Source organism: Lithobates pipiens, unplaced genomic scaffold (assembly GCF_037356315.1).
Source record: "Lithobates pipiens isolate NorthernLeopardFrog02 unplaced genomic scaffold, aLitPip1_a1.2 Scaffold_22, whole genome shotgun sequence".
Lineage (NCBI taxonomy): Eukaryota > Metazoa > Chordata > Amphibia > Anura > Ranidae > Lithobates > Lithobates pipiens.
In genome coordinates this window covers 258,660,466-258,948,823 of record NW_027507784.1, presented here as the reverse complement: position 1 = coordinate 258,948,823, position 288,358 = coordinate 258,660,466, and the positions used below count along the sequence as shown (strand labels likewise).

At 43.4% G+C, this 288,358-nt stretch overlaps 1 protein-coding gene across 1 annotated transcript; it reads right to left on the bottom strand.

The window, feature by feature from the left end:
- Nucleotides 1-62,768: 62,768 nt before the first annotated feature.
- On the bottom strand, nt 62,769-285,017 carry LDAF1 (lipid droplet assembly factor 1). The gene is made up of 5 exons (XM_077448991.1): nt 284,867-285,017; nt 212,459-212,596; nt 114,562-114,730; nt 92,713-92,851; nt 62,769-63,178 (listed from the first exon to the last, which is right to left on the bottom strand). Exons 2-5 carry the CDS (start codon nt 212,549-212,551, stop codon nt 63,079-63,081), a joined length of 501 nt encoding a protein of 166 aa, XP_077305117.1. The 5' UTR covers nt 212,552-212,596; nt 284,867-285,017; the 3' UTR covers nt 62,769-63,078.
- Nucleotides 285,018-288,358: the final 3,341 nt, after the last annotated feature.

Sequence of the window (288,358 nt, the reverse complement as noted above, 5' to 3'; positions counted from 1 at the left end):
AATACTGCAGGGAGGGGACAAGATCCCCACTGATGTCAGCCCGCTCCGAGCATTGCAGAGGGAGGGGCTGCTGACATTAGCTGGGAGGAGAAGAGAAGAGCTCACGTGAGCTCTCAGCAGCGCTGTGAATAAGGTATTTTTCACAAAAAAGTTACACAAGGAAGCACACCGCACATTATATAATCTTTTTACAGAATGGATTACAGGATTTTACAAGGACTTGAACTAGGGCTTAGTTTCAGGGGAAGGGCTTATATCGCAGCCATTCCATAAACTCATCCTAGGTCTTATTTTCAGGGGGAAACAGTATACAAGAAGAAATCAGAGGCTAACCATTTTAAAGGAATTCTAAAGGCAGAAGGTTTTTTTATCTTAATGCATTCTATGCATTAAGAGAAAAAACCTTCTGTGAAGCAGACCCTCCTGTACCCCCCTAATTACCTACCTGAGCCCCTTCTCTCTCCAGCGATGTACACAATCCACTCAGCTATACAGCACACTCCTGATTAGCTGAGACAGAGCAGCGGTGCCATTGGCTCCCGCGGCTGTCAATCAGTCAGCCAATAAGGGGAGAGAGGGGGCGGGTCCTGGTCAGGGCTCCGTGTCTAAATGGATACCCGGAGCTCCGACTCAGCTTGGGTGCCCCCTGTAGCAAACTGCTGGCTGAGTGGCACTCAAAGGAGGGAGGAGCTAGGAGCAGCAAAGAGGGACCCAAGAAAAGGAGGATCTGGGCTGCTCTGTGCAAAACCAACTGTGTGATTGCAAGTGATTAAGTGATTGCATGGTTAGCCTATACAGAATTGACCATTTTAACTGTTAAAATTATTCTTAGGATAAGGCTGAGTAGAATGTGCTTTTTATAACTGCTCTACTGGTGACAGCAACAAAAATAGGACATATTATTTTAATGGATAAAATATATCTATTGAGTACAATCTTCACAATGCTTTTGTTATAACCTATTAATGAACACTTCAGAAAGGACATTGAATTAAAATAACAAAAGTGATGAGATATGTGCTCACCTTTTCAAAATGAACTTCATCTTGACACTTACAAGATTTATATCATGTTTAAACTATCAGCATTAACCAAGCAGTACCTTTTTTCACCTCTGTTAGGAAATTGCATATGGTTATTTTGGTTCTTTAATTCTGCATTCAATTAATTAGCAAATGTTTCTTTTTGAACTCTTTTTTTTAAAGTGTGATATGTTAAATGCCACATTTTGAGTTAAACTAAGAAATCCAATTTTTTTTAAATAAAAAAAAAAATATATTGTTACATCTTCCCAAGTATATCAACAATGTGTAAGTTACAGTATTTGAACATGAAAATCGGCTTTAGAACAATGTTTTCCTCATTTTATTAAAAAGTATCTCCAAATATGTTGTTATGTACAGTGCCTTTGCGAAAGTATTCTGCCCCCTTGAACTTTTCAACCTTTTGCCACATTTCAGGCTTCAAACATAAAGATATAACATTTTTATTTTTTGTGAAGAATCACCAACAAGTGGAACACAATTGTGAAGTGGAACGAAATCTATTGGATTTTTTAAACTTTTTTAACTAATAAAAAAATGAAAAGTGGGGCGTGCAAAATTATTCGGCCCCCTTGCGTTAATACTTTGTAGAGCCACCTTTTGCTGCGATTACAGCTGCAAGTCGCTTGGGGTATGTCTGTCAGTTTTGCACATCGAGAAACTGAAATTCTTGCCCATTCTTCCTTGCAAAACAGCTCGAGCTCAGTGAGGTTGGATGGAGAGCGTTTGTGAACAGCAGTTTTCAGCTCTTTCCACAGATTCTCGATTGGATTCAGGTCTGGACTTTGACTTGGCCATTCTAACACCTGGATACATTTATTTGTGAACCATTCCTTTGTAGATTTTGCTGTATGTTTGGGATCATTGCCTTGTTGGAAGATAAATCTCCGTCCCAGTTTCAGGTCTTTTGCAGACTCCAACAGGTTTTCATCCAGAATGGTCCTGTATTTGGCTGCATCCATCTTCCCCTCAATTTTAACCATCTTCCCTGTCCCTGCTGAAGAAAAGCAGGCCCAAACCATGATGCTGCCACCACCATGTTTGACAGTGGGGATGGTGTGTTGAGGGTGATGAGCTGTGTTGCTTTTACGCCAAACATATCGTTTTGCATTGTGGGCAAAAAGTTCGATTTTGGTTTCATCTGACCAGAGCACCTTCTTCCACATGTTTGGTGTGTCTCCCAGGTGGCTTGTGGCAAACTTTAGATGAGACTTTTTATGGATATCTTTGAGAAATGGCTTTCTTCTTGCCACTCTTCCATAAAGGCCAGATTTGTGCAGTGTACGACTGATTGTTGTCCTATGGACAGACTCTCCCACCTCAGCTGTAGTTCTCTGCAGTTCATCCAGAGTGATCATGGGCCTCTTGGCTGCATCTCTGATCAGTCTTCTCCTTGTCTGAGCTGAAAGTTTAGAGGGACGGCCAGGTCTTGGTAGATTTGCAGTGGTCTGATACTCCTTCCATTTCAAAACGATTGCTTGCACAGTGCTCCTTGGGATGTTTAAAGCTTGGGAAATCTTTTTGTATCCAAATACAGCTTTAAACTTCTCCACAACAGTATTACGGACCTGCCTGGTGTGTTCCTTGGTCTTCATGATGCTCTCTGCGCTTTCAACAGAACCCTGAGACTATCACAGAGCAGGTGCATTTATACAGAGACTTGATTACACACAGGTGGATTCTATTTATCACCATCAGTCATTTAGGACAACATTGGATCATTCAGAGATCCTCGCTGAACTTCTGGAGTGAGTTTGCTGCACTGAAAGTAAAGGGGCCGAATAATTTTGCACGCACCACTTTTCAGTTTTTTATTTGCTAAAAAAGTTTAAATTATCCAATAGATTTCGTTCCACTTCACAATTGTGTCCCACTTGTTGGTGATTCTTCACAAAAAATTAAATTTTTATATCTTTATGTTTGAAGCCTGAAATGTGGCAAAAGGTTGAAAAGTTCAAGGGGGCCGAATACTTTCGCAAGGCACTGTACCTATCTCTGCTTTAGTGTCTGAAAGACAGTATCATACATTCTTCAAATGTGTAATCCAAAAGTACATGTTGAATCAGGAGTACCTCAATATTTACATCAGACTCATTTACATTAGACTAAAAAGAACCAGGCACTAAACAAAATATAAAAAAAAATGCAGATTACCAATATTTTCAAACAACATTCACCCCTTCATAGCAATTAATCACCAGGTTAATACCCTCAAATATTTCGGCCTTCAATTTTTTTCGTCAACAAGGTCCACTGAGAAGGGATTATTCGTTTTTGTCCATACCCTAAAAAATGCCAATCTCAGTCTGAGCTTTCACCATCATCTGTGCATGGAAACATAAATCTAACAAACCTGGATTATATCCAGAGGTGTAGCTGTGGGCCCTGATGAGTCCACTGTGCATCAATATACTCCCACTGCACACCAAAAAGTGGCTAAAGAGTTATTTCAGATCTTTATTTAGATATTGAGAGGGTAATTCAAAAGATTTTGGGGAAACTGTCCACATTTTGACATACAGTAAGTCTCCAAATCTTTTAAATTCTCTGGAGTAGAAATAGGCAACCTTTGAGAAGTGGAGATCTACCTGAACATCATGAAAGAGACCAAAGACCACCAGGGTCTGGCAGTCTTTTTTTTTTTTTTTTTTAATTAACTAGCATAGCCTAACTAAATAGTAAGGAAAGCTTAGACAAATTTAATAAAACAAATGTCACTGTAAAAATATAAACTTAGCCTACCTTAACAGTGGACAATGTCAGTCAGTAAAGCAATGGACAGTGTCAGTGGGCAAGTGGACAGTTTGTGGACAATGTCAGTAGGGCAGTGGAGAGTTTCAGTAGAGCAGTGAACTGGGCCAGCAGGGCAGTGAACAGTGCCAGTAAAGCAGTGTCAGTAGGGCAAAGTTTGGTGTCAGTAGGGCAGTGGACAGTGTCAATCAGTAGATCGGTGGATGGTGTCAGTCAATAGAGCAGTGGATTTTGTCAGTAGGGCAGAGGATGGGGTCGGTAGAGCAGTGGATTGTGTCAGTAGCACAGTGGATGGTGTCAGTAGTTTTTCATTTTTGTTATTTTTAATTTTTTTGCTGTTTTTTTGTGAACCATAAAAATAAAAAAGGAAGGTGTGTCACATTAATTTATCCATACATTTGATGCCATAATAGTCAAACCATAGCCATAAAAGTATACAATCATGAGTCCATGTATTTGTGAAATATATATCCAAACACCACAGGAAATATACACACATCAGTGATTCCTCTTCTTTCTTCCAACAAATATAAATGTATGTGCCACCACATGTGGGTAGAATGCAAACTCGCCACATGAATATGACCCCTTAATAAAAAGTCAGTAAATGATTTCTGTATTCAGACAAAAGATGGATATCACAATTTCCCAAGTGCTGCAGTCCCCCTGGACATCTCAGTAGTCCACAGCTGCCATATGTATTTTATCCTCATATGCAATAAATAACATGTACCAAGAGAACGGTCATAGTGCATTGCTTTATTTAAATGTAAAATATTTAAAATTATATATACCACTCACATTTAATGGTGCCACAAACAAGCACCAATATAGACAGCCTTTGGATACAGACAGGTGTCCCCCTGCCACTCCGATCCCCCCGAGCCAGTGTGCATTCCAAGACTCGGAATTGATGTCCTAGAAGTGACGTCACTTCCAGGACAAACCAGATGTGACGGCTGTAGTCCCACCTCAATGTGTTTCGCAGCACGGGCGTCTTCAGAAAGCTCTATGCTGCCATATTATTGGAGTCTATTACATCCCAGTGGTTATAACCTTACCTAATTTAGGGAAAAAATCTATGCACATTACCTCAGAAGAAAATACCGATAACACTCTCTATATTTAGTACTGAATACCAGACTTACTACATAAAGTCTTTTGCTATAGGTTGGATAAAAGGTGGGCATACTGGATTTCTGAACAAAATAATTTTGCACTGACTAAACAGCTCAAATGTATTGACTGAATTACCAAAGCTTATTTAAGTTTTTAATATATAAAAACAGGTCAATATCTGTGCTACCCAGCCTTAGTACAAGTCATAATATAAAAAAACAGCCCGATTTGTTGATAAGCAATATAAAAATATAAGAGTCTACATGTGGCGCTAAAAGAACAGTCCAAGAAGGGAGAGTTGCTTACCAGAGAGCTATTAAAAGTAGGCATGTAATAAACAGACCAAGACCACAGCTCCGCTCTCTAGCCTTGAATAGTAGGTGTGTAATATCCAAATACAGGACTAAGCAATCATCAGGCACTCATCAGGAGGATGTCGTCTACTCGAACAGGAGACCAGAATTGGTGTTCTGGGGGAGGTACATAGACAACATCCTCCTCCTATGGGATGGCAGGATGACATCATTAACTGCCTTTATGCAACAACTTAACAAGAACTCTTTGGGTATTGCCTTACAATATGAAAGCAGTAAAGATAAGATTCATTCTCTTGATCTTAATATAGAAATCAAAGAAGGTTGTTTTAGGACTTCCACTTTCTTCAAGACTACAGATAGGAATGGCTATACTGTCATCGCCCCACATGGTTGAAATTAGTGCCCAAGAGCCAATTCATTCATTTAAGACGAAACTGTCCCTGGAAGAATGATTTTCTTGAACAAGCTTCAACCCTAAAAAGCTAATTTATTGAGTAAGGGTATATTACTGCTGATCTTGATAAAGTGATACATGAAGTGGCTACTATGGATAGGGCCACTATGCTTAAAGGTAAAGATAAATCACAACCTGTTGAGAACGTTCACAATTTTTCTATGATTACTACCTATTCATGTCAACATTATGATATTAGAAATAGTTTTGACCAAACACTGGACAGTGTTAAAAAATGACAACATTTTGGGCCCTGTCTTACTGGAACATCCACAAGTTGTTTTTAGGGGTGTCCCACCCCTTAAACTCCAGGTTGCCCCAAATATTGTTCTTTTAGCGCCACATGTGGACTCTTATTTTAAGATCACATGAATGTCTGTCAATGCAATAGACATGCCTGAGAGGTTTACAATCAATTGTCTACATTCTTGTAAAATCCATGAGAAATCTTAAAAATCTTGCATCTGAACCTCAGCACTATAGCAACCCACTGATCTACAGCAGATTCTCAACCATATTATATTATGAATCCGATTATCATAGCAGTTAATAAATATGTACCCCCTGGTGTATGTTAGTTTATTTTAAGAACCCCCAAAATGTGTATGTTTAATGACCATACACTTTAAATACTGTATTTAAAAGCATGTTTTCAAACATTAATCCAATTTGTTTTAGATAAGATTTAGTCCTTACTAAACTTTCAACCTGGCACACTGAGATTATTTGTCAAGCAGGTGTACCTTTATTATATATGCCTCTGGGACTTCACAAATTGCATTCTGAGAACCAGTACTACAGAGAAAAAAGTTTCTGGTTTATGATGAAAACAATGTGCAGGTCAATCTAATGACCCAATTCTTTTTAAAGAATACATCATGTCTATGCAGAGTTTACTATGCTCCTTGAAGCTATTACATGCAGACATCACAGATAGCTCAGAGTATGGGATTGACAGCTTTTTTTTTCTTTTTTCTTCCAATCTGCTCTGCATGCCCCGGGGGGGGGGGGGGGGGGGGGGGGACATAATAAAAGCCACAGCAATGTAACCAGGACAGAAGTACCATACCTAATAGTACAGTTCATACAGTATATCTGCTTGTACATTCAGTAGAATGCTGCTGCCTGTAGTAGGAGAAGCCAATAGTTCAATCACAGACACAAAGGAGTTGATTAACTAAAGACAAATAGGCTGTTCAGTTTGCAAGGGAATTTGCACTATGCAAGGGAATTTTCATCAGAGCAAATTAAATAGTAAATAAGATGAAAATTCACTGTGCAATGAATATAGATGTAATTGTTGGATTGCGCTAACTACTATATATATATATATATATATATATATATATATATATATATATATCACTCTTAAACTTATATTTATATAAAAAACAAATAAATTCTTACTGACTAGTCAAGCTGTACAAACTAATCAGATATTAGCTCTATCTATAAAAACATCATCACTAAAAAAAAAACCTTACAATATTATACAATATTACCAGTGACTAATCACCAAAAAGTGCAAGTGCCACACATAAATCAAAAAAACCTAAAAAATTACTTTTGAAATGCTAAGGTAGTCCTTGTGCAAATTGTTGCTCTCGATCCATAAAAAAAATCAACATAAAAAGTCTGTGCCACAGTACAGACTGTCCTTAGTGAGTGATCACCTTAGTGTATAAATAGCTTTCCTTTCCAGTATTTAGTGCTTCTATATCCACCATTAACCATGACTTCACCACCACCTGCTGCAATGGCCACTCACCAGACAAACCAAAATATGCACCTTCATTTAGGATAACCACTCCATTAACCAGCAGCCTTTCTGAGTGCCTCTTGCTCTATGGTTTCACATAAAGCCATATGAATAGCAATCATAGTGTAGTATATAACTATTATTTATTAAAAAAAGGTTAAAAAAAACACAGTTAAACTCACATGCTCCAGTGCCCATAAGCTGGCACCAAGCTATCCAGCCGTGTATGTGGATAAGGGGATCTCAATCTGTTTGCTTATCTCCATGTATCGGTATGCGCTCCAACCAGCGGCATGCGTTCCAGGCCTCACTGTCGCTAGACCAGAAATGACGATAATGTTTCCCAGCAGCCTCTACGCGTTTCACAATGTAATTTGCGTCATCAGGAAGCTGCTGTTTCCCTGTTGATTCTCCCTTATAAACCCCTCATAATACCAATATCCTAGCTACGTACAAAACAGCCAAAAACGGCTGTGCCGCTAAACTGGAAGTTGTTAATCCACCATATTAGTTACTGGATCCTAGATCTATTATGAACTCAGTGTATATATTAATGCAAAAATACCCAAGAAAAAATACGGCCATAATTCTTTCCCCGTGTTTTATATTCTATACTGTTTCCCCAGCTATACCTTGGGTCCCCCCATACACACAGCTGGATTGCTTTCACAATCTTATACATCTATTAAAAAATACAAATTTGTTTAAAATCCATAGGGAACTGCAAGCCCGTCATACTCCAGATTTCCTACTTTAAATGAAATAATATATCAATAATAATTTGAAACCCAATCACTTTACTTTTTGTCGCAAAACTGTCCTAGAAGACTACAGACCCAAAAAATTCAATATAAAAATAAAAATGAAAATGAAAATAAAAATAAATATAAAAAATAATAAAAGCAAAAATATAAAATAATAAAAAAACTAAAATAATAAAAAAACTAAAATAATATAAAAAATTATAAAAAATATAAAAACAAAAATAAAATTAAAAATACAAATAATAATAAAAATGAAAATAAGAATTAATGAAAATAAAAATATAATGAAAATAAAATTAAAATAAACATATGGATCAGTAATCCTCTATGAAACAGTTTACATCCAATTCCGCATTCATCCCTTGAGGTTTCATTGTATTTAATCAGAATATCCAATACGTTTCATTACGTGATACCTCTCTTCGTAAATTCAAGTTTCTCCAGTTCTGTTCTATTTTATCAATAGCATAAAATTTGAGGTGTCGCAAATCCCTTTTGTGTACATCCCTAAAGTACTTTGAAACACTGTGGTGCTTGTACCCCTTTTTTAATGTTTCTCACATGTTACAAAATAGGGACGATCAGGGTTCTTGTTGTTCTACCCAAGTACTGGAGGCCAAACTACACTCCAATATGTAGGTAACATGTGTGCTGCCACATGTAATGAGTTTGTCTATTTTAAATTCCTGTTTCATGAGATTGTAATTTTGTGATTTTTCAGTCTTCCTTATTCATGAGCCTGCATGGTTTGCATTTTCCGCACCTCTAAAAACCTTTATGGATGAAAAAAGTCATAATTTTGTTAGGGGGATCCAGTACATTCTTTACTATTAAATCCCTTATTCTTTTTGCTTTTCTATAAATAAATTCTGGCTTTGGTGGGAGGATTTTACTCAAATGCTGATCATTGCAGATTATAGGCCAATTCCTTTTTATAATCCCTTCTAGTATTTTATATTGACTATTAAATCCTGTATTAAATTGTACTTTATCCTTAACTTTATTTGACCTACTTTTACTCTGTAGTAATTCATTCCTATCCAGATGCCCAACTTGTTCTCTAATGTATTCCAACTCTTCCTTCTTGTAACCTTTCTCCACAAACCTTTCTATCAGGACCCCCGTTTGTTCATGATAGTCTGCCATCAAGTCACAGTTTTGCTTAATTCTAATGAATTGTCCCTTGGGTATTGCTCTCTTCCATTGCAGATGATGGCAGCTGCTGAACGGGATGTATCCATTTCTATCCGTTTCCTTAACCACCTCAGTACAGTGCACTTACACCCCCTTCCTGTTCAGACCAATTTTCAGCTTTCAGCGCTCTCACAGTTTGAATGACAATTACTCAGTCATGCAACACTGTACCCATATGAAACTTGTGTGCTTTTTTCCACACAAATAGAGCTTTCTTTTAGTGGTATTTAATCACTAGTGTTTTTATTAATTTTTTGTGCTATAAATAAAAAAAAAACTTAAATTTTGTGAAAAAAAATTATTTTTCTTTGTTTCTGTCATAAAAGTTTGCTAATTAGTAATTTTTCTTCATACATTTTGGCCAAAATTTATACTGCTACATATCTTTGGTAAAAATAATCCAAATTACTGTATATTATTTGGTCTTTGTGAAAGTTATAGAGTTCTACAAACTATGGTGCCAATCACTGAAAACTGATCACATCTGATCAGGCCTTCAGTACATCAGGTGTATCTCATTTCTTGAGACACTAACAAGTCAGGAAAGTACAAATACCCCTTTTTAGAAAGTAGACATTCCAAGGTATTAACGACTTGCCGTCAGTCAGACACCCGGCAACTATGATCTCAGTAAAGAGTCTCAGACGGAGACTCTTTACCACGTGATTAGCCGTGTCCAATCACGGCTGATCACAGTGTAAATAGGAAGAGCCGTTGATCGGCTGCTCCTCTGACAGGGGGGGTCTGTTCTGATCGATCATAAGTGCAGCCCCCCCCAGGATGCCCACTCTGGACCACCAGGAATGCCACCAGACCACCAGGGATGCCCAGCACCAGGTATGCCACCCTAGACCACCAGGGATGCCAATCAGTGCCCACAATGGATGCCAATCAGTGCCCACAATGGGCATCACTGATTGGCATGCATTATTGTTTGGCACTGATTGGCATCCATCAGTACAAAACAATACAATGCTGCCTATCAGTGCCCATCCGTGCCACCTATCAGTGCCTATCCATGCTGCCTATCAGTGCCCATCCATGCTGCCTATCAGTCCCCATCCATGCCGCCTATTAGTGCCCATCCATGCCCACCTGTGCCGCCTATCCATGCCCATTTATGCTGCCTATCCATGCCAATTTGTGCCACCTATCAGTGTCCATCCGTGTTGCCCATCGGTGCCACCTGTCAGTGCCGCCTATCAGTGCCACATATCATACTTCATTGGTGCCACCTCATCATTGCCCATCAATGCCGCCTTATCAGTGCCCATTAGGGATGAGCCGAACACCCCCCGGTTCGGTTCGCACCAGAACCTGCGAACGGACCGAAACTTCGCATGAACGTTAAAACCCTATTAATTACAATGGACGCGAACGTTCGAAATCTAAAGTGCTAATTATAACGGCCAATATGCATGTTATTGTCCTAAAAAGGGTTTGGGGACCCGGGTCCTGCCCCAGGGGACAAGTATCAATGCAAAAAGAAGTTTTAAAAACTGAAGTTTTTTCTGGAGCAGTCATTTTAATTTAAAAAAAAGTGAAATATCCCTTTAAATATCGTACCTGGGGGGTGTCTAAAGTATGCCTGTGAAGTGGCATGTGTTTCCCATGTTTAGAAAAGTCCCTGCACACAATGACATTTGTAAAGGAAAAAAAGCCATTTAAAACTGCTTGCGGCTTTAATGTAATGTCTTGTCCTTGCAATATGGATGAAAATCTTTGAGAAAAATGGCATGGCTACCCCATCAGCCCCACTACCCCAGCCCATTACCAGCCCCTTTGGGTCTTGTATGGATATTAAGGGGAAACCCGCACCCAAAATATGTTATGTTAATGTTAGGCAGATGCCTGTGTTGCACAAATGAACTACACAACACCAGCAACGAGGGGGTAGATTCAGGTGCATGCTGTGCAGGAGGCACACTACACTGACTGAATATTAGGCAGATGCCTGTGTTGCACAAATGAACTACACAACACCAGCAATGAGGGGGGTAGATTCAGGTGTATGCTGTGCAGGAGGCACACTATACCCACTGTAACAGCACTAGGTTAGGAAGCAAAGCAAAGCTGACACTGTCCCTGCCTATCCTGCTCTCTCCCTGAACACTACACTTACTGTAACAGAGCTATCCAAAGAAGTAAAGCACAGCTGATACTGTCCCTGCCTATCCTTCTCTCTATGAACGCCGCAACACACTACACAAGGCCGCCATGCTGGCAGCCTTATATAGTGTGGGGCATGTACTAAACCCCCTGAGCTATAATTGGCCACAAGCATCCAACCTGTGGCCAATTATGGCTCTCCTCGCTGCCGATGCTGTGATTGGCCAAGCATGAGGGGTCACAGTGCATGCTTGGCCAATCAGCCAGCAATGCACTGCGACAGGCGCAGTGCACTGTGGGCCGTTCGTATCACACGAATTTGATGCGAACGGCCCACAAAGTTCTGGTTTCGACGAAAGGACAAACGGCCGATGTTCAATACGAACATGGGTTCAAATCGAACACTGGGCTCATCCCTAGTGCCCATCAGTGCAGCCCCATCAGTGCCCATCAGCGAAGGAGAAAACGTACTTATTTACAAAGTTTTGAAACTGAAACAAAAAAAACATATTTTTCTTTCCGAATTTCCGGTCTTTTTTTATTTGTTTAGCAAAAAATAAAAACCGTAGAGGTGATCAATTGAGTACAGTGTAGCATGACCGCGCAATTGCCATTCAAAGTGCGACAGTGCTGAAAGCTCAAAATTGGCCTGGGCAGGAAGGTGTTTAAGTGCCCGGTATTGAGGTGGTTAAGTAAGTAGCATGGTGAGTTTTTTTAAGTTGTCATTTTTTCCCACAATGCTTTGCAAAATTAAGATTTTTTTTATAATTTTTTTACAAAATTGTCATATTATCAGGTTATTTCTCACACACAGCATATGCATATAACAAATTACACCCCAAAATACATTCTGCAACTCTTCCCAAGTATGGCGATACCACATGTGTGAGACTTTTACACAGCCTGGCCACATACAGAGCACCAACATTGAAGTAGCACCTTCAGGCGTTCTACGAGCAAAAATTACACACCTCATTTCACAACCACCTATTACACTTTTGAAGGAGCACCAGGACAATGGAATTGCCCACAAAATTACCCCATTTTGGAAAGCAAACACCCCAACGTTTAATATATGAGGCAGAATGAGTCTTTTGAACAGTTAATTTTTTTCCAGAAGTTTTTGTAAAATGTGGAAAAAAAATGAAAACGCATTTTTTTTTAAGCAAAGTTGTCCATTTATAAGATATTTCTAACACATAGCATGTATATAGCAAAAATTATACCCCAAAACACATTCTGCTACTCTTCCTGAGTATGGCGATACCACATGTGTGATACTTTTACACAGCCTGGCCACATAGAGAGGCCGAAGATTGAATTAGTGCCTTCAGGCGTTTTAGGAGCATAAACGACACATCTCATTTCATTCCTATCGATCAGACATTTGAAGGTCCTGGAGCACTAGGACAGTGCAATTACCCACAAAAGGACCCCATTTTGGAAAGCAAACACCCCAATGTATATTCTATGAGGCATGGGCTGCAGATAGATACTCGGTACTCTGATGGGCTGGTGACAGGTACTTGGTACTCTGACGGGCTGGTGACAGGTACTCGGGTACTCTGATGGACTTTGACAGGTACTCGGGTACTCTGATGGCCTGGTGACAGGTACTTTGATGGCCTGGTGACTGGTATTCGGTTACTCTGAAGGGCAGTGATAGGTACTCAGGTACTCATATGGACTGTGACAGGTACTCGGGTACTCAGATGAACTGTGACGGGTAGTCAGGTACTCAGATGAACTGTGACAGGTACTCGGGTACTCTGATGGGCTGTGACAGGCACGCGGGTACTCTGATGGGCTGGTGACAGGTACTCGGGTACTCTGATGGACTGTGACAGGTACTCAGGTACTCTGATGGCCTGGTGACAGGTACTTTGATGGCCTGGTGACTGGTATTCGGTTACTCTGAAGGGCAGTGATAGGTACTCAGGTACTCATATGGACTGTGACAGGTACTCGGGTACTCAGATGAACTGTGACGGGTAGTCAGGTACTCAGATGAACTGTGACAGGTACCCGGGTACTCAGGTGGACTGGGACAGGTACTCGGGTACTCTGATGGACTGTGACAGGTACTCAGATGGACTGTGACAGGTACTCGGGTACTCTGATGAACTGTGACAGGTACTCGGGCACTCAGATGGACTGTGACAGGTACTCGGGTACTTTGATGGATTGTGACAGGTACTCGGGTACTCTGATGAACTGTGACAGGTACTCTGATGGACTGTGAGTGACAGGTCCTCTTTATTGGGGGGGCAATCAGTGTGATTGGTGTATACAGTAAGCAGTAACGAGATGTTATCGCAATCTCCTTCTCACACACGATCTGTGTGTGAGGAGGAGAACCCGGTAATATCTCGTTACTGCGGTTTGTTTACATTTGAAAGGATCACAGCCGATCACATGGGTAAACAGCCAGCCAATGGCTGTTTACCAGTGTCGGTGACAAGCAGTGTTCCCGGGAACACACCGCCACCGACGTGCACGTGCAACGCGATTGCGCACATGCGCCGTGCAGAGTGGGGGTGGAACCATCTGTGATCGGCCGCGACTTCATTGCGGCCGATCACGTGGTAAACAGCCATACCCAATGGCTGTTCACCCCCTTCGGTGGCAAGCGGTGTCTCCGTGACGCACTGCCACCGAAGGAACAGGGATGCGCGCGCAGGATCGTGCACATTCCCGGATTAAATGGGAGGATGTCATATGACGCCCTCCTGCCACAAGAGACGTGCCACCTGGCCGTAATTTGACAGCCAGCGGTCGGCAAGCAGTTAAAATGCGTCCTAGTATTTGATTTATCTCAATTTTTTTATATTTCCAAGTCCAAAAAATGAATGGTCTCATGATGTCTATAAATGACTGTGCAAATAATGCCTAAGCAGAGCTTCATTTCGTTGAATATGCTCTGGGGAAAATTTCCTTGAAAAGTGCAACTTCCCTTGCAAAGTGAACAGTCTATTATTTGCATTTTGTAAATCAACCCTAAAGTTTAGCAGTTTTATTTGTGTTTTTCTCATTACTTTTTGTCTTGTATATCGTACACATCTCATGAATCCTTGTTTAGTTTATCAGCCTAAGGACTGGTAGGTGTTCAAAGCCTGATTGACAGCCCTCTAGAGATCCACTTGCACTTTTTTCCTTCAGCCTATGCCTGAAGCATATAGCTCAGAGAGTTTTGTGCAGCTGTAGATAAACTTTTAGCCACAGTTTGAAGGGTTTGCCAAATTCTATAGGGCACGGCAATCATAGTATACATGGGCGTTTGGGGATAATGGCTAAATTAAGTGAACAGGGCATAGCACATTAACCATCTGTGGCATAACTAACATATCTAACAACTGGGGTGGATTTTTTCAACCCCTATACATCAAAATAATGCTCAGTGATCATCAAATTAAACATCCTGCGTGCTGGATGTGTGAGACACTCACAAAGAATATTTTCATGAGATGATAAACATGCAGTATTTTTTGTTAGGACTTCTGACCAAACATATGTAAAATGGACATGTCAAGCAAAAAAAGTAATTCCACTCACAAATGCACCTTGCAAAGAATTGGTTAAAGCAAGAAATTTTTACATGTTCCCAGATTGTAGAAGCAGTCGCAATAGACCTTGATCTGAGAGTTCTACCTCTAATGCCCCTGTACACACGATTGGACTTTCCGACAACAAAACCGTGAAATTTCGTTCAAAGGTTGTTGGCTCCAACTTGTCTTGCTTACACACGGTCACACAAATGTTGGCCAACAATTACCAACGTAGTGACGTACTACGTCGTTTTTCAGCTCTTTGGTGCCACCCTTTGGGCTCCTTCTGCTAATTTCATGTTAGTAGAAATTTGGTGAGTGTTTTGTGTGACGGACTTGTGTACACACGATCGGAAATTCCAACAACAAAGTGTTGTTGGCGAAAAATTTGAGAACCTGCTAGCCAACATTTGTTGGCGGAAAGTCCGACAACAAATGTTCGATGGAGCATACACACAGTCTGACTTTCAGCCAACAAGCTCACATCCAACATTTCCCGTTGGAAAATCCGACTGTGTGTACGCAGCATTACTCTGCAGAAGAGGGTATGTCAGGTGGACTCAAAGTTGGTAAACATGTTCAATCTGCACCTTCTCACTATATCTACCAATGGCCTGCTCACCAGGCCTCCACCTCCACAAGCATGGTTTCAAATAATGCAATCTTTTTTGGCAACAGGCATAACTGTTTTACAGGTAAATCGTCTTAGTAAAGTGATAACGAGAGGATACAGAAAGCCAAAAAGCATATACAAAAAAGAGAGAGGGAAGTTCTTCCAAGAGGACCAATTAGGACGCTAAGATTGATTTAATGTTTTATTGTAGAAAAAAAACACACACAACAGCAATTGAATAGAACAGTGAAAAACCTAATGTGTACCTCATAGAAAAAAAAGAGACAACGTTGTCATGTTAAAAGTGGGGGACACAGCTGCGCATGCACCATACACTCACTCACACACACTTACATATGCACAAATTGATCATTATAAATCTTCAAAAATAAATTTAGCAGGAATACAGTCCTCTGGATGGTTTAGTAATTCCTTAGCGCTAAACCACTTCTTGTTGCTAAGGAGATATGGATAGTCAAACGGCGATATTTGGTGTTTGTGGTGTTTTGAGCAAGGCAATCAACATCTGGCCCTTCTGAAATCTTTTGCAAGGTAAATTAAAGTACAGTCCAGAGCATGATGTATATATAAGTGCCTTTGATACAGATTTAAGACTGGGCTGGGTTGTCATCTGGTACACAGAGAATAGTAAGTGTATACTGGTATAATCTAGGAACCAACTAGCACAGTATTGTTTCTTCCAATAGACAATGCATATAAATCTCCATAGCAAAGCGAGAGGGAGGGGGGATGGGGAGGGAAAATAGGAGCAAGGTGTCACAGCGGATTTAGATGCTAGATCATAGACACTCTCAACATATCCTGTGCTCTGGCCACTTTCCTCTGCCTCTACCCATCCAACTCTAAACTCATTCAGTAGATACCAGAATCTGATTGCTGGGAGTGTAACTTTGCTGCGCTTGTATTGCGGTAGCAGTATGATCACTGTGCATACAGGTTCTTAAACATAAGTGCTCCGTCAGGGTTCCATACACGTTAGGTAGCCAGTCCTATTCAGGCTTTGTTACAGAGGTCTAGCTCATGCCTCGAGCTGACAATCCCCCAGGCGACGTGCTGATGTCATGCTCATGCGTTTTGCTAGCCAATCAGATGCTAGCTTCCTCAGAGCTGGGAGGAGTTTGGGGAAGAAGACTTAAAGCGGGAGTCCGCGTTTTTTTTTTTTTAAAAGCCAGCAGCTACAAATACTGCAGCTGCTGACTTTTAAAATAGTGACACTTACCTGTCCAGCGCGCCCGCGATGTCGGCACCCGAAGCCGATCTCTCGATCGTCTCTCGGGTGCTGCCGCCGCCATCTTGGGTATGGGAATCAGGAAGTGGAGCCTTTCGGCTTCATTTCCCGGTTCCCTACTGCGCATGCGCGAGTCGCGCTGCGCAATAAGGATGGACCCGCTGCCTCTGGGATCTGTGTGTTTCCCAGCAGGCAGCGGGGGACTTTCGGAAAGGGGCGTAATCTACGCCCCTTTCCGCAGAGAGCTATCCCGCAAGTGGGTGCAGATACCTGTACTGTACAGGTACCTGCACCCCCCCCCCGAAAGGTGCCAATTGTGGCGCCGGAGGGGGGGAGGAATCCAATGAGCGGAAGGTCCACTTTAGGGTGGACCTCCGCTTTAAATATCCATAAAATTATCAATGTAATTCCAACATTTGGCCACAAGATGTCAACCACGCTGCCTCCCATACATAACTTTCAGCAAGGAACTATATGAGTGCATAGACATTTTTGTTATTAGCCGGACTGAGGGAAATAGAGAGAGAATATGGACTTGAACAGCAGGCTAATAGCAATAAGACAAATATGTCTAATGGCCCATAGTTTCTCACACATTATTTGGACAAAAAGGACTGTAAATTGCACTCAATGTTCAAGCTTGACGGTTACATGGAATTTAAAGAGGAAGTAAACCCTGATGAGTTTACTTCCTCTTTCATTCCCTGCAAAGGCAAAGCATAATGGACTACTATGCATCGCATAGTAGCCCATTATGTGTCACTTACCTGACACAGGAGCCAGCAAAGTCACCGCTGTCCCCTGTAGTCTGGCGCATCCATCTTCTCGGTGGGGTCTCGCAGCTCCGCAGCTGTCATTTGGCAAAGCCGCGATGACGTCACTCCCGCGCATGCGCACGGGAGCCGAGACGCGAGGCATTGCGTGGCATCTTCGTCATCGACGATGCCACGCTCAGTGCGCCTGCGCACCGCTGTCTACGACGCATGCGCCGTAGACAGCGGTGCCCGTCTTCGGCCAAATATCTCCTAAACCGTATAGGTTTGGGGGATATTTCTTAGACCTACAGGTAAGCCTTAATCTAGGCTTACCTGTAGGTCAAAGTGGTTTGTAAGGGTTTACAACCACTTTAAATAGTACGTCCACATTTTCTCTTTATGTATTAGAATGGTGTCAAAGTCCACTTTCCTAATGCCGCGTACACATGATCGGAATTCCGGACAGAAAAAGACCAATGAGCGCTTTTCATCGAAAAATGCGACCGTGGATATGCTCCATCTGAATTTAGCTGTCCAAATTTCAGTCAGCCAAAAATTGATAGCATGTTCTCAATTTTCCAGACGGAAAAACTTTCTATTGGTAATTCCGATCGTGTGTATGCAATTCCGACATGCCAAAAATCATGCATGCTCAGATTTAACTACGAGACAGAAGCTATTGGCTACTGGCTATTGAACTTCCTTTTTCTAGTCACATCGTACGTGTTGTATGTCACCGCACTATAAATGATCGGAATTTGATGTGACCGTGTGTAGACAAGACAGCTTGAGCCGAATTCCGTCGGAATTCCATCGGGAAAATCATCAGACCTTTTTCCCGATGAGAATTCCGATCGTGTGTATGTGGCATTAGAGGTAAATTAAGTACGTAAATTCCCTTAATCTTAAGTCCCTTAGGGTCACCACCATGAAATTGTGCAAAATGTAGAAAAATTGGACAGTCGTCATCTTTTTTCTTTATACCACTGATGTGTTCACCAATTCTGATGCAGAGTTCACGTTTAGTTCTTCCAACGTATATTTTGTTGCACGGACAAGTAAGCATATAAATAACTTGAGTTGTCAAGCAGTTTATAAAACTTTTAATCTTGTATACCTTTCCTCCGAATGAAATGTGCCAGTGTTCCTCCAAGATATTTTTAATCTGGGTCCACTGAGACCCAAATTTGGTGATAATTATCAGACAGGTTACTGATGTTTTTGGGGGATCATTCTGACATTTAAGAAGGCATTCCCACTTACAGCTCTGAGCTTTTTACTTGGCTCTTTTGCTGCCGTTTCTTTACGAAACGTTCACGTCACTATTTTTTTGTTTTCCACAGTTAATCGTAAATCAAGGAAAGGTAGTGTTTCCGCATGATATGAATAGGTCAGTTTGATATTCCTTTCATTAATTGTTAAGTTGTAGTAGGAAATCCATTAATTCCTCTACTGTACCCCTCCATATCATGAGGACATCATCTATGTACCTCAGGCACAGGAGACAGTGGGGGGCTTGGAAGCTGGTCTACTCTCCAAAAAAGAACATGACTATCTTAGAGTTGACAATCCTACTATCCCGACCTTTTATATCATTCCAAAGTTACATAAGTCCCTAACACAGCCACCTGGCAGACCTATTGTCTCTGCTATCAATGGTCCCCTGGAAAAAGTAGGGAAATATGTAGATTCGTTGATCAAAGATATGGTCAAGCGGCTTCCCTCCTTTGTAAGCGACACTAGGGACGTACTCTTGAAATTGTTACATCTGACCCTACCGGAGGATGTTCTCCTGGCAGGATTGATCTAGCAAGCCTCTACACTTCAATACCCCATACATGTGTCCATTTGCTGATGATAGTACATTCCCAAGAATTGAAAAAAGTTATTAAGCATAAAATCGAGTAGTTCAACCACATATTTGTTGTGAGCCTCCATATTGCTGTTCCTCTTTTTTGTATATGCGATTTTAGGGTCATTAGAACAGCAGCTCTGGGGGTACCCCCTGACCTGAATGATTGGTAAAATTATTGAATTCATTAATTAATATGCAACCCTTGGTTGATCCAGGCATCCAATCAATTTTTTTCTAGAAAGCCAAAAGCAGCCTAAACATCTCAGTAAACTTCATTTTTAAAGGCCTGGGGTGAGACATCAGGGCAATTTCAATGTTGGAAGTATAATGAATAAAGACTTAGGTCCTCTGTCCCCAGTAGGTATGTTTTTTCCCATCTGGTATGTACCAAAAATAAATTTTTTCCTATTTGTATAGTAAAGGATTTTCTCCTGGACTTTGGAGTTCTGCCAACTTTAGTCAATGGTCATCTGGTGGATCCAGATAAATTAGATCTGCATTGCAATTCGTGTCTGACACATTTGTCTAGAATGATTTTAGAGAAAAACGGTTGCCTGCTTTGGGACTTGTGTAATGGAAGGAGAAATACTGTATGTGAACCTGATCATGATTGTTAAACCTATATTTGCACATTGGGTCACTTTGAGGATTGCTAAACTGTTCAATTGCAGTTTGAACTTTTGCCATACATGGCCCTGCACATTGTCTGCTTATAGTAATGGTGCAATGCTAGTATCAATATACTCTTCTGTTAAGTGCTAATAAATGGAGCTTGGACATGTGACCTCGTTCCTCTTGGGTCACCCGTTCGCAGCTAGTAGGAGACGCTGTGGGATTTTAAATAAAATGGTTTTATAATATGTTTGTTCTTGCTTCCTACCTCATGTGTACGAAACTTTCTGAGAATTGAGGCTTGAGCTGGTAACCTGAGGGGTTTATAACAATGTGAAAGAGACCCATACAATATATGGTCCGAGTTTCTGGTGAGTTGTTTGTGTGGCTGGTGGAGGATATACAAAGTGGAATGTCACTATGAGATGGACTAATATTGGAACTGTGAATTCTATATGGAGCTGTGGTTAATAAAGAGACCAGCTTGTTGAATAATTTTACAAAACCCTCAAAAATATGTTGAAGAAAGTGATGGATACAGCTTGGAACTGTTTGCTAGTTAGGTAAATGTAGCAGAGACTGTCAGTAGCTCAGCAACAGGTGATGAAAGAGTTTCTGCAATGAAGTAAAATATATATTTTCAGACCTTCCAGAGTTCTCTAATGTATCAGGTCATTGATGCCTGTAGCCAGGCCATTACCAAAAAGGTTAAAGTAATGCTAGACCTTGGGACCATTAAGTATTTTAAAATTGAGCTGTGTTGCCTAACGGGATTGATCCTCATTAGTTTTGGCAACTAATCCCAGAAGTTAAACAAAGTGTCAAAATATGATGCATATGCCATGCCAAGAGGGAATGAACAGATATATTGGGCCCTAAAAAATACGCAACCATCTTGATCTTACCATTGAATTATTGCAGGTGCATTTAACAGGAGACAAAGCAACAACAGCATTTTCTATGTCACAGTCTTTTCCAGTTTGTCCAAATGCCTTTTAGCCTCAACTTATTTCACAAACATTTTGCCATTTTTTTTCTAGATGTGTTACTCCTTAGCAGCCATTGGTGAAGTCGACTCTGAAGTATACAGGCTGTGTTAAACACCATCCTAATGGTAAGGTTACCAGCAAATGAAAGAAATGCACCAAAGGCCTGAAGGAAGCTCATTACCTAAGAAACACCATATTGCATAGTGTAGTAAAGACCAAATTCACAAGGTAAAGGCACAAAGGGAGTGGCCTCAACCAATAAGGAAGAAAAAGTTATGCAATACAGAGGTTTTAGAAATATACTACTTTAGCCATACTTTGAATAAACTTGACCAAAGGAAGGTAATCGACAGTGGTCTAATGAGAGAGCTTCTAGTGGGGTACTATGGGCTGTTTCAGAACAAGTAATAATAGGGAGGTGTAATTCAGTGGCCTATCTGAGCAGAAAGCTGACACCTATAGAAAAAAAATATATTATTGTGTAACAGGAGTGCCTGGTGACTAAGTGGGCACTGCATGCTTGGTGGAATTATCTGCTGGGTTGCTCATTACAGATTACTCCAATGGATAGCACAAGCCATGAAGTGAAATTCAAGGGTCATCCGTTTTACTTTGGCTTTGTATCGGAATCCTAGGACATGGACATTTATATTCAGCCCCTTCATCTTATCAGACCACCTATCAAAATAAACATTCAAGGGAAGCAAAAGTAAGCCTCCTCATCTTTTTGTCTTCCTGCATCATGTGCTGCCAGGAAAAACAGTTGGCTGACAAAAATTCCTCTGGAAGGTTCAAAGTTTGTGACCATAACCACTGGGAGAAGCAGGCACTTCTGCCTTACAAAGCCTCACCATAAGTGTGACTTTTATGGGGGTTGGGTAGTCAAGCTTTTTTGACAATGTACGACAAGTGGGGAAGGGAACTATCATGACCTCTCAAAGTCTTAATATAACCATCACTATACAAAAAAATTCTGTCCAATAAACCTCCCACAAAACTCATTAGAAGCATAGACTGGATACAACCTGTAGTTAAGTAGCAATTTAGAAGCCTAGACTGTCATACCCTGTAGTTTCAGATGGCTGATGATGCTCAGTCAGATAGTTTAATTCTCAGGTTGATGCATCTGTACAATGAGTTTACCTATAAATATGTTCACAAAGCTGAAGGATACCATTGTTGATTACACTTTTTGATATTTGCCTGGCTAAATAAAAAGAAAAAGGATATATAAAATGAGTCCTGACCATGAAAACAAAAGAAAAAATATGTACCTAACCACTATACATTATTTTTCAAAGAACTACTTTCTATGGGTATTTTTTATATATGTGGGGCTTAGGAGGGAGGTTTTACATTTGTGATGGGCAAACCTATTATAGCTTCACAGGTAGCCCCACATCATTTATAATCACAAAGGAGAAAAAAAAAACAATACTGCCTTATACTGAAAATAACACAATTGCTTGGCTGGTGTATAAAATAACACATCTTAAACTATAACATGATCTGTTCACCATCCCCAGAATGTATTACCTTCATTGGAAACCATTAGGAAACGGGGCAAAATATAACTACATGGTTTGTGCTTGGTGTGCATTAAGAACATACTTTTTGTGCTATAAATTAATATTAAATCTGATTTGTCTTCCAAAAAGTATGACCTTCTTATAGCTTTTAATAGGAACAGTTACTGTAATTAATCATTTAGAATACTGTCCCCTGTTCTCATCTTTTGCTTTGTGATTCTCATTATCTTACTCTGTAGTCACTTCTCACTAGCTGTAGCAAGAACTCTAGATGACCCACTCACACAACTGACTTTATTAGTTACCTCCCTATAATAAATAAGGAATAATGAACACTTTGATAGGCTAAAACATTCAGATGCCTTTATTAAAGAGGAAGTAAACCCTGATGAGTTTACTTCCTCTTTCATTCCCTGCAAAGGTAAAGCATAATGGACTACTATGCATCGCATAGCAGTCCATTATGTGTCACTTACCTGACACAGGAGCCAGCGAAGTCACCGCTGTCCCCTGTAGTTGTGCACATCCATCTTCTCGGTGGGTCTCGCTGCTCCGCCGCTGTTATTCGGCGACCACTTTAACTGGATGCACATTGAGTGATCATCACTGAACACCACTGCCATAAAAGCAGTCCCTAAAAGGTTTTTCACTTTCTCCAAGTGTGACAGTTAAAGAAGTTTCAAAAGAAAATTTTTTGTTCCTCCTGCCTCCAGGGAACAAATTGTATGAAGCTATTTTAATTGGTGCTGTGGTCAGACCACGCTGAAGGAAGGAGATGAATACTTACTTAATTAGTTGTAATTGGGGTGGCCAGTAACAACACAGAAGAAAGGGGGTGGGAAACACCAGAGCACATAGAGGACACAAGAGCAGTGACTGACAGCTCACAGCGGAAAAGGTGCAAAGACACACACAAGCCAAAATCATATAGCCATTGGTATAGCACTAACTCCTTCAATTTACAAATATATATGATATCATATCCCATGTGATCCCCACAACTTAAATGATAAAAATGAAAAAGATCCAAAAAAGAGAAAAAAAAATGATCAGCAACATTCCAACAATACAGTCTGAAACTCCTGTAATATATTTCAGTGTCCTTGGTGCAAATACACAGCTATTTTTCTGGATTATTAACAATCTTTACTGGTGTAAACAAAATCTCCTTGTTTGTGCAACCACCACCATCAGATGTGCCCTCACCTGAAGGATTGAACCTTACATATAAAAACTCATCATGCAGGCTTGTGTCTTCTGCAGGACAAATATAAAACTTCCAGGTTCCTCTAAATTTATTGGGACCAACACTGAACTGAGCCTCAATTCCAATTGATGGTACTTCCCTTCATTTTCAATTTATTAACCATTTGCAGCCAATAAGAAACAAGAGATAATATAAATTTGACTCCTTGTGTTTTTTTAACACTTCAATACCAGACACTTTCCACCCTTCCTGCCCATGCCAATTTTCAGCGATGTCACTATTTAAATGATAATTGCGCGGTCATGCTAAACTGTACCCAAATCAAATTTTTATCATTTTGTTCCCACAAATAGAGCTTTCTTTTGGTGATATTTGATCACCCCTGGGGTTTTTATTTTTTGCTAAACAAATAAAAAAGAAACTTTGTTTCTGTTATAAAATTTTGTAAATAAGTTTTCTCCTTCACTGATGGGCACTGATAAGGCAGTACTGAATGAATGAATGAGTGACTTGTATAGCGCTACCTATGCAAACTGAATCGCCTCAGGGCGCTTTCTTGCACTGAGGGAGCACTGATGAGGTGGCACTGATGATGAGCACTTATGGGCTCTGATAGGTGGCACTGATAGGATGCACTGATGGGCATTCATAGGCGGTACAGATGGGCACTCATAGGTGGCACAGGTGGGCACGGCACTGATAGGTGACAATAATGGGCACTGAAAGGCTGCACTAATGGGTACTTATGGCTGACACTGATGGGCACTGATAAGCAGCACTGATAGGTATGGATGGGCACCGATAGGTGGCACTGATGGACACTGATGGACACAGATAGAGGGTCCTGGATGGGCATCCTGGGGGGCTGTGCTGATGATCAGTGCAGCTTCCCCTGTCAAGAGAGCAGCCAATTGACTCTCCTCTACTTGCGTCTGTCAGACGCGAGTGAGGAAAAGTCGATACACTTCTCTTCCTGTTTACATCGTGATTAGCTGTGATTGGACATAGCTGATCATGTGATAAAGAGTCTCTGTCAGAGATTCTTTACCGAGATTGGTGTTGTGTGGTGTGTGGTGTGTCACACTGACACACAGCCCCACCAATCGCTGCGCTATGCGCCCCCAGTGGCACGCGCTAGCTTGTTATCAAGATCACGTAATATGACGTCTGGTCAGGATAACAGAACCACTTTCCTGATGTCATACTGCTATATGGTAGTGTGAAGTTGTTAAACTTCAACCACCACCTGTAAAGCTACACCCACTTCAGATGTACTCTCAATATATAAATATAAATATAAAATATGGTTAAAGTCTATATCAAGGTTCATATGATGTATTCTCTCCTTTAAGTGAAATCAGGCCACTTGGTCTTTTTACTCCAGATCTCTACTCATCTCCTCAACACTATCATATTTAAAGGAAAGAGATTTAAAAAAAGATGCTTTATCCTTTAAAACACTTTGCTCCCGATCCTCTATTAAAATGGCACTCACATTAACCATCTATGTCTCCCAGAAAGAATATTCCGTTAGTCGTGTGTACTAATCCAGTGTTCACCGAGTTTTTGGCATTTTAATAGGGGTGTATGGGGAAAAGGGGGGGTTGGAGAAAGAGAAGGGCGAAAAAATTGGGGAAGAGAAGAAAACAAAAAAATAAATATTAAAAGGGGAAGGAGGGGGATACGAGGGGAGAGGTGAGGGAACAGAGGGGGCAGCGTGGAGGGCACATTTTATAAAATGGTTTTGCGATTTGCAGAGAGCCAAAGATACAAATAACCTGAATACAGAAGATCTAGCTAGGATGTTGCAAAATATTGTAGACAATCCTTAATGGGTGATGATTTTGCAAAATAATAGCCAGCTTCATAAAACAGAGGCTGTTTTGAGGGATTTGCTGAAGGCATTGTATGGTGTGACATCATGGGGTTGATTTACTAAAGGAAAATTCACTTTGCACTATAAGTGCACTTGGAAGTGCAGTCACTGTAGATCTGAAGGGAAGATCTGAAATGAGGTGAGGCTCTGCTGATTTTATCATCCAATCATGTACAAGCAAAAATGCTGTTTTTTATTTCATTGCATGTCCCCATCAGATCTATAGCGACTACACTTCCAAGTCCACTTGTAGTGTAAAGGGGATTTGCCTTTAGTAAATAACCCCCCCCCCCCAGATGTTTACTTGCCAGGGAAGACCAGACAAATGAAAATGAATGCTTGTTTGAGCTTGCTGATAAAAAAGCAAAGGTGATGAAATTACTGCAAATCCGGGCTTTGAACATGGTGGTTTGATTCGCAATGTTACTAGAAGCCTTGAACAGTGATGATAGGGAAGGCATTGCATCTGTTACCCTGGCCCGTTGTGATCAGAATGACATTTTGTTAAGAGCAATTCATTTATGGAAAAAAAGTGCAAAGAGGACAGTTTTGCAGTTGTTGCAGCCACTTATTTTAAGGTGGAGGGACCACAGAATTCACAGTATAGCAATTGTCATTCTTCCCAACTGATTGAGGTTAGTGTAGTCACACAGTGCTCTGTGAATCGGAGTAGAGGTGAACGTGTGAATAGGCAACATTCAAAAACCTGCATCCCCTTATCTAAACTAAAATCATACTATGACCATCTAAAAGTTGAATATGACAAAATTAAAAAAGAGTGCGGTAAGTTAAAGGAAGAAAATGTACAACTTCATAAAGAGTTGTGGAGATTAAAGGGCGCCATATACACAGAGATAGCCAAGGCTGGGACAAGGGGTGAGCATGAGGGAGCGGCTACCCGGGGAGCAATGGTTTATTGCAGGGATGTGGGCTCCTGACCCTAAAACTAAAGGAAGGGGGGAGCAGTTTGGCATCTTTGCCCTGGGAGCTGGATGGCCTTGTTCCGAAACTGGAGATAGCAGAAGGTGGAGGTCCTTTAGATCTCACTGAATTGCTATCACATTAACTGCTGTGTTTATATGCAAATTACATCTCTATGTCAGTGAGGATAAATGAACAAAAAACAATTAAAACTGTGAACATTAGTTGGTTTGTTTTATCTCCAACGACAATGTTTATGAACACATTTTGTGGAGAGGCTTTCAGGTCATGTGGAAGATAAATGAATCTATGTGGCATAAATACCCTATTTTACAAGTGAATTACAAGAAGCATTAGAAGTCTGCACATTTTGCCTTACATTGTTTGCTGGAGTGGGAATTAACAGGAGGAATGGAATGCCTGTACACTTAACCTTGGATAGATCGAGAAATTAGTAATTCATGCTGCCACAAATTACTGGATACCACTATACAAAAAATGAATGATAAGATATGATACTTTCACAATCGTGAACTCCCTCATTAAAGCATTTGACTGCACATTATGAGGTTTATTTTTCTTCTTTTCTTTTTTCCCAGTCTATATTTTTCTTAATAATTTATTTCATCATGTTCTGCTTACTTTTCATTAATGTTTGTTATTTATTGTTTCTTTATTTTAAAACCAAGTAAAGTGTTTAAATTCACAAATCATCAATACCAATAAATCAATATTATAATATCTGTATGTATGCGACATATTAATGCTATCATAAAATAGGTGTCTGAGTATTTATATAGATGCTCAGACTGGGTAGGTTAGAAAATATATTGTGGGAGGTTATCACCAAAATTAGAGAGCGGTGAGTGAAATTTGCCACTCTAGTTGTAATTTGGATTTTATTGAATCAGTTGTTTATAATATTTATATTATGTGGAAGACTATGATATAAAGAGATGAGAAGAGCTTTCTACCTTTGTGGCTAAGATACTGACAAGAACTTCTACTGCGTCATCTGGAAAGATGATTTTAACATTCATACCAAGCTCTACCTAAACGAGCATCTTATGATCCTGCAACAGCCCTATTGAAGTGGGACAGAAAAAGGCCTACAGCAAATGGCAAATTACTGCAAGCAGAAGTTTAGTTATGGACTTATGATGATAGATTCTGAAGCGGAGTAATTCACCTTTAATGACAAACTCCTGAACCTGGAAAAGGAGAAAATCCTAATCCCAAATCCTAATTTTAGCCTAGAGCAATGATAATAAGTATTACATTCGGTGAGATGGTGAAAGGTGACTCATGTAACAGAGTCAAACCCAGGACCAGACTGTGACATCAGCTTGTCTTTATCCAATATTCATTATCCAAGAAGCATTGTTTGTTAACAAGAGCAAAAGTGTTTCATCAACCAATCAACTTCCTTGGCATCATAGTAAATGAGAAAAAAAGGGTATCAATGGCAATATTTAACTGCTAAGAAAGAGAGTGTTGAGAGGAATGGAAATAGGATACATGGCACAAGGATGAATGCACATACATGAAAGACACTTAAGTGCATATGTAGATTGAACATACTGTATATGCTGGATGTGTGGCGTGTACATAATTCTTGCTAAAATATGAAGAACTTCTTAAAGTATTCTAAGGGGCTACATAGGGCTTCTGATCAATGTACTATTTCATATATACAGTACTTTGCTGAACTTGTCATCTGTTACAATAACAACTAAACTCTGCCAGCTGCCAGCACAATAAAGTGTTTCACTCTCTAAACAGTATAACCATTGAAAATATGATTTATCATGCATATCGATTTAAATCATCCTGTGAAGTAATGAGAAACAAAATGATTACTTTTAGGTAATCCGCTGTGACTTAAATCCCCAAATGGTTTAAGCATTAATTTTTGATGTTGCAGCAGTGTACGAGTAATGATAATAAAAAAAAATAAAAAAAAATAAAAAAAAAGAAGCTTACCGTATATACTCGAGTATAAGCCGAGAATTTCAGCCTCTTTTTTGAGGCTGAAAGTGCCCCCCTCGGCTTATACTCGAGTCATCGCTGTCTGCCCGCTCGATCAGCGTGTCGAGCAGACAGACAGCGGCCATTCTATAATTCAAAAGCCGCGCCTCCGGCTCCGCCTTCGCCTGTGATAGGCGGAACACTGAATTTCCCAGCAGCCTGTGTTCCGCCTATCACGGACATCGTATCATCCTCGTACTACGGACGAGGATGATACGATGTCCGTGATAGGCGGAACACAGGCTGCTGGGAAATTCAGTGTTCCGCCTATCACAGGCGAAGGCGGCGGCGCAGCTTTTGAATTTTACAATGGCCGCCGAGGCGCCGACGAAGAGGGCACGGGACGGAGGCAAGGCAAGGCACGGCACGGGACGGGACGGGACGGGACGGAGGCAAGGCACGGCGGCAAGGCACGGCACGGGACGGAGGCAAGGAGGCAAGGCACGGGACGGAGGCTCGGGACAAAGGCTCGGGACACAGGTAGGCTGGACACACACACACACACACACACACACACACACACACACACACACACACACACACAGACACACACACACACAGAGACACACACACACACAGGGATGGATGGATGGATGGAGACACACACACACAGGGATGGATGGATGGATGGAGACACACACACACAGGGATGGATGGATGGAGACACACACACACAGGGATGGATGGATGGATGGATGGAGACACACACACACAGGGATGGATGGATGGATGGACACACACACACACAGGGATGGATGGACGGACACACAGGGATGGACGGACACACAGGGATGGACGGACACACACACAGGGATGGACAGGCATGTCTCACCCTCGGCTTATACACGAGTCAATAAGTTTGCCAGTTTTTTTGGGGGTAAATTGGGGGCCTCGGCTTATATTCGGGTCGGCCTATACTCGAGTATATACGGTAATAGATTTATTGCTAATTAATGCTGTTTTCAGAGGGACAAAACATTGCCATTAAATGTATTCCGCTTCTCTTGTCAAATGCTTTAGCATCTGTTCTGTAATAATGTGTACCCATATCAAAACTCCAATGCATGATCACAGGTGTAAATAGCTCATCCTGAGGCAGTTAGTGTGTTATCTGATGCTACAGGATGAACATTCCATGCCACAGAAAGTGTTGAAACGTCATTAAGACTTATTTTAATTAGTACTTTTTGTTAAGAAATGTTTAAGCATTAAAAAAAAAAAAAAAAACTTTAAGGAGGTTTTACAACCCTAAATACACATCTGGAGTTACTGGGTAATAACCAAAATGCTAAATAAACACACCATACCCTCTCTGCGTGACTACTACAAATGAAAATATGTACTCATAATCCTATAAAGAGATACACATCACTTTATTGTTTACAAAAAAAAAGTTAAAACAATATGCATTCCTCTAAAAGGACAAAGAAAACGTATTCTTTCACTTTGGGGTATGTATTCCATATATATTAGGGCTGGTAAAATTAAAGATTAATTCCTCGATTAATTGTTAATTTTTTTGATCGATCAAAATTCTTTTGATTGGTACTCACCTCTCTGCCGGCTTCTAGGTCTTCAGGGACTTCCGACGGAGATCCAGTGATGTCAGGGACATCAATGACACCGGACTCCTCCCCCCTTCCCCAAGTGCCTCCGTCTGCTAACGAAGGGAGGGGGGGAGAAGTCCGGTGACATCTATGTCCGTGACGTCACCGGACAGCCTGGACAGTGATGGTAAATATGGATGTGGTTAACTGGGATCATTCAGTGAGCTAAGTGTAGCCAAATTTGATAACCTCTGTTTTTAACATTGTTGTAAAAAACAAAACAAAATGTAAACACTCAATATACTAGATAAGTTTTATAATTAAAGTTAAACTAACTTTCTACATTTTTCTTAAAGTTTAATAAAAAAAATTCACTTATGTCAGTGCTACAGCTTGAATTTAAAATGCATTTATGTAAACTGTGAAGTTAAGTCATGAATTGTGGAAACTAACTAGTGTCGGGTGAGTGTATATAATGTATACCACATTTACCACTGACTAATGCAGAGTTGCAATGCAAGGAGATCAGCTAAAAGTAGTTGGATCTGTATGTGCGTTATAATTAAACAAAATTAGTCGATTAATCTATTTAAAAACCGAACACGTAAATTTTAATCAGGAACAGCCCTAATATATATATATATATATATATATACACACACACACACACACACACACACACACACACATACACACAGTATCTCACAAAAGTGAGTACACCCTTCACATTTTTGTAAATATTTTTTTCTTTTTATATCTTTTAATGTAACAACACTGAAGAAATTACACTTTGCTACAATGTAAAGTAGTCAGTGTTCAGCTTGTATAACAGTGTAAATTTGCTGCCCCCCCCCCCCCCCCCCAAAATAACTCAACACACAGCCATTAATGTCTAAAACGCTGGATAACAAAAGTGAGTACACCCCTAAGTGAAAATGTCCAAATTGTGCCCAAAGTGTCAATATTTTGTGTGGCCACCATTATTTTCCAGCACTGCCTTAACACTCTTGAGCATGTAGTTCACCAGAGCTTCAACGGTTGCCACTGTTGTTATTGTTATAACGTGTATTAACTATACAGTTAATAAAAAGATAGAGAAGCATCTCCTGGCCCAGTCTACTGGAGGAAAGACTATGGTCTTCAAACAGTGGGAGGCAGAGCTGAGAGATGGCCTGCTTGCAGATGAGGATGTCCCTGGAGTCAGCAGAAAGGGTCCAGCCGAGCATCAGAAAGATGGTGAGTAAAATAAAATATATCATTATATATTGCAGTTATATGGTTGTTTCCAGCTCACATTTTTTTATTTTTATGACTATGCATGTGAGACTTACATTTTGCTTTACATTCATGTTTTCCAGATCGGGCAACGTCTTCTGTGGAGGGATCAGCTCCAAGTTCCTGCCCTGCTGTGATGTGAAGGAGGGCAGAGGCAAAGCTGTGGGGAGCAGTGTTGCCAACTGCCTGTAGATATACGGGCAGCCCGTAAATTTAGATCCTTTTTCGGGCTGCCCGTTAAAGTTAGTTAAAAATGATGGCCATTTAGCAAGGATTTATCCTCTTACCTGGGACTTGCTAAGATCCTTTTTTGTTATGAAGTCAGATTTATGACATCTGGCTTCTGCTGTGCTGCCGAAGCCGGATGACAATCCTGCCGTCCATGCTCTGGCTGAGAGATTAGCTGATTGTTCTCAGCCAATAAATGGTACACTGTGCAAGGAATAAATAAATATTAATTAAAGCTCAAATAAGTCCTGTAGCATACCACTTCCCGCAAAACAACGTATCTGTACAGCGATTTGAGGAAGTGGTTGTACTGGGGTGATAAGCAGCTGCAGCCTTCACACTGGTTTCGATCTGGTGGTTGCCTTTGTTATGACAACAACTGATGCGGCTCAGAAGCTGCTCAGCTGTCATCATAAGGAGTGGGAAAGGATGACACTCCCCCCCCCCCGGCCATCTTCCACTGCTTTGGCCCGGGTCTCCAGTCCCACCAGGAGACTGGAGCGACCAGCCGGCACATCCGCCAGCATGCCAGAGTCACAAACAAAGCCGGAATCACCTTCAATCGAGTCTCCAATGTAGTAACTCGGAAGTTACGTACTCGTTTACTTGGCTGCCAATGGTGCCAATATGAAAAAATCCACAGTATTCAAATATGCAGAGTTTTGCTTTTTGAATACTTGTATGTGTAAAGGAGGGATTTGGAGATTGGGATTTTTTTTAAAGAAAAACTGGAAAAAATAAATAAATAAGAGCAAAAAAAAGTGCCCCGCATGCTCGCTGACCAAAGAAAACACATATGTGGCGCCCGCAAATGTAAACTTTGTTCAAATCACACTTGTGAGGTAGCGCCACGATCCTCACAATGAGAGAAATAATTATATCAAAAGATCTCCTCTGTAACTCCAAACTGGTAATCATAAAAAAAACATTTCCATGCTTGTCTATAGTGATTCTTAAGTACCGTAGTTTCTCACTATTCCATGAGCATTTGCAATGTTAAACCATAACATGTTTGATATCTATTTACTTGGAGTAACATCGTCTATCGCAATATCCCAAAAAATTGGGCTAAATAAATTTACTGTAAATTTTATTTTTTAATTCAGTTAATTTTTCCCCAAAAATTGCATTTGAAAGGCCACTGCGCAAATACATCCCGGTTGCCACATCCTGGACCCTCTAGCATCAGCTTCTGTCAGGAAGCAGCGGCCCATTGCTCAACGTAAGTAGAGTACACAAGCTGCCAATATAAAGAAACAGGACACAAGGCACCATCATTATCTACACTTTACAAACCGGCATTATAAAACACATAAAAAGCTATTTAACAACCATCCATTTTTCAGTTCATACACACACACATAAACCTCAAACTAGGGGTTGACCGATTATTGATGGTCACTTTTTTGTAATAATCGTTATCGTTGATAAACTTACCAATATAGTGCTTCAAGGTGTTGTACTACATCAGCTTGTAGCAGAAGACATCACCCCGGGAACCCTTTTTTTTTTTATTTATTTTTTTAGAGAGGATGGTCGGCTTTCTTGTAAAAACAACCGAGATGGCTAAGCAGATGCTTGCCTGTTATTACAAACAGCCGTAGGGGATGTCCTCCTCAGAAGTGCAGTCGCTGTAAATCTGAGGAGAAAATCTGAAATGAGGGTAAGATCTGCTGATTTTATCATCCAATCACGTACAAGCAAACATTCTGTTTTTTTATTTTCCTTGCATGTCCCCCTCAGATCTACAGCGACTGCACTTCCAATTGCACTTGTAGTGGAAAGTGGATTTGACTTTAGTAAATAGACCCCACTGTTTGTAGTGTAAACTATAATTGTTTATTCTATTACTACAATATTAGGCAATGCATCTGATCCTAGTATCCTCCACTACAATCGGCCACCAGTAACTAGGGTGGAACTTAGAAAAGAGTAGTGAAAATAAAATATTTGCTATGTAGTGAAGGGAAGAACAAATGCTTTTTTTTTTAAAGCGTTTGTTAACCTAAAAAAAACAAACCTGTTCCCTTAACCACTTAAGGACCGCCCATTGCAATTATACACTGGCTGTTTGAAGAGGACCACCATTGTTATGGCAGCAGATAGCTGCCATAACCCGGTATCTTTCACCCGGTAAGCCCTCCTCTGCTCAAACTCACTTTCTCACTCAGTTACCAGGAATGGAGTGAACTTTTGCCCTTAAGTCAGTAATCCAGCCCCCAAGGAATCAACTGATTGGCTTAAAAAACTTTAATTCTGTAATATCCGGAATAATGAATGAATTCGCATTGAAACTGAAATTCGTCTCAATTTTTTGGACATTCGGATGCATTCGAATTCGTCTGAATTTTGCAACTTTGGGGGACATTCGTATGCATTTGAATTTCCATTCAAAGCGATTACAAATAAAACCGAATTCAAAATAAATCATATCGCAAATGGCTTTGGTGTAATTCGTTGATGCTTTAACGTGGCCTAATGCAACAGCAAGTCGACCCGTGGTTTTGCATAATGAATGATTTAATTTCACTATTCGTTAAATTTAGCGGACATTCAGATGAATCAATTTCTTTCAAATTGTTTAGTAGCTCACTAGGGAATAAAACGAATCGATTTTAATAAAATCAAATTATTCGTTATGCGATTATGATCACAAGTCAACTCACTGTGGCATTAGGCCGCGTTAACGCATTAACGAATTATGCCAAAGGCATTCGCTATTTATATGATATAATTTAGATCGGATTCAGTTTTATTTGTAATTGCTTTGTTTCAGAAATTCAAATGCTTCCCAATGTCCGAAAGTTGCTAAATTCGGACGAATTTCGATTTGTTATGAAACTAATTGCACAAGCCTAGTAAGTGTTAATTAGGGATGATAAGGGTTAAAGGGGATTAAATAGAAACGCATTTAATTTTTTTTTTTTTCAATTTATAAAATTGCTTTAGATGACATCATACACTATATATTAACACGCTCATGAACTTTTATGACATCCTAGTCTTATGCCCCGTACACACAATCGGATTTTCCGACAAAACAAATGTTGGATGTGCGCTTGTTGGCGGAACAACAAATGTTGGCTAGCAGGTTCTCAAATTTCCCGCCAACAAAACTTTATTGTCGGACTTTCAGATCATGTGTACACAAGTCTGTCGGACAAAAGTCCACGCATGCTTGGAATCAAGTACGAGCCGGAGATATAACTAGCTTTCGTAATGGAGATAATCACATATGTCTTGTACATCACTACTTTCGTAATTGTTGGCCAACATTTGTGTGACCGTGTGTATGCAAGACAAGTTGGAGCCAACATCCTTTGAACAAAAATCCATGGTTTTGTTGTTGGAAAGTCTGATCATTTGTACGGTAGGATTCAATAGTTACCCAACCCTTTGCAGCTATAACAGCTTCAACTCTTCTGCAAAAGGCTGTCCACAAGATTTAGGAGTGTGTCTATGGTCAAACATTCTTCCAGAAGCAAATTTGTGAGATCAGGCACTGATGTTGGATAAGAAGGCCTGGCTCACAGTCTCCGCTCTAATTTATCCCAAAGGTTTTCCATCGGGTTGAGGTCAGGACTCTATGCAGGCCAGTCATTTTCCTCCACCCCAAACTCGCTCATCCATGTCTTTATAGACCTTGCTTTGTGCACTGGTGGAAGGGGGATTATGGTGTGAGGTTGTTTTTTAGGGGTTGGGCTTGGCCCCTTAGTTCCAGTGAAGCGAACTCATAAGGCATAAGCATACCAAGACATTTTGGACTATTTCAAGCTCCCAACTTTGTGGGAAAAGTTTGGGGATGGCTCCTTCTTGTTCCAACATGACTGTGCACCAGTGCACAAAGCAAGGTCCATAAAGACATGGATGAGAGAGTTTGGGGTGGAAGAACTTGACTGGTCCTGACCTCAACCCAACAGAACACCTTTTGGGATGGAATGGAGACTGCAAGCCAGGCCTTTTTGTCTAACGTCAGTGCCTGACCTCACAAAGCAATCCTAAAAGAATGGTCAAGCATTCCCATAGACACACTCCTAAACCTTGTGGACAGCCTTCCCAGAAGAGTTGAAGCTGTTATAGCTGCAAAGGGTGGACCAGCTCAATATTGAACTGTACAGACTAATACTGGGATGCCATTAAAGTTCGTGTTTGTAAAGGAAGGTAGGTGTCCCAATACCTTGACAATATAGTGTATGTAGGGTATAGTAGGATGCCAAACTGTATTGCACATTACTGTGGTAAAGTGGAATGGACATTCTAATGCTCCCATGGAATTCATCCATTACTTTCTTGCAACATCTCAAGGTTTTATAATATGTTGTCTTCTGGCTCCTGTGCTGAGCAGTTGCCCTACTGCTTAGTAACCATAGCAGGTCACCCGCTTGTGGTATGGGTGCCATTCAGAAAACACCTTGTGTTTTTCTCAGGGAGTATAAGACATTCTCTAATTGGACAAGGTGGAGATTGTGATGTCACTGCCCCACCTCTCCACCACATCCAATCAGAGAATGCTTTGCATTGGTTCTCTAAATGCCACCCAGTCTCTGAATGGTAGCAAGTGCTATATTGATTCTCCACTACCCCAGGGATCAGCCAGGTATGAAATATGCATACTTTGCTCAGAGCAGACAGCGACGGACATGTCCCGCTGAGGCTCCGTTCTTCATGGGACTTTGCAGCATACTGATATCCTCCTTACAACCCTGTGAACCAAATAGAATGGTTTTGGGAGCTGCCCAAGTCGAAACCAAAGTGAAAAGCCCCAAGGAAAAAACCACAAGGAGGCTCCTGTAACACGGCTCAAATTCTCCTCACCCAGCTAAAGCACACGCTGACAAGAAACAGCTGCATTTACCTCAGGAACTGTATGACACAGACTCGCCAGCTCCCAGTCACAGCAAACAGATACATTATACCCAAATATATTAAAGCAAATAGAGAAAATGCTACAGAAAGCTTTAAAGCAGACCGCTAACCAAATTACAGAGAAACGGACAAAAGAAATACGTGATTTAGGCCACCGCACAGCTGAATTGGAAAAACAGAATGGAAGACATTGAAACTAATGTACTGTCACATAACAATGAAATTGAGACTCTTAAAGATGAACATTTAACGCTATATAGAATAGAGCATGTTGATCAAACCTCTGCATACATACCCAATCATTGACCTTCAATCGACTATGACTGCTCTTTTTCAGGAATTACCACTGTCAATCCCAATTGAAAGATTGGAAATGGACAGAAGCCATAGAGCTTTGGCGCCACGCAAAGCTGAAGGTCCCCCTCGTGACATAATTGTAAAGTTCCACTTTTTTCGCACAAAAGAACAACTTAAGACAGCTGCCAGGAACAAAGAATCTGTCACGTACCTTGTTGGAGAGCCCAAGCGTGCAGGGAGCGGCGCCTCGTAAGCCCCGGCTCGAGAGCCCCTGGAGATGGGAACAGGGATTCAGGAGTCCGGAGGGCACAAGTGCCAGACTGGTCAGCTGGTAGAAGAGACCGGAGCAGATGGTGGACCGGAGCGGAAGGTGCAACCAGCGCGGGAAGCTGGACAGGAACTGCTGGATGGCTGGCACAGGCGAACAGGCAGGAGCTGCGGGAGTAGTAGTCGGTGCAGGTCCGTAGGCAGGCTGGCAGAAGTAGTCAGGGACGAGCTGGGTCGGCAACAATCGGGCAGCAGAGGTACAAGGCAGAAGGCAGAAGCGTGGTCAATCAGGCAAAGGGTCGGAGGCAGGCGGCAAACAGGCAAAGTCCAGGAACAGGCCGGGTACAGAATCAGGAACACACACACACAGGAACGGATAGCAGGAGTCACAGGAACGCTGCAGACGGGACAGCACAGAGGAGCAGGAGCAGGTCCCTTAAGTAGGCAACTGGGCGCCAAGAACGGTCACACGGTACGTCTACGTACCCCCGCGGGTGACCGTGCTCCCGTTCGTGACCCCGCGTACCCGCGTACGCCCGTTCGGCTCGTCGCGCACCCGCGTGCGCCCGTTCGGCTCGTCGCGCACCCGCGTGCGCCCGCTCGTGTCAACGCGCACCCGCGTGCGCCTGTTGGGGACTATGTGCACTCGCGTGCGTTCGTTAGCGCCAACCCGCGTCCGAAGGCACCGACGATCCCCTCGTACAGGGAACCTGCGGGTAAGTCTTACTTGGGTGACCGGGGTGGTGGAACGACCGTGACATTGCCCCCCCCAAGGGGCAACCTCCGGATGCCCAACTGTGCCATCTTATCCGGGTGAGTTCTTTTGAAGGCATGGATTAGTCTTTCAGCATGCAAGTTGGACTCCGGTTCCCATGAATTCTCCTCAGGGCCATATCCCCTCCATTTAACCAGAAACTGGGTCTGGTTACGTCTCCTCCTGCAATCCAAGATAGCCTCAACCTCAAATTCCAATTCCCCATCAATCATCACGGGTTCTGGGGGGTTGGTACTCCGGTCGGCAAAGGGGTCCGGAACCGCAGGCTTGAGCAATGAAACATGAAAAACCGGATGGATCCGGAATGACCCCGGGAGCTTCAGCTCAAAGGCTACTTCATTTAGTTTCCTCAGAATGGGGAATGGACCCACGAACTTCGGACCCAGCTTCCTGGAAGGGCAGGCCAACTTCAAGTTTAACGTAGACAGCCAGACCTGGTCCCCGACCTGGAGGTTAAGCTCGCCCCTTCTCTTCCTATCGAAGACTTCCTTATAGTGTTCCTGGGTTTTAGCCAGTGTTTCTTGAAGGATCCTGTTATTATTCCTGAAGAAGTTAAGGTCCTCCTGGACCGCCGGTACTGAACACTCAGGAAGATTACCGGGCAGAAAAAGTGGGTGGAAACCGAAGTTTGCAAAGAAGGGGGACTGCTTGGTGGCCGAATGGACGGAATTATTATAAGCAAATTCTGCTAAAGGTAGAAGCGATACCCAATCGTCCTGGGAGAAGGAAGAGAAGCAACGCAGATACTGCTCCAGCGTTTGGTTGGTTCTCTCGGTCTGGCCGTTAGTTTGAGGGTGATAGGCCGAAGATAGGCGAAGCTCTATTTTCAGGGCCCCACAGAGAGCCTTCCAAAACCTGGACGTGAATTGAACTCCCCTGTCAGAGGTGATGTCAGCAGGAATGCCGTGGAGCCTTACTATTTCTTTAATAAAAGTCCTGGCCATCTCTGTGGCCGATGGAGTCCCCTTCATGGGTAAGAAGTGAGCCATTTTAGTAAATCTGTCCACCACCACCAGAATCGAGGAAAAGTCTTCAGAGGGGGGCAGTTCCACGATAAAATCCATGGATATCATCTTCCACGGCCTATCCGGGATGGGTAATGGCCTCAGCAAGCCCCAAACCTTCGACTTACTCCCTTTATTCCTAATGCAGGTGGTACACGCTTCTACATATTCCCTGCAGTGTTTCTTCATCTGGGGCCACCAAAATGTGCGTTGAAGTAGGTCTAAGGTTTTGAATGCCCCAAAGTGACCGGCCAATGGGTGGTCGTGGCAGGAGCTGAGGACCGCAGTACGTAACTCCTGGGGGACAAAGATTCTATCCTGGTGCCAGAGAAGACCGTCCTTGGAGGTTAAAGAGGTGTCAGAAGATAGAGCCGGATCACTGGAGGCCTGTTTAATTCGGGACAAGAGATCTTCTTGGAGCAGGAGAAAGTTTCCTGGGGGAAGAATGGTGTCTGGCGTAGGAGATAACACTGGCTCATTGTACATCCGGGAAAGAGCATCGGGCTTCACGTTCTTCGACCCGGGCCTGTACGTGATATGGAACACGAACCTGGAAAAGAAAAGTGCCCACCGGGCCTGTCTTGGCTTCAGTCGCTTGGCAGATTTAAGATACTCCAGGTTCTTGTGGTCCGTATAAACCAGGATCGGGTGGGAAGCACCTTCAAGGAGGTAGCGCCATTCCTCCAACGCCGCCTTGATTGCCAGTAATTCCCGGTCCCCGACGTCGTAGTTCCGCTCAGCTTCTGAGAGTTTACGGGAGAAAAAGGCCACCGGGTACAAAAGTGACTTAGGCCCCTGTCTCTGGGATAATACCGCCCCAACGGCTACTTCCGAGGCATCTACCTCCAGGATATAGGGCAGCGTGGCGTCGGGGTGTCTCAGGATCGAAGCTGAAACAAATAGATTTTTCAGGGTTTCAAAGGCTTCTTGCGCCTTGGGAGTCCACAGGAATCTTTGACCCTGTTTGGTCAGCTCCGTGATGGGGGAGATAATGGATGAAAATCCTCTGATAAACTTTCTATAGAAATTGGCAAATCCCACGAACCGTTGGACCCCTTTCCGGTCCGAGGGAGCGTGCCAGTCTAGGATGGCTGAGACTTTCTGGGGGTCCATTTCTATTCCATTTACCGAAATGATCAAGCCCAAGAATTGAATGCTCTGTTGCTCGAAGACGCACTTCTCCGGTTTGGCGTACAGGCCATGGAGACGGAGACGAGCCAGGACAATCTTCACATGCTCCCGGTGTTCGACTAAGGAGGAAGAAAAGATTAGTATATCGTCAAGGTATATAACAACAAACAGGTCTAAGTACTCTCTGAAGACATCATTGACGAAATGCTGGAATGTAGCAGGGGCATTACAGAGTCCAAAGGGCATGACGAGATACTCGTAATGCCCGAAGCGGGTACGAAAGGCGGTCTTCCACTCATCGCCTTTGCGGATACGGACCAGGTTGTAGGCGCCCCGCAGATCCAGCTTGGAGAACACCCTAGCCGACCCCAGTCTCTGGAACAATTCAGGCACCAACGGTAGAGGGTAGCGGTTTTTCACAGTAACCTTATTGAGTGCCCGGTAGTCTACACATGGTCGTAGGGAGTGGTCCTTCTTCTGGACAAAGAAAATCCCTGCACCTGCCGGGGAAGTGGAAGGTTGGATAAAGCCCTTCTTTAAATTATCATCCAGGTAGGTCTTTAGAGCTCCCAGCTCGGTCTCAGATAGGGGAAAGATTCTCCCGAAGGGAATCTCCGCTCCCGGAAGCAAGTCTATCGGGCAATCATATAGTCTGTGGGGAGGTAGAGTCTCTGCGCCCTTTTTACTAAAAACATCCAAAAATTGGTGATAGACTTCAGGCACTGCCAGTCGGGTCTCAGTGTCTGTCTCCAAGCAGAGCAGGGAAGGAGGGTCCGTCTTGATGGCTGGAAGGCAATACTGATGACAATAGGCAGATGGAAACTCGATCTTTCCAGTGAACCAGTTTATCAGGGGATTGTGGGCCTTCAACCAGGGTATGCCAAGAATTATGGGAAAGAGAGGAGACTCGATAATGTCCAGACACAGGTGCTCCTGGTGGTCCCCCGAGATGGTGACAAGAAGGGGAGATGTTTCCTGGGTTACAGGTCCGGATCTCAGAGAGGAACCGTCGGCCAAATAGATTGGAAGTTCCTTGGCCCTGGGCTGAAGGGGAATGTTGTTTCTCAGGGCGAAGGATAGGTCCATAAAACCGCTACAGGCCCCAGAGTCAATGATCGCGTTGACGCTGATAGTCTTGCCGGAGAACTGTAAAAGAAGAGGCACAGCCAGGTGAGAGATGGTACTGGTACTAGGTGGAGTAGGAGGAGAGGCGGGAGGTATAAGCAGGCACTTACGCGACTTGGCGGGGCAAGTGCGAACATAATGTCCAGATCCTCCGCAGTAGAGGCACAGGTTACCAGATCTTCGGCGTTGGCGCTCTTCGGGGGTCAGAGGTGAACGTAGTAATCCCAGCTGCATGGGTTCTGATAAATCCGGAGAAGAAGGACCAGGAAGAACCGGTGGATTGGCACTTGGAACCCGTGGCATCATCCAGACTGGACGAGAGGTGGAAGAAGAGCGCTCCAGACGACGCTCTCTTAACCGCCTATCGATCTGGACAGAGAGGTCGATGAGCGCTTCCAGGGTCTCGGGAGTTCCTACACGGGCCAGTTCGTCCTTCAAAGCCTCCGAGAGTCCCATGCGGAACTGGTAACGGAGAGCTGAGCTGTTCCACTCTGTGTCGGCGCTCCAGCGCCTGAACTCAGACACATAGTCCTCTACTGGCCTGCGACCTTGCTGGAGTGCATGCAAAGCCGCTTCTGCGGTGGCTGCGAGCTGGGGGTCCTCATATAGACGAGACATGGCTTGGAAGAAGACATCTAAGGAGTCCAGAGAGGGGTCTTTTCGTTCAAGGAGGCGATGTGCCCAGGCCTGGGGTTCGTCGGTAAGCAAGGAGATAACGAACCCTACCTTCGTAGCTTCAAGAGAAAAGGTCCGGGGCTGAAGGGCGAAGAAGAGCTTGCAGGAATTCCGGAAGGCCCTAAACTTATTCCGGTTACCGGAAAAACGGTCTGGTGTAGGGACCCTTGGCTCTGGTGGCAACATGACCACTGAAGGAGGACCTGGGGATCCGGAGGCAACTGGAGCTGCGGCAGATAGGGCTTGAACCCGTTCCTCCAAACGACCATAACCCTCTTGCAGGTTCTTCACGGCCTGGGTGAGGCCGGCTAGATGGTGGCACAGTTCATCCATCAGAGACGCTCCCTGCGAGGGCTCGGACATGGCTGTCCCGTACTGTCACGTACCTTGTTGGAGAGCCCAAGCGTGCAGGGAGCGGCGCCTCGTAAGCCCCGGCTCGAGAGCCCCTGGAGATGGGAACAGGGATTCAGGAGTCCGGAGGGCACAAGTGCCAGACTGGTCAGCTGGTAGAAGAGACCGGAGCAGATGGTGGACCGGAGCGGAAGGTGCAACCAGCGCGGGAAGCTGGACAGGAACTGCTGGACGGCTGGCACAGGCGAACAGGCAGGAGCTGCGGGAGTAGTAGTCGGTGCAGGTCCGTAGGCAGGCTGGCAGAAGTAGTCAGGGACGAGCTGGGTCGGCAACAATCGGGCAGCAGAGGTACAAGGCAGAAGGCAGAAGCGTGGTCAATCAGGCAAAGGGTCGGAGGCAGGCGGCAAACAGGCAAAGTCCAGGAACAGGCCGGGTACAGAATCAGGAACACACACACACAGGAACGGATAGCAGGAGTCACAGGAACGCTGCAGACGGGACAGCACAGAGGAGCAGGAGCAGGTCCCTTAAGTAGGCAACTGGGCGCCAAGAACGGTCGCACGGTACGTCTACGTACCCCCGCGGGTGACCGTGCTCCCGTTCGTGACCCCGCGTACCCGCGTACGCCCGTTCGGCTCGTCGCGCACCCGCGTACGCCCGTTCGGCTCGTCGCGCACCCGCGTGCGCCCGTTCGGCTCGTCGCGCACCCGCGTGCGCCCGCTCGTGTCAACGCGCACCCGCGTGCGCCTGTTGGGGACTATGTGCACTCGCGTGCGTTCGTTAGCGCCAACCCGTGTCCGAAGGCACCGACGATCCCCTCGTACAGGGAACCTGCGGGTAAGTCTTACTTGGGTGACCGGGGTGGTGGAACGACCGTGACAGAATCTCTTATTTTTCAAGGACATTCATACCAGATTTTTGCTGACTTTTTCCCAATAACAGTTGCTAAACGACGTGCGATGAAACCTTTGCTCCAAAATCTCCAACGCCACCCCTCTACCAGCCCTCGTCAACGAACATCATCCAATTCTCCACACAGTGCCTCTAAGCCTGGAACTGACAGAAGCAGACAAAGTTCATCAAAAAGGGGTCGATTCAAATCTCCAGATCTGGACCCACCAGACACAATGGATTGAATGCATTTTGCCTTTCTCTCTGAAGCTCATTCAACTTTACGGTTCACCTATCCTATCTTTAAATTTTAAATATTTAAAATTCTTAATATGTTATATATTAAATTGTGTAACCTTTCATACAACTATTTACATATAATTAAGGATTTAAGTTTGAGTTAAAATGAATACTATTTAATCCAATAGGATTAAGGAGTATAGTCAAAATCGGATGCCTAAATTAAATATTTAAATAAAAAAATTCATAAAATTTGGCCGTGGGGGACCCGAGAATTGGTCACTGCTGCCCCCATTTTTGCTGTCCTAGGACTCTCCTCCACTTGGGTTACAGTGTGAGGCGCCCTTTTTGGATACACTTTGTGCCTCTGAGCTAGCAGATTTCCATGCTCAGTACGCCATTGTTTTATTTTTATGTATATATCAGTAATTATAACTTATTTTAAATATATGACTCTTATTCTTTCTTTCTTCTCTGATAATAGACTTCCTTTTATCTGATATTTCCCTGGGGTTTCTCTGATTCTGCACCTGATAACAGAAATATATCGATATATCTTATGTAAAATATTCAGATCTTTATCCTCTGCAAAAGCCCATATAGTGTGCCTCCAAGAGACTCATTTTACTGAAACTTCAACCCCTAAATATTTTGGGACATGCTACCCCCAAGTTTTTACTGCTTCAGGTAAATCAAAACGCAGAGGAGTACTAATAGCATTTCATCGAACTACACCTTTTTCCCTCATAACAGTGATCAAAGATCCAGAAGGCCGCGATCTCATACTTTTGGGACACCTATGTGATATTCCACTCACAATTGTTTCCTATTATGCACCTAATAAAAGACCAACATCATTCCTCTCTCACTTGCTACAAGTAATAGATTCACATAAAAAGGGCACACTTTTGATATGTGGTGATTCAAATCAAGTTCTATATCCCAATCTAGATAAATCCCCATTTCCAACCGTATCCAGCTCTCAATCTCAAAAGTTTCAAAGACACCTTCAACAACACTGACTGCTAGATTCCTGGTGTGAAATTAATTCTTCAAAATGTCAATTCTCTTTTTATTCCCACCCACATAAATCTTTTTCCCGTATTGACCATATCCTAATATCTGTAAGTATGTCACCAGAATTGCTCAATTCTTATATTAAACCTTACACTTGGACAGATCATTGTGCGATAATTTCAACCTTTACTTCTTTAATCCCAAAACTCAATACCCCACATGGCACAAACTACTCAATTCTCACACACCCATCACATTCATCTGACTTAGAATCAGCAATCAAAGAATATCTGGAAAACAATGATACTCCTGATATATCCCCACTGACATTGTGGGAAGCCCGTAAACCTGTTCTTAGAGGGGTCTGTTTACGACAAGCATCATGCCTTAAAAAATAAAAAGGACTACTACAACAAAAACTAGAAAAATAATTCTATGACTGCCACACAAATTTCCAATCTAGCCCTACACCAGTGTCAAAAACACAACTTGAAAATGCAAGTTTGAATCTTGACCTATTCCTATCAGAATCAGTAGATAAAACATTACATAAATCTAAACATAAATTCTACTTTAAAGCTAATAAACCTGGCACCCTTCTTGCACGTGTGCTTAAAAAATTAAATAACCCCTTTTAGCCAATTCGCCTAAAAATACCCCATGATAAATACACTGGTAACCCAGTAAAGATCTTACACATCTTTCATAAACATCTTATTTCTTTATACAAAAAAGAAGGATCCTTCGACCAATCCTCAGCTGAATAATTTTTTTCACAAGTTAAACTTCCAACCATTTCTCAAGTTCAATACGATATCCTTGAAAGTCCTATTAAACCTATAGAAATCAAAATAGCAATTAAATCCCTTAAGTTAAACAAATGACTAAGCCCTGATGGATTCTCAGTCCTCTACTGTAAAAATTGTTTCCCATATTCTTACTCCCATACTGACAAAAGCATTTAACTCCCTACTTAAGCAATCCTTCCAACCTGAAACTTTAACAGCAGTCATTTCAGTGATCCCTAAACCTTCAGTCTGATGACTCGTCATGTACTAGCTTTAGACCTATATCCTTATTAAACCTAGATATAAAACTACTAGCGAAAGTAATGGCGTCTCATCTCAATAATATAATTGGTTCATTAAGCAAAGATCAAGTAGGTTTCATCCCTTTACGGCAAGCAGCAGATAATGTTCGCAGAACAGCATTATTGATTCAAGCAGCTAAAACAAGACAAATGTGTCTCCTGTCATTAGATATCAAAAAAGCATTTGATTCAGTGACGTGGACCTACTTAAATTTTGCTCTACAAAAATGGGGCTTTGGCCCTCATTTTCTAAGCTGGGTCACTTCACTTTATAATAATCCCAAGGCATGTGTTAAATATGCAGGATACAAATCAGACATGTTTGACATAAATAGAGAAACACGTCAGGGGTGTCCTCTCTCCCTTACTCAATGACTCATTGAACCTATTGCCCAGGCTATCTGTACAGACCCCTCAATCAAGGGCATAGATTTAGCAGGCCATCAACATATTTCTTCTCCCAATCTTATAAGCAAACTAGATCACTTTGCCCAAGTTTCTGGACTAATTATGAACTCACAAAAATCAACAGCTTTAAACGTCTCTTTGTCCCTGTGTAGCGCTGATATTTTTGCCTTCTAATGCTATGTAATATAAACTAATGGACAGAATTATAAATTTGTATTTGGCACCATCTAGTGGCCTAAACATAGAAGGGACTTTGTCTATTTTCTGTTTTGAAGACCATAGAGAAATGCTACAGGAAGTGACTCATTGTTTACAAGGACTTACCTATCCACAATGCCAATTAACCTACCCATGGACACTCAGTACTGAACTGCATGCTGGGTAGGCTATAAAAGACCCAGCGCGGCCATTTTCTTTCTCTTCTGAATGCGTGGCCTGCCTACAAGGACATGTGAGGAGGTGTTCCAGAGAGCGCGGCCTACATTAACTGCGGAGCGGAACAGCCAGTGACTCTACTTCTTACCTGTGTGCTGGAGAGACAGTGTGACCAGATTGAGAAGGATCCAGAGACACCTGACGGAGCCATTGAAGGGTCCCGGTTATAAAACAAAGTGCAAAAGTGTAGTGGCGCTGACTGGCAGCGGGACCAGGACAATCGGAGCAGAGTTTTCCAGTTATCCAGACCTGGTGTGCTAAGAGGGCTGTTGCCCACAGTTCATTAATGCACTTTACACACTCAGACTCATACCACAGTGTTACTGGGACCAGTAGTTCCACAAAAGGGTCACACCCAATTAGACTAAATTCAATCAGGCCCCAAGCCTATTCCTCACAGATCCACCAACACTGTGCGGTTCAGAGATAAATATACCAGAGGTAGTTATATGTGTAAATTGGAGTATCCCCGCGCTATCATAAAAAACATAGACTATCACTAAGGGCAGGTTGCAGCAAACCACCGCCAGAGGTATAAGCCCTACCTCCAAAAATTGTTTGTAAAAATCAAATAAATGGTGTTGCGCTACCTTAAAAAATTAAACTAAGCTAAAGTGCCTGGTGCATAAGTGTCTGTTGTGATTATTACAAACCAAATAGCAGAATAACAACCCCTAATATTATATAAATATAACAGATTCTCCCTAGACCAAACAGTTAAATAATAGTGCAAAGGGGTATGATCCAGAAATGTAGATACCTCAAATAAATTATACAGAAGCAACAAACAATCCAATAAGTGAATAAAGTGTCCAGTGCTTAAAATAACAACAAAAATTCAAAGAGTAGTAAAGTGTCTGGTGCTTAAATATTCATAGACCCATTAGTCCATGATCGCATATGTAAAAGCCAAAAACTCCAATTGTGCAATAATAGAGTGCGACCAGGTTTCTCATAAATAAATAAAATTAAGTACAATAAATAAAAAAGTAAATCATTACTAATGCAAACGTGGATCACACAGTGCAAATAGGCAAGTAAACAAGAAAAGGGATTGAGTCTATGTAAACATCAATGAGTAGAGTGACCAGTGACTCATTTAGTGCTTCTCCAAATAAAAAGTGCCAAAACCAGTGAGTTTAACTCTTGTGCCTCTTCAGTGCTCACAGCACTCCAGGTGGAGTGGCCCCTTACCTTACTGCTGTAAGGTAAACAGCAGAACAGCAAAATGGCAAAAAATCCAGGAAATGTATCCCTACTCCTGGCAGGTTAATACTGTCCCCCACGGCTGGTGTTGGTACCTCAATCGTTTTCACAAGGGTCTATTGAACCTGTGACTGTTCACTCGAGAATCCAGCACAGAACTGGCAGTACACTCCTTCTACAAATTACCACAGCCACAAAGCAGACCATTGCCAAAGCGTGGAAGTCCTTATAATTAAAGCATTCTGAAACTACAAATAGAATACATCAAGCCATGACCCTCTCAAAAACAGATGCCATATCCAACGATAACATACATCAATTTGAGGAAATATGGAATCCTTGGGTGACCCAATTTCTTTCTCCTAAACTTTCTTTACTAAGACCTTGGTAACTATATAACTTTGTTAAGTGCCGAATAGATACTATGTATATATTGTTCCTAAGAAATCCCCAGAAACCTCTACTAATCCAGACTTTCTTCTTATCTTTACTTTCCTTTTAGTCTTTTCTTTTCTACTTCTATCCTGTCTTCTCATATTTATTTTTATATAACAAAATGGTAGCGAAACATTCACTTTTATAATGTTCTATTATAACACAATAATAGTTAGTAAGCTCTAATGTCCTATTATAAGTAAATTAATCTCGTAGTAATTATTAGTTCTTTATTACATATTACTCAAAAAATTTAAAGTTTAACAACTTTTTCATTTTTGTTACTCTTGATTATACAATTGTTAAAATTGATTGTAACACCTTAGTCTTTCAAATAACATATAGCCTATTTAAGCCTTTAATTGCTTGTAACTACAAGTAATACTAAGATTTGATATGTAAAATTCAACTAATACTACCATTTAATGTAATTAATATTTTGTTATTTATACCAATGTTTATATTTTCAAAATCAAACAAATTTGACAAGAAATATGCATACTTATATTGGTCCAGGCTGGACCAATGTAACTATGCAAAATAAAAACATATCCAAAATTCAGCTTTAACAGCTTCCTCCTCAGTATAGATTAACACCCTCCTAAGCCGTTCTCTGGGGACAGGACCTGAACACTTGATCAGTAACTAGTCTGAGTGGCCTATTAATGGGAAACGTTATTGTTCATTAACCACTCGCCGACCGGCTGATGCTAATATACGTTAGCAAAGTGGCATGTTCACGCAAATCGCCATTTGGGTATGCATTTCTCTTTAAGAGCCATAGCAGGTTCGCACCCCGTGCACAGCGGGGGACCCGATGTGCGTGGCCGGCGGGTGCGATCGCCAGAATGGGGATTTGTGTGTGTAAACACACAAATCCCTGTTCTGACAGGGGAGAAGAGAGACATCTGTTGTTTGTAGTAATTATAAACAGCCATATGTCTCCTCCACCAGTCAGTCTCATCCCCCACAATAAGAAACACTCACGAGGGAACACATTTAACCCCTTGATCGCCCCCTATTGTGTTCCCCTTCCCTTCCAGTGACATTTACACAGTAATCAGTGCATTTTTATCGCTCTGATCGCTGTATAAATGACAATGGTCCCAAAATAGTGTCAAAAGTGTCCGATGTGTCTGTCATAATGTCTCTGTCCCGATAAAAATCGCAGATCGCTGCCATCACTATTAATTTTAATTTTTTTTTAAATAATAATGCCATAAAACTATCCCTTATTTTGTAGACGCTATAACTTTTGCGCAAACCAATGAGTATACGTATATGTATATACATATGTAGAAGAATATATATTGGCCTAAACTGAGGAAAAAAATGTTTTTATATATTTTTGGGGAATATTTATTATAGTGAAAAAAAAAATCTTTTTTCAAAATTGTCGCTAATTTTTGGGTTTATAATACCACCAAAAGAAAGCTCTATTTGTGGGGAAAAAAAAGGCATCAAGTTTGTTTATTTGCAACGTTGCACGACTGCGCAATTATCAGTTAAAGCAACATTGCTGAATCGCAAAAAGTGCTCTGATGTAAATGACAGTGGTGGTGAAGGGGTTAACCACTAGGGAGTGATTCTAACTGTGGGGGGGGATGGGCTTAAAGTCACATGACAGGGACCACCACTCCTGATGATAGGGATCGGTGATCTTTGTCATGACACAAGCCAGAACGGGAAATGCCTTGTTTACATAAGCACTTCGCCGTTCTGAGGCTCCGTGATAGGCAGACACAGTCAGGCTTTACACGGCAGGCATGAGTGCGCGCCTATCCCCAGCTCTTAAAGGGGATGTACATGTATGGCCATTTGCCCACCGCTGCCATTGTGCCGACGTATATCGGCAAGTGGTTAAAGAGGAGTTCCAGCCATTTCTGTGTTTATTAAAAGTCAGCCTTGCTTCTCTCTGTGGCGCAGGCATTGCAAGTGTGGGTCAACAGGCTGTGACAGCTTGCGGCTTCACAGCCAGGTGCTCACCGCACATCCTGAAAGGCCGGGCAATCTTCTGGGACTTGTGACAGGTCCCAGAAGATTGCAGGGAGGGGGAGAGGAGAACTTCCACTTGTGGCAATAAGGGGAAGCTGGGTACCTGCAAAATTAGGTACCCCCCAAAAAATGACATGCCAAATGTGGCATGTCAGGGAGTCAGGAGTCCTTAAAGTGGAAGTTCCACTTTTGGGTGGGACTCCACTTTAACAACCAGCTATACACTGGTTGTTAGGGATGCCAGCGGGCCACTGGCTAAGAAAAAAAATGTTGGAGCTTCAAGGAGCTGTCAGCTTTTTTCCTGCTGGCAAATTGCTCCCAAATAGGCAAAAATGGTCCTAGCAGCTGAAGCTTGCAAAACACTTCTAGCCTAAAATAATGTGCACACATACAGTAGGTGACCACGATATTGTGTTAACCTCGCCGCTTTTATCGGCGAGATTGACACCCTGCGAGCCCCGTCGCGGGAGCCAGCACTGAGCTGGCTCGCATCAGGAAAGCAAAAATGTTTATTTTCCTTTTCCGATATGAAACGCTGACATTGAGGCTGGGTTCACACTGGTGCGGGGATCCGAATTGGATTCCCGCCAATACCAGGCACTGTATTTGGTATGACTCTTAAGGGAGAACTCCATGCCAAATTTTAAATAAAAAACCGGCATGGGTTCCCCCTCCAGAGGCATACCAGGCCCTTAGATTTGGTAAGGATTTTAAGGGGAACCCTCTACACCGAAAAAACAGTGCGGGGGTCCCCCCAAAATCCATACTAGATCCCTATCCAAGCACGCAGCCCGGCCGGTCAGAAAAGGCAGTGGGGATGAGCGAGCACCCCCCCTCCTGAGCCATACCAGGCCATGTGCCCTCAGCATGGGGATGAGTGCTTTGGGGAAGGGGGCACCCTGTGGCCCCCCACCCCAAAGCACTTTGTCCCCATGTTGACGAGGACAAGGGCCTCTTCCCGACAACCCTGGCCATTGGTTGTCGGGATCTACGGGTGGGAGGCTTATCTGAATCCGGGAGCCCCCTTTAATAAGGGGGCACCCAGATCCCGGCCCCCCACCCTATGTGAATGAGTATGGGGTTCATAGTATTAACCTGGGAAAAAAGTGTTAATAAAAAAAACACACAACACAGCTTTTCAAAGTAATTTATTAGTCAGCTCCGGGGGTCTTCTTTTGACTTCGGGGGTCTTCTCGCCGGGCTCCTCCGCTATCTTCTCACAGCTCTTTTACTAGCGGAGGAGCCTGGCTTTCTGCTTCGTCGTCGCGGACCGGGGGTCTTCTTTCGACTCCTTTGCGCTCTCCGGTTCTTCTCCGCGATGTTGACACGACACTCTCTCCCACTGTAATGCCATGTGAGCACTGCACGATCACTTATATAGGCATGGGGCGTGGTCACCGGGTGATGTCATACGGTGGCCCTGCCCCTTATGACATCACAGTCCCTCCATGCCCCAGGACCTGCTGTCATAAGGGGCGGGGCCACCGTGTGATATCACCCGCTGACAAAGCCTCATTCCTCGGAAGATGAGAGAAGAGGGAAGAAGGATGGAGGATGGAGGGCGGAGGAGACCGGGCTCCTCCGCTAGTAAAAAGAGCTGCAAGAAGATAGCGGAGAAGCCCAGAAGAACCACCGGAGAGAGCCGGAGAAGGCGCCGGAGAGCACAGAGAAGAACCGGAGAGCATGAAGGAGTCAGAAGAAGTAGAAGAAAAGATAGACCCTGTATTAAGAGGCAAAGGACCTCCTCCCCCAATTCATTTTTTGCTTTTGGGACTCCCCCTTTCTTTATTTTTCTATTTATTTATTTATTTATTTTTTCTCCCCGAGAAATATTATCTCTGGGATTTGTGTGTTTATTTTTTGTATTTTTTATCTCTTTTTTTTTTTTTTTCTCCTCCCTCCCTGCGTCTCAGAGGGGTAGATGGAGGCATGTTTTGCTGTGCGGTGGAAAGAGGCAATGTGGATTTTTTTTTTTTTTTTTTTGCACGAATAAGGAATATGAAACGTAGATGAAGGGCGATAATAGAGTATATTATATAATTATTTTTTTTTTTTAGTTATTTATTTATTTATTTACTTATTTTTTGTATGATACACATATAAAAAGTAGAGTGATCTAATAGGATTTTTTACAAATGGAGAATGTGGGTATGGTAGGTTAAAGGGACTGGGAGGAGGGTGGGATGGTAAAATGGAAGCGTGAGATAATGTGTGCACTCTGATATACACGGTTTTGGATTTATGTTAAGGGATGTGGTAGGGGGAGGGGATGGGAAAGGAAACTATAAGTATTTTTGTGGTTTATGTATGTATATATATATGTATGTATACATATATGTATGTGTATATATATATATATATATGTATATATTTTTTTTTTTTTTTTTTTTTTTTTGTGATTGCACGGATATGACACAAATGACACAAAATGTGGATTGATTTAATAGGACTCCCTTGGAGGGGAGAAGTAGGATGGGGAAGTAGAGTGAATAGAGAGGGGGGTGAAGGTTTATTCGGTTTTGGAGGGTGAAGGGGAGGGGATGGGGGAGGGGAGGGGGAGATTGTGTTTTGTTTTTTTTTTTTTTTTTTTTGTTTTTTTGTAGAGTGATCTAATAGGACTTCTTACAAATGGAGAATGTGGGTATGGTAGGTTAAAGGGATTGGGAGGAGGGTGGGATGGTAAAATGGAAGTGTGAGATAATGTGTGCACTCTGATATACACGGTTTTGGATTTAAGATAGGGGATGTGGTAGGGGGAGGAGATGGGAAAGGAAATTATAAGTATCCTCATGGTTTATATATATATATATATATATATATATATATATATATATATATATTTTTTTTTTTTTTTTTTTGATTGCATGGATATGACACAAATGACACAAAATGTGGATTGATTTAATAGGACTCCCTTAGGGGGGAGAGGTGGGGTGGGGAAGTAGAGTGAATAGAGAGGGGGGGTGAAGGTTTACTCGGTTTTGGAGGGGGAAGGGGAGGGGAGGGGGAGATTGTGTTTTGTTTTTTGTTTTTTTGTGTCCCCCGCACATCTTCCCCTCCTGCCCTCCCTTTCCTGTTGATAGCGGGGGGGGGGGGGGGGGTTGAGGGGAGAGTAATTTACTTAAGGAAAAGAAGAGAGGGGTAGCAGTAGAAATGATGAGGGGGAGGAGGGAGAGAAGGGAGAGAAGATGGGAAAGAGAAAGAGAAAGGGAAAAGAAATAAAGGGGAAGAATAGAGATAATATGTGAAAAGTAAAGGATTAAGTAAAGATAATGATAAAGATCATGTCTATGTTAACAAGAAAAAGATGAATGTGGTAGAGAAATAATTATTGTTAGTGTGGAGAACGCTGGTTGTGGGCGCGGCTCACTTGCTCCTCTTTTGCTCACTAACACCCCCATATTAAACGCCTCTCCTCCAGGTGGAGGAAAAGTCGGAGGCGTTGGGTTTTTTTTTTTTTTTTTTTTTTTTTATTTTTATTTTATTCTTGGGGGACAGCTCCGGATATAGTATCTGTCTCTCATTTATCTGAAAGAAGGGGTTGTTTTGGGGCGTGGATTGGGTTTTATTTTTATATATTTATTTATTTTTCGTCTCCTCTCTTTTTCCCTCCCCCCCCCCCCCCCCCCGAACTGACAATAAAAATGACTAAAATAAGTTTCACATCATACAATGTTAAGGGACTAAACACCCCAGAGAAACGTACACGATTAATAATGGAGTTGAAAAGATTTAAATCTCAAATAGTTTTCTTACAGGAAACTCATTTCAAAAAGGATAGGATCCCTTGGAGTAAAGGTCACTATTTCCCCTGGGTATATCATAGCACCTCACAGAACTCGAAATCCTGTGGGGTATCTATTTTAATAGCAAGACAGACACCATGGAAGGAACAAGGGGTATACATGGATGAGGAAGGTCGCCTCCTGATAGTAAAAGGTACATTGGGCTGCCAAAAAGTGACATTGGTAAATATATATCTGCCAAATGAAAACCAAGTAACCTCTCTAGAAATCTATTTACAGATTATTCAACAACATAAAGAGGGAATACTAGTGTTAGGAGGCGACCTAAATATGGCTTTGGATCCAATAATAGACACATCAAAAGGCTCGTCTCATCTATCTTATGTCAAATTAAGGAAAGTAAAGAGAATGATGCAAGAACTGCAGCTGATCGACAGCTGGAGGGCTGTTCACACACAGAGCAGAGATTATACTTTTTTCTCGGCAAAATATAAATCTTACTCTAGAATTGACTATATTTTAATCTCCCAGAATGTGATTACATCCCTAGTGGAAGCCTCAATTGGCCTATTTACACTATCAGACCACGCCCCGACGAGTTGTGTGATTGAATTAGGGGAAGCTGAACCAAGGGAATGGCAATGGAAGTTAAATGAAACATTACTAAAGGATAATGAATATAAGGTAAAATTAGAACAAGAACTGGATGTTTTTTTTGCAACAAATAAAGTAGGAGAAACAACACCTTTTTGTATATGGGAAGCACATAAATGTGTCATGAGAGGAATATTTATATCCATGGGAGCACATAGAAAACGCAGAATGAATGAAACGATTGATAACTTGCTTAAAGAGATTAGGGAACTAGAAACAGTACATAAAAAATCACAAGCACAATTAGTAGAACAGAAATTAGAGGGTCTGCGTGAAAAATTAAATCTCCAATTAATAGATAAAGCGAAAGCAAAGCTAACTCGAGGGAAACGGAGATTCTATGAATTTGGGAATAAACCAGGGAGACTGTTGGCAAACGCCCTCAGAGAAAGCACAACTAGGAATTCAATTACACAAATTAAGACACAGAGAGATGAAATGGTTAATACATCGGAGAAAATTGCTCAGGTATTCAAAGAATACTATGAGAAGCTATATCAGTTGGAAAAGAAGTCTACGTTGGCAGAGGAGTTAAAAAAAGGAGAGATCGCTAGAGAATATATTGAAAGGACAGAAATGCCAAAAATAACAGAGGAAATGGCCAGAGAAATAGATGTACCAATCACTCTAGAGGAAGTTGCAAAAGCATTAAAAATATTGAAATTAGGTAAATCACCAGGTCCAGATGGATTTACTTTGTCATATTATAGAATGTTCGCGGAGAAATTGGCTCCGAGATTCGTGGAAGCCTATAATTCAATACGGGAAGGGAAGCAAATTCCAACAGAAACGTTACTGGCGCATATAACAGTAATACCGAAAGAAGGAAAGGATCCCTCTCAGTGTCCCAGCTACCGACCTATTTCGTTGTTGAATGTGGACCTTAAATTGTTCACAAAAATATTAGCCATGAGATTGATAAATTTGATACCGGAACTAATACACCCAGATCAAGTGGGATTCGTCCCAGGGAGAGAAGGAAGAGAAAATACGCAACGAGTGGTGAACACAATTTACCTGGTACAAAAATTGCATAAGTCAATGGTGATAGTATCTGCGGATGCAGAAAAAGCGTTTGATCGGGTGGATTGGATATTCTTAAAAGCAGTACTACAACATATAGGCCTGGGGGAGGGGATGCTGAGATGGATCCTAAACTTATATTCAAAACCAAGTGCTAGGGTGAAAGTGAATGACAGATTATCAGAGCCATTCTCCATTTTAAATGGAACACGCCAGGGATGTCCCCTCTCACCCCTGATATTCATTTTGACAATAGAACCTTTTTTAAGGAAAATACGTGCCAATGTGGATATCAGGGGGGTAAAAATAAAAAATGAGGATCAGAAGTTGGCAGCTTATGCAGATGATTTGATCTTTTTTGTAACGTCCCCAATTACATCTCTCCCATCTTTACTAATGGAGCTACGAGAATATGGGACAATATCCAACTTTAGAATAAACTATGGAAAATCGGAGGCAATGGGAGTAGAGATGGATTCGCCTCAGTTGCAAGCAGTGTCCACGCAATTTGATTTTAGATGGACGAATTCATATATAAGTTACTTAGGAACAAAAATGTCAAAAAATCTAAATGAACTGTTTGAACTTAACTATATCCCACTGGTAAGACAGATCAAAAGTGATCTTCAAAAATGGGACAAAGAGATTTTTACATGGTTCGGGAGAACCAATATTATTAAGATGAATGTGATGCCCAGACTGTTATACATAATTCAAACTATACCAATTAAGATCCCTTCAAGTTTGTTTAAGGATCTTAGATCAAGATTTATGAAGTTCATCTGGGCTGGGAAACCAGCAAGAGTACGCTGAGATATTTTAGTACTCCCCAAAGGAAAAGGAGGGATAGGACTTCCAGATCCAATAAAATACCAGGAGGCCTCACACTTAACTAGAGTAGTGGAATGGTGTAGGCTTAAAAACGAAAAACCGTGGATACAGACAGAACAAGCAGCGACAGATATCCCATTGGAAGGATTAGTGTGGATTCCAGATACAGAAATACCAATGGGATTGAGAAAACATCCAATACTAGGGGAGACATTACGAATAACTAAAAGAGTATTCAGGAAAACATCTATTTCAAGAATTCCCAGTCCGCTCCTTCCTATCCTTGGTACCCCAGCATTTCTACCGGGAATGACAGATCCAAAGTTTAAAACAATACAAGATAGAGGTATGAGTAGAATTTGTCATTTCTCGGTAGGCAACCGGTTAATGACTAAAAAAGATATTGAAAAAGGAATGACATTAGGATTAGACCCTTTCAGAATGAGGCAATTAGAAGCCTTTATTAGATCTAAATCAAAGGTATACGTAGAAATAAGGGCATTGACTGAGTTTGAAGAGATCTGTTTGAAAGGAGAGGAACTGAGACATCTGATGTCTTATTTTTATAGTATGTTAATAGAACAGGAGACTTCACAAGATTTGCCCTTTTTACAGGCTTGGGAAAGAGATTTAGGGACTACGTTTTCCCCAGAACAAAAGGATAAGATGCTGTTGTTTAATCAAAAGGCCTCGATGGCAAGCAGATATCAAGAAGGGGGATACAAGATCCTTACTAGGTGGTATAGAACACCAAAAGTGTTACATCAAATTTACCCCCAGATATCAGAGACATGTTGGAGATGTCATGGAGCAGAAGGAACATTATTACATATATTTTGGGAATGTCCAAAAATTAGAGTGTTCTGGGAGATGGTAGCCGATACTATTGTAAGGATTACAGGAATGGACCTGGGAGATAAACCGGCAACTTTTCTGCTGCTGGACATCCCAATGGCAATAGAAAGATTCAAAAATTCTTTGCTGAGACATTTATTGATAGCAGCAAGGGCATGTATCCCGGTTCTGTGGAAAAAAAGCAACCCTCCAGCTAGAGCACAGTGGTTTCAGAGAATTGCAGAAATCCAACAAATGGAAAATTTAACAATGACAATGAGAGATCAAGACGAGAAATATCAGAAGATCTGGGCTCCATATCTAAATTATAGAGAAAGTATGATGTGAAACATTTCGAAATATGATAGAGCAGGCGGGTGGTGGTGGGGGGGGGGGAGTGAGGGGGGGGATTATAGTGAAAATTCAAACTTTTTTTTTTTTTTTTCTTGTTTGTATATTTATTTATTTATTTTTCTGGGAGGGAAGGGTGAGGGAGGGGGGAGGATGACATGGAATTGAGGTATGGATTGAAATATTATAAGACTGTTATAGCTGTTAAAGAAGTTGTAGATGTAAAACGAAATGTAATGTGAAATCTATGGAAAGAAAAGATGAAAAAATAAAGAATTTATAAAAAAAGAAGAAGACCCCTGAAGTCGGAAGAAGACCCCCGGAGCTTTGAAAACCTGTGAAAAACCTGTGGGTTTTTTTATTAACACCTTTTTCCCCAGGTGAATGGGTAGGGGTACCATGTACCCCATACTCATTCACATAAGGTGGGGGGCCGGGATCTAGGGGCCCTCTTATTATTAATTATTATTATTATTATTATTATTAAAGGGGGCTCCCGGATTCTGATAAGCCCCCCACCCGCAGACCCCAACAACCAACGGCCAGGGTTGTCGGGAAGAGGTTCTTGTCCGCATCAACATGGGGACAAGGTGCTTTGGGATGGGGGGGACACAGGGTGCCCCCTTTCCCAAAGCACCCATCCCCGCATGTTGAGTGCATGCGGCCTGGTACGGCTCAGGGGAGGGGGCGCTCGCCTGTCCCCACCCCACCCCCTTTCCTGACCGCCGGGCTGCGTGCTCGGATAGGGGTCTGGTATGGACTTTGGGGGGACCCCACACCATTTTTTCCCCTTAAAATCTCTACCAGACCTAAGGGCCTGGTATGTCCCTGAAGGCACGCAGGTCTCAGAGAGGCGACATTGTCGCTTATCTCTTGCGCTCGCTACTATAGGAAAATGTGACATTTTCCTATTGCAGCCAGCGCAAGAACCAGCGTGATGGGATTGCGCTGGTTAGAGAAGCCTGTCGCCAGGAACCAGCGTGATGGGATCGCACTGAAAACACAATATCAGTGGCAACTACTGCCAGAAAAAGAAACTCAGAGCAGCTGCTAGGAGCTTAAAAATAAACTAGTGTAGCCTAAAGGGAACAAAAAAAATAGAATTTTTTTGCACTCACCGTAAACTCCTTTTCTCTGTAATTCACCGACCGACACAGCTCCTCTCTGTAACAAATGGGTTGTTAAATATTTTTTGTACTCCCAGTGTTTGTTTTGCCTTTAAAGTCCAACCACAGGTTTTCTTTGAATTCCTTTTTTTGTTTTCTCTTATATTCACCGACCAACACAGCTCCTCTCTAACAAATGGGTTGTTAGCCTTATCACTAGGAGAATACTAGGCAAAGTTGTAACACAACACTCAGAACTCTTAGTCCCGCCCGGGGAGGCGGTCCCTCAGGCTACAATCCCTCCCGTCTGCAGACAGACCTCAGTACGTCAACAAGCAGTATATAACGTAAAGAGAAAAGGAGGGGTGGGTGCTGTGACGGTCGGTGAATTACAGAGAAAAGGATTTTATGGTGAGTATAAAAAATCCTATTTTCTCTTATATTCACCGACCGACACAGCTCCTCTCTGTAACAAGTGGGACGTCCCCAAGCAGTGCCAAAACGAGGGGTGGGAAAAACAGCATGGAAACTTCATCCACCATGGCAAGTGGGAACTAGTGAAACTATACCCACAAAAAAACAACAGTGCATGGAAAACCACCACAAAAAAACAGGGTATCCTCAACAGGAGTGATCACCCAAGACCGCACCAAACTGCAGAAGTAATGCAACAGTGCATTAACATAACAGTACTGCGTTTTTCTCGAAAAAAAAACAGGAAAAAAAATATATATATTACATATTCAATTGCAACTACACGGCTGCCTGCAAAACTTTGCGGCCAAAACAGGCATCAGCCGATGCACTGACATCTACCTTGTAGAACTTGGTAAACGTGTGGACAGACAACCAGGTCACCACTTTACACACCTGAGCGACTGGCGCTTGGTGTCGGAAGGCCCAAGACATTTGATTGCCCTTGTGGAGTGGGCCGTGACTGGAAAGGGGGGCACCTGCCCCTTCAAGGCGTAGGCTTGTACTACAATCTGTCTGATCCACATGGAAATGGTGGTCGACGAGACCGCCATGCCTTTCTTTGGACCAGCCACCGAAACAAACAGTGAGTCTGACTTTCGAAAGGGAGACGTGGCAGACAAATATACCTTCAGATCCCTAACCACGTCAAGAGCGTGAAGGACCACCTCCTTAGGGTGCTTCGGCTTAGGACACAGAGATGGTAATACAATTTCCTCATTGATATGAAAAGCCGAGACCACCTTTGGCAGAAAAGACGGTTGCGGACGCAACACCACCTTATCCTTGTGGATAACCAGATAGGCGACTTGCAGGACAAGGCCGCCAGTTCCGAAACCCTCCTGGCCGATGTGATGGCGACTAGAAAGACCACTTTCTGGGAAAGAGTCAACAGGGGAATCTCCCTGATATTTTCAAATGGCGATTTTTGAAGTGCCGACAACACCAGGTTCAAATCCCATGGAGTACCCCCTGAATGAAGGTACTCACTAAGGAGTTGGACGCCAGGGGTCGTTGAAAAAAAACACAGCTAAGGCTGAAATTTGCCCTTTGATGGTGCTTAACGCCAATCTCTGGTCAACTCCTTGCTGGAGAAACAGCAGGATCCTGGATATGGAAAAGGAGCGCGGATGCCATCCTTTCTCCTCACGCATGGATATGTAGGCCTTCCAGGTACGATGGTATATCTTTCGAGAAGAAAATTTCCGTAACAGTAACCTGAATATCTTGGGATGTAATGTCCATTCTCCTGGGTCCAGCATCTGTCGACTCAAATAGTCTGCCTGCCAATTCTCCACTCCCAGGATGTAAATGGCTGACAGGGCCGGTACGTGTCGCTCTGCCCACCAAAGTATGTGAGCGACCTCCTGCGCAGCAGCTGAGATTCTTGCTCCCCCTTGGTGATTGACGTATGCCACTGCCTTGGCGTTGTCTGACTGGATCCTAATCGGACGCCCTTGCAGGACAGTGACAGTCCCACCCTCCTTGCTGCCGCTGACTGAGGGGCTCTAACCCGCCAAACTCACCACCGTGAGGAGTTCTGCGCTGTTCACAAGCTTCTGCGTAAAAAAGCACGGACCGATGGGCACGCAGGGTTCCTAGGTCCTTCTCCTTTACTAGGCAAATTAAAATTGAGGTCTGTGTGCAGACAGGAGGGGTTGTAGCCTGAGGGGCCACCTCCCTGGGCGTAACGAAGAGTTCTGAGTGTTGTGTTAATACTTTGCCTAGTACTCTCCTAGTGATAAGGCTAACAACCCATTTGTTAGAGAGGAGCTGTGTTGGTCGGTGAATATAAGAGAAAACAAAAAAAGGAATTCAAAGAAAACCTGTGGTTGGACTTTAAAGGCAAAATAAACACTGGGAGTACAAAAATATTTAACATTTATTGAAAAATACATATAGTATAAAGAACAGAGACATGAAAGAAATAATGATAAAAATCACATATGAAGATAGAAATCAATACATGATGTGAGCCCTAATGCGTCAATGCGTATTGCGTCAATGACGCATTAGGGCTCACATCATGCATTGATTTCTATCTCCAGATGTGATTTTTATCATTATTTCTTTCATGTCTCTGGTCTTTATACTATAAGTATTATTCAATAAATGTTAAATATTTTTTGTACTCCCAGTGTTTGTTGTGCTTTTAAAGTCCGACAACAGGTTTTCTTTGAATTCCTTTTTTTGTTTTCCTTTTGTTCCCAATATTTCAGGATGAGGCAGTGTGAGTGCTTTTTCTCTTTTTGATGGTGTAGCCTAAACTCCTCATCTGATCTACGAGACTTAGACTAATTTCCTTGTACTATATAGAATTTTTCTATTTTTTTAAGATAAAGTCTTTCTGTACATAATCCTTTTCACAGTGCAAATCAAAGAGTTGGCTGAATGTCAATCTCATGTTCATTTCTTTCATCATTAATGAATATAACCCTGAGATGACTGATGTCTTACAAGGGGCTGCATGTTTCAAGGCCCCAGAAACAATGTGGATACATATACTGTAACTATTTTCCAAGGGAATAAAGTGATCTTACCATCATGGGTAGCAGGTGGCTAATAGCCATATCTTGGGGTTTTAGGAACTCCTGGAGTGAAGGAAACTTCATGATAGTTATGCAGGAGAGATCAAAGGCAGAAACAGAAACATGCACAGTGCAAAGGAAAACAAGGGAGACAGACATAACACCATAAGCCAGATAATAATAAATGTTCTGCAATGGGGACCAGGGACCGGGAATACCTAGTCTTCACCAAAGCTGCTGAAAGCATGGATTGCATTTTCCTGCAAAACAAATCAATTTAAAGATTTGTCTAATTCAACAACTGCAGACAGACAGGAACCGAGAAGAATGAAACTAAGGCCGCGTACACACGCGCGGACTGTTCGCCCAACTTTGTCCGTCCAACAGTTTCGGCAAACAGTCCGCTCAAACTTAGCATGGACGGACATGGCCACACACGACGGACGAACAGTTTGCTGAAACCGTGCGCGATGACGTTTCGGCACGCACGACGGATCGAAAATTTCGACGTCCAATACACTGCAATGCAACCTTCCGACGTGGAAATCCTTTCTGAGCATGCGCGAGACTTAGTTGGCCGAACAAGCCTACACACGAGCGAACAGTCCGCTGAAACCTTGTTTCAGCGGACAGTTTTTCGGAATTTCCGTAAGACCTTGTTCGGCCAACTGTCCGCTGAAACTGTCCGCTGAAGCCCCACACACGAGCGGACTGTCCGCCCAAACACTGTTCAGCGGACAAGGTTGGGCGAACAGTCCGCCCGTGTGTACGCGGCCTTAGGCGTTGTACACACAGGCTGAAAGTCGGTTGAAAGTGTACAGCTCCCTGTCTAACAGAAGCCGGTGTTGCCACCAACTTCTTTCGAACAAGCATGCTGGAAAACCAGAATCCGATCAGCAATGTCAGCCAATGACTGCCAGAGCTGATCAGTGTATTCTGGTGGGAGAGCAGTCACCCTGTCAGAACGGTAAAAAAAATAAGAAAATTATAGTATGTACACCGTATAACTCAGATAGATGCACTATCATTAATTTGTCATAAACACAGAGAAGGTTAGATTAGGTGATGACTGGGTGACAGAAAAGTTTGGAGAGGAAAAACATATTAGACTTGTGATGTTAAATGGAAACAAACATTAGACTTGGGATTTGTCATATCTATAAGAGTTGATCTGCATTCATCAGGCTCTTCCAATTGGTTTGGGACAGCGATTACTTAAAATGAGATACTACAGAGTCAAACCAATATTTTTACACAAAAAGAAACCAAAACAGTTTAACAGCAAAGTGTTTTTATTTGCATAGTTAAATGTGTAAAGCCATGTTAACATGTTGAGTTGTGTGTGTTATTTGATAAACAATAAATATGAAAGAAAGTCTGCATATACTGAGGTAAACCAAAACTATTGTGCATCAAAACAATATAAATGTGCACTAAAGCAATAAAGTTAAACAGTCTTGTAACAGTCCATAAAACAGTCTCACAAGTCTGACAAGTAAATCCGAAGTATAATTAACAAATGTCCTTTATCCACTCATGGTCCGTATAAAACTGGTTAATAAAGATGGGATTTCATATTTTTCCCTATTTATCATGAGTTGTGTCTTTTGAAGCATTCACAGGAGGATATTCTTCAGCAAGCCTTGAGCAGGGCTGAGATTGATGTGAATCATTCCGTGATAATCTGAATTGATGAACACATAGAACAATATTTTATCATTCTGTTTAAAACAATACACACATATTAATTCACTTTTTCTCCCCTCTCGGTTATATAATATGAGTTTATGTTTACACCAATAAAAGCAGTATTAACTCTGAAAAGCAAACATACATTATACTGCAGCTTACCAGTTCTTAGATGTGATGGCTGCATTTGTTTTCCTTTTAAGGCAATGGTGATCCAGCCAGTAAGTCTGTAATTTTTCAAGAGGACAAGCTCTCCTACAAATGTAGCAGTTTAGTGGTCAGACAAACCATTTACCACTAACAGGGGTGTTTACAATAATAAGCTTTTATTTATTCATGTAAAAAACTGATGCTGTAATTTCTTGTGTAACTGCAGTGAGAGCTGGTGTTTGGCTTCAATTTGTTAGTTCCTCTGGACTGACATTGCTGCTGTCCAAAGGTGCCCCTGCGCTCATTCATCCAGAGTGGGGGGCACGCTAATAGAGGAGGTGTGTTACTGTCCAGATCACCAGATGAAAACAGAAGGGAAAAATAAAACTAAAGCAGCTATCACACTTAATGACTTGTAAACTACAAAAACTACAATATATATATATATATTTTAACACAGCTTTAAGGTAGCATAACTGACACTTTACCCATTTTTGGAGAGCAAATATAATACCTGCCTGGGATGTTAGCATTATAATATTAATGCCTAAAGTTCAATGAGGTGAGGTATAGGATGCTACACTCTATTTTCTCTCAAAAACTGGTCAGAAGGCATTGCAAATAATTGATGTGCTCTCTTCTAATAAGCTGAGACCATATGGGGATTATTTACTAAAACTGAAGCATGCAAAAACTGGTGCAGCTATGCATAGAAACCAATCAGCTTCCAGGTTTTATGGTCAAAGCGTAATTGAACAAGCTGAAGTTAGAAGCCGATTAGCTCACCATGCACAGCTGCAACAGACTCTGAGTGATTTTGTTTTAGTAAATTTCCCCGTGTGCCACAGTTATGCATATGTAAAAAGCAACTAGCAACAACAGCACACTTTAGCAGGACTTGTGGTGTTGCATAACTGAATAACTAGAATCCATGCCTCTGATCTTCATGATCTTTTAATTCATATTCCCTGAATGGTTATAAACATATATAAACCCTGGACTAAGTTGTATTTATTTGGGACTGCTGATGCTTAATCCTGAATACTGGACCCAACAAAACACTATAAAATAAAAAGTGTCCTTTAAGTAATAATCTATTGACAAACCAGTGCAAAAAATATCAGTGCATAAAATTATAAATATAGGAATTCAATAGGAAAATTCATAAATTCATATAAATCATTTAACCACTTGCCGACCGCCTCACGCCGATCTACGTCATCAGAATGGCACGGGCAGGCATAAGCACATATATGTACGTCCTTTGCCTCCCGCGGGTCGGGGGCCCGATCGGGCCCCCGCCCGGTGCCTGCGGCGGTCGGTTTTCGTTCGGGAGCGATCCCGGACGAGGGGACGGCCATTCATTCATGGCCACCCCCTCGCGATCGCTCCCGACGAATGGAAATCCCCGGTGACATCACTTCCTCTCCTGTAATGTAAACACAGGAGAGGAAGTGATGTATTCTCTCCTCCGTGTCGGTATTTTTCGTTCCGACACGGAGGAGAGCGGATCAGTGAGTTGCACCAACACATCCCACACACAGTAGAACATGCCAGGCACACTCACACCCCCCCTTTACCCCCCGATCACCCCCCCAATTACCCCTGCCCCCCAGTCACAGTGACACCAATGTCATTTTTTTTTTTTTTTTTTTTTTTTTTTGCATTGGTGTCATTTGTGACTGTAATAACTGTTAGGGCAGTTAGGGTTAGCCCCCTTTAGTTCTAATGTACCCCCCTAACCCCCCCAATAAAGGTTTAACCCCGTGATCACCCCCCGTCGCCAGTGTCACTAAGGCTGGGTTCACATTGCAGCGGTTTATGAGAACGAATGTGATTCGCACCGCACTGCAGTGCAAATCACATCCGATCTCTGTGCGATTCGAGTTCAGCCATTCGCCGCACCCGCCGCACCCGCCACACCCGCCGCACCCGCCGCAAATTCGCACGGGACCCTTTTTTTGGCCCGCAGCAGAATCGGATCGCATGGGTGTTCACACCATGCGATCCGAGTTTGCAGATCGCACTGCGATATGCGAACTGATCTGGGGGTGTCAGTAACATTTCACTGACACTCCCAGCAGTTCGCATAGGGCAGTGTGAACTGCCGCCGGGAGGCATGCGATGCGGGAACCCGCCGCGGATTCGCGGCGTTTCCGCATCGCTCCAGTGTGAACCCAGCCTAATAAGCGATCATTTTTCTGATCGCCGTATTAGTGTCACAGGTGACGCTAGTTAGGCAGGTAGGTATTTAGGTTCGCCGCAGCTTTTTATAGCGCTAGGGACCCCCATATACTACCGCATAAAGCCCCCTGATTGCCCCCTAGTTAACCCTTTCACCAGTGATCACCATATAACTGTTACAGGTGACGCTGGTTGGTTAGTTATTTTTTTATAGTTTCAGGGCACCCGCCATTTATTACCTAATAAAGGTTTAACCCCCTGATCACCCGGCAGGTGTCATTTGTGACTAATAACTGTTAGGGCAGTTAGGGTTAGCCCCCTTTAGTTCTAAGGTACCCCCCTAACCCCCCCAATAAAGGTTTAACCCCGTGATCACCCCCCGTCGCCAGTGTCACTAAGGCTGGGTTCACATTGCAGCGGTTTATGAGAACGGATGTGATTCGCACCGCACTGCAGTGCAAATCACATCCGATCTCTGTGCGATTCGAGTTCAGCTATACAGATAGTATGGCTGAATTCGTGTCGCACCCGCCGCAAACTCGCACGGGACCCTTTTTTTGGTCCGCAGCAGAATCGGATCGCATGGGTGTTCACACCATGCGATCCAAGTTTGCAGATCGCACTGCGATATGCGAACTGATCTGGGGGTGTCATTAACATTTCACTGACACTCCCAGCAGTTCGCATAGGGCAGTGTGAACTGCCGCCGGGAGGCATGCGATGCGGGAACCCGCCGCGCATTCGTGGCGTTCCCGCATCGCTCCAGTGTGAACCCAGCCTAATAAGCGATCGTTTTTCTGATCGCTGTATTAGTGTCACAGGTGACGCTAGTTAGGCAGGTAGGTATTTAGGTTCGCCGCAGCTTTTTATAGCGCCAGGGACCCCCATATACTACCGCATAAAGCCCCCTGATTGCCCCCTAGTTAACCCTTTCACCAGTGATCACCATATAACTGTTACAGGTGACGCTGGTTGGTTAGTTATTTTTTTATAGTTTCAGGGCACCCGCCATTTATTACCTAGTCTCACTAGTGTACCCCTAAATTTAGGGGTGTCTACTTTCTAAAATGGGGTCATTTGGGGGGGGGGGTTTGTGCCATCTTGGCATTTTATGGCCTTCAAAACTGTAACGCCCTTAGAAAGCCTGAAGGCGGTGCTTGGTTTTTGGGGCCCCGTACGCGGCTAGGCTCCCAAAAAGTCCCACATATGTGGTATCCCCGTACTCAGGAGAAGCAGCAGAATTTATTTTGGGGTGTCATTTCACATATGCCCATGGCATGCGTGAGCAATATATCATTTAGTGACAACTTTGTGAAAAAAAAAAAAAGTTTGTAATTTTCCCGCAACTTGTGGCAAAATATAAAATATTCCATGGACTCAACATGCCTCTCAGCAAATAGCTTGGGGTGTCTACTTTCTAAAATGGGGTCATTTGTGGGGGTTTTGTGCCATCTTGGCATTTTATGGCCTTCAAAACTGTAATAGGTAGTGAGAAGTGAACTCAAAAAATTACGCCCTTAGAAAGCCTGAAGGCGGTGCTTGGTTTTCGGGGCCCCGTACGCGGCTAGGCTCCCAAAAAGTCCCACATATGTGGTATCCCCGTACTCAGGAGAAGCAGCAGAATTTATTTTGGGGTGTCATTTCACATATGCCCATGGCATGCATGAGCAATATATCATTTAGTGACAACTTTGTGAAAAAAAAAAAAAAAAAAAAAAAGTTTGTAATTTTCCCGCAACTTGTGGCAAAATATAAAATATTCCATGGACTCAACATGCCTCTCAGCAAATAGCTTGGGGTGTCTACTTTCTAAAATGGGGTCATTTGTGGGGGTTTTGTGCCATCTTGGCATTTTATGGCCTTCAAAACTGTAATAGGTAGTGAGGCGTGAAATCAAAAATTGACGCCCTTAGAAAGCCTGAAGGCGGTGCTTGGTTTTCGGGGCCCTGTACGCGGCTAGGCTCCCAAAAAGTCCCACATATGTGGTATCCCCGTACTCAGGAGAAGCAGCAGAATTTATTTTGGGGTGTCATTTCACATACGCCCATAGCATGTGTGAGCAATATATCATTTAGTGACAACTTTGTGTAAAAAAAAAAAAAAAATTTTTTTTTTGTCATTATTCAATCGCTTGAGGCAAAAAAATAAAATATTCAATGGGCTCAACATGCCTCTTATCAATTTCCTTAGGGGGTCTACTTTCCAAAATGGGGTCATTTGGGGGGGTTTTGTACTGCCCTGTCATTTTAGCACCTCAAGAAATGAGATAGGCAGTCGTAAACTAAAAGCTGCGTAAATTCCAGAAAACGTACCTTAGTTTGTAGATGTGACAACTTTTGCGCAAACCAATAAATATACAATTATTGACTTTTTTTTTACCAAAGACATGTGGCTGAATACATTTTGTCCTAAATGTATGACTAAAATTGAGTTTATTGGATTTTTCTAATAACAAAAAGTAGAAAATATCATTTTTTTTCAAAATTTGCGGTCTTTTTACGTTTATATCGCAAAAAATAAAAATCGCAGAGGCAATCAAATACCATCAAAAGAAAGCTCTATTTGTGGGAAGAAAAGGACGCAAATTTTGTTTGGGTACAACATTGCATGACCGCGCAATTACCAGTTAAAGCAGCGCAGTGCCAAAGTGTAAAAAGACCTCTGGTCATTTACCAGCAAAATGGTCCGGTCTGAAAGTGGTTAAATAGTTTAGGTGCAAATCATGTGGTCAAAAAGTCCATATTCTATAAATTCATAGTAAAACATGAAAAGTCCAAGTGACATCAAAGTGCCCAGTGCTCAAAAATATAAAGTGCTCCAGTGAAAAAAGGGTGTTCTTACAGTAATAGATGGCCTCTTACCAAACAGGGGAGATCTCAAATTATAGAGCTCAAGTGCACTAAAAACCTCTTGGAGAGAGTATACTCACACCAACAAGCAGCTGGGTAGCTCAGTGACCCAGTCAGTAAGTAGCCATTGTGTCTCCACAGCAGGAATACATGCCTGGAACTTTACTCCACAGCCAAGTATTCAGCAACCATATGCATTAAGCACAGAGAAGGAGCAGACACATAGCATAATATTGCAAAATATTTTTCATTTATTATAAGAATAAAATGCGCTTACGTGTAGCAGGAAAAACATATGAGGTATACAAAAGCCTCCAATCCCAGAAGACGCCAAGTGAGGGTAAACTCGTTGGACAGAGCTATAGTGTGACATCATCATGCATGAGTGTGCTGGATGGTCCCGTGGCTATGCTTTTATATACTGCTTATGATTTTTTTGAGACTTGGAAGCGATATTTATTCTTATAATAAATAAAAATTATTTTGCAATATTATTCTATGTGGTTTTTCTTTCTCTATGCCTAATGCAGAAGGTTCCTGAATACTCAGGTGTGGAGTAAAGTTGCAGGTATGTATTCCTGCTGTGGAGACACTATGGCTACTTCTTACTGATGGAGTCACTGAGATACAAGAGTGTTTGATGGGAAGATCATTGGCTATCCAGGAGACTTCCACTTTCCAGATATTCACTACCTGCCTGATTACCTTACCTTTTGGACTGCTATTTCTATGGTAAAGGCATTTTGTTTTAGGTGGAGGGTTTATTCAGGCATCTTCCAATGCTGAAGGCCATATAAGTTAGTATAAACATGAAAGCGGACATGGAAACTGTATATAAATTAATAAGAATGCGGCGCTACCTAAAAGTGCTAAAACATATAAATGAATAATAATCCCAAAATAAATGTAAATCAAATAATATCCACTAAATGTAACATGAATATAATAAGAAATAAATCAATATAAATAATCAAAATTAAAATACGCGTGCAAGCAATAAATGTGCAACAATTAGTGAATGAGAGTCCGTGAAAAAATCAATCAAATGATTAAATAGAAATAATCTGCATAGATAATCCAAATGTAAACAGGCATATAAAAAATGTATGTATAAAAATATATAAAAATGTATAAGGTGAAAATTCGTGAAAAAAATCAAATATAGTGATTATTTAAACAATCAATATACACACGTGATTGTCCATAAATAAAGTGCGCTGATGACTGATAAAATTGCAAAAAATATATAAATAAAGTTCATGCAAAAAAAATGTGAAGAATCAATTCCCAAGAGTGGCAAATCACTGCAAACTTCAGTGCTTAATGGGTGCACCAACTATTTCCCCCAGCCTCTCACCTCCAATAGCTGGTAAATAGGCACTGTGTAAAAGGATAACTGCTGGCTTCTTGTTTATTCAGTCACACTGCTCCACCGCTGTTTGTATTTCACTGTAAGGCTATGTATTATATGCCCTCCCAATAGCTCCAGGATATCCAAGCCATATAGAATGGAAAAACACAGAGGGCTTTCATGTGCAGTATCTTCGCTATTTTATTGTAATAAAAGGTAAAATCCACACTTACATTAACAAATACAGCAGAGTGTGCAGCAAACGCGGACTTCCGGTTTCGGCCGTAAACCGGAAGTGATAGGTCCGACACCAAATTCCTTCCCTGACGCGTTGCGTTACAGAACGTAACTTTTTCAAAGGGTGATAGGAAGTAGGTGTCATAGGTATTTATATGCAACGAGCGCCGTCGCCATATTAACTCAGGGCGGCAGCGCTATTGCGGACTCAAAGTAAAGTGGCTATAGCATCAGTATTCTATATATTCCAAAGATATTTATAGTGAAACTACTAAAACTAAAACCATATAAGTAGATCACTATTTAGGAGGAATATATAATTTAAAATAAATTAAATTTAAAAATAGACCGTAATATATACGGACTTATAGAAAGAGCGACATCTAGTGGTTGAATATAAAATTGCTCTTTAAATTATTTAGCTTGAATCCAAAAACAAAAGGCACTAAGGGGAGAAAGACATTTTGTATAAACAGAGGAAGAGATCGTAATAATTATATCATTGAGCATAATCAATAATCCTCTCTAATAAAACAAACTATGTGAGAGGGAGTATCTCAATGACATGTCTTTGTCTCCAATAAAAGATCATCATAAAATATCATAAAAATTGATAAATCACCATAATTGTCAGAAAATAAAATAGCATAAAATCAATACAGTACCAGTGGATATAGGCGCTAATATATATCATATAAAAAATCCTAAAACCAATAAAATATAATTATTTCTAAAATATATATAAAATTCTCTATAAATATTACTAGATAAAAATAGGTTAAAAATTAGAAATAAAACAATTGAGATCAAATTCAACATTGTGTCCTAGTGGTGTAAGGGTACGAAGTTCATGTATCCATCTCGACTCGGCTTGGCTGATTTTAATCACCTTATTATCACCTCTCCAATGGGGTACAAATTTTTGAATACCGCAGATTTTTAGTGACATGGGGTCTTTATTATGGAACTTAGTATAATGTTTAGATAGGCTATGTTTATCAAAACCTTTCTTTATGTTTTGAATATGTTCCCTCAATCTTTTCCATAATTTTCTTTTTGTTCTTCCTACATATTGGATCTTGCAAGGACATTCTAATAAATAAACAACCCCTTCCGTATGGCAGGTAATACAGTCTTCAATTAAATATTCTTTTTCTGTTACCGTAGATCTAAATGACTTCTTTTTGGTTTTTTCACTAATATGTCTACAAGCATAACATCTCTTGCAAAATATGCACCTAGCGTAGCCAATTTGTATATGGCCCAGTGGGAGGAAGAAAGTGTCTATAATGATTTACCAAAACAGGTAAAACTGTACAAAAGATTTATAGATGACCTCATCCTAATTTGGTCAGGGGATAGAGAAAGTCTAAACGATTTTTGTTTTAATCTTAATATGAACCAAAAAAAATATTAAATTGGTATGGAGTATTAATGAGGAAAAAGCAACCTTTCTTGATCTAGTGATTGAAAAAAACGGAAATTCACTGAGTACCCGCACCCATTTCAAAACAGTGGATAGAAATAGCTATCTCCCTATAGATAGCTGTCATCACCGAAGATGGCTGGACAATATTCCCAGGGGACAGCTGATCAGATTGAAACGTAATTGCTCTAATAAATCAATATTTTTTGAACAAGCTAATTTAATCGGTGACAGGTTCATACAAAAGGGTTACCATAGAGATTTTATTAGGGATCAAATAGAAAGCGTAGCATCACTAGATAGAGAGATACTTATACAGGATAGTACAAAGAATTCTGAGAAACAAGACATGGCGCCCATCATTATGGATTTCAATATCCAACATAAACAAATAGAAAAAATAATAAAGAAACACTGGGAGATTATTAGAACTGATCGCCATCTTGTCAATATCTTACCTGAAGTTCCTAAATTTGTTTACAGAAAGTCACCATCCTTGAGAGATAGTTTGGCAAAAAATGTTCCTGACCCTCCGAAGAAACCTTTTTCTTTTTTTGAGGGAAAAGGTTTTTATCCTTGCAAGAGATGTTATGCTTGTAGACATATTAGTGAAAAAAACAAAAAGAAGTCATTTAGATCTACGGTAACAGAAAAAGAATATTTAATTGAAGACTGTATTACCTGCCATACGGAAGGGGTTGTTTATTTATTAGAATGTCCTTGCAAGATCCAATATGTAGGAAGAACAAAAAGAAAATTATGGAAAAGATTGAGGGAACATATTCAAAACATAAAGAAAGGTTTTGATAAACATAGCCTATCTAAACATTATACTAAGTTCCATAATAAAGACCCCATGTCACTAAAAATCTGCGGTATTCAAAAATTTGTACCCCATTGGAGAGGTGATAATAAGGTGATTAAAATCAGCCAAGCCGAGTCGAGATGGATACATGAACTTCGTACCCTTACACCACTAGGTCACAATGTTGAATTTGATCTCAATTGTTTTATTTCTAATTTTTAACCTATTTTTATCTAGTAATATTTATAGAGAATTTTATATATATTTTAGAAATAATTATATTTTATTGGTTTTAGGATTTTTTATATGATATATATTAGCGCCTATATCCACTGGTACTGTATTGATTTTATGCTATTTTATTTTCTGACAATTATGGTGATTTATCAATTTTTATGATATTTTATGATGATCTTTTATTGGAGACAAAGACATGTCATTGAGATACTCCCTCTCACATAGTTTGTTTTATTAGAGAGGATTATTGATTATGCTCAATGATATAATTATTACGATCTCTTCCTCTGTTTATACAAAATGTCTTTCTCCCCTTAGTGCCTTTTGTTTTTGGATTCAAGCTAAATAATTTAAAGAGCAATTTTATATTCAACCACTAGATGTCGCTCTTTCTATAAGTCCGTATATATTACGGTCTATTTTTAAATTTAATTTATTTTAAATTATATATTCCTCCTAAATAGTGATCTACTTATATGGTTTTAGTTTTAGTAGTTTCACTATAAATATCTTTGGAATATATAGAATACTGATGCTATAGCCACTTTACTTTGAGTCCGCAATAGCGCTGCCGCCCTGAGTTAATATGGCGACGGCGCTCATTGCATATAAATACCTATGACACCTACTTCCTATCACCCTTTGAAAAAGTTACGTTCTGTAACGCAACGCGTCAGGGAAGGAATTTGGTGTCGGACCTATCACTTCCGGTTTACGGCCGAAACCGGAAGTCCGCGTTTGCTGCACACTCTGCTGTATTTGTTAATGTAAGTGTGGATTTTACCTTTTATTACAATAAAATAGCGAAGATACTGCACATGAAAGCCCTCTGTGTTTTTCCATTCTATATGGCTTGGATATCCTGGAGCTATTGGGAGGGCATATAATACATAGCCTTACAGTGAAATACAAACAGCGGTGGAGCAGTGTGACTGAATAAACAAGAAGCCAGCAGTTATCCTTTTACACAGTGCCTATTTACCAGCTATTGGAGGTGAGAGGCTGGGGGAAATAGTTGGTGCACCCATTAAGCACTGAAGTTTGCAGTGATTTGCCACTCTTGGGAATTGATTCTTCACATTTTTTTTGCATGAACTTTATTTATATATTTTTTGCAATTTTATCAGTCATCAGCGCACTTTATTTATGGACAATCACGTGTGTTTATTGATTGTTTAAATAATCACTATATTTGATTTTTTTCACGAATTTTCACCTTATACATTTTTATATATTTTTATACATACATTTTTTATATGCCTGTTTACATTTGGATTATCTATGCAGATTATTTCTATTTAATCATTTGATTGATTTTTTCACGGACTCTCATTCACTAATTGTTGCACATTTATTGCTTGCACGCGTATTTTAATTTGGATTATTTATATTGATTTATTTCTTATTATATCCATGTTACATTTAGTGGATATTATTTGATTTACATTTATTTTGGGATTATTATTCATTTATATGTTTTAGCACTTTTAGGTAGCGCCGCATTCTTATTAATTTATATACTCATTTTTTAGTGCAGAGATCACTGTTTTTATGCTGGCTGCTTCCTATGTACATCAATTTTGTATTTTCCTATGACATATTAGGTGGAGCGCACTAGTTTTCCCTTTGGACATGGAAACTGTAATGCCGTGTACACACGAGCGGAATGTCCGACAGAAAAAGTCAGACGGAATCTTTATCGTATATACCGATCGTGTGTATGCCTCAGACATTTTTTTTTCCAAAAATTCTGACGAACCTAGAAATAGAACATGTTTTAAATATTTCCGACGGAACCAATTCCTATCGGGAAAACCACTCATCTGTATGCTGTTCCAACGGACCAACGACGATGCATGCTCTGAAGTACGAGACTGAGGTTATTGGTTACTGGCTACTGCACTTCCTTTTTCTAGTCCAGTCGTACGTGCTGTACATCACCGCGTTCTTGACGATCGGACTTTGGTGTGATCGTGTGTATGCAAGACAGTTTCAGCAAAACTCCGGTCGGGGTTAGCCATTTTACTTTGAGGATATAGCCTATATTTTTTCTTTGACTGCACAACCTATATAACTGGGGTGCTGACATTTGTAAACCTAACAAAATGCATCATGGGAGCGGATTGCGATCAATGCAGATTTTAAGAATTTAGCTGATAGATACAATGCTTTAACCAAACGCATGTGCAGGATTAATAGATGAAAACAGACACAAATGATTTATATGATTAAACTGTACATTACATTTAAAACCCTTTTTTACTAATCTAGGCCACAAAAGTCATGGGACACAGTGCAAAAATTGTGTTGGGCATGGTATGGATGCGTAGGATTCTTACTGTGCTGTCAAGAAGACGTTAATGCATTCACTGTTTATATGCAACACCCTGCTATATCTGCCTTATGCCAACTTTTTTTTAATCTATAATAACCATACTGACTTTATTTTGAAGATTATAAAATGCAGGATTGTATTGTATCAATATGCACAATATTTAAATTAAAGGATTAAAAAAACAAAAAAACAAAACATACAAATTCAGGCTGCAAGTAAAATCATCGAGCCAGCTACTAGCACTATTACATCTGTGCTAAAAGTGTAAAATCTCATGGGCCATATGATATGTGGAAAAGATTACCTGCCAAGTGAAACTTATAGAACTGAGAGGATTTATTATATGCAAGCCCTTTTTTTACCCTTGAGATACGGGTCTGCCAAAAAGAATGCCACGCAACTAAACAGAGGTTGACAATCTCTCGAGATTTATAAAGTGTCACACTGTGCTTACCTCTGCAGGCTAATATCACATTAAATGTCAAACAACCTTTGGTATACAGAATAAAACCACAAGTATATGCCTCGTTCTTGGATACAGAATGCTGTGGGTGTCCGAACTGGTAAAATTGCTCATGTAAACAACAGAGGGATTAAAGGTACATTTCTGAGATTACAGTTGAACAGCAGGGGAGATAATGTAAAACGAACAAGGAAATACCTCCTATTGTCCACTTCACTCTCACACGTGTCTTTGTATAATGAGTATATTTATTACTCCAACTGTAAGCTATTTTGGACTTATCTGGTTTTCTTACATGAAAAACAAATATTAAGATGATTTTAACAACAAATTACTAATTCACCAGCTTGCATGTGGCCCGCTGCACTCTTTGCTTAACACATTGATTTGTATATTAGTCTTTTTCTCAGATAAATTGTAAGCATATTATTCAAAGAAAAATGTAAATAAAATGTGCCACACTGCATTACAAGAGAATAAAGCGAAGAAGTTGGTGGCAACTCAAAGTGTTGGTTATTACAATAAGGTAATCTTGCATTCAGTTATAAACATGTAGTACGAATAGCAATTAAAGTGGTTGTAAAGGTTTTTAACCTTAAGAGAAGTAATGGAATTTTTTTTTTTTTTTTGCAGATGAATATTTACCTAGCTGGATGCAGAATCGATCCCCAGACATCTCTGCACTGGGAACAGAGTGATCAAACACCCGCGATCATTTGGTTTTCAGAGCTCCGTGAGCAGAGAGCTGCTGACTGTCAGTACCAGCTCTCTGCTCTGCTCCCTCCTTGCTCATTGGATCGCTGGGCTGTGGAGGGAGCGGGGGCGGGGGCGACCAGCATAGTCTCTCAGCGGCTTGTTAAGAGGGTGAGCTAGGTATCAGTCCAGGCACCTGGCGGATCCAGACCCTGTGCCTCCATGCAGTGCCTGGACTGACATCCGTGACGACAGCAGAGAGTGGACTTCAGCCTACTCTCTGCTGAAAATGAGTCATGTTCTGGGAATGTAACTATGACCAAACTGTCAAACCATCAGTTTGCTGGTGTCATAGTTGATCTTGTGTGTCCATTAAACAGAGGCCAAGATGGCAGCCTCTTTGGCTGAAAATGATAGGAGGGTTTAGCTCTGCTTTAATATAAACTCCCATGCAGCCCCTCCATACTTATCTAAACCCTGATCTCGATCCAGCGCTGTGTACATCTGCAGCAGCTCTTCTCCCCTCTGCTCTATCGCACAGATTTGGCTGCAAGCAGTGGGAGCCATTGGTTCCTGTGGTGCCAGTCAAAAGCTGTGAGCAGAGATCAAGCTAACAGTCTGAATAGATGCTCAAGTTCACCTTATTGAAAGTTGTTTCCTATGAGAGCACTCAGCGGGAGGAGCCAGGAGTGTCGGCAGGGGACCCCAGAAGAGAAGGTTTAAGGCTCCTCTGTGCAAAACCATTGCAAAGAATAGGTAAGTAGGACATGTTTATTAGTTTCAATTAAAAGAAAAAACGAAAGCTTTACAATAACTTTGAAGTGAACCTGATTTGGCCAGTTATCTTTAGGTAGACCCTCACATTACAATTTGTTAAATCTAAAGGAGGTACTGGAATTACTTGAGTTACTCCTCAAACCGAACCATGTTCCTCTGGAGCTCTGTGGATCCTAGATGTATATTGGGAGCATGACCTCTGTCCTAGTCGAGAATAACTCCTTCTGGCACCAAGCCCCACTCTCTGTCATTCCATTGTTAAATACCAGAACTTCAGTGGGCATTCGTGGATGTGGCATTTTTACATTGGAGTGACTGGGCTCAGAGTTAAGTGCAATGCTTCATTGTCCAAACACAGGATGGGCAAGATCTGAACCAGGCTGCATGTACTAAAGTGTATGTAAATGAACAAAGGATTTCTCCCAGTTGCTACTAGTTGATGAGCCGCCCTCGTTTGCAGCAGAAAATGGGAAACAGGCAAAAAAATTGTTCAAACACGCAAACACCATTAAAGTCTATGGGATACGAATGTGAAAAATCAAAAGTGCTAATTTTAAAGGCTTATATGAAAGTTATTGCCATAAAAAGTGTTTGGGGACCCTGGTCCTGCCCCAGGGTACATGTATCCTCCAAAAAAAGTTTTAAAAACTAACGTTTTTTCAGGAGCAGTGATTTTAATAATGCTTAAAGTGAAACAATATAAATGAAATTGTCAGGGCTGGCTTAGCCCTTCCTTCTCTGGGCTGGCTGCTCAGCTGTCGGCTAATTGCCAGCTCTCATCTCTCTCCACAGTTACCACCTGTTCCTGATCATGCTCGTCTGACCTGCCTACTTAAAGCTGTCCATCCCAAGGCCTTCTCCTTGGTCACATCACAAGAAACCATCTCCTGCGGTTCTGTTTAAAGACTGGCTTGCTGACATCCCTTCTTGCTCCTTATCCTGCTTGCTGTTGCTCTACTTGGACCCCTGACTTCTGGCCTGGCTGATTACCCGATCCGGTTATTGAACTCTGGCCTGGCTGACTACTCGATCTGGTTACTGGACTCTGGCTATGCTTTGACTACGCTTTTTCTATTTACCTTTTTATTTTTATTTAATAAACAAGTGTGATTTAATTGTACTTTTGTCTTGGTCTGATTCATGGTTTCTGGCAGAAATATTCCTTTAAAGTGATTGTAAAGCTTTGTTTTTGTCTTAAATAACAAACATGTCATACTTACCTCCAGTGGGCAGTTCGTTTTGCACAGAGTGGCCCCGATCTTCGACTTCTGGGGTCCCCTGGTGGCGCTGGTACCTCCTCCCGCTTCGTATAACCCCCTAGGAGAAATGGTCTCCCAAAGGGTTACCTTGCGGGTGCATTCCCGAGTCAGGCATTTGCGGCCATAGGCGTAGAATGCCGCACTCGACCCCACCCCCAACACCTGCATCATTGGATTTGATTGACAGAAACAGGAGCCAATGGCTGTGCTGCTATCAATCTATCCAATTAAGAGCTGAGACAATGGGCAGAGGGGAAGAGCACATCTCCGGCGGGGGAATTACGGGGCTCAGGTGAGTAAAACGGGGGTGGGGCTGGTCAGTGACAGAAGTTTTTTTCACCTTAATGCATAGGATGCATTAAAGATGAAAAACCACAAGGGTTCACAACCCCTTATATCGTGCCTGGGGAGTGTCCTTAGTATGCCTGTAAAGTAGGGCATCTATGTTTATAACAGTGCCACAGCAAAAGTACATTTCTAAAGGAAAAAAATTTAATTCAAAACTGTTTGCGGCTGTAATGTATTGTCAGATCCCGGCAATATAGATAAAAATACCAAAGAAAAAATGAAGTGGATGTCACCCACAAAATCCATACCAGGCCCTTCAGGTCTGATATGGATATTAACCACTTGCTTACTTGGCACTTAAACCCCCCTTCTGCCCAGACTAATTTTCAGCTTTCAGCGCTGTCACTCTTTGAATGACAATTGTACAGTCATGCAACACTATACCCAAATTAAGTTTTTAAAATTTTTTCACACAAATAGAGCTTTCTTTTGGTGGTATTTAATCACCACTGTTTTTTTTTTTTTTTTTGCTAAACAAAAAGAGAATAATGTTTCATTGTTTGTTATACTGATGGCACTGATAGGTGTTATTGATAGGTACCACTGATAGATGGCACTGATGGGTGGCAGTGGTAGGTGACACTGATGAGCAGCACTGTTGATGAGGCACTGATTGGTGACAATACTAGGTGGCAATGTGGGCACTGATAGGCGGCACTGTGGGCACTGATAGGCGGTGCTGGTGGGCACTGGTAGAAGGCACTGTTGTGCACTGGCAGGTGCCACAGGCATATCTTGCGGAGGATTACCTTATTTCCTTGCCCCTTTTTGGAGCCACTCCTAACAATTTATGCTTGGAGGATTAGGATTTCTAGACATAGAAGGTCATTTTTACAGTGGTAAGTGTGCACTTTTACTACTTGAAGTGGCGGTTGTGCACAAGGATCAGTGATGGACTTTTTTTTAGAAGTTAAATTCTATGAAGAATCTTCTGTTCATTTGCATGTATTTTCATTGATAACCAGATATTGAGGTTTCATTTATTTAATCAATTTATTGATAGCTCAGCTCTGAAATGTATGATTTATTGCACTGTGGTAAGTATCTCAAGGTTGGGTTGCTGCTCTGCACATTATTGAAGTTTGCACAAAAGCATAAGCGCTGTTTATCTGCACAAATTTTGTATGGCAGGAATGCCTGAATTACAAGACTGGCAGAACAGAATAAATCCTTTGACAGTTAAAACAGTTCATATGTATGCATCCATTAATTGTGCATTTAGCAGTTTGCCAGGGGTTTCTTCCCACATAAAGGAAGCCTAATGTATCAAAGAGGCAGAACTAAGTAATTTTTCACAAACACCAGTCAGATTTAAACCAGTTTTAGAGGTTTGCGTCTATTTTTTGCACATCAGACAGGATTAGGAATGTTATTCAGCTGTGGACCATCTGTCCCCCCTAGTCAAATGAAGGCCCTATAGAAGGTCAAGGTCTCAGTAGCTGCCCAGTGTTCGCTAAAGCACTCTGCAAGAAAAATTTTTTTTTTCTGTGATTGACTCCCACCTTGAGGGCCCCCAGCACACCTGAAAGAAGGAAAAAATGCAGCAGCCAATGCAAAGTCTTCTATAAGCAAAGTCTCTGCCACAGACTTGGATATAACTGAGGGACGTAGACAAAAATTTTGAGAACTATCATACGGGACCAGTATCTCTACCAGTATCTGTGGATCCATAAAGTGTCCTTCAACTGAGCCTCCAGGCTCCTTCGGAGAAACCAGCCTTACGCATGGCCTTCCCCGAAGAGTCCTCCCCTGGATGCTTTTCCAGTTGCTGGGCCTCTCCTTAGATGAGACAGCACCGGACCACCCTTGGATCATTAGAGCCTCATATCCATTCAGGCCTGTCCCTGCAGTTGCTTCCCCTCGGGCTATCCAGCCCCAAGGCTTGGAATTGCATGGATCCGCACACCATGCCAGGAGGGCCATGAGGGCTGGTCAGGAGAACCAGGACCAAACAGACAGAAAATATCTTCTGGACTGGAACCCGCGAAACATGTGATTGCAGTACTTTAAATACCACCTCCCAGAATTCCCAGCATGAAGCACTCCCCCTGGGCTGGTTTCAAGAAAAGAATGGCACTCAACACGTCCAGCCAAACTGCTTCTCATACTTGCCGGCAGTGACAGCGACACCCGCAGCCAAGGAGAGCTCAGTGCAATCCAGCTAGACTGGTACTGAAGCCCCAAAACCCAACTGTGATTTTAGGAATATTAATTTTCCACAACATATAGCGTATGCATGTCAGGAGCCAGCGCTACAGTTATTTTGCATATTTTGATAAAAGTAAATACATATACCTGAAACAAAAGACTTTGTTTTTGGATAGAGTAAGGGAAGTTCTGATCCTTGCAATCTCCCCAATGGGGCAATTTACATTCTGTGTCTGCTTACATCACACTGCATATCAGCAAAATCATTTTTCTACTCCAATCTTTGCTACTATATTTTCCATATTTATGTTTGACAATAAACCTTGAAGTATTGAGCAATTGTGTATTTATTTTATCAAAAGCTAATACTATATAAAATCCTATGAAAAACTAATGCTACACATTTTTAACTTATCCTCATTAGGTATTTTGTAGAAAAGCAAATCTTAAAGGATGACTGTCTCATTGTTGTGACAATCACTTTGGAGTAACATAGAATTTAGTTTTATGATGTTACAATTTTTTTCTATGTAGCTCAATCTTAGATAAATGATCTCACACAAACGATGACAAGAGCATGTATTACATGGTAAATGCATTCCTGCCTTCACTTCTATTTCCTTTTAGAGATCAGTATGTTATTAATAGTGTTGGTTGTATTGCACAGCAGGAATTTTTATCTTCTGGGTAACAAAGAAAGGAGGTAAAAACGTTAGCGGACAACACAACTGATTCAATTCTAAAAAATGTCACCCTTCACCACCGGGACAGCTTTTCATTGTTTGTGATGTATTACCTCCGCACACATTTTAGATTCCTGTGTCAACCTGCATCATCTTTTTGGAAAAGAAAATATATATATTTGTTTTTACAATATATTGAGTCATTGCATTAGTCATTACGTTCTCAGTATATTTTGGAAGCGTTCACTTCAGTTCAGAGTGAGGTTTTATGACATGAACTTTGAATGTACACCAGGGCCGTCTTTAATATTGACTGAGCCTTGGGCAAACATTTTCATGGGCCCCCTCTTAATGCATATCCTTACCTCTCAATGATTGGTTGAAATAGGTTAGTGCACAGCATTACTGCTCACTGATTGGTTCCTAAAGGTTACAGCACATCTCCTCACTGCCTACACATCATGGACTGGGGAGATGAGGGGACCCATCAATAGACTCCTAACTCCTAGGAATCCTAGGACTCCTGGGATCAGTGGCAATGCTGGGGGAGGAGAGGGGGGTGATTAGTGGCAATGCTGGGGGTTTGATGGGATCAGTGGCAGTGGTGGGGGGATGGGATTAGTTAGGAGGCAGTACACTGACAAATTCTGATCACCATGTAGAGCAAAGCTGTAAATCTTTGGCAAGTATATAGTGGGGGATTCTGCCAATGTAATGGGGAATTTACAATGACCACCAATGTGAGGGGGGATTCCACTGACCATCAATATGAAGGGGAATTTGCACTGACCACCATGTAACAGGGGATTTTACGCCACCTACAAATAGAAAAGAGGGATTTCTGACACCAATGTAATGCAGCGGTAGAGGACACAAGAGATCGACACTCCTGCAAGTTGGTTTCTGCACTGAATTTAGCTGGTGACTCCTTGATCAGAGGAGCAGGAGAGATAAGCATTTACATTCTTCTTTACAGGTACATCATTTTACATATTCAGGTTAGCAATAGTTGCTTTTTTTTTTAAAACAAAAAACATGTTATACTTACCTACTCTGTGCACTTGGTTTTTCACAGAGTAGCCAGGATCCTCCTCTTCTTGGGTCCCTCTTCCGCGCTCCTGGTCCCTCCCTCCTGTTGAGTGCCCCCACAGCAAACAGCTTTCTATGGGGGCACCCGAGCTGAGTCATAGCTCCCTGTGTCCATTCAGACACGGAGCCGTGACTCAGCCCTGCTCCATATCTCTCCTGATTGGCTGAAAGATTTTGATTGACAGCAGCAGGAGCCAATGGTGCCACGCTGCTGTCTCAGCCAGTGAGGGGGGAGTCCCAGGCAGCTTAGACACTCCTGCAACATTGCTGGATAAAGACGGGCTCAGGTAAGTAATTAGGGGGGCTGAAGGGGGCTGCTACACACAGAAGGTTTTTAACCACTTCAATACTGGGCACTTAAACACCTTCCTGCCCAGACCAATTTTGAGCTTTCAGCGCTGTCGCAATTTGAATGACACTTGCGCGGTCATGCAACACTGTACCCAAATTAAATTTTTATCATTTTTTTCTCACAAATAGAGCTTTCTTTTGGTGGTATTTGATCACCTTTACGTTTTTTATTTTTTGATAAATAAAAAAAGACCGAAAATTTTGAAAAAAAATATATGTTTTTTTTTGTTTCAGTTTCAAAACTTTGTAAATAAGTACGTTTTCTCCTTCACTGATGGGCACTGATGAGCTGGCACCAATGAAGTGGCACTGATGAGGTGCATTGATGGGCACTGGTATGTGGCACTGATATGTGGCACTGTTGGGCACAGATAGGTGGCACTGATGGGCGACACGGATGGACACTGATAGGTGGCACAAATTGGCACTGATAGCTGGCACGGATTGGCATGGATAGGCAGGATGAATGGGCATTGATAGGCAGCACAGATGGGCATGGATAGGTGGCACAGATGGGCATGGATGGGCACTGCTAGGTGGCACGGATGGGCACTGATAAGCGACATTATATTGCATTGTTTTGTACTGATGGATGCCAGTGCCAAACAATAATGCATGCCAATCAGTGATGCCCATTGTGGGCACTGATTGGCATCCATTGTGGGCACTGATTGGCATCCATTGTGGGCACTGACTGGCATCCCTGGTGGTCTAGGGTGGCATCCCTGGTGGTCTGGTGGCATCCCTGGTGGTCTGGTGGCATCCCTGGTGGTCCAGTGTGGGCATCGTCAGTGGGGCTGTGCTGATAATCGATCAGCACAGACCCCCCTGTCAGAGGAGCAGCCAATCGGCTCTCCTCTACTCGCGTCTGACAGACGCGAGTGAGGAAAAGCCGATCACCGGCTCTTCCTATTTACACTGTGATCAGCTGTGATTGGACAGAGCTGATCACATGGTAAAGAGTCTCCGTCGGAGACTCTTTACCGAAATCATAGTTGCAGGGTGTCAGACTGATACACCGCAACAACGATCGCCGCGGCGCGCATCGGCTCAAAATCCTGAGGACGTCCTATGACGTCTGGTCAGGATTTTGAAACCACTTTGCAGATGTCATTTGCCTATTGGTGGCCGGCAAGTGGTTAATCTTAAATGCATAAATTGTATTAAGATAAAAAAAAACTTCTGCCTTTACAACCCCTTTAATTTTAAATAGAGTGGGGAAGAACCATAACTTCTATCTTGTTCCTTTTGGACATTTTTCACTTCCTATTTGGTGAGTGTGACAGGAAGTGCTGTACTGTTGGGTCATCAGCAGCACTGAAGTACTGTACTGTTTGGTAATCTTGGCAGAAGCCTAAGGGAATCTTTAATAATAATAGGTACACCAACAGCAATAAAAACCTGGTACTGTATATGTTCTTACCTAGATTTAGTTTTTAACCAGAGTGCCATGGCACACTGGCGTGCCGTCTGGGTTCTACGAGGGTGCTGTGGCAAAATTCCACAAAAATTGGTAACAAGCAGGCAGGTGAATCTTTTTTTGATACACAAAGCCACAAGTTTTTATTTTTCAGCATTACAACCTTGAGCAACATGCAAAGCAGGTGTCTTTGTCCTAACAACTGATGACATCATTCGTTAAGGAGCACCTGCACAATGTCCTCTTCTTCCCCCCACCCCCACACCCCGTTGCATCAGTATTGGGGTCAAATTATCTGCATGATGGAAAGAAACAGAGAGAAGAGAAATGTAGGAATACTAGTTCGTACCATTGTGAAAAGATTTACCCCCCTTCATGACCAAGCCATTTTTTTGCGATACAGCACTGTATTAATTTAACTGACAATAGTGTGGTCGTGCGACACTGCACCCAAATAAAATGTATGTTTTTTTCCCCCCACAAATAGAGCTTTCTTTTGGAAGTATATGATCCCCACTTCGGTTTTTATTTTTTGCGCTATAAACAAAACAAGACCGGCAATTTAAAAAAAAAAATTTTTTACTTTCTGCTATAAAACACATCCAATAAAGAAATTTTAAAAATGAAATTTCTTAATTAATTTAGGCCAATATGTATTCTGCTACATATTTTTAGTAAAAAAATTCCCAATAAGCATATATAGATTGGTTTGCACAAAAGTTATAATGTCTACAAACTGGGATATTTTTATTTATTTATTTTACTAGTAATGGCGGCGATAAAGGACTTTTTGGGGACCAGTGACGCCAATACAGTGATCAGTGCTAAAAATATGCACTGTCACAGTACTAATGATACTGGCTGGGGAAGGGTTAAACATCAGGGGCAATCAAAGGGTTAACTGTGAACCTGACCAGTGTTTCAGTGTACTGTGGGAGGTGCTTTTACTTTGCGGGAACACAGGATCCATGCCTTCCTTAATGACAGAACGGCAATCTGCCTTGTTTACATAGGCAGACCACTGCTGGTCTGTCTCTGTGCTTTTCATTTAAAAGGCTTTAATTTGCTTTAAACTCACATTTGAGCAGTGGTATACAGGCATGGGTTGTATGGTTCTGTTAGCTGTCCTGGGTGTTCCCCCGGTTCCAGCTGGGCAGCAGTGATGGATCAGTCCCCGGCCACTCTGGTGGCGTCCGTAGGTCTGAGGCTGGAGGAGATCAAAGCAGCCAAGTCAGCAGGGCACCTCAGCTGCCACATCTGGCTCTTGAGAACAGGGGACATGACTTGGATTGCTCGCATTCAGAGCATGATGAAGGAGCATGCATGTTCCGAATGCGAGCGCTCACGCCACCCCCTCAGAGCTACAATACAATACTTGCTTACAATACGCTAAACAGCACAGAGACAAGCCTCAAACCTTATGGTACAAAGTCGTTTGAAATGATGAGACCAAAATTTTACTTTTTGGCCACAACCATAAACCCTACATTTGGAGAGGAGTCAACAAGGCCTATGACGAAAGGTACTGAGGGGGATCGCTGATGTTTGGAGATGTGTGAGCTACAAAAGGCAAATTTGGTCAAAATTGTTGGCAAGATGAATGCAGTATGTTATCAAAAAATACCGGTGAAACATTTTCATCAGCCAGGAAGCTGCGCGTGGGACGTATTTGAACATTCCAACATGACAATGATCTAAAAACACAAGGCCAAGTCGACCGGTCATTTGCTACAGCAGAATAAAGTGATGGTTGTGGAGTGGCCATCTTAGTTTCCTAATCTCAATATCATTGAGCCACTCTGGGGAGATCTCAAATGCGCAGTTCATGCAAGACAGCCCAAGAATTTACAGGAATTGGAAGCTTTTTGCCAAGAGGAATGGGCAGCTTTACCATCTGTGAAGATAAAGAGCCTCATCCACAAATACCACAAAAGCTTTCATTGATGTTAAAGGGTGCAATACACAGTATTAAGAACTAGGGTATGTATACTTTTGATCAGGGGTCATTTGGGTAGTTTCTGTTGCCATTATGATTTTAAAAGAGTAAACTCAGTTGATTGATAATAAATGGTTTCAGCCGAACACTAATCATGAGTGAAAGAAACATCCTTGTGTTATCATTCATAGTCTCTGAAAAATGCCCAAGAAATCATAAATTCTGCCAGGGTATGTAAACCTTTGAGCACAACTGTATATATATATATATATATATATATATATATATATATATATATATATATATATATATATATATATGCACACATACACGCATACACATATACACACATATACATAGGGATTTTTTTCCCCCTCAGAGAATAGGTGCAGATACTCCCTATTCTGAGTAACCCCTTGCCTCCATCCCCTACCCACCTCAGAGTACTGTCTCTTGGTTCCATCCCCTGTCCATCTCCCAGTCCCACCATTTTTAGAGACTACAGAACCAAGTATTTGTAGCGCACTACTCCATTGGGATCTGCAAAGTTGTTCATTACCTTTATATTAACAGGCCCGTTCTTCCTTCCCATGCAAGCTTCACAAACACCAGACAGTCTTTATATTCTGTAAAGCTTTATTCTTGAACTTGTGCAGATGTTACAATAGTGTAGAGGATACAAGTTGCCTCTATTAATCCTGGTTCCTGTCTCTGATCCTGCGTACTTCCCTTTTGTGAACTGACCAGCATCACGCTGAATAATACTGTGAGTTGTAGATTCCAAAGTCCCAGGCCTCACCGCCTAATTCCTTGACTCTTGCAATCAGCCCATGTCAGTTCTGGAAAGTGTCTCTCATTACGTCCTTGGGTTGCACTCCCTTTGATCACTCCCATCGACAGTCCATGCTTCCCACAGAAGGTCGATTCCCAGTTTCCTCTGTCTGCTTTACTCCTACTTCTTCCTCTGCATGGTCCGGTGCATTCCCGGCTGGGACACCCGGTTTCTCCTCTGGAATACATAGAGACGTCTGTTTAGGCTATCTGACGCTGGGGTCTCTGAACCCCCAAGCTTCAAGCCTGTTCCTGCTATCCAGTGCTGGAGTCACTGAACCCCCAGGCCTTCAAGCCTACTCCATGCTGCACTCTCTACATCTTGGGTTCTCTCCTCCTCCCGGAAGCATGTGACCCCCAGCTTATATACGAGTCCTGCCCCTGCCAATACAATTTAATGCTTGGTCCAGAGCTCTCCACATAAGCTGCCTGCCACTCCAGTCCCAAATCCTGTCTCCCTTCCAGAAAATTTCCACTGAAAGGCTGAGGGGACTTCCTTGAGCCAGAGTAGGTGGCCACACCCCCTCTATTTTAGCACTCCCCTCTCCCAAATAAACAACCAGGCCTAGAAAAGCTCAAGGCCCTGGCCAACTTTACCTATCACTATTCACAAAAACCCTATTGAGCACCCACCTAAACAGGGTGGGCACTACATTCACCCCCCTCTGAAATCACAACTGTCCTCAGTTGTGGAAGAAAGAATCTACAAACCTGAGAACTATCCTATTCCTTCTTTCCCTTTGAAAGAACATAACGAGGCATCTCATTCTCCTTTGGTGTAAATGTGTATAGCATAGGAGTTACATGAGCAAAATATATACAAGCAATACAACATCAGATCTGTACATCACATTCAACAGTACCTAACTATAGGTCCCTATAGTTAACAGTCCATACAAGCGAAACCAGAGCACTGCTCCCGAAAGAGGAATACTCTGGTTGCCGCAGTTCTTCATCTGTTTTCTTCGAACAGGATAGACAGCCGCCCCATCCGAATGTTCCTAAAAGAAACAAAGAAATTATATACATCCTATTCTACAAGCTAACTAACAAAGTGACACTTCAACCTAAGAAGGGGGAGTTTATAATCCTTAAAATCGGCTGACGGACTGATCATAGAATCAAGTTGGCATGGGTACTTCTGTCAGGACTGTCATCCCCTCAAAAGAAGTCTAGAGGACTCCTGCAGGATGCAACCTGAGCAGACAGGCCATAAGGATATACATATATCCATAGGCCAAACTAGTTTTGGTTTGGCTTCTAAACAAAAGTCCTATTTTTTTTCAAACAAAATAAAGGGGAAAATGACAGGGTCAGCCCACTGTAGTATCCATAACAATCCCTTGCTAGGCACTTGAAGCTGTAGCCCTGTATAGGCAGTCAATGGGATAACCCACCCTAACCCAGCTGCTTACTTGCAGTCTATGAGTATCTTCCAGTATATCTGTGGCTACCTCTCCTGCAGTCCCGTTTACAGATAATACCGGGGGACCAGCAGTCTTTTACTAATGTCTCCTTCCCCTCTTACCGAGATGGAGTAGCTCTGGGTATGCTGTCCCACTTTAAAGACCAAGACTCTGTCCTTGTAGATTGCCCTCCCAAGCTTCCACTCCCTGTAAATGTCTTGAAACCTGACCCACACTTCACTGTCAGGTGTCCTTTGGGGCTTAGGGACATGTAAGTAGTCCCAGACCAGATCACTCTCCTACTGTTCCCAGGAGGCCTCAACTGTTTCCATGACCTGAGCTGGAACATACGGGTAATCAAAACCCCACTCCTGTGCGACTCTCCTCTGAACATCCCTCTGGAATCTGGACAGTCGTGGCAACTCCTTAGGCTTTCCCCGCCCAGGCAGAACACATGAGTCCGGGGCTCTGATAGCCCATTGTTGATAGGTGGATGCTCGGTTATGAGGAACATCTGTTGAGAGTCGGATGGTGGGTACTGGGGGTTTTGGGAAGGTGGACATGCTCTCCGGAGCTACGGTGGAAGCTCCTGCAGAGGTGGAGCTTTCCAGAAACCATTCATCCTCCCCACTGGAATCACCTTCTTCTGGAGATGACCATACAAATAGATGCTCCATGGACCTGTATCTGTCCAGCCCCTCTGGTGACCCCCAGTCTATAGCCCGGCCCTTGCCTACCCTGTCTGACTCACCCAAGGGATCCCCTTCTATCAACCGTGGCTCCTTCTGGATGGGCTCAGCAAGGGGCTTACTTTGAGCCGGTTCTTCAGGGTTGACTGTCGGAGCCTGCCGGCTCCAGGTCTCAGGCCAGGCCACAGCCTTCCCCAACAGGTCCTACCTGAACCTCCGGTTTCTCCGATTCCCTTGAATCAGTCGGGAGCTCCTCTGCCACAGACGCAGGTGACACATGACCCTCTCCGGCCCTCCGAGTCATCTGGGCTTGAGGAAACCAGAGTCCGATAGTAAAGCTGGCAAAGTAATACTGGATGTCCTGCTGTACATGTCCCAGGCATGTCAGTTGCGTCCCACAATGCCTACACCGGGCCCAGGCGTTGACTCCCATGGTGGGTTTCTGACAGCCGGGACATAGCATACAGAGTCTCTCCACACCTCCGATCACTTAGATCCAGCCCTCCGGTGAGTTCCAGGCGAATACCGGTGTCCACTCTGAACTGGTCCTGCACTCTGAACACTCCTCGCCATCTTTCTCCTCCGTGTGTGTGGCGCGTGGCACGCTGGACGCTGGGATCTTTTCCTCCTGGGCGTGGCTCCAACTCTTCACTTGTTGGTCCAATGTGCAAGTAACTGTAACTTTACAGTTTCTTGATGCACCCCAGCGACACCTGGTGGCAGGCACTGTAGAATTGCAGGTTAAGGCAGCAGTCACTATTTCACAGTGAAAAAGTCCCTTGTGATGTCCCAACTGTAAGGAACCAACTTCTCCGTAGTTCCTGGCCACACCGCCCCGTGTCCGTGTTTCCAAGGGCAACAGTGACATCCACAAGCCCTATCCACATTTCCAACTATGATAGCAGGACAATTTTTGCAGACAGTGGCGGTTGTCAGTTCTATCCCGACACCAGACACCTCTGTAAAATAATGGCACGGTGCCGCTTGTGATGGTCACGTCTGACTACACGTTACAGTCACTGAATGCTGAAATCTTTCTCTTTGTTGCTATGGGTAATGGGTTAACAGTAAAGATAATCTCGGTGGGACCTCCATGTAGCGCACTACTCCCTTGGGAGCAGCAAAGTTGTTCATTACCTTTATGTTAACAGGCCCCGTTCTTCCTTCCCATGCAAGCTTCACAAACACCAGACAGTCTTTATATTCTGTAAAGCTTTATTCTTGAAATTGAGTAGATGTTACAAATGTGTAGAGTATACAAGTTGCCTCTATTAATTCTGGTTCCTGACTCTGATCCTGCATACTTCCCTTTTGTGAACTGACCAACATCACTCTGAATAATACTATGAGTTGTAGTTTCCAAAGTCCCAGGCCTCCCTGACTAATTCCTTGACTCTTGCAATCAGCACATGTCAGTTCTGGAAAGTGTCTCTCGCTAGGTCCTTGGGTTGCACTCCCTTTGCTCACTCCCATCCCACTCAATAGATCCCCTACCGCTAGGAACAATAAGACCCCCAGCAACAATAGACCCCCCAGAAAAAAAGACCCACAAGCAACAATAGATCTCCCAGTAGCCAGCATTAGGAGACCCTTGCCTCAACAGTGGATCCCTACCAGCACTAATTGATCCCTCCCCCCACCCAGCAACACAATTCCCCACCAGCAACAATAGATTCCTCTGGCGACAACAGGCCCCACCAGAAACAATAGATCCCCGCCACCAACTATAGATCTCAGCAACACTGGATCCCCAATTAGCCACTTTCAATAGACCCCCAAGCACACCCCTTTATGCCAGTACTGTAGATACATTCAGTGCTGGACCTGTATTCCCCTGCTCTCCCGCTGAAAAAATGCCCTGTGTAAATGTATACACACACATACCTATACAAACACACACACACAAACATATGCAAAAAAAACGTAACTTATCAAAAATGCAGTGAGGCCAGTCAGTGAGCAGAGTGTGGGTGAGGACAGCCAGTCAGTAGAGTGGACAGCGAGGACAGCCAGTCAGTGAGCTGAGTGGACGGCGAGAACAGCCAGTCAGTAAGCAGTGTGCGGCGAGGACAGCCAGTCAGTAAGAAGTGTGCGGCGAGCACAGCCAGTCAGTAAGCAGTGTGCGGCGAGGACAGCCAGTCAGTAAGCAGTGTGCGGCGAGGACAGCCAGTCAGTAAGCAGTGTGCGGCAAGGACAGCCAGTCAGTAAGCAGTGTGCGGCGAGGACAGCCAGTCAGTAAGCAGTGTGCGGCGAGGACAGCCAGTCAGTAAGCAGTGTGCGGCGAGGACAGCCAGTCAGTAAGCAGTGTGCGGCGATGACAGCCAGTCAGTAAGCAGTGTGCGGCGAGGACAGCCAGTCAGTAAGCAGTGTGCAGCGAGGACAGCCAGTCAGTAAGCAGTGTGCGGCGAGGACAGCCAGTCAGTAAGCTGTGTGCGGCGAGGACAGCCAGTCAGTAAGCTGTGTGCGGCGAGGACAGCCAGTCAGTAAGCTGTGTGCAGCGAGGACAGCCAGTCAGCAAGCAGTGTGCGGCGAGGACAGCCAGTCAGCGAGCAGTGTATGGTGAGGACAGCCAGTCAGCGAGCAGTGTCCGGTCAGAACAGCCAGTTAAGTGAGCAGGGTGTGGTGAGGACAGCCAGTCAAGTGAGCAGGGTGTGGTGAGGACAGCCAGTCAAGTGAGCAGTGTGCAGTGAGGACAGCCAGTCAGTGATCAGTATGTAGTGCGAGGGCTGGGAGCAGTTCTCCAGTTCTTTGTGTGCAGTGTAAGGGTTGAAGCAGCACAGGTAGAGTATGGAAGGAATTCCTGCAGGGAAAAGGATAAATCTCTCCCCATCAGCCACTTACCACATGGCTGGAAGCAGAAGATTCCCAGACTACCATCTTACCTTTGCTTCCTTCGAAGTTTCAGCTGTTCGATCAGCCAGAGCAGCCACATGGGAGTGGGGAGGGGAACTCGGTCACACACCCACGACCTCCTTAGCCCAGGGAGACACTGCACAGCTGAGAGTCCCTTCCGGCTGCGAGCCTCAGCATGTGTGCCAGGAACATTTCAGCCAGGGGAGAAAGTCAAAAGGCAGACCTTGCGGACCCAGTTACAGGATGGTCACAGAGATGGGGGTGAAACCAAGCACCCCTCCTGGAGCTGCCCCTGAATTAGGCTGTGCCAGGCACACCTGGCACACCCTTGCGCACACTTATGGAAGTAAACTATCTGTAAAGTGAGCCACGCACAGAAAAAAATAAAAAAATAAAACACATACTTACATGCTTCTGCTAAGTGAAGTCAAATACTGTATCCCTAACATGTTGTTTTATCCAAGTGGCTCAATGCAGATAAAACTGGCTGTTTATAAATTCAAATGACAGTATAATTACTACACTATAATTATACAATCTGTGTGCCCTCTCATGCATTCTGCAAGTTCATCCATAGGAGAAATAGATTTGAAGGAATTAATCCGATTCCTTATTAGCATGAGTGTAGTTATCTACAACATAAAGAAGGTGGAACATAATCCATGGAACATCTCTGGGGTCTACTGATGCATACTAAATTCATATACCCTATCCTGTGGTTTTCTTTTTTTCCTTTATATAGAAAATGGGGAATAGTTTTGTCTTGTTTGTTTATGGCAGGTTAATTTATTCTGTTCATGCATCAGCTCATTCCTTATCTCTCAAATACTCTAGAAATGCCCCAAAGGGAAAGAATTGCTTCCTAAAGTAAGACTGTGCTTACTAAAATTCTTACAGCTTTAAATACTACAAAATGTGAAGAAAAAATAGTGAAAACACCATAAAAACACCAAATTAAAATGAATTATTAAAAAAATCAATTTGGTTTTATAGCATATAAAGGGCTTACCTGGCTCTGTGCATGTAGTTTAAAATGCTAGATATGGCAAAGTAAGAGATGCTGAGCACTCCTGATACCCCAAACGACAGAATCACGAGTCCACACAGGACACAAAGTAATGTTACTCCTCCCACTGCTATAACAATTCCTAAGAAACATAACAAAAACAATGAGATAGCACAAAAAGAACAGCACTGACAACAGCATAACTGCTAACATATTTAAAAAACAAAAATCTTTTCAACACATCAAGATTACATTTAAAATGCAATTTTAAAAGTACAAATCTATAACAGACAATCAGAAATATTTTTTCACTGTTCTAAATACAAGATTCTGAAATGTCATTGCTGTATGTTACGTATAATAATTGATCGTTGCAATGTCTTATACAAATTTTCAGTTGAAAAGTGGATATGTCAGAATTTTGGTGGTGCTCATTTAGTTAATGTCTGTGACTATGCAGGGATTGAGGGAAACTACCTAATGAACAAACAAAAACTGCTCTTCTCACTTAAATAAAACTACTGTGTATCCTCCATCAGGAAGTGAGAGTAAAGTCTCATAGACACGATCAGATTTTCGTCAGGGAATTGTGTGATGACAGACTGTTTGCCTAAGATCCGACCGTTAGTATGCTCCTTCAGACAATTGTTGTCCAACTTCCCACCAACAAATGTTGGATGGCAGGCTAGCAAATTTTCAGCAGAAAATGGTCTGTTTTGAGATTTTCGTATGGTCTGTACACAAGTCCGTCACACAAAAGTCCAAAGTACAAACACGCACGCTAGTAATCAATGCTTACCAAACATAACATTAGAAGAAGGTGCCCAAAGGGTGGCACTCAATTTCTTCATTGAGGCCATGGGGCATTAAAGTATTAAGTGTGTAAATCCAGAAAGTTTCTTGTTTACACAGGCATTGGAATCTTTCAGCTGGTGTATATTTATCTGGTATATATTCAATAATCCATACTTGGAGAGCAGAGGTGGCATGTGGATGGTGAGTGTTGAAATGACGTGACACTATATTGTGGACTTCTCTCCTTTACTGCCCGATGGTGTTCCACGAACCTAGCCTGCAGGGCTCTAATGGTTCTACCAACATATAGCATTCCACACGGACAGGACAGGCAGTACACGTGTCATGGAGCAATGATAAAATGAGTTAAGAGTGAACGTTTTGTCGTTGGCAACAAAACTTTTTTTGCCATGAGAAATGTATGAGCAAGTAAGGCACAAAATGCACTTATTACAACGAAACATACCTATTAATGGGATTAGTGCGAGTTGTTTCAGGATAGTTGTCTTGGTTTGAGATTTCATTTCACTGGGCGCAATTTTACTTTTAACTCTCGGGGCCTTGCGATATGCAAACTTGGGTAATGTGGGGAGTGACGTGGTTAGAATGGGATCTTGTGTTAAAATGGACCAATGTTTTTTAAAAACATTTTCCATTTTCTTATGGTTAGCATGATATTGTGTAATGAATCTAGTGACAGACTCAGAAGTATTTTTTACAAAATGGGCATGTTTCTGTGTGATATGCAGAACATGCTTAATCCAAAAGATGGGGGGGATAACCTTTGTCAAGGAAGAGAAGGCGCTGTGTTTTGTAATCGTCCAATCTAGTGCAATTGTGTCTCAGATGGTGGCATTGGCTCTTCTGAACATTTTGAACCCATCTGGGGCGATGGCAGCTAGTATGATGTAAAAATGAATTTCCAGCTGTGGGTTTAGTGTAATTTTTAATGGTTATTAACTGATTGGTATGAAAGAGCTCTAAATCTAGAAAAAAACATATGGATGTGGGGTCAACTACTGAGGTGAAGGTAAGACCGAAATCATTGGCTTTACAGTAAGCAACAAATTCTGTGGCTGATATAAAGAAATTAGAAATAATCAAACTATGTCCGAATATCCCTCCCTCAGCAGCCACGATAAAATTATTTGCAAATAGCAAACAAAAATATAAACAGCAGCTACTATCACAAGAATAAACAGTCCAAAATGAGGTCACAGAAAAAAAAGAATTATTTTCTAAAACATTAGTAGCACTCTAAAAGAACAATTTAACAATTAACAGGTTGTTGAAATAAACTTAGGTGATTCACACTCAAAGTCCACTATCTGCAAACCCAGAAACTAAAGATCCAATTTAAAACTCTTAGTCAAAAAGTCCATTAATGTGCAGAAGTGACTGTGCCAAAGGGAAAACACATACAGACAGGGTTTAATAGTGATTCCAGCGTGGAGCAAATTCCTTCACACCCCTCCTGTGCAGACCCCTGCAGGTATTCCACTTACCAGACCCAGCTGGTTTGCACACTTATCAAAAACACAAATGTACGGTCTCAATATACTGGGCGTCTTTTATCTATATTAGGCTTATAATCAGATAAAGAAAACGACATAGCGTAATCCAGTCCAACTCTATTTTATCAATTAAAATATATCCAAGAATAAAACACTCACAAACATGTCATCAAATAAAGGCATGTAGGTATATCGTCTGTCCCGCGGTGTTCCCGGGAAGGCAAGACAAGTCCACATCCGGCACAGTAGGATGCTGCGTAGCAACGCCCTGATGCGTTTTCATGTATGAAAATATTGATGCATATCCCACTATTATTATAGGTTATTATAGGTAATTTTTTCTGATGCTAATTGAGCGATATATATGGACCGATCTTGATCGTGCGATTTTAATCGGGCCGAGTATGCCTATTTTATCAGCGCCGATCAGATTTGTCGAATTTTTATATTTATGCTTATTTTGATTTGTACATTTGTATAAGGTATGTTTTTATTTTGAAATGCATACTAGTTTGTTTTTTGCTAATAGGATGCTAGGAAATTACTTAGGTATTTTAGCAGTCTTATATATTATTACATTGTTAGTCACACATTGCAGACAATTGCCGTCGAGCAGTGAGCACCCTCACACTGCACGTGACCGCTGGAGGAGGGGTTCTCAGATGCGGTTGTGTATTTAATGTGGAGAGCTGCAATGCGTAGCCACACCCTCTGACGAAAGTGATGACTGAAACGCATCAGTGCGTTGCTAGGCAGCATCCTGTGTCGGACATGGACTTGTCTTGCCTTCCCGGGAACACAACAGGAGCGGTGAAAGGTTAGATAAGATTGCGCGACAGACGATATACCTACATGTCTTTATTTGACGATATGTTTGTGAGTGTTTTATCCTGAGATATATCTTAATTAATAAAATAGAGTTGAACTGGATTACGCTATGTTGTTTTTTTAGTTGATTATGAGCCTAATACAGATAAAAGACGCCCAGTATATTGAGACCGTGCATCTGTGTTTTTGATAAGTGCGTAAACCAGTTGGGTCTGGTAAGTGGAATACCTGCAGGGGTCTGCACAGGAGGGGTGGTGAAGGAATTTGCTCCACGCTGCAATCAATATTAAACCCTGTCTGTATGTGTTTTCCCTTTGGCACAGTCACTTCTGCACATTAATGGACTTTTTTTAGTGTTTTAAATTGGATCTTTAGTTTCTGCGTTTGCAGATAGTGGACTTTGAGTGTGAATCACCTACAGTAAGTTTATTTCAACCACCTGTTAATTGTTAATTTCTGTGACTGAACTCAAGGGGCCATCCCAGATAAGGATATCATCAATATATCTACCGTAGAAGACCAGGTGTGCAGCAAATGGGTTATTAGCCCAGATACACCTGGTCTCCCACAACCCCGTGGTCAAGTTGGAGTAGCCTGGAACAAAATTGACCCCCATAGCTGTGCCTTGTTTTTGAAGATAATAGTCCCCCTCAAACAAGAAATAGTTATGTTCTAGATGTTCTATGTTCTAGAATAAATGAAACAGAGCTATCTGAAATAAATCTGCTATAAAAAGTTGTACCACATCCCCAGAAGGATAGAAAAATGGAGAAACCCCCTAGAAGTGGGACTTTATAGGTACTACCATATTCACATACGTAGGAAAATATATACAAAAAAAATACATAATTACAATATCACAGAAACATATAAATAATCAAGAATGCATAACAATACACAAAAAATCATGGATAGGTATAATGGAGTAACCCAAACCAAACGACGTTTCAGAGATGAGTCGTATTCTCCTTCATCAGGGTTTTTTTTTTCCAGGTAACACCATATCTAAAAGATTTAGACAAGGAAATCAGCCAAAAAAAAAAATCACAACTAAGATTGTTGTAATGCCATTTGATAGTACAATGCATATACTTACATCCTAATCAATCCAAAAATGTTTAAAGCTCACCATTTTGAGAATTGTCAGACATTTGGGGTGGTGTATGTCCTTCAATGTGACTGTTTTTATATTGGGAAAACCAAGCTCCCCTTGTGGAAGAGAGCCTATCGCCACATTTGTAGTATACAGGTCTGTAATACTGACCTGCCTTTGGGGAGACACACCACCTTAGTCCATCAGGGCATTTTTCCTAGGGTTACATTTTTGATCCTGGACCGTATCCACCCCAGTCCGAGGGGAGGGGACTGGAATAAGAGTCTCCTCCAGCTCGCACTGAGGTGGATACATACCTTGAAGGCTACTTGCCCCCCTGGCCTCAATGAGGCCGTTTTCTTTAGACCATTTTTGGAGGGGTTCAACTCGGGAGGAATGGAGAAATAACTGGGGTCTGTCTGTATGAATATGTCTGTTTCCATCTGATCCAGTGTAGCATGAACATTCTTTACCGTTTGCTCATTGGATTTTCTTTCATATATATCCTGATCTCCTATTTCATACCCACACTACTGGGCAATTATTCCCTTTACTTTATTTTATTCTATTTTGGACTGTCTTTTTGGTTTGCCGTTTCTTTGCACAATGCGGTGGAGACGCTGACGCGGGGTTCCTCTTTATTCTGTCCTCCATAGACTATGTATATTGCTTCGATTTAACTCTAGCTTTATTTACAGCCATTTATCTTGTTATATCTTTTCTCCTGTCCCTTTCATGTGCGCCCGGCGCGGGGAGACAGTCCCCGTTCGGGTTACATAGTGAGGGTAGGATCTTTCACCTTTTACATCTGGTGTTTTTTCGCCCCACTGGTTTTCATGGCTATTTGAGCCGCGCCCATGAGTTGGCCCTGCGTCCTGCCCCTCCGCTGTGCTGTGTATTGTTATGCATCCTTGATTATTTATATGTTTCTGTGATATTGTAATTATGTATTTTTTTGTATAATAAAACATTTTTTATATATATTTTCCTACGTCTGTGAATATGGTAGTACCTATAAAGTCCCACTTCTAGGGGGTTTCTCCATTTTTCTATGTTCTAGCATAGGGTATAGAGGTCTACAAGGAGCAGACGTCCAAGGAGATCCACTGGTAGGAGGGCTCCCAAGTATATGGATGTAATAATTCTATTATATGTGTACCATCTCTAATATAGGAGGGAAGGGCCTGTGCCAGTGGTTGGAGAAAATTATCCATGTATAGGGAGTAACTGGAGGTTATACTATCCATGGAGGCAACTATAGGTGGATTATCAGTACTTTTGTGAATTTTCAGTAAATGGTAGAAATATGGAACCTGGAAAAATGGTTTACGAAAAAAGGCTGCCTCTGTTTTGGATAATATGTCCTCTGTCTGAGCGTTAGTCACTATCTGGTTGGACTCTACAGTGAGTTTGGGTAGGGGATACATTTTCAGTCTCTCATAGGTAATGGTTATAGTTATAGTCTGAGAGGGGACGAGCTGCTTCTCTAAGGTAATCCTTTTTGTTCTGGATCACAATACCACCCTCTTTATCGGCAGGTTTTGTGTAAGGCTGACCTCAGGTCAGCCTGTATTTATAGGAGGAGTTAGGCTGCATAAAGCCTGCCCTCCTTTGCCTCCTCCCTTGTGGTCGTAGGCTCTCATGTGAGCAGATGCATCTTTTCCGGGTCAGGGCAGGTCACGTCGTCACTTCCTGTTTTTGGCTAACAGAGTAGCAGCATGGTCGGCTGCATGGAGCTTGCCGGTTCTCTCTCCCGGTGGTCATGGTTCTGGTAGGTGGGCGGGTGGCATCAACGGAGGACCCGCATCGGATTCCACCCGTCCCGCTCAGGTACTGGCCTGATCAGGGGGGGGGGGGGGGCAGCCTAATCGCAGGGAGCATGAGCATGGTGGCTCGGGGGGGGCTGCCCTGGGTGATATTTTCATTTTTTTTGCTATCTCCAATCACTCCCCCCGAGTACGGCATGTGCTGCTCTTGTGGTTTTGGATCCTGGGGTTGTTTAAGGGAGGATACAGGTGTGCATGCTCTGGGCTGTTTTCTGTTGATAATGGTGCATAAACTGTGTGTGCCGGTGAGGACGCTGAGTTTTGTGTATGCAGGGCAGCATGGCTTTGCAGGGGGGGTGGGACGGGGCTGGAGGAGATTCAGGCCTTCCAGTTGGATCTTTGCAGCACAGTAACGCTGGTGGGGACAGTGGGTATTGGGCTTATTTCGTTCCATAAGGGAGAGAAGGGGGAAGTTCATCCTTTCGTTTCAGGGCAGTGGGGGGAGCTGTGCGAGCCTTTCCTTGGCACACCATCTGCCAGATTGAGGTACGTCTGGATCCTCGGATGTATGGTGCAGCAGGGCTTCTTGTTGGTGTGACATTTGTTCCGGGCTGCATGTTGCAGTTGGGGCATTTTGGCCGTCATTGGTGCAGTGTTATGGGGCCAATGTGTCTGATGTAGAGCTTGGGCGCCCAATGATAAGGTATAACCATACAAGTTCCATTTTTTTAAATGCACACTTTGGATGTTTCATGCACATAAGGGGCTCTTTCTGCTGTTCTACACGGTGATAGACATGTAGGTCCCCTGTAGTGTTCATCATGGGAATGAGTCCGTCAGGTCCCATCATGCCATGAGATGATTTGCACAGTGCTCCTCATTTCCTGTGCATCTCACATCGGCCTCGTCTATTTGACAGCGGCTTCCAGCCTTTTTTTTTTCATTTTAGTGCAGTGAACACAGGTTGCCCTTCCATATATCACTTATGTATCTGGCAAAGGTAGGGTGTGTGTCTCTGGGGTGGGTGCTGCCTCTATGGCTGTTTTTCAGGGTTATTTTGCGTGCTCATGCAATTTTATGCGCTCATGCAATTTAGGGTTTCATACGCAATTTTTCATTTTCTCATGCAATTTATGGGTTTTCTTACGCAATTTACGTTTTTTTAGGCAAGTTACAGTTTTTAGGCAGTTAACGTTTTTCATGCAAGTTACGGTTCTCGTGCAAGTTACGGTTCTCGCGCAAGTTACGGTTCTCATGCAAGTTACAGTTCTCATGCAAGTTACGGTTCTCATGCCTCATTCATGTTTCTTAAGTTTGTTATGTTTCTTAAGTTTTCATGTTTCCCGTGTTTTCTTGCATTTTCAATGTTTCTCGCCTTTCCCATGTTTCTCGCCTTCTTACGTTTCTCATGATTCCCATGTTTTCTTACGTTTCCCGTATTTCTTACGATTGCTGTATGTCTTACGCTTCCCATGTTTCCAATGTTTCTTACGCTTCCAATGTTTCTTACGCTTCCCATGTTTCTTACGCTTCCCATGTTTCTTACGCTTCCCATGTTTCTTACGCTTCCCATGTTTCTTACGCTTCCCATGTTTGTCATATGCCTTTTCATGTCATTGCCTTTTCACTCGCTGCATTCACGTTAGCTTGTGCTTACATCCAGGATCTGTCACGTCTACAGATCCATACAGGCTGAGGTTTCGTTTTTAATTGATTGTCGTCCCACAATCTTCTCGCCTGTAGTCCATACGTCATCCGTGCACTTTCACCATTACACCTTTACTACTACCCACCACAGTCTGTGGGTACCTTGGCCCTGAGTGTTCGTTTTTTAATTTCCTGTCTTGGCGCTGCAGGTTGCTCGGGCTCATTTACTGCATACACTAGTGGTGAAATTTTGGACCAAAAATATTGTTTTAAAAAGAAGCCATCCCACCACTGTTGATTGGCTGGGATGAAAAGCTCTTCAATGCATTTCATTCTTTTACATGTCTCCATATTTGGCGTCCGGCCTGTGACGGGAGTCTTGAGAAAAATAGTTTGGTGGAAAAATGGTATATAATTCATCTGATGTACTGTATTTGGAATCCTCCAATTTATGTATTACGTCAATTTTATACATAGGCAAACTATATATATATATATATATATATATATATATATATATATATATATATATATACACATATACATATACATATATATATATATATCTGTGTGCATGTGTCTATGAACAATGACAAGAGGGGCAATTAAGAAATGGAGGGTTATTTAAACTTAAACATAAGTGTTTGGCCAATCTGTTGCACATACATAAGCTTCAATGAGCAACACAGTAGAAAAGGAACGATAGTGCAATGATGGGGGCAAACACTGGGTTATGTAAACTAAAACAGCACAATGCACATACAATATCAAGGATAATAAAATGATGAACACAACTTATAGCAACATCAGTAATAATGATCACAATTGATCAGTATGTAGAAAAAGTCCTGGTATAGAACAAAGTCCATATATTGATAAAGGTTTTCCCCCTATCTTGTGAATGAAGCATGTTCTGCATATCACACAGAGAACATGCCCATTACGCAGAAAAAAATCTTCTGAATCTGTCACTAGATTCATTACACAATATCATGCTAGCCATAAGAAAATGGAAAATATTTTCAAAAAAACATTGGTCCATTTTAACACAGGATCCCCATCTAACCATCTCCCTCCCCACATTACCAAAGTTTGCATATCATAAGGCCCCGAGTGTTAAAAGTAAAATGGCGCCCAGTAAAATAAAATCTCAAACCAAGACAACTATCCTGAAACAACTCACACTAATCCCATTAATAATAGGTATGTTTGATTGTAATAAGGCTTTGTGCCTTACTTGCTCACACGTTTCCCATGGCAAAAAAAGTTTTGTTGCCACGACAAAACGTTCACTCTTAAAGCGGGATTCCACCCTAAAGTGGAACCTCCGCTGATCGGATCCCTCCCCCCCTCCGGTGTCACAATTGACACCTTTCAGGGGGGGGGGGGGTGGAGATACCTGTCAAAGACAGGTATTTACACCCACTTCCGGGCATAGACTCCCGTGGGAGTCTACGCCATTTCCTGCCCTGCCGCGCTGTCTGCTGGGACACACACGGGTCCCAGTGACAGCGCGGAGATTTCCTATTGCGCTGCACGACTCGCGCATGCGCAGTAGGGAACCGGGAAGTGAAGCCGATTCGCTTCACTTCCTGATTCCCTCACCTAGAATGGTGGCAGCAGCAGCCGAGAGCCGAGCGATCGATCGGCCTCGGCTGCCGGCATCGCTGGAACCCGGGACAGTGGAGTGTCCATTTATTAAAAGTCAGCAGCTGTAGTATTTATAGCTGCTGGCTTTTAATATTTTTTTTTTTTGGTGGAATCCCTCTTTAACTCATTTTATAATTGCTCCATGACACGTTGTGTACTGCCTGTCCCGTGCGTGCAGAATGCTATATGTTGGTAGAACCATTACAGCCATGAGGGTTAGGTTTGGGGAACACCATCGGGCAGTAAAGGAGGGCAGTTCACAATATAGTGTCACGTCATTTCAACATTCACCATCCAAATGCCACCTCTGCTCTCCAAGTATGTATTATTGAATATATACCAGATAAATATACACCAGCTGGAAGATTCCAACGCCTGTGTAAACAAGAAACTCTCTGGATTTACACACTTAATACTTTAAAGCCCCATTGCCTCAATGAAGAAATTTAGGTCCATAAAGTTATCTAAATCTTAGTGTTTACTATATGTATTGTTATAGTCATACATTCAAACACGTTCTTTTGCATCATTTCAGGTCTCTGGGGTCCTTCATAGTTCCATAGTTTTCTTATTTTTCTCTTTTTTCTTTTCCCTCCTTTTCCACTTTTTCCCTTCCCCCTCCCCCATCCCCCTTTTCCCTTCCATCACCCTTTCCCCTTTTTAACTTTCCCATTCCTTCTCTATCATTTCCTTCCTCATCACCAACATGTCCTTTGGGTATTACACCACCTCCCTCTGCAGGTTGGTAAGTAACTAAGTATATAATAGCTACACACAATGTACAGTCGTCCAGAGAGGTTTACTTGTCCCTCAGGCGTGTATATATGCGTGTGTGTGTACATTTGTTTGTGCGCACCCGTAATTATTATATATATATATATATATGCGCATATGTAGTAATAGTGTCCACCATATCTGACCATTATGATCTTATCCTTGTGCTTTAGGCGTCCTCACGGATGCATAAACTTAGATGCTCTTGCCCCATTGTTATTATGAATGTTGCTTTTTGATTCATGTGTCTGTATATCATATTCTGTTTATTAGTACAAATTGCTTTGTATTTTTATAAATTTATTACATTTTTATGTCAATCCTTTCATCTAATGATTTTTTTACATTTTTTGTAGATGTATTTATTGTTTCAATTATTAATTTTACCATACCAATAATCCTCCCTGATCCTTTGAATCCTACTTTTGAGAAAAAAAATATATATATATATATAGCTAAATTCCTATTAGCTAAGAACCACAATCTGTCATCCCCTCTAGTCTGTCCCCTCCCCCTACAGTTAGAACACACAGTCAGGGAACACATTTAACCCATTGATCGCCCCTAATGTTAACCCCTTCCCTGCCAGTAACATTTGATACAGTAATCAGTGCATTTTTATAACACTGATCGCTGTATATTTGTCAATCGTTCCAAAAATGTGTCAAAAGTGTCCGACGTGTCCACCAGAATGTCGCAGTCACGATAAAAATTGCAGATAGCCTCCATTACTAGTAAAATAAATAATAAAAATGCCATAAATCTATCCCCTATTTCGTAGACGCTATACCTTTTGCACAAACAAAGCAAAAAGTACAAAATATTGTTTTTTCAAAATTGTTGCTCTTTTTTTATTTATAGCGCAAAAAATGAAAACCGCAGAGATGATACCACCAAAAGAAAGCTCTATTTGTGGGAAAAAAAGGATGTCAATTTTGTTCAGGTACAGCGTCGTACCACCACGCAATTGTTAGAACGACACAGTGCTGTATCTCAAAAAATGCTCTTGTCATTGAGCAGTCATATCTTCCAGGGCTGAAGTGGTTAAAGAGGTTGTAACCCAAAAAAAATTAAAAATCATGCTCCTGTCCTTTTAAGGCAGGAGCTATAGCATAATGCTGTGCCATGTCAATTGTCCCTTTCTATTTCTACAGAACCTGGTTGATCCTGCCTGTTCCGGTCATCCCTCTGTGAGCTCACCACGTTATCATGGTTGCTGAGCCATGAAAGTGTGGTCAGGGCAGGTGCCACAGTCATTCTAGCTCTCTCCTGTGCATCTCTGCCTCCCTCCTCTCCTTGTCAGTTCCCTAGTGTGCAGTCTGTGTGAGAAAAATCTCCTCCCTGCCCCTTCCCTCTTCTCCTGCAAGATACAGTAGAGCAATGCTATTCCCCTAAAGCTACTCCTCCCCTCCTCTTTGTTAACCAGTTCCCACTCAGGCCAATTCTGCCATTTCTCTCCTACATGTAAAAATCTGTATTTTTTTGCTATAGAATTACTTTACATTATATATGTTTATTTATCAGAGGCCCAAGAAAATACAATGGTGGACGTTTCAATTTTTTATGTCACACAGTATTTGTGCAGCGATTTTTCAAACACAATTTTTGGGGGAAAAAAAAATACTTTAATTTTTTTGCACACAAACTCTATATAATGCCCAATTTTTGTTAAAATATAGTTACTCTGGGTAGATATCAAACATGTCACACTTTAACCACTTTATGACCGGCGCACGCCGATGTACGTCCATTTTTTGAAGAGGGATATCTCGGTAACGGCAGCAGCTGCTGCCACAACCGAGATATCCATCTCTCCAAGCGCCGGTCGTGTGTGCGATAACGGTGGTCTCCACAGCGTTCGCCGTGAGATCACCGGCAGGAAAGGTGCCCCCCGCTGCTCTCCCGCGCCCTCCGCCGCTTACCGGAGCCGTCGGTATCGGCGGAGGTGATCGGGTCCTTTCCTGTGCTGGGTATAGAGACAAGTGAGGCTAAGATGGCCCCCACCCATCTCTATACCATAGGAGGGTGGAAGCGACGTCAAAACGTCACTTCCGCCCATACCTCTTAAAGGTATATTTTTCAATGTCGTTTTTTCAAATGACTTTTTTTTTTTTAATTGCATTTAAGTTCAAATATGAGATCTGAAGTCTTTTTGACCCCAGGTCTCATATTTAAGAGGACCTGTCATGCTTTTTTCTATTACAAGGGATGTTTACATTCCTTGTAATAGGAATAAAAGTGATCCTTTTTTTTATTTTTATTTTTTTAAAACAGTGTAAAATAAATAAAATCAATTAAAATAAATAAGAAAAAAAAAAAGTTTTTTAAAAAGACCCCGTCCCGACGAGCTCGCGCGCAGAAGTGAGCGCATACGTGAGTAGCGCACGCATATGAAAATGGTAGTCAAACCACACATGTGAGGTATCGCCGTGATTGGTAGCGTGAGAGCAATAATTCTAGCCCTAGACCTCCTCTGTAACGCAAAAAATGCAACCTGTAGAATTTTTTAAATGTTGCTTATGGAGATTTTTGAGGCTAAATGTTTGACGCCATTCCACGAGCGCGCGCAATTTTGAAGCGCGGCATGTTGGGTATCACTTTACTCAGCGTAACATTATCTTTCACAATATACCAAAAAATTGGGCTAATTTTACTGTTGTCTTATTTTATTCAAAAAAAGTGATTTTTTTCCAAAAAAATGGCGCAAATACGGTGTGAAAAAAAGTATTGCTATGACCGCCATTTTATTCTCTAGGGTGTTAGAAAAAAAACATATATAAAATGTTTGGGGTTTCTAAGTAATTTTCTAGCAAAAAAAACAGTTTTAAACATGTAAACACCGAGTCTGAAAAAGAGGCCTGATCCTTAAGTGGTTAAAATTGTGTACACCCGTGGAACAGAGCGTGGATCCTTCTTGCGATCGGTCGGCCAATCCTTCCTTAGTTTGATGCTTCCTGAAATCGTCTGATCGTTCCTACCTGCGATCGACTGACCGATCCTTCCTTTAACCAATTCTTCTTTGCTTGGACCAATCCTTCCTTCCTAACTCTGATCCCTCCTTTAATATTTTTGTACCAATAATATTTAGCAATGCTTTTTCTTCTTTTCCATATAGTATAATACCTGGTAGATCCTGCCTGTTTCTGTCAGTAAACTGACTTTCCATCATCCTGTTCTCTTTGCAGTCTCTGTATCTCCCTCTCTCCAAAGAGAATAAAAATACACACTGCCATTACTATTGGCCCATAAGAGAACCTGTCATGGAAGTTTATTGTGGGGACTTTGCAACCACTCTGATCTTACAGAGGAAGGGTTCCAGGGTAAGGGCAAAAAAGGAATGGGGAGAGGGGGCAGACTTATCCGGTTCCGTAGATTTTCATTTGGTAATTTGGACAATAATGTTGTTTTTTCCACTTCAATGCTATTACTCTTTTTTGGTAGATCAGCAACAATAACAAAAAAAACAAATTAAATTTTCATTTTTAATTTCCTGTTATGACACAACAAAATTAAAAAGTCTAAAAGAGGAAGACGGCTTATGCAAAACACTCTTATCTTCGGTCAACAAAATAAAAGCAAATAGACAATACAATATCTGAATACCTGTCAAATGCTGTGTAAAACCAGAAGAGCTTTCCAAATATTTAAAATTCAGTTGGTAATACTGGAAATAATACTGGAAACCTTATATAGAATTTTACTATATCAGGTGACTAGAAAATGTTTTAAAAAGTAACTTCTGCCATAGCTTAAAAATAACAAAACAGTGTCATCCATTTATGTGGGCCATCTTTGCTCATACCTTATAAATAATCATATACCCTGAAAAATTGAAGACAGAAGAGACTGAATATTTTATTATCACTGGCTGCCAGAGAAAATTATTGGAAACAAATACAAAAGGATTGCGTTGAGTAGATGCAAAAAGAAAACATCTCCAACTGAATTCATCTCCTTATGTTAAGGACAAAGGATTAAATATCATGTGCTGTTCAGTTGACCAAAAGCAATCAGGTTGTTGCTCTAGCAAGTGCACTTACTTGCTTTTTGCTCTCAAGATAATTCCCTGAACACACTGTGCTGAATTTGAATGAATTCCATTATTCTTGCCCTGGTTTCCACACACTTGGACAATGAATCAAATCAGAGCCATCTGTTTAGCTATACAGTGCCTTGCAAAAGTATTCACCCCCTTGGCTTTTTACCCATTTTGTTACATTACAGACTTTAATTCAATGTTTTTTTTTTTTTTAACTGAAATATATGTGATGGATCAGAACACAATAGTCTAAGTTGGCGAAGGAAAATTAGAAAACTATATACATAAAACAATTTTTCAGAAACCAAAAACTGATAATTGGCATGTGCGTATGTATTCACCCCCTTTGTTATAACACCCATAAAAAGCTCTGGTGCAACCAATTACCTTCACAAGTCACAATTAGTGAAATGATGTCCACCTGTGTGCAATCTAAGCGTTACATGATCTGTCACTACATATACACACCTTTTTGAAAGTCCCCAGTGGCTGCAACACCTAAGCAAGAGGCACCACTAACCAAACACTGCCATGAAAACCAAGGAACTCTCCAAACAAGTAAGGGACAATGTTGTTGAGAAGTACAAGTCAGGGTTAGGTTAATAAAAAATATCCAAATCTTTGATGATCCCTAGGAGCACCATCAAATCTATCATAACCAAATGGAAAGAACATGGCACAACAGCAAACCTGCCAAGAGACTGCCGCACACCAAAACTCACTGACCGGGCAAGGAGGGCATTAATCAGAGGCAGCACAGAGAAATAAGTCATATGACGTTCACCCGGAATGAGGAAAGTCTTGCCCAGCTGTCATTTTACAATAGGAAGTGGTTAACCCCTAAAATCCTGCACCACTATGCCAAAATCGTGTGAATTGCAGTCAGGTGCAGCTTGCTCCATTTAGGCCGCGTACACACGGGCAGACTGTTCGCCCAACCTTGTCCGCTGAACAGTGTTTGGGCGGACAGTCCGCTCGTGTGTGGGCTTTCAGCGGACAGTTTCAGCGGACAGTTGGACGGACAAAGTCTTTCGGAAATTCCGAAAAACTGTCCGCTGAAACTGTGTTTGAGCGAACAGTCCGCCCGTGTGTGGGCTTGTCCGCTGTACTTTCGAAATGAGCGGACTGTTCCCGCTCGGAAAGTCCGCCCATTTCGAGCGCGTGTACAGGTAGGCGGGGCCCGCGAAGGAGACGTCGCGGGCTCCGCCGCCTGGAATGGGCTTAAAGGGGAACCCCAACGCCGAAAAAAATCGGCGTGGGGGTTCCCCCCAAGTCCACACCAGACCCTTGTCCGAGCACGCTACCCGGCCGGCCAGGAAAGGGGGGCGAGCGAGCGCGCCCCCCCTCCTGAGCCGTACCAGGCCGCGTGCCCTCAACATGGGGGGTGCCTTGGGGAAGGGGGGGGCCGCGCGGCCCCCCCACCCCAAAGCACCTTGTCCCCATGTTGATGAGGACAAGGGCCTCTTCCCGACAACCCTGGCCGTTGGTTGTCGGGGTCTGCGGGCGGGGGGCTTATCGGAATCCGGGAGCCCCCTTTAAGAAGGGGGCCCCCGGATACCGGCCCCCCACCCTATGTGAATGAGTATGGGGTACAATGTACCCCTACCCATTCACCTGTGAAATAAAGTACAAATAAAAACACAACACAGGGGGAAAAAATATTTTATTGCACAGCCGGGGGTCTTCCGTCTTCGGGGGTCTTCTCGCCGGACTCCTCCGCTATGTGTGTGTAGCTCTTTTGCCAGCGGAGGAGTCCGGCTTTCTTCCTCCCCGCCGCCGGCCTCTTCTCCCGACTTCGGGGGTCTTGTCCCCCTCTTCGGTTCTTCTGCCGGGCCACCGCGCCTGGTCCGGTGGCCCGGTCTTCTGTCGCCGTCTTCCGTTCTTCTGTCGCCGCCTTCGGTTCTTCTGCCGGGCCACCGCGCCTTCTTGTAGCTCTTTTACAGGCGGTGGCCCGGTCTTCTGTCGCCGTCGCCGCCTTCCGTTCGTGTTCTTCTTCTTGTTCTTCTTGTTCTTCTCCAGGCGATGTTGACACGTCGCTCCCTCCGGCCGGAATGCCAGAGCCGCCCTGCGCTGTGACTTATATAGTGACAATGGGGCGGGGTCACATGGTATATGTCACATGGGTTGATGTCACATGGTGACCCCGCCCCCTTACGATGTCATAGTCCCCATGTGACATCAACCCATGTGACCAACCCATGTGACATATACCATGTGACCCCGCCCCATTGTCACTATATAAGTGACCGCACAGCGCGTCCCCGGCATTCCGGCCGGAGAGCTCGTCGAGTCAACATCGCCTGGAGAAGAACAAGAAGAACAAGAAGAAGAACAAGAACGGAAGGCGGCGACGGCGACAGAAGACCGGGCCACCGCCTGTAAAAGAGCTACAAGAAGGCGCGGTGGCCCGGCAGAAGAACCGAAGGCGGCGACAGAAGAACGGAAGACGGCGACAGAAGACCGGGCCACCGGACCAGGCGCGGTGGCCCGGCAGAAGAACCGAAGAGGGGGACAAGACCCCCGAAGTCGGGAGAAGAGGCCGGCGGCGGGGAGGAAGAAAGCCGGACTCCTCCGCTGGCAAAAGAGCTACACACACATAGCGGAGGAGTCCGGCGAGAAGACCCCCGAAGACGGAAGACCCCCGGCTGTGCAATAAAATATTTTTTCCCCCTGTGTTGTGTTTTTATTTGTACTTTATTTCACAGGTGAATGGGTAGGGGTACATTGTACCCCATACTCATTCACATAGGGTGGGGGGCCGGTATCCGGGGGCCCCCTTCTTAAAGGGGGCTCCCGGATTCCGATAAGCCCCCCGCCCGCAGACCCCGACAACCAACGGCCAGGGTTGTCGGGAAGAGGCCCTTGTCCTCATCAACATGGGGACAAGGTGCTTTGGGGTGGGGGGGCCGCGCGGCCCCCCCTTCCCCAAGGCACCCCCCATGTTGAGGGCACGCGGCCTGGTACGGCTCAGGAGGGGGGGGGCGCGCTCGCTCGCCCCCCTTTCCTGGCCGGCCGGGTAGCGTGCTCGGACAAGGGTCTGGTGTGGACTTGGGGGGAACCCCCACGCCGATTTTTTTCGGCGTTGGGGGTTCCCCTTTAAGCCCATTCCAGGCGGCGGAGCCCGCGACGTCTCCTTCGCGGGCCCCGCCTACCTGTACACGCGCTCGAAATGGGCGGATTTGCCTCCTCCTTACGTGGGCGAGTCCGTTCATTTCAAAAGTTGAGCGAACTGTTTGCCCAACCTTGTTCGTCAAACAGTCCGCTCGTGTGTGGGCAAGTCCGCTCATGCAAATTTTGAGCGGACTGTTTGACAAACTGTTTGCCGAACAAGGTTGGGCGAACAGTCCGCGCGTGTGTACGCGGCCTTACTTGCATGGGTTGCATTTAGCAGACCATTCTGCCCACTGATCATGACAGGAGATCATTTTTGCTGCATATATGTATACCCCCATACAGCTGATTTTGTTTTTACTGCCCTCCCTCCAACAAGTGAAAAACATGACCCAATACCTTAGGCAGGCCAAAGATTATGCAATGTTCTTTCCTGTAACCATGTGTTGCAGGAAAATCGCTTGATTTCTTCAGCAACACAGTCAGTGTTTTTGGGGAAACCCCTCCTGCGGAGCTATTGTGTTCTCCCCGAAGGGGGCGTGGGGAGCCATCCCTGCAGGGAGAGCACAGTGATTGCTGCTAGCAGCTATAGCAGCTGGCAATAACCACGTGTAAAAATCCATCATCAATCGATCAATGGATTGACTTGAGAACAATCAGCATGCCCACAGATGGCTCAAATCTTAGCCAGTCCCTGCTGAACCCTCCTGAAGTCCTAAAGCCTCGTTCACATGGGCGGATGGAGGGCAGCAAAAGCCCCCCGACCTTCCACCTGAACAAGGAGATGCAGATCATTCTTTAAAGGGGCAGCAATGATAGCTGCAAGTCTGAACAAGCCCTTAGAGTTCTTTCATCCCCCTTCCTCCCTCAGAGCCCCCCTAGATCCCTGTTCTATACACCCCTCAGATTTAACCACCCCTTCCCTCCATCTCCCTGACAAAGAGGCTCATCAGTCCTCCTCCTTTCCAGTGACACAGGAGCACTTTTCTCTGCAGTGTACCACAACTATTGGTACTATTTCAGCACATGCCACTGACATATTTCGCTCTGCATAATGCAATTAGCCCCAATTCCCTTCTCCATATAGGATGGGGGGGGCACAGTACCATCTTTGCTCTGAGCACTAGATGACTTCGTCCTGGCACTGGCTCTGCCAGATGAGGCCTCGTAGTAATGCTGTTACGACAAAGAAGGTAAGTATTTTACACAGCAGGCTGTATTTAAGAGTTTGGGTGCAGCTAAAGGACAACCGCTTGCCGATCGCTTACCATAGATATATTACGGCAGGTCGGCTCTATTGCGCAAAACTACGTACCTGTATGTAATTTCGTGCAATAGACAGCATAAGCGCGGGCTTGTGTGCTGATTGGCCATAGGGTGAGCCAATCAGCGGGTCCGGTGGACGTAATATCTGCCAGGACCTGCCGATCATCCCCAAAGAGGCAGAACAGCGATCTGCCAATGTAAACAAGGCAAATCCCCGTTCTGCCAGGGGAGAACATTGAGATTGTGTGTTCCTGCAAAGCAAAAACACGGATCTCTGTGTTCAGTCAGTTTACCCCCCATACAGTTAGCAAACACCCCCTAGGGACACACTTAACACTTTGATTACCCCTGTTGCTAACCCCTTCCCTGCCAATGTCATTATCACAGTAACAGTGCATATATTTAGTACTGATCACTGTAATAAAGTCACTGGTTCCGAAAAAAGTCTCCAAAGTGTCAGTTAGGTGTCCAATTTGTCCATGCAATGTCACAGTCCCACAAAAGAAAAACTACAATAAAAAAAAAAAAAAAAATTGCTGGACGCCGTCATTACTAGTAAAAAATAAAATGGCAATAAAAAAAAATCACATAGTTTGTAGACAGCTTTTGCGCAAACCCATCAATATATGCTTATTGGGATTTTTTTAATCAAAAACACATAGCGGAATACATATTGGCCTAAATTGATGAAGAAATTAGATTTTTTTTTGGGAGTGAGATATATATATATATATATATATATATATATATATATTTTTTTTTTTTTTTTTTTTTTTTTAATTGTCACTTTTTTTTTCTTTCTAGCACAAAAAATAAAACCGCAGGAGGTGATCAAATACCACCAAAAGAAAGCTCTATTTGTGGGAAAAAAAGGACATGCATTTTATTTGGGTACAGCGTCGCAATTGTCAGTTAAAGTAATGCAGTGTCGTATTGCAAAAAATGGCCTGGTCATTAATGGGGTAAAACCTTCAGGGGCTGAAGTGGATAAAATATAGTTTCCCTTTAAGTATAGCTCTACATTAGGTTAACATTTGAGTGAAGGGTTATCTTGCTGGTCTCCAGTTAAATGTTGTGTGTTCATTCATTCATTTTGTCTAAATGATGCTTTTAAGGCCTCATGCACACTGGACGTTATAATAACGTTCTAAAAAAACAACAGTAGCTTTGCAGTGAGTTTTTGTTCTTGCAATAGCATTTTTCAGAGTTTTTTTTTTTTTCAATGGGATCAAAAATTTTAAAAACGCTGGCGAGCTGCGTTTTTAAGCTTTTATCTGTGTTTTTCTGCATTTTCTTGATGTTAGAGCTTTTTTACAGCTGAAAAACTCTCAGGCCGCGTACACACGGGCGGACTGTTCGTCCAACTTTGTCCGCTGAACAGTGTTTGGGCGGACAGTCCGCTCGTGTGTGGGCTTTCAGCGGACAGTTTCAGCGGACAGTTGGACGGACAAGGTTTTTCGGAAATTCCGTAAAACTGTCCGCTGAAACCTTGTTTCAGCGAACAGTCCGCTCGTGTGTAGGCTTGTTCGTCAAACAAAGTTGCGCGCATGCTCAGAAAGGATTTTCACGCCGAAAGCTATAATGCAGTGTATAGGACGTCGTATTTTTCGTCCCGTCGTACGTGCCGTTCACGTCATCGCGCACGGTTTCAGCAAACTGTTCGTCCGTCGTGTGTGGCCATGTCCGTCCATGCTAAGTTTGAGCGGACTGTTTGCCGAAACTGTTGGACGGACAAAGTTGGGCGAACAGTCCGCGCGTGTGTACGCGGCCTCAGAACCCACTAGTTTTGGGGGTTTTTACAGCCAAAGACACCTCAGCCAAAAACAGTTGATAACAGTTTATGTGTGCATGGATACATAGGAGAACATACTGAAAAGTTTATTGACTGTAGAAAAAAAACGTCCGAAGCCAAAAACAGCAGTTGCAAAAACGTCCAGTGTGCCTAATTGCTATGTTCTTTGTAGATTGCAGGAATTCTTGTTACATACAGTTACTACAATATAAAAAGGTGCCCATATTAAAGCAGAATACTGGCCAAACATGTATAAATACTGTTAAAATACATATATACAGTTGTGCTCAAAAGTTTGCATAACCTGGCAGAAAGTGAAAAATTTTGGCATTAATATTGAAAATATGACTGATCATGCCAAAAAACTTTTGGCCCTGATCAAAAGTTTACATACCATGGGATTAAGGCCGTTTTTAAGGCAGGGCAAAAAGAGCAGCTGCCCTGGGCCCTGTCATTGTTGTGGGGCCCAAAGCAGCTGCTTCATACTTGTCAACTATCCTGGTTTAAATTCCCTTGTCCCTTGAGGTTTTAGTCCTGTGCTGTGTCCCCATATCTCAGTGTGAAGTGCTGCTACTAATGCTGCCCAGCTCTGCCTTATTGTTGTGTACAGATGACTCACCTTCAGACCCTGTGTTTACATGTAAATTACCGGCATTCATATGTAAATAGGGACAGCCAGTGGCATTTATCTGTATATCATGCCCCCCTGAGGTCGTATCCATAGTAATCTCTAGCAACCAATCAACAAGCAGAAATCATGTGCTGTAACCTTTAACAACTAATCAGTGAGCCAAAATTTGTGCTGTTACCTCTAGCAACCAGTCAGTGAGCGGTAATGGTACACTGTAACCTCTGGCAACCAATCGCATGAGCTTCCTGATCTGATTCCGTAAACTTATTTTGAGTCTAGCTGCTATTTATTGTATGTCTCAGAGCAGGTGGAGAGCAAAAGTGCATGGGGGGCCCCCCCCAAGAAAATTTTTGCCCAGGGTCCAATCAATATTAAAGACAGCCCTGCCTGGAATGTCTGGCCTTGGTACAGACACAGAAGGTGGCGCACACAGGTTATGTCATTTAAATGTAAATGACAATTAAAGGTTAATTTCCCACATTTGTGGCTTTTTAAATCACAATTAGTGTCCGTGTATAAATTGCTATCCTTAAAGACAGTTTTTTGGCATGATCAGTCATATTTTCAATATTAATGCCAAAAATTCACAATTTCTGCCAGGGTATGCAAACATTTGAGCACAACTGTATGTAAGCTGTTTGATGTAAAACACAATGGGGTTGATTCACTAAAGGTATATATAGACTGTGCACTTTTGCTCCAGAGCTTAGTAAATGAGGTAAAGCTTTACTTTGCAAATAGCCCATCACGTGCAAGGAACATTTAAAAAAAACAGCATTTTTGCTTGCACACGATTGGTTGATGGAAGTCAGCACGGCTTCTGCCCATTTACTAAACTCTGGGTCAACTGCAATTAGCAAAGTGCACAGTTTATTTGCCTTTAGTAAATCAATGCAAATATATAGTAGTTATAAATCATGTATCTTTTCAAGCATCTATTCATTACCTTCAATTATTATGACGCCAAGGCATGCAATCACTGCTGTCCCAATGATCATAATCAGAAACAGGCCAAAAGGAACTGCAGACAGTGCTATAAAGACCAGAAGCGAGAGGGATATGAATGGGCGCTCTTCCAAGTATTGTCCAAAGGGGGAGTTCATGAAGGCGATCACCTAAAAAGTGAAGCAAAGTAACACATTGAAGAAATGCTGAAACTACAACAGACAACAAATCAATTTTATATTAGAAGGGGTCTTATTTTTACACCTACACAAAAAGTTTAATTTTGCTTCCAGCTAATGTTATCACAAGCAAGTAAAAATCACCCACTTACATTAATGTTGGTGTTACAGTGGCTATTACCCCCCACTCTATAACCATATGCTAACAGGTAACTTGGACAGACAGTTACAAAATAGGGGAAGGTCTACCTCCACCTGACACCGATGTCATGCTGTTTTTATAGTGTTAAGTGAAGACCAAGTGTTACCCTTTCATTTATTCAGGGCTAAAAAATACTCAAATACTATAAACATCACATGATCAATTATGAAAAGTTATTTTTATAAAGTAAATGCTGTACACTATTTGAATAATAAGAAATGAACACATATAAATATATCCAAATGCAGATAGCATTGCCAAGGCTACCCTCGCCTATTTTTTTCACCTACACACCTCGGATCAGTGAAAAACCTGTACCTTAAGCTCTCATGTGAGCCCCAATGCATGTACTATCACGCTCCTAGCACAAATCCCCCCAATCCCCTCTCCTAGCACAAATCCTCTCCTAGCACAAATCCCCCCCAATCCCCTCTCCTAGCACAAATCCCCCACTCCCTCTACTAGCACAAATCTCCCCTCCTCGCACAAATCCCTCTCCAATGCTCTCTCCTTGCACAAATTCTCCCAATCCCCTCTTCTCGCACAAATCCTCCCAATCCCCTCTTCTCGCACAACTCCTCCCAATCCCCTCTTCTCGCACAACTCCTCCCAATCCCCTTTCCTCGCACAACTCCTCCCAATCCCCTCTCCTCGCACAAATCTCCCTAATCCCCCCTCCTCGTACAAATCCCCCCCAATCCCCTCTCCCAGCACATGTCCCCCCTTCCTTGCACAAATCCCCCATCCCCTCTCCTAGCACAAATCCCCCCCCCCAATCCCCACTCCTAGCACAAATCCCCCCTCCTTGCACACTCCCCCATCCCCTCTCGTAGCACAAACCCCCCCAATGTCCTCTCCTAGCACAAATCCCCCCAATCCCCTCTCCTAGCACAAATCCCCCTCGCACAAATCCCCCATCCCGTCTCCTAGCACAAATCCCCCCCAATCCCATCTCCTAGCACAAATCCCCCCTCCTCACACAAATTCCCCACTCCCTCTCCTCGCACAAATCCTCCCAATCCCCTTTCCTCCCACAAATCCTCCCAATCCCCTCTCCTCGCACAAATCTCCCCAATTCTCTCTCATATCCCAACCCCCCCACCAATCCCCACATTTAGTAAGAATCCTCACTCCCTCTTAGCACATCTCCACCCATTCCTTCTCCTATTACAATCCCCCCATATCCCGATTAACCTTCACTGCACAAATAGCCCCCATCCCCCCACCTGCACAAACCTTTTATCTCAGCAAAGATGATTGTTACCCACCTTACACCCTCATTCTGTACAGCTACCACAGGTCCTCTTTAACTGCTTGCCAACCGCCGGCTGTCAATTGACTGCCAGGTGGCGCAACTCTCATTGCATCTCATCCCCTCGCCTTCCCGGTCCACCAGGCGGGCACGTGTGTGCCGTGTCACTGGGGACTCGATGTGCGTACCTGGTAACACAGCAGGGCCGTGGATCTGTGTGTATTGGAACACACAGATCCACGGTACTCTCAGAGGAGAGGAGAGGAGACCAATGGTGTGTTCTCAGTACAGAGAAACACCGATCGGTCTCCTCCCCTTGTGAATCCCCTCCCCCCCAGTTAGGGAACCTATTAATCCCTTGATCACCCCCTAGTGTTAACCCCTTCCCGTCACATTTATACAGTAATCAATGCATTTTTATAGCACGGATCACTGTATAAATGTGAATGGTCCCAAAAATGTGTCAAAAGTGTCCGATATGTCCGCCGCAATATCGCAGTCACAATAAAAATACAAAAATGGCAGATCGCCGCCATTACAAGTAAAAAAAAATAATAATAATAAAAATGCTATAAATCTATCCTCTATCTTGTAAGCACTATAACTTTTGCTTAAACCAATCAATATACGCTTATTGCGATTTTTTTTTATCAAAAATATGTAGAAGAATACACATCGGCCTAAACTGAGGAAAAAATTTGTTTAAAAAAAAAAATTGCATATTTATTATGGATATTTATTATAGCAAAAAGTTAAAAAATATCGTTTTTTTTTCAAACTTGTCACTCTTCTTTTGTTTATAACGCAAAAAATTAAAACCGCAGAGGTAAATACAACCAAAAGAAAAGGGAGGGTGGGAACGGAGACCTGCGGGAACCAACCCGCTGCCTTGTACGTATAGAGCGCAGACGCCGGCCAGCTTTGTTGTGCGGGAGATGAGTCTCCTTCTAGGTTTCCCTTCACTTGCCATCATGAATGCCGCTGCGTGCCACCTCTGGCACATGTGCTGGGGGTTGCCGGTCCCTGCTCTATATCATTTAATTAAGGCCTGGTTTACACCTATGCATTTTTTGGGTGCTTTTTTCAGAAATGCATTACAATTCATTTAACATGGTTTCCTATGGGACACATTCACATCTGATTTTCTTCAGCCGCTACATTTTTGGAAAGAGAGACTTCTTTTAAATGCAAAACTGTGTTTTTTTTTGCTCATTCGATTCAATAGACTTCAATGGAGAAGCTGCAGAAAAGCATGTAGTGCGTTTTTTCTGCAATATTACTGCAATTTTGCCGTGATATGCACTTTGTTTTTTAATCTGCCCAACAACACATTGACCAAAAAAAAGCATAAATAATGCAAAGTGCAAATCGCGGCAAAATCACATGTGCAAAAACACAACGCACAACAAAAAGCACCGCAGAAACGGATCAAAAGCAAACTGCATAGGTGTGAACCATGCCTTAAACAGAATCGGTCCCAGGACAGAGCCTTGGGGTACCCCACTTACCACCCCAGACCAGTCTGAATACATGTCATCCCCTTTGGACACGCCCCTGTAGCTAGTTTTCTATGGGCTATACCTACATACTGCACCTCAGTCTGTAAAATGATTGTAAAGCCTTTTTTTTTTAAATAACAATCATGTCATACTTACCTCCTCTGTGCAAGAGTTTTGCACAGAGTGGCCCTGATCCTCCTCTTCTGGGGTTCTCCACGGGGCACTTGTGGCCATGGGGGCACTTGTGCGGGCACGCTCCCGAGTCCTGCTGCTGTGTCCATTGACACAGACATCAGAACCCAGCCCCGCCCCTGGCTCCCGTATCACTGGATTCGATTGACAGCAACGGGATGCATAGAATACATCAAGGTAAAAAACCTAGAGGGTTTACAACCCCTTAAAGCATTTGTGGGGGACTGTATCAAATGCTATTGCAAAATCCAGATACACCACATCCGCAAGCCTACCTTTATCTAGAGCAGCCATTCTCAACCAGGGTTCCGTGGAACCATGGGGTTCCTCCAGAGGTTGCTAGGGGTTCCTAGAGTTGTGGCTAATGAACCACCTTTTTGATGGTGCCTACAGAGTTCAAGGTTCAGCATCGCTTAGCAAAGCCAGCAGCATGACACAAAATATATTTTTAGCTGTCTTTAAGGGAAGCATTCTGAGCATCATTTTAAGGGGAACATTCTTCCTATTCACCACCAGTATAAGGGGCATTGTTCTATTGACCCCTGATGAATCGGTTTTAGTAAGGGTTCCTTGAGACCTGAAATTTAATTTTGGGGTTCCTCTAGGGTTAAAAGGTTGAGAAAGCCTGATCTAGAGGGCAGCTCACTTTCTTGTAGAAGGTTAGCAGATTGGTTTGGAAAGAATAACCCTTTGTATACACATGCTGATTACTACTAATGATACGGTTTTCATTAGAAAATGTTTAGATAGGGTCCCTTATCATTCCCTTAAATAGTTTACATATTCTCAATGTTAGATTGACAGTCCTGTCGTTTCCAGGAATATATCTCTGCCTTTTTTTGAATACTGGTATCACCTGGGCTTTTTGCCAATCAGCTGGTACCATTCCTGTCAGTATGCTGTCCATAAAGATTAGGAATAATCATCTCCCTATAACCTGATCGGAGTTCTTTAAATGAAGAATGTAGTAAATAGAAAAGTCAAAGTTTATTATATGACAGTATATTAAAAGGAAAGATTGTTAAAGCATGTTAGTGATAATAATGATTTGTGTCCCAATACAGTTAATATATACACAGTCATATGAAACCTTGGTGACACAGAACAGTAGAAGAAATACCACCTCTGTAGGGCATCAGCTATCAATAAACGTAGTAATATGGTACAATTACATATAAAATGGGATCTTAAACCATATGATAAAAATAAGCAGATAACAATATAAAGCTGATACACATGTAATAAGAGGTAGAAACAAGGCAGAAGCAAATTTTGACACGTTTCATGAATTAATTCACTCTTCAGGAGCAGGCACGTGAAGTAGATCTGTAATGATATAAGTAACTTGCTATAAGGTCCAGCAGTTGTCCTAAGCAGTTCGGTATGTACTGAGGATACCCATTAGCTAAATACTTACAAGAACAGCTGTGTATTTACGATGGGACACTATGACATGGGGACCCCGAAGGGCATCTTTTCCGGGACCTGTGGGAACGTAAATCGCATAGCGGTCCAGTATATGGCTGTGTCCAGGATATGGCATCCAAGGAAAGGGGATCCCAATAGAACCCGTGAATGTTGGCGAGGCCAATGTAGAGGGGCTTCTGTAAAAAATATATACGTGTATGTGTTAATCCTGTATATGAAAGTGCCTATGCGCTACACATCAACGCCACACCCCTCTTGCAATGGATGGGAGGCGTGGGAATTCATGACGCTGCCCTACCAACGCGATTTACATCTGCAGCCACGTGGGTAGATTCCATTGGTGCAAAATGTCAGCGGTTTAGCTGCCCAGTTGAGGACGCTTTCCTCCTGCACTGCACGCTCACGTGGTGTTGGGAGTGTACCGTACATAGGTCCATGCGGGCCTTACTCCCGAACGCCTGCTTCCTTCGCTGTTTTTTTATTTTTCCCTACTTGGCTAAACGCACTGCTTTGGACTTCAGTCCTCTATGGACCAGCACCTGGTAGCACCTGAGCACATGGTTACCTCCATGAGCTCCTTGAGATATTAGTACAAGCTTAATAAGCTTCCTTGGTGTTATAGTTTCTTCCAGCTCTCTCTTTTTGTATGGTTCAACTTCTGCTTTTCTTTGTTTGGTTTTACGTGTTCACAACTACCTTTTTTGCACATGCCCTGCTTCACTTTCATATACATGATTAACACATGTATTTATAAATACTTCCCATCATTCCTCTCATCCACTTGTAAACCATTATTCCTAAAAAAAATATTTTTCCTTGAATGTATTGCTAGTGTATGCACAGCACTTGCACTTTTGTTTGAATTTGCACTTCATTTGCATTCGTTTGCGCGGTGTTGTATGGTTTATTCTGGTTTTAACAGAGTGTCATGAGCAGCAGCAAGTAACAGGTGTATAGGAATTTAGATACTTAGCGTGGGTGAATTTACTTTTAGATTTTAGTTTTGATATTCTGTATAGACAGATGTGATAGATGCGTGTGTTGTAAAACAACTAGGAGGGGAAAGAGGAAAAATATCAAAGTCAAATCTAATCAGACCCAGAAAAAAAATGGATTGTAAAAATCCATTTACTTGCATCAGTACCTACAGCATGTGGTATATGTGTTACAATGTACGTGCAAGCTGCAATATGTAGGGTGTGCTACACGTATAGGAGAACATATTAACAATGTTCAAAATGAATACAAAAAAAAAAAATCACAGTTCATCGAACCATTTCAGGCTGGTCCATCTGAAAGACCCAAAATACTTAACCTTTTATGGCACAGATAAAGTCACCCAACATTGGAGAAGATTGAATCTCAAAAGAAAGGTCTTGTGTAGAAAGACCAGGTGGATGAATGAAATGGATACCCTCAGCCCCGGGGGCCTCAGTGTAGAACTGGATATTAATGGTTTTATATCAAATTATTAAATCGTTGGTCTGTAAAGTTTTTTTATGCCTAAAAGAATTTTTTATTAACATATTTTTAGAATTTTTTTATATATCACACACACACTGTCCCCCACTAAATGTCACTATAGGGGATTTATTATTTCATAGGTTTTAAATAGGTGATTTTTACATACAGTTTACATCCATTTGAAATATTCTATCTTAATTAAAATTTATATTTTTTATTTACAGTAAAACTTTGGTTTGAGAGTGTTATGCAAGACAGACATGCTTGGCAGGAATATAAAATGATGCCTTGGGCATTTAGTGGGCATAATGTATTCTTGTGTTTTGAGCATTTAAAAACATTTGAAATTAATATGTGTTGTGCTGTACTGTATGCCAATGTGTATATACAATGTTGTGTCTCCTTGGACCATGTCCTTTGACTAAATAAAATAATTGTAAAAAAAAAAATTTTTTTTTTTTTAAATGTACCTTTCCTTTTCAATCTGCAGTACTGTAATTTTCTGTAAAATTCAATGTAATATGGCAACCTGGAGGTGTTCTGCAAACAGATTGTGTACAGAACACCTCCCAGAAATGTAAATTCCTGCTTGTGTGATTTGATCACTTATTTTCCCACTAAGGCTTCATGCACACGAGACGCTGTTAAACGCGTGTTCAGAGGCAGTTGGACACTTTTTTCAACTGCCCCTGAACTCATTCAATGTTATCCTATGTGTCCATGTACACAGGCTCGTTTTTTTGCCTTTTTTATGCAGTTGCGTTTAACCTCGTTTTTCCGGAAGCAAAAAAATGGGTTCAGACGCAAAAGTTTCCACGTTTCAGACGCAAAACGCGGTAAAACACCGCTACCGCGTTTGCCGCGTTTTAGTTTATAAGCGTTTTTAAAGGTGACCTATTTTTTTGACATTAAAAATCTCAAAAATGATTGCAAATGATGAAAAACCATTAAAAAAATATTTTAAACAATTGCAATTGCAAGTGGAAAATCCACAACTTGTGGCAAGTGACATGGCAGGTGGCAAGTGATGTGGCAAGTGGACAATCCACAACTCGTGGCAGGTGAAGTGGCAGGTGAAGTGGCATGGCAAGTGGACAATCCACAACTTGTGGCAAGTGACCTGGCAGGTGACGTGGCAAGTGGACAATCCACAACCTGTGGCAGGTGACGTGACAAGTAACGTGGCAAGTGGACAATCCACAACTTGTGGCAGGTGACGTGGCAAGTGGACAATCCACAACTTGTGGCAAGTGACGTGGCAGATGGCAAGTGATGTGGCAAGGGGACAATCCACAACTTGTGGCAGGTGATGTGGCAAGTGACCTGGCAGGTGACGTGGCAGGTGACATTGCAAGTGGACAATCCACAACTTGTGGCAAGTGACGTGGCAAGTGATGTGGCAAGTGGACAATCCACAACTTGTGGCAGGTGACGTGGCAAGTGATGTGGCAGGTGGCATGGCAGGTGATGTGGCAAGTGACGTGGCAAGTGGACAATCCACAACTTGTGGCAGGTGACGTGGCAAGTGGACAATCCACAACTTGTGGCAAGTGACGTGGCAGGTGGCAAATGACGTGGCAAGTGGACAATCCACAACTTGTGGCAAGTGACATGGCAGGTGATGTGGCAAGTGGACAATCCACAACTTGTGGCTGGTGGTGTGGCAGGTGACGTGGCAAGTGACGTGGCAAGTGGACAATCCACAACTTGTTGGAGTTGATGTGGCAAGTGACGTGGCAGGTGATGTGGCAAGTGGACAATCCACAACTTGTGGCAGGTGACGTGGCAGGTGATGTGGCAAGTGGATAATCCACAACTTGTGGCAGGTGCCATGGCAAGTGACACGTACAAGTACACTGCTGCTCTCACAGCTGCTGCTACTCACTCTGCTCTCACAAAATTGCTAAAATAGTTAATAATACTGTTTTTTTGAGCTGGGGAGGGTCTATGATGTTAGCTTAACTAAATGCTTCTAGACGCAAACGCGGTAAAACGCCGCTAAATCGCGGTAAAAATTGCGGCAAACCACGCGTTTTGAAGCGCCGGTTTCAGCTTTTAAAAACATGTGTCCAGCAGAGTTTGCATCTGCGTCTCGTGTGCATGAAGCCTAAGTCAGATTTTGGGCATCCCTTGCAATAAAAAATAAAATTTTTGATGAGATACTCCCAAAGGGAAATCACATCTAAAGAGATGCAGACTATGCCCCCTTCCTCATTAGAGCCCTGCAAATGCAATAGCCGATTGACAATTATGAAATTACTACAATACACATTCATTATGCAGTTGGCAGTTCAATTTTGGGCACCAGTTCTCAAAAAGGATATCGGGGAACTGGAGAAAGTGCAGAGAAGGGCAACCAAACTGATAAGAGGCATGGAGGAACTCAGCTATGAGGAAAGATTAGAGGAACTGAATTTATTCACTCTTGATAAGAGGAGATTAAAGGGGGATATGATCAACATGTACAAATATATAAGGGGTCCATATAGTGAACTTGGTGTCGAGTTATTCACTTTACAGTCAACAAAGAGGACAAGGGGACACTCTTTACGTCTAGAGGAAAAGAGATTTCATCTCCAAATACGGAAAGGTTTCTTCACAGTAAGAGCTATGAAAATGTGGAATAGACTCCCTGCAGAGGTGGTTCTGGCCTGCTCAGTGGATTGCTTTAAGAAAGGCCTGGATTATTTCCTAAGTGTACATAATATAACGGTACTAACATTTATAGGTAAAGTTGATCCGGGGAAAATCCGATTGCCTCCCGGGGGATCAGGAAGGATTTTTTTCCCCTGCTTTAGCAAATTGGATCATGCTCTGCTGGGTTTTTTTTTTGCCTTCCTCTGGATCAACTGTGGGTATAGAATTGGGTATATGGGATTATATGATATTTATTTTTAATTTTTTTGTGGTTGAACTGGATGGACTTATGTCTTTTTTCAACCTGACTATGTACAATACACATTCATTATGCACATGGACATAAAAAGCTATTGCTTCAGAATAACAAAAATAACAAAATTTGTTAAAATCCCTGCAATGTACATAGACCACCCAGAGAGGGATGCTTTTTTCTTTTTTCGTTTTTTTTTTTAGTTACTCTGTAAAGAACACAGCAAACATTTACACGTGAAAAAAAATGTCCTTGCTAGTTCCAAAGCTTTTCTACTAAGTGAAGTAAGGATGTTGCAACTGGGTTTAGCAAACAAGTCATTTTCACTCTTCTGTATACAATTTATATTGTGCAAGCCAAAATGAGACCCAATTCCCTTATCAAGTACTGCCTAGGTTAAATGTTTTTTTTTGGAGAGGTCCCTGTTCTATCTGGGGATTTCAATCTGTCTCTGGATCCCTTATTGGACCCTAAGTGGCCACACGGCGGTGTCACTGCCACTATTTATGGCACATTTATGGGAGGTCTTCATTTGTGGCAAACTCTGAAGAAGAGGGCAAATAATAGCAGGACTAAAGCTCATAACTGAAATATCAAACTCAACAGGAAAAATTGCAGCTGCACTATTTGTAAAACTGTAGTCTCATAAATGGCATAAGAATAAGTTGAACCTGCTGCATAAAACAAGACATATGCTGCTCTTGGTTTCTTGAAACTATTATGAATGGTGAAATCAGCTAAACTATTATCTCCTGCATTGAAAGAGAAACTGTCAGTTTCCTGTGGTAGCAAAGCCCGCTTTGTGATTTTTACCTACAGGTAAGCCCATAATAAGCTATTTCTGGTATGATGTAGACAGTGGTCGTGAAGAGCAGTACACTAATGAGACGGGAATTCAATTCTGAGATTGTCTCTGGAACATTTAACCCTCCAACTATAATAGGATCTCTCGGACATATATCCTATCTTTATATTACCTTGGTGTCGTGCACCCATGGACCGGTAGGCACACATATACAGATCATAATCTTAGCAGCATATTACACACACATATATACATACATACATATAAACACACACACACAATATATATTTACACACGCACAGACATGTATATACCATCAACATAATTTTAGATTTTTACTAGAAGGATGCAGGCGAGTTTTACTCACATATATTGAAGTCACGCTTAATATTTGCTTGTATGGTTTTGAAGAAGGGGAAGTTTTCGAAACGCATCAGCAGAACAAGTATACCAAAGAAATATATATAATCATCTGACTGTAAAATTTGTATTATACACAAAAGTGTGATTTTATTCGATCCAGCATCTTTTTCTCCAGGTATTAATTTAAATAAAAATATATTTTTTGGCATTCTATGTTCTTGGAGGCATATGTATAATCCTGCGCTGCATATTTGCAGTGTTTCTCTCCCTCTTTTTTTTTTTTTTTTGAAAAAAACTTAATGGGATGATGCCAATGAGAAAATTTTCTGCACCAATGGTTTCAGCCTCAGCCCACATCACCTTACCTATTAAGTCTAAAATAAGGCTTACCAGTACACTTTTAGGTAGATATTCACCCTGGATGCAGCCGTGACGTCGCCGGTGCATGCACACAATATGCCGGACCTTCAGAGCTTTGTGCCGGAACCAAGAGTTCCCGCACGCATGCGTGGGAGTGAGTACATCGTGGCTCTGGCCACTCACACAGCCAGAGCCTGTGAACCCAGAAGAAAGACTGGGAGAAGATGTCAGCAGTGACAGTGTGCCACTGGAGAACGTCGTTCTAAGGTATTTCAGCATGCAATTACCTTACAAGTTTTTTTTTTTGTTTTGTTTTTTTTAAACTCTGCCATGGTTTACTACTGCTTTATTTTCTAACATTAAAACTCAAACACGCGCCAGTGTTACTTTGGTCGACTAAAACATTTTAGTCGACGAAATGATTATTTTAGTCTACTAAAATATGACTAAAACTAAAACAAAAGACTATTGTCCTGTACACACGGTCGGATTTTCCGACGGAAAATGTGCGATATGATCATGTTGTTGGAAAATCCGACCATGTGTGGGCTCCATCTGACTTTTTCCCTCGGATTTTCCGACGCACAAAGTTTGAGGGCAGGATCTAAAATTTTCCGAAAACAAAATCCGATCGCATAAGTTCTGATCGTGTGTGTACACAATTCCGATGGACAAAATGCCATGCATGCTCAGAATAAACTAATAGACAAAAGCTATTGGCTACTGGTCCGATGTATGTGTTTGACATCACCTCGTTCAGACTGATCGGATTTTCCCAAGAAAAAATCTGATGAATTTTGTGGTCGGAACGTCCGACCGTGTGTACAGGGCATAAGACTAATGCCGTGCACACACGACCGGACCTTGACAGCAAAGTTCTGAAGGAACGAATCCATTGGACAATTCGTTCATGTGTGGGCTTCATCTGACCTTTTCTATCGAAAAATCTGACGGACTTTAGAAATAGAACATGTTTCAAATCTTTCTGCCGGAACCAGTTCCTATAGAGAAAACTGCTCGTCTGTATGCAGGTCTGATGGACCAAGGATGACGCAAGGGCAACTATTGGCTACTGGCTATTGAACTTCCTTTTTCTAGACTCCTTGTACATCATCGCGTTAAATGATCGGACTTTGGTGTGATCGCGTGTAGGCAAGTCGGTTTCAGCGGAACTCCTTCAGAGTTAATTTCGACGGAAAGTCCGGTCGTGTGTACGCGGCATTAAACTAAATTGAAATGTAACTTCAAAATCAACACTGGTCTGTAGTGCATGTTCATACCTCAATGCAATAATAAATAACATATTCGATTTTTCACTTCAGCGGTATATAATGAGTTTTCAAATTGTAGAGAATTGTTATCTAAAGCATTCGATTTTAGATGACTAAAATGTAGGACATTTTAGATGACTAAAATGTACTAGAGATTTAGTCGACGAATACTAAAACAATTGCAGAAGACTAAAATGGGACTAAAACTAAAATGCCATTTTAGTCCTAAGACTAATACTAAAACTAAATCGAAATTTGCTGCCAAAATACTGGTTTGCACTAAGATAAAAGTCCAATTTTGGGCATCCCCTGCAACAATAAAATTTTTAGAGAGATACTCCAAAAGGGAAATCACATCTAAATGGATGCAGGCTCTGCAGCTTTCCTCATTAGAACCCTGCAAGTGCAGCAGCTGATTGTCAATTATAAAATCACTCCCATTCACTTTGACATGAACACAAACAGCTATTTTCTTCAGAATAGCAAAAAGGTAGAAATCTGCAACAAAGTTTGTTAAAATCCTTGCAATTCACATAGATCACCCAGAGGGGAGTGCTTTTTTTCAGCTAAAGCGGAATTACTTTAAGGATTTAATGTATAGAATGTCTGGAGAAATATAAATAAGTTGTCCTCTGTGGATAAAATAAAGGCATGTCTATGTAAAGCAAATTAATGGAGGGTAAAAAACTGATTGTTCCCAGTTAGAAAAAAAGACATTACCGAAGCAAAACTAATTCACGCTCTTTCAGTGATGCCTTCCAGGAAGAGTCCAGGACCTGATGGATTTCAGTCTCCTACTATAAAGGATTTAAGGATATTATCTTCCCTCAGTTGTGTTCATAATCAAATTATCTAGCCAACATTATTAGTCCTAGACCTGAAACATTTATTGCAAAGATCTGTCCAATTCCTAAACAATGTAAAGAGCCCACTGAACCATTTTGTGTCAATGAAAATTTCATCAATGAAAATATTTTCGTCAATGACATTAACACTATTTTTAGTCTACTAAAATACGACTAAAACAAAAACAATTGCAGATGACTAAAATTAATAAAAAAAAAAATCCATTTTAGTCAAAGCACTAGGAATAAAACGAAATCGAAATTTAACGTCAATATTAACACTGTACTACCACATAATAAGTAGGAGGCATCTACTAAACTGCTGAAAAACAAAAAATAAAAATAAAAAAAGGCTTTACTTATTCTTTTTTTTTTTTTCTTATTTATTATTGGTAAGATATTCAGGCAATATGTGCAATGGCATTGCAGCCAACAGAGTTTACAATTTTTGGATTTTTTTTTAGATTTTAAAGTTGCACTGCAAGTTTGTTTCTGAAACTTTTATATTTTTATTTATAAAGAGGTTATATATCAAAATGGATAAAATCAGTGTCTGTAGTGCATTTTCAGACCTTAAGACCATAGGTAATAACATGTTATTCGATTTTTACTCCAGGAGTATATAATGATTAGGCAATTCTAGAGAAATTAAAACATAAAACATAAGACATAAAAGGGGGTCAGTGCTAAAAAAAAGAAATGGGCAACTTGTAATCGGTAAATCTACATTACCCAAATAAACCAACAAAGAAAATAACGCCTCCAAATATATAATATTACAAGCTTAACCACTTGCTTACTGGGCACTTAAACCCCCCTCAGTCCCAGACCAATTTTCAGCTTTCAGCGCTGATGCACTTTGAATGACAATTGCGCAGTCATACAACACTGTACCCAAATGAAATTTTTATCATTTTTTTCCCACAAATAGAGCTTTCTTTTGGTGGTATTTAATTACAGCTGGGAGTTTTATTTTTTGCTAAACAAACAAAAAAAGATGCAAAAAAAAAAAAATTATGTTTAATAGTTTGTTATAAAATTTTGCAAACAGGTCATTTTTCTCCTTCATTGAAGTGCGCTGATGAGGCGGCACTGATAGGCTGCATTGGTGGGCACTGATAGGCTGCATTGGTGGGCACTGATAGGCATAGTTAAGGCGGCACTAATAGGCACAGATAAGGCGGCACCGATGGGCACAGATAAGGCGGCACTGATGGGCAAAGATGGGCACAGATAAGATGGCACGGATGGGTGGCACGGATGGGTGGCACGGATGGGTGGCACTAAGGGGCACTGATGGGTACCACTGATAGATGGGACTGATAGATGGGACTGATAGATGGGACTGATAGGTGGCACTGATAGGTGGCACTGATAGGTGGCACTGCTGGGCACTGGTAGATGACACTGATGGGCACGGATATGTGGCACTGGGGTGCAGCACCTTTGTTGAGGCAGATTGTGGGCACTGCTGGGTGGCACTGTGGGCACTGCTGGGTGGCACTGTGGGCACTGCTGGGTGGCACTGACGGGGGGCACTTATTTTTTTATTATGTTTAGTGATGAGGGGGCAGGTGGGCACTGGTAGGGGGCAGGTGGGCACTGGCAGGGCTGGCCGGTGATCGGCTCTTTTTTTTTAGCCGATTACCGACTCCGTTATATCACATGATCAGCTGTCATTGGCTGACAGCTGATCACGTGATAAGGGGTCGGGATCGACCCTTTGCTCGGATCGGTGATCAGGCAAGTCTCATAGACTCGCCGATCACAGAGCGCGCCCCCCTCAGGGGGCACGCAGGCCGCTTGTGCACGGGACTACATCAATAGACGTAGTCCCGGCAAAGGAGATCCGCGCTGTAGCCGTCATTCGTCTATAGCACGGGTCTCAAGTGGTTAAAGCATGTGCTATCAACATAGCATTCACAATGTGCAAAAAGCTTCCACAATATTCAAAAATTATAATAAAATAGAAATCAGTGGGATTAAAGTCCAATGCCCAAAATATGTGATAAATATCACTGCAAAGAAAGTGTCTTCTAATGGAAATCCTCTCCACCAACATAAAAGGCACTTACCGACATCAACCACTTAAGCCCTGGAAGAATTTACCCCCTTCCTGACCAGAGCACTTTTTGCGTTTCGGCACTGCGTCGCTTTAACGGACAATTGCGCGGTCGCACGACGTGGCTCCCACAAATTGAGCTTTCTTTTGGTGGTATTTGATCACCCCTGCGGTTTTTATTTTTTGCGCTATAAACAAAAAAAGCGACAATTTTGAAAAAAAAAACGCATTATTTTTTACATTTTGCTACAATAAATATCCACCAAAAATATTTCTTTTCTCAGTTTAGGCCAATACATATTCTTCTACATATTTTTGTTTAAAAAAAAAAAAAAAAAAAAAAAAAAAAAAACACAATAAGGTTTTATTGATTGGTTTGCGCAAAAGTTATAGCGTTTACAAAATAGGGGATACGTTTTATGGCATTTTTATTCATTATTATTTTTTTTTTTACTAGTAATGTTGGCAATCAGCGAATTTTATCGTGACTGCGACATTATGGCAGACACATCGGAAATTTTTTTACACATTTTTGGGACTATTGTCATTTATACAGCAATCAGTGCTATACAAATGCACCAATTCCTGTGTAAATGGCACTGGCAGTGAAGGGATTAACCACTAGGGGGCAGTGTATGGATTAAGTGTGCCCTAGGGAGTGTTCTAACTGTGGGGGCGTGGCTACGCGTGACACATCACTGATCTCTATTCCCGGTCACAGGGAGCAGAGATCAGTGACACTGTCACTAGGCAGAATGGGGAGATGCTTTTTTACATTAGCATATCCCTGTTCTTCCACCCAATGAGGCAATCACGGGTATCCTAGAAGGGATCAAATCCGCAGGACTCACGGAGCTTGCCACGTGCGCGCCTGCTGGCAGCCTCTTAAAGGGCAACGTACAGGTAAGTGATTCTGCCTGTATGAGCCCTTTTGCTGACATATATCGGCATGAGGCGGTCTGCAAGCAGTTATGATGCATTCACACCTGAGCGTAGCTTTTTCAAGCGTTTTTTGCGGCGTTTTTTACCGCGATTTGCGGCGTTTTTTACCACGATTCGCATAGTTTTTTACCGCGATTGCGGCGTTTTTTACCGCGATTCGCGGCGTTTTTTGCCGCGTTTTGTCGCAAATTTGTGCAGGGCAAAAGGTCACCAATGTTAAGCATTGCAGATACAGCGTCAAAACGCCCATAGAAACGCTCGTTGTCGCGCTAAACGCTCGAATCGAGCGTTTCCATTCGTTTCTATGGGAATGAAAACGCCCAAATCAGCCCGATTCGCGCAACAAAAAAGGGTCCGGAACTTGTTTGAGCTTCAGGCGTAGGGCTTCAGGCGACTTGGAGTGGAGATGTGAACCATCTCCATTGAGAATAATGTATTTTTTCCCCTCCAGCGTTTTGTAGATTCAGGCGTAGGGCTACAAAACGCTCAGGTGTGAATGGGGTCTTAAAGCTGCCAGAGGAAAGCAGCAACATGCACGTTTGCGTCAACAGGTATCTTCACACATGGTCAACCAGCTCTATTCTCACACCTCGCAGCAGCTCTTCTCACCACTGTGGACAGTCCAAAAGTTTGCTTGATTCTGTCGGGGAAAAAAAGTGCTCACCACACTGAGCCACAAGCAGGGGTCCACATATAGTGTTATATTTATTAAAGTATAGATTCCACATATAAAAGTAAAAGACTTCATCCAAATGCCAGTAAAAATAATTTTCATGACAATTAAAACAATGCACTTACAAAGAGAGCCGGTGAGACGTCAGCGTGTTGCTTTCTGATGCTACCTGATTGATATGGACCATATGGGTTTTATTCCAGGCAGACAGGCTAGACATTATATATTTAGGGCCTTGTCAATTATGTGAGTCCTTAGCTAACCATATTATCTAGCAATGCTGAAAATGCTTTTGATTGAGTCTAGTAGTCCCCTTAAGGAAATTAATCCCATTTTGGTTTTGGACAAAGAATGATAAGTGATCCTAGCAGGTCCTGTCCACCCTAATCATGTTCTTTCTTGTATCTATGGTGCCATCTTAAAATTTGGTTTGCCACATTTTCCAGACTATTTGGGAAAATGGGAAAAAGGGATTTAGGTATTATCATGCCTAATGATCAAAAATCTAAGATGCCCAAGTTAAGTCACGCCTCCTATAGAAGCCTAAAATATGAGGAAATGAGCCCGAGTCTACATTTCATGTCTCTAATGTTTCATATAAAAAGACTATCATAATAGTTTAAATTCCTCATGTATTAAACTCAGCAAAGAACAATGTGGCTTCCCACTGGAAATCATTAATAGCACCATCTATTATATCTTGGTTTAATTAGATAGATCATATAATGTTTCTGGAGGAATTAAAGTGTAACTGACAGACTTCGAATTCCAATATATGGGTTGCTTGGGGAATTTTTAAAACTTCTACGGAATATTTTAAGGTTTGTAGTTCTTAGAATGAAAGACCTTAAGGAATCAATGACCCATGGATTAAACGTTTGAGCTTACTACATAATTTTAAATAGTATATCTGTTCATTGAAGAGATATTACTATTATATCTTATAAAATTAAGTCTGGACTTGCTTTCTCTTTTTCTTTCTTATTTCTTTAGTTAGTTATCTGTCTGTTTCTTTTTTTTTAATAAAATATTTTATTGAGTAAAAAGTATGGCAATACAAATTCAGAGACAACATAGATAACAGACAATCAGAAACAGAAAACATAAAATTAATCAATATAAAATCAGGAATGGCAGGGGAAGAAAAGATATAATAAAGAAGGAATTTCATAACCACGGACATGAATGAATGTGAAACATAGTATTATGAAATAAATAATCGAGAATATTCAGTAGAGGATTGAAAGTTGCGCCAACAAGACCAAACATTCAGAAATTTATCAAGTGAATCCTTAGATTGATGAATGAGTTCTTCCATGGTAGCTATAGTATTAATGCATTTAAACCATTCTGGAATGGACGGTGGAACAGCAGATTTCCAATATGTTGGGATACACATTTTCGCAGCATTTAATAAATGTAAAGTTAAGGATTTCTGATAAGTCGATTTGGGAGCAGAAGAATGGTGTAAAATCATTTGGGCAGGAGAAAAATCCAAAGGGTAGGTCGTAATTAAAGATATTAAACGGTAAACTTCTGTCCAAAATGGTTGAATCAGGGGGCAGGACCATAAGATACGTAGTAGTGAGCCATTGATATCTGCACATCTCCAACAGTTAGGATGGAAAGCAGAGGACATCTTATGTAACCAAGCAGGAATACGATACCATCTAGAAAAAAACTTGAAGCTATTTTCTTGAGCATAAACATTGGGAGAGCCATTGTGAATATAGGAATAAATATTTGCCCATTCTTCATCTGATAAGTTAATAGCAAGATCATTCTCCCAATGTTTACACGCTAGATTGGATTTAGGACAGTGGGTGGAAAAAAAAAAAGTGAATACATATTAGAAATTAAATGTTTTTGAGGTTCCAATTTAGTACAAAGGTATGGAAGAGCCCTGGGGCCATCAAAAAATTTTTTTTTCAGAATTCTGAGTTTGAAAGTCAGAATTCTGACTTTGAATCTCAGAATTCTGACTTTAAAACTCAGAATTCTGACTTTGAATCTCAGAATTCTGACTTTCAAACTCAGAATTCTGACTTTTAATCTCAGAATTCTGACTTTCAAAGTCAGAATTGTAAATTTTAATTTTAATTTTTTTTTTACAGAATTCTGAGATTCAAAGTCAGAATTCTGAGTTTGAAAGTCAGAATTCTGAGATTAAAAGTCAGAATTCTGAGTTTGAAAGTCAGAATTCTGAGATTCAAAGTCAGAATTCTGAGATTAAAAGTCAGAATTCTGACATTCAAACTCAGAATTCTGACTTTCAAAGTCAGAATTCTGACTTTGAATCTCAGAATTCTGACTTTTAATCTCAGAATTTTGACATTCAAACTCAGAATTCTGAGTTTTAATCTCAGAATTCTGAGTTTGAAAGTCAGAATTCTGAGATTCAAAGTCAGAATTCTGAGTTTATAAATATAGTAGTCTCTATTAAGAAGATTTTAGGACCAATGAGCAATAATGTAGTAACACCCACAGACCATCATTCTGCAGACATACATGTCTGCTCTGTACATGGATATGTAAACCTATCTTAGGTTATAGCACACAGTATAGGGAAGCAGTGCTGGGTTCTCTGGTTCTTCTACTGTATAAATAGTTTGCTGTCTTATCATTCCTCTCTGTCTTCTGCTCCAACAAGAAGAGCCATGCTGAAAACGTGTGTATTGTGTGTGTGTGTGGGGGGGGGGGGGGACACAGCTTCCATACATAACAGAAAACAATGGCCAGCACAGCTCTGCACCCCAACTTGTAGGAAACATTGCACTATTGTCCCTAAATTGAGGCAATTGTGAATGGCTAGAAGGCAGCAGGACAATGTGTTTTATGGTCCTAACGGATTGATCATGGCAATTACTTATCTGAACTAACAGTTGTTTCACAAACAATTAACCTCATATTAAACAAAAAAGACAAGAAACATAAGTAATGAGAGTTAGTATAGTGGTTAGAGCAGCAGGCTTAAGTAGGTGAGCTCAAGGGTTCTAATCCAGGTGACAATTTATTTTTTATATATATATTTTTTTTAAATATTAGTTAGTAAGCGCTTAAATTGTATTTTATCAATATATCCAAATTGATTTCAAGGTATATTAGCAAAGACACACTGATATATTGAGCACACAAAGTTGTAGTATATGCTGGCTACTATAAATTAGAGAGTAGAGATTTAGAAGAAAAAAATGTGTATATATTAGGGTGATCAGATGGGAGCATTAAGGTGTCATCTTCAGTTTCCCCGGGGGAGATTCACAATTTCAGGAGACTGGTCATAACAGATCGATCATATCAATTACTTGTCTGGACTAGTACAATGGTTTCACTGAGAATTAATCTCATATTAAACTTAAAAATCACACATTAAAAGTCTTTGAGTGATAGTATAATGGTTAGAGCAACAGGTTTATATTGTTGAAGTTGTTGGTTCTAGTCCAGGTCAGAACTTGTTATATATATTTTGATTTTATATTAAACTTATTTTAAAGTATGAGTTAGTGAGGGCTTAAATTGTATTTTATTGATATATCTAAATTGATTTCAAGGTATATTAACAAAGACATATTGATAAAATTGTTCTATATGCTGACTACTATAAGACCCCTTTCACACTGGGGCGCTTTGCAGGCGCTACAGCGCTAAAAATAGTGCCTGCAAAGCGCCCTGAAAGAGCACCCTGAAAGAGCTGCTGTGTCTCCAATGTGAAAGCCCCGAGGGCTTTCACACTGGAGTGGTGCGCTGGCAGGCCACTACAAAAAGTCCTGCTAGCAGCATCTTTGGAACGGTGAAGGAGCGGTGAAGCTTTGTGGTGGTTTTAACCCTTTCTCAGCCTCTAGTGGGGGCAAAAGCTCCACGCTAATGACCGAATAGCGCCACAAAATTGGCAGTAAAGCACCACTAAAAATAGCGGTGTTTTACCGCCAACACACCCACCGCGCCAGTGTGAAAGGGGCCTAAATTAGAGTAGGGATTTTTTTTACAAATCTGTGTATATATTTGGATGATTTTGGTAACATGGGGCCAGTTCTCAATTTCAGAAGACTGTCCCTGGAAGCTTCATGATAACCACCATGTCTCACGACTCAGCCCTGGGCTCTGTACTATAAGGTAATCTGTGTGTGTGTACTACAATGCACATGCACCCGCCGATATCTCCCCTTCACTGATTGGCTGTAGTTTATCCCCACTGAGGCAGCGCCATTTTCCTCTTAGCTACACCGTTGACACGGGAATTTTTTTCCCAGCTAATGACATCACCAATACAGGGTAATTTTTTCCATCCAGTGACACCACCGATGCAGGGTCATTTTTTTCCATCCAATGATACCACTGATGCAGGGTAATTGTTTTCCATACAATGACACCACTGATGCAGGGTCATTTTTTCCATCCAGTGACACCAACGTTGCAGGGTTATTTTTTTTATCCAGTGACACCACAGATGCAGGGTTATTTTCAGACAGCTGCTGCTCACCTTCCATTGGCTGCCCTGGCTTCCTAACTTTCTCTGAGCTGGACTGGCAGAGGGCGGGCACTTCGTGATTGAGGGAGCTGGGGGGGTTACGAGAGGAGGGCAGAGTAACAGTCTGGGACACATGGGAAATCACCGTGCTGCACCTGCTTTCGTACAATCAATCCCCATAGCGATGCCGCTGGCACCCCTGGCCTGGAGGAGGGGGTGGCTCGGGCTGCTGCGGTTGACACAACCAGTGCACTCTGTAGCTGCTGTGTCCTTCAGACACAGCTGATCACAGATCACGGTAATGGGCCAATCACAGCGGCCCTTTACCAGGTGATCAGCTGATCACATATAAACAGACTTGCTGGTTATCGGCAGTACTTTCCTTCCATGCTGTGTCTGTGTGTGAGGAAAGGAGAGCCGTTAAGTGGCAAGAATGTCAGTACCTTATTTACACAAAAAATCAGGGCACTGATCATCAATGCCCTGATTATCAGTGCATCACCATTAGTGCCCATCAGTGCTGCCTATCAGTGCTCCTCAATTCCGCCTATCAGTGCCCATCAATGCTGCCTATCAGTTCCCATCAATGCCGCACGTGAGTGTCCATCAGTGCAGCCTATCAGTGCCACCTTTCACTGCTCATCAATGCCACCTATCAGTGCTCCTCAATGCCGCCTATCAGTGCCACCTATCGGTACTCATCAATTCTGCCTATCAGTGCTCATCAACGCCCCTTATCAGTGCCCATCAGTGACACTTATCAGTGCTCATCAATGCCACCTATCATTGTTCCTCAATGCCGCCTATCAGTGCCACCTGTCAGGGCTTATCAATGCCCAGTGCAGCCTATCAGTGCTTATCAATTCTGCCTATAAGTGCCCACCTGTGCCGCCTTTCAGTGCTCATCAATACCATCTATCAGTGCCACCTATCGGTGCTTCTCAATGCTGCCTATCAGTGCTCATGGATGCCACCTATCAGTGCCAACTCTGAGCTGAGAGCATCTCTCTCATAGAGCCCAGAGCCTGCAATGACAGTTCCCCCTGCCTCCTCACTTGCACGGATTGGAGAGAACTAAGCGGATCTGCCCCTCTCCCTCTGTGTGCACCCTGGGAAGTGGGAATGATCAAATTCAGCTGCTGGGCTTCACAATTCCCACGGTGCACAAAGGTGGAGCGGGGCAAGAGGGAAAGGAGCATATCAGCTCTCTCCTCTCCCATCCATCATACTGGGGTATATACCGACGTGGGGGGATTACACTGGGGGACAGATTGACCTGGGAAATGGGAGGACTGTACTAGAGGACAGACTGACTTGGGGGGGTTATATTATAGGACATACTGGACGATCACAGTGTGCATAAATACAATCTAACCCCCCTACCCAGATCAGGCTGTCACAGTGTGCACAATCACTCCCCCATCCATATTTACACACAGTACTTAAGCAGCATGTGGAATTTCTTTTCTCCTGGGCACTTGCAGGTGCAGTTAGAATGGCATCATTGCCCCCCCCATGCCGATCCCACCCACATGCAGTCGCGGAAAGCAGCAGGATCTGACTGGAAGGGAAGTCACACGATTCTGTTGTGACAAAAAGCATAACTTACACAGAACGTCCATGCAGGTTGCTGGCTTCACGAGGATCGTGTAGATTCTTTGCCCCTCTCCCTCGTCTGCTCTCATGTAGAGATGTAGAGAGCAGAGAGGATTCTGAACGGCCGCTAACAAAGCAGAGCAGCCAGCAAATGACCAGCGCAGGTTGTGGAACTCTGGCTTAAAAAAAGACCTAGCGGGCAGGAGCGTGGGTTTCAGTGCAGCTACTTTGGGCCCCCCTGCAGCAAATGGGCCCAGGGCAGCTGCCCTGTTTGCCCTGCACTAAAGACGGCCCTGGCCACTACATACACTAGTTACTGTGCATGGCCCTGTACATCTTTACTACTAAAACTTACTGCATGTCACTAATTGCCTCCCCAGTTGCACAATCTCTGCATACTATTCTGCATGGAGACTACATATCATGGCTGCTTAGCACACACATTAGCACCAACAATAACACTGAGCGGGCAAGGGGGGTTGTTAGGACCCTATGATTTTGAAAGACAGCTCTGTCTCTAGCAATGACTATAGTTCTCAGTGACTCTAGCAGTGATCATTGTAATGGCACTGAGTCCCAAAAATGTATCCGTGAGGATGACTATAGCCTACTGTCACCTCAGTCTCCCCAGCTGAGATAGGACAAGGTCATCCAGTACCCAACTGTGCCTGCTCCCCCCCCCCCTCAGGTAGGGATTTTGAGAAAATAGTGGCATACAGAGCAAAATACTGTACCTGTATATGCATATACAGTATATTTGCAATATGTAAGAGTTTAAAACTGGCGCACACATAAGGGGCTAACAGTAGTAAAGAAGAAAAATAACCCTGCATTGGTGGTGTCACTGGATGGAAAAAAAGAACCTGCATTGGTGGTGCCACTGGATGGAAAAAATGACCCTGCATCGGTGGTGTCATTAGCTGTAAAAAAAATTCCCTGTGTCAACATTGTAGCTAAGAGGAAAATGGCGCTGCCTCAGTGTCAGTGGGGATAAACTACAGCCAATCAGTGAAGGGGAGATATCGGCGTGTGCATGTGCATTGTAATACACACGCACAGATTACCTTAAAGTACAGAGCCCAGGGCTGAGTCGTGAGACATGGTGGTTATCATGCAGCTTCCAGGGACAGTCTTCTGAAATTGAGAACTGGCCCCATGTTACCAAAATCATCCTAATATATACACAGATTTGTAAAAAAAATCCCTACTTTAATTTAAGCCCCTTTCACACTGGCGCGGTGGGTGTGTTGGCGGTAAAACACCGCTATTTTTAGTGGTGCTTTACTGCCAATTTTGTGGCGCTATTCGGTCATTAGCGTGGAGCTTTTGCCCCCACTAGAGGCTGAGAAAGGGTTAAAACCACCACAAAGCTTCACCGCTCCTTCACCGTTCCAAAGATGCTGCTAGCAGGACTTTTTGTAGTGGCCTGCCAGCGCACCACTCCAGTGTGAAAGCCCTCGGGGCTTTCACATTGGAGACACAGCAGCTCTTTCAGGGTGCTCTTTCAGGGCGCTTTGCAGGCACTATTTTTAGCGCTGTAGCGCCTGCAAAGCGCCCCAGTGTGAAAGGGGTCTTATAGTAGTCAGCATATAGAACAATTTTATCAATATGTCTTTGTTAATATACCTTGAAATCAATTTAGATATATCAATAAAATACAATTTAAGCCCTCACTAACTCATACTTTAAAATAAGTTTAATATAAAATCAAAATATATATAACAAGTTCTGACCTGGACTAGAACCAACAACTTCAACAATATAAACCTGTTGCTCTAACCATTATACTATCACTCAAAGACTTTTAATGTGTGATTTTTAAGTTTAATATGAGATTAATTCTCAGTGAAACCATTGTACTAGTCCAGACAAGTAATTGATATGATCGATCTGTTATGACCAGTCTCCTGAAATTGTGAATCTCCCCCGGGGAAACTGAAGATGACACCTTAATGCTCCCATCTGATCACCCTAATATATACACATTTTTTTCTTCTAAATCTCTACTCTCTAATTTATAGTAGCCAGCATATACTACAACTTTGTGTGCTCAATATATCAGTGTGTCTTTGTTAATATACCTTGAAATCAATTTGGATATATTGATAAAATACAATTTAAGCGCTTACTAACTAATATTTAAAAAAAATATATATATAAAAAATAAATTGTCACCTGGATTAGAACCCTTGAGCTCACCTACTTAAGCCTGCTGCTCTAACCACTATACTAACTCTCATTACTTATGTTTCTTGTCTTTTTTGTTTAATATGAGGTTAATTGTTTGTGAAACAACTGTTAGTTCAGATAAGTAATTGCCATGATCAATCCGTTAGGACCATAAAACACATTGTCCTGCTGCCTTCTAGCCATTCACAATTGCCTCAATTTAGGGACAATAGTGCAATGTTTCCTACAAGTTGGGGTGCAGAGCTGTGCTGGCCATTGTTTTCTGTTATGTATGGAAGCTGTGCCCCCCCCCCCCCCCCCACACACACACAATACACACGTTTTCAGCATGGCTCTTCTTGTTGGAGCAGAAGACAGAGAGGAATGATAAGACAGCAAACTATTTACACAGTAGAAGAACCAGAGAACCCAGCACTGCCTGCTTCCCTATACTGTGTGCTGTAACTAAAATAGGTTTACATATCCATGTACAGAGCAGACATGTATGTCTGCAGAATGATGGTCTGTGGGTGTTACTACATTATTGCTCATTGGTCCTAAAATCTTCTTAATAGAGACTACTATATTTATAAACTCAGAATTCTGACTTTGAATCTCAGAATTCTGACTTTGAAACTCAGAATTCTGACTTTGAAACTCAGAATTCTGAGATTCAAAGTCAGAATTCTGACTTTGAAACTCAGAATTCTGACTTTGAATCTCAGAATTCTGACTTTTAATCTCAGAATTCTTACTTTTAAACTCAGAATTCTGACTTTGAATCTCAGAATTCTGACTTTGAATCTCAGAATTCTGACTTTGAATCTCAGAATTCTGACTTTTAATCTCAGAATTCTGACTTTTAATCTCAGAATTCTGACTTTCAAACTCAGAATTCTGACTTTGAATCTCAGAATTCTGACTTTCAAACTCAGAATTCTGAGTTTTAAAGTCAGAATTCTGAGATTCAAAGTCAGAATTCTGACTTTCAAACTCAGAATTCTGATTTTTTATTTTTTTTTGATGGCCCCAGGGCTCTTCCATACAAAAGAATTTCAAAGGGAGTACGTTTTCTAGAATAAATACCAGGAGTGCGAGGATCATTAAAAAAAAATGTCTAATTTGCATATATGACCAAAATGGAAAAAGATGATCTGGAGAAAGTAAATGAAGATCCTTTAAAGTAATAAAAGAGTTGTCATGGAAAAACTCGTCTGATAATATCACGAGGCCAAAAACTTTTGAGAAAAGAGTCAACCATGCCCGGAGGAAAATCAGGATTTTTACGGATAGGTGAAAGCCCTTGTACACACGGTCGGAGAATCCGTCGGAATGTGTCCTATCAGACCGTGTCGTCGGATAATCCGACTGTGTGTGGTATGCATCGGACTGATTCCGTCCGAATCTCCGTCGGACCCAATTTTCCAACATGTTGGAAATATTTCCCGATCAACTGGGCTGGTCGGACCTAATCCGATCATGTGTAGAGCATTTTGATCGGACCAAGTGCCATGCATGCTTACATTCAAATTCCGACACGGAAGTGCTCGTTCACGTAAAACTACTGCTCGTAAGCGATATAGCACATTCGTCACGCTGCAATGTTTAAAAATTCTTTCATCAAGCGCATTCTCTTGTTCTTTAACAATGCTGCAAAAACTAACTTCTTTTGATGCTCATAGTCACACACACTTCTCCCGAACGGATTTCATTACTCTTTTTTAACCATTTCAGCAATACAATTTTAGTTTGCGTCACATCTACACAATTTTAGATTTGTTTTTTTATTTTTTGGATGTTTTTGGGGGGGGGGGGATTCCCTAAAAATCTCCTTTAAAGACACTTTGCTCATTTCTCCTTTTTTTTTTTTTGTGTGTAAACTTACAACAACATTATTGTATTTTTTATATTTTCTTTTTCTTTTTTAATCTACAGGAGGTTGTTTAGTGTTGTTACCCCTTGTTATTTAGTTCACTTTGTATTTTTGAAATGTACCTGCCTGCTCACAAATAAACTGTACTTTTTGAAGGAAAACACATTACACAAGTATTTCATCAAACAAAAAAAAAAATTATTTTGTTCACTAGAAACTAAAAATAGGAACGCAGCACTGGAGAAACTTCTTAACTTTGGTGCAGCCTTTGGCCCCCAGGGCAGACATGACTAAATTAGATATTAAAAAATTGGTGGCCTGAGGAGTAGATATCTCAGGGAGAGAAGTCTAGTCCCGAAGTCCTAGAGAGCAGGAAATTCAGATGCCATTTCTGTCCCCAGGATGTGGATCTTCAAGAGGCTGCATCTTCTGGCACACCAGACTCAACCCAGGCCATCACTCTCTGGTCTTCCTTTGGGACTTCCCACCAGGCATCCTTCCAGGCTGTGGCTGGGCTCCTGTAGCTGGGGCAGGAGAAGGAGGGCGTTGGTCAACCTCCTGGCTGCCACTTGCCACAGCCTCCCCCCGACTGAGGTCATCCTGTGTATGAAAAGGGGACATAGTTTTAGTTTTTTGATCATCAATCACACCATTTTGTGCTCCTGGCTTTTGCCAATTGAATATTACCAAATAGAACAGACTATCATTCTGACACACGCATTTTTCTTTCCCGTCCCAAACATTTTTGATACCTACGGTCTCTTGAGATGTAAACCACTTGGAGTAATCTCAACTTACTGATCAATAAGAACATCTAGTTAACATCATTAAATGTAACACAAGAAATATGTTCAACAATGCAATACCTGTCTCAAGCTGGGCCCCACCACATGGTGCTGCCTGAAAGGCCCAGGTTGGACATCAGAAGCCTCAGCTGGGGGTGAAGGATGCCTTGGAGGAAGCCTGGAGAGGGGCGGCCTGGGTACCCCTTGGTCTACCAGAAAATGCAGCCTGTCAACGTGCACCATCCTGGGGTAATAAACAGCATCTGTATCTCCTGCTCTCAAGGACTCCAGGTGCTTCTTTCTCTCCCTGAAATATGTAAGCTTCATGGCCACAATTTTGCGATTCAGATAGGTCATGTCTGCCATGGGGACCATGATCTGCAACAAAGCAAGCAGTTTCTCCAGTGCTGCGTTCCTCTTTGATCTGTCATTATAAAACTTGTTGTGGAACTGCCACAGGCAGGGCATCTCCATGTACAGTTCTATGAATAGCCCCATAAAGTTGGCATTGGTGAATGGATCCATATTGTCTGCAAGACACAACACAAGACAAACCCTCAAATACTAATAATGCAATTAAAATCCCTCCTAATCTTGTCCCAACATCGGCCTAGATACAAGCAGTCTAGTCTAGTGAAGCACCAAGTTAATAAATTTACCTTCGTTTCCACGTTCGTCTCGTCCGTGCCTCACACTCTCCTCCCAGATCGTACGGACGATACACACATGTTGCGTTTTATATACAGTGCGCATGCGTGAAACTCCACCCGCCCCTGACGTTATTTCCAGACTATTCCCTGCCCCTTCACTTCCCGCGCAGTGGGGAGAGCACATGGCGGAGAGAACGCAGGTGCGCACTAATAGTTCCACTAACGAGGAGGAGGGTGAGGAAAGCCCGGAGCCTGAAATGTCCCGATCCAGGAAGGCAAGATTTAAGGCCTCAAATATGTATTTTGGAGAGATGTTGGAGATGGTCGACACATTGAACAGGACCGACTATGATGGGAAGTATGGACCTTACCCAAACCCAAATCTCAGAAAGGCCAAGATCATGAATAAAGTTGTGAAGAGTCTTCTGAAGAATTTTGGGGTACGCCGATCCAAAGATCAACTGAGAAAACGCTGGTCAGACCTGAAACTGAGGGAGCACGAGCAGTACCTAAGGATCAAGCGTGTTCTTAAAAAAAGTAAGTAGTTGTCGTGTGTTCATATGATTATTATTGCTTGCATACATGCTCCATGTGCTTTGATTTCATGTTGTGCATTTTAAAATGGCCACTTTCAAGATCATGGTTTCGTTGGTTCGTATGAAACATCGTTCTGCAGAGAAGTATTCCAGCTTAACAAAGTGCCCCCAATAATGTTCTCACCTTGTAACTCGGCCCAAAAACACAATTGTATAACACTTCCAAGCAATGTTTCATATTCCTATTTCTGCCCTCTGTGTGCTAATTAATCTTTGTTTACATTCTCATAGGGGAGAGAAGACTCGGCAAGTATGAGGACACCAGGGACCACACCCCTCCCAAAGAAGGGCAACTTCCAAAAGCAGAAACAGAGGAGCAGGAGCCGGAGGAGGTGGAGGAGGAAGGAGAGATTGTGGAGGTTGGACAAATTGTCACCACAACAGGTGTGTCGGAGAACACAGTTCCGGTAAGCTCATCAATGTATATCACCATATTTGGATTACATGGTGTGTTTGTTTGCTTTGTTTTCTAGGTGATATGGAAGAAGATTCCTGTTTTACCAGTGAAAGTGCCCAGATCTTGATCGGGGAGATAATGGGGTGCAATCGGGATTTGGAAATTGTACAACAAAACATCCAATGATGTTAAAAATAAAATGAAGAACATCATTGATGTTTTGGGGAGAGTGTGAAAACTAAAAAATTAGATAGGGTTTTATTTTTGCTTTTTAACATAAAAATGTTGGATTTTGCAAAATTTTAAATTTGGAAGATGCACAGCATGTGTAAACATGCGCTATCTCCCATCATGGGGGATCAATGTACGTGTTTTGTGGAAAGTGTTTGAGATGAAGGGGTTGCAGCCCCAAAGCATGTGCATTGATCCCCCATGATGGGATATAGCACATGTTGACACACTGTGTGCATCTTCCAAATTTGTTTTTTTCAGGGGTCACACCCCATGTGATGAAGGCAATATCAGCCCAGTTTGTACATACTCATGTCTGATATTGTCTTCACTTTTCAAAGTTGAACTTTGTAAGTTCCTGTGTTCTGTATTTTACGGTTTGATACATGCCTGTTTACACAAAAAAAAACAAGTAAAAAAAAATATGATTAAACTCTGTTTTGGATACACAAAATCTCTTGGTTTGTTGTAAAAACCTTTAATAAACGCACATATGAATGTGCTTGTATTAAAAAGTTGAATTCTCAACAATGTGTGGCTTCCTTTTTCATTGGTCCTAAAATGTATTTGTAGTCAAATTTGAGTTTGTGCTGAGAAGGAGTGCGATTTACTAAAGGCAACTCCACTTTGCACTCCAAGTGCAGTTTCAGGTGTACTTTTGCAGTGCACTTGTAGTGCATAGTGGATGTGCCTTTAGTAAAAAACACCCACAGTGAGGTGTAAATTTGGACAATCATGCCATTTTCCTGTCATGGTGCTGAAAATGAGCATGATTTTGATCAGTAATGCACTACATACATTAGTTAACAAAAAGAAGGTGTGTGTGTAGCAGACCCACAACATAAGATTATCTGAAGAAGAGACTGTCCCCTCATCTCGCTCTGAACTTGGGTTTGCACTGTTGGTGAAAAAGGCACAACTTTAATAAAACTGGCAAAGTGGGAGGCCACAGTCTGCCATTCCTGTGGTGTTGAAGGACACTGTGTAGTGACACAAGAACAAAAACTAGGAATTTGACAAATCAACATTGCATGCAGATTAGACACCCACATTTTTTGACAAAATAATATAACATTTTTTGAACTGAGTATTTAAAGCCTAAAGTATAAGGTCCCCTTATGAGAGTCATATCCCCCCCCCCCCCATCTGATAAGCCCTTGCTAAAAAATGAGGGGGGATGTTTAGGACAGGTAACCCTCTCCACTTGATTGAGAGCTGAATGCCTAAATAATGTGTGATACTTTGGGAAGCCCCTCCTTAGTTACACTATTGGCAGCCCACCGGAACAGGTAAGAAGTGTCATAATAACAAAATGGAAGCACATTTTGACATTCTGCTATTACATAGCAAGAAAATTAATGTGTTAAAAAAATAAAAATAGCATTTGAAAGTATTGAGGCAGGCCCTTACACTACATGCTTTGGTGAATTCGTCCATAAATGTGATCATCAAAAAGGTAGGTATAGTGTGTATTGGGTTGGGTCAAGTCATCAGATAGAAGATTGCTATCAGCTGAGCTAGCAGTTGGGGAGAGGGGGGGTTACTAATGAGTTTGGCACAACTCCAAAAATCCAAAAAAGGTCACTTTGCATGAATTGAAGCACACACATCACATTTGTAGACATTTTAGGGGGTGTTTAGGGGAAAGCAATACTATGGAGCTGCCAAAAGACATTGTTAAGTGACTAGACTATAGTTTTAGGGGCCAAGAAGAGCATGGTGGGGAAGTTAGTGAGGCAAATATGCATGAGGACAAAGGGGCAGAGCATATGAATTGGAGCATATTGCAATGATGGTAATTAGGGAATGAGGAAAGAAATGCAAGACATTAGCAATCGTGAAATACATAGAATGTGATGTTTAAGGATAAAACTTAGCATAATATAGTCCTTCTGCAGGAGCTGAATGATGGCAGAACAGGTCTCTGGAATAATGATCCCCAGAGCCTGGGGGAGATGCCTGTAGAGAACTTGAGGTCCTGAAGGCTTCTCCCTGTCGCCAAGTAGCGCAACGTGGCGATGAGCCTCTGCTCCGGAGTGATGGCTTGCCGCATGCAAGTATCCTGCCTGGTGATATAAGGGGTCAGCAAAGCCAGCAGACGGTGAAAAACGGGGTCCGTCATCCTGAGAAAAATCCAGAAATGATCAAGATTATTCTCGCGGATCTCACGGAGCAAAGGCATGTGGGAGAACTGGTGACGCTGGTGCAACCAATTCTTGGTCCACAAACGCCTCCCCTCCCTGTTCATGGACCGGGCTTGTGTCAAAGAACCCCAACACGAAGCCCCTGCACAGCACAAACTGTACGATGAGTACGTAGACTAAACATGTTTGGAAAACGGTCGGCTGGTCAGAACGGACACCAGAAAGCACCGATAAACAGCAAGGCCTGAAAGGACGACCTGAATAGTAGAAGCAAGCAGACAATAAAAAATGCCTTTCAAAGCGTACTATACCAAGATATAGTCCACAATGAGAAGCAAATACTTAATGACTGCACGCACTGATTATCAGATACGCAAAGAAAAGCACAAACTGAAGAGCGGTAGCGATCTGAATCACTAATCTGAAAAGCGCGAATCGTCTCTCACCAAACTTCTACTAAAACACCAGATCAGCAGAAGGAGCCCAAAGGGTGCCGGACGTGGTGCTGAACTTCCTTTTTCTTGTCCCGCCGTACACGGCTTACGTCACTGCGTTCTTGGCAACCGCTAAATCAGACAACTTGGCCCAAACGTGTGTATGCAACAGTTTCGGACACAATCCGTCGGACTAAATCCGACGGTCAAAATCCGACGGATTTGGTTGGCAGATCTCCGACCATGTGTACAGGGGCTAAGAGGACCTGAAGTGGTGTCACATATTTTGTGGAAAATTTGTAGGGTATTATCAATTAAAAGATGTTGTTTACATGTTAATGGTACATGAGATTCAGAAATCCATGGCAATTGATTAAGAGGTATATTAGAAAATGCATGTTCAATCATAACCCAAGCTTTAGTAGTAGAATGAACATTCCAATCAACAATTCTCGTCAAATGGCAAGCCCAGTAATATTTAGTGAAATTCGGAAGACCAATGCTTCCCTTAAGTTTGGGTAAAGTAAGTCTCTCAAAGCTAATTCTAGGTTTAGATTTACCCCATATAAAACGTAGAACATGTACGATGAATAGAAGTAAAAAGGCTTTTGGCAGTTTGATAGGTAATGTTTGAAGGATATATAAAATTCTAGGTAGTATGTTCATTTTAATTATGGAGGCTCTACCAAACCAAGAAAAAAGTCTTTTTGAATGTTATGTAGAATAGGTAGGAAATTCTTAGAATATAGGTCAGAAAGGGAGGTGGGCAATTGAATACCTAAATAAGTAATCGATTCGAGGTTCCATTTAAAAGGGAAAATTGGATTGACACATAGATAATGTTTTAGTATCCAAGGATATATTTAAAGCTTACTATTTCATAAAATGTATCTGAAGATTCAGCATTTTTCTAAACAAGTCAAAATCTTTGAGAACATTTGGCAATCTAATGTGAGATTCTGTAAGAAATAATAGAATATCATCAGCAAATGCGGCAATTTTATAGGTATTATGACCAATAGTGACACCTTTAATATCGAGGTTAGACCTAATGCGTTGTAAAAATGGTTCAAAAGTAAGAACAAATATTAAAGGAGATAAGAGACAACCTTGACGAGTTCCATTAGATAATCGGGAAGGAATTCAATAGGTGGCCATTAATCCTAACTTGAGTAGTGGGAGTGGAGTATAAAGCAATAATGAATTTCAACATTCAATGTGGTATACCAAACATTTTAAGAGTTTCTGTCATAAAATCCAAGGCCACCCTATCAAAAGCCTTCTCCACATCAAGAGAAAAGAAAATCCACTAGTATTCGTGGAGGTTAACCATCTATGTATATTAAGAGCTTTAACTGTGTTATCCCTTGCTTCCCCACCTTGTATGAATCCTACTTGATCTAAATTAATGAGATTAGGAAGCAAGGGTAAAAGTCTATTGGCTAGAATTTTAGCATAAATTTTAAGATCAACATTCAATAAAGAGATTGGTCTATAATTGGTAATTACAGCAGGATGTTTAGGGGGTTTAGGAATCACAGATATGTGTGCATTTAGAAGGTCTCTTGGTGGGGAGTGATCCGAAGCAAATGAGTTAAATGCAGATAAAAAGTATGGTCGAAGTGTGTCACAAAAAAACTTATAATATCCAGTAGTAAGCCCATCAGGACCAGGACTCTTACCCGGCTTAAATTGTTTAAGAGCCAAGTCAAATTCTTCAGAAGATATATTATTGTCTAAAGCTTCTGCTTCACATTCAGATAATTGGTTAGGATTATATTGTTTAAGAAAGCCTGATATCACCGGTTTGCGGTTAGATTCATTAATAGGAGTAGTAACAGATTTCAAGTTATAAAGATGTGTATAGTATTGAACAAATTCAGTAGCATGGTTATCATTGGTTACCAATTTGCGTCCCATGGAATTAGTTATGTGGATGATTTTTTACTGCGAAGAGCATTAGCTAATAACTTCCCAGATTTATTACTAAATTCATAGAATATTTTATTTGCAAGAATATAGTTTCTTTTGGTCCGTTTATGTAATTCAACTAATAAATCTTCTCTGGCTTAAATGAACTAATTTAAAGACGCTTGTGTAGCGTTATGTCCCTGTTCTAACTGGTGAACACGCGTGGTCAATCGATTAATGAGAGCCAGGCGTTCCTTCTTGAGACGTATAGAAATGGTTATCAACGAGCCTCTAATGAAACACTTATGAGCTTCCCATAGGGTCATCCTGGACACATTCGAGGAATTATTTTCTTTAAAAAAAATCTGGATAGCTGTTCATTAACATTTTGTGTGATGTCCTGGTCTGTAAGGAGGGAGGGATCAAGACGCCAAATACAAGATGTCTTTGGTAGATTAGGAAAGGTAATGGATACAGATATCGGATCATGATCTGACAAGAACATAGGATCTATAGTGGCAGAAGTTATCATTGTCAAATCTTGTCGCGAGATAAAAATATAATCAATCCCAGAATAAAGATTATCAGGAGCCGAATAGAATGTATAATCTTTAACAGTAGGATAAAGGGTGCGCCATGAATCGTGAAGTGTTAATTTTTGGATTTGTGTTTTAATGGCATGCAAGGCTACATAAGGCATCGAAGAAGTTCCTGTAGAGGTGTCAAGTAAGGGATTAAGAGGTACATTAAAATCTCCACCCAAGAGGAGTATACCTTCTTGAAAGTCAGTGAGTAATTTAAAAGTTGATTTAAAAAATAGGACTTTTTTAGAATTAGGTGCGTATATGTTAGCAAAAGTAATCGGTTTACCGTAAAGAGTGCCCTTCAAAAAAATGTGTCAGTAATTTGGAAAGGGCAATATTTATCAAACAAAATGGATACACCTTTAGATTTGGATAATCTATTTGTTGCATGAAAACAAGTTGGATATTGTACATCATGAAGTTTTGGGGTAGCATTTGTTTTAAAATGAGTTTCTTGCAAAAAGATAATATCAGCTTTATTTTTATGCACACAATGAAGTAATTGAGAATGTTTTGATGGAACATTAAGGCCTTTTACATTCAAAGGGAAGGAGCAAGGATAATAGGGAAAAAAATAGAAAAAAATAATAATAATAAAAAAAATATTTAAATTAAATTAAATTCCGTAAACTAGCAAAAAGGAATTCGCTAGTTCTAAGATGTTACACACTTACAAAACGGTGTAATTGGAAATAAATAGTGGTATGAGGTAAATCAATAAAAGAAAAAATAATTAATAGATCGTTAATAAGAACCACTTCTGAGTCACGAAACTAGAGACTGAGGAGATAGGTCTCAAAAATCAAAATACAATAACCCGCTATATAGAGAATCATATTATAGAAGGAGGTATTAAATGGTTGTTTTTTTTTTTTTTAAATAAACACAAAAATTAATTTGAAAAATAAGCGGCAATATCATATTTCACAGTATAATAGAATAATTTAAATGTTATATGTAATACCCATAAAAAGATAGGAATCGAAGGGAACTAATATTCTATTAAAAACATGAAAAATTCATAAGACATGTAGGAAATAAAGGAAACTTATTATTAAATCAAAAATCAGGAAAGATAAATAAATTCATAAGAAAATCATGCCATAACGAATCATGAATCATTGTATAAATATTTTTGGCGCTACATGCAGAATGCAGCAAAAGAAATAAATAAATATTTCAATAAATAAGAAAAAATAAAGTAATAATATCCACCATTACAGCAGATCACATACGGAAAGTTTTACCTAAAAGAGTAAAGTTGGCAACAAGAGCAAAGTATCTTACATAAAATACATATGTAACAAACCAGAATATATAAACATGTAGAGGAGCTTATGACTAGAGTCAAGGAGACGGGCTGCGTGTGATGGCAAGCAGAGCGTACTCAATTTAATGTAAGCTGTAACAGCATGCTATTCGCACTCTGTAATCCTTTGGCTCTCCTCTTCCTCCAGTCATGATCTGGCCACCCTCTCTCTTCCTCCCATAGCGAGTCTGCAATGGTGTGCACCATGAGGCTGCAATGGTGGGCACAGTGATGCTGCAATGGTGGGCACAGTGAGGCTGCAATGGTGGGCACAGTGAGGCTGCAATGGTGGGCACTGTGAGCAGTGGCGTAACTAGAACCTCCAGGGCCCGGATGCAAGAAACCATGAAGGGCCCCCCTGAACCCCAGCCAGGGCCCTTCCCTCCGAGTCCGGCGGTGGAACTCCAGGGCGTGGTCACAGGTAGGACCTTTGTGAGCCCTGTAGTTCCACCACTCGTATCGGTATTTTTTTTTATTATATTTTTTAAATAGGGGGATTGTCCCTAGGCAGGATGGGGTCCCCATCCCCAGAAGAGATGAAGTCCTTTTCTCCAGGGCAGATGAAGTTACTGCCCCCAGGTGAGAAGGGGTCCGTGTCCCCAGGGGGAGATGGAGGGGGTATGTAATGGTGTTTGGGGTCCTCTCACTCACCATGACCAAGCTGTAGGCCACGCACTCATCCATGTTGGCCTGGGCTCCATCCAGTGTGCTGGACGGACGATCAGCATATCTCCCAGAAAGACCTTTCATCATCTGTGTATGACAGAGGAGGAGGGGGGCTGGCAGACAAGCCTGCAGTGTCCTCCGAGGGGCTCTCATAGGGCTGCACTGCATCTTTGTGCTTAAAGTTTGTTTACCCGGGAGAAGTATGCAGTGCAGTGTGGGCCGGACTCTGGCTGGGGAGAACAGACATCGGACTGAGCGGCAATGCATGGAGCAGGAGAGGGGTACACTGAGGAGCCGGCCGTGGACACAGGTCATGCGGGTAACGCACAACTAAAGAGCAGCCAATGCGATAGTCGAGCATGGAGCTCTGCTAGCCACCCTCCACCTCCAGCCACCCGTGTGCATGGTTCACTGGTACCCCTAGCTGTCTATGCTGCTGCCGGCCATATGTAGAGGGGGCTGCATGGGCCCCCTGCATCACAGGGCCCCGTTGCGGTCGCTAATGCTGCACCCCCTATAGTTACGCCCCTGATTGTGAGGCTGCAATGGTGGACACAGGTCATGCTGAAATGGTGGACACTGGTCACACTGAATTAATGGGCACAGGTGAGCCTGCATTGATGGACACTGGTGAGGCGGCAATGAGGGGAACTGATAAAGTTTGTTAATATTTTTGTAACTTAATTCTGCATAAAACACTTAAGTGTAATTTCATGAGGGAGTGATTTGGGGCAGAATTAGGGATGGGGCAACTGGTGGCAAGTAACCCTTGAGGCCTGGCTAGTAGATTTTGAGCCCTATAATAGATTTATATATATTATATATTTTTTTTTTCTTTTTTCTGCTCAATGTTTGCACATTTTATGTGAACTTTATTTGCACAGATATATCAATTTAGGATGAGTTCATCATATGTTTAATGCACTTTTATTGGTGTCTCTTATGTAATTAAAGGGGTTGTAAAAGGCAGAAGGATTTTTTTCTTTTTAATCTTAACGCATTCTATGCATTAGGATAAAAAGCCTTCTGTGTGCAGCAGCCCCCCTCAGCCTCCCAACACTTATCTGAGGTCCCTTTCTGGCCAGCTATGTCCACAAATGTCTCAGCTGTCCGAGATTCTCCTTCCTGATTGGCCGAGACACAGCAACGGAGCCATTGGCTCCCATTTGCTGTCAAAGTCAGCAAGCCAATTAGGGGAGAGGGGGCAGGGCTGGGTCTCCATGTCTGAATGGATACAGGGACCTGTGTGCCTCCATAGCAAGCGGATTGCCGTGAGGGCACTGAACAGGAGGGAGGGGTCAGGATCACAGAAGAGTGACAAGGGGAGGATCCGGGCTGCCCTGCGCAAATCTACTGCAACAGAGCAGGTAAGTATAACATGTTTGTTATTTTTAAAGGAAAAAAAAAAACTAGACTTTACAATCACTTTATACTTATACCTTGCACAAGGATAGCGCACTTTTTTTATTGTTTGGTTATAGCTCGTTATACATCCTACTCAGATTTGTGATTTAGATGCTGCTGTGAGTTCAATCTAACTTTGTTTTTATTGCATTTGTATTATTATTTTTGTTTTGTCGCTAAGGTTTACAGTTTTTTATTTTACAGTTTGGAGATTTCTCTGGGCTTCTGCAGCCAATTATGCCTGATATGGCACATTTATAAAACCCCAAACATCTGAGGATATATTACTTGATTCCCAGCTTTTGGAGGTGTAGGTCCGCACACAGATTGGATGCATTAAATATCTTAATCTGGGGTAGTTCCCATACAATATATGTGGCAATTAGCCACATTGGCGCACATATGTATTGCTTTTTCTGTCTATTAAAATGAGACAGTGATTTTCATTTTACTTATTATCCATTCAATTTATGTTTTTAAATCCCTCTAACAGACACTTTTCATATCTATTGGGCCTCGATATGGTTGCATAGGGACCATGCCAATTTCAACCTGACATCAACTATAATGCCTTACATACTGATTTCTATTTTAAGGTATAATACAATTCTAATAATCTTTGCAATACAGTTACATAGAAATATTAGGCCATTGTCACACTGGGGCGGAGCGGCGTCGGCTATTTTTAGCGCCGCTTTATCGTTGTTATGCGGCCGCTAGCGGGGCGGTTTTAACCCCCGCTAGTGGCCGAAAAAGGGTTAAAACCACCCGCAAAGCTATATAGCCGCGCTGCCCCATTACACCACTCCTTCACCGCTCCAAAAATGCGGCTAGCAGGACTTTTTTTCAGCCTAATGATGGCTTGCTTCGCTGATAGTGACAGCTCTTTGGATCTCATATTAAGAGTTGACAGCAACAGATTCCAAATGCAAATAGAACACTTGAAATTAACTCTGGAACTTTTATCTACTCCTTGTAAATGGGATAATGAGGGAATAACACACACCTGGCCATGGAATAGCTGAGCAGCCAATTGTCCCATTACTTTTGGTCCCTTAAAAAGTGGGAGGCACATATACAAACTGTTGTAATTCTTACACCGTTCACCTGATTTGGATGCAAATACCCTCAAATTAAAGCTGGAAGTCTGCAGTTAATGCACATTTTGTTGGTTTCATTTCAAATCCATTGTGGTTGTATATAGAGCCAAAAAGATTAGAATTGTGTCGATGTCCCAATATTTATGGACCTGACTGTATATTTTAAAATAGCCCCTTTCTCCTGTGTAGAAAGGCAATTTTCTTCACAGTTCTTGTAAATCAGAATAAAGTGCATTCTTTCAGCATGACAATGTGAAAATCATGTGTCTCAATCACAAAGACATATCGTCTTCTGGAACAAACAACCTATTTGAGCCATGACAGAATCATGGGGTACATTTTTGTATTTTCTGACATCAGTAAACTCTAAAAATATTTTTTGAATAAGATTTCACAGTTCCACATGTGTTTTATAATGATACCTAGCTCTTTTCTTTCAGGCTATATTTTCTGTATGAAGGAGCAATGTGTACACATACCACGGTGCTTCAGAATACAAATAATTTTTCTCCACAATATGCAATTCTCCACTTTGGATCTAGTTGAGCGTTACCAATCAGCCTCTCTTATGAAGTGGTGTATTCTATTTCTCTATTAAATTCATGCTGTTCCATTCTACTATTTTCAGCAACCCATAATCCGCACATAATAAAAGTCCTCAGCAGTTTGTAAGTGAACTACAATTTGGGAGGTCAATGTGCCAAACTATGCAAGTCCCCCCCCCTCCCCCCGCACTTCTTCTCAGATAGGACAACCACAAGAAAGTGTCTGCCATATGGTGTCATACTCTTGGCCTGAGGCATGCTCACAATATCTCCGACCAGAGGCCTGAGATTGTAGGACCCACCTCTCCCCAGACCTACCTATAATACCTTAACTAAAATAAGACCACGAGACCATTATTTAATTTTGGCAAAACTTGGCTGCGGCACCTTTATTGGTTTTCAACAGTGTATTTATCATCACCATTTATTAAATCTTGAATAATAATCTTAAATAACAGTCCCCCCCAGAATCCAGGGTGACCCAACCACATATAGGTGCTCGCGACTGGGGCGGGAGGGAGGGAGCTCCAATCTTCTTGGTGGTCCACAGTCAAAGAGGAATACCCCTTCACCTGTTAACCTTTTATAACCTCAGTAAAGCTTCCAGCACATCCCCTTAAACCCGATTGGCCTCACCCAGCTAAATTAATCTTTACTGTCCAGCTAGCTGCACTCATCTGTAATAGCTGACAGGGGGGGGGGGGATTATGGGGAGTCCACAATCTCAAGAAAGTGGACGCATAATGTGTCCCCTTTTTTCATGAGATTGTAGGACCCATCTCTCCCCAGACCTACCTATAATACCTTAACTAAAATAAGACCACGAGACCATTATTTAATTTTGGCAAAACTTGGCCGCGGCACCTTTATTGGTTTTCAACAGTGTATTTATCATCACCATTTATTAAATCTTGTAACCATAAATTCAACCAAACCGAATTCTATCTGCTCAGTTTTTAGAACTCGAGCAGTAGCACAATTTAAATATAAATAACAGTCCCCACAAGCCGGCCTTGACCTCAAGGACGGCCCACCCCACCTGCCGCGGCCACGGCCTCCTCTATGCTATATTGCAGGCCTAAATTGAATATATCTAAACCCACCTCTGATAAGTGCACCCCATCAAGTCTATACAGTCCCAGATAGCCACCTGTCAGGACCTGGACTTGAACCTGAGACCTCAGCTGTGTCTGGCAATGAATCTTCTCTCTGAGCTATCTGAGATGCTGGACAGTTCCTTGTACCTTGATTTCAGCTGAACCTTGAACTCTTTGCTCCTCCCATGAACTTCCTGATATAAGCCATGTCTCTGCACTTCCTCCTTGCCAGAATATTGTGCCATCACCAGCCTGTATCTTGCTCCCGTCTTCTCTGCTGCCGCTTATATTTACTACTGCTCGTTATTGACCCTTGGCTTGTTCCACGACTACGCTTCTGCCTGATCCCAATCTGCAACTACTCGTTACCGACCTTTTGGCTTGCTTACTGACCACGCTTCTGTTTGATCGTTACCTGCTCATCCGCTACTGAACCCCGGCTTGCTCACCCCCTGGTGGGGCGATCCTGAGGACCGCGACCTGGTACTAACACGCAGCTAAATCCATCTCTACCATCTGGAGCTCTGGTGAAAACCGGTTAGTACTTAGACTCCGCACCTCAGGTGAGCCTGTGTCTTCAGCCAGGGTGACGGCCTGTGTTCCTATCCTGCTGGTTAGTGGTAATCCTGCAACTGCTATAGCAATTGGTCTTCGAGCCTGACACCTGATCGTGACACCACCTTCTGAGTCTACATGCCGATAAGTTAGACCCCCAAGCTGGGGCATGAATTTCTCCATTGCCCTATTAACTCTTTTCCTCATCTTTTCCTCATCTTTTCCATAACCCTCCTCAGGTCAGAGGAGAGCCAGGAAAGACGAGCGACTATCTCTGAGAAGACTAAAATTGTGCCCGGGAAAATAGTGCTAAAACGAAGGAGGTCCCTCTTGATCATAAAAATCAAATCTAAAGTTCTAAGGTTCCCCAAATCATTACCGCCTAAATGTATTACCAATATAGAGGGTGAGGGCCATATTTGACATAACCTGTTTAACTGAAAATAGAGTTGATACCACTAAAGTCCTCTAATGACCTTCCAAAGTAAGTGAAAAGATTCTGGTTGTAATGACAGATTAGTTGAATAACTGCGTTGAGCCGCTCTTTTTTGCGCCCAGTATATAAACGAATGTCCCAATATCCACACCGTGTGTTGTGCACCTGGAAATTAAACAAAGAGATTAGGACGTACATATAACCGAAAACATTGGGACTTACACCTCCCCATTTCTTTAATGTCCGCATCCGGGAACCCTGACCGGGCTGCTTCAGAAGCTGCACCTATCCTAAATGAGTGTGATGAGAATTTGAAATCACTCAAACCCAGCCGTTCTAAACATTTTTTGAGTACTGCATCAAATTGATATTTTGTCAGAGGCCTCAAATCTGCGTGAATCAGGAAATGCCCCATTCCCGGTGGTCTAATAGCCAAGAATTGTTTAACAGCTGCTACTGGGCACACTAATATATCCCCGAATTCCTGCAAATGGACCCACTTGCCCTTGCCACATTGATCCGTCTTGGAATATTGCAACCAAATGTGTACCCCATAGCTATCCACCACCACCCGTTCATTCCTAATACCTGAAACACCCAGTCTATTTGCAGGTACCAATTCCGAAATGTGGAATGCTCCGAAAAAGGCCAGTGTAAATGCTGTCTTGAACAGTAAAACCTCATAAGCCGAGAAACATATGACTTCAGTCATCCTACAAAGGCCACCAAGGATGTCGAGGGAGATCGGTCTTCTATCATCCGCCAAGACTGTTGACCTCCTGTAACCCTTTAATTGCCTGTTTCACAGAAAAATAAGAACAAGGTTGCAGACCCCTCATCTTAAAGAAAAAGGAGATACCAGCCTAAGCTTTCGTTATATAACTATATGAGTAGCTTTGCTGCATTAAACTATCCATGAAGGCTAAAAGCCTGTCTTCGGATGGTTTGTAAACACAAAAACCTCCCACACTGGCAAAGGACAGTCAACTTCTCCAGGCTGCTGAGTAATCGGCCCACGTCTTGGGCGCTAAAGACCTCTGAATGGCTTCAGATACTTCCATCATACCCCTTCCCACAGATAGTCTGGGCATGGAATGCCATCTCTGTCCGCTTCTGGGAGCAGCAACCAAAAACGGTCCATCTGAAAACGAGATAAAGAATCAGCTATGTATACTTAGCCTTCAGCCAAATGTTGAATTTAAGGCACCTGAAAACCACCTGCCGAAGAACTTTAATCACTAATTCAGAACTAGATGATAAACAGTTCACTGCATACAGTATTCCTTTATTATCTGTCTCCACTAGTAAACGCTTATTCAAAAAATTTGAACCCCACAGTTCCAGAGCCACCAAGATTGGAAACAATTACAACAAAACCACATTCTTAGTAACGCCCTGCTGCACCCATGACTCAGGCCAGCTCGCACAGCACCAATGATTCTGCCAGATAGCACTGAATCCTTTCACGCCCGCTGTATCTGTGAACAGACGGAAATCTGGGGCAAAAATAAAATTAGACTGAAAGAAAGACCGGCCATTATAACCCTCTAGAAACCTAAACCACACCAATAAATCCTCCTTAATCGAGACAGTCATGCGAATGTGAGCCATAGGGGATTTTATACCTGAAATAGCCAGGTAAAGGCGTCGTGAAAAAATTCTGCCCACTGGCATAATTCTGCAGGCAAAAGCCAGAATACCAAGGAGAGACTGCATGTCCCTCAACTTGATTTTCTTCTTTTGCAGAGCTTTGGTAATCAGACCTTTCAGTTTGCTAAGTTTCGCCTCGGGTAAACGAAACTCCATCATACATGTATCAATTTCAATGCCTAAAAACTCTAATACCGTACCAGGGAAGCATGTCTTTTCCTCAGCCAGTGGAACACCGAATTCCCATGCAATAGCTTTAAATAACTCCAACAATTCAGCACAATGCAAAGAGTCTGATGGTCCTACAAACAAAAAAGCATCCAAATAGTGTATAACACTATCCGAACCAGATCTCACACCCAAAACCCAATGTAGAAATGTGGAAAAAAACTTAAAATAGGCGCAAGACAGTGAACACCCCATAGGGAGACACTTGTCAAAAAAAAATTGCTTCTCAAAGAAAAACCCTAGGGAATTGAAAGCCTCCAGGGAAATAGGCAGGAGACGAAAAGCTGATTTTATATCGGCCTTTGCCCACAAAGCCCCAGTGCCGCACCTCTTAATTATATTGATTGCATCCTCAAATGTCGCATAGGAAACGGAGCATAAGTTTTCATCAATATCATCATTCAATGAATCTCCTTTCGGGAACGACAGATGATGGATAATGCGGAAAGCATTAGGCTCACGCTTAGGAACTACTCCCAATGGGGATATCCGAAAATTAGGGAATGGCGGATGCTCAAAGGGCCCTTCTATATGCCCTTCCGCCAATTCCTTACACAACTTATCCCTAACTATCTGAGGGTACAAGTCTACCGACTTTAAATTCCCCACTAATATACAGCCAACCCCTGAAAAAGAAGGTAAAGGAAAGCCTTTAGAAAAACCTTAAAAACAAGGGTGAACAGCGGCACTAGATATGGTGATAACATAAAATTATATAACAACTGGAATATAGGTATACATAAAATGTGTGTGAATAAGCACACATGATATTAAAACATTTGTTTAAAACATAATGTCCATAAATGATCCGAGATCTTGTATGATTAGCACCTGGAGGCAGCTCCCTTAGAGTGAAGCGATGAGCTCTGTGTAGAAATGGGAACAGAGGGGCGCCAGACTGAGTGCAGTATAAATCATATATTTAATAAAAACAAGTAGTAACTCACAGGTTAAATTAAATGAGTTCAGTATGCAGTGAAAATCGCCAGTCCTGGAGTCTCATAAATGTCTTCCCTTTGCAGCCTGGGGCACTGGTGTGATCTTACAGGGATCCAGAAAATGCTGGGAACCAGGAGGCAGGAAACAAGAAGCAGCTGGTCGTGACTTCACAGGAACAGGAAATGTGATTATTCACAGTGGCAAGGAATGGTAATGCATTTCGAAGCTACAGCTTCTTCATCAGACCATGATTAGCTGGCAAACCTGGCAGTCTTATATTACAGAGGAAATAGAAACAGAGAGATCTGATGGGCTGGCCAGCCCGTCAATCAAATACACAGATTCAAAGAGGTAGATGGCTGGAGACCGAGGAGAATGTAAATATGAGTAAGAAGCTTGCTGATTAATAGTGGAAGATAAGTTTATAACATTTGCAGAAATCGATCAATTCACTAATTGATTAAATACATAAATATAAAATGTATAAATATACCTCAAATTTAAAATGAATACATTTTTATAAGTAAATTAACTAAAAAATGAATTAAGAAAATTATTAGCAATTTGGAAATCAATTGATTATTATAAATTATAATGAATTAATAAAATGGTGAGAATGGAGGAAAGAGAGGACTCTATGCTAGGTATAATATTACGTTTCTAAGTTACGGTATATCATGACCAAAACATCATGTACATGTTCACAACATGCAGTTGTAAACATGTACATGTGCAACAAACGCATGTATATACGTGAGTATATACAAACATCTTTCTGTCCCAATACTCTCTAGAGGGAACATACTATTGTATAAAAAAGGGGAAGGGGGAAGAGAAAAAAAAAAAGGGGGGGGGGGGGGGAGGGGGTGGTAAAAACTAAAACAAAAAGGGGGGTGGTAAAAAAAAAAAAAAAAAAAAAAAAAAGCGGTGCCAAATTTGTGTCTGTTGCCCAAATGAGCTATTTAGTGGATAAAACTTGGTATCCATTCACCAGTAACCGGGCAACCCACTGAGGCATGACCAGGGGAAAATCACACCAGCACCTGATTAAATAACAGTGCTGATTTCGATCTCCTCGTTCATTCCTCTAGGCGACATAGTATCCAAAGTGAAAATCCAATAGGTTTCCTGACGACACAGTCTTTTGAAACGTTCTGCTGGGGGAAATTTATCTGGAATTGATTCAAGGACCCAAACTTTTAGATCCTTGGATGATTGTTTATGATATTCTAGAAAGTGGCGGGGGACACTGTGTTTAGGGAGACCAGCATCGACAAATCTGCGATGTTCCCCAAATCTGGCTCTAAGGGCTCTGATTGTACGGCCCACATATAGCATGCCACAAGGGCAGGCTAGACAGTAAACCACAAACATGGAAGAACAGTTATGGAAGGTGTTGAATGTGTATGTCTTACCCTTATGAGCAAAGGATTTTTGACCATGTTCAATATGAGCACAAGTCAGGCACAGGGATTTTTTACACTGAAACATGCCCACCAGAGGAATGAGTGTTAGTTGAATGTTATTGGATATAGATTGGGCATATTTAATTTTGCTAGGAGCGATTTTCCCTTTTATATTTGGAGCCTTCCTATAGGCAAATTGTGGCACTGTAGGAATACTGGTTTTTAAGTGTGGGTCTTGCTATAGTATAGACCAGTGTTTTTTGAAAACGCTCTCCATTTTCCAGTGTTTGTTGTGATATTGGGTTATGAATCTTGTTCCTACATTTTCTTGTGATCGCTGTTTTGATTTTGGAATGTCATTGGTATTGTAAACCATATGAGCCTGATCGATGAGGTCTGGGGGGTAGCCTTTCTCTATAAATTTCTGTTTGAGGTGAACACTTTGTGCATTATAGTCCTCCAACCTAGTGCAATTGTGCCGTAACCGGCAAAATTGACTTTTGGGGACATTTTTAACCCATCTCGGATGGTGACAACTGGTGAAATGTAAAAAAGAGTTCCCTGATGTGGGCTTGGTGTAACCTTTAGCTATAATTGTGGACTCTTGGTGACTGAGTTCCAGGTCCAAAAAACAAAGAGAAGTGGCATTTATTTCTGAGGTAAAGGAAAGACCAAAATTGTTAGAGTTGCAGTGTGATAGAAATTCCTGTACAGTATGAGGAGGACCATCCCAGATGATAATAATGTCATCGATGTAGCGCCCATAGAAGACCAGGTGCGCTGCGAATGGGTTATGTGCCCATATGTACCTGGTCTCCCATAGGCCCATCGTGAGATTTGCATAACTGGGGGCAAAATTTGCCCCCATAGCAGTCCCAGTATTCTGAAGGTAATAATCATCCTCAAAGTTGAAGTAATTATGTTCCAGGCAGAATCTGGTCGCTTTCAGAATAAACTGTGACTGTCTGGAATTGATGTCACTGTCCTCGGATAAAAAATGCAAAACCGCCTGTAGTCCAACCTCATGCGGGATCGAGGTGTACAATGAACACACATCCAACGATACCCACAGATATGTTGGTTCCCAAGTATATGGTTGTAATAACTCTAGGAGATGGGTACCATCCCGGATATACGAGGGGAGAGCTTGGGCCAGAGGTTGGAGGAATTGATCGATGTAGAGAGAATAACTAGTGGTAATACTCTCCATGGATGCCACAATGGGACGTCCAGGAGGATTCTCAAGGTTCTTGTGTACCTTTGGAAGATGGTAGAAGTATGGTACATTGTAATATTCTTTATGGAAGAAAGAGGCTTCAGCTTTAGAAAGGACACCCTCAGATGAAGCTATGGTAATCAAATTCTTGGATTCCTTGATGAAATCTGGTAAAGGGTCTGTTTTTAGTTTTGTATATGTGCTACGATCAGAAAGTAGGCGGTGTGATTCATCAAGATAGGTGGCTCGGTCTTGAATGACTATACCACCGCCTTTGTCTGCCATTTTGATAATTATTTGTTCGTTCTTACTTAAGTTGTTTATAGCTAGACGTTCTTGAGAGGTGAGATTGGCTTTATTATGTATGGATTTGGATTGTTTACATATTTCCAGAAGTTCTGAATATACCACCTGATAAAATGATTCTATGTAGGGGCCTTTGTTATGTGTGGGGTTAAAGATAGACTTTGGTTTAAAAGAGGTATGTTTAATAGGTGGAGAATGGGCTAGTTGTTGGAATTCAAGAATTTGCTCCATATTATCACAATCCTCCCATAGTTCCATCAAATCGCTCATGGCTCGTATTTCTATGGAGGTATCGAAAATGGTGTCAGGCACTGGGATGGTGTTGACATTGGCTACTATGGTATCTTTGTGTTTGTTGGCCTGTAGACTGAAATGTCTCTTGAGAGTAATATTTCGGATGAATTTGTTCAAATCTTTGAAAATGGTAAATGGATTAAGTGGAATAGTAGGGGCGAAATTTAGACCTCGTTGTAATAATGACAGTTCATCATCAGTAAATTTAATGGAAGACAAATTGAAGATCTTTACAGTCTCCGCATTTTTTCTGGGTGTGGTGTGTTTAGATCTGCCCCCTCTCCTGCCTCGTCGTCGTCGTGTTTTCTTTTGTTGGGGCTGGATCGGGGGGTTAGGCATAAAAAAGATGATTTATTGAGAGCACTAGGAGAACCAGGTGGGTGGCCAATGTTTCCAGCCACATCATGTATAGGATCACTATCTCTGGCTGGTGCCAAGGGCGTAATTGAAAGATCACAAGTAGGGACAGTGTTATCAGTCATACCTAATGCAATTGGTGCATCATGGATAATGGTGACGGGATCAATGGATGATGAAATGGTAGGGGTGGTGTCCTCTGTCACTATAATAGCAGTGGTTAGTGTACCTGAGGCAGATGTAGTATTGGACAAATCTCTATTGGTGGTATCTGTACGACTCAGACTGATGTCTGCCGTGGGATGTACAGATGTTGGCCTGTGGGTCTCAGATTTATTATTGGAGGAAGATACTGTTCTGTGGTTTTGAGAAGATGGAAAGGGACTTGGGGTTTTAGATTTGGAAAATCTAGAAGTAGCAGTCTGGTGGTTGGATTTGGAGGGAATGAGATTCGAATGATTATGGATGATTATGGATTCTGATCGTAGCACATATACAAAACTAAAAACAGACCCTTTACCAGATTTCATCAAGGAATCCAAGAATTTGATTACCATAGCTTCATCTGAGGGTGTCCTTTCTAAAGCTGAAGCCTCTTTCTTCCATAAAGAATATTACAATGTACCGTACTTCTACCATCTTCCAAAGGTACACAAGAACCTTGAGAATCCTCCTGGACGTCCCATTGTGGCATCCATGGAGAGTATTACCACCAGTTATTCTCTCTACATCGATCAATTCCTCCAACCTCTGGCCCAAGCTCTCCCCTCGTATATCCGGGATGGTACCCATCTCCTAGAGTTATTACAACCATATACTTGGGAACCAACATATCTGTGGGTATCGTTGGATGTGTGTTCATTGTACACCTCGATCCCGCATGAGGTTGGACTACAGGCGGTTTTGCATTTTTTATCCGAGGACAGTGACATCAATTCCAGACAGTCACAGTTTATTCTGAAAGCGACCAGATTCTGCCTGGAACATAATTACTTCAACTTTGAGGATGATTATTACCTTCAGAATACTGGGACTGCTATGGGGGCAAATTTTGCCCCCAGTTATGCAAATCTCACGATGGGCCTTTGGGAGACCAGGTACATATGGGCACATAACCCATTCGCAGCGCACCTGGTCTTCTATGGGCGCTACATCGATGACATTATTATCATCTGGGATGGTCCTCCTCATACTGTACAGGAATTTCTATCACATTGCAACTCTAACAATTTTGGTCTTTCCTTTACCTCACAAATAAATGCCACTTCTCTTTGTTTTTTGGACCTGGAACTCAGTCACCAAGAGTCCACAATTATAGCTAAAGGTTACACCAAGCCCACATCAGGGAACTCTTTTTTACATTTCACCAGTTGTCACCATCCGAGATGGGTTAAAAATGTCCCCAAAAGTCAATTTTGCCGGTTACGGCACAATTGCACTAGGTTGGAGGACTATAATGCACAAAGTGTTCACCTCAAACAGAAATTTATAGAGAAAGGCTACCCCCCAGACCTCATCGATCAGGCTCATATGGTTTACAATACCAATGACATTCCAAAATCAAAACAGCGATCACAAGAAAATGTAGGAACAAGATTCATAACCCAATATCACAACAAACACTGGAAAATGGAGAGCGTTTTCAAAAAACACTGGTCTATACTATAGCAAGACCCACACTTAAAAACCAGTATTCCTACAGTGCCACAATTTGCCTATAGGAAGGCTCCAAATATAAAAGGGAAAATCGCTCCTAGCAAAATTAAATATGCCCAATCTATATCCAATAACATTCAACTAACACTCATTCCTCTGGTGGGCATGTTTCAGTGTAAAAAATCCCTGTGCCTGACTTGTGCTCATATTGAACATGGTCAAAAATCCTTTGCTCATAAGGGTAAGACATACACATTCAACACCTTCCATAACTGTTCTTCCATGTTTGTGGTTTACTGTCTAGCCTGCCCTTGTGGCATGCTATATGTGGGCCGTACAATCAGAGCCCTTAGAGCCAGATTTGGGGAACATCGCAGATTTGTCGATGCTGGTCTCCCTAAACACAGTGTCCCCCGCCACTTTCTAGAATATCATAAACAATCATCCAAGGATCTAAAAGTTTGGGTCCTTGAATCAATTCCAGATAAATTTCCCCCAGCAGAACGTTTCAAAAGACTGTGTCGTCAGGAAACGTATTGGATTTTCACTTTGGATACTATGTCGCCTAGAGGAATGAACGAGGAGATCGAAATCAGCACTGTTATTTAATCAGGTGCTGGTGTGATTTTCCCCTGGTCATGCCTCAGTGGGTTGCCCGGTTACTGGTGAATGGATACCCAGTTTTATTTTTTTTATTTTTTTTTACCACCCCCCCTTTTTGTTTTAGTTTTTACCACCCCCTCCCCCCCCCCCCTTTTTTTTTTTTTTTTTTTTTTTTTCTCTTCCCCCTTCCCCTTTTTTATACAATAGTATGTTCCCTCTAGAGAGTATTGGGACAGAAAGATGTTTGTATATACTCACGTATATACATGCGTTTGTTGCACATGTACATGTTTACAACTGCATGTTGTGAACATGTACATGATGTTTTGGTCATGATATAACTTAGAAACGTAATATTATACCTAGCATAGAGTCCTCTCTTTCCTCCATTCTCACCATTTTATTAATTCATTATAATTTATAATAATCAATTGATTTCCAAATTGCTAATAATTTTCTTAATTCATTTTTTAGTTAATTTACTTATAAAAATGTATTCATTTTAAATTTGAGGTATATTTATACATTTTATATTTATGTATTTAATCAATTAGTGAATTGATCGATTTCTGCAAACGTTATAAACTTATCTTCCACTATTAATCAGCAAGCTTCTTACTCATATTTACATTCTCCTCGGTCTCCAGCCATCTACCTCTTTGAATCTGTGTATTTGATTGACGGGCTGGCCAGCCCATCAGATCTCTCTGTTTCTATTTCCTCTGTAATATAAGACTGCCAGGTTTGCCAGCTAATCATGGTCTGATGAAGAAGCTGTAGCTTCGAAATGCATTACCATTCCTTGCCACTGTGAATAATCACACTTCCTGTTCCTGTGAAGTCACGACCAGCTGCTTCTTGTTTCCTGCCTCCTGGTTCCCAGCATTTTCTGGATCCCTGTAAGATCACACCAGTGCCCCAGGCTGCAAAGGGAAGACATTCAGGACTGGCGATTTTCACTGCATACTGAACTCATCTAATTTAACCTGTGAGTTACTACTTGTTTTTATTAAATATATGATTTATACTGCACTCAGTCTGGCGCCCCTCTGTTCCCATTTAGAAAAACCTTCAATGAGGAAAAGTGCCCTCTCCTTGTCTGGGTAGCTGTCCAGCCATGGGCACATTTTTTCCAGCCTCACTGGAGTGCAGGCTTTTTGGAAAAATATCCCTCTGCGCCGGACCAAGACTGACATTCACATTCTTTTTAAAACATTTCGCTGCTGGGTGTGTACCTGCGCAAATTGAACATTCATGTCTGTATTTACAAGCCAAATTCCAACGACACTGACTTTCATTGAAAGCAAAACAACAGCCTTTTCTAAAAGCCGGATTTGCAGCGGTAAATGCAGCTGGCCTGGGTGACACCGACTTCTGAGGGAGTATCAAATTGAGCCACAAACCAACATCCTTCATTCCCCATTTTAATGCTGGGTGTATGGACAGTTTCTGGCGAAAAGACTCATCATAGTAAAACCATCCCAGGCCGCCAAAGCTCCTATAAGCCTCTAATATATGGTCCAAATGTTGGAAAAGACCCCCACACAGCTCTGGGTGCTTCTCTGCTAGTATGCTCGCATAGATACAGAAGGCCTGTAGCCAATTGTTAAAAGACCTGGGGACCGGCCTACGCCTATCTTCCTCACCTCTCTATTCCCCTTTCTTGTCTGATCTAATCATAAATTCCTTGTAGGAAGGGCGGAGCGAAAGTATGTCTATATATTCCCCTTTCCATATTTTATCTTTTACTGATACATTTAAATGACATCCTAATGGTGACATCTCACATGGCATAACCCCTTTCATGCATGTTTCAGGTACATTCAGTGCATTAGAAGGTGCAGCTGTGTTTAATGATTCAGGACCTGTAATGTCATCCTGCAATCCCCTATTGATATTCCCATTGTGAACTGTGAAATTAGTAGGAGCAGGAGATAGCACAGCAACAGAGGGGTTAACAGGCAGCGATGCCACAGCAGAAGAGGGAGGCACAGACACCTGAAAATGAGATTGAACCAGAGAAGACAAAGATCCTACTAACCCATTCAGAATATGCAGTTGATTTAACTCACCAGCTGCTGAAGGCTGTCCCGCATCATGCTGACTTTCCACCTCCAGAAGTGCTGCTGGGTCTGGGGGTTGCAAGGAATACCCAACCTGGGACTGCTGAGGCACCTCAGCTCGCCGAGTGCCTTGCTGTGTTATTTCAGCTGCAAGCTGCCTTGAGAGGTTCTGCACTGGCTTTCTCCCCGTTGGTTCTGCTGCTGGCTGCTGTACTTGACTCCGCCGACCGCCTTTGTCTGCTGGTGACTGGGAGTAAGTTCGCCGTTTCTTCGAGCCGTGATGGCCCCTTGACACACCGACCGAATCTTCCGAACGTTCGCGAGGTCCGCTCTCCTCTTCGTCTGCCTCCACAGCCTGCCGAAAACATTCGGGAGGAGCACTTCTCCTCGTTATTCCGCGAAGGGGTGGCTCTTTCTCTCTCCTCCCTTCGCCATTAAGACCAGCCTGCTCGCCGCCCACCGCCGAGTCTTCGCCTCCATCTTCTTCCAGCTGTACGGCTGAGTCTGACTCTAAACAGCGGTGAAGCCATTCCTCTCCTCCTGCACTGCCTGCCTTCTCCAGGAGCTGCCGCAATAAGGATTCCATTATGAGGAGAGCTCCAATCTTCTTGGTGGTCCACAGTCAAAGAGGAATACCCCTTCACCTGTTAACCTTTTATAATGTCAGGAAAGCTTCCAGCACATTCCCTTAAACCTGATTGGCCCTTCCCTAAACACCTGTTTTCACCTTCTTAAAGGGGCCTCACCCAGCTAAACTAATCTTTACTGTCCAGCTAGCTGCACTCATCTGTAATAGCTGACAGGGGGGGGGGGGGGGGGGGATTATGGGGAGTCCACAATCTCAAGAAAGTGGACGCATAATGCGTCCCCTTTTTTCATTCTCTCAATATGCCTTAATATTTACTTTTCTATGACATCACATTGACATACTAGCAGAATCTCCTCCTGCACTGCCTGCCTTCTCCAGGAGCTGCCGCAATAAGGATTCCATTATGAGGAGAGCTCCAATCTTCTTGGTGGTCCACAGTCAAAGAGGAATACCCCTTCACCTGTTAACCTTTTATAATCTCAGGAAAGCTTCCAGCACATTCCCTTAAACCTGATTGGCCCTTCCCTAAACACCTGTTTTCACCTTCTTAAAGGGGCCTCACCCAGCTAAACTAATCTTTACTGTCCAGCTAGCTGCACTCATCTGTAATAGCTGACAGGGGGGGGGGGATTATGGGGAGTCCACAATCTCAAGAAAGTGGACGCATAATGCGTCCCCTTTTTTCATTCTCTCAATATGCCTTAATATTTACTTTTCTATGACATCACATTGACATACTAGCAGAATCTTAGCAAGGTTAGACATTCTGCAGCAGTAATTTAAGCGTAGATCGCAGGTACCTATCTTTGAGCCATCTTCTGTCTACACCTCTATTTTTCTCCTGGAGAGATGGGACCATTTCTCGGTGTATACAGTGCACAGCATTACGCTTCCATCACCAAATCACAAGACCCCCATCTGAACGTCAGCGAATCAGAATGCTTTCTTTAGTAAACCATTCTCTGCCATCAACTGGAGCTCCTCCTAATCATGGTCAGAAGCGATTTATGCAGATAGCAGGGGAATGGAGCAGCAGAGAGAAGTGGCACTTAGTGTTTTTCATTGAAACAAGTACGGACTATAGAGGGATATGCTTTGTTCATATTTCATGTCCAAGGTTTAAAACCACTAAGTCTGTGAAAAATCATATATAGTCCTGGTGACATTAATGGTGGGCATAACTGCGGCTTTGAAGGATTAGTTCACCTTTACCAAAAAGTTTGTATTTATCTACAAACACCTTTTAACTACATAATTGTGCAGCTATGACCAAAGTTAAATATTAATAAGTGTCCCTATAGAAAATGGGTCCCGCTGATGAAGTCCTGCCAAGGACGTAACGTGTACGGAAGGAGGAGCCACATTGATGGCGTTACCCGTGGCTATCTGTGGATCCAATCGAATTGTACTGTAGACTGTTACCAGGCACTGGATTGTTTGAGTGCAATTTTAGGTTTCCTAATAAAGAATGTATTAAAAAGGTGAAAAACCCTAAGGCTTTCAAACCAGTTTAAAGATAGCACCTTAGTGCATGAAAAAAAAAATGGACTGACAATTTTTTTAAGGCAGCGGTATCACTTTAAATACCATGACACTTCTTAGAAATTGATAAAAGTTTGAATGTAGATAAAAGCATAATGAACATAAAAAAATATATATATATATATAAATAAAGTATAGTAGTGCCTCTAGTGATGTTCGTAATTGATAGATACAGGTTATAAAATAAAAACACATTGTTATATTGAAATATATTGTGAGACTTGTCATCTTTATTTCCACCGCTATCAGTAGTACAGATAATAGCAAATATTCCCTATTGTGGCTATAACCACGTTCATGGCAATTGTTCTTCCACATCAGATTGCAGTTCTCGGAATACAATTTTCTGTGCTTTATTTTGAAACAGAAATCCTTGAAAACTAGTTTAGAATGCGAGAGACGGGTCAGGAGATTGTAGAATACAGACAGCGGTTATGTCCTGAATGAAGAAAGCCCACTTAAAAACGGTAATTCCACTTTTGTGGAAAAAATAAAACAGTAAATAAAAAAGGGAAAAAAATGTATATAAGCATATACAATTGCTACACAAGTCATATTGTAATTTAATTTCCTCCCGCCGGTGTAGCGCATATATGCGGGTTCTTGTGGAGTGGGCTCCCAGCAGTCACCGGCAAGGGCCAGAAAGCTCCTGATATACTTGCGATTGGGCACTTTCCTATCATGTGACCGCTGTGACAGCCAGTCACAGGGCACACATAATCTGAATGCCCGCCTCCGCCTCCCCATAGGCGGCAGCGGGAAGGGGTAAATTTTGGAAAAAAAATTCCCTTTCCTTTTCAATCTGCAGGGCTGTAATTTCCTGTAAAATGCAATATGGCAACCTGAAGGGTTCTGTATACACATGGTGTACAGAACACCTCCCCAGAAATGTAATTTCCTGAAAACCCTGTAGCTTTCCCTATTAGATCCCTGCAAGTGCCACAGTTAACTGAGAATTATATAAATCACACCCATTCCTATTCATTTTGCACATGGCCACAGACAAACAGTGATTTCTTCAGAATTACAAAACAGGAATCTACAACAAAATTTGTTAAAATCCTTGCACTGTACATAGATCACCCAGAGGGGAATGTTTTTGTCTGAACAAGTGGACTTGCTCTTTAAAGTGGTTGTTCATGCCCCTTCTTCCCTGTAAACTTTCCATAATAGAGTGGCGTCAATTTTAAACAGTGTTTAATATTTTTCAATGTAAAACCTTGGTTCCATCTATAATTTATAATTACAGTATACATGGTCGCAGCCATATTTGCTTAGTACATCCTCTGGATGTTTTTCTTCTTTACAGTCCAACACAATGGTTGTGCTTTTTGGTTCCTTCTTATGCCTCATACAGACACGATTGGACTTTCAGCCAACAAAACCATGGAATTTTGTCCGAAGGGTGTTGGCTCAAACTTGTCTTGCATACACACGATAACAAAAATGTTGGTTAACAATTACGAATGTAGTGACATAGTACTTGGTTTTTGAACTCTTTAGCGCCACCCTTTGGGCTCCTGCTAATTTTGTGTTAGTAGAAGTTTGTTGAGTGTTGATTCATGCTTTTATTTTCGCACTTTTCATTGGGTGCTTTTCTGAGCACCCGTTCGTCAGCCAGACATGTTGCAGGATGGATCAAAGGAGAGAACATGTTATTTATTATTCTCCTTGGAGTTATGGCTTTGACATTATTTTTTTGGTTGAATAATGATTTGACTTTTTGGTAAAGTTATATTGGCAGACAGCATGTCTAATGTTATTTGTTTTCTTTTTTTAATGCACAATAAAAAAATTGTGTAGAATAATACTTGGATGTGTGTTTTACTTCAAATGACAGTTTGGGAGTAGGCAGTTACATTTTAAAAAATACAATGTAAAATTGACAAGGGACACCAACATAGTTGTATCTTTGATCTTATAAACTATGGGACAATGGTGTTGTGTTAACTTGCACATAAAAAAAATAAAAAAACATAATATTATTCTTGATAGCACTAGAAAAAAAAGCCTTCGAAAATTTGTTTGCAATAACTCCATCATTATCACCATCAAAACAGCTTCATTATTATCCCATTAAAGAAGAAGAGAATTGTGCGCTGCATTTGGAGATTTCATAATTTGCCACTTCACAAATGTTAATTCTCTATTATAAATGCTAGTTTACAAGACTGACCACTTCTGTTTCCGAGCAGGCGTGTTTGCACTTTGGACTTTTGCCCAACGGACTTGTGTACACAAAATCGGAAAATCCAACAACACACAAAATTTGAAGACGTGCTAGCCAACATTTGTTGGCAGAAAGTCCGACAACAATTGTCTGATGGAGCATGCACACGGTAGGATTTTCCGCCAACAGCCTGACATCCAACATTTCCCATTGGAAAATCTGATCGTGTGTACGGGGCTTAATAGTGGAGGTCATAGTCATAACCACACAGTATTTACTATGCGTCAACACCAGTCACAGCATACATACAGCGAAATAACAGCAAATTAATCAAATCCAACTTCCAACTCCTAAACACTCTATACACCAGTTTGAATGTATGCCAGCCAACTGTTAGCAACATTTACTGCACCAATATCACTAAAGATGACTGCAACCTTCCCACTTATCAGTCATGAATATTTGCAATAGTCCAATCTAAATTGTTCAAGAATTGATCACAAAATGTAAAAAATAAATACTTTGTGTTCATGTTATTCCATCAATCTCAGAGTCTATAGTTAAGTATTAAAATGCAATATTCTACCACAACAAATCATTTTTTAATTGACTGATTTGGTTTTACAAAATGTATTGCACTCTGTTCAAGATAAGGTGCCTTTTCTGAATTTTCATGGATTGTAAGGAAATTTTTAAAACAAACATTGAATTATTGTCTCCATGTAAGTTTATGGTATAACCACTTGCCTTGCATCCATCCTGGTATGTATAGAAGATGAGACTACATAGCGTGCTGCAGAACAATTCACAAAAGCATTTTATTGTTCCCACCTTCTATTTTCACGTTCCCCTCATTATTAAAATCACACAAAATCATATCTAAAACCAAAAACAATTATTATATTGAAGCTTACCAGTCCTTAGATGTGGTGGTTGCATGCGTTTCCTTTTTTTCAGACTTTTTTCCTTTATTTTCATCTGATGATACTGACAGCTGCACCTCTTGGCTTAGCTTACTCAATAAACTGTATCTATAGAGGAGCATCATTGCCACCCTAGGCTGCTCTTCTGATTTGAACAACAGACACCCCCTTCTCTCCACCACCTTGTGAGGAGGAAGGGGTTTTATAGTTTATAAAGGAAAGTCAATAACATTGCTTGAAATGTTGCTTCAGGACACAGGAAGTTACAAGAACTCAATATTTCTGCCAGGAACAACATGTATTTTTCTGTACTTCTGGAAAATTCATTTTAGCCCAAAAAATAAATAAATACAGCAACCACATATAAGGACTGGTAAATTAATATATATCACATTTGTTTTTAGGTTCGGTTTTACTTAAAAACACAGCTAACCATCTTGGGAGGAAGGAAGTTTTCTGATAATCCATGCCACGTGACCAGCATACCATATACTGTTAGTAACGGACTGTTATAAGGTCAGAATTTTCTTAATGCAACAAAATGCCAATAATATTATACATGCATTTGAGACTTATAATGTACATGCATTATAAAATTTATTTCAACTTTTAATCAGGCTGTACTATTAAAGATGAACTCCAGAGAACGTAAAAATCCTCCATTGCATGAGTCTGTCCCCACACTGCAAGGGTTAAAGGTTTTTTTTTTTTTTTAGGTCTAGGGTATTGGAAAAAAGTTCACTTAATTTACCTTATGCCGCGTACACACGATCAAACAAGCGGGTGGAAAAGTCCGGCAAACTCAAGTCCGCCAGACAATCCCCCCCGTGTGTAGCCTCCGGCATACTTTTTTGACCTGAAAGTACGGCGGACTTAGAAGGCAGTGTTGCACTCCAATCTTCCCGCCGGACTCGCATTTCGGCAGACAATCCGGCCGTGTGTGCGCCAGTCCGCCGTACTTTTGAAATGAACGGACTTTTCCCGCCCGGAGAAAAGTCCGCTCATTTCGAGCGGGTCTGCAGGTAGATGGGGCCCACGAAGAAGACGCCGCTGGCCCCGCCACCTGGTATGGACTTAAAGGGGAACCCCCAACGCCGAAAAAAAATCGGCGTGGGGGCCCCCCCAAAGTCCACAACAGACCCTTGTCCGAGCACGCTACCCGGCCGGCCAGGAAAGGAGGGCCCCCCCCTACTGAGCCGTACCAGGCCGCGTGCCCTCAACATGGGGGGTGCCTTAGGGAAGGGGGGGCCGCGCGCCCCCCCACCCCAAAGCACCTTGTCCCCATGTTGATGAGGACAAGGGCCTCTTCCCGACAACCCTGGCCGTTGGTTGTCGGGGTCTGCGGGTGGGGGGCTTATCGGAATCCGGGAGCCCCCTTTAATAAGGGGGCCCCGGATACCGGCCCCCCACCCTATGTGAATGAGTATGGGGTACAATGTACCCCTACCCATTCACCTGTAAAATAAAGTACAAAAAAAACACAACACGCAAGATAAAATAGTTTATTGCACAGCTCCGGGGGTCTTCCGTCTTCGGGGGTCTTTTCTCGCCGGACTCCTCCGCTATCTTCTTGTAGCTCTTTTACTAGCGGAGGAGCCCGGCATTCTTCATCGTCGCCGCGGCCTCTTCTTCCGACTTCGGGGGTCTTGTCCCCCTCTTCGGTTCTTCTGCCGGGCCACCGCGCCTTCTTCTAGCTCTTTTACAGGAGGTGGCCCGGTCTTCTATCGCCGCCGCTGTCGCCGCCGCCTTCCGTTCTTCTGTTCTTCTCTTCTTCTTCTTCTTCAGATGTTGCCTCGCCGAGTCCTCCGCTCACAATGACGGGGACCGGGCACGCGGCGACTTATATAGGGACAAGGGGCGGGGTCTTCGGTGGATGTCACATGGGTTGATGTCACATGGTGACTCCGCCCCCTTACGATGTCACAGTCCCGGAGGATGCTGGGACTGTCGCCATGTGACATGAACCCATGTGACATCCACCGAAGACCGGGTAGCGTGCTCAGGCAAGGGTCCGTTGTGGACTTTGGGGGGACCCCCACGCCGATTTTTTTCGGCGTTGGGGTTCCCCTTTAAGTCCATACCAGGCGGCGGGGCCAGCGACGTCTCCTTCGCGGGCCCCGCCTACCTGGAGACGCGCTCGAAATGAGCGGACTTTCCTCCGCGTGTGTGGGCGAGTCCGGTCATTTCAAAAGTAGGGCGGATAGTACGGCGGACTTAGTACACCGTATTAGTCCGCTGAAAAAGTCCCGTGTGTGGGCAAGTAGCCCGTTCGGAAAGTCCGACGGACAGTCTGGCGGAAAGACTTACGTGTGTACGTGGCTTAAGTCTCAGTTCTGTGCAATTCATTGCATTCTCAAAAACACATTTTTGTATCAGGGCCAGTAAGCTGGCTCGTAGTAGTGGACTTTTCTTGAGTATGTGCTGTTCAATTTCCTCTCTCTCTGCATAACTGATCACATTGCAAGACTTGTCCTCAATAAATACTCATATCATCAAACCTTAACATGATTCCCAAAGCAATGCAAAAACACGCCTCATCCCTAGAACAGAAGCATATTCAACAACAACAAAAAATTATAATTTAACCACTTAAGGACCGCCGTATTGCCATTATACGTCATTGCAATGGCACAGGCAGGCACAAGCACGTAGATGTACGTGCCTGCCTTCCAGCGGGTGGGGGGTCCGATCGGACCCCCTCCCGCTGGATACGGCGGTCCGTTTCCCTCCAGGAGCGATCCGTGATGAGGGGATGGCCGTTGGTTTCTGGCCACCCCCTCTGGATCGCTCCTGGCCAATGACGAGCTTCCTCCCACTGTGTATTGTTTACACAGGAAGGAGGAAGTGATGTCATTCTCCTCGGGGCGGTCTTTTTGACCGGACTACGAGGAGAAGACTAAAAGTAAGTGCACCAAAACACTACACTGACACATAGGTACACAAACCCCCCCCCGATCCCCCCCCCCCCCGATCGCCCCCCGCCTCCCTCCCCTCCCCAGTCACAGTGTCACTGATTGCATTGATCATTTCTTTACTGATCAATGCATTCAGTGTCAGTTGTAACAGTTAAAACTGTCAGGGCAGTTAGTGTTAGGTCCAGGGTAGCCCCCTATCACCCCCCAATAAAGATTTAACCCCCTGATTGCCCCTAGAGTTAACCCTTTCACCCCCTTTTGCCAGTGTCACTAAGCAATAATTTTTCTGATCGCTGCATCAGTGTCGCTACTGTCGCTAGGTAGCTAGTTATTTTTTTAGGTTCACCGCCAGGTTTTTATATCGCTAGGTACCCCGATATACTACCCAATAATGGTTTTAACCCCCTGATTGCCCCTAGTTAACCCTTTCACCCCCTTTTGCCACTGTCACTAAGCGATCATTTTTCTGATCGCTGCATTAGTGTCGGTAGTTTTTTTTTTAGGTTCACCGCCAGGTTTTTATAGCGCTAGGTACCCCGATATACTACCCAATAATGGTTTTAACCCCCTGATTGCCCCTAGTTAACCCTTTCACCCCCTTTTGCCACTGTCACTAAGCGATTATTTTTCTGATCGCTGCATTAGTGTCGCTAGTGTCGCTAGGTAGCTAGTTTTTTTTTAGGTTCACCGCCAGGTTTTTATAGCGCTAGGTACCCCGATATACTACCCAATAATGGTTTTAACCCTCTGATTGCCCCTAATTAACCCTTTCACCCCCTTTTGCCAGTGTCACTAAGCGATCGTTTTTCTGATCGCTGCATTAGTGTCACTAGTGTCGTTAGGTAGCTAGTTATTTTTTTAGGTTCACCGCCAGGTTTTTATAGCGTTAGGTACCCCGATATACTACCCAATAATGGTTTTAACCCCCTGATTGCCCCTAGTTAACCCTTTCACCCCCTTTTGCCACTGTCACTAAGCGATTATTTTTCTGATCGCTGCATTAGTGTCGCTAGTGTCGCTAGGTAGCTAGTTTTTTTTTAGGTTCACCGCCAGGTTTTTATAGCGCTAGGTACCCCGATATACTACCCAATAATGGTTTTAACCCTCTGATTGCCCCTAATTAACCCTTTCACCCCCTTTTGCCAGTGTCACTAAGCGATCGTTTTTCTGATCGCTGCATTAGTGTCACTAGTGTCGTTAGGTAGCTAGTTATTTTTTTAGGTTCACCGCCAGGTTTTTATAGCGTTAGGTACCCCCATATACTACCCAATAATGGTTTTAACCCCCTGATTGCCCCTAGTTAACCCTTTCACCAGCGATCACAGTATAAGTGTCACTGGTGACGCTGGTTAGCCAGTTAGTTATTTAGGTTCCCCGTCAGGTTTTTATATAGTGCCAGGGACCCCCATATACTACCTAATAAAAATTTGAACCCCCTGATTGCCCCTAGTTAACCCTTTCACCACTGATCACCGTATAAGTGTTACGGGTGACTCTGGTTAGTTTGCTTTTTATAGCATCGGGCACCCACCATTTATTACCCAATAAAGGTTTAACCCCCTGATCACCCGGCGGGTGATATCAATTGGGTTTTAGGGTCAGGGTCTCCGTCGCCCCAGGCAGCGCTAGGTTAGTGCCAGTACCGCTAACAACCACACGCAAAGCATAAACCTCCTGTAGTGGTATAGAATCTGAACAGATCAATATCTGATCTGATCAGATCTATACTAGCGTCCCCAGTAGTTCAGGGTTCCAAAAAAACACATTGTTAGCGGGATCAGCCCAGATACCTGCTAGCACCTGCATTTTGCCCCTCTGCCCAGCCCACCCAAGTGCAGTATCGATCGATCACTGTCACTTACAAAACACTAAACACAACTGCAGCGATCGCAGAGTCAGGCCTGATCCCTGCGATCGCCAACAGTTTTTTGGTAGCATTTTATATTTAAATCCGGAAGGCAGTGCTTGGTTTTTGGGGTCCCGTACGTGGCTAGGCTCCCAAAAAGTCCCCCACATGTGGTATCCCCGTACTCGGGAGAAGCTGCAAAATTTATTTTGGGGTGTAATTTGACTTATGCCCATAGCATGTGTGAGCAATATATCATTTAGTGACAACTTTGTGCAAAAAAAAAAAGTTTGTAATATTCCCGCAACTTGTGGCAAAATATAAAATATTCCATGGAATCAACATGCCTCTCAGTAAATAGCTTGGGGTGTCTACTTTCCAAAATAGGGTCATTTTGGGGGGTTTTGTGCTATTTTGGCATTTTATGGCCTTCGAAACTGTGATAGGTAGTGAGGAGTGAAATCAAAAATTTGCACCCTTAGAAATCCTGAAGGTGGTGATTGGTTTTCGGGGTGCCGTGCGCGACTAGACTCCCAAAAAGTCCCACACATGTGGTATCCCCATACTCGGGAGAAGTAGCGGAATATATTTTGGGGTGCAATTCCACATATAACCATGGCATGTGTGAGCAATATATCATTTAGTGACAACTTTTTGTAAAAATTTTTTTTTTTTTGTCATTATTCAATCCCTTGGGACAAAAAAAAAATATTCAATGGTCTCAACATGGCCCTCAGCAAATAGCTTGGGGTGTCTACTTTGCAAAATGGGGTCATTTGGGGGGGTTTTGTGCCATCTTGGCATTTTATGGCCTTCAAAACTGTGATAGGTAGTGAGGAGTAAAATAAAAAATGTATGCCCTTAGAAATCCTGAAGGCGGTGCTTGGATTTCGGGGTCCCGTACGTGGCTAGACTCCCAAAAAGTCCCACACATGTGGTATCCCTGTACTCAGGAGAAGCAGCAGAATGTATTTTGGGGTGTCTTTTAACATATGCCCATAGCATGTGTGAGCAATATATCATTTAGTGACAACTTTGTGCAAAAAAAAAAAAAGTTTGTAATATTCCCGCAACTTGTGGCAAAATATAAAATATTCCATGGACTCAACATGCCTCTCAGTAAATAGCTTGGGGTGTCTACTTTCCAAAATTGGGTCATTTTGGGGGGTTTTGTGCTATTTTGGCATTTTATGGCCTTCGAAACTGTGATAGGTAGTGAGGAGTGAAATCAAAAATTTGCACCCTTAGAAATCCTGAAGGTGGTGATTGGTTTTCGGGGTGCCGTGCGCGACTAGACTCCCAAAAAGTCCCACACATGTGGTATCCCCATACTCGGGAGAAGTAGCAGAATATATTTTGGGGTGCAATTCCACATATAACCATGGCATGTGTAAGCAATATATCATTTAGTGACAACTTTTTGTAAATTTTTATTTTTTTTTGTCATTATTCAATCCCTTAGGACAAAAAAAATAAATATTCAATGGGCTCAACATACCCATCAGCAATTTCCTTGGGGTGTCTACTTTCCAAAATGGGGTCATTTGGGGGGGGGGCTTGTACTGCCCTGCCATTTTAGCACCTCAAGAAATGAGATAGGCAGTCATAAATTAAAAGCTGTGTAAATTCCAGAAAATGTACTCTAGTTTGTAGACGCTATAACTTTTGCGCAAACCAAAAAATATACGCTTATTGACATTTTTTTTTACTAAAGACATGTGGCTGAATAAATTTTGCCTCAATGTATGACTAAAATTTAGTTTATTCGATTTTTCTTATAACAAAAAGAAGAAAATATCATTTTTTTCAAAATTTTTGCTCTTTTTCCATTTATATCGCAAAAAATAAAAATCGCAGAGGCAATCAAATACCATCAAAAGAAAGCTCTATTTGTGGGAAGAAAAGGACGCAAATTTCGTTTGGGTGCAATATTGCATGACCGCGCAATTACCAGTTAAAGCAGCGCAGTGCGAAATTGGAAAAAGACCTCTGGTCCTTAAGGTGTTTATTGGTCCGGGGCTGTAGTGGTTAAAGCACCAGATTGATTATTTGGGAAAGAGAGTGAGGATGAGGGACAATCATATTTTCACTTTAAGGGTTATTGATTTTATAGGAATAAAATTATAGGAAGGTACATTAAAATGGAATCACATGCAGAGGCACAATTCTCTAAGTTTTGAAAACAGGCCAAAGTCCGAATATGGCAGGAATAAGGGCAACATTTTTACAAAAAGACAGAAAATAACAAACAGTCAAGAAGGCAGACCCCATAAGGCCGAGGGGCGTTCTTTTACAATCATCATCTAAAGAAAGAAAGAAAGAGAAAGAAAGAAAGAAAAAGAAAGAGAAAGAAAGAGAAAGAAAGAGAAAGAAAGAAAGAAAGAAAGAAACAAAGAAAGAAAGAAAGAAAGAAAGAAAGAAAGAAAGAAAGAAAGAAAGAAAGAAAGAAAGAAAGAAAGAAACTGAAGAAAAAAAAGTAAGGGCCCATCCATACTATTGTGATGTGGTAAATCACACTGAACACGTGGCAACGTGCATTGCAAGTGCTGATACTATGCAGTGTCCTAAGATCAATTGGCAAGTGTGTTGGAGGTCCCTTCTAATTGGCTGCCGTAAAGCACAGTAATGTGTGCATTACCACAACAGAACATGCAACCTAGGGTGTGAACGAGCCCTAAATAAAAGAGTGAAGAAAGAAGGAGAGGTTGAAGAGGAAAGAAATAAGGAATGGCAAAGTGAGGGGATGGTGCCCCAGTAAGATCTTCTAGAGAAGTAGGTATTTTCTCAGTATGGCATGGGTCATTCTCATGGTAGGCCAACAAATAAGATGATCTTGGCTAAAGTGGTGGCTTGTGAAGTAGAGTCCTTACAGTATTGTACAAATGGTTAGAGAATTTACATAGACCTTGATGGGATTAAATAGATAGTCGGTATTCATAATGGATGAAGGGAAGGTTGAAAGAGATGCATACATGCAGCCCATATCTTATTGCAAGCTGAAAAGGAAATGTATTTGTCAACGCTCTCTAAACAAATGTAAACCTGTTTAGAATGACTTGTCAGTTAGGTTATTGTTTTTGTTTCCGGTGTCAGAATATCTTGCATTTGGCCACTATAAGGAATGCATGTCAATAGATGATGCATAGTTGTTCTCAAGCAGTAGAATGGTTTGCCTAGGGCACAAATATTTGGGTATGGAGGTTTTATCAGACCAGTAAGGTTCCTTAAAGTTATAGTTACCTACCAAAACATTTGTGCCGTGGGGCAGCACCATAAAATGTGTCTTATGCCGCGTACACACGATTGGAATTTCGGCCAGCAAAACACCGATGAGAGCTTTTCATCGTAAAATGCGATCGTGTAGATGCTCCATCAGAATTTAGCTGGCCAAATTCCTGTCAGCAAAAATTTGAGAGCATGTTCTGATTTTCCGATTGTGTGTATGCAATTCTGACATGCAAAAACTCACGCATGCTCAGATTCAACTAGGATATGAACGCTATTGGCTACTGGCTATTGAACTTCCTTTTTCTAGTCCCGTCGTACGTCTTGTACGTCACCGCGTTCTTGGCGGTCGGAATTTGGTGCGACCGTGTGTATGCAAAACAGCTTGTGCGAAATCCCGTCGGGAAAACCATCAGAGCTTTTTCCGACCAAAATTCCGATCGTATGTACGTGGCATTAGAGTTCCAACTTGTCCACAATCCTTCTGACACTGGGATGTGGTGTTTGGGTAGATATGACTCAAAAAGTGAAGGCGTCATAGCATTTAGACAGGATATTGAAAATAATTATTTTAGCCAGGGCAAATAGAGGTAAGAGAAGCTTTATTCCAAATACCTGACCAGATAAGTGGTAACTGAAATTGTTTCCCAGTATAAATGAAGGCACTAAAGTGAGTAAATAGCAGGTGAGTGTGTAAGCGGGTCCAGTTGGTACCGAAGACGGAGAAAAGGCACACAGAGACCAGGCAAAATGGTTATTAGTTATTATTTGGTTCAGTGGAAATCAACACTTGGAGAACAGTGGCAAGGTGTTAGGTTCACAATTCAATGTCAGAGTCAACATTGCAGATAGCACGTGCAAGGGCTCTTAGCAACGTTATTAGCACATTGTAGTAATTCCAGCATGAAAAGTTGTCACTGAACAAGGCTTACAATACTGGACAACATCTGAATAGTATGGAGGCTGTTAAGCAAAGCAGCGGTATAGTGACACTTAAAAGACTAATGATCAGATCTATGTCAGCTCTAGAGTCTCAGTGATATTGTAACCAACAGAAATATTCCTATTCTGTTCCTCCTCTTCAGGCACCATTCCATAGGGCTAACTACACTATCCACTTCACGAGGAAACTGCTACGGTATTTATTAGCACTACCCTCAATAAAGATGGTCACTGAGGTCATTCAGTGTTGCACCTCCCAATAAGACTGCTGCTTCACCAGTAACACCTACAGAGGCTTCAGAGGAACAAAGTTCCACTCATTCTCTATTCTGGCTGTTGGAATAATCTGTGGATGTAGCAAAATTCAGAGAATGTGGCAGACAGTAGTAGAGAAATCCAATAAATGTAGGGCAGGTTATAGGCAGTAGAGGAATTGTTTAAAATGTAGCACAAGATCAGCGACAGAAATAAACAGGAAAAGATACAGGCACACTTAATAAGCAGAAAAACAGTATCACAAGCATAGAGACACAGGCTGATTCAATTTAACCAAGGTTCCTCCTGAACCCTGGACCAATTCCAGGCTGGGGTGTATGTGCCCAGACTTGCTATCCTGCAACTGACAAGAAAGATTGAGAAAGTAGGCACTGGGAGGCTGCCTAGCAATCTCAGGTCTCCATGTAAACTTGATGGGGAAATGTAGGGAATTGGTCAGTGTCAGTAGGGCATCTGCAAAAAAAAAAAAAAAAAATACTCTGAGCCTTCAATGGATATACCATGAATGTACAGATTTTAGCTGCTAAAGGCTCTATAGATATGATGAATAGGAGAAAGGAAAGGGGGCATAATTGACAGATGGCACTTAAACTGGAAGCATTTTTTGCCCCAAAAGTATTACAGGCTGGATGTCAGGGAAGAATATAACACGCATAAAGAATTTATGAAAGACACCAATTGAGGAAGTCATGTGCTGTGTGATGAAAAGTGATGGGGTGGAGCTTAGTGATGTCATCACACATAATCACACACAATCCCGGGACGGATGGTCTATCAAAGTGTTCGGACAAGGGGGAGGGGCTGTATATTATGGCACGCGGCAGAGAACACAGCTATTGAAATCAAAGCTGTTAGGTGCCCCGCGCTCTAATTAACAAGGCGGCAGTGGCTCTCCTCTCTCTTCCCCTACGATCAATCTGACAAACCCAGGCTGCCAGCGGTGCTCGCCCCACCCCCAGGCAGCCCACACTCTTTGAGGGCTGTGAATGATGCTTGGCTGGGGTCGCTGGGCAGGTGGAGCCCCCCAGGCAAGTGGGGCCCCTGGGTAACAGCGTGCCCATGCGAAAAGACAGCCCTTTCTGTAATCGTGACTGGGAAGACTACCAGGAAGACTACCCTGAATGCCTGCATACTTAGATGTGTGTTTTAATTTTAATCATCAACCATGCGAGTTGCTAAATGTTGTACCTTCATTAATTGTAACCATATTGCTACACTAAGAGGTGCCTCTCTTCTCTTTTATATTCTGTTGTGACAGTACACTACTTGTATATCAAGACATCGCTTGTTTATCAAGTCAAAGTGTATTTAAAAAAAATTTGATTGTCTTGCAAAATGCTCTCAAACCAAGGTTTTACTGTACATGCATATAAATGCAAGTGGGTATTGAGGTATATTATGATGAAATGTTTATGCACATGTTATTTGCACAGTAGAGATGGGGTGCGCTGCACTTTTGATATAGAAAGAAAGAAAGAAGAAAAGTCAGGCGGGGCAATCGAGAATACTAGGGCACCTCACCCCAAAGTAGTTAAATTGAAAAATTAAAGGAAAGAGGGGGAGGGATTATTGCAGTGCCAAACACTTTAGCATACCATAAAAAGGAAGAAAGTATTTATCTAATTGTTTGTTATACATATATATATAGTAGAAAGCCCAATTATGGGACAAAAAAAAGAAAAAAGGATAAGATGACGTTTGTAAAAATAAAAAAGTTGTTTTGTTTATTAAATACAATTTTTTAAAACACAAAAGAGATAATCAGGGTGACACACAAATCACATTGATTATTCGTAAATGAACATCCATGTCTAATCATTCAATTCAGTTGAGGTTGTGTTTGGCTGATTCTGATTAGGATCTGCTCAGTCTGATACGGCGCTCTACGGTATACCCTACCCCTTGATAAGCTTCCCAGCTGCACAGTGTACTACATTGATTCCGTCAAGTGTATCTATACCCTCAACCTTTATTGGGACCGGGTAAGCCCTTTTGTAACCTAATAATAATGCAAAGCATAATGCTATATCTGTATTAAGATATAGGCAATGACCTAGTCTTGGCCTATAGTTTAAATTTTATATTTATATCTATTTTTTTATTTAATTTAGATTTTTATAATGGGACCCTGTTTCGATTGATACACTTAGGTTGGTCCATACCATCACCTTTAGGGAATTCCCTGTCCTTCACAGTGACACCCTGTCCCACCAATAAATTCCACTGAAGCATTCCAATCAAGGGTAGGTATTTAAAGATATTGAATTAAAATTTTCTTTAATATATCTCTGATTTCTTAGTCCCATATTGGGCCTCTTTGGTCCCTTACTAGTTAAGGACCAGTGGGTAATTGTCCATCTTACTTATCCCCTGCAGTCACTTGCCGGTGATACCTATGATCGGTCTGCAACTATATTAAGAGGATTCCCCCAATTGATTGCTGTGGTAGGGTACAGGCCAGGGGTAGGTACCTTTTATGAATTTATTCTTACCCTTTTTTTTTTCTCTTTCATTTTTTTCTTATGAATTGGCGTCCGGGGTCAAATTGGGGGGTTTGGCTGCACCACACTTCCAGCTTCATTTTACAGTTTTGCTTTGCTGTTTCTTTTATGTTTATAGTGTATCCTGTCGAAATCTTTTGGCGTTAAATGTTGGCTCCCCTGAAGAAGCCTTTGCTAAGGCGAAACATGTTGGGATACTCTCGAATCAGCCAAACACAACCTCAACTGAATTGAATGATTAGACATGGATGTTCATTTACGAATAATCAATGTGATTTGTGTGTCACCCTGATTATCTCTTCTGTGTTTTAAAAAATTGTATTTAATAAACAAAACAACTTTTTTATTTTTACAAACGTCATCTTATCCTTTTTTCTGTCCCATAATTGGGCTTTCTACTTTTATTTTTATATATATATATATATATATATATATATATATATATATATATATATATATATATATATATAAATATATAAAACAATTAGATAAATACTTTCTTCCTTTTTATGGTATGCTAAAGTGTTTGGCACTGCAATAATCCCTCCCCCTCTTTCCTTCAATTTTTCAATTGCACTTTTGATATATTTATACTGCAATTAAGCAGGCCTGCAATGTCAGTGTAAACATCCGCCAATGCCACAGCAACGGCATCTCTAACCGAAGTGGACTTTTTAGTATGGAGGTCAACTATATAGGTTTCTAGGACATGTTAAGAAACCTAGGTCCATGGAGTGGACAAATGGACCTCTGCTGGGTTAAAACCAGCAACCCCCCCCCCCCCCCCCCCCCCAATATCAAATTTTTTGAAAAAATCTTATCTAGTTTGTTAGATCAGGTTAGATCAACTCTTGTTTGTGTTAGATCTCACACAGATGAAGCAATATTAAGAGTTATTTGCTGGGGGGGGGGGGGGGGGGGGGGTCTAACCCGTCATCAGCCCCCCTTATCAAAAAATTGACCAAACAGCTATTTTGGAAGCCATTTGTTAGATCCGGTAAGATAAAGTGGTTTTAAACATTAGATCTCATATAATTAGAGACTTAAGTGATTAATGAGGTGGGGCTGGCCCCTTATCACATTTTCTGGCCAAAAATCATTCAGGCTAATAGATATTAGTTTGATCCGGTAAGATCAAGTGGTTTTAACATTAGATCTCACATAATTTCAGAGATATTCCACATGAAATTAGAGATATTAGGCGGTACATAAGGACAGGTTGCCCCCCCCCCCCTCCCCCCCACATGCAATTTTCTGGCCAAAAAATATCGTAGTATAAATATATAAAATATATAGTATGATCAAGTTGTTTTAACGTTAGATCTCACATAATTTCAGAGATACATAAAAATAGAGATATTAGGTGGTACAGAAGGTACATCCATCTTTAACCGACTCCAGATGGTCTTTGGAGCCATCTTTGGATGGTTCTTCAGCGGGTGCCTGTAGTCTCTCCTCACACCTCTGGTTTCTCAGCAGTACGTTGTCATTCGGCTGTAGGTCCTGCACTCGTACCCCGAGGTTATTTTGTTTCTCTGTCCTCGGACATTTGAGACAGCTTGAGCCTTATTATAGGTGGTCTTCAGACGTCTTTGCAGGCGGTCCACACACCCTCTGTGGGAAGTTGCTGAGGTATGGGCGAGGGATGTGCCGAAGGCCAAGTCCACTGCCTGAACATCAAATATAGGGAGAGTAACCTGTGGTATCATTGTTGGTGCTGTTACAAGCATGCACAATAGCCACTATATGCTTACTCCAGTGCTGCTTTTGTTCAGAGTTTATAGTTCCAAGCATATCCAGGAGGGTTCAGTTGAATCTCTCTGGTTGAGGATCTCCTTGAGGATGATACGTAGTGCTTTTAGACTTCCTGATGCCCAACAGGAATAACAAAATCTCTTGATGAGACTACTCTCGAAATCTCTCCCTTGATCAGAGTGGATGCTTGTTGGTCTCTCGTGGAAAACGCCTGGGCATACTGAGTGAAATGGTCAGTCAATACCAGGATATTTCTCTTCCCGCTCAGATCAGGCTCCAAGTACACAATGTCAATGCACACCAGCTCCATGGGTCCCTGACTCTAAAGATGGCCCATTGGGGCAGCCTTCCTTTGGATACATCTGATGCAGGAGTGGCAATAGTCCTCAACTTCAGCCCATATGCAGGGACAGTAGAACTGGTCCCTCACCAGGAGAAAAGTCCTCTTGGGCCCTAGGTGGCCATGGTTGTCGTTTAGGGCAGTTAATACTGTCTCCCTATGTTTTTCAGGTATGAATAGCTGCCATTTTTCTTCAGAATCGTCAGAAAGGCCCCTTCAGTAGACCAACCCTTGGTGCACCTGAAACCGATCCCACTATGTGCAGCAGACGGGTTTTCTTCGGGTAATCTGCGAGGAGCAAGTCAGGGCGTTGGCTTTCCAAGGCCTTCAATGCCAAGCTACAGGGAGATGTAGCAAGCTCCAACTGGTCCCCCCGCAGGTCTTTCTTTGACATTTTGGGCAGACCTTCATCCCCAACTTGGGTGACATTGCAATAACATCTGAGGACACCAGCGGCTGACACTCCAACGTCTTCGGCCCTGGATCCTCCTCCAGCTTGATGTTCTGCTCCTTGACCTTCAGGTGTCAGCTGGGCCAATTCTTCTGGAGGGTCTCGGCAACAATGGGGCCTACTTGACAAAGCATCCACGTCTTGTTTCCCGACCCCGGTCGAAACTTCAGGCTGAAAATAAACCCTGATAGTGCAGCCAACCATCTGGCACTCGTGGCGTCCAACTAAGTGGTAGTGAGGATGTAGGTGAGAGGATGGTTGTCGTTCTTGATTACGAACTCCGCTCCATACAGGTAATCCCTATCAACCACCGCCCACGTCAAGGCCAGGGATTCAAGTTTGTTCATGGGGTAGTTCATCTCGGTGGGGGCCAAGTTCCGACTCACGTAGGCAACAGGCCGTAGGTGGCTGTCATGCGCTTGATATAGCACCCCATCTAACCTATCTTGACTGGCATCAAAGTGTATCTTGTATGGCTTGGTTGGATCTGCATAGGCCAGGACTGGAGCATTTGTTAGGCTTCACTTCAGCTGCATAAAATCTCTTCATCCTTCAGAGTTCATTGTTCCTGAATGGACTCTCTGGGTTTTCTGGGCCAGCTGGTCTGACAGGCTTTGCCAGATCAGGGTAAGCATCTTAGCGAATCCCTTGACAAATCTTCTGTAATAAGAGCTGAATCCCAGAAATGACCTAAGCGCTGTCACGTTGGTAGGCCTCGGGCCAGGAGGTGACAGCTTCCAGCTTCTGGAGGTCAGTGGCCACTTCATCAGCAAACACAATGTGGCCAAGGTAGTTGACTGAAGGTTGATAAAACTGGTACTTTTCCAGAGACAGCTTCAACCCCCTCATCATGGAGTCTCTTCAGGACCTTCTCCAGATGCTCTTCGTGCTCTTCCAGGGACTTGCCAAAAATGATGATGTCGTCTAAGTACACCAACACCTCGATCAGTTTCATGTCACCCATGGACTTCTCCATTAGCCTTTGGAAGGTGGCTGGGGCACCAGAGAGGCCTTGATGCATACGGTCGAATTCAACGATCCCTTCTGGGGTAATGAAAATTGTCTTCTCCCGATCCTTAGGGTGCATGGGGATTTGGTAATATCCACTCTTAAAATCCAGCATACTGAACCACTTCCCTCCTGACAGGCACTGCGAGGCATCTTCTATCCTTGGGGTGGTATATTGGTTGGGAATGGTCTTTCAGTTCAGCGTCCAGTAGTCAATACACAATTTTTCGAATGCTTTTTTTTTTTTGAAAAAAAAAAAAACAGTTTTGTGCTTAAAAAAAAAAAAAAAAAAAACAGTAAAGTTAGCCCAATTTTTGCATAATGTGAAAGATGAAGTTACGCTGAGTAAATAGATACCTAACATGTCACTCTTCAAAATTGCACACGCTCGTGGAATGGCGCCAAACGTTGCTACTTAAAAATCCCCATAGGCGACGATTTTTTTTTTTACTGGTTATATGTTTTGAGTTACAGAGGAGGTCTAGGGCTAGAATTATTGCTCTCGCTCTAACGTTCGCAGCGATACCTCACATGTGTGGTTTGAACACCGCTTTCATATGTGGGCGGAACTTATGTATGCGTTCGCTTCTGCATGCAAGCACATGGGGACAGGGGCGCTTTAAAAAAAATATATATTTTATTGTTCATTTTACTTTATTTATTTTAGTTTGAAATTTTTTTCCCCCAAAAATATTTTTTTTGATCATTTTTATTCCTATTACAAGGAATGTAAACATCCCTTGTAATAGGAATATGGCATGACAGGTCCTCTTTACAGTGAGATATGGGGTCAATAAGTCCCCGCATCTCACCTCTAAGCTGGGAAGCCTGAAAAAAAAAAAAAAAAAAAAAAAAAAAAGATTCTGGATTTGATCGTATTGGCGAGTCGGTAGAAGCACCGGAGGGCGGCGGGAGGGGGGGGGGGGGTGTCTATGGCTGGGTATTGCAGGGTATCACCAACTATGGCTGGGTATGGCTGGGTATCTCAGAGTATGGCGTTGCAGAGTATTGCGTTGCAGAGCATTGCAGGATATTGGCGGGTGTTGCAGAGCATTGCAGAGTGTTGCAGGGTATTGGTGGGTGTTGCAGAGCATTGCAGAGTGTTGCAGGGTATTGGCGGGTGTTGCAGAGCATTGCAGAGTGTTGCAGGGTATTGGCGGGTGTTGCAGAGCATTGCAAAGTGTTGCAGGGTATTGGCGGGTGTTGCAGAGCATTGCAGAGCGTTGCAGGGTATTGCAGAGCGTTGCAGAGTAGTGTTGCAGGGTATTGCAGTGTTGCAGGGTATTGCAGAGTAATGCAGAGTAATGCAGAGTATTGCAGAGTATTGCAGAGTAATGGCAGGGTATTGCAGAGTATTGACAGGGAATTGAGGGGTTAATTTTCGGTGAGCAGCGTTGTGGGCACTGCAGATGCAGCCCACATCGCTGCTGACACCGATCTCTTCCCCCTCCGCTGTTCCGATCGGTACAGAGAGGGGGAGCGCCGTTTACCGTGATCCGTGATGCGCCGATGCTCTTGAGTGCATGCCCCAGGGGGTGCGCAAGAGCGGAATTCTGGGAGGACGTCATATGACTATATACATATTGTTTGCTTTGTGGATTATGCTTTGCTCAAATGTATTATTTACTTTACAGATTATCCTCCTGAAGAAGCGGTTCGCCACAAAACTAGCAGAGGAATTTTTGTATACACCTTTTCAACAGAAACTCTACGGGGGAACCCTTCAGTAGCTTGTTAACTGTGGTGTATACTATTTTAAAGATTTATTGTTTGTGTATATGTTTTTGTCCTTATTAAACATTATATTTTTTATTACTTATTTATTTATTACCAAGTACCAAGATAGTCCATACAAACAATCCCTTAGGTGTGGATGCACAGGGATCAGCATCAGCAACTGCCCCAGCGTTTACACATCCTTCAATATTCTCAAACTACTAATTCAGATGATGGTACTTTTATATACTGTATTTTTCAGAAGAAACAGAAGAAAAAAAAAAAGTTTTTAAAATATTTCTAAGCCTTAAAGTGGTATTAAACCCAAAAGCAAACATTATATTGCAGCCTAAAATTTCTTAGATACAATGGCTGCATTAGTGTTGTTTTTTAGGCTTTTTCTTTTTTTTTCACCTAGTGAGCCTGCCAGTAAGTCTGTTTTTTGTTTTTCAGCAGGAGAAACAGTCGTGAGATGTAGAAGGTTGGGACAAACCATTTACCACTGACAGGGCTGTTTTGCGATCATCAGATTTTATTTATGTTAAACATATATCCCAAAATGATCAAACTGTTGCTGTACCTGCTTATAAAGTGTAAACTGAAGTCGAGTCTAGTCCATCTAAAGCGCGGCTACAATGCATTACGGGTGGTTTTAACCCTTTCTCGGGCGCTAGCGGGGGTTAAAAGCACCCCACTAGCAGCCAAAATGCGCCGCAAATCCGACGGTAAAATGGCGCTAAAAAATAGCGGCATTTTACCGCCGACACTATGGGCGGCTTTGTGTGAAAGGGCTCTTACTACATAATTACTGTATCTACTGTATCTACTTCTCTAATTCTTTTTCACTATAAATAAAACATGGATCTCCATAAATAGTCCCTCTAAGCCACTACATCATTAATTCCCAAAGAATTGAAAAACCCTAATTACTGCACAATAATAGCTATAGGCCTTCCTCAATGCACAACTATATCAAACAGTATGCAAAAAAAAAAAAAAAAAAAAAAAAAAAACAGCAAACAGAATCACACCTCTCCTAACGATTATTATTAAACCTGATCAGGCAGGATTCAATTAAAATAGACAAAGCGAACGCCATTTGACTAAAACCGTAAGTCTTCTATAATGAGCAAAAAACAGAAAAATATCATTCTTACTAACCACAGATGCAGAAAAAGCATTTGAATAGCCGCTTCTGTTGGACTGGCTGCCATACACATGGTCCAAATGTCAGCAGGTTTTTATTGAATGGGCGGATGTCGTCTGACATTCAGCCTGTGTATACTAGGCATTAAGAGGATGTTTACACCAGATAGCTTACAAACATATATGATTGACTTGTCCTAAACCTAAACTATGTTGCAACAAGGTTATATTTTTGGACCTGCTATTTTTGGTTCACACCTATGCATTTTTTTGGTGGTCTTTGGAGAAATGCACTACAATCCATTTAACATGGTTTCCTATGGGACAAGTTCACATCTACGGTGATGGAAAAAAGTATTTGATCCCCTGTTGATTTTGTACATTTTCCCACTGACAAAGAAATTATCAATTTATAATTTTAATAGCAAGAGACAGGATAACAACAAAAATATGCAGAAAAATGCATTTCAAAAAAGTTATAAATTGATTTGCATTTTATTGAGTAAAATAAATATTTGATCCCCTATCAACCAGCAAGATTTCTGGCTCCCAGGTGTCTTTTATACAAGTAACAAGCTGAGATTAGGAGCACTCTCTTGCCGTACGTTCACACCTATGCATTTTTAAGTGCGTTTTTCAGTTTGCAGAAACACACTACGGTACGTTTGACATGGTTTCCTAAGGTACTAGTTCAGATCTAGGAGTTTTGTGGCCAGTGCGTTTTTTGGAAAGGGTCGGAGACTTTTTTTTCTACGTGATTTGCGGCTAATAGATTTCAATGGAGCTGCACCAGAAATGCAAGTGGTGCATTTGTGATGCGATTTTTGATGTGTTTTGCGGTTCTTATTTTACCATTGTATATAGATGGTTGCTATATGGTTGGTATATGGCAAAAATATTCCCCCAGGTCCATACCAGGCCCTTCCGGTCTGGTATAGATTCAGAGTGCACCCCCACACCATAATTTAAAAAAATAAATAAAAAAAATGTGGGGTTTCCCCCAAAATCCATACCAGACCCTTATGCGAGCATGCCGCCCAACAGGTCAGGAAAGGGAGGGGACAAGCAAGCACCCCCCTCCTGAACCATACCAGGCAACATGTCCTCAACATGGAGGGATGGGTGGTTTGGGGTGGGGGGGGGGGCTCTGCACCCCCTCCCACCTCAAAGTACAAGGGCCTCTTCCCGACAACCCTTGTGGTTGTCAGTATCTGTGGGAGGCTTATCGGAATCTGGAAGCCCCCTTTAACAAGGGGACCCCCAGATCCCTGCCCCCCCCTATGTGAATGTGTATCGGGTACGTCGTACCCCAACCCATTTACCACAAAAGCAGTGAAAGGTAAAAAAAAAAAAAAAACAAGAGTCAGTTTTTGACAATTCCTTTATTAGAAAAATAGCTTGGAGCAGCCGTCTCTCCCAATGTCATCTCTCTCTGTGCCCTTGCCTTCTTCCACTGTCGTTTTCTCCCCGTGCCGTCGTCTTATTCTTCTCCTCCATTGCTGGTTACCCGCTAAAAAACAAAAAAAAGCTTGTCTTGTAGCGAAGTTGTGTTCTTCTGTTATGTTCCCGGCTGTTCGGAGCCTCTTATATAGTCATGGGCTGTAGCCATCCAATGACTTAGATTGGAGAGCCCGCCCCTTCTGACATCTGACGTCACAAGGGACGGGATCTCCGGGAGACGTCATTGGATGGCTTTTTTTAGCAGGTAACAGAAGGAGGGAGGAGGAGGAGAAGACACCGGGAGACAACAGCATGGGGAGAAAAAAATTGGCGAAAGAAGGCAAGGGCATCGGGAGAGATGACATCAGGAGAGACTGCGACTCCAAGCTATTTTACCAACAACTTACTTACTTTTCACTGCTTTTTGGTGAATGGGTAGGGGTATGATGTACCCAATACCTATTCACATAGGTTGGGGGGCCGGGATCTGGGGGTCCCCTTGTCAAAGGGGGCTTCCAGATTCTGATAAGCCCCCTGCCCGCAGACCCCCAGGCAAGGGTTGTTGGGAAGAGACCCTTGTCCTCATCAAAGAGGACAAGGGGGCACTCTTTACGTCTAGAGCAAAAGAGATTTCATCTCCAAATACGGAAAGGTTTCTTCACAGTAAGAGCTGTGAAAATGTGGAATAGACTCCCTGCAGAGGTGGTTCTGGCCAGCTCAGTGGATTGCTTTAAGAAGGGCCTGGATTATTTCCTAAGTGTACATAATATAACTGGGTACTAACATTTATAGGTAAAGTTGATCCGGGGAAAATCCGAATTGCCTCTCGGGGGATTTTTTCCCCTGCTTTAGCAAATTGGATCATGCTCTGCTGGGGTTTTTTGCCTTCCTCTGGATCAACTGTGGGTATAGAATTGGGTATATGGGATTGTATGATATTATTATTATTTTTTTTTTGTGGTTGAACTTGATGGACATGTGTCTTTTTTCAACCTGACTAACTATGTAACATGGGGCAAGGTGCTTTGAGGTTGAGGGCGCAGAGCCCCCCTGCCACAAAGCACCCACCTCCCCCATGTTAAGGGCATGCGGCCTGGTATAGTTCAGGAGGGAGGGGCACCTGCTCACCCCATCCCTTACCTGCCGGGCGGCATGCTCTGATAAGGGTCTGGTATGGATTTTGGGGAGACCCCAAACTGTTTTTTTTCTAAATTTTGGCGTAGGGGTCCCCTCTGAATCCATACCAGATCCGAAGGGCCTGGTATGGACCGGGGGGGGGGGGGACATTGTTTTTTTCATAAATTTTTTTGGCGCCAACTTTTTTTTTTTAATTCAGCTTTCAGCGGGAACCCCGCTGACAGCTGATGACTCATCGGTTGTTAGGGACACAGCGGCCAGCTTTACGGCCTCCTCCTTAGCAACCAGCTTTATACAGTGTGTATTTACAGTGCGTTTAAAGAGAAAAAAAACTGCATGCAGAAAACGCATGTTCGAATACCTTGTAATTAGGTGTTATAAACGTAGTCACATATCCCCTCTTCCTTGCTGCTAGAGCAGAGAGAGCCCAGTAGGAGGGACCCAGATTTCTACTGAGGTATGCAAGATACATCAGAAGAGGAAGCTGTGATCTTTTTTCTCACTGTCACATGACTGATAAGAAAAAAAAAACTACATGAAAAAACAAATAAAAAATATGTGTAAATGCACCAGAAAGTTTGAAGAAGTACACAAAGCATACCTATGTTGTAAAAACATAAATTTGATTCCTCAAAAACATTTGTGGGCAGAGCGTGGTTACTATTGATTGACAGTTTCACTTTTGAAGACTTGGGATCATTACCATTGAGCAAGCAGAGGAAATTAGAATTCCAGGTGACATGGTACAGGAGGAGGAGGAGATGTCAGAGGCAGTACAGACATGGCACAGGAGGAGATGTCAGAGGCAGTGCGGACATGGCACTAGAGGAGATGGCAGTGCGGACATGGTACAGGAGGAGATGTCAGAGGCAGTGCGGACATGGTACAGGAGGAGATGTCAGAGGCAGTGAGGACATGGTACAGGAGGAGATGTCAGAGGCAGTGCGGACATGGCACAGGAGGAGATGTCAGAGGCAGTGAGGACATGGCACAGGAGGAGATGTCAGAGGCAGTGCGGACATGGCACAGGAGGAGATGTCAGAGGCAGTGCGGACATGGTACAGGAGGAGAAGTCAGAGGCAGTGCGGACATGGTACAGGAGGAGATGTCAGAGGCAGTGCAGACATGGCACAGGAGGAGATGTCAGAGGCAGTGCAGACATGGCACATGGCACAGGAGGAGATGTCAGAGGCTGCCCTATGTGTAACCGTGTGTGTATGAAATAATGTTGAAAAATAATGAAGCACGTGCATGCTTCAGGCAGATATAAATCTGGCTTTCACACCATGTCAGCACGTGAGTCTTGCATGAATGCCCTGTGCATTTCTGTGTGATAGTTCACACTTGTGAGATATAGCCACCACATGTGATTTAACCAGTTCCCGACCGACTCCTGTACATATACGTCGGCAGAATAGCACGGCTGGGCAAAGTAACGTACCCATACTTTACTTTGAATTTGCGCACCTGCCAAGAGCGCCGTATCCGTGGCTGCGGGTCCCATGGACTCGATCGCCGCAGGGATACCCGCGATCGTGTCACGGAGCTCAAGAATGGGGAGATGGCGAAACAGCATCTCCCCATTCTGCCTAGTGACAGAACACTGATCGTCTGCTCCCTGTCATCGGGAGGAGCGATCAGTGTGGTGTCACACACAGCTACGCCCCCATACGGTTATAAACACACCCCTACACTGCCACCTAGTGGTTAACCCCTTCATTGCCAGTGACAATTTTACAGCAATCAATACAATTTTATAGTATCGATCGCTGTATAAATGCCAATGGTCCCAAAAATGTGTAAAAATTGTCCGATGTGTCCACCATTACTAGTAAAAAAAAAATATTAATAAAAATGCCATAAAACTATCCCCTATTTTGTAAACGCTATAACTTTTGCGCAAACCAATCAATAAACACTTATTGCGATTTTTTTTACCTAAAACATGTAGAAGAATACGTATCGGCCTAAACGGAGGGAAAAAAATGTTTTTTTATATATATTTTTGGGGGATATTTATTATAGCAAAAAGTTTAAAAAAAAATGCTTTTTTTTCAAAATTGTTTATAGTGCAAAAAATAAAAAAAACGCAGAGGTGATCAAATACCACCAAAAGAAAACTCTATTTGTGGGAAAAAAGGACGCCAATTTTGTTTGTGAGCCACGTCGCATGACCGCGCAATTGTCAGTTAAAGTGACGCAGTGCCGAATCGCAAAAAACGCTCTGGTCAGGAAGGGGATAAACCCTTCTGGGGCTGAAGTGGTTAAAAATGAATCTCACTGCATTCATGAGCGCATAACATATGATGTATGTGCAGTGCAATTTGAAACATACATTTTGTATGGCTCATATCACATTACATTTGCCAAAAAATTGTGCATTACCTGATTATTTTTGCAGTTGAAAGTGAACCTGTGTGAACACATATGCTATGTGATTGTGGCAATTGCACTGCATTTAGCAATCTATTTCTGGGTGTGGTTAAGATGACATTGACCCCCGCAGTAGATTGGATGCACACAGTGTGTTGCTGTGGGAAAAGCGCGGGATGTGCTGCATTTACAGCATTGTTTCAGACAGATCGAAAAAAGCTGAAAAACAGACAAAGAGGAGAGAGGAGACCTGTGGATGACACAGGCACGCATCTAGATCACGGTATCGTGGATCAGCAGCCATGATAATCCGGGTCTGTTCTCGGGGGGGGAGCCAGGAGCTTTAAACAGGTATTATAAGAGATACAGAGAAGTAATGCAAAAAGCAAAAGCACCAAGCTACAGCTTTCATATTAAAAGGGACAGGATCAGCATAATTTTTTTGGGGGGTTAAACGCTTTAAGGCTAGGTTCACACTGCAGCATGCTCCGGCTCACAGCAGGAGTCCAATTCGTCTCCAATTTTAACCCGAATTTGGTCTTGAAAAGGACCACAAGACGCTCAGGACCCCTGTGCAATTTCGCACTGGAGCCACTGCGGAGATGTGTAAACTAGCTCCACAATTCGGTCACAATCTCCTGCTATGCTAATTGGATGTGGAGAAACCCGCATCCAATTTGCAATAGTGGGAACCCAGTCTAAAGGGAGTGCTCTTAATCTCAGCTTTTTACCTGTATAAGAGACTCCTGTCCACAGAAGCAATCAGATTCCAATCTCTCCACCTTGGCCAAGAGTAAACAGCTTTCCAAGGATGTTAGGGACAAGACTGTAGACCTACACAAGGCTGGAATGGGCTACAAGACCATCGCCAAGCAGCTTGGTGAGAGGGTGACAACAGTTTGTGCGATTATTCGCAAATGGAAGAAACACAAAATAACTGTCAATCTCCCTCCATCTGGGGCTTCATGCAAGATCTCACCTCGTGGAGTTTCAATGGTCATGAGAACGGTGAGGAATCAGCCCAGAAATACACAGGAGAATCCTGTCAATGGAAATTATAAAAAGTTGTGATAAATAAATGACAAAAGTCCAACATATAATTTAAAAAGTGACAGCAGTTCCGACAAGTTGATAGATCAGACATATGCTGAGTAAAGTTCTGAATGCTAGTAGACTCCAATGGTATCCTTCAAGTGAATCTTCAACATAAATTTAGGGTGTACTCTTACCCCACAGGATGGGCCCTCTATCATGGAAGGTCAAATACGCTTCCAATAGTGTAAAATAACCTTTTACATGGCTTTTTTTTAGCACTGTACACAGTAATGCATAAAACATAAAAGCTGTAGCAAGATATTTAAAAATCGTGGTGGTTCAGGAATTATCTCCTTGCCCTACCGGTTTCATCACTATAGGATCTCTTCTGGGGCATTGTCAATGATCTTAAGGCAGCTGGGACCATTTGGTAACTGTGAAGGACTGAAATTCTGCAGCTACCGCAAGAAATGGGTGAAAGTGTTGTGGTCCTCTGAGACCAAAATCAAGCTCTTTGGCATCAACTCAACTGCCATGTTTGGAGAAATGCTGCTTATGACCCCAAGAACACCATCCCCACTGTCATACATGGGGGTGGAAACATTGTGCTTTGGGGGTTGGGGGACAGGACAACTTCACTGCATGAAAAGGGACAATGGACAGGGCCATGTACCATCAAATCTTTGGCAAGAACCTCCTTCCCTCAGCCAGGGCATTGAAAATGGGTCGTGGATGGGTATTCCAGCATGACAATGACCCAAAACACATGCCCAAGGCAAAAAAAAAGGAGTGGCTCAAGAAGAAACACATTAAGGTCCTTTTAAGTACCTGTGTATTGTCTTGTTGAGTACCTGTGTATTGTCTTGTTCAGTATTAGTGTGAGGAAGCTAGTTGTTAGGAAATTTGGACAGGGTATAATCCCTAATCCTCATTAAATTTAATAGATACAATGCCTGGTGGGTGTGGAGAGGCGACTCGTCGTACATCTTGCGACATGTATGCATTTCTTGATCATCCAATCGAGGGTGAATACTGCTGTGCAAAATGTAAGCACATTGTTTCCCTGGAAGCCCAGGTTCTGAATCTGGGGAAGCGACTGTCAGCACTGAGAAGTCCCTCCATACTAAAGGAGAGCCCCGAAACCTACACAGCAGGTGCCAGCAGGAGCCAGCAAAGAGGCGGTGGAGACAAAGAGCTGCTGGTACTAGGAAAGAGTAGATGGCCGACAGTCCGGAAGGGTAGAGGGAGAAGTGCCAGGGAGGCCGATTCAGGGCTGCAGCATCCCAATAAGTACACTCCATTGAATGACCTTGGTGAAACCAGTCGGGGATCAGCACTGCTGGAGCTGAGCGAATCTTCTAGCTGCCGGGGGAAGAATTCCTCCAGAGAGTGGCGGGGGGGGGGGGGGAGTGATGGGAAAGGAAAGACAGATTCTGGTGGTAGGGGACTCAATTCTTAGAAGGACAGAGAGGCAATCTGTAATAAAGACCTGATGCGCCGAACTGTATGTTTTCTACCGGGCGCTCGGGTTCGGCACATCACGGATCTGGTGGACAGATCACTGGGAGGGGCTGGGGAAGAACCAGCTGTCATGGTGCATGTTGGCACTAATGACAAAGTCAGAGGCAGATGGAGTGTCCTAAAGAATGATTTTAGGGACTTGGGAGATAAATTGTAACAAGGAGGGGTTTGGGTTCCGGAAGGACTGGGCCGACTTCTCCTTTCGATAACCAGTACTATAGAAGGGATAAACTGCACCTAAATGAGGATGGTGCAGATCAGCTGGGAATGAAGATGGCTGAAAAGTTAGAGGGGTTTTTAAACTAGGCGATTGGGGGGGGGGGGGTGGTTTAGGGGTAGACATAATCAGCACGGAACATATTCCAGAGTGTAGTATTGAGGGCATTAGTGGTAGGTTGACCAAAGCACATAAACCCAAGGTAAGTGTAGTAGCAAGTCCTAGTTGCAATCTCCGAACACCCAATAAGAGGATAATACGCGACAAATGCCAGGAGCCTGGCGGACAAGATGGGTGTACAAGGAGGATTTGGATTTTGTGTGAATTTCAGAGACCTGGTTCAACAGCTCTCATGATAGGCTGGCAAACACTCAAGGGTATACCCTTTATATCGCAAGGATAGAGAGGGTAAAAAAGGGGGAGGGGTATGCCTATATATCAAGAATAATGGACAAGTGAATGTGGGAGATGACATCACTAAGGGAGCTAGGGAGGAGGTGGAATCCTTATGGGATGAGCTCCAAAAGGATGAAGCCAAGGGGAAAATAATACTGGGAGTATGCTATAGGCCCCCTAACCTGAGGAAGGAAGGGGAAACAGATCTATCACAATTTGGATTAGCAGCAAGGATGGGAAGTGTTATCATAATGGAGGATTTAAATTATCCAGACATAGACTGGGGGCGGAGGGAACCGCACATTCATCTAAAGCCGCGTACACACGGGCGGACTGTCTGGCCAACTTGGTTCGCCGAAACACATTTCAGCGGACAGTCCGCTCGTGTGTGGGCTTCAGAGGACTTTTTCAGCGTGCAGTCTGGCGGACTAAGTATTTCGGAATTTCCGTAATACTGTCCGTCGGACTCGCATTTCGGCGGACAATCTGCCCGTGTGTATGCCAGTCCGCCGTACTTTTGAAATGAGCGGACTTTTCCCGCCCGGAGAAAAGTCCGCTCATTTCGAGCGGGTATCCCGTCGCTGGCCCCGCCGCCTGGTATGGACTTAAAGGGGAACCCCAACGCCGAAAAAAAAATCGGCGTGGGGGTCCCCCCCAAGTCCCCCCCTGCCCGCAGACCCCGACAACCAACGGCCAGGGTTGTCGGGAAGAGGCCCTTGTCCTCATCAACATGGGGACAAGGTGCTTTGGGGTGGGGGGGCCGCGCGGCCCCCCCTTCCCCAAGGCACCCCCCCATGTTGAGGGCACGCGGCCTGGTACGGTTTAGGAGGGGGGCGCTCGCTCGCCCCCCTTTCCTGGCCGGCCGGGTAGCGTGCTCGGACAAGGGTCTGTTGTGGACTTGGGGGGGACCCCCACGCCGATTTTTTTCGGCATTGGGGTTCCCCTTTAAGTCCATACCAGGCGGCGGGGTCAGCGACGTCTCCTTCGCGGGCCCCACCTACCTGGAGACGCGCTCGAAATGAGCGGACTTTCCTCCACGTGTGTGGGCGAGTCCGTTCATTTCAAAAGTAGGGCAGATAGTATGGCGGACTTAGTACGCCGTATTAGTCCGCTCAAAAAGTGATGTGTGTGGTCAAGTCCGTTCATTCGAAAGTATGACGGACTGTCCGTCGGATTGTCTGACGGACTAAGTTGGCCAGACAGTCCGCACCGTGTGTACACGGCTTAAGGCTTGCCAGTTCCTAAATGCCTTGCAGGACAATTTTATGGGTCAGATGGTAGACGCACCAACTAGAAATAAAGTGTTACTGGATGTACCGATTACCAACAATACAGACCTGATCACGGACCCAAGCACGCATCACGAACAGCAATCACAGGTCAATTGGCTTCAATATAAATCACACAAATAGGAAACATAAGGGGAATACAAAGACACCGAATTTCAAAAGAGCCAACTTCCCTAAATACAAACCTTGCTAGAAGGCATAAATTGGGATAAAATCTTAGGAACAAAGAACACAGAGGAGAGCTGGGCTTGCTTTAAGAGCATATTAAATAAGGGCATTAGTCAATGCATTCCATTGGTTAATACATTTAAAAGAGCGAACAAAAGTCCTGGGTGGCTTAAATCCAATTCCCCAGGGTTCTGTGCTGGGACCCATCCTGTTTAATTTGTTCATAAACGACCTGGAGGATGGGGTAAACAGTTCAATCTTTGTATTTGCAGACGATACTACTCTAAGCAGGGCAATAACTTCTGCGCAGGATGTGGAAACCTTGCAAAAAGATCTGAATGAATGAATGGGGTGGGCAACTACATGGTAAATGAGGTTCAATGTAGACAAATGTAAAATAATGCATTTGGGTGGCAAAAACATGAACGCAATCTATACACTGGGGGGAGAACCTCTGAGGGAATCTAGGATGGAAAAGGACCTGAGGGTCCTAGTAGATGATAGGCTCAGCAATGGCATGCAAGCTGCTGCTAACAAAGCAAAAAGAATATTGGCATGCATTAAAAAGGGCATTAATTCCAGAGATAAAACAATAATTCTCCCGCTCTACAAGACTCTGGTCCGGCCACACCTAGAGTATGCTGTCCAGTTCTGGGCACCGGTCCTCAGGAAGGATATACTGGAAATGGACAAAGAAGGGCAACAAAGCTAATAAAGGGTCTGGAAGATATTAGTTATGATGAAAGGTTGCGAGCACTGAACTTATTCTCTCTGGAGAAGAGACGCTTGCGAGGAGATATGATTTCAATACACAAATACCATATTGTTGACCCCAAAATAAGGATAAAACTTTTTTGCAGAAGGGAGTTTAACAAGACTCGTGGCCACTCATTAAAATTAGAAGAAAAGAGGTTTAACCTTAAACTATGTAGAGGACTCTTTACTGCAAGAGTGGCAAGGATGTGGAATTCCCTTCCACAGGCGGTGGGCTCAGAGGGGGGCATCGATAGTTTCAAGAAACTATTAGATAAGCACATGAACTGGCCGCAACATACAGGGATATACAATGTAATACACACACACACACACACACACACACACACATATATAGGTTGGACTTGATGTACTTGTGTCTTTTTTCAACCTCACCTACTATGTAGGTCCTGGAGTGGCCCAGCCAGTCTCCAGACCTTAATCCCATAGAGGAGGGAGATGAAGGTTTGAGTTACCAAATGTCAACCTCGAAACCTTAATGACTTGGAGAGGATCTGCAAAGAGGAGTTGGACAAAATCCCTCATGAGATGCAAACTACAAAAAACATCTGACCTCAGTGATTGCCAATAAGGCCGCGTACACACGGGCGGACTGTTCGCCCAACTTTGTCCGCTGAACAGTGTTTCAGCGGACAGTCCGCTCGTGTGTGGGCTTCAGCGGACAGTTTCAGCGGACAGTCTGTCGAACAAAGTTTTTCGGAATTTCCGTAAGACTGTCTGCTGAAACTTGGTTTGAGCGGACAGTCCGCTCGTGTGTAGGCTTGTTCGTCAAACTAAGTTCCGCGCATGCTCAGAAAGGATTTACACGCCGAAGGTTGCATTGCAGTGTATAGGACTTCGAATCTCTCGTCCCGTCGTACGTGCCGTTCACGTCATCGCGCAAGTTTTCAGCGGACTGTTCGTTCGTCGTGTGTGGTCAAGTCCGTTCATGCTAATTTTGAACGGACTGTTTGTCAAACTGTTTGACGAACCTAGTTGGGTGGACAGTCCGCCCGTGTGTACGCGGCCTAAGAGTTTTGCCACCAAGTACTAAGTCATGTTTAGCGAAGGGGTCAAATAATTATTAAAAAAAGTGTTTTTCTGGATTTTTTTGTTGTTGTTATTTTGTCTTTCACTGTTAAAATAAACCTATCATAAAAGTTATACACTGATCATTTGTCAGTGGGCAAACGTACAAAATCAGCAGGGGATAAAATACTTTTTTCCCCTCGCTGTATGATTTTCAGCCGCTGCGTTTTTCGAAAGGGTCGGGGAATTTTTAAATGCAAAACAGTGCATTTTTGGTTCAACAGACTTTAATGGAGACATTTTGCGATTTTTAATTTGCCCAACAACAAATTGCTGGAAAAAAAACCCCTCAAAAGCAAAGCAAAAAGCACTGCAGAAACAGATCAAAAGCAAACTGCATAGGTGTGAACCAGGCCTTAAAATAGGTAATTATTCATAAAAAAAAATCTTTTTTCTATTGTATATACATGACTTAACCTTTTCCAGAAAAGTTTTTCAATTCGACGTGGCTAAGCCACTGATACCAACACTCGAAGAATGGAAAGAGCATATATCAGATTAAATTAATTGAAAAATGATACATGCCCAAGAGGCGAATACTGATCTATTTAATAAAATATGGATTTCCTGGCACGAACATAGCAATTAGTGATGAGCCAAAAGGGCATGTGGGGCTGAGCACTGTTCTTAGGAACATGTACCAAACCAAATGTTTTTTCTTAAAAATTAGGTGCATAAAGGGAGCAGAGATTTTAATAATGGTTAAAGTGGTTTGTAAACCTCAGACATGAACATGAAGAACAAAGCATATCTCGTGTGATTGTCTCAATTAAGAGCACAAACTTTTATTCCTGTCTGCTGCTTCGTTCCTCTGCTATCAGCATGAATCACTTTTGGCAAGTTTTCCTGACAAAAAGAGCGAGAAAAAAAAAAAAAAAGTGACAGTGGAGGGAGCTTCAGCTCATTGACAGCCACAGTGTCAGGGCTGGCTTAGCCCTTCCTTCTCTGGGCTGGCTGCTCAGCTGTCGGCTAATTGTCAGCTCTCATCTCTCTCCACAGTTAGCAGCTGTTCCTGATCCTGCTCGTCTGACCTGCCTACTTAAAGCTGTCCAGCTCACTTCACCTCTGCCTTTGCCTTGGTCACATCACAAGGAACCATCTCCTGTGGTTCTGTTTAAAGACTGGCTTGCTGACATCCCTTCTGGCTCCTTATCCTGCTTGCTGTTGCACTACTTGGATCCCTGACTTCTGGCCTCGCTGATTACCTGATCTGGTTATTGAACTCTGGCCTGGCTGACTACTCGATCCAGTTACTGGACTCTGGCTATGCTTTGACTACGCTTTTTCAATTTACCTTTTTATTTTTAATTTAACAAACAAGTGTGATTCAATTATACTTCTGTCTCGGTCTGATTCATGATTTCTGGCACACAGCTCTGTTCCTAATGCCCCGTACACACGGTCAGAATTTCAGCCAGTAAAAACAGGATTTTTAAAACAGCTTACCTGTAAAATCCTTTTCTTTGATGTACATCAGGGGACACAGAAGCCATAGTAGTTACTGTGTGGGTTAATAGGCCACCAATAGGTGATGGACACTGGCACGCCCTAAGACCAGAAGTGCACTCCCTATATAACCCCTCGAGGGAACAAGGGATCCGCTAGCATGTGGAACAGAGTAGCATTAGTCTTCCCACGGGGTCAAATTTCACTGATCTATGCATTTCCTCCAGTTCTACTACTTTCGTGCCTTCTCCACAGGATCAAGCAGGAACGAAAGGAAGCGATTCTGGTGGCCCAGAAGATATTGGTTTGCGGAGATCATAAAGATGGAGGTGGCAGTCCCTTGGACTCTGCCATTATGGCCAGACCTTCTCGCACAAGGTCCAGTATTCCATACTACCTTACGGACACTAAATTTAATGGTTTGGCTATTGAAACCCACATTCTAAAGGATCTCCTTCAGTAGTGTCTACTTTGGTTAATGCCAGGAAGCCGGCTTCCAGAATCATTTACTATAGAGTCTGGAAGGCATATGTTTCTTGGTGTGGATCCAGGGGTTGGCAACCCAGGAAGTATGTCATAGGTAGGATCCTTGATTTCCTGCAAATGGGATTAGAAATTAAGCTGGCCTTGAATACTATCAAGGGCCAGATCTCAGCCTTGTCAGTCTTTTTTCAACGGCCTCTTGCTTCTCACTCTCTGGTGCATAGTTTTATTCAGGGGGTAACACGGATTAATCCCCCTATCGAGGCATCTCTAAATCCTTGGGTTTTAAATTTGGTCTTATCAGCTTTGCAGAATCAGCCTTTTGAGCCTTTACGGGAAATTCCCCGAGTTCTTTTGACAAGAAAGATACTCTTCTAGCAGAAGAAATGGCAACCAGAAAGATTATCGGAACCAGCGGCTCTGTCTTGTAAAGAGCCATATTTGATCATGCATAAGGATAAGGTGGTTTTGCGTCCTCATCCTGAATTGCTACCCAAAGTGGTGACAGGTTTTCATTTAAACCAAGATATTATTCTACCTTCTTTCTTCCCAGAGCCTAAATCTAGGGAAGAGAAGGCACTACATTCCCATGATGTAGTAAGAGTGATCAGAGTATATTTAAAGGGGACCGCTCAGGTTCGAAAAACAGATGTTTTGTTTGTACTGCCAGAAGGGGACCGGCAGCATCAAAATCTACTATTTCCAAATGGATTTGTCAAGTGATTGTTCAAGCTTACGGCTTAAAGAAGAAAATTACTCCTTTTCATGTTAAAGCACACTCAACTAGGGCGGTTAGTGCCTCTTGGGCGGTGCATCATCAGGCCTCTATGGCGCAGATCCGTAAAGCCGCAACTTGGTCTTCAGTTCATACATTTACCAGATTTTATCAAATCGCTGTTAAAGGCCATGAGAATATTGCCTATGGGTGCAGTGTACTGCAGGCTGCAGTATGAGTCCTCCAGCCTCTTTTTGCCCTACTTTTTTGTTGTGTCTCCCTCCCTTCAGTTGCAATTTCTATGGGACATCCCACATAGTAACTACTATGGCTCTGTGTCCCATGATGTATGAAAAGAACACAGGATTTTTAAAAACAACTTACCTGTAAAATCCTTTTCTTTGATGTACATCAGGGGACACAGAGGTCCCTCCCTTCTTGGTATACACTTGTATTGCTTGGCTACAAAACTGAGGAACTCCCGGTAATGAGAGGGGTTATATAGGGAGTGCACTTCTGGTCTAGGGGCATGCCAGTGTCCATCACCTATTGGTGGCCTATTAACCCACATAGTAACTACTATGGCTCTGTGTCCCCTGATGTATGAAAAGAAAAACCGATGAGAGCTTTTCATCGGAAAATGCGACCATGTGTATGCTCCATCGGAACTTTGCTGGCCGAATTTCCACCAGCAAAAGATTGAGAGCAGGTTCTCAATTTTTCAGACGGAAATTCCAATCGCGTGTATGCAATTCTGACACGCAAAAACTCACGCATGCTCAGATTCAACTACAAGATGGAAGCTATTGGCTACTGGATATTGAACTTCCCTTTTCTAGTCCCGTCATACGTGTTGAACATCATCTTGTTCTTGACGGTCGGAATTTGGTGTGACCGTGTGTATGCTTGAGCGAAATCCGTCGGAATTCCTTCGGGAAAACCATCAGAGCTTTTTCCGATCAAAATTCCTATCATGTGTACGCGGCATAAGATCTGTGTGGAGGGTGTTTCCCTTCCCTCCAATCAGCTCTCAGAGCTCTCCTCACCGAGTTCTACAGAGTATGATTTCAGCTCTCTGACCCCTTTTTTTCTGGCAGCTCAGACAATCTTTATAAATGATGGACTTTGAACAGATGTAGCTGCAAATAAACAGATACAACTTATGTAGGAGGATTTGTTTAATCTCTGTGCTCCACCTGAGGCCAGTAATTTCACTGGGTATGTAAGAGTTTATAACCACTTTAAAAAGGAGCAAGTATAAAACAAATGCAAAATTCCTTTAATTAACATGCCTTGGGGATACCTTTACCTATTTGAAGTGGAAGATCTGTAGAAGAATGTATAAAATCTACTACAATAAAACTGACATTTACAAAACAAAATGCCGTTTTTAATTGCCGGAAAATGAAAGTTCTCAGCTGCTTCACTCTGTTGTGAACTCCCTTAACCAGTTGCCGACCGCCGCACGCCGATGTACGTCGGTACAATGGCACGGGCAGGCATAAGGACATACATGTACGTCCCTTGCCTCCCGCGGGTCGGGGGCCCGATCGGGCCCCCGCCCGGTGCCTGCGGCGGTCGGTATTCGTACGGGAGCGATCCCGGACGAGGGGACGGCCATTCATTCATGGCCACCCCCTCGCGATCGCTCCCGACGAATAGAAATCCCCGGTGACATCACTTCCTCTCCTGTAATGTAAACACAGGAGAGGAAGTGATGTATTCTCTCCTCCGTGTCGGTATTTTTCGTTCCGACACGGAGGAGAGCGGATCAGTAAGTTGCACCAACACTCACACACACAGTAGAACATGCCAGGCACACTCACACCCCCCCTTTACCCCCCGATCACCCCCCCAATTACCCCTGCCCCCCAGTCACAGTGACACCAATGTCATTTTTTTTTTTTTTTTTTTTTTTTTGCATTGGTGTCATTTGTGACTGTAATAACTGTTAGGGCAGTTAGGGTTAGCCCCCTTTAGTTCTAATGTACCCCCCTAACCCCCCCAATAAAGGTTTAACCCCGTGATCACCCCCCCGTCGCCAGTGTCACTAAGGCTGGGTTCACATTGCAGCGGTTTATGAGAACGAATGTGATTCGCACCGCACTGCAGTGCAAATCACATCCGATCTCTGTGCGATTCGAGTTCAGCCATTCGCCGCACCCGCCGCACCCGCCACACCCGCCGCACCCGCCGCAAATTCGCACGGGACCCTTTTTTTGGCCCGCAGCAGAATCGGATCGCATGGGTGTTCACACCATGCGATCCGAGTTTGCAGATCGCACTGCGATATGCGAACTGATCTGGGGGTGTCAGTAACATTTCACTGACACTCCCAGCAGTTCGCATAGGGCAGTGTGAACTGCCGCCGGGAGGCATGCGATGCGGGAACCCGCCGCGGATTCGCGGCGTTTCCGCATCGCTCCAGTGTGAACCCAGCCTAATAAGCGATCATTTTTCTGATCGCCGTATTAGTGTCACAGGTGACGCTAGTTAGGCAGGTAGGTATTTAGGTTCGCCGCAGCTTTTTATAGCGCCAGGGACCCCCATATACTACCGCATAAAGCCCCCTGATTGCCCCCTAGTTAACCCTTTCACCAGTGATCACCATATAACTGTTACAGGTGACGCTGGTTGGTTAGTTATTTTTTTATAGTTTCAGGGCACCCGCCATTTATTACCTAATAAAGGTTTAACCCCCTGATCACCCGGCGGGTGTCATTTGTGACTAATAACTGTTAGGGCAGTTAGGGTTAGCCCCCTTTAGTTCTAAGGTACCCCCCTAACCCCCCCAATAAAGGTTTAACCCCGTGATCACCCCCCGTCGCCAGTGTCACTAAGGCTGGGTTCACATTGCAGCGGTTTATGAGAACGGATGTGATTCGCACCGCACTGCAGTGCAAATCACATCCGATCTCTGTGCGATTCGAGTTCAGCCATTCGCCGCACCCGCCGCACCCGCCGCAAATTCGCACGGGACCCTTTTTTTGGCCCGCAGCAGAATCGGATCGCATGGGTGTTCACACCATGCGATCCGAGTTTGCAGATCGCACTGCGATATGCGAACTGATCTGGGGGTGTCAGTAACATTTCACTGACACTCCCAGCAGTTCGCATAGGGCAGTGTGAACTGCCGCCGGGAGGCATGCGATGCGGGAACCCGCCGCGCATTCGTGGCGTTCCCGCATCGCTCCAGTGTGAACCCAGCCTAATAAGCGATCGCTTTTCTGATCGCCGTATTAGTGTCACAGGTGACGCTAGTTAGGCAGGTAGGTATTTAGGTTCGCTGCAGCTTTTTATAGCGCCAGGGACCCCCATATACTACCGCATAAAGCCCCCTAATTGCCCCCTAGTTAACCCTTTCACCAGTGATCACCATATAACTGTTACAGGTGACGCTGGTTGGTTAGTTATTTTTTTATAGTTTCAGGGCACCCGCCATTTATTACCTAGTCTCACTAGTGTACCCCTAAATTTAGGGGTGTCTACTTTCCAAAATGGGGTCATTTGGGGGGGGTTTGTGCCATCTTGGCATTTTATGGCCTTCAAAACTGTAACGCCCTTAGAAAGCCTGAAGGCGGTGCTTGGTTTTCGGGGCCCCGTACGCGGCTAGGCTCCCAAAAAGTCCCACATATGTGGTATCCCCATACTCAGGAGAAGCAGCAGAATTTATTTTGGGGTGTCATTTCACATATGCCCATGGCATGCGTGAGCAATATATCATTTAGTGACAACTTTGTGAAAAAAAAAAAAAAAAAAAAAAAGTTTGTAATTTTCCCGCAACTTGTGGCAAAAAATAAAATATTCCATGGACTCAACATGCCTCTCAGCAAATAGCTTGGGGTGTCTACTTTCTAAAATGGGGTCATTTGTGGGGGTTTTGTGCCATCTTGGCATTTTATGGCCTTCAAAACTGTAATAGGTAGTGAGGAGTGAAATCAAAAAATTACGCCCTTAGAAAGCCTGAAGGCGGTGCTTGGTTTTCGGGGCCCCGTACGCGGCTAGGCTCCCAAAAAGTCCCACATATGTGGTATCCCCGTACTCAGGAGAAGCAGCAGAATTTATTTTGGGGTGTCATTTCACATATGCCCATGGCATGCATGAGCAATATATCATTTAGTGACAACTTTGTTAAAAAAAAAAAAAAAAAAAAAAGTTTGTAATTTTCCCGCAACTTGTGGCAAAATATAAAATATTCCATGAACTCAACATGCCTCTCAGCAAATAGCTTGGGGTGTCTACTTTCTAAAATGGGGTCATTTGTGGGGGTTTTGTGCCATCTTGGCATTTTATGGCCTTCAAAACTGTAATAGGTAGTGAGAAGTGAACTCAAAAATTTACGCCCTTAGAAAGCCTGAAGGCGGTGCTTGGTTTTCGGGGCCCCGTACGCGGCTAGGCTCCCAAAAAGTCCCACATATGTGGTATCCCCATACTCAGGAGAAGCAGCAGAATTTATTTTGGGGTGTCATTTCACATATGCCCATAGCATGTGTGAGCAATATATCATTTAGTGACAACTTTGTGTAAAAAAAAAAAAAAAATTTTTTTTTTTGTCATTATTCAATCGCTTGAGGCAAAAAAATAAAATATTCAATGGGCTCAACATGCCTCTTATCAATTTCCTTAGGGGGTCTACTTTCCAAAATGGGGTCATTTGGGGGGGTTTTGTACTGCCCTGCCATTTTAGCACCTCAAGAAATGAGATAGGCAGTCGTAAACTAAAAGCTGCGTAAATTCCAGAAAACGTACCTTAGTTTGTAGATGTGACAACTTTTGCGCAAACCAATAAATATACAATTATTGACTTTTTTTTTACCAAAGACATGTGGCTGAATACATTTTGGCCTAAATGTATGACTAAAATTGAGTTTATTGGATTTTTCTAATAACAAAAAGTAGAAAATATCATTTTTTTTCAAAATTTGCGGTCTTTTTACGTTTATATCGCAAAAAATAAAAATCGCAGAGGCAATCAAATACCATCAAAAGAAAGCTCTATTTGTGGGAAGAAAAGGACGCAAATTTTGTTTGGGTACAACATTGCATGACCGCGCAATTACCAGTTAAAGCAGCGCAGTGCCAAAGTGTAAAAAGACCTCTGGTCATTTACCAGCAAAATGGTCCGGTCTGAAAGTGGTTAAATATAACAGACCCTTGTCCTATATGATCCTTGATGAGGGTCTGGTATGATGGATGTCATGGGACCACACACAAATAAACAAAAAAAAAAACACAAAAACACATGCCGCTCCCCCTAAAATCCATAGTGGGTCCTTATCTGTCCATGCAGCCTAGCAAGAAAGGATGAGCATGCGGCTGCCCTTTTGAACCATACAAGAGTACATGCCCTCCAGGCAACATACCCTGTTAGCATTTTGATGAGGGCTTCTTCCCCAAGGGAGATCAAGGGGTTAAATATATGTTCCCTCAGTGTGTTCTAACTGTATGGGGATAGGGCTGACTGGGAGTGGAGACATATCATTGTTCCTACTTAGTAGGAATAAACAAAAGGTCTCCTCTCCCCTGACAGAACATGGATTTGTGTGTTTAGACACACACACACACACACACACACCTGTCCATGCTGGCTCTCATGCACGCAATCACACCCGCCAGCCATGTGCAACGGGGGAATGCATGCCCTCTGGCAGCTCTTAAGGGGGATCCCGTACCCATACAGGTTTTCGTGCAGTAGTGCCAATGTGCCACAGTAAACATGTGTGAGCTAGTCGGGAACCAGTTAAAGCCCCTCGCTGCCCCTGATGATGCACTTTGAAGTGTCGAAACGTTGGGCAGAGCCTGGCTTAATGTGGGACCTGGACAGAGTGCATTACAGCGACTATCACTGAAGCGCTGGACGCTTCAGTTGTTTTGCCTATTTTAATCAACTTAAATGTTAATGGAATTGTTTTTTCTTAATAAATTGGGCATCGTTTTTTAAGATATCTGCGCAATGAGCGTTGTTATTTTTCTATATCCACATGACTACTGAACTGCATGGAAATCTTAATACCTGTTCATGATTGGAGAGATTTCTGGTTCCAGTGTATTGCTTGTGAGGAGTAGTGGAGCAAAGTGGCTTTTCTATTTTGTGCATTATCGTTGCACTGATGGTAAGGGTCTGTCGTGTTGGGTGATGGTGATGGGACCCCTACTATCCTGATCTCTGCTGAAAGAGGTGGAGGGAGATCTGTTGTGGATTTACTGAACTTTCAGTACCTGTTTTGGACTTTTACACATGAATGCGTTACTTTAAATGTGTTTATATTTTTTGTTTTGTGCGCCGCATTTTCTTTGTCTATATTGTGCATATTGTTCCCTGCAATATAGTGCGAGCTGCCATTTTATTTATATTTTTTTGAGTTAGCGCAACAATCTTTATTTGTATAAAAGAATCAATACCAAGATCACAGCTGCAGCAATTTTGAGCTTGTTTTAACCCCTTATTTACTAAGCCATTTATAAACGTACCTTGGTAGACAAAGGGTAATAATTAATAATTACCTTTTGCTTCTTAACTGCTTGCTGCCCACCCACCATCAAATAATGGCAGGGTAGTGCAGCTTATGTTCTGGGGTGACGCGATACGACGGCTCTCGCGGGGCAGCGCATTGCGGCGATCGCAGTCGCGCCGTCTTGCTAGGACACAGCGTGACCACGATCTGTATAAAGAGCTGCGTCCGCGGCTCTTTAACCATGTGATCGGCTGTGTCCAATCACAGCCGGTCACATGTAAACAAGGAGATGCCAGTAATCAGCTCTCCTCGCCTCACACTGACAGAGTGTGAGGTGAGGAGAGCCGATCAGCGGCATCTCCTCACAGGGGGACATTTAGAGATGTAATCAGGGCAATGATCAGTGCCCCGATTGTAATAAATAAATACAGTTTAACAGTGCCCACCAATGCCAGCATATAGTGCCCACCAGTGGCAGCAATCAGTGCCCACCGCTGCCCACAAGTGCCATCAGTGCCCATTAGCAATGGCAGTTAGTGCTGGCAATCAGTGCTGCCCATCAGTGCTGCCCATCTGTAGCGCCTATCAGTGCCGCCTATCAGTGCCCATTAGTGCAGCATATTAGTGCCACCTCATCAGTGCTGCCGCATCAATGCCAGCCAGTCCAGGCTATCAGTGCCCATCAGTGCCGCCTCATCAGCGCACATCAGTAAAGGCGAAAAATTACTTAGTTACAAAATTTACAGAAAAAAAAAGTAAGAAACATTTTTTTTCAAAAATTGTTTTATTTTTTTTGTAAAAAAATAAACCCAGGAGTGATTAAATATACCACCAAAAAAACGATAAAAAAAATTGTTTGGGTACAGTGTAGCATGACCGGGCAATTGTTATTCAAAGTGGGACAGCACTAAAAGCTGAAAAATGGCTTGGGCAGGAAGGGGGTGCAAGTGACTGGTAGGCAAGTGGTTAATGTTCAGCCAGTTAAAATTCTCAAGCTGCCAGAAAACTGAAAATTGCATTTTTTGTAACCATGGAAAGTATGGCAATATGGGGGAGGGACATTCAGTACACCATGTACCAAATTTGTCTTAAAATGATTGCAATCCAAGTGTCAGGTTGAACAGAACAGAAAAGAGTAAGACTGCAACAAACTTTAAGGGATAAGTTCACCTTAGGGAACATGTTACATCCGTTTTTAGGTTGAAACATGTTCCCATTCCTGCAGCATCTTCCCGATCTGCTGCATCTAGTGACAGCAAATGGGGGATTCCCCCCCCCCCTCACTGTCACTAATGAAAAGAAAAATGCCTACCTGGCCACGTCAGTCACAGAGTTCTGTGAATGGGAAACTACAAGTACCGACAGCCTTTGCAGGTTTTGGCTTGCAGTTCTCAATTAACTACCTAGGAGTAAGGATGACCTCAGGCGTGTTCACAACCCGCACGTATAGAGGCCGCCAGGAAGTCGGCACTGCACAGCACTAATCACAGGTAGTGAGACATTTCTCGATCTCTGCAGCCGCGGATCAGGAAAATGGCTAACTGCTTGCCGATTTCCTGTCGGCTTTGCACGTGCGGGTTGCAAACACACCTGAGCTTCTCTTTACCTAGGAGCTGTTGAGTGCTCTAGTAGTCCATTGATACTTCCCGTCAGTGTATATCTGCCTGTCTATACACAGTATGAGCAGATACACTGACAAGTCTGCAGTAATCCAACATGGCAACCGCGATCAGCAGATTGTAGGTGCCATGCAGGACTACTGCAGAGCTTTCCAGGCTTCTAGTAAAAAACCTGCAAAAAGATGTGCATTTATTTTATTTATTTTTAAAAGGCAAACTTATCCTTTATTATAATCCTTGTTTTGCTCACATGATCTGAATAGGAATATCAAAAAAAAATTGCAGCTACATCTAAGGAACAGTAATGTAAAATGTACGTCACCTTGGAGTTGGTATTGATGGCCTTCTTTACAGAATTCAGCTGCTTCTGTAGTTCCTGCATTTTCTCTGCATAGAAGCTTTCTGAACTAGTCATTTTTCCATATAATGTTTCCAATGAACAGGTAATGGTGGCAGCGTCCTAGGAATAAAAGAGAATTGAATTTGGTTACGTCTTCCTTTTTTTTTTGTGGGATGATAAATTGTTAGAGCTACGTTTTACTGGTGATTTTCAAATTTGTAGATTTAATGACCAAAAGGTAAAAAAGGGAAGCTGCCTACAGCAATTAGATTCACTTTTATATTTATTCATACTGCATTAGACATAATAAGACATACCGAGTAGCAGACAGACAACTAATAGCAAAATAAAATGCATAATTTTTACCTTCTTCCTGCAGCCTTCCAGTATGAGCAATTCTGTAGCGGAGTGGCAAGAATGTATAAAGACAGGGTACACAGCCTTTGGTGTCTAATGCAACATTACTCTGCTAAAAATCTGATCTCCTACATTCTACAGGTCCTAGTCTGTCTTGCATTCAGGGGCAGACTGAAAACTCATGGGGCCCCCGGGCCATAGGAGATTATGGGGCCTCCAGGCAATAGGAGAAGATTGTGGGGCCCTCGGGCAATAGGAGATTATGAGGAGGCCCCCAGGCAATAGATTATACACACACAGACACACAATATACACACATATACACACTGAAAAGATACTGGAGAGACGGGGAAGCTATAATCTTTTTTTTTTTTTTTTTTTAAACACAGATTTTTACATACTGTCCCTGGTTTTATTGAGGCTGGCAACCCTGATGGGGCCCCTTGGTGGCATGGGGCCCCCGGGCAGTGCTCGAGTGTGTGAATGGTCAGTCCGCCCCTGCTTGCATTCATGGTCTAAATAAGCTTATATTATGGGGAAATATATTTCCAATTACTGTACAGGTAAAAGCTGCCTGGTATACCAAGCCCTGCACCATATGATAGCACAACCTCTTTTTCCCTAGGCCCCTTTTACACTGCTCTGATGCGGTTTCCCTTTAAAAGTGCAGTGTACCCGCGATTTGCAATAAACTTCCATTAAGTCGGGCGTTTTGGGTGCATTTTCTGAAAGTGTACCAAAAGTCCTGCATACTGCCTCAGAAAACTACCAAAAATTCCCAATCTAATGGCAGTCTATGGTAAAGCATGAATAACCCACTTAACGAAAAACTGCAGGTACACTGACCTGCGAGTAAACCACACTGGAGCACACACTCAATAGTTTTCCATCAGTTTGAGATGCTTCTAATATTATTCAGATTTCATTGAGAAGTGCATTTGGTCTCTAGTAGACCTCTTTTTACACAAAACCCGCTTCAAGTGGGTTTTGCTTTCCAGTAGACTTGTATGGAAGTGCAAATCCCGACTGAGATAAATAAAAGACCTTTGACATAATATTGGATTCTAATTATACATCTACACAAATGCAAAGAGTATTTAAACCAACCCATACTAAAATCTTGTCATACACTTCCTTTTATAAAAGGGGAAACTATATATATAAAACACACACACACACACACACACACACACACACACACACGTAAAGAGAAAATGCCTTATGCCCCGTACAGACAATCTGACTTTCTGCCAACAAAACCTTGGATTTTTGTTTCGAAGGATGTTGGCACAAGCTTGTCTTGCATGCACACAGTCACACAAATGTTGGCCAACAATTATGAACGTGGTGACGTACAACGAGCCGAGAAAAAGGAAGTTCAATAGCCAGTGCGGCTCCTTCTGCTTGATTCCAAGCATGCGTGAGCTTTTGTGCTTCGGACTTTGCCGACAACTTTTTAGAACCTTTAGAAAATTTGTTGGCAGAAAGTCTGACGGCAAATGTTCGATGGAGCATATACACGGTCGGACTTTCCAACAATAAGCTCACATCCAACATTTCCTGTCGGATATGTGTATGCGTCATTAAGCTTTAGTGCGGCTGCCTGACCCTTGCTATACTAGCAACAGATAATAAAAAGGTGAATACTGTAGGCCAATTGGTACACATTGATTGGATCGATATGGTCTGTTTGGGTTTTCTCCTGTGCAGGACACAATTTTTTTATCTCTTTTTTCGTTTATATTTGGGGTTTTTTTCCGCTGGAGCGCATCTTTAGACCGGAAGTCCGGTGTTTTGATACGCACGGCGCACCGGAAGTGGTCACCTTGTTTACCTTCCCCCTGTTTGAATGCAATTGAATGTGCTGGGAACATGGTGGGGCGGCGGTGATTTCTAATGGGTTGCACATTGCAGCCACAGACTGACACCTGAATCAAGGTAGGCCACTAATTGTTTGATAGTTATCTGTATTTATAGCTCTCCTTCTTCTGTCACGGTCATGCCCCTGAGGACGCACGTTGGTGGCGAAACGTCGGGCGTTTTTTGGGACCTGGTGACATCAGAAGGAGCACAGGAGTGGTCTTCATTCGTTTTTTTCCATCTGTAGCCGATTGTCATTTGATGCCTGTATATCTCATCTTAAATGTGAGTTCAACTACGGTTTTAGAGAATAAAAAGATTATTGGTTTATCAGTATACCTGCGCAATGAGGCCACTTTGTTTTATGTTTTCTATGGTTTTTGGGAGGATTGTTGGTCTGGAGATTTAAGCAGTTCCTGGGAAGTGAAGTGCCTACTAAACAGAAATAGGAATCCTCTTTTCCCATTGGACGACTCCCATTGAGATGATTGCGCTTCTGTAGACGAAGGGAAATCAGCATAGAAAACTGCCTCCCCCTTGGTGATTTACTACATGCGTTTTTATCTGTACATCTATGGTAAGAGTCAGTGTTTTTGGGTGTTGGTGACGGTTCCCCTCCTCCTCTGCGTATGAAATGGATTATGACTATTCCTTCTTCTGCCTTTGGATGTGATCACCATATCTGAGGATATCGTATTTTGAAGCCATTCACTATATTTTTGTTTATGAACTTTTTTATATATTTTGTTTGTTTTGAATAGAGCGCTATATCATTGTCCATATATCTTTATATATTGTTTCCAGCAATATTTGTGTTAGCAGCTATTTTTGTTTTATATAGATTGATTTTGCTTTTTAGCGCAACAAATTTTTTCACTTTTCTCTGTTATCTGGATTTTATATTGTGTTGCTTTTGATTGTGGTTTAGATGGATATTTTTGATTTTAGGGCTGCTTATGCAGTGGACACTGAGGGTGTATTTAATGCCATAGATGTTCCTAATGACGATTTGGGGGGAGTGTTTATGAGACTAAAAAATCTTCTTACTACTGAATTGCATACCAAATGGGATATTGCTTTTTTTAAACAATACCTTTTGGATAAGATGGTTCCCCGAAGTCTAAGGTGGGACCTGACCCCTTTGAGTGATGTAGAAGATACTAATGAGTGGTTTCAGTTTTTTAACGACGCAGGCCTGAAGCTTCTCCAGTTTTTGGTGGGGAAGAAATTGGAGAAGTTACAGAGGGTTGATGCCGAGGTTAATGTCCTTAGGGAGAATCTGAAACCATTCAAAGATTCCGGAGAATATTTGGAGAAATCCGAATCTCTCAGAAAATATTTAGAAAAGGAGGGGATAGAACAGCGTAACAAAAAGAAGAAAAAATATCTTAGAGATTTAGGTGACTACCAAAAAAAAAGAAGTATTTAAATGGCAGTCCAAAAAGATAGGAGGAGCTAATGCAGTGGGAGGGGGGGGTGCTGAATCCTCTATGGAGGTTCAAAACCATCAGAATGTTACTGTTGGTTCATCTAATGTTAGTTTAAGCCAATTACCTACTAACAGCCAACATACGGGCCATCCTCAACAGCATGGACCACCAGCCAAAGGTAGTGGTAGAGGAGGCGGGAAGAAACGGGGTGGTAATCAGAGATCGTTCCAACCCCCACCACTTAATACACAAAATCGCTTTGCCCCACTTGAGTGGAGAGAAGGTCCATATGTGGACGACCGCTATCTCACTGAGTATCCCAGTCAATGGAGTAACAATAACTTTATGGGGAATAACCGATCTCCTAGAACGCCCAATGACTGGTGGCAGGAGCCAAGGTACCCTCCCACTGGTGTACCAGGTGGTGGAGGGGGTAGGCCTCTAGGAGAAAATAGTTTTTTTCAGGGGGCCCAGAATTACAAGAGAAACCTAAACCCAAAAGGGGTACCAGAGGGGGGAGGCGGGTCCGCACAAAAAAGGAAGCGCATTTGAAGGATTTTGGCTTATTTAATTTGAGCGGAACAGTTTTGACTAACGAGGAGAAACATGTCTTGAATCATGGTCTTAAATTTGCCCCCCCCAAACCTCTGAATAAATTTCAAACTTTTATAGATGTTCAAAAATTCATCAGAAGAATTAATATCCAGAGGTATATGGTTGGGAATCCCTTTACTAAGAAGAGTTTGGTTTCTAATGAGATTAGACACACTAGTTTAACAAATGCCTCCCTTTTTAACCCTCCAGGCCCTGTTCCTCCAGCGGTTGCAGTTTTTAAAGATTTGGTCTTGAAAGACCTACAGGAGTTAAATGTTAAAAAAAGTAAACAAGAATATACGTTTAGGAAGGGTATGGAAACACTTAAAAATAGAGATGACATCATAGTCTGCCCCGCGGATAAAGGGGGGGGCATTGTCATCCTAGACAAAGAGGCCTATAGGACCGAGATGACACGTCTCTTGTCCGATAAAGCCACCTACTCTTTGCTAAGAGGGAATCCTGTAATACAGTATAGAAAGGATTTGGTGGAAATTGTTGATAGGGGTCATCTCGATGGTATTGTTTCCAAAAAAGAGAAAGCCTTCTTGATTCCTATTGTGCCACGCACACCAATCATTTATTATCTACCCAAGATCCATAAGGATCCTATTTGCCCCCCTGGAAGACCGATTGTCAGTGGCATCGACTCGGTGACTTCCAGGGTGGGCAAATATATTGATAATTTTTTGCAGCCCCTGGTGATAAATACACCATCGTACCTTAGGGATTCTAAGCAGGTCATTAATCTGCTGAGAGATATTTGTTGGGATGATACTTTTATTTTCGCAACAGCGGATGTTTCCTCCCTTTATACGATTATCTCTCACCAACATGGAATGGAGGCCGTTGAGTATTTTTTGCAACGCGATACCTTGCATCCGCAACAGATTGATTTTATCATGAGCCTCCTTAAATATGCCATGGAGAAAAACTACTTTTGGTATGATGGGTCCTATTATGTCCAAAAGAGAGGTGTCGCCATGGGGGCAAAATTTGCCCCGAGTATGGCTAATCTATTTATGGCCAAATGGGAGGAGGATGTCATATATCGCGAGGCCAAGCCAGAGCTGGTTCTCTGGAAACGGTATATTGATGACATCCTCCTCCTATGGAAAGGTAGTTTGCAGTCACTTAGGGATTTCATTTATGGCCTGAATCAAAATGATAGGGGCATAATTTTGACCTTTGAAGCCAGCAGCAAGGTAATTCACTTTCTAGATTTGGACATTAGGGTGATAGATAAGAAGATTGTCACCAAAACTTTTTTTAAAGAAACTGACCGCAATGGGTTTATTAACATTAATAGTTGCCACCATAAGGTCTGGTTGGATTCTATTCCCAAAAGTCAGTTTTTACGATTAAGGCGGAATTGCACCGAAGTTGAGGATTTTTTTAAGGAGGCTGGCATTCTGAGGGCCCGTTTTATTGAAAAGGGGTATCAGGAAGAAATTTTAGAAAAAGCTTTTCTTGCAGCTCTCTATAAGGATAGGGAAGAGCTGCTAGGGACGAGAGATAGAGTTGAGGACATTTCCTTTAGGTTCTCGTTTATTACGAGTTATTCCAATCAATATTATGACATTAAAACTATAGTGTCTAAATATTGGAATGTACTCAAAAGGTGACAAGGTTCTTGGTTCTTTATTGCCGGAACGCCCCAAAGTCGTTTATCGGGGAGTGCCCCCTTTACGACTGCAGCTGGCCCCTAACGTTATTAGTCCACCGAGGAAATCCTCCTTTTTTCAGAATATGGGTGGGTTTTTTCCATGCAGGAGATGTCCCACGTGTAAACTGAATTCCCTCACCGGTAGGAGAACTGAATCGTTCCAGTCAACTTCGACATTGGAAACATTTCAGATAGCCATTTATTTCTTGCTCCTCCAAATATGTAGTTTACTTAATACAGTGCCCATGTTCGAAACAGTATATTGGGAGGACCAAGCGGCAATTACACGTCAGGCTTGAAGAGCACATAGCCAATATTAAGAAAGGATTCCCAAAACATAGTCTATCGAAACATTTTGCCCTAAAGCATAATAAGAACCCTCAGGGCACCATCTTTATGGGTATCGACAGATTTCAGGGGCACTGGAGAGGCAGCAATATGGTTCGTGAAATTTCACGTCTCGAAACTAAATGGATCTATCAGGTTCAGTGCTATGCCCCATTCGGCATGAATGTCGAATGGGATGTAAATGCATTTATTAGTAACAGCTAAAGTTGTTTGAATTTCTTTGTGTGTGTGTTTTAATTTTTGATTTATGTACATGGATACCACTCCTTTGCTCCTGTACGATGTTTATGGTTCCTTTCCCATATAGCTATACTAGATCCTTGGGTGGATAGGTGTATTATGCGATATTTTTTGACTCTGCTGGGTTAATTTTAATTGTTTTCTCCCTTTGGAGATATTATATCCTTTCTATGGTCCCCATCAAAAGGGATATATTATGGGTATATTTTTAGTGACATAATATATTAGTTTATATCTCTTTTCTTTTGTTTTAATTTAATTGAATTATTTTTAAAAAAAAAATTTTTTTGCTGTTCCATATTTTATAAACAAAATAAAATTTTTTTTTTGTTTTGTTTGGTTCATATCGCTGCTTTGGTCAGCAGTTCTCCATTTCTGTGTGGCCATTGGATGCTGCATTTCTGCCCTGTTTATGGTCATGATAAGCGGGGTGTGGGTGTTTCCATTCATATTTGTGCTTTTGCTTCTGTGTGGCCGGTTGCATTGGGCATGTTCGTTGTAGACTGCTTGTTTTCAGGCGGTTTTACTCCTGCTGAGCACATAGACACTGAGAGAATTGTTCCCTCGCTGCCGAGTGCTCTGCGCAGGACCGGAAGTTTGCCATCCATGCAGTGGCTCTGTGAGGTGGAACGCATCTATACACCGGAAGTGGTGCGCCGTGAGACGTACTTCACTTCCGGGTATACCGAGTGACCTGACGAGGTTGCTTCTGGGGCTGGATGCCCTGGGGCACTCGTTGGGTGGATCGATATGGTCTGTTTGGGTTTTCTCCTGTGCAGGACACAATTTTTTTATCTCTTTTTTCGTTTATATTTGGTTTTTTTTTCCGCTGGAGCGCATCTTTAGACCGGAAGTCCGGTGTTTTGATACGCACGGCGCACCGGAAGTGGTCACCTTGTTTACCTTCCCCCTGTTTGAATGCAATTGAATGTGCTGGGAACATGGTGGGGCGGCGGTGATTTCTAATGGGTTGCACATTGCAGCCACAGACTGACACCTGAATCAAGGTAGGCCACTAATTGTTTGATAGTTATCTGTATTTATAGCTCTCCTTCTTCTGTCATGGTCATGCCCCTGAGGACGCACGTTGGTGGCGAAACGTCGGGCGTTTTTTGGGACCTGGTGACATCAGAAGGAGCACAGGAGTGGTCTTCATTCGTTTTTTTCCATCTGTAGCCGATTGTCATTTGATGCCTGTATATCTCATCTTAAATGTGAGTTCAACTACGGTTTTAGAGAATAAAAAGATTATTGGTTTATCAGTATACCTGCGCAATGAGGCCACTTTGTTTTATGTTTTCTATGGTTTTTGGGAGGATTGTTGGTCTGGAGATTTAAGCAGTTCCTGGGAAGTGAAGTGCCTACTAAACAGAAATAGGAATCCTCTTTTCCCATTGGACGACTCCCATTGAGATGATTGCGCTTCTGTAGACGAAGGGAAATCAGCATAGAAAACTGCCTCCCCCTTGGTGATTTACTACATGCGTTTTTATCTGTACATCTATGGTAAGAGTCAGTGTTTTTGGGTGTTGGTGACGGTTCCCCTCCTCCTCTGCGTATGAAATGGATTATGACTATTCCTTCTTCTGCCTTTGGATGTGATCACTAGTGATGGCCGAACGGTTCGCCCGGCGGTCGTTTCGCGGCGAATTTCCGACATTCGCGGTCCGCACGTTCGAACGCCTTTTTCCGTCGTTCGCCGCGGCGGACTTACGTGTTTAATGTATACAAGAACTTTAACCTTTGGTGACACGTTTATCATGTGATACAGGACAGCCAATTGAGACATGACAGCACATGGACACTTGTACATTCCCCCTAACCTATAAATACACCCGATCCGGTGGCCATTTTACATTCTTTCTTCTGTTACGATAGGGACAGGTTCCTGTGTGGAGTAGGGAGAGATAAACCACTAGCTATTTGGTACACAAAAGTTCTTTTCAGGACTGGTATAGGTGTTAGGTGTTGATAGGTTTGCTGTGCTGCTGATTCTTGCAGCAGCCTGAGTGTCTTTTGTTAGTTTAGAGAAAGGGAAAGGACGGTGTATGCTACAGGGACAGCCAGATTAGTCTTTCATCATCATCATCATCATCATCATCATTAGCTGTTACTATCAAGGTCCACAAAAGAGCTGTTCCAGTAACCACTAATCGTTCTCTTTTTTTGCCAATTTGTATAGGGACAGGAAGGAAGCAGTGTTGTCAGGCAGTGAGGGTAATTTTAAAGACTTGCTGTTATTATTAGTTCCACAAAGGTTCTTTTCAGGACTGGTATCAGTGGTACAGTAATAGGCTTGTACATGTATAATATTCTTTCTTCCAAATATAGAAAGGATATTATACTTGACTGCTGCCCTTCTGCTGCAGTCTGCTAAACATTCACAACTCACTTGTTCCACAAAAGTTCTTATAAGGACTGGTAACTTGGTATAGGGTGCTACGGTACATAGGCTTGAGTGCGGTACAGTCTGCTGTTCTGTAAGGACCGCTATCGGTCCACAATAGATAGGGTTGACGTGCACCACTGCTGACCGCTGCCCTATACTGCAGCAGTCCTTCAGCGGTATAGGGACTGACGTACAGTCTGCTAATCACTAACACACAACCTGCTTGTTCCACAAAAGTTCTTATAAGGACTGGTAACTTGGTATAGGGTGCTACGGTACATAGGCTTGAGTGCGGTACAGTCTGCTGTTCTGTAAGGACCGCTATCGGTCCACAATAGATAGGGTTGACGTGCACCACTGCTGACCGCTGCCCTATACTGCAGCAGTCCTTCAGCGGTATAGGGACTGACGTACAGTCTGCTAAACACTAATACACAACCTGCTTGGTCCACAAAAGTTCTTATAAGGACTGGTAACTTGGTATAGGGTGCTACGGTACATAGGCTTGAGTGCGGTACAGTCTGCTGTTCTGTAAGGACCGCTATCGGTCCACAATAGATAGGGTTGACGTGCACCACTGCTGACCGCTGCCCTATACTGCAGCAGTCCTTCAGCGGTATAGGGACTGACGTACAGTCTGCTAAACACTAATACACAACCTGCTTGGTCCACAAAAGTTCTTATAAGGACTGGTAACTTGGTATAGGGTGCTACGGTACATAGGCTTGAGTGCGGTACAGTCTGCTGTTCTGTAAGGACCGCTATCGGTCCACAATAGATAGGGTTGACGTGCACCACTGCTGACCGCTCACCTATACTGCAGCAGTCCTTCAGCGGTATAGGGACTGACGTACAGTCTGCTAATCACTAACACACAACCTGCTTGTTCCACAAAAGTTCTTATAAGGACTGGTAACTTGGTATAGGGTGCTACGGTACATAGGCTTGAGTGCGGTACAGTCTGCTGTTCTGTAAGGACCGCTATCGGTCCACAATAGATAGGGTTGACGTGCACCACTGCTGACCGCTGCCCTATACTGCAGCAGTCCTTCAGCGGTATAGGGACTGACGTACAGTCTGCTAATCACTAACACACAACCTGCTTGTTCCACAAAAGTTCTTATAAGGACTGGTAACTTGGTATAGGGTGCTACGGTACATAGGCTTGAGTGCGGTACAGTCTGCTGTTCTGTAAGGACCGCTATCGGTCCACAATAGATAGGGTTGACGTGCACCACTGCTGACCGCTGCCCTATACTGCAGCAGTCCTTCAGCGGTATAGGGACTGACGTACAGTCTGCTAAACACTAATACACAACCTGCTTGGTCCACAAAAGTTCTTATAAGGACTGGTAACTTGGTATAGGGTGCTACGGTACATAGGCTTGAGTGCGGTACAGTCTGCTGTTCTGTAAGGACCGCTATCGGTCCACAATAGATAGGGTTGACGTGCACCACTGCTGACCGCTGCCCTATACTGCAGCAGTCCTTCAGCGGTATAGGGACTGACGTACAGTCTGCTAAACACTAATACACAACCTGCTTGGTCCACAAAAGTTCTTATAAGGACTGGTAACTTGGTATAGGGTGCTACGGTACATAGGCTTGAGTGCGGTACAGTCTGCTGTTCTGTAAGGACCGCTATCGGTCCACAATAGATAGGGTTGACGTGCACCACTGCTGACCGCTCACCTATACTGCAGCAGTCCTTCAGCGGTATAGGGACTGACGTACAGTCTGCTAAACACTAACACACAACCTGCTTGTTCCACAAAAGTTCTTATAAGGACTGGTAACTTGGTATAGGGTGCTACGGTACATAGGCTTGAGTGCGGTACAGTCTGCTGTTCTGTAAGGACCGCTATCGGTCCACAATAGATAGGGTTGACGTGCACCACTGCTGACCGCTGCCCTATACTGCAGCAGTCCTTCAGCGGTATAGGGACTGACGTACAGTCTGCTAATCACTAACACACAACCTGCTTGTTCCACAAAAGTTCTTATAAGGACTGGTAACTTGGTATAGGGTGCTACGGTACATAGGCTTGAGTGCGGTACAGTCTGCTGTTCTGTAAGGACCGCTATCGGTCCACAATAGATAGGGTTGACGTGCACCACTGCTGACCGCTGCCCTATACTGCAGCAGTCCTTCAGCGGTATAGGGACTGACGTACAGTCTGCTAAACACTAACACACAACCTGCTTGTTCCACAAAAGTTCTTATAAGGACTGGTAACTTGGTATAGGGTGCTACGGTACATAGGCTTGAGTGCGGTACAGTCTGCTGTTCTGTAAGGACCGCTATCGGTCCACAATAGATAGGGTTGACGTGCACCACTGCTGACCGCTGCCCTATACTGCAGCAGTCCTTCAGCGGTATAGGGACTGACGTACAGTCTGCTAATCACTAACACACAACCTGCTTGTTCCACAAAAGTTCTTATAAGGACTGGTAACTTGGTATAGGGTGCTACGGTACATAGGCTTGAGTGCGGTACAGTCTGCTGTTCTGTAAGGACCGCTATCGGTCCACAATAGATAGGGTTGACGTGCACCACTGCTGACCGCTGCCCTATACTGCAGCAGTCCTTCAGCGGTATAGGGACTGACGTACAGTCTGCTAAACACTAACACACAACCTGCTTGTTCCACAAAAGTTCTTATAAGGACTGGTAACTTGGTATAGGGTGCTACGGTACATAGGCTTGAGTGCGGTACAGTCTGCTGTTCTGTAAGGACCGCTATCGGTCCACAATAGATAGGGTTGACGTGCACCACTGCTGACCGCTGCCCTATACTGCAGCAGTCCTTCAGCGGTATAGGGACTGACGTACAGTCTGCTAAACACTAATACACAACCTGCTTGGTCCACAAAAGTTCTTATAAGGACTGGTAACTTGGTATAGGGTGCTACGGTACATAGGCTTGAGTGCGGTACAGTCTGCTGTTCTGTAAGGACCGCTATCGGTCCACAATAGATAGGGTTGACGTGCACCACTGCTGACCGCTGCCCTATACTGCAGCAGTCCTTCAGCGGTATAGGGACTGACGTACAGTCTGCTAAACACTAATACACAACCTGCTTGGTCCACAAAAGTTCTTATAAGGACTGGTAACTTGGTATAGGGTGCTACGGTACATAGGCTTGAGTGCGGTACAGTCTGCTGTTCTGTAAGGACCGCTATCGGTCCACAATAGATAGGGTTGACGTGCACCACTGCTGACCGCTCACCTATACTGCAGCAGTCCTTCAGCGGTATAGGGACTGACGTACAGTCTGCTAATCACTAACACACAACCTGCTTGTTCCACAAAAGTTCTTATAAGGACTGGTAACTTGGTATAGGGTGCTACGGTACATAGGCTTGAGTGCGGTACAGTCTGCTGTTCTGTAAGGACCGCTATAGGTCCACAATAGATAGGGTTGACGTGCACCACTGCTGACCGCTCACCTATACTGCAGCAGTCCTTCAGCGGTATAGGGACTAAGAGTTTTGTCACAGGGTCATTTAAAAAATGACATGCAGAGGAAGAGGCAGGCCCTTCCGCAGGGGTGGTAGGGGTAGGGCAGGAGCAACAGGCTTGAGCCAAAGTGGGAAGTTGCAGAAGGTGCGTTCAATTACTTTAAAGGATGCACCAGACTTGGTTGAGTGGCTCGCTCAGCCTTACTCTTCTGCACCCTCCTCATCCTCTCGATCTGCACCCTCTTCTTCACTCTCTGCTATGTGCACCCCCAAAGACACTACCACCAACAACACGACCACCACCACCACCACCACATACCTTCCGCTTGAGTCACTGGAATTATTTTCCGATCCATATCAAGAGGACATTTCTGATGCGCAGCCACTCTTGGTATTGGATCAGGAAGAGGAGGTAGCAACAAGCGCTACTCAGCAGTCTGACGCCAGTACCCAGATCAGCCCAAGGAGGAGGTTGGTCCCCGGTGTTGCTGCCTACTCTACTTATAGCGGTGGGGAAGGTGACGTTGATGATGACGTGTCTAGTGATGTCACGTGGGTGCCCACAAGAGAGGAAGAGGAGGGGAGTTCAGAGGGAGATATGGACCAGCAGATAGGGAGGAGAAGCAGCAATGACTTACATTGCACAGCAGGGACAAAGCAGACTGCAAATGTATCAGGAGCGAGTCATCGACCATGTACGGTCACATCTGGCGCTCCCAGGACACCGGCACATGGCTCCGCAGTGTGGGCTTTTTTTAACGTGTCCGCTGCTGACAATAGCGTTGCCATCTGCAATCTTTGCAGTCAACGCGTTAGTCGCGGTAAGCCCAATACTCACCTAGGGACGACCGCCTTAAGAAGGCACATGAGCAGCCATCACCGAGCCCAGTGGGAGCAACGGAACACACAAAGCCACACTGCAGGCTCTCACCGTCCAGCCTCGTCTTCTACTTCTCCTTCTCCTCTCTCCTCACAATTGTCCTCCACTCCACCTTCCATCACGCCAAGCTCACATTTTTCTGCAAAAAGGCAGGCTTCCGTGGGCCTAATGTTTGAGCGTAAAAAAATGATGACGCCGGATAACCCTCTTGCCCAACGGTTGGCGGCTGGCTTGTCAGAACTCATAGCCCGCCAACTACTGCCATATAAACTGGTGGACTCGGAGGCCTTTCGCAAATTTGTGGCCATTGGAACACCACAATGGAAGGTCCCAGGAAGGAAGTATTTCTCAGAGAAGGGCATCCCAGAGCTATATGGCCATGTTCAGCGGCAAGTGAATGTATCTCTGGCACACAGTGTCGGTGCCAAGATACATCTGACCACAGACACGTGGTCTAGCAAACACGGGCAGGGAAGGTATATCAGTTTTACTGCCCACTGGGTGAACCTTCTGACGGCCGTCAAGCATGTAACCCGTGGCACCCGTGTAGATTTGGTTTTACCGCCACGGATTGCATGCAGGCCTGACTCTTCTTCTCCTCCTCCTACTCCATCCTCCTCCCTCTCCTCCTCAGCTGCCTCCTCCTTTTCCGCTGCTAGCGTCTCTTCCACTGCACCGCCCAAGCTCCCCAGAACCTATTCCTCATGCCAGGTGAGACGTTGCCATGCCGTGCTGCGTCTGTTGTGCCTGGAAGCAAAGAGCCACACTGGCCCGGCACTCCTTTCAGCTTTGCGTTCACAGGCAGATGAGTGGCTAACACCGCTCAATTTGACAGTTGGTAAAGTGGTGTGTGACAACGGTGCCAATCTGCTTAGCGCATTGAAACAGGGCAAAATCACGCACGTGCCGTGCATGGCACACGTCTTAAACTTGGTCGTGCAGCGATTCCTTGTCAAATACCCTGGGGTCCAGGACATCTTGCGGCAGGCAAGGAAAATCTCGGCCCATTTCAGAAGATCTTACACGGCCATGGCTCGCCTTGCTGACATTCAGCGGCGACACCATCTGCCGGTCAGACGTCTTATTTGCGATTGCCCGACGCGATGGAACTCAACCTTCTATATGCTTGATAGGCTGCTCCAGCAGAAACGTGCAGTTAACGTCTACCTGTATGAACTCTGCGAAAGAAACGGTTCTGGGGAGCTGGGTTTTTTTTCACCGCGCCAGTGGCTGCTCATGCGCGACACATGCAGACTTCTGCGGCCATTTGAGGAGATCACCAAACTGGTCAGTCGCAGCCATGGCGCCATCAGTGACATGGTACCTTATGCCTTCTTTCTGGAGCGTGCATTGCGTCGTGTCATTGATCAGGCTGTGGAGGAGCAGGAGCGGGAAGATGAGGAAGTCGCAATGCTGGATGAATTCCCAGGGGGGGCTACTCTATCTGAGACAAGTCAACAACAGGAGTCTGATGAGGAGTCAGAGGAGGATGGTGCCGGGGCGGATGAGCAGGAGCAAGAAGAGCATGCTTTAAACCTTTCTGGGATCCCTGTTGTGCGAGGATGGGGAGAGGAGAATGAAGAGGACGACATTATCCTGGATGATGAGCAGGAGCCAGGCCACCACACCGCTTCCACTTTAGTGCAAATGGGGGCCTTCATGCTCCAGTGTTTTAATAGGGACCCCCGTATAAAAAGCATGAGGGTCAAGGACCAGTACTGGGTGGCAACGTACTTAGACCCCCGGTACAAACACAAAATGGCGGAAATGTTACCGCCGTCGCAGAGGGCTGTCAGAATGCAGCACTTCCAGGCCTTGCTTCGAGAAATGCTGCATTCTGCTTTTGCGTGCGCTGGCAGAGGAGCAATTCCCACTCCCAGAGAAGGATTTGCGGGTACCAATCCAACAGCGCCTGCAAGAAGAGGCCGGTTTGAAGATGTGTTGGTGACTTCGGATATGAGGTCATTCTTTCAGCCGACCCATCGACAGGTGTCATCCGGATCCAGCATCAGGGAACGCCTAGACCGTCAGGTGTCCGACTACATTGGGTTAACGGCCGATGTGGACGCTCTGAGGAGTGATGAACCCCTAGACTACTGGGTGGGCAGGCTTGACCTCTGGCCAGAGCTTGCCCAATTTGCAATCGAACTGTTGGCTTGCCCCTCATCCAGTGTCCTGTCCGAAAGGACGTTCAGCGCAGCAGGGGGGATTGTGACCGATAAGCGTACTCGCCTAGCTCACCACAGTGTTAACTACCTCACATTTCTAAAAATGAATGAGGCATGGATCTCGGAGGAATTCAACACATGTGATCAGTAGACCATGTATATGTCTATAAACAATTTTTGGAATCAAGCACACAGACCTTCTTAATTCATTTGGCTCACTTCCCTGACCCAAAAAAGCACACCGTACTATATGCCCCTACCCTCCTCTTTGAAGAGGTTGAGCGGTGTCATATTTCTACTGGGGCTGCTTATTATGAGGGGTTCCCACCATCCCTGTGCTGTGCTGACTTCCTCCTGGGTGTTCTTATTATGAGGGGCTCCCACCATCCCTGTGCTGTGCTGACTTCCTCCTGGGGGTTCTTATTATGAGGGGATCACACCATCCCTGTGCTGTGCTGACTTCCTCCTGGGGCTGCTTACGGTGCTGCTGTCAGCGCTGTATGTCACGGAGCTGCTGTCAGCGCTGTATGTCACGGAGCTGCTGTCAGCGCTGTATGTCACGGAGCTGCTGTCAGCGCTGTATGTCACGGAGCTGCTGTCAGCGCTGTATGTCACGGAGCTGCTGTCAGCGCTGTATGTCACGGAGCTGCTGTCAGCGCTGTATGTCACGGAGCTGCTGTCAGCGCTGTATGTCACGGTGCTGCTGTCAGCGCTGTATGTCACGGAGCTGCTGTCAGCGCTGTATGTCACGGAGCTGCTGTCAGTGCTGTATGTCACGGAGCTGCTGTCAGCGCTGTATGTCACGGAGCTGCTGTCAGCGCTGTATGTCACGGAGCTGCTGTCAGCGCTGTATGTCACGGTGCTGCTGTCAGCGCTGTATGTCACGGAGCTGCTGTCAGCGCTGTATGTCACGGAGCTGCTGTCAGCGCTGTATGTCACGGAGCTGCTGTCAGCGCTGTATGTCACGGAGCTGCTGTCAGCGCTGTATGTCACGGAGCTGCTGTCAGCGCTGTATGTCACGGTGCTGATGTCAGTGCTCTGTATTACGGTGCTGCTGTCAGTGCTCTGTATCTCCTGCACCCTCTTGTTTGCCTACCCTGGTCCCTGACCTTCCCTCTCCTCCATTGCCTTCATTAGCTCCATAGTCCTGAATTGTCAGAACAATTTCCCAAATAAAAAAAAAATGCTTGTAGTTATCGATCCCAAATTCACCTCATACATGTATTATGCTATTGTCCAGGTGGTGGGACTACGTGCTACCCCCTAATAATTACCCCGTGGCCGCAAATTCGACCTAAAGGTTTGCGAAATTCGCCTCCCATTGAAGTCAATGGAGCCCGCGGCGAACGGTCGTTTTCGCGAACGTTTGTGTCCGTTCGCGTTTCGCGTTCGCGAAACGTCCCGTCGGAAGTTCGTCCATCACTAGTGATCACCATATCTGAGGATATCGTATTTTGAAGCCATTCACTATATTTTTGTTTATGAACTTTTTTATATATTTTGTTTGTTTTGAATAGAGCGCTATATCATTGTCCATATATCTTTATATATTGTTTCCAGCAATATTTGTGTTAGCAGCTATTTTTGTTTTATATAGATTGATTTTGCTTTTTAGCGCAACAAATTTTTTCACTTTACACATTTCATTCTAACAAAAGCAGTTAGTTGCACGTTCAGACAGAGGGCTACAGTCCTGCTGCTCAATTGTTAAAGCACAGAGACAGATTACTTATATTTGTAGGAAGCATTATAAAAGCCTGTCCCAGGCAATATCTTGCAAATTTTCCAATTGTAGAGGGGCAGTACAATTGTTTTTTTTTTATTTCCGTAGCAGTGGCATGTAGTGGTGTGATGAGTGGTGTGCTGACATCAGCTGGAAACAATTTTAAAAACGGTCTTATAGTGAGCAGCAGGTAAGTCAGGCAGCTGCCACTATGGTTTCACCCAATCTGTCCAAGATAAAAGCAGGCACCAAGCCAATCGCTCCAATAGAAAAGCAGGCACCAAGCTTCCAGCAACACTGATTATGCCAGAAAGAAAAAGACTTCCCCTTCCCAAATCATTAGGTTTGTCAGTAAAAATAAGTCCTTCTTGTGAAAATACTTCTTGGCCCCAAAGGGAACTCAACATGGACAAAAATGGCAACAGAAGTGGGTTTCTGATGCCATGTTCCTGAGGACTTCTTTCAAATTGGTGAAATAGAATAGGGAAGAAGACCAAACTTATGGAGAGTTGGAAAACACCACAAAACTGCTTGCAAACATGAACAAGTGGGGAGTGGGGAAAGGTTAATATTCTAATCTTAAAGTGTATGTTATTTTTATAGAAAAAAAACGAGACTTTACAAACATGTTATACTTACCTGCTTTGTTGCAGTGGTTTTGCACAGAGCAGCCTGGATCCTCCTCTTCTGTGCTCCTGGCCCCTCCCTCCTGTTGAGTGCCCCCACAGCAAGCAGCTTGCTATGGGGGCACCTAAGCCAAGTCACAGCTCCGTGTGTCCATTCAGACATAGAGCTGTGGTCCGGCCCGGTCCCCTCTCTGTCCTGGTTGGTTAACTGACTTTGAGTGACAGCAGCGGGAGCAAATGGCACCGTTACTGTGTCTGAGCCAATCAGGAGGGAGAGCAGCTGAGACACTCGTGGACATTGCTGGACAGAAATAGGGTTCTGTTAAGTATTAGAGGGGCTTGGGGGATGGGGGGGGGGGGGGGGGTTCTGTTCTGCTGCACACAGAAGGCTTTTTATCTTAACGCATAGAATGCATTAACATAAAAAAAAAAAACCTTCTGACTTTACAACCCCTTTAAAGTACAAGTTAAAATAGCACTGCAATGTGTATATGTACTTTTAGAATAAAATTCAGGAATCATCTCTGCCCACCCAAATTTCTTCGTAAAAGTAGTTAAAGTATAGTTGGATCATCGTTGACTCTTTTTAGTTTATTGGGCCTCTTCCCATGACGAATTTTGACACTATGCAGTTGGCAAAATTAATTGTTGCAGTTTTCATGGCCTTGGCTTTTTACTGGTATTACCTGAGCTGTTACTCCTCAGACAGTTTGTTTCAGGTTCTTATCATTTAATGTATGGGGTGACGATGTAGGACATTACTGATCTATAGATTGAATCTATTCCAATAAGCATGGTATTTCTGTGTTGTGTAATTAAAGTTAAAGTCACCGTTAAAGTATAGTACACTTCAGTCAAACATGAACATTTTCCCTTTTCACTTTCACTGAGTCAGGGGATAAAGCCTTTCTACTCAGTGATCTAATTTTTTATGCTGGCACTGATCTGCTGTATCTGGCAGCCCTGCTTGCTAAATCCCTAGAACTGTCAGTGTCATTTTCTTCTGAATAGTCCAGAATGTGAGCCTGCAAATCGGAGGTTACTGTCGTCTGGGTTCTGATGATCTGTTTGTAAGAGAGAAGGTACGAAGTACATGACTGCTGAGAAGCATAGGCTTATTTATGACAAATTAACCAACCAATTCCTTGCCCCCCAAAAAAGACACAGAAGCGGATTAAGTTGGAAATAGGGTAAGGCCACAGCTTTTATTGAACTCTGAAAATATAACAACTTTCCAAATGCACCAAACAACAATGCCAGTGACAATTATACTGTGATCACCCATAAAACAAACTCACATAGTCAGTCTAAGAGGCCTGTTCTTACTACTAGTGCCAAACAGGTATTAGATTGACCCCAGAATTTAACTTGAGGGCATAGCCCATAAAACAAAATCAATTGCTGGCAAGGTCAAAACTGCTACATGCAAGTCCATGGTACACTGATGAGTGCCCCACAGCAGCCAGAACCTGCTCAACACCATATCGTAGGCCAAGATTAAACATATTTAGGCCAATTATTTAAATTAACCCCATAAGGCCTCAATAAAACACTTATCTCCCTCAAGACCCCTGTGGCAGGAAAAAATGCCACCAATCCTGTGGACAAATTTGGGAACCTGGGCATTCACCTTGTGGTGTAAACGCTCAAAACAAGAACCAGAAACAACAACAAAGTGTGTGACGGACCCAAACCAGACAAGGAACAATGCTGGACCAAATGATAAATTGGTAAAAATTATACAACACAGAAATACCATGCTTATTGGAATAGATTCAATCTATAGATCAGTAATGTCCTACATCGTCACCCCATACATTAAATGATAAGAACCTGAAACAAACTGAGGAGTAACAGCTCAGGTAATACCAGTAAAAAGCCAAGGCCATGAAAACTGCAACAATTAATTTTGCCAACTGCATAGTGTCAAAATTCGTCATGGGAAGAGGCCCAATAAACTAAAAAGAGTCAACGATGATCCAACATAATGCTTGGGAAGAATCTGAAATCAGAACAAAAAGGTGAGGAGGAACATATAGCAAAAAATTAAAATGATCCCCATCTAAATGTCAAATCTCTCATTCAAAAACAAATAAATAAAATAAAATAAAAAAGCATACCATGGCCATCAATGGCCTTTGTCCTTGGTGACAAGTTCATTAATCCTAAAAGTACCAAAGAATGTCCAAGAAAAGGCAACTTTGAAACATGAGGACCCTAAATGCAGAAACAGACAGAGGGCAAAATGGTGAGGATGCCGGTTAAGATGTGCACAGAAAACAGGTGCCGAAAATAAGGGAAGCAACTTAGATATTTCAAACCCTTCAAAACCCTCCGAATAAGACAACCCTGGAGATAGCCCCCCAGCAAAATAGTCTGACCCAAAACTACACTGCAGATACTGGTACCCACCATTGAACTAGCCACATCTTTATCCTGAAGGTAAAGGAGGTAGAAGAAAAGCGCCAGGCGCCTTTCCCACAGAGAGGAAAGGGAGAACCCATTGCCAAGTGACGGTACCCATTTGTCCCAAATTTGCCAGCAGGTTATCCAAGAGTTCTGGGAGGGGCGGCACAGACAAGGTCCAACAGGAGTCAGAAACAAGAGTCCACAAAAACCTTGGACAAGGAAGACCCACAGCCATCGAAACCAAACAGCAGAAACTGAACAAAAGACCAGATCAGCAATGGAATAAGCTACACCGGAAACCAGTCAACTTAAAGAGTGCAACCGAAAAAAAATTATTAAAAGCCAGCAGCTACAAATACTACAGCTGCTGACTTTTAATAAATGGACACTTACCTTTCCTGGGGTCCTGCGATGTCGGCAGCCGAGGCGGATCTATCACTCGGCTCTCGGCTGCTGCTGCCGCCTTTCTCGGTGAGGGAGTCAGGCAGTGAAGCGTTGCAGCTTCACTTCCCAGTTCCCTACTGCCCATACACGAGTCGCGCAGCGCAATGGGAATGGTCCGCGCTGTCTCTGGGACCCGTGTGTGTCCCAGCAGACAGCGCGGCGGGACAGGAAGAGGCATAGACTCCCGTGGAAGTCTATGCCCAGGAGTGGGTGCAAATACCTGTCTTAGACAGGTTCATGCACCCCCCTCCCTCCTGAAAGGTGCCAACTGTGGCACCGGAGGGGGGAGGGTTCCGACGAGCAGAAGTTCCACTTTAAGGTGGAACTCCGCTTTAAGACATCCAAGCACCAGAAAAACACAACAGGGAGAACAAAGGTGGAGAGAGTGCAGAGAGGAAGTTAACCACTTGTACCAGACTTATTATCGGTCAAAAAAAAAATAAAAAATAAAATCACCTATTCTGCAATTTTTCTACCGATAATTCCACTGTCATCACAATAGGAAAGTGCTTGAACAGCATTGTGTTACACAACATATAGAGTTGAGGCTGGCCAAGGTTTAGCAGACCAGTTACCCTGGAAGAAAACGTCAAAACTACGGGAGTCTAATGCATCCATGTAAAACTTCAGCTGAGAGTTCAGCAAATCCTCCATTTATCAACAAGAACGACCATTAGGGGAGTGCAAGAACAACCACACTTCCAAGTCATCATACATAGGTCTGATAGCTTGTACATAATGACATTTACCTGATATACATTTTATAGCCCCATGAGAGACACCCACAGAAGGCATTGTCCAGCAGAAGTATGCAGAATGTGAAGACAAGATGACCCAAAAAAAGACAAAGCTGCTACAGTTGGAGCTTTCTAGAGTCACTTGTAAATTTATCCAAGGACAGAAGCCAATTTAGCCCCAGGATGTTGACAGACCCTCTCCACATGTCAATCTCAGGATGAACAGGACCTTTTGTGTTGTTGGGGAGGAACAGTCAAGGTATACAGGAAAGGGGCAAAAGGCAGACTCAATGTCAGCCTTTACCAGAAGAGTAGAAGTATTGGCAAAACTCAGCAAAGCTGGTGCAGTATCAAAAGTGGAGCATTAGTCCCAGGATTTTGCATGATCAATACCACCATTAACCAACAAGCCTGCAGGGAAAGAAAAGTGTTGTATAAGTTGAAAGTTCCAAGTGCAGAAACCTGTAAGGAGCATTAGGGAGGCAGACCAAATGGCCCCTGCCATGTGACCAAAGTCCAATTTTTTCTCAGTTTTGCCAGCTACTACTGATTCAAACTGTAGAGACAATTTTAAATTAGCAGACATAGAAGGCTCGGCTGATGGCATGAAGGGGATACAATACCCCTGATCAAATCCCAATTGTAAGATCAAAGCCTCCCTACTGAGAGGGTACTGGTGTAGCCAGTGCAACATCCTTGGGACATTCACTGCCATCCTCTATCTTAGGAGGGTCAACCTTGGAACCTGGTTTGGCAGGTGGTATCTTCTGCATTCAGGAGCTGACTGCTGGGTGGGCACCGCTGCAAAGGGAACAGTCGTTTTTAAAGTGAAATGAGGTGTACCACTCACAATGACACTCAAACAGCCAGCAGTTGCTTATTTGTATACTGCCGACACTCTGTGCAGGTGACTGAAAGGAAGTCGGCCTATGCAGGCACATGAATAATAAGCAATAAGCATATGCAGAGTAAAAGTCAGCGATAAAGTGAATAATGTTGGCATCCAGCAACGCAGGTCAATATACATATACCATAGACTAACATTTTGGCATTCAGTTCTTTCCAGGCAGCCATTTTTAGACAAAACTGGGTATTAAAATTAAACAACACTGTCCTCCATATATTTTGTAGGTCTCTCAAATGAGATCCACATAACTGAATAGGGAAGGGGCCAATTTTTTCAGTTCCCAAAAGTTCCCAAAAGTGCGAAAAAGCTTTGATTTTTTTTTTTCCTCAGTATTAACAACAATGTGTTTTGATTTGTCAGTTGTCTCTGTATCAAAAAGGCACCTGTGTCAGACTCTGGGAATGGGGTGGGCACCACAGCAGGCATGACATCCAACTAAAAAACTGATTTGACTGCTGCAAAAATGCATCAGTGGCTCTAAAACAGATACACTTGATATGCCCCAGACCACCCCATAATCATACTCGCCCAGTGGAGTAGGAGGATTTACGATGGTTTACAAACATTCAATTCCATAGGGTTTTCAAGGGAACTAGTTGAACTAGTTGATGTGGCAATTATAGTCCCAACGCTTCCCAATTGTTGAGTAGGGGAGGGTGAATAAAGTGTACTAAAAAACAAAATACCCTGTAGTTAAAGAGGAAGTAAACTCTCCCACTCGGATGCTTCTTTTCATTTAGTCCATTATAATAAGTAATTATCAGACTATAGCCACTGTAATCCAGTCCAAATCGCATATTACTTACTGTTTAAAGAAACTTTAAAAAAACTTGTTGTTTCCAGGGGTTAGGCAGCACCATCTTAAGTATTGTTTTCTGAGTCCACAGTGGAGTGTATTTCCGCCCTTACATTGAGCACTTCCTGTACTGTTAACCAAGCCTCCTTCTCAATCCAACGTTTCTATGGCAACCCTGCTTCCCTGTTCATAGCTTACTTGTTTATTTCATAGTATTTACTTGTGCCGATGTCTAATGTTTCCCTTTGTCAGACTTATCAGCTTCAGCTAATAAGACCACAGTAATGGCCACGTTGTCAGTGCTAGAATCCCTTTAGGACCCAGCACAACTCACCTGACACAGCCTGTGTCTGGGAAACAACAGTGATTGGCCAGCTCACGTTTAAATCACCTGTATCAGCATTCAGTCAGCGCTCGTGTTAGAGTTCACTTGTGTTTGATCCAGCTGATATTTGCTCTGTGACTTTCGTGTTTGACCCGGCTTGTTTGACCTTCCTTGCTTGCTTCTGATTCTGTACCGTTTGGATTCTGATCTACCTGTGTATGACCCAGCTTGCCTAGACTACGCTTTGCCTGATTCTACTAGTACCCACATCTGCAGCAGTGAACCACAAGGTCCAGCAATCATCTATCCTCATCTACAACAGTGAACTACAAGGTCCAGCACTCATCTATCCTCATCTACAGCAGTGAACTACAAGGTCCAGCAATCACCTACCTTCGTCTACAGCGGTGTACTACAAGTCCCAGCTGACCTGCTCTGCTTAGACCTGCTCATGGTATGTGCTTTGAACTCTTTGTATAATCAGCACACCTGAACTGTTACTTGTTATCTGCACCTAGCCTGACACACGTTTAGACTGTATGTCATGTCACATGGTCACATGGTGTGTAGGAGGAAGCTCTGAGTGATTAGCAGAGTTCAGTGTTGTGCCGTAGGAAGATAGATAAGACAGAGAGTGTGCCTTAAATCAGGGGAGAGCTGGGCATGCTCGATGACTTCATTCTACAGAACAACAAGGATTACAACAATACTAAGCAAGTAAGGAGATATCTACAAGCAGTGTTCATTAGGGTTTTTTATGCTGATTTACATGGGACAAAGTTGTGGGGGAGGGTTTACAACCATTTTAACCACTTCAATACAGGGCACTTCTACCTCCTTCCTGTCCATGCCAATTTTTAGCTTTGAGCCGTGTCACATTTTGAATGTGTGCTCATGCAACACTGTACCAAACAAAATTGTTATTTTTTTTCACACAAATAGAGCTTTCTTTTGTGTATTTTATTTGGTATATGGACGTTTCTGGATTCTGAGTCATGAAGAAAGCAAAAGAATTGTGAAAGGATCTGCGGGAAAAAAGGTAGTTGAACTGTATAAAACAGGAAAGGGATATAAAAAGATAGCCAAGGAATTGAGAATGCCAAATCAACAGTGTTCAAACTTGAAACAAGAAGTGGAAAATGAGGGGTTGAAACCAAACCACGATCAGGCAGACCAACTAAAATTTCAGCCACAACTACCAGGAAAATTGTTTGGGATGCAAAGAAAAACCCACAAATAACTTCAGGTGAAATACAGCACTCTCTGAAAACAGGTGGTGTGGCTGTTTCAAGATGCACAATAAAGGAGGCACTTGATGAAAGATGGGCTGCATGGTCGAGTCATCTGAAGAAACCCATTACTACACAAATTCCACAAATTATCCCGCTTATAATACGCCAAACAGCACAGAGACAAGCCTCAAACCTTCTGGCACAAAGTCATTTGGAGTAATGAGACCAAAATTTAGCTTTTTGGCCACAAACACTACATTTGGAGAGGGGTCAACAAGGCCTATGATGAAAGCTAAACCATTCCTACTATGAAACACGGAGGTGGACCGCTGATGTTTTGGGGATGTATGAGCTACAAAGGCACAGGAAATTTGGTCAAAATTGATGGCAAGATGAATGCAGTAGGTTATCAAAAAATACTGGAGGAACATTTGCACATTTGCATTCATCAGCCAGGAAGCTGCCCATGCGACAGACTTGGACATTCCAAAATGACAATGATAGAAATCACACGACCTGTCGTTGGCTACAGCAGAATAAAGTGAAGGTTCTGGAGTGCCCATCTCAGTCTCCTGACCTCAATATCATTTAGCCACTCTGGGGAGATCTCAAAATGTGCAATTCATAGTTTCATAGTTAGTTAGGTTGAATAAAGACACCAGTCCACCCAGTTCAACCTGAGTGAGTGTCTACAATTGCCCCCATCCCTGTACATTGCACACTCATGTTGGTACCTACCCTCAAGGAGCCCACAATCCAAGGTCCCCATTCATATCCTAGGGCCAATTTTTTTTTTTGAACAGAAGCCAATTTACCTACCTGCATGTCTTTGGATTGTGGGAGGAAACCGGAGTACCCGGAGGAAACCCACGCAGGCACAGGGAGAACATGCAAACTCCAGGCAGGTAGTGTCGTGGTTGGGATTTGAACCACTGACCCTTCTTACTGCTAGGTGAGAGTGCTACCCACTACACCACTGTGCCGCCCAATTCATGCAAGACAGCCCAAGAATTTATAGGAACTGGAGGCCTTTTGCCAAGAGGAATGGGCAGTTTTACTATCTGAGAAGATAAAGAGCCTCATCCACTAATACCACAAAATACTTCAAGCGGTCATTGATGTTAAAGAGGAATGACAAAGAGGCAATGCAAGGTATTAAGAACTGGGGTATTTAAACTTTTGATCAGGGTCATTTGGGTAGTTTCTGTTGTGATTATGATTTAAAAAGAGTAAACAAGGAGTGAAAGAAAAGATTTTGTATTATCATTCATATTCTCTGAAAAATGGTCAAAGAAATCTTAAAATTCTGCCACGGTATGTAAACTTATGAGCTTATATACACACACACACACACTTTTTTTTATCTCTGTTCTCAGTGCCTTAGAGAGCTAGGGGTGCAGAAACAGAAGTACACTGATCTTTACAGTGAATGTGTGTGCGTGCATTGGGGGGGGGGGGGGGGGGGTGTCAGCACAAGTCTTGGCCATTGGCGGACAGGCAGACTGCACTCCTAGCATAGTCAGAAATTTGACTACACTGGGAAGGATGTGCTTCTATGCCTAGCCTGGTTGTTTGAAATAGGAAAGCAGAAGGATTGGCAGAATTACCTGGAATTTCACACAAAGGAAGAAATACATAGAACAGGATACCTTTTAGCATATCAGGAATATGAAATGTTGGGGTAATAAACACTAACTCAACACAGGTACAAACAAATTATTATCATGGTAATACTACTATGGTTTTTCTGCACCAAAACATACAACTGAAAATATGCACATCACCATATCCAGATTCGTGATATTCTCCCCCCCCCCTGGGAAAAAAGTGGTATATTTTCAGTAATATGGATATAAGGAGCTGAAATATAGGGGGAGATTAACTAAAACTGGAGGATCTGGAGCAGCTATGCACAGGAGCCAATCAGCATCTAGAATCAGCTTGTTCAATTAAGCTTTGACAATTAAACCTGGAAGCTGATTGGCTTCTATGCAGAGCTGCACCAGATTCTGCACGCTCCAGTTTTAGTAAATCTCTCCCATAGTGCCTGTAGTAGTACATATGACACCGCGTGGAAATACATGCATTATTTATAAAGAACATTGAAGAAAGAACGCTAATAATCATAAGACATATTTCTTCACTAATGAGGCTTATGAAACTACTGAAACTAATATGCATTTTTCTGTCATCACTGCTTCTCTGTTCTTGTTTTATTTTTCGAAAAAAAGAGTTCCGAGATCCATGGAGTCATAAGTTCTAGGTCACCACATCCCAGAATAAATAGAAAATACAAAACCCCCATAGGTGGATGGGACTTTTAAAGTGACCAGGAACAAAGATTTATATCAAAAATAGTACATTTACTAGAAAACACATGTACATCAATATTGTTGCATATAAATGGTTTTGTGTAGTACGTGCAGACACAAGTAGGCTATTTGGATGAATCGTCGCAGCTGCGATGGCTCCGATCACCAGCACGCCATACGGCGTTACATCCCGTGGAGTTTTATTGCCTAGACTGGAAAAACACTGTATACTCTTTCAGCCGGTTCATAAACACTGGATGTGCCTCCTTTGTGCTGTGATACCTTTGACATGTTGTCTCCATGGATCATTTGATCGGATTTAGACCTGTGGTTTGTACCGACATTTGCTGGGGGATCTGTGTGGCGCAATTTGGGGTCACGCCCAAGTAGCCTTTTTCTACCATTCCTTGGGATTCTTTCTACTTCCTATATATGGGGGCAACATTATTCACCCGACACCGGGCCCTGGATGTTAAAAAAAACTCCTGAAGAAGGGCATCAAGTCGGAAACGTTGGGTCCATCCAAATAGCCTACCTGTGTCTTCACGTAATACGCAAAACCATTTATATGCAACAATATTGATGTACTTTTTGTCATTGTTGACTTAAGTCTTTTACTCATTAGATATCTTTTATAATGTATTATTTTTGGTATAATACATTGTTCCTTGTCATTTTAAAAGTCCCACCCACCCATTGGGGTTTCGTTCTTTCTTGTTTTATTTTTCAGACTAAAAGTATTTTATGTCAACTGCCTTAAAAACAAAACAAAAAAAAAACAAAAAAAAAATACTTACAGATAAATAGAATAGTATATGTTGCTGTTGGTCTATGCCCCTTTAATAATCAGAAAACATGATGAAAAAATTCCAGTGTCATTAAAACGTAAGAGCATCCTGCTAAACTCAGTGAAATTATTATGAGAACATAACGTTTTACTGCCTGCTGTGAAAAATAGGACTGCCCTGGAGAGAATTCATACTAAAAAGAGCGGTGTTCTGCCTACAGATAGATGACAATAAAAAAAAAAAAAAAAAAAAAAATCAATCAAGTTTATGCACTGCTGCTTTTTTTTGCCCTGGCTGGAAATATAAACTGAAAATGAATGCTATATTATATACTGTGTGTGTGTATATATATATATATATATATATATATATATATGTTACTAGCCAGGCCTTAAAGTGATTGTAAACCTTTGTTTGTGTTTTTTTTTTTTAAACAAAACAAACATTTCATACTTACCTACACTGTGCAGTTCGTTTTCTGGGGTCCCCTGGTAGCGCTCGCGGCTCCTCCTTGCATCGGTAAACCCCCCGGGAGAAGTGATTACCTTGTGGTAGCGCTCCAGAGTCTCTAGCATTCGCATGCATAGACACAGAATGCTGGACTCATCCCAGCCCCCCCGGCGCCCATGTCATTGAATTTGATTGACAGCAGCAGCAGCCAATGGCTGCGCTGCTATCGATCTATCCAATGAAAAGCAGAGAACCCTGGGCAAAGAAGGTGAGCGATGCTTCTCCGCCAAGGGAACGAACAGGCTCAGGTGAGTGAAACAGAGGGGGGGGGGGGGGGCAGTCACTGTCAGAAGTTCTATGCATTAAGGTGAAAAAACACGAGGGTTTACAACCCCTTTAAAAGAGTTACTCACCACTAGTTGTCCACCCAACCCCTGCCCTGCCCCTAATCCCGCCCTCGTAAATTATCTCATGAAAGGACACTGTTAAATGTTTTATGCAGAATTAAAAATATTAACAACAATAATATTAATATAAAGCATATTTCCTTGTTTTGACTGTGATAAATAAAATATATGATTGGCTACTGTGCACATAATTACTGCCTTGTTAAGTAAATATGCACTACGTACAGAGTGCAAGGTTAAAGGGTTGCACCACATACAGAATGCAGGGTTGAGGAGTGCACTACGTACAGAGTGCAGGGTAAAGGGGTGAGCAACGTACAGAGTGCAAGGTGGAAGGGTGAGCTACGTACAGAGTGCAAGGTGGAAGGGTGAGCTACGTACAGAGTGCAAGGTTGAGGGGTCAGCTACGTACAGAGTGCAAGGTTGAGGGGTCGGCTACGTACAGACTGCAGGGTTGAAAGGTGAGCTGCATACAGTCTGCAGGGCTCAGGGGATGTGCAGTGTACTCCCAAGTTCTCCCCCAGTACAGAGCTCACTTCCCTTCCCCCATTCTAGTACAGACCTCTCTTCCCCACACATCCTCTGAAAGAGTGGGGCTGCTGCAAAAGAGCAGCTACAACTTACCAACCCCTGCCAGCTGCCTGCATGGATAAAAAGGAGCTTCTGCCGTGGAGCTGGTAGGATCCTCTTCTCCTCCAGCTCCCCCTCCTTGCAAGGCACATTTATGTGGTCACACAATGTGCACCAGACTATTGGCTCATGCCTGAGCCGAGCGGACCTAACCCACCCTTCCTTCCCCTGGCCCCCTGTCTGAGCAGAGTGGACTCATCCCATGCCCAAACCAAGCCAGCAGGCCTACCTTCCCGCTCAAACCAAGCAGACCCTCCCCCCCTGCCCAAGCTGAGTCAGCCCACCTCCCCACCAGAGCCAAGCCAGAACACTCACCTTCAGCTTATTTCCACTCACCAAATGCAAGCGAAAAATTTGAGAGCTGTGTGTATACACACACACACACACACACACACACACACACACACACACACACACACACACACACACACACACACACACACATATATATAATGTGATAGGATGAGCCTGTGTCACTCCTTAAAATGCTGGTCCAGGCCAGGTTTTCTGGGAAGCAGGCAGCTGATGTTTATGTCAGAGCTAGATTTTGTGGTCAGTGACCCCAAACCCTCCGAGAGGGTCACTGTGTGAAGGGAGCTGTGAGGTACACATCACACTGTACTGTCAAGGACAGACAAAGGCCCAAGCCTGTGAGAATGTAGTATGTGCGAGCTGCAGGAGAAACCGTCAAGCTGACAAAAGGTACAGCGTTTTGTGCAAGAGCACAGGGACTGTATGTTTGACGGTCTGGAGGACCAATACTTGGGGCCTGAGCAGTGAAGCTGTGGAGAGGGAGAGAGGGAGAGAGAATATATACACGCACACATTATAGACATACATACACACACACACATATATATATATATATATATATATATATATATATAATCTCCATTAACTTCTAAATATATGGCCCAAAGTGTCAATATTTTGTGTGGCAAAATAAAATGAAAGGTCTGCAGGCAGTGATATACCTCCATCTCTATATATAATACAATAAAAAAATAAAAATTAAAAAAAAGAAAGAAGAGAGAGTCGCCCTGGGACTTTAAATGAGGTGGTCACAGTTAGCCACTGAGTAACAAGAGTAATAGCAGTATAAATTTTTATTAAAATTAATGTACATACATGGAGAATATAGCATATTCGCTCAGCCAATGGATTTGCACATAATAAAGAGAAGTTCATACAAATATTATACAATGCAGTATACACAAATGTACGCATCAGAAAACCCAACGTGCGTTTCACAAGATCATTGCTCACTCATCAGGGGTGGATGCGAATGAGATCTATCTAAATAGACAAAAAGGTGTTACAGTGGTAAATGTAAATAAAAAACAGCCAAAGGCCAAAGCTGCGCTAGAGAAGGGATATGAATGTCCAAAAAAAAAAAAAAATCAATCGGTAGAGCAGCCAGCACTTCGAGTTTTAGAATACAAGAAAACCCCTAAATCAGTGACAAATAAAAATTAAGTGCAGCGCTAAGTGATAAAACAATAGTGAAAAGAAAAATGTACATAAATAATAATATATCAAGAAATATGCTGGATTAATAGCACAAACTCTGCTTAAATATAATAGATTTGCACACTAGAATTAAGCATATATAATAAACATCAAAAAAAAAAATTATTTAAAGTGACTAAAAATATCTGGTGAAAAAATGCTCAAAGTGAAACCTAAGTCAGAGTCCCAAAAAGTGAAAGTATAGTGAAAATCAGTCCATAGATACAAGTCCTTAGGTGAATTGCCAACGAAGATCAGGGAGTATGAAATCCTTTTGCCAAGTGGAAAAACACCCAGGAAGTGAGCAAATATTCTCCTTACCGACTCCAAAGACCAATAGAATGGTCTCAGCAAGCCCAGGGAATTCGGTCTACCAAAAACCTATGCCACAATCAATACAGCTGATCCTGGATCGGTACCACTCAAGGAATATAAATAAAATCCCCCATTGTGTAGTATTTAAATAAAGAATTTAATAAAAATAAACAAGATGTAATAAACATGTAATAAATGATTCAATGTTGTAAACCTTATTGGTTTGGGTAGAATTAAATGTTTCACATTTTCTACCTCTAAACGAATTAATCTGGCAAATGATACATTTCCTGTAAGGGAAATAAACATTCATTGTTTGAAAAAACAAAACCGTTTTAGGAGGATCAATAACATTAGGAGCAATCAATTTGGCAAATCATTGAGACATATACATCTATGTTTACAGCTGATATCTATCAAGTTACATACTGAGACAATTACGACCATTCACCTTCACCTATGTCATGTCTGCCACCTGGCATACCCCTTGGGGGTACCCGTGTTTGTCTTCTCCCCCTCAGCTCCCGTGCCATACTCTGGCTGCTGCCATCCATGTGGGGGTTCAGCGATGGAAACTCTGGTTTCGTTCATTGGCAAGTATTGGGCAGTTTTGCTCTGGCCCATTCTGCCATTGTTCTTACATGTACCACTGTAACACATCTTTTTGTCTATTTAGATACATCTCATTCGCATCCACCCCTCAACGGGTTTTCTGATGCGTACATTTGTGTATACTGCATTGTACAATGTTTTTATGAACGTTATTCTCTTTATTATGTGCAAACCCATTGGCTGAGCGAATATGCTATATTATCCATGTATGTAAATTAATTTTTAAAAACATTTATACTGTTATTACTCTTGTTACTCAGTGGCTAACTGTGACCACCTCATTTAAAGTCCCAGGGCGACTCTCTCTTTTTTTTTGTAGATTTTGTGTGGCCGCCATTATTTTCCAGCACTGAATTAATCATCTTGGGCATGGAGTTCACCAGAGCTTCACAGGTTGCCACTGAAGTCCTCTTCCAGGATGACATCAAGGAGCTGGTGGATGTAAGAGACCTTTCGCTCCTTCCCCTTCCATTTGAGGATGCCCCACAGATGCTCAATAGGGTTTAGGTCTGGAGACATGTTTGGCCAGTCCATCACCTTTACCCTCTGCTCCTTTAGCAAGGCAGTGATCGTCTTGGAGGTGTGCATTTGGCGTCATTATCAGGTTGGAATACTGCCCTGTGGCCCAGTCTCCGAAGGGAGGGGATCATGCTCTGGCTTCAGTATGTCACAGTGTCAGAAGCCATAAAATCAGGCCAAGACAGAAGTACAGTTAAATCACACTTGTTTAATAATAAAAGTAAAATGAACATAGTCAAAACATAGCCAAAGTTCAGTAACCAGAACAGATAGTCAGCCAAACCAGAAGTCAGGGATCAATGTAGTGGAACAGCAAGCAGGATCTGGAGCCAGAAGGGATGTCAGCAAAGTCTTGGACAGAATGGTAGGAGATCATTTCTGTGATGTTGACCAAGGCGAAGGCAGAGCTACTCTGGACTGGACGGCCTAAGTAGGCAGGACTGACAAGCAGGATATCATCAACAGCTGAGTAACTGTGGAGAGAGATGGGAGCTGGCAATTAGCCAACAGCTGAGCAGCCAGCTCAGAAGGAAAGAATGAGCCCAGCCCTGACACACAGTACATGTTGGAATTCATGGTTCCCTCAATGAACTGTAGCTCCCCAGAGCCGGCAGCACTCATGCAGCCCCAAACCATGACACTCTCACCACCATGTTTGACTGTAGGCAGGACACATTTGTCTTTGTACTCCTCACCTGGTTGCCGCCACACACGCTCGACACCATCTGAACCAAATAAGTTTATCTTGGTCTCATCAGACCACAGGACATGGTTCCAGTAATCCATGCCCTTAGTCTGCTTGTTTTCAGAAAACTGTTTGTGGGCTTTCTTGTGCATCATCTTTAGAAGAGACTTCCTTCTGGGATGACAGCCATGCAGACCAAATGTAATGCAGTGTGTGGCATATGGTCTGAGCACTGACAGACTGACCCCCCCCCCCCCCCCCCCACACACACACACACACACACACACCTTCAACCTCTGCAGCAATGCTGGCAGCACTCATATGTCTATTTCCCAAAGACAACCTCTGGATAGGACACTGAGCATGTGCGCTCTTCTTTGGTCAAGCATGGCGAGGCCTGTTTGGAGTGGAACCTGTCCTGTTAAACTTGTAAACCATGTATGGTCTTAGCCACCATGCTGCAGCTCAGTTTCAGGGTCTTGGTGATTTTTTTTTACAGCCTAATCTTCATGTAGAGCAACAATTCTTTTTTTTCAGATCCTCAGAGTTCTTTGCCATGAGGTGCCATGTTGCACTTCCAGTGACCAGTATGAGAGAGTGATAACACCAAATTTAACACACCTGCTCCCCATTCACACCTGAGACCTTGTAACACTAACGAGTCATGTGACACCGGGGAGGGAAACTGGCTAATTGGGCCCAATTTGGAAATTTTCACTTACAGTTGTACTCACTTTTTTTGCTAGCAGTCTAGACATTAATGGCAAAGTGTCATTGCTTCAGTGTTGTCACATGAAAAGATATAATAAAATATTCACAAAAATGTGAGGGGTTCACTTTTGTGAGATATAGTAAAAATTTATATATATATATATATATATATATATATATATATATATATATATATATATATATCTATATCTATATCTATATCTATATCTATCTATATATATATATATATATATATCATTTTTTATTTACTTGTAGATATATCAAGAGAGTTGGACCCTTTCACACTGGGGCACTTTTCAGGCATTTTAGCGCTAAAAATAGCACATGTAAAGCACCTCCCAAGCCACCCACGCCTGCAAGCAGCATCTTTGAGGCAGTGCAGGAGAGGTTTATACACCACTTCTCCACCGACACCACCCATTAAAATGAATGGGCAGCGCTGCCGAAGCACCTGCAAAGTGCTTCGGCATTACTGCAACACGGGGACTATTAATCTTTAATTCAGTCACTAGCGGGGGTTAAAAGTGCCCCACTAGCGACCGAAAAGCGCCCCACTAGCAGCTGAAAAGCGCCGCTAAAACTAGCAACGCTTTACCACTAACGCCCGCACTGCCCCAGTGTGAAAGGGGTTTTAGAATCTCAAAAGATTACAACAGTTTCGGTTGGATCTGTCAGGATCCTTCATCAGATATAACAGGCATGAGGCTGGTTTCATACTATAGCACACTGTGGATCGCACAGGAGCGCTGTGCGTCCCAGTTCCCCATTTTAGGGACGAATCAGGGATGATTCTATGCCTGAATTCGGCCCTGAAACAGAGCCAAAGACGCACAGTGTTTTTGTGCAGTGCACTCCCCAGCCGCCCCAGAGATATGTGAACCGGCTCCATAGCGAGCCGTACACATTCTCCTGATATGCGAATTAGATGCGGGGGAAACGCATAGGTGTGAACGGGGGCTAAAAGTCAAACTTAGGCCTCATGCACACGAGACGCAGGTGAAAACTCTGCTCAAAAAAAGCTGAAACGCGCGTTTAGAAACACGCGTTTTGCCGCGTTTGCATGCCGCGTTTAGCCGCGTTTGCGTTTATAAAGATAACATCATGTAGACCCTCCCTAAGCTCTCAAAGCATGTTTTTTTTAACTATTTCTGCTATTTTGATCAGAGTGAGCAGCAGCAGAAGAGGGCAGTTGTACACTTGCATTTGCCTCTCTTTCTGTGGTATATATTTTGAAATGGATCCCATATTGAATATATGTCAGGAAATGCTCCTGATGTTGCTCTTGATGAGACAGCAATGTCGTCGCAAATTTCGTGAGAGGTCCAGAGTCAGAGCTGATCGATATTGGACCCAGTGTGTCACCAGAGGAACATCTGTTGGTAACGATCAGGTATGTGTATATATTTATAAAATGTAATTCTCTGATGCAGAAAAGTGCATGACATTTTGCGACCCGACTTTGGGGCCGCCTATCTCGGGGTTACTTAGTGATAGGAACCCCAAGTTTGGATATGTTGTAGTGCTAAATACAGAATGTCTGCATACCAAATTTGGGGTTCCTGGCAATAATTGGCCCCCAAAGTCGGGTCACAAAATGTCATTCTCTGATGCAGAAAAGTGCATGACATTTTGTGACCCGAATTTGGGGCCCCCTATCTCGGAGTCACTTGGTGATAGGAACCCCAAATTTGGATATGTTATAGTGCTAGATCTACAGTGTATGCATACCAAATTCCTGGCAATAAGTGGCCCCAAGATATGGGCCCCCAAATTCGGGTCACAAAATGTCATTCTCAGATCATTTCTGAGTTTTCAGGTCCAAAAAAGTGGGTTCCTTTAAAAACGCATATAAACGCAAACGCGGCTAAACGCGGGTGCCGCGTTTAGCGTCTGAAACGTGGAAATGTTTGCGTCTGAACCCATTTTTTTGCTTCCGGAAACGAGGTTAAACGCAACTGCATAAAAACGGCAAAAAACGAGACTGTGTGCATGGACACATAGGATAACATTGAATGAGTTCAGGGGCAGTTGAAAAAAGTGTCCAACTGCATCTGAACACGCGTTTAACAGCGTCTCGTGTGCATGAGGCCTTACATATACTCTTTAGATAACACATTTCTCCCGGACTGGAAATTAGCAACTAACTTAAATTAGGATACAATGCAATCAAACACAGCAGCTAATATTTAGGGGAAAAATAATATAACAGTGTCTCTGGTTACTTCATATAGATACCTGTAAAAAATTAAAATAATATTTACAAAAACAATATGTAAATCATAATTTTTGTTTAACCCCTTCAGATAAATAGTATCCAATTGTGAAACCCATTTCACTTCCCTCGGTATCAATTTTAAGTCTCTATTTCCATCTCTCCTCCTACCGTGGAATATGATCAATTATCATGAATCTAAGCTGGGCTACAGTATGCCCATACTTTAAAATGTTTAGCAACTGGTAATACAGATTGTGGAGAGCGAATAGAGGATTTGTGCTGGGATAGCCTGAGTCAGGGCTGGACTGGGACAAAAATTTGGCCCTGGACTTCATTCAGACTGGCCTACTTTAATTTTGCAAACACGCACAAAAACAGTATATAACCTATACGCAGTTGCGCAAAAAAAAATAAGTAAAAACATTGTAAGTATAAGTAACTAAGTATAAACGGCTTTTTTGTTTCAGGGTCCCCAGAGAGCCCCAGCCTTGCATAAGGGTCCCCAGAGAGCCCCCCACTTACATCAGGGTCCCCAGAGAGCCTCCCCTTTATATCAGGGTCCCCAGAGAGCCCCCCACTTACATCAGGGTCCCCAGAGAGCCCCCCACTTACATCAGGGTCCCCAGAGAGCCCCCCACTTACATCAGGGTCCCCAGAGAGCCCCCCTTACATCAGGGTCCCCAGAGAGCCCCCCTTACATCAGGGTCCCCAGAGAGCCCCCCACTTACATCAGGGTCCCCAGAGAGCCCCCCACTTACATCAGGGTCCCCAGAGAGCCTCTTCTTACATCAGGGTCCCCAGAGAGCCTCTTCTTACATCAGGGTCCCCAGAGAGCCCCCCCCCCTTACATCAGGGTCCCCAGAGAGCCCCCCCCTTACATCAGGGTCCCCAGAGAGCCCCCCACTTACATCAGGGTCCCCAGAGAGCCCCCCACTTACATCAGGGTCCCCAGAGAGCCCCCCACTTACATCAGGGTCCCCAGAGAGCCTCCCACTTACATCAGGGTCCCCAGAGAGCCTATTCTTACATCAGGTTCACCAGAGAGCCCCCCCCTTACATCAGGGTCCCCAGAGAGCCCCCCCTTACATCAGGGTCCCCAGAGAGCCCCCCCTTACATCAGGGTCCCCAGAGAGCCCCCCACTTACATCAGGGTCCCCAGAGAGCCCCCCACTTACATCAGGGTCCCCAGAGAGCCTCCCACTTACATCAGGGTCCCCAGAGAGCCTATTCTTACATCAGGTTCACCAGAGAGCCCCCCCTTCTTACATCAGGGTCCCCAGAGCGCCTCTTCTTACATCAGGGTCCCCAGAGAGCCTCTTCTTACATCAGGGTCCCCAGAGAGCCCCCCTTACATCAGGGTCCCCAGAGAGCCCCCCTTACATCAGGGTCCCCAGAGAGCCCCCCTTACATCAGGGTCCCCAGAGAGCCCCCCACTTACATCAGGGTCCCCAGAGAGCCTCTTCTTACATCAGGGTCCCCAGAGAGCCTCTTCTTACATCAGGGTCCCCAGAGAGCCTCTTCTTACATCAGGGTCCCCAGAGAGCCTCTTCTTACATCAGGGTCCCCAGAGAGCCTCTTCTTACATCAGGGTCCCCAGAGAGCCTCTTCTTACATCAGGGTCCCCAGAGAGCCTCTTCTTACATCAGGGTCCCCAGAGAGCCTCTTCTTACATCAGGGTCCCCAGAGAGCCCCCCCCTTACATCAGGGTCCCCAGAGAGCCCCCCTTACATCAGGGTCCCCAGAGAGCCCCCCTTACATCAGGGTCCCCAGAGAGCCCCCCTTACATCAGGGTCCCCAGAGAGCCCCCCACTTACATCAGGGTCCCCAGAGAGCCCCCCACTTACATCAGGGTCCCCAGAGAGCCCCCCACTTACATCAGGGTCCCCAGAGAGCCCCCTCTTACATCAGGGTCCCCAGAGAGCCTCTTCTTACATCAGGGTCCCCAGAGAGCCTCTTCTTACATCAGGGTCCCCAGAGAGCCTCTTCTTACATCAGGGTCCCCAGAGAGCCTCTTCTTACATCAGGGTCCCCAGAGAGCCCCCCACTTACATCAGGGTCCCCAGAGAGCCCCCCACTTACATCAGGGTCCCCAGAGAGCCCCCCACTTACATCAGGGTCCCCAGAGAGCCCCCCACTTACATCAGGGTCCCCAGAGCCCCCCTTCTTACATCAGGTTCACCAGAGAGCCCCCCTTCTTACATCAGGTTCACCAGAGAGCCCCCCTTCTTACATCAGGTTCACCAGAGAGCCCCCCTTCTTACATCAGGTTCACCAGAGAGCCCCCCTTCTTACATAAGGGTCACCAGAGAGATGTAATTTCTCTGCTGCCTGCGGCTGCACAGTGAGATTGGAACAGCTGTGATGCAGGGCGGGCGGTGAGAGATGATGTCCTGGCTCTCCTGTGCTGCCCGCCTCAGCCCTGCGGTTGAGGACCCCTGGGAATCGGGGGGGCTATGGGCCCCAGATTCGGGGCTATAGCCCCAAAAGCCACCCCCTAGCAACGTCACTGGCTGTTCACTGAAACTGGCCCACTGAGCCACCGGCCCACCGGGAAACTCCCGGTAGTCCCAATGGCCAGTACATGCCTGGCCTGAGTGGTCTCCCACGCATAATACAACATAATCCACATGGACATTTCAAAATATAGATCACATATGTACTTTGACATGTAAAACATCCTTTATCCTTTCACACCGACTGTGGGTTAGAAAACGCACCATTGTTTTTCCAGCACTGTGGCCAATTGAACCTTACGAAATGTCAGTGTGACATTTCAACAAAGTTTGTTTAAAAAAAAAACACAACAACTCAGTAGGTTGTAATGCAGCAGCTACTGTGAATAAACCCTTCAGCCCTTGTTCACATAGATGCGATTTTGCCATGTGATTTGACATGTCCAAATCGCACCCAACAACGTGAAACCATTCATATCACTGCGACTCATTTTGCAGTGATTATGACTTGATGTGACTGTAGCTGTATTAGTGCAATTGTGACAGAGAAAACTGAGTACTGTCCATGATACTTTTTTTATTTACACTAACATACAATTTTTCAGGACAAGCTTTTGGGGTATGTCCCCTTCTTCAAGGACATTTCCCTCAGGCTGTGTTCACACTGCTGCGGGGGGAGATCCGGATGTGATTCGCACCGCAAATCACATCCGATCTCCGTAGCGATGCGAGTTCAGCCATACAGATAGTATGGCTGAATTCGCATCGCTCCCGCAGCAAACTCGCACGGGACCCTTTTTTTGGTCCGCAACAGAATCGGATCGCATGGGGGTTCACACCATGCGATCCGATTCCTGTGCGAGTCGGCAGATCGCACTGCGATATGCGGACGGATCTGGGGGTGTCATTAACATATCATTGACACTCCCAGCCGTCCGCATAGGGCAGTGTGAACTGCCGGCGGGAGGTGTGCGATGCGGGAAAATGCCGCGGATTCGCGGCGTTCCCGCATCGCAGCGGTGTGAACCCGGCCTCAGAGATGTGTTTTTGTTTTTTACATTCTGCTTAAAAATTTGTAAATCATTACTGCTTGGACTTTGAAGCAAGGGACATACCCCGAAAGCTTGTCCTGAAAAATTGTACGTTAATGCAAATAAAAAAAGGATCACGGACAGCACTAAATTTTTCGCAGTGATTACGAAAGAGGTTCCTGCACTACTGCTCAAATGCAACCAAATCAAATATAAAGGGTCTGTGCTGAAACTTTACTACAACCATGTATACTGCAACATCGGTCCTACTTTGCTCCTACATTCATCCGACTTGAATGAACAGGATACGATTTTGCTCAGACTTTAAGATAGTCGGACTTGTCCTTTGACCAATTAAATCAATCCCAATGTGATATAAATTCCTTTTACTGCTGTGTAATAACCATGTTGGATGTCACAAGTTGGATGGTTAGGACAGGGATTTGACTTTCATCCGACTTCAGTGATTTTAAATGGGCTGAAGTAGGACCAAAATAGTGCAGGAAAAATTTTCAGGCTGGGTTCACACTGATACAACTTTCATCCTACTTTGCTCTGTGACATCAGTCCTACATCGGCCCTACATCCTTCCGACTTGAATGAATAGGATACTACTTTGATCCGACTTTGTGATAGTCGGACTTGTCCTTTGACCAATCAAAACAATCCCAATGTGCTATAAATTCCTTTTCCTGCTGCTGCAATCACCATTTCGGATGTCACAAGTCTGATGGTTTGGACAAGAATCCTACTTTGATCCGACTTCAATGATAGTCAATGGGCAAAAGTAGGACCAAAGTCGGACCAAAGTAGTGCACAAATCTTTTTCAAAGTCGGACCGATTTGTGTGGGACCAGTAAAGACAGCTCTTATAGGAAACCACTGATTTACACACATCATGCCACATGTGCTTCCAAAGTTGGAGCGTATGTTGTACCAGTGTGACCCCAGCCTCAAAGTCAAACCGACTTGTGTGGGACCAGTTAGGACAGCTCTCATAGAGAATCATTTACACAAGTCCTGGAACATGTGATCCCAAAGTCTGGGCTTATGTCGTACCAGTGTGAACCTGGCCCTGGCCGTAGGCACCAATTCAGTTTAATTACCACCTTACTCAGCCACAGGACCAGTGTAATATATGTGTTCGGTTTTAAAAGGATGAGGTGGCAACCTTATGTGTGTGTGGGGGGGGGGGGGGGGGTGGAGACCACTCAGAAAATTAAGGATAGGATATCCTAGCACAAATCCTCTATTCACTCTCCACAATCTGAATTAATAGTTGCTAAACATTTTAAACAGTATGGGCATACTGTATCCAGATTAGATTCATGATAATTTATCATATTCCACAGTGGAAATGGAGAATTAAAATCGAGACCGAGGAAAGTGGAATGAATTTCATAATGGGATGCCATTTATCTGAAGGGGTTGAACAAAGATTATGATTTATATTTGTTTTTGGAAATATTGTTATGACGTTATTTATTTACAGGTATCTATATGAAGTAACCAGAGACACTGTTCTACTATTTTTCCCCTAAATATTAGCTTCTGTGTTTGATTGCATTGTATCATAATTGAATTGATTCAGGTGTTGCCAATTTACAGTCCAGGAGAAATGTGTTGGCCCCTTTCGCATGCACGTGTCCGTGTACGCGCTCCGCTTTACTCAGCAGGGATCGCTCCGTCGATCCCTTCTGAGCAGGCAGATGACAGTTCCGTCTCTGCTCACTGTGCAGGGAGCGACCTGTCAGAGCGCCGCTCTCATCTATGGGTGAATCGGATGAAGATAGACCGTAGAGTCTGTTTTCATTCGATCCACCAAACGGTTGGAAAAATAGTGTTTCCATCCGTCACACTTTAGCGGATCAGAGGTCAGCGCAGCCGACCGTGTGAAAGAGGTGAGCGAGTTTGACTTTCATGCTTGTTATATCTGATGAAGAATCCTGACAGATCCGACCGGAACTGTTGTAATCTTCGGAGTTTGTATAATTTCCTCTCTATCAAAGATAGATAGATAATCTGCACAAGGTCATTCCTCGCAGATATCTATTCAGAAGCCTCGGGTTCCTATGTACCACCGGATATTACCAGAAGGGTTCAAATTGCTCAAGTTTGCTAGACTGCAAACTTGAGTAAGAAATTAGTAAGGATCATATTTATAAAAATAGTAAATATCATATTCACTGGTGGTGAATCATACCATGTAATCTAGAAACACATTCACCAGGAACATGCATATGTAATGAATGTTTAGACCGTGTTACATTCACTGCTTTATAAGCATGCCTATTTGAGCATGTGTGTGTAAGCCCTCAATTTATATTTTGCTGGCACTGCCCCATTGTTTTCCATGGGCGGGAGCGGTGGGTTTGCAGCTGAGGCTTTTTTCAGGTGCTATTTTTAGCACTTTGACCCCTTTCACACTGGAGGCGTTTTTCAGGTGCTAAAGTGTATGTAAACCCTTAATCTATTTTTTGGTTTAAGTAATCCTTAAATCTACCGTATTTTATCATTTCATGATGATTCAATGTACAGTTTCTAAAGTAAATCATGATGCCAAACGCACTGGAAAAATTGATTTAGGGTTTACACAAGATATTAAATGAAAAATGCTGAATCAAAAAGGAATGAATAGTACCAAGAAATTGTCTGGAATACTTTTTATAGCAGCATTGGAACCTGTCAGTGTCTAACAGGGTTTTGAGAAATCTCCATAAAGTACAGAGAAACTGTTATAGTTGTCACATGCACAAGATAGAATTGTACATTGTACTTGACATTGTAACAAAATGGGTGCTTTGTCACTTGTAATGTAAAGGAAAAGCCTTTCTGCTCATTTTGGATAGGGTTGAGAGGGAGTAAAACATCTATCAAGTTTATAGTGCTGTCCATTTGTCCCTTTTAGGAAGATTCACCCACTCAATTTGTCCTGTTTACAGTTATCAATGAAAACAAAATGCCCAAATTTGGGTTGTCACTAGAATCAAGGGGAAATCTTTCAATGGAACACTAGTTGTGGTGACCTTGGTAACTCTAAGGCTACTTTCACACTGAGGTGCCGTCAGTAAAGCGGCGCTATATTTAGCGTTGCTTTAGCGGTGCTATTCGGCTGCTAGCGGGGCAGTTTTAACCCCCGCTAAGGGCCAAAAAAGGGTTAAAACTGCCCACAAAGCACCGCTGCAGCAGCGCTTTGCCCAGGGGTCAAGTCCTGGGGAAAAAAGTGTGGGAACTCCCACCCAAGATCCACTCCCAAAAAAATAATAAATGATACGCTCATATGCACAAAAACTTCAAAAGTGTTATTTTTTTTATCCAATTTTCGTATTGTGTGTATGAAGCTTTAGGGCCGGTTCACACTGCGAGCCGCGGCGAGGCGTCTCCGACTTCCTCGCCGCGACTTGCAGGGGGGGTCAGGGGCGACTTGCAGAGGACTTCTGCATAGAAGTCAATGCAAGTCGCCCCCGAAGTCGCCCCGAAGTAGTACAGGAACCTTTTTTCTGAGTCGGAGCGACTCGAGTCGCTCCTCTCAGAACGGTTCCATTGTACTCAATGGGGACGACTTGCGGGAGCGAGGCGAGGCGAGCCGTGTCGCCTCGCCTCGCGCCGCAGTGTGAACCGGCCCTAACTGTTACAGTACATAAAAACAACAAATGCTCAATAAACATAAATACGGTAATTCTCTGAATAATCATCAGCATTCATTCAATTGTGCTTCCATGCAAATGAGAACATCATGTTCTGATCTTTATTGGGGAATGTTATTTTGTAAATAGAGTGTTTATGTGGCGAGTTTACACTTTTTATTGAACAGAGTTTGGATAACACAGGGTTAAATGGAAAGGTCATAAATTAATTGCACATTATCTGGACAGAATGCTTGGGGAGATAGTGATGTGTTCCTGCTTAGGAGATGTATGTTAGCTGGGGGGCTCCAACACACACTCGCTGCTATTCCAACCCTTCACATATTTCGCATAAACTTCCCTCCTGGTATTAAACTTTGCCAGATATTTTGCTCAGCTTACCACCCCAAACTGATGTTCCTCCCTCAGCTCACCTCTCTCCCTGCATGTCCTGTGAGCAGAATAGCTGTGCTCCTCCTCTGGGTTCTCTCATCATATGGCAGGGTCCGGCGGGGAGGAGCACATAATGAGAGATCTGACTAAATACAATCTCTTAGCAGCAGGGACCTGATTTACCCGTCAGCTAGCTGTGATTGACAGGTAGATCGAAGAGGAAGCCGTCATGGAGCCCCCTACTGGCAATGCCTGAATGGTCAGTCCACTCCTGGTGTGCGGCACTTACTATTACGAGCTGTGTCAGCGGCTGCTGGTGTAGCACCTGCCACATAGCTCACATACTTCAAAGTCTTGCAGGAACTGAGTTCCTGTTGTGGAAAAAGTACAGGAACTCCGTTCCCATGCGTTCCCGCAAAACTTAACCCCTGGCTTTGCCAGCGGGTTTGCGGTGCTGCCCCATTGTTTCAATGGGAAGGGGCTCTTTAGGATTGGTGAATACACCGCTCCTATAGCACTGGAAAGATGCGGCTTGAAGGACTTTTTTGATCGTCCTGCAAGCGCATCACTCCAGTGTGAGTTGGAGGAATTTAATTTCACTTTCTACCTGGGCTATGGGACAGGACATGAAGGGAAAACCTCTCAAATCGGACACAGATGGCAAAAAAAAAAAAAAAACACACACACACACACACACACACACACACACACACACACACACACACACACACACACACACACACCAGGTATTACAACCTTCCCATACTCATCCAAAAAAATAAATTACGTTTAGTTGTACTTTAAAGGAATAGTTCACCTTTACCACAAAATAGCCTATGCAGATAAGGGGCATATGTAGATAAAAACACTTTGCAGCTCTGACTATAAAGTTTGCTTTGCTATGAGTGTAGGCCATTTACATACCTTATGAAGCCGAACTGGAATAATCTTAGGATGTTGCCAAATACTCCCAGGATGTTGCTAAGTGAGGCCTAGTCATCACTGCTCATGTCCACCATCATAGGCGTGAGCTCTCAAATGCTGAGCTCAGAGCTACTGCATCAGGGAAGAGAAAGTATGTGAGGGGGTTTGAATCAGAGAAAGAGCTCACTCCTGTGATGGTGGAGGTGAGCAGTAATGACTAGGCCTCAATTAGTAACGTCCTAAGAGTGCTTAGCAACAGTCTGGGAGTATTCCAGTTCGGCTTCATAAGGTATGTAAATGACCTACACTCATAGCAAGGGTATTATTCATCTAGTCAGAGCTGCACAGTTTGTTTTAATCTATAAACATTGTAAAGTTGAAGTATCCTTTTAAATTGAATTAAACATGTATGCGATTGCTAATATTCTGTTTGTTTCTTAATTACACGGACACTGTTAGACTGTAACATTAAAGTGTGTGATGGCATGGAAGATTGTCCAGGTGTAGAGTTGTGGGAGAAAAATAGGATTTTTTTTTACTCATCGTAAAATCCTTTTCTCTGTAATTCACCGACCGACACAGCTCCTCTCTGTAACTAAATGGGTTGTATAGCCTGCCATTAGGAGAAACTAGGCAAAATTGTTACACAATACACAGAACTTTAATTCCCCATGCTATCAACCCTTCCCACTGCTCCTAGCAGCTTCAGTTCGTCAACAAGCAGTATAACGTAGAAAAAAGGAGGGGTGGGTGCTGTGTCGGTCAGTGAATTACAGTGAAAAGGATTTCACAGTGAGTAAAAAAAATCCTATTTTCTCTTATATTCACCAACCGACACAGCTCCTCTCTGTAACTAAATGGGACGTCCCCAAGCAGTGCTAAACGAGGGGTGGGAAAAACAGCATAAAAACCTTCATCCACCATGGCAAGTGGGAACTAGTGAAACTAAACCCACAAAAAAAACAGCAGTGTGTGGAAAAACACCAATATATAACCGGGTATCCTCAACAGGAGTGATCCCCAAGACCGCAACATTGCGGAAGTAATGCAACAGTGCATTAACCAAAACAGTACTGCGTTTTTATCAAAAAAACAGGAAACAATTCAATTGCAACTACACAACCGCCTGCAAAACTTTGCGGCCATAACAGGCATCAGCTGATGCACCGACATCTACCTTGTAGAACTTAGTAAACGTAAGGACAGACGACCAGGTCACCGACTTACACACCTGAGCGACAGACGCTTGGTGTCAGAAGCCCCAAGATATTCCGATTGCTCTAGTAGAGTGGGCCGTGACTGGAAAGGGAGGCACCTGCCCCTTCAAGGCGTAGGCTTGGACTACAATCTGTCTGATCCACCTGGAAATGGTGGCCGACGAGACCGCCATGACCTTCTTAGGACCAGCCACCAAAACAAACAGTAAGTCTGACTTCCGAAAGGAAGCCGTGGCAGACAAGTACACCTTCAGAGCCCTAACCACATCTAGAGTGTGAAGGGCCACCTCCTTGGGGTGCTTCGGCTTAGGACACAAGGATGGCAATACAATGTTCTCATTGATATGAAAGGCCGAAACCACCTTCGTTAGAAAGGACGGTTGCGGACTCAACACCACCTTATCCCTGTGGATGACCAGATAAGGCGACTTGCAGGACAAGGCCGCCAGTTCTGAAACCCTCCTGGCCGATGTGATGGCCACTAGAAAGACCACCTTCTGTGAAAGGGTCAGCAGAGGAATCTCCCTGATATTCTCAAACGGCGGCTTCTGAAGCACCGACAACAACAGGTTCAAATCCCACGGAGGTAACGGAGGACACACCGGAGGGACTACATGTCGCACCCCCTGCACCCCCTACTCACTAATGAGTGAGACGCCAGGGGTCTTTGAAAAAAAAAAGACAGCCGGAGCTGAAATCTGCCCCTTGATGGTGCTCAACGCCAACCTCTGGTCTACACCTTGCTGAAGAAACAGCAGGATCCTGGATATAGAGAAGGAGGGCGGATGCCACCCTTTCTCCACACACATGGAGATGTAGGCCTTCCAAGTACGATGGTATATCTTCCTGGAAGAAGATTTCCGCGCCCTCAGCATAGTTGGAATCGCCAAGTCAGACAGACCCTGGTTCCTCAATTCCTGGCTTTCAACAACCAGGCCATTAAAGCCAGCGATGGTAAAGCAGGGTGAAGGACTGGACCTTGAGAAAGGAGGTCCTCTCTCAACGGCAGTCGCCAGGGAGCGTCTGCCACCAGGCGCACCAGGTCTGCGTACCAGGCCCGCTGAGGCCAATCTGGGGAATTCAGGATTACTGGAATCCCCTCGGCTTCCACTCTGTGAAGCAGACGTGGCAACAATTTCAGCGGAGGAAAGGCGTAGATCAGCTGGTATTGATCCCACAGAGCCACCAGCGTGTCTGACCACGGATCTCTTGTCCTGGACACGAATCTCGGCACCTTCCGATTGAGACAGGAGGCCAATAGATTCACATCTGGTGTGCCCCACCGCAGGCACAGCAGCCTGAATATCTCCGGATGCAATGCCCATTCTCTTGGGTCCAGCATCTGTCGACTCAGATAGTCCGCCTGCCAATTTTCCACCCCTGGGATGTAAATGGCCGGTACGTGTCACTCTGCCCACCAAAGTATATGAGCTACCTCCCGAGCAGCGGCTGAGCTTCTTGTTCCCCCTTGGTGATTTATGTACGCCAGAGCCGTGGCGTTGTCGGACTGTATCCTGGTCGGACACCCTTGAAGACACGTCGACCACGCGTGGAGGCACAGCCTGATCGCTCTCAATTCGAGCAGATTGATCTGCAACTTCCATCGACCAGAGGCCCTGAGCCCACTGAATCCCCATCACTCCACTCCAGCCGGACAGACTGGCGTCCGTAGTGACCACCGTCCATGTCAGAGGAAGGAACGATTTCCCAGCCTGAATCACCGAGGACCTCAACCACCAGATCAGGGAGTCCCTGACTGGCTGGCTCACCTGGATCTGCCAATCCAGAGACAATAGAGATTTGTCCCATTTTGTCAAGATCTCCTTCTGCAGGACTCTGGTGTGGAACTGGGCATAAGGTACTGCTTAGAAGGAGGCTACCATGAGCCCCAGCACCCGCATGCTTCAGCGGAGTGATGACCACTTGCGGTTCATCAGTAGTTTGACTGCAGATCTGAGAGTCAGCAATTTGGGGAGAAAAACCCTCGCTTCCCTGTAGTCCAATAGTAACCCCAGGTACTCCAGATGCTGGAGTCTTCTTTAGGTTCAACAGACACCCAAATGCTTGCAGGGACTGCAAGGTGATCGTCACATCCTCCTCTAATTCTGAGGCAGAAGAAGCTCTCAGGAGGAGATTGTCTAGGTAACCCATGATCGCGATCCCGCGTTGTCTCAACAACGCCAATACTGGAGCCAGTACTTTGGTAAAGACTCGGGGGGCTGATGCCAGGCCAAAAGGAAGAGCCACAAACTGGTAGTGGGTTCCCCGACTGCCAAACGCAGAAACTTTTGATGCCAAAGGCATATGGGTATGTGCAGGTTGGCATCCTGAATGTCCAGGGACGCCAGGAAGTCCCCTTGATGGAGTGCAGTGACTACTGAGCGAACTGATTCCATTCTGAACCTCTGCACTTTTACAAAGTGATTTAGGGCTTTTAGGTCCAATATTGGACGTACCCCTTCCTTCTTGGGGACCACAAACAGATTTGAGTAGAAAAAAGTACTCCGACAGGGATCTGTTCAAATAATATACAATATTGGTACCAGCATCCCAAAAGGAAATATAAACACAAAAAGTTTGGAGGTAAGGGACTTTTGCGGCACCAAATATTGAAAGAAAGATAAGAAAAGGTGTTCTAAAAAAATATACAAATTTATTTCATATCTCAGATTTGAGTAGAACCCCTGGAAGCGTTCCAATTTTGGAACCGGTACCATCACCCCCAGATTCAGCAAGTCCCTCACCGCCCCTAACAGGGCCTCCCGGGGACACGGGTATGCTGGAGGGGAAGAATCTGTTTGGCAACCAAGAGAGAAACTCTATCTTGTAACCTGTGGAAATCAGATCGTAGACCAATTGGTCTGATAACCGGGAGGTCCAGCGGGCTGCAAACTCCCGAAGACGACCCCCCCCCACCTGAGAAATGGGCAAACCTTCATGCGGTAGCACCTTTGCTCGCAGGCTTGTTAGGCTTGCAGTTCCAAGGACGCTTCTGACCTTCCGTGGGTGTCACCGAGTGAATGAAAAAGCCGCTTGTGAGTGGAAAAGGAGGGCCCTTGCCTGCGGCGTGGCTCCTTAGCCTTCCTGGCCTGTGGGAGTAATGTACTCTTACCACCCGTGGCATTTTTAATAATGTCATCCAACGAGGCTCCAAAGAGCCGTTCGCCAAGGAAGGGAAGATCCATCAGGGCTTTCTTGGATACCTGGTCAGTAGACCAGCATTTCAGCCAAATGAGGTGCCTCAGCACCACGGCTGACACTGAGGCCCTGGATAGCAGGGGAGAATATCCAGGGCCGCGTCACAAACGTACTTGGGGCCATGCACTAGTTGGTCTGCTAGTTCCACACAGACAGGGGAGGCATTCTGCTCTCCCAATTCATGGTGCAAAAGTTTTGCCCACTCAGTCAGTGTCTGTGACACCAGTGTGGATGCCAGTACAGGTCGCACGGCTGACTCCACAACCGTAAACAAGGAACAAGCCACTGCTTCGGCCTTCCTGTGCGTGGGATCCTTGAATGCAGGAGTCCCCTCAACCGGGATCATGGTTACTTTATTTAACCTAGATACTGGGGGGTCCATGACTGAAGGAGCCGACCACTTTTTGAGAAAGCTTTCCTCAAAGGGGTAACGCACCGCCAAATTTTTGGGGACCGAAAAGGTCCTTTGCGGGCGACCCCCTTCCCTGTAGATCAATTTGTCAAAATAAGTCAAATACGGGAACACCTTAGGTGAATGTGCTGGCTTGCGGGACCCAAAAGGGACCGGTACATCAGCAGAGGAATCCGCTGGCTCCTGAATCTTCAGGGTATCACGCACAGCTGTGATAAGTGCTCCAACAAGCACCTTGACGCGCCCGGACAGGGAATCATCCTCACTGTCCGAACGATCCTGGTCAGCCACTTCTGATAGGTCAGAGCAGGGGTCTCCAGCCACAGCAGGGCAGCAGGGCCCGAGTCTGCATCAGAGCTCTCCCCAGAGGACGGGGGGGGGGGGGCAGGGGCCTCTAACGTGCACCTTTCCTGCCATGCGCCGCCTCTATCTTAGCAACATAGGAGTCCAGGACCGCCGTCAGGGTGTCCATGCACACCGCGCTAACTGCAGGTGACCGGGTTGCTATAGCCTGGATTTCGGGGGAAGAAATACCAGTTTCTGAAGCCATGCTGACCCTAGCCTGTCTGCCACCTGCAAGGGGACTTGCGCTAGACTCACCACCCTGAGGCGTTCTGTGAATGCCACTAGCAGTGCCTGTAGTCTCTAGGAGGTTCCCAGTTGCAGAGAGGAGAAAACTGTCAGCAGCAGCAGCTCCCACCAGCAGTGCAACGATCTGCAGAGCAGCTTCAGCGTTCAGCAAAGAGCCATCCAGCATCCTGCACACACACAGTGGATACAGGAAGCAGCAAGAGAAAGCACATGTAATGCTGCCACAAGAGGCCAGCGGTGAAAAAAAATGCTCAGGCTTTAAGAAAATGGCCGCCAATGTAATAAATAGGAATCCTAAAGAAAATGGCTGCTGAGCTCACCAGGGGAATTTATAGCTTTCCCAAATCGAAGATGGCCGCCGGAACGGCACCATGCGGTGACGGAGCAAAAAAAAGAAAAATTGACTGCCTGTTAACAGTCAGAACAACCTCCCTAAACATGTTTTGGAACCCCCAGACTTGGACCAGGACCAACGCCAGCCGCACAGACCCCCACAGGTGAGAAACAGCGACCCACACACACACACACACACCGCCTGCAGCGCATACAGCCACCCCCCTCAGAGGGGGGAAGGAGGGGTGATAGGGACTAGGGAGAAAAGATAAGGAGGTGAGGTGGTCCCCGAATCGACCCCCCAGGTAATGCACAGCTGCTCACCCCACCGAAGCAGGGAGAGCCGTACTTACCAGTCCTGAAAGAGCTGGGAGACATTCCATCACAGACCCACTCCTGCGCAGTTGCAGGGTGGCTGCTGGCCCGGTATACTGTGATACAGACATCAGTAGCCCGGTCATATGTATACCCCGGAGCATTGAAGCTCACCGACCACCTCTGGAGCTGAGGCATGTCGTGGCCTGCCAAGCTTTAGCTGCGGCCTGCTCACGCTCGATGGCCGGACTGGGGAGACTACAAGGATATCATTACCCAGCCTGTCACCCACCTGGCAGTTGACGAAAGATCCTGAGATCTTCTATCTTGTGCAAAAAGCAGCAAAAATATGGACCAAGAGGCCCGCAGGGTTTCCTAGGTCATTCTCCTTGCTAGGCAAAATAAAAACCGAAGCTGCTAGGAGCAGTGGGAAGGGTTGATTGCATGGGGGCCAGTCTGTATTGTGTAACAATTTTGCCTAGTTTCTCCTAATGGCAGGCTATACAACCCATTTAGTTACAGAGAGGAGCTGTGTTGGTCGGTGAATATAAGAGAAATCTGTACTGGGGAGCTTTGGGGCTGTGCTGTAAAATCTTTACTGCGGGGGGGGGGGGGTATATGGGCTTGGTGGAAACTTGTATTTAGAAGAGGGATAATTTTTGATTGTGTCCCAGACACTGATCTGTGCATTACACACTCATGATCAGTGCATTCTGTGCATTATGCACACCTGACCCCTACATTCTGTGTGGTATCCAGACCCTGCACTCGAGTCTAGTAAACTGTGCATTACGTGCTTCTGAGCCCTACGCTCTGTGCATTACACATTCCTGAGCCCTTCACTCTCTGCAATACCCACTCTTAAACCCCGCATTCTGTATGCTCCACTCTCACCCATGCACTCTCTGCAATCCAACTCTTGACCCCTGCATTCTGTGCATTACATACTCCTGACCCCTGCACTCCTGAGCCCTGCAATCTGTAAGTTACGCACATCTAAACCTTGCACTCTCTCTGTTCACTCCCTTCAACACCAATTCTTACCCTTGTACTCTGTAATATACCCACCCCTGACCCATACTCTCTGCTATATTCCACCTGTCCCCTGCACTCCCTTCAACATCCACACCTTCAGGGCCGCTGTTAAAAATTATGGGGCCCCGTACAGTCTACCTGGCGGGGCCCCCCACATAAGCCTGAACCTGAGCACCCCTCCCTCTAACCCGTGGACTGTGTACAATGGAGAAATGCAGGGTTTAATATACATATACTGTATATTAACACAATAGAAAGTACAGCAAGGAAAAGACTTTCACTCTGGGCACGGTGAATACCCACAATATTTTAGATATGTGGGAGAGCAGTATGCAGTATGGCCAACTTTATGCTCAGAGCCCGGGCTCCGTCTCTACCTCCACCTAACATGACCCCGACTTCTCAAGTACCTGGTCCTGCTGGCTTCTTTTATCTGGGGTCCTCATGCAGGGCATCTCCTGGGGTTGGGGGGCTTGGATCCTCTGGATCTGGGAGCGTGGGGACCGGCCAGAAGCTGAGCTCCTCTAAAACCTCTGCTCCTTCCACCTGGGCACGAAGTTGGACAGCCGGAAGCAGAAAGCAAAGTATTTAAACACTTTTCGGGAGTAATCTGCAGCCGTACATCCAGACAATTACATTACACAAGTCCCAGCCGGCGTATTGATATAGAAGAGACTGGGACTTGTGTAATGTACTGTATGTAATAGTCTGGACATACGGCTGCAGATTACTCCCAAAAGTGTTTAAATAATTTGCTTTCTGCTTCCTCCCATGCACACTACATGGGGCCCTAGCTCAGAATTAGTATAGTCCCTATAATGTGGGAGTCCCCCCTCTGCCTCTGGGCCCCCCTACAGGGCAGGGCCCAGTACAGGAGGGCTGGTGGTCCCCCCCTATCAGCGGCCCTGCACACCTTACCCCTGCCCTCTCTGTGATACCCTCTCCGGATTCCTGCACTCACTACGATACCCACTCCTGACCCCAAATCTCATCAGTGCATTTAATATTGCCATCAGAGACGTCATTGAAAAGTACTTCACAATTTTGTTTGCATTTAACATTCAATTTTGGAAATTAATGGAGTTAAACAAAACCACATTTACTGAAACCAAAACCACATTTACTGGTAGAATTTCAAGATTTAAAGAATTCCAGGTACTCATTTTATTTCTCATCACTATGGTCGAAAAATAATGACTAATTTGACCCCATTAACTTTTAGAAAGTGGGACAAACGTTACAAATTTTTTTTTGTATAATGAAATTCTATACATGTCTGCCCAGCTTTATTATAGTAGATTTCTTGACCTCTGACCTTCTGCTACAGGCAGAAATGAAACCTGTATACCTAATGCTGTCAAAAATCCCAAAGGTTAAACCTTGTTGGCTAGCTGATAATAATAATATTATTATTCTTCAGAATTTATATAGCGCCAACAATTTACGCAGCGCTTTACACTGATATCATGGTTTATGGTTGTTATTGTTTCTACAACTATAACTTATCCACAGTATTGGTCCCTTGTAATGTATCAACTATTCTGCTCTCCTGCTGCCTGTCATTTTTTTATATTTATATTTATGCTAAGATCAATGATATGTATTGTCAGATGACAGAGAGAGAGATAGCCTGGGGGCCTCATCAAAATGTTCCTGTGGGGCTCCCGATTCATACTTAATCCCCTGGGCTGGTGCTTTTCTTTACACTGTTTACAGTATATGTGTTGGTATGTCACTCACAATAATTGGCAATGCTCATATGACTGCGTACCATGTAGTAGTGTACATTATAACACAGTAATGCATGCATAAGTGTGAAGGGAGCTCAAACATTCCTAAACATACAGACTATATAATATTAGACTAATATATATATTTATTTATTAACTACTACTGTAACTACTGCAACTCCCTCCTCATTGGATTACCTTTACATAGACTATCCCCCCCTTCAGTCCATAATGAATGCCGCTGCCAGACTCATACACCTTAACAGCCATTCAGATGCAGTGTCCTCCACCCCTCTCTGCCAATCCATCCACTGGCTTCCACTCATCCAACGAATAAAATTCAAAGTACTAACAATAATTTACAAAGCCATCCACAACTCTGCCCCCAGCTACATGACTAACCTAGGCCCAAAATACCAAGACGCTCTCTTCGGTCATCCCAAGACCTCCTGCCCTTTAGCTCCCTTGTCACCTCCTCCTATGCTCGCCTCCATGAATTCTCCAGAGCTTCTCCCACCCTTTGGAACTCCCTACCCCAATCTATCCATCTTTAGGCGATCCCTGATAACCCTTCCCTTCAAAGAAGCCTATCCTGCTTCTAACTAACACTGTTTTACTTCCTCCATCAGCTCATCTCACTACAGCTATTACCTTTTGTATCAATTGACCCTTCCTTTTTAGATTGTAAGCTCTAACGAGCAGGGCCATCTGATTCCTCTTGTACCAAATTGTAACGTAGCTCTATTGTCTACCCTTATGTTGTAAAGCGATGTGCAAACTGTTGGCGCTATATAAAACCTGTATAATAATAAATATATTTTTATTGTGATCATTACCATTGTAACATACAGTAAAGCTTAAAAAGTGGGGTGTATAATCTACAGCCAAGTATGCCAACTGGAACAGTGTTTAGCCAGGTGCTTGGCTAAGAACTGGCTGCAACTTCTCTCTGTAGCTAGATCCAGAGTGTGGAGTCAAGTTTTGCCGACAGTCACCTGGGTGCGGAGCAGAGAGTGGATTAATATCTATGTGTGACCAGATGGTGACCTGCAATATTGCAGAGACTAGTGAGCTGCTGCTGTGGGTAACAAATGCTGGTAGAGAGACAGAGCCCTTTAGGAACTGACCATACAGCCATTTAGCAGCCTTACTGCTGCCTGCAGGCTTGACTGGGACTATTCTCATGTGTGGCAATGGTATAGCTGGGCCCCAACTCTAGCTGTCTAAAGAGTTAGGATTAAAGACTACCCCTTTACAGCTGCTAAACAGAGACCTTTCCTATTGCTTATGCTAAGAGGTACCTGGCAGGGGACATTGCACTATATCCTATTGTAGCACTGACCTCTGAAGGAGCTGCTGGTTTTATTGGGCTTACCGTTACCTTCTTGACTGTCTCTCCGTCTAGGGTTTCCCATGGTAAATGGCCCAAAGAAATGTGGAAACTGACACAATCTTCTTTTGTGTTATTTATTTGAAATATAAACAGAGTCTCTCAGTTTAGGGTAGAGGGTTAGGATTAAGTTCAGGTACTTTGGAGTGCAAAAATATGATAAGTCTCACAGCTGGATTTCACAACCCCCATATAGACCATTTCTCACTAGGCCTAGCAGCCGGCGGGGTGCTAAGTAAAGTCTCTGCCACAGACTTGAATGTAGAAAACTTGAGAAAAGTCTCTGCCACAGACTTGAGCATTACTGAGGGACGTAGACAAATTTAAAGAGCTATCATATGGTACCAGTATCTCTCGGCCGGTCCGGAGATACCATGAGAGTGTAGATCCATGTGTCCCTCCACTGAGCCTCCAGGCTCCTTCAGAGAAGCCAGCCCTGTGCACGGCCTTCTCCTGAAGACTCCTCCCCTGGGTGCTTGAGCCTCTCCTTTAGACGAGATGGCACCGGACCACCTTTGAATCAATAGGACCCCGATATACATTCAGGCCTGTCCCTGCAGTTGCTTCACCTCGGGCCAGCCATCCTCGAGATTTGGAAATGCATGATTCTACACCCCAGGCCAGGAGGGCCAATGGGCTGGTCAGGAGGCCCAGAACCAAACAGACAGAACACTTCTCTGGACCGGAATCCCGTACCACGTGACGTCAGTACCTTAAATACCACCTCCCAGAATGCACCGCAGGAGAACACTCCCACTGGGCTGGTTCCGAGAGAAAAAATGGCATTCAATACACCCAGCTAGACTGCATTCTCACACTTGCCGGCAGTGATAGTGACACCTGCGGTCAAGGAGAACCCAGTGCAACCCAGCTAGACTGGTACTGAAACCATAAATTTAGTAAAATTAGCCCCAAAACCCAACTGTGGTTTCAGGAGAATTAACTTTGAAAACATATAGCGCATGCTCGTCAGGAGCCAGCGCTAAACTATTCTCCCAGAATGCACTCTAGACTAGTTATAGTGTTATAATTCACCATACATTTAATGCTTATACGCACTGATTATTGCCGACTTTGCCAATATATGTGTTGATTTCAGTGTAGTGGCATAGTGAATATACTGCGGACTGTGTTTGAACCTACCTTCTGTGTGTTCATGTATGCTCAAACCACCATTTATTCTAACCCATGCCAATACATTGGGGTTGATTTACTAAAACTAGAGAGAATGCTAAATTTGGTGCAGCTGTGCATGGTAGCCAATCAGCTTCAAAGCCCCTGTTCACATCAGCACATTTTGACAGGTCAAATCCGAGCCTATTGCCGGCAATAGTGTCTCAATCGGAGGGACGCTGACTTTGCTGCGATTTCCAAAAGTAGTACCTGCACTACTTTTGGCAACTTCAGGAGAGATTTCAATAGACATCTGTACATGAACCCACACAGATATCTTTCAAGGCGGCCCCATAGTCGGACCGAAATGCGGCTTTGAAATCTGAACTCGCGCGACTTCAAAGCCGTGTTCAGTGTGAACGAGGGCCAACTTCAGCTTGTTCAATCAAGCTTTGACAAAGAAAATAACAACACACCACACACTAGGCTTATATAACGAATGAATTTGAATGAATTCGATATAATTCGAAAATATTTCAACCGCATTCGAAATTATTTCAACATGATTCGACATTATTTCAACTGCATTCGACATGATTCGACATTATTTCAACATCATTCGAAAATATTTTGTGACCCTACTTTAAGGCCATGTATCTCGGGGTCACTTGGTGCTAGACACTTCAAATTTGGATATGTTGTAGGGCTAGTATTATTGTGTTTGCATACCAAATTTGGCAGAGAATGACATTTTGCGACCCGATTTTGGGGCCACATATCTCGGGGTCACTTATAGCTAGAAACCCCAAATTTGGTATGCAAACACAATAGTACTAGCACTACAACATATCCAAAGTTTCTAGCACCAAGTGACCCCGAGATACATGGCCCTAAAGTCGGGTCACAAAATATTTTCGATTGCGGTTGAAATAATGTCGAATCATGTTGAAATCATTTCGAATGCGGTTGAAATAATGTCGAATCATGTTGAAATCATTTCGAATCCGGTAGAAATATTTTCGAATTTGGTTGAAATATTTTCGAATGTGGCCGATTTTTCGAATTTGGTAGAAAACTAAACGAAATCCGAAAACGAATTTAAGGAAGTTAACGAATATAACTAAAATTAATGATATAACGAATTAAAACGAAACGAAACTAAACAAATTTTTTCCTTTTTGCACATGTCTACCACACACTGGAAGCTGACTGGTTTCTGCACTAGATTTTGCACTCTCCGGGTTTAGTAAATTAACCCCATTGTGTTCATTCACAACTAAAAAAATGGTCTTTTGTCTATTTCCTGAAACAAATTCACAATAAATTTTAAAGTGATTGTAAAGTCTATTTTTTTCCCCTAGAAAAATAACAAACATGTTATACTTACCAGCTCTGTTGCAGTAGATTTGCAAAGAGCAGCTCAGATCCTCCTCTTCTCAGGTCCCTCTTCTGCGATCCTGGTCCCTCCCACCAGTTTAGTGCCCCCACAGCAAGCTATGGGGCACCCGAGCCGAGTCACAGCTCCCTGTGTCCATTCAGACATGGAGCTCCGGCCTGGCCCCACCCCCTCTCTCCCCTGATTGGCTAGCTGACTTTGACAGCAGTGGCAGCCAATAGTGCCGCTGCTGTATCTCAGGCAATCAGAAGGGAGAATCTGGGATGGCTGAGACACTCGTGGACATCACGGGACAGCGAGGGACCTCAGGTAAGGAGCTCACTCAGCCAGGTATGTCAGAGGGCCCAAGGGTGTTCTTAGATTTGAGAAGCTGAACAGAGAACCCAAATTACCAGGCAGCGTCTTTGGGGGGGAGGGGTGTACACATGTAAAGTATATTATCTACAGCACATGTACAATGCAGTATATAGAGAGGAAAAGCAGAGTGTACAGAGTAATTGTGTGCTGTAACATGTCACAATAATATAAACAGTTGAATAAATAAACATTTACACATTTATCTGTGATAAACAACAAACACAAACAAGGAAAATTCAGTTAGTAATCATTATTTAAAGCTGAAGTCCATGAACGTTCTTTATTGCATACCTATATTGGTCCATCGTGGACCAATGTAAGTATACACATCTCATACCTGATCGTCTGCAGAAGAAGGGGACAATCACTGTAGTAGTCGGCGCTACTACAGTGATGGCTGCCATCTTTCATGTCCTTTGGCTGAGCAGCTTCCCCTCTGCACACTGATCACAACTTCTGTTGGAGAAGCGGAGAATCACTGTAGCAGTTGGCGCTACTACAGTGAACAACTGCCATCTTCCAAATATTGTGCTGAGCTGCTTCCCCTCGTCGCAGAATTATAGGTCGTCAATGACTCAGCACGCATTTGTTTTAAAGCTCATTCACATAAATATGTATTGCAGGAACTGGGTGTGTTATCTGCTGTGGGTGTCAATGTATTCCTGCATTTGCCTGCACCATATCACATAGTACCACAGTGTCATGCAATCAGGTGCAGCGTTTTTAAAAAGTAGTGCATGTACTACTTTTGGTGTTGTTCAATTTCAAACAATTCAAATGAGTGGGCTGAAAAAAAAAAAAAAAGAAAAAAAGAAAATTGCACCACACCTCCTGTTTGATTCAGGTGGGAACGGCTCTTAAAGTGTTACTAAACCCACAACAGTAAAAGTCTGTATACAGTAAAGCATGCTTGTTATACTCACTGTGGGACCTAAGGGGTTAATGCTCTGCATTGTATAAAAATATGATTTATTCATCATATTTTCCTGTAAAATCCTTTTCTTTGAGTACATCACAGGACACAAAGTGAGACTATTATTCCTTACTTACTGGGGCATCCCAGAGCAATAGCCTTAAAGGGAGGGAGAAACCCTGCCAAAACAATAGCCATCAGACCTATAGGCCAGCCTGCAGTACACTGCGGCCGAAAGCCGAATCCTCAGCTGCTTGAACATCCTCCTGATAACATTTTGTGAACGTATGCACTGAAGAGCAGGTAGCAGCCTTAAAAATCTCAGATACCTGATGGCAAAAAGCCCAGGGAGGTTCCTACACCCTTGGTAGAACGATCTCTTACTCTAAAAGGGAGGAGCCCTACATTTCAATCCATAGGCCTGAATGATCAACTGGCGGACCCAATTGGCAATGAAAGCTTTAGAAGCAGCCTACCCCTTCTTGGGTCCTTCTGGTAAAACCAGGGCCTTCTGGGCCAGGCTGGTGCCACCAGGATGACTGGAACCCCCTCTCTCCGAATCTTGTGCAACAAATGTGGAAGGAGAGGGATCAGGGGGGCGGGGTGGGTTTGAGCATAAACCAGAGAGAACTGGTTCTATGGAACTGCTAGAGAATCTGCTCTGATTGCCAGGGGATGTCTTGTTCAGGACACAAAATGCTGTAGCTTGTTGTTGAACCCAACAGATCCTGGACCGTATCCAGGATCAGACCTAGATACTTGAGACTCTGAGCTGGTCTCAAGGATGACTTTTCGGTATTTATGACCCAGTCCAAGCTTTCTAAATACTGCACTGTGCAGGCTGTGCAGGCTGTTCCAAGGCCTGTAGTGGTGAGTGATCTCTCAGCAGGAGGTCGTCCAAGTATCCAAGCACAAAGATCCCCTGGGCCCTAAAAAAGACCCAGTGCAGGTGCTAGAATCTCTATAAACACCCAAGGTGCTGTGGCAAGCCCCATGGGCAGTGCCAAAGTGAAAATTACGTTCCTCTACTGCAAATCGCAGGAACCTCTGAGGCTGAAAGATAGGTATGTGTAAATATGGGTCCTTGATATCGATGGAGGCTAAGAAGTCTCCCATCTGAAGTGAGGCTACTACCAAGCGGACTGACTCCATCCTGAAGGAATGGCATAACAGATGTTGGTTCAGGGGATCTTAGGTCCAAGATTGGCCTTATGTCCCATTTGGTTTTAGAACCATGAACAGGCTTGAATAAAACCCTGTGTCTCTTTCAGACTCCAGAACCTATATGATCAGTCCCTGATGCACTAACTGCTCTAGTGCTTGAAACAATAAGTTTCTTTTTGGAGGATCCGCAGGAACATAGGATCTTAAATACCTCTGAGGAGGAAACCTCCGTAATTCCAGCTTGTAACCACAGTACACCGTTGAGGTGACCCACTCGTCCTGTACCATTGTTCTCCAAATGTCTGCAAATTAGAGCAGCCTTCCCCCCTACCAGATAGAGTGGGGGCGTCCCCTCAAAAGGAGGGCTTGGTGTCGAGTTTAGAAGAGTTCTGGACCCAGGGTTTTTTCTGTCCCTGACCCTGCGGCTTGCCCCTGGCTCTAGCGCCCTGCTGGTGGTGGAACTGCCTTGGCGCTGAAATACCTGAGGAAGTCCCAGAGGTTTTAAACAAGAGATGCCTGGTCCTCCTTACAGGAAGTATAGAACCCTTTCCTCCGGGAAATCTTTTGGATGTATTTGTCCAGATCATCACCAAAACAAACGAGGATCCCTGCCAATAACTTCTTACAGGGAAGCTCGGCTGACCAGTTCTTTTTCCGTGTACACACACGAGCGGACTTTTCAGATGGACTAGGTCCAACGGACTTTCGGCAGAGTTACAACGGAATTTCCGAATGAACGGACTTGGCCACACACAATCACAACAAAGTTTTGTGATGACGTACGACCGGCCTAGAATAAGGAAGTTCATAGCCAATAGCTGCCCTAGCGTTGTTTTTTGTCCGTCGGACTAGCATACACACGAATGGATTTCTCGGTCCGGCGGAGTTCCGGTGGGAAAATTTAAAACATGTTCTATTTCTAAAGTCTGCTGGATTTTTGTCAAGCAAAGGTCCAATGGAGCCCACAGACGATCGAATTGTTCCGACAGACTCGTTCCATCGGACCTTTGCTGTCAAAAAGTCCGGTCGTGTTTACTGCGGTGATTGCTAACTTTACCCCTCCCCCCCCCCTTTTTTTTTTTTTTTGTTTTTTTGTTTTTGTTTTGTTGTGTGTTTACCCCTACCTTCGCAATTTGTTATACTTACTATAGCCCAGGACTGGGCAGCGCTGTCACTCTCCCCAGGACACAGTTAGTTCCCAGTAGGGGTGTTCAGAGTTGACTGATGGTGCTCTCGTCCTCTCAGGATTTGTTCTTAACTCTTAACTGTTAACATGTACATCTACGTTTTCAATATGCTTGCTCTTGTTAGACCAAGTTTCCCGACTGGAAGCAACGACTACAACTACACGACAATGTAAGTCTTATATTGCTGTTATCTTTTGTGCAAAAATTTAATAAAAAAGAAGTTAAATAAAAAGTCTGGTCGTGTGCAAGTGGCATTAAGCCACACAAGTCTGCGCATGTGTATAGGAGAGCCAGAAGAGAGACTTGCTCTATAGCAGGGGTGCTCAACCTGTGGCTCTCCAGCTGTTGCAAGTCCCATCATGCCTCTGCCTCTGGGTGTCATGCTTGTGGCTGTCGGAGTCTTGCTATACCTCATGGGACTTGTAGTTCCGCAACAGCTGGAGAGCCACAGGTTGAGCACCCCTGCTCTATAGAATCCTTTATGGCATCTACAGCAAAACACAGCACTCAAGGAATATCTGCCCTATTTTCAGAAAAATCATCCTCCTGGTTAGGCCTATCAGGCCATCTGACCTGATCCTTTAAAGGACTGGCAGACTCCAATTGCTGTGACAGCTTGCTAAATAGCTGAACTGGCCAAAGAAAAGGAAACTCCAATTTCTTGTCAACAGGGTCTTTCAAGCCCTGTGTGTTATCGACTGGACAAGTTAAGTTCTTGTTTAAAGGAAGAGACTGCTGCATTTACGGCTGACATGCTCCATTTCTTAAAAAAAAAAATAAAAAAAAAAAACTTTTCCTTCTTGGGATATAAAAAGGGAAAATCTCTCGAGGATGAACAAAAATCCTGTCAGGATGTTCCCAGTCAGCATACACCGCACGTTCCAACAGCAGGTGCATGGGGGAAACCTGTGAAGCCTGAGGAGGCTTCAGGGATCTCAAAGAGGACAACTGGGGGTCAGAAACCTCAGCAGTAGGTAGCTTAAAGGCAGAACGAACCATCTTGGTAAGAGTCTGGATCAAAAGCCTCTGTGAATGAGAGGCTAATACCAAGTGGACATCTTCTGGCCCAGATTCCTCAGAAGCAGACTCATCTGCCAGGCCCTCCACAGAATCCTTGGCATTTAGCTCTTCCCCATCCTCAACCCTTTTCCTGCTCCAAATTAGGAGGCTCAGGGGAGGGGGATCTGTCACGCTTCCCGCCACCCTGCAGGATGGAGGCAATAATGCTGTGCTCTATCCCGGCTATTGCTGAGGACAGTTCATCTCTGGTGATAAAGGCTGAAGCAGCATCGTTGGCTGTAGACACAATACCAGACAGGTGCAGTGGCTCAGATTACCCAGAAGCCTCTGGTCTCTCAGAGGATACAACACTAGAGTTTCAACTAGGCTCCTCAGGAGCTACTGAAGACATAGGTGTGCCCTTTCCTTAGTGGTAATCCCACTCCTCTTATTGGAAGACTTTGCAAGCCACAAGAAGGGAGTACCTGGGTTTAGTATTTTAATAGGGCTCACCAAGCCCCTATGCAACAATCCTGCTAAGCTCTTTAGCTTGCCTACCAACACCTGGTGACTCACATGACCAAGGTAAGGAGGAATGAACTGCTGAAAGTGAAAGGTTTTCAGAGACTGCTCTGTGTCCCACAGCTGTCCCCTGGAAGCTCCACATTTCAGCCAATCTCAGCTTAAGAAAAAAAAAAAGACGGCTGTACGTCAGGACGCTCTGCGCTTGCATGCACGTGTGCGGTCACAGTCCCATGTCCGCAACAAATTTTCGTGCGCAGACATCCACAAAGCACAACAAGACAGCTACTTTTTCCAATAGGCAGCCCAAAACTCCCCCTACGGTCACCTCTACACAGGTGTCCAGCCGTTAGCTAGATTGACAGGTTGTTACATACATGGGGCACAACACAGTAGGCAAATAAGGGGGGGGGGGGGGGGGGGGATTTTGCTTACCTGTCCAGGCAGGGCAAGCTTAGAAACTAAGATCCCAATCTTCACCCATCACAGCAGGTTCCTGTCACTTGAGGATCTTCAAGGACTGGGTAACCTTTTCGTGTTTTAGGGTCCATTCCCTTGGACCTGTACAGGACGCTGCAGGAATGCCTTAGCTCTGTGCTGGCCAGGATTCCACTACGCAGGGTCCAGCATACAGTATCTCACAAAAGTGAGTACACACCTCACATTTTTGTAAATATTTTATCTTTTCATGTGACAACACTGAAGAAATGATACTTTGCTACAGTGTAAAGTAGTGAGTGTACAGCTTGTATAAAAGTGTAAATTTGCTGTCCCCTCAAAATAACTCAACAAACAGCCATTAATGTCTAAACCACTGGCAACAAAAGTGAGTACATCCCTAAGTAAAAATGTCCACATTCGGTCCAATGTGTCAATATTTTAGATGCCCACCATTATTTTCCAGCACTGCCTTAACCCTCTTGGGCATGGCGTTCACCAGAGCTTCACAGCTTGCCACTGGATTCCTCTTCCACTCCTCCATGACATCACGGAGCTGGTGGATGTTAGAGACCTTGCACTCCTCCACCTTCCATTTGAGGATGCCCCACAGATGCTCAAGGTTTAAATCTGGAGAAATGCTTGGCCAGTCCATCACCTTTACCCTCATCTTCTTTAGCAAGGCAGTGTACTCACTTTTTTTTGCCAGCGGTTTCGATAATAACGGTTATCTGTTTCAAATGGATCCAATCGGTCAATCCCTTGATTCATTTTAAAACCATGCTGGGACTTCAAGACCTGGAGCTCGAGAGAGCTCAAACAAATGTGCCCATCCACCTTGCAGACACTGGTAAAAAACTAAAGTACTGTTGGAAGCTTCACCCTACAGACTGCCGCTGATCTGCCGGCACTTTTTCGGTTCCTGGGAGCAGAGCCTATCCCGGTTCCGGACTGGCTACAGCTGCTTCCGCGGCAGCTGGGTAGATCAGGCGCATCGGTCAACCGGGGCCCCCTGCCCCCCCACCAGCAACGAGGCCGTCGGCGGCACCGATCTGCTTCAGGAGGCGCTCCACGTGAGTAGGCCATGGGCCACCCTCTCCAAACACTCATCCCACTCCCATAAGGCAGGAACAGCACTGGCATAGGTGGTAGGAGCACTCTGCACCAGTTTTGTTTGTGCCCTTGACTCCTTCACTATCTAGCTCTCTCATGGGCACACCCCCTGCCCCCTTGCCAGTAGATCACCCCATCACTTACGTGGAGTTCCCCCCAGAGACCCACCGTGGCCACGCTGGATAGTGTCGGTGACACGGGCTCTTAGCCCCGTTTCCGGGCAGGACTCATTTTTGTTTGTTTTTTAAGCCCCGGCATCCCGGCCAGAACGAACAGTCCCGTGGTGTCATGGGTTTACCATGGCTGGATGTCACCATTGCCACCCATTTTGTCCCGGGCAGGGATGCTCTTCACTGAATCTACGGCCCTTCTTTTTCTTAAGCCACGGTGCGGAGAAACACATTGCCGGCCCTGACTATAATTTGGCTAGGGGAGGAGATCCGGCTGGGACTCCCTGACTCAGGTCAACCATCCTCAGGTTCGACAGCAGGTCCTCCATCTGCAGGAACATTTTACACCCCAGTACAGAGGGAGCAGATGGGACTTCTACCCCGGGGGACATGTTATCTGACACATAGCAAGCAGATTGCTTGAGGGGGGGAGCACGGGGATTTGCGTTGACCTGCTACCTTTTTGCACTAGGGGAGGAGGGGGGGAACCACGGGCTTGCCAGAGAGCCTTTGAAGGCCTTTACGCCTGATTGGGCACATGACCTGATGGTATCGGGGAGGGGGGTTCTCATTTACACTGACCTATGCCTCAGCACCAGGGCATGTGTTCTGGAGGATGTGGGATTGCTTAGTGGGGCGGTTGGCCGCAGCGGGGACACGAACCCTACTGGTTCTAGGGTTCGGTAAAGGGTACTGGTGTCCCTCTGCGGCTTCCGCTTCCGCGTGGCGGTCCCTCATGATCCGTGCGGCCTCCTGCCATTGGTAGTCTGCCTCCCGCATTGCTATACTTGAGGGCGCAGAGGCCAACACACGTAAATGCTAACCTGTTGTCCTTAATTTTTGCTTTTCTTGTTATGCCGGTTTCTATATCTGTTTTTATTTCTTCTAGCGTATGGTTGTAGGTTGCCGGGGGTGGGGTACCGTGAAGGACCGGGAGTTCACCTCTACAACTCGGTTCACCCCAGCTCCCACTTAGGTTAACGCTCAGTAACCAGAGGTAGCTCTGGAGAGCGTTGCAGCCGACTAGGCTAATTTAGTTTTTCCATTTGGCCGCACAGTTTTGTGACGGCCCCATACCCCACACATATTTTACTTACGTCCCCCCCCTTCCCTGCTGCTTCCCATTTATTATAACCTCCTCGAATCCCCCCTCCCCCCTGTTCTGTTTTTATTTTCTCCTTCTTCCTCCCTCCCTCCCCCCTTCCCCTCCCCTGACTTGGTATACTTTCGCTTATAGCGATGGACTCTCTCCACATAGTCTCAGTCAACGCAAAGGGTCTTAATATACCTGAAAAACTTAGGATCCTTATCCACGACATGCGACGTGCCAAAGTGGATGTGGTGTATATACAGGAAACTCACTTCAAGGACAGTAGTCTGCCATTACGTAAAAATCGACATTTCCCACTAGCATACCACTCCAAATATACTGCAGCCAAATCTAGGGGGGTAACGATCCTCATCTCGGCGAGGGTGCCGTGGACACTGATAGACTCCCAGACAGATGAGGAGGGACGCTTCCTGTATTTGAAGGGTATGATTGGGGGGAGGAAGGTCACGCTAGCAAACCTTTATGCCCCGAACGACCGTCAGGACGTATTCCTTCGCAAAAGACTGGAACACCTTCAACGTTTTGCTGACGGCCAGTTAATAGTGGGGGGCGACCTGAACATCCCCCTCAACCCTATAGAAGACACTTCTTCGGGTACATCTACTACCACGAGAGACATGCGCAAACGTATAGAACTATCCTTACATTCGGCACAACTCATAGACATATGGCGACTTCTCCATCCGGGGGAACGCGACTACACATTCTTCTCAAAACCACACCAGACTTACTCACGTCTGGACTATTTTCTGATACCACACAGACAACTGCACGCAGTGGCGCACACTTCCATCAGGTCGATTACGTGGTCTGATCACACCCCGATCAGCATGCAGTATAATTTGTCAGACAAATATACGCACCCTCAAACGCAGTGGCGCCTTAATGAGAGTTTGCTACAAGACCCCGTAGTTCTGGCAGATGTGATCAAGGAAATAGGCCATTACTTTGTCACAAACAACACCCCGGACAGTGACATGGGCGTAGTGTGGGAAGCCCATAAGGCGGTAATCAGGGGGGTCCTCATGAAACACGGGGCCAGACTGAAAAGACAGAGGACTGAAAAATTAGACTCCCTACTTGCTAAGCTCCATGCTACGGAACAGACGCATAAAACAGCCCCGTCTCGAGCCCTTGGCGTAGAACTAGACGTTATCCGCTCACAAATAAATGACCTCCTCCAGTATAGAGCTAAATTAGCTCTACAGAAATGTAGGCGGACGGTATACGAGTCGGGCAACAAATGCGGATGTCATCTTGCTCAGACCTTGAAAACGCAACGTATGGCGTCCTATGTCTCACATGTCACGACACCATCGGGACAGAAACAGTCATTACCCCTACAGATCTCCCAGGAGTTCAAGAACTATTACAGCTCACTGTACAACTTGTCTGGGTCACCGCCATCCCCCGCCGCTAACTCACAATATCTTGTTGACTCCAAAATGCCATCCCCATCGCCAGAAATACGTGACTCCCTGGAGGGACCCATTACGTTGACGGAAGTACAATCGGCCTTGAAGAGTGTGAAACCGGGCAAAGCGCCAGGCCCAGACGGATTGACACTCGCCTACTATAAGACCCTGTTTCCATCTTTGGGTGGCCCCCTAGTGGATCTCTTTAATAGGCTGGGGACGGCGACCAGATTGCACGACACCACTCTGCGAGCGCATATCTCGGTCATCCCCAAAGAGGGCAAGGACCTGTCCCAATGCGGGAGCTACCGCCCGATCTCCCTCCTAAACTCGGACCTGAAACTTTTCACCAAAATTCTGGGCACGAGGCTGCAACAACATCTTCCTCAGCTGATCCACATGGACCAGGTCGGTTTTGTTCCATCTAGAGAGGCAAGGGACAACACTACGAAAGTCCTTAACCTGCTCCACATAGCCTCCAGAACCCAGACCCCGAGTGTGTTTCTGGGCACGGATGCCGAGAAGGCATTCGATCGGGTCGAGTGGTCATTTATGTTTAATACATTAGAATATGCTGGCCTCGGGGACAAAATGCTACGCTGGATTACAGCAGTCTACACAAGGCCATCAGCAAGGGTACGAGTGAACGGGATACTTTCTGATGTGTTCCCTATTACGAACGGCACTCGACAGGGCTGCCCCCTGTCCCCCTTGCTGTTCGCTTTGACCTTAGAACCCTTTTTATGCCATGTTCGTAATAACACTGACATTATGGGAATAGGGACCAAGGAGATTCGGCATAAGGTATCTGCTTATGCCGATGACCTTATGTTCTCCTTAGCAAACCCTGAGACTTCTCTTAAGACCCTTATGCAGGAGTTTCATGTTTATGGCCAACTATCTAACCTGCGGATTAATTTCTCCAAGTCAGAAGCAATGGGGGTGGGAATACCACACGCACGACTACAACATCTAAAGGACTCTTTTAAACTGCAGTGGTCAGATACTGCCCTGAAATATCTGGGCACTTATATTCCCCCTTCAATATCGCATCTTTATAAACGTAATTTCCCCCTTTTACTGAAATCGGTACAGAAGCTTCTGGATAGTTGGGAGGGCGGTATGCACTCCTGGCTAGGCTGGTGTAATATTCTTAAAATGTCGATACTGCCAAAATTCCTCTATCTATTCCAGGCCCTCCCGATCCACATCCCCAGAGCCTTTTTTGGGCAGGTTCACTCACTTTTCACCCGTTTCTTGTGGGCGGGTAAACATCCACGCCTAAACAGGAAAATGCTTTCCAACCCCAAACATCGAGGGGGTTTAGCACTCCCAGAGATCCGGAAGTACTATCATGCCACCCACCTCAGTAGACTCCTAGACTGGTGTCGCCATAAAGACACCAAACTATGGACACAGTTAGAGCAGGACCAATTTGAAGTACCCTTGGCAGGCAGTCCTTGGTGCTATGGAGACTTACCTACTGAGCTTAGACGTCACCCCCTGATAGGCAATACTGCGAAAATTTGCTCGCACCTCTTGACTAACCCGGAACTGTCGACACCTGACTCGCCGGTGCGACCTGTAATTGGCCATCCGAATTTCGCCCCAGGACTCAAAGACAAACGTTTCCGGGACCTTGGTAGGCAAGGCCTTTTCCAAGCGTCCCATTTTAGTGTAATGGGTAGGTGGAAGACATACGCAGAACTGACGGACCCCGGGGGCCCATACCACCTAGACTTTCTGCGGGCTTCCCAGCTTACCCACTTTCTTAAGCACATACCGCCACCACCCAATGATTCACTGAGACCCCTTACAAACCTAGAAAAGCTCTGCACGGAGAGTGGGACCCTCACCCACGCATTGTCCATAACATACGCGATGTTGATTGAACCCCCAAAAGATTTCCAGCCCCCATATCTTGCCAAGTGGGAAGGAGACCTAGCTGTTACCTTCACAGACAATCAGAAGCAACAAACACAAGTCCTCACTATGCACCAGGCAACAGGAAACAAACTTTAAAATTCTCTCACGCTGGTACAAAACCCCCGCTCTTTTACATAAGATCTTCCCGACGACCTCGGACAGATGCTGGAGGTGCCACTCAGACGAGGGCACCCTCCTGCATATATTCTGGTCCTGCCCCCATTTGTATAATTTTTGGAGAGAGGTGTGGCGTATCACCCAGACATTCACTGACCGAGTGGTGCCGTTTTCACCGGCCTATTTTCTTTTCCACGTGACGGATATACCTTCCCGGAAATATGGCAGATCTGTGATACGGCACCTTCTGGATGCTGCCAAGACGTGCATACCTCTTAACTGGAAATCCCCGAACCCACCAACTACCGCCCAATGGCTACATAAAGTAGATGATATTAGCCGACTGGAGGACTTGATACTCACCAGCCAGCACCGACAGGAAACATATTCTAAAATGTGGCAGGCATGGAATGCCTTCAGATACTTTAATGAAGGCCGTGCTCTCATTAGAGTCGACTGACAACCCTTTCAGGATAATGACACAGTACCCTCCCTCCCAACCCTCCCCTTTTCTATTTTAATTTTTTCCCCCCTTTTTTTCCCCCCTTCTAATGACCCGACCCGTATTGCCCTGTTACACCCCTCCCTCGCGGACCCATCCCGGGTCCTCTAGTAACCTTAGGGAAAACCCTAGAGAGAAAAAATAAAATAAAAAAAAGGCAAGACCACATTTACAGGGTCAGACACGCTGCCGCTCTCCTCGCCTAGACATGCCATACCCCTTCCCGGAGGAGACGGTGTCGGCCGTGGGAATAATACGTGTCCAAATAGCCTTACACTCTAGGCCCACCTAATGGTGAAGTCTTAGTGACGAGCGTTCTGTCTGAATGGGTATAGATATATTGCCGTTTGTTTAACTACAGTTGTACTGTTGTCTATACTGTTGTTTGTTCTGATCCCTGTATACTGGTCTTCTTGTGTTTAAATAAAAAATTGGAAAAAAAAAAAAAAAAACGAAAGTACTTCCTGTATTGGAGGGGTTATATAGAGGATCACTTTGGTCTACCAGTGTCCATTCACCTGGAGATGAAGCATAACCCAGTAAGTAAGGAATAATAGCCTCACTCTGCTTCCTGTGACGTATGATTAAAAAAAGAAAAAAAAAAAAAAAAAAAAAAAGGCCATTTGATCCTGTCTTCTCTGATGATTTCCTTCTTCCACAGTCCCCCATCCATCTCCTCATAGTACATAGCCTTGGGAGCACTCTGCACATGCTCAATTTAGTGTGTATTGCTAGAGATTTTTTTTTTTTTGGGAGGTTACATGTGATCGGCACAGGGCCAATCAGCACTGTCCAGACACAGGGTCAGCGGTCCTGTAGCCTCATAAGACAGTCAGAGTATAATTAAAACTCCTCCTACAAGCTTTAACCAGACACTCATAGAAGTCACAAGACTGCTAAATACCGTTTATATTTACTAAAATAATAGCATTTCCATGTGTACTGTGGGATACCAGATATAGTGAATGCGGGGTCCTGGGTTTGGTAACACTTGTAACACTTTAACCACTTGTGGACCACCCACCGTACATTTAATGTGGCCGCTTGTTCCAAATAACGTACCTAATCTGACACTTGTGGGTCTGGGGCACCCGCCGCCAGCAGCCTGCTCCAATTCTACACAGCGGGAACTGATTAGCAGGTATGGTGGACTCAATGTCCACCGGAACCCACCGATGCTTCAGTAAACATGCAGAATGGCAGCAGTTTGCCTAAGTAAACAGGGCAGATTGCCTCTCTGCGAGTACAGGGAGGTATGGCTCTTGCGTTTCTGTAAAGCATGAACACCGATCCATGGATTCCACTAGTAAAAGCACCCCCCCCCAGTTTTATTTTTTGCGCTATTAAACAAAAAAAAAAGCAACAATTTTGAAAAGGAAAAAAAAAAACGCAATAGGTTTTACTTTTTTCTTTAACCACTTCAGCCCCGGATCATTTTGCAGGCTAAAGACCAGAGCACTTTTTTGCGATTCGGCACTGCGTCACTTTAACTGACAAATGCACAGTCATGCAACGTGGCTCCCAAACAAAATTGACGTCCTTTTTTTCCCACAAATAGAGCTTTCTTTTGGTGGTATTTAATTACCCCTGCGATTTTTTTTTTTTGTGCTATAAACAAAAAAAAGAGCGTCAATTTTGAAAAAAAACGCATTATTTTTTTACATTTTGCTATAATAAATATCCCCTAAAAATATATAAAAAAACGATTTTTTTACTCAGTTTAGGCCAATATGTATTCTACATATTCTCTGGGAAAAAATAAATAAATAAAAATCGCAATAAGCATTTATTGATTGGTTTGTGCAAAATTTATAGCGTTAACAAAATATGGGGATAGTTTTATGGCATTTTTATTAAATTTTTTTTTACTATTAATGGCGGCGATCAGCGATTTGTTTATTGTGACTGCGACACATCGGACAATTCTGACACATTTTTGGGACCACTGTCATTTTATACAGCAATCAGTGCTATACAAATGTAATGATTCCTGTGTAAATGATACTGGCAGTGAAGGGATTAACCTCTAGGGGGCAGGGAGGGGTTAAGAGAGCCCTGGGGAGTGGCTGTATATGACACGTCACTGATCTCTGCTCCGATCACAGGGAGCAGAGATCAGTGACACCGTCACTAGGCAGAATGGGGAGATGCTTGTTTACATTAGCATCTCCCCATTCTTCCTCCCTGTGAGACTATCGCAAGTATCCCCACGGCTAGGGGTGAGCTCAGGCGTGTTCGCATGGAACACGTACAGAGCCCACCAGGAAGTCCTGCGCTAATCACAGGCAGTGAGACATTGCCCGATCTCTGCAGCCGCTCATCGGGGCAATGTCTCCCTGCCTGTGATTAGCGCAGCGCTGCGCCGACTTCCTGGTGGGCTCTGCACGTGTTCCATGCGAACACGCCTGAGCTCATCCCGCGGGATCAGCGATCGGACTCACGGAGGTCAGGACTGGTGCGCGATAGCGTGGCAGCAAATTTAAAGGGACGTACCTGTATGCCCAGTTGCCTGTCCATGCCATTCTGCCAACGTACATCGGTGTGCGCTAGTCAGCAAGTGGTTAATAAATATCCCCCCAAAATATATATTTTTATTCAGTTTAGGCCAATATGTATTCTACATATATTTTTGGTTAAAAAAATAAAAATAAAAAATTGCATGAACCCCTAGCGAAAAAATAAGGAACCAACATGACATGACGGAGATTCGCTCAGCTGAGCCATGTTGCCGCAGTACAACTGCGGCGGCTGCTCAGCAGGCAGTTAATATGTGTTCGGTTTTAAAGGGATGAGGTGGCAACCTTAATGTATACATGCTTACCTTAGTCCTAGCTGGGCCAACGTAAGGCCTCATTCATAAGGGGCAATGCGATCCGTGGCCCATGCAGGACCGTGCTATGCTAGCACAGGGAAGTACAGATGTGGTGTGCATCCCCATGCTGGAAGTCCAATAGCTTTCTATTATACACAGTAGCTGCATGGACACAGCCACTGTTCTCAGTGTGACATCCGCAGTCAGGGTGAGACACGCACCCACACAGATGTCACATTGGAGGCAGCGGCGGTGTCCCCATAGCCCTCTATGGTACTGCCTGCATCCCTGTGCCAGTAAAACATGGACCTGTACGGGGCACAGGTCAAATGAACAAGGCTTAAAATGTTCAAAAAAGAAAAATCAGCTTTAACATATTAGACATGACAACCCAATGAAGCCTGAAAGGGTGATTCTGTAAACACTGACATATGTTGATTTTTTTTTTAAACAAATTTTAGACTTTGGGCACCTGCGGCAAACAATATACATGTATAGATTACCGTAATGCCTAAATAAACCTTATTAAGATAAGCATATTGTAGAGTTTATCATAATCCTAAATGTATATTGCTATGCCAGCACACAAAGTAGAACGCCTAGCAGCTATGACAAAACCTTCAGCATATATCCTGCACAGCGACAGTATACAAGCAGCAGACAGTAACAAGCAATGAACAGTTTGCTCCAGTTCTCTGAGCTGCCTTTCTATTCTTACCTCTCAGCTCTGACAGTCAGATCCCTCCATACTCATTAGCACATCAGAGCAAGCTGCATTTCCTACTCACTCCCCGCCCTGGACTCCTAGTCACACAAGACCAGCCTTCAGTCTACACAGGGAACTCCTTACAGGGCCTGCCCAAACCTCCTTCTTTGTTTATTTGGCTTTGCTCACTTTCCTTCCATCGCCTATGCAGGCACATGCTGTTATTAAAGTCATTGCCAACGCCTCTATTTATACGCATGCTAAATAATACGAGAATGACTTAGCAGTCTATTGATAAAATGTAGTTGCATTCACATGCCCTTGAACATTTTAAAGCGAGGGGGAAAAACAGCTAAAAACGTAATCTCCTTCTCACCCAGAGAATTAGAAGTTGGAGCGTTGTACTGCTTCCCACACAAATATGCCCAACTTGCAAAGTGTAGGGCAGTGGTCAGGTCATCAACCCTGTCCTCAGGGCCCACTAACAGGCCAGGTTTGCAAGATAACTAAAATATATCACAGGTGATATCATTTGCTGCTCAGTGATAAGGATGAGCTCCGGTGTGTTCGCAGAGCCCGCCAAGAAGTCGGCACTGCGCTGCGCTAATCACAGGCAGCGAGGCATTGTCCCGATGCACGGCTGCAGAGTTCGGGAAATGTATCACTGCCTGTGATTAGCACAGCGCAGTGCCAACTTCCTGGCAGGCTCTGGACGTGCAGATTGCACTATTCTAGTCTGCATCTCCCCTAAGGTAATACATAAAACCTGGCCTGTTAGTGGGGCCTGAGGACAGGGTTGATGACCACTGGTGTAGGGAACAATTGATTGTGCCCCGTATCAGGCTAGTCATAGAAATAAAAGTCCCACAGCCCATGGGTCAGCTCTATATATTTGTTAAAAGCAGGCTGGATGTCATAATAAATGCGAATTTCAGAATGTATTTCAAACTCAATGAAGAACTATGTATATAAAACTGGGCATGGTAGGCAGTCAGTAGCTGTGCTGCAGGCAGTAGTGACTCTGTTTATACTTCTAATAAAGCTGCAGCGAGCTAAGATACTTTTTTTTTTTTTTTTTTTTTGGCTGCGGTATTCCTTAAAGGAAAGAAATTATGCTACCAAGTAAACTATAACCAAATCTCATACATAATCATGAACCCGACAAAAACAAATATTATTTCTTATACAAAATGAATCAGTCCCTTTATTTTTGTAAGGCCTCGTTCACACAGTGTGATTGCATCTATGCCAATGCAGAGCTGTGTTTACCCGCATGGTGTTTTGTGCATCCCTGTGTGGGCAGTCCCAATTATGTCTATTAGGATGCTGCCGCTGCACATAAACAGCTGCTGTGTCCCAAAATGAAAGCTGTGTGGGTGCATGTCCTGGATGTGCTGGGGCCATGCAGCTACACCTGCATGGATGTCACATCAGGAGCAATGGCTGGGTTTGTGCAGCCACTGCGTCCCAATAGATATCTAAGGCTCCTTTCACACCTGTGAAACTTGTCCTGCGACTTGGGACTGCAAAGTTGCATGACGAGTCGTACCCCATGATTTCCAACGAGTATCATTCATATTTGTGCGACTTCAAGTCACACCAACTTCAAAGTAGTCCCTGTACTACTTTGGTCCGACTTTGATGCGAGTTACAAGGTATTCCCTGAAATCGTGGCAAATTCACGGCTGCAAAATCGCTGCACAATTGCGCAGTAGTGTGAAAGGGGCCTAAGGGACTGCTCAAATGGGGATGCTTGGAAAACCTGTGCATCCCTGTGCCAGTAAAGCATGGCCTTGTATGGTGTACAGATGTAATCAGCCTGTGTAAACAAGGCCTAATAGACTTCTAATTGAGTTTATGTAGGTCCAGGGTTGATATCTCTCTCTAATCGCAGATAACCACTGGATGTGCAGATACATGAGAACAGAGTTGTCTACTCTCAGCCTGTCATTGTTTTGTACAGGCTGAGCATGTAAGAAGGTGCTTCCAAGGAGTTCTCTGTGTTATGCGTTTTAAAATGTTTTAAAGTGTTACCAAACCTAGGACCCTGCATTCACTATATCTGGTCTCCCACAGTACACAGAACATGGAAATGCAAATATTTTAGTAAATACAAACTGCTAAGTAAGAAGGCTGGCCTCAGGCTAGCCTTTATTTGTAGTAGGAGTCTGAGGGGTATTTATCCCTTCTCCTCTGTCTGATCCTGCATCGGCTCGTATTCAGGGTCGCTGGGTTTCAGCCGACACGCGTCATTTTTGGGTTACAGTGCATCCGTGTCACTTCCGGTTTTGTGTTCAGCAGAGTGGCAGCAAGGTCGGCTGCAGGAGGCTCATGTCTTATTCACCTCCTCACGGTTCTAGTGCAGATGGGACACATCTACGGGGGGCGTCCAGCATCAGAGGCCAGCGTGCCACCTTTTCCGGTGTTCATTCGGGGCACGTAACGCGGGCAGTCAGTCGGGCTGTGATCGCAGGCAGAGGGTTGGAAGAGGGGTCTTCTCAGAGTTTCACTCCACGTCAGGCATCATGGGGGGGGGGGGGGGGGGGGGCGCCTGCTTCTCCTACCTGGCCACTTCTCCTGGTGCTCACGTTAAGGCTTCATCAGCCTGCCTGCTTCTCCCGCCCGCTCACGACTTCTGGTGCCCACGTCAAGTGTCATGGGGGGCCGCCCACCCCACTCACTTCTTCCAGTGCACGCGCAGGGCATCATTGATGGGGCTTGCCTGGAAGTAATATCTGTCCTACATAAGAATGAGCTCCGGTCTGTTTACCCACCCCATGTGCAGAGCCTGCCAGGAAGTCGACACTGCGCTGCGCTAATCACAGGCAATGCAACATTGTCCCAATATGCGGCTGCAGAGACTGGGAAATGTCTTACTGCCTGTGATTAGCGCGGTGGAGTGCCAACTTCCTGACGGGCTCTAAACCCTATCGAGCATCTGTGGGGTATCCTCAAATGGAAGGGGAAGGAGCACAAGGTCTCTAACATCCACCAGCTCCTTGATGTTGTCATGGAGTGGAAGAGGACTTCAGTGGCAATCTGTGAAGCTCTGGTGAACTCAACACTGAAGAAATTATACTATACACTATATGTTTTTGAAAATGAATATTCCTGAAACCACAGTTGGGTTTAAGGGCTAATTTTGCTAAATTATTATTAATCAGTACCAGTTTGGCTGGATTCCACTGAGTTCTCCTTGACCGCGGGTGTCGCTGTCACCGCCAGTAAGTGGTAGAACGCAGTTTAGCTGGGTGTTTTGAGAGCCACGTTTTCTCGGAATCAGCCCAGTGGGAGTGTTCTCCTGCTGTGCACTCTGGCAGGTGCTATTTAAGGTACTGACATCACGTGTTACGGAATTCAGAAGATATTTTCTGTCTGTTTGGTCCTGGTCCCCCTGACCAGCCCCCATGGCCCTCCTGGACTGGGGTGCAGATCCATGCAATTCCAAGTCTCTGGGCTGGACAGCCTGAGGCGAAGTAAGTGCAGGGACAGGCCTGAATGGAT

Excerpts from the sequence above, each read along its gene's own strand:
- LDAF1 (XM_077448991.1), bottom strand. The coding sequence starts at position 212,551 with ATGACTAGTTCAGAAAGCTTCTATGCAGAGAAAATGCAGGAACTACAG. Across the intron at positions 114,731-212,458 it reads CCATCAATACCAACTCCAAG|GTGATCGCCTTCATGAACTC; the intron begins GTGACGTACATT and ends TTCACTTTTTAG. Across the intron at positions 92,852-114,561 it reads TGGCGTCATAATAATTGAAG|GAATTGTTATAGCAGTGGGA; the intron begins GTAATGAATAGA and ends TATGTTTCTTAG.